Below are 248,937 nucleotides of genomic sequence, written 5' to 3' on the forward strand. Positions count from 1 at the left end.
TGCGTTTAGAGACACTGGTAAAAAGAGCATTGCAGTAATCCAGTCTAGATGAAATAAGTACGGATACCAAAGTTTTCCTGAGATCCAAAGGGATCGAGGGGAGTACTTTTCTCATCTACGTTTTCACTTATGATGGGACTGCTAGTTAAACTCTGGAAATCAACAGGAGCCACATAAGCCCACCTTACAGGGAGGCAGTGACTCTAGATACATCACTTTCAGTTCTCTGCCTGGGTGACCAGGGAATGGCTCAAGGCAGAATGGCAAGAGTGACATGTGGGGTTAAGCAAACCTGTCAAGGCTGTGTCACAGAGAAGACTAGAAAAAGAAAACTGCCATGGGTAGGAGGCAGGTAGGTAGGTAGGTAAACTGAGACAGGAAGTGATGGGCCAAAGAGTACTGGTGAATAGAGAGCATTAAATGGGTTTTCCCCTTGGGCGGGTGCTGTTCAAGTGTTCATAAGGAGCAATGCACATGATCTGGTGGGTAGGCTAGGACTATTCCAAAGTAAGGTGAATAGAGACGAGTGCAAAGACATGCACACGAGAAGGGGAGAGCAGGGGGATTCATGTGAAAACGGACTATGAACATTCACCAAAATATAGTGTATCAAAATATCAAACTTGCATACATTTCTTGCTACCAGAACTTCTATCTAACTATTTTCTAAATCCAGTCAAAATCACTTCCCTGTACTGCATATAAGTACTGGATAGCATACCCACAACTGCATCGCATGTCAAAAATGTCATATGTATGACATCAACCAAGTCACTACATCACAAAGGAAGTCTAGATAAGCAGATGTAGAGTAAGAAAAGCAATGATATGCTTATCTTAACAACGTAGCGGTAAGCAATGCAATGGACGCAATAGTAGGTTGGTGTTATCAATTTCAACATCTTGTCATATAGCCAAACTAGTTTAATTTAATATTTTAACCCTGGTTCAAACATTCATAGGGTAAGTATTTGATAGAAGGTGCAGGTTGACATTTTTGTCAAGACATATTTTAGGCCTCGATTTTTGCAGTTTATGTTTTGGAATGTTTTACCAAAAAATGTATTGCAGTCTACATGTTTGCACGCTAACCACTTGTGGACACCAAAATCCAGACCGGTGTAGGATGGGAGGTGAGCTATTAAAGTCAATATAAGAGGAAGGATGGCACCATACCGGAAAGTTTCACATTGGGTAAACAGAGGAAATGCCAGGGAGAGAGCCAGAGGAACGTCACTGGCAAGGACTTCTCTGAGGGAGTCAATCCTGTAGGCATGAACTGTGTTCAGTTCTCTCCCTGTAGGCCACTGGAAGAGAACTGGACCCAGTTCAGGTTACTCACCTCCGGTATTGTGTTCAGTGAAGGTCACATTTAGAGTTTAGTATCCAATTCTGGAAGGCATAGAAGGGAGTACTGCGTCCAGTTCGCCCCATCTGAAGTCTGGTTTAAAGAACTTTCAAATGGAATATTGTATCCTGTCCTGGAAGCCACATGGAGGCTTTTGACAAGTCCATGTGGAATATTGAGTTCAGTTTAGGAGGCTATATCTGGCATATTGTGACCAGGTCTGGATACCTCTCCTGGAGTATTATGCCTAGTTCTGGAGGCTTAGGACCATTGCTGCAGCCCCGAATTTGGAGTACTCTTTAGAAACTTTGAATCGGAAATATCCATATGGGCAACAAGATAAAACCTCTACTTTTAAGATTCTCCAATGTATTGGAGGAGACTATGTGGATGGGTGTTTCAGTGGGCTCTTAGAAGTTTTAAGGATCCCATACATCACCAGGCCCCTCCAAGCATTATAGAGGGCTTACTTGGCCATCCTTCAGTCAGTGGAAGGTAAAATATTTGGCCCTTTCACAGGATATAATCAGCCCTGCACACCCAGTGGCAAAGTGGGAGTTCATCAGGGTCAACCACTGGCCGCCTACCAAAAATGATAATCCCCTCCTTAGCCACTAGTTAATCACCTCTGGTGACTGGCCAGTCCCAAGCAGAGGGTTAACTGGCCCTTTCTCCATTAAGCCTTAAGTGTAGCTTGAATTGGCACTGGTGTTTGGCCACCACAAAGGGGCTTCCACAAGCTGGGGTCATCGCCCAGTACAGGGTTAATCAAATATGATTCCTGGCTGCCCGAAATTCTGCCTAAACCACATATGGTCGCTGGCCACCTGCAATGTAGGCTTCACAAGCCCCGGTCACTGATTTACGCTTCATCAGCCCTGGTCCATGGCAACTCCCATATGTCGGATTATTCAGCTCTCATCCCTATCCAACCTGAAGAGTAGGGTTTAATAGCCAGGCTTAGTGTTCATTCAACAAGCTGTGATCAATCCCTGGGGTTGGGTTAATCAACTCCTGTTAATAGCCATCCAAATCTAGCTTAAACCATCTGTAGGCTCCCACAATGTACACTTCAGTGTATTTATTTTAAGGTTTTTATATATTGCATGGTAAAAGTCAAGTGGCAGGAAGTAGAGTGCTCGAAGAGTGAATAGTCATTGTGATCAAAAATACAATACATGGAAAAGTGTATATTTAACATCAGTTTGAGTGTCCTGGCATAAAAAAATAAATAAAATAACAGTGCGTCTCGGCACAGGGAGCCCAAAAGAAAAAATGGGGGTACGTGGTTTACTAGTGAGCAGCGAGGCAATGCCCTGCAAGTAATGATTGGAATTCTGCTGATCAGGAAATAGAGTGGAATTAGAGAAGCCAGGATCGAGTGTGGAGGTTATCGAGGGCGTTTTATGATGCATTTGTGCTCAGGTATATTGCAAAAAGGCATTCTTTCAGTAAATGCTTGGGTTGCAGGGTAGGGTTAACAAGCCCGGGTCTCAAGCCACCCCTTGTGTATGGTAACCGGAGCAAATCCCTGGCCACATTCCTGGGTAGGTTTCACCAGCCCGGACACCTAGCACCGCCCAGTATTGGTTTAACAAGCTCTGGTCTATGGCCTCACTCCAGTGTAGGGTTAATCAGCGCTGGTCCCTGGTCACCCTTCCTGGAATCTCTTAATCCCATTTGCGGATGAAACTTCAGATATAAAGGTTTCTTTGTGTCGCGCTATGGCATGAATATTGCCTTTGTCTGGGACTCAGTATCAAATAGGATTAAGGGAATGGTGATCCACGGAGACCCTTGACCTGGAAGCTCCCTGTGCAAAGGGATTCATCACCTTGGGGAGACACGATACAGGAACTACAAATCAAAATTACTTCAAACAAAATTACTGGGGTGCTGCCAGTCGCAATTGTTTTCAGCCCTCCTCAATTTTTTAAGGTTTTTCATGTTTGGTGCCCACAAGAGAGCCAAAAGGTACACTTATGAAGTCTTTCCCCATCTAAACAGGTATTTCCGCTGGGGTTTGCAGCAGAAAGTCTAATGGGACAGTTCATATTACACCACATATCGAGGAATTTACCTGGATGGCCACTGGAATGGGTCTAAAGAGGTGGATGTCGGGTCTTACCTATCATGTTTTTTGCTCTAGTGCTCGCAGTAGAGCATAATTGGACATTTCTGAAGTCTGACCCTTGTATTAAGGTATTTAATCTTGCTGTCCATAACAGACAGCACATACGGACTTTCCAGTCTTGCCCAATCTCTTGAGCTATTTACTCCTGGGGCCCAGGGTCTAACTGAGTTTATCTCATCTACAGAGGTACTTACCCAATTGTGCAGCAGCAGAGTCTAATGGGACAACTGTCCAGCTGTACCCCATATTTTGAGATATTTATCCTGGCGTTGACATCAGGGAGCCCAAATGGGCAGTTCTCCAGCATGACCCATCTACAAAATAATTACTCCTGTATCAAAGGGCAGTTCTCTAGTCTCACCACTCTGAGTGGACAATTGCAATTCTCATCCCATATCACGGAATACAGTCCGCGTAACATAAGGCAGAGCTGGGATGACTGTTGTTCAGTATTACCCTATTTCTCTGAATATTCCAGTCACACAGAAGGTCTTGAGGCGATATGTATGAGTCTCATTCTATCCCTCTAATTATGACACTGCTGGTATGGGGCTAATGGTCAGTTCTGCAGTCTAACACCATCTTTGTTGTTTTACCAATGGTAAATTTCCAATGGGAGTCAGGGAGACAAACGCATAGTTCATTCTTCCCACATCCCACTGAATATTACTTACAGTAGTCTTACTAATTTCTCTGGGCACTTACTCGCTGGTACTAAAAGAGAGAGTGGGCGGTTCTTTGGTTAATCCTTTATGTATTCAGTATCGCGTCACATCTTCCATAGAGGTGGACAAAATTGGGCAGTTCCTCTTTCTCAGCATCTGTGGATGTGCACTGGCAGTCCCCGGAAAGCTGTGCATGCCTCCACCTCATGCAGAACATTAAGTTGAGGGTGGAGCTTGGCCCAAGACAAGACATTTCTCCCAATATCCTCAGTGGTGAGAAAATTCCGGAAGGCGGCAGGATCAGGGATGCGACTTGAAGGGGGGGGGGGGGGGGGGGGGAGTTGGGACAGAACAAAAGCTGGTCTCATTCACTCCCCCACCCGGAACTTTGATACTCCTGAGAAGTGGCTATTCCCAAAGAAAAGTCAAGGTTTCCAGGACAACCAGTAGACTGCAGTTGAACACAATGGTGTATGTGTGTGTGCGCAAGACTGGGAGGGGTCATGTCCATCTGAAACTGCGCACCTGCACCTGACGGATGGAAGGGATAGGCTAAGATCAAAGCCACCCGTCGCTTTGGTATCAGAGCCAGGGCGGGGTTCAAGTGGGACGAAGCATCCTGTCTAGTTGACTATCAGATCAAAGTCTCACATTGGGTTTTCATGGGCATCAACCCCTCCGACCCGATATCCACACAAAAAAAGTCCAATGAGACCTCCTTGTGAAAGAATGCTTTGATTGAAGCAGGTATAATGTAGTCAGTCTTATTCCCCTCTTTATCTAAATATATAAAAATGAAGGAAAAGTTACTGATTTGCAACACTAATGCCCTTTCATGGGAATTATGTAATATAAGCACTTTTACATGAGAGAACCTGTTCAACATTTTCTTAATGTGTCCATCTGCAAGCCACCATGGCAGATTTAATGCATCTTTCGTGTAAAAGGAAGCGACAGAAAATCATAAATGGCCCTAATGAAACAGAGGTCTCAAATCACGTTTCGTGAAGCCTTTTTAAAGGGTGGAGGGAAGGAAGCAGAGGCAAAAGCTTCACGAAGCTACAAATATACAATGCACCTTTAAGGTAGCCACTATCTCCACGGTCTCAAAAAATCCCATATTTGCAGTTAACTCATATCATTTGGATAGACTTGAAGGATCTTGATCTAACATATATTACTATCCTGCAAAAATATAAAGGCAAGAATGAACATTTGGCGCCCCCAGAAGCAGCAAAACGTATAGTTTGTTACCTGTCGGTGTAGTTTTGCAGCTGAAAGACTTTCGGGATTCACTATGCTGTGCATTATTCCGCCATCTAGTGGTTGGGTCCGGAATTGTAGTCTTTTTTTCCCGTGGCTCAGGTGGGTGTCGATATACCACCATTTGGTGTCCTTCATGACGTCGACGTTTGGTCGTCATCTTCGGATTCTTTTTTCTTGTCTTGTGTTATTCTTGTTTTTCCTCTTATCTATTAAAGTCTTGTTCATCTTTAAATCCTTTCCTCCGGTCTCATCTTTCTGGCGGAGGAGGGTGGGTTCGCTAGTGAATCCAGAAAGTCTTCAAGCTGCAAAACTACACCGACAGGTAAGAAACGATACGTTTTGCAGCGTGAATCTTTCCGGATTCACTATGCTTTGCATAGACTTTGTAGCGGTTTGTCCTTATTGTGGTGGCGGGGTGGAAGATGAGCACTGGTTACTGAATATGTGTTGTAAGACCTTTTGTCCCACTTGGGCTTCTTTGTTCATTTGGATATCTACACAGTACTGCTTAGTGAACGTGTCCACTGAAGACCATATTGCAGCTTGGTAAATGTCTTGAATTGGTGTGTTGGCTAGCAACGTAATTGTAGCTCCTTTCTTCCTCGTTGAGTGAGCATGAGCTGCTCCTTGTAACTGTTGCCCAGCAGGTTTGTGGCATAGTTGAATGGTTTATGCAATCCATCGTGCAATTGTATTTTTGGTAACTGGTCGTCCCAAAAAACTGCCTGTGAAGGAAACAAAGAGTTGCTTGGTCTTTCTGGTCTTTCTGCACTCCTTTGTACTTTCTATATAGTGCATCACCGCCCTCCTGGCGTCCAGTGTGTGCAGCATCCTCTCTGTGCTTGTAGTTGGTTTTTGGAAAAAAATAGATATTTGGATTGTTCGGTTGATGTGGAACTGAGACACCACCTTTGGCATGAAGTGGGGTTCTATTCTCATTACAATCCTATCACTGTGTAACTGCAGGTAGGGCTCTTGAAGTGTTAGCGCCTGCAGCTCACTTACTCTTCATAGTGATGTGATAGCTCAAATGGTGCTTTTATCAATTGGGTCAGCACTACATTGAGGTTCATGCTAGTGCTGGCATTCAGTTTGGAGGTGCAATCCTCTTTGCTCCTTCTATAAATCTTTTTACTACTTGGGAGGTGAAGACACTTTTCCCCGTTTCTCCTCCTGAGTAAGCCACAATTGCCGCTAAGTGTACTCTTAGGGATGTGTAGCTCAGTTTACTTTGCAGTAGATGCGTTAAGTATTTTAGCACTGTTGACTCCTTTGTGGTTTTCTTTGCAACTTTTCCCTAATGCACCATTCTGAGAACCTTCTCCACTTTGCAACGTAGCATTTCCTTGTGGTAGGTCTTCTTGCCTCTCTGAGCACTGCCATTGTGCTCTCCGGTAGTTTGAGGTGTGCAAACTCTAGGTATTTAGGAGCCATGCCGCCAGGCTGAGGCTGTCCGGCTCTGGGTGTAGCACCCTTCCGTTCTGCATTGTTAACAGGTCCCTTCGTTTTGGGAATCTGTGTGCTGGTGCCTGCGCCATCTCCACTATTTGCGAGAACCATGACTGTCTGGCCCATTGAGGTTCTATTAGTATCAGTGACATGTTGTTGATCCTGCATTTGCTGAGTACCCTGTGTATCAGTGGGATCGGGGGAAAAGCGTATGCAAATGTCTTTGACCAACTTATCCATAGCGCATTCCCTTGTGACCAATTGTCTGGTTGTCTGGATGCGAAGTGTTGGCATTTTGCATTTTGGTGTGTTGCAAATAGGTCTATTTGCAGTGTACCCCACTTCCGGAACACTTTCTGTAATTCCTGTTGGTTGATCTCCCATTCGTGGGATGCTAACGACTGCCTGCTGAGTCGGTCTGCCTCCACGTTGTCCTCCCCTGGGAGATGTATTGCTAGTAGGTCTAGCCTTAGTGGGATGGCCCATGTCCATATCTCCTGTGCTAGCTTCAATAGCGCTACGGACTGTGTGCCTCCCTGCTTGTTGATGTAGAACATGGTTGTGGTGTTGTCAGTTTGGATCAACACCCTGTACAGTTCCTTCTGAAATGCTTTCAGGGCTAGGAACACTGTTTTTAGTTCCAGGTAATTGATGTGCTTGACCGCATCCTGTTGTGACTATAGCCCTCTCACCTTGAGCTTGTGCATATGCGTGCCCCACCCCAGCTGGGAGGCGTCCGTCGTGATGGTCACTGTTGGAGTTGGTTGTGTGAATGCTTTCCCCGGTGATATGTTTTGTTTGTTCCACCACTCTATTTCCTGATGCACTGCGTGTGTGACAACCACTAGATCTTCCCAACTCCCAGTTGCCTGTGACCATTGCTGCTGTATCCATCCCTGTAATGGCCTCATGCGTAGTCTAATATTTGGGACTAGGTGAATGCATGACACCATCATTCCCATTCGCATGCTCACCGTCCTCACTGTCAGAACTTGCCCCTTGAGGTAATGACGTGTTTCCTTCAGTATCGCCAATGTTCTCTTCCTGATGGGGAACACTTTGGCCTGTATGGTGTCGATCTCTGCCCCATAGAATATCTTATCTTGATTTGCTCTGGCTCTGTGGACTATTTCTCCCAATGAATTTAGAAGCCCAGTACCGTCAGTTAGTATGACCTGCTGGATGTGCAGTTTGCATGTAGTATACATGTATTCCCTGCCTTCGTAGGTGTGCTGCGACAGCTGCTAGGCACTTTGTAAACACCCTTGGTGCGGATTTTAGGCCGAATGCCAGTACTGTAAACTGGTAGTGGCTTTGGTTGATCACAAACCTTAGCAGGCACTTGTGTTTGTGATTGATGGGGATGTGCAAGTATGCGTCCTTTGAATCAGTGGTGGCCATGAAGTCCCCTTTTTGAATTAGTGGTATTACCTCTTGTAGGGAGGTCATCTTGAATCTGAGTCCTTATGAATTTGTTCAGGAACCATAGATCTAGGATAGGTCTTAGCGTTTCGTCCACCTTTGTCACCAGGAAGTAAGTTGAGTAAACCCCCTTGTTCCTTTGATTTTGCAGTACCACCTCTATTGCCTTGGATTTTTGTTTGGAGGTTGTCTTCCTAATCCTATACAGTATCCATATTGTGTGAGGTTTAGTATCCATGTGTCCGATGTGACCTTCCTCCATTCCTGGATGAAGTCTCTTATTCTTCCCCCTACTGGTGTTGAGTGTTCGAGGTACTGTTTGTCGAACTTTCGCCTGCATTTTTTCATCTTGCCTTTTCGCCCATCCTGAGGTGTTGCTAGGGTGGGGGCCAGTTGCATTTTGGAGGCACTTGGTTGTGGGCTGTTGTCCTTCCCTCCGTGTCTGTCCTCGTCTGTTTCCGTGCCCATGAAAGGACTGTCCCCGGGGTTGGTACTGCCAGTTTTGCTGCCGCTGTCCTTGCTGCTGCTGGCCTTGGTTGTTCCCTTGGTAGCCTTGCTGGAACGTTTGGTGCGATGTGGTCGGCACGTTGCCTCCACTTCTACCACCTGGCCTCCTCGTGGGTGTGCCTCTTCTCATTCTCCTGAACTGCAACGCTCCCATGGACCTTGCTGTTTCGTTGTCCTTCTTGAGCTACGTCAACTTTTCGTCAACCGGCGTGCTGAACAGTTGCTCTCCATTAAAAGATGTATTTAAGATGTTGCTTTACACCTCTTGCATGAATCCCGAAATTCTGAGCCATGCTGGTCTTCTCTCGGTCACTCCGATAATCATCAGCCTACTCAATGTTTCTCCCACATCGAATGCCGATTTTAGGCATGTGTTTGCCATGCTCTTTCCTTCTTCTACCAGGTGAGCTGCCCTTTGTTGGTACTGATCTGGTAGATGCTTCAGGAGCTGCCCCACTTCAACACAGTGTTGGTATGCGTGTCTGTTGATGAGGGCATTGGAATTTGCGATGCGTCAATGTATTGCCGCATTTCTCTCCACCTTTCTCCCTGTGAGATCCATCCTCCTACTCTCCTTGTCTGGAGGTGTCCGGCATTTGTGGGAACATTAGCCCTCTTCTGAGCCGTTGCTGCAATTATGGAGTCGGCTGGCACTGACCCTTGGATGTATGCAGGGTTCTTTGAAGAATGTTTGTACTTCTTCTCCGTTCAAGGTGTCACAGCTTTGCATACTGCTGGCTCCTTAACACCTTCAATGCTAAGGCAAATCCCCCCCAGTGCTGATGTCTCCTGGATCCCATTGTTCATGACAAGGTCAGCTCGTCATAAGCACATGACCAGTGTACTGCATGACGAGCTGAGCTCGTCATGAGCATGGAAGGGGTTAAAGGCCGCTCTTCCCTGGTCCAGCCCACTAGGGAGCATGGGCAGGAATAGTCTCCTAGTCTGTTGAGTCAGTAGAGTTTCCAGGAAGAAACATGCCGTGGGCTTCTCCTCCTCCATTTTCACTCCATAAGTCTGTGCAGCCTTCTGTACGACCATGTTGTAGATCCCTATGTCGTCCGGTGGCGATGACCTCGAAGGGTAGGTATCTACACCTTCTTCCGGCGATTCAGCGCCGAGATCTTGCCATTCCACGTCTTGTCCCTCCGAGGATGTCGAGTCCCAGTAGGATTGCAGATCTTCGTTGCCTTCTCCCTCGAAATAGTAGTCTTCTTCTCCCAGAACCTCGACTGGTTTGGGCGTTTTCTGCAGTTCCACGTCGACCCTTTCGACCTCGACCGCGGGATGGTGTATTGGCTCATCTTCTCGAAGACCTTTTTCCGCTGTAGGATCTTCACCATTTCGGCCTCGAGCCTCCTCTTCTTCCTCTCCATCTCGGTGGCATGTCGGCCCTTCTTTCCTCGGCGCTGAGGTGTCTTTTCGGGGGCAACCTTTGACGTTTTTACGAGGGTTTTCGCCAATTGGGAGTCCACTCGGCTGACTGTCCCTGGTAGCTGTTGCTTTCGTTGAGTGTTTCGGCGGCTGAGCTCCCTTCAAGGACTTTGCTTCACTTCTACGAGTGTTGCTCGGGGCTTTAGCTTCACTCTTTCGAGTGTCGCCTGGGTGTTTAGGGGTCAACGACTCCCTTACCTCCTTCGACGTTTTCTTATGGACCTCGGTGACCGTGTAGTACTTCGGCGATATTGTCCTCTTCTCCACTGCAGAGGCCCAAGTCTAGTAATGATGGATGTGGCCCCTGCTTGTTGTGGTTCGCCCTTCTCTGCCTCTCCCTTACTTTGAGGGTCTTGAGTGTAAACGCTGAGCAGGCATTGCAGTCTTCGCTTCTGTGGTCGAGCGACAGGCAGACGTTGCAGACTGGATGTTGATCCTTCTGGGCGTACTTGTGGTGGCAATTTGTGCAAAACTTGAACAGTGTTTTGTCCATCTCCGCACTCAGGGAGCCCCCTGCGAGCGCATTCTCCGTCGAGGTTTTGTTAGTAAAACTTCTCCCTCATCGCTCCAGTTACCTGACCTGCAGTCCGGTGTAGCTGAAACTTGATTTTTTTTTTTGTCGAATATCTTCGATTTACCTTGATTCCTCTTCCAAAACTTCTGGAACTCGTCGACAACGATCCAGACCCAACGGCGGAAAAAAGAATCTGAAGATGGCGACCAAAGGTGGGAGCTTCCGGAGGAAGGACATCACGAAGGACACCAAATGGTGGTATGTCAACACCCACCTGGGCCACGAAAGAGAGAAAAAAAAGACAATTCCGGACCCAACCACTAGATGGCGGAATAATGCACAGCATAGTGAATCCAGACAGATTCACGCTGCGAAAGGAAAATACTACTCACCAGTATGCATCTGTTCTTGGCATGTAGAGCTGCAAAGTTGCACACTGTGCATAGATCACCACCTAGTGTTGGGCCCGGATGTTTGCAGTTTGTTGTTGTCCTGAAAAGTTCTTTGGAAGTCACAAGATAAGTGACTCCTCCTTTGGACCACATTGCGCATGGGCATCGGCTCCATCCCCAGATTGTTTTTCGCCGTTTGCAAGAAAAGGAAGGTTGCCCATATAGTTTGTATCTAATTAAGATAATACTGGAACAGACAAGGGTAGCCGGGTGGGCATGTGCAGCTCTACATGCCAAGAACAGATGCATACTGGTAAATAGAATTTTCCGTTGAGGCATATGAGCTGCAGATTGCACACCGTGCATAGATTGTATAGCAGTACACACTCTTAGCGGCGACCACCCTCATCTGTTGCAGTAGTTTGGAATAATGTTTTGAGAACAGCCTGGCCCACATTAGCTTGTTGTTTGGTTTGCACATCTACACAATAGTGTTTTGTGAATGTGTGCGGTGTAGACCATGTAGCTGATTTGCAGATGTCATCTAGGGGAATGTCCCCTAAAAATGCCACTGAAGCCCCTATCTTTCTTGTAGAGTGGGCTTTAGGAGGTACAGATAACGTACGTTTAGCTGTGTGGTAACAAATCTGTATGCATTTGACAATCCATCTAGCTATCCCAGATTTTGAAATGGGATTACCTTTGTGTGGTGGTGAGAAAGACTCAACCCTTTTGTAAAACAAAACAAGGTTTTGTGTCCTCTCTATGTAGTATAGCAATGCTCTTTTGACATCTAGGGTATGAAGGGCTCTTTCTGCTACTGTCTGTGGCTGCGAGAAGAAAATGGGCAGTTCCACAGATTGATCGAGATGGCAGGGAGAAATTACTTTGGGCAAGAATTGTGGATTAGTACGCACAACTACCTTATTGTGATGCATTTGCAAGAAGGGTTCTTGAATGGTTAGTGCTTGTAATTCACTAACTCTCCACAGAGAAGTAATAGCTACTAGGAACGCAACCTTCCACGTTAAAAATTGTAGTTCACATTTGTGTAAGGGTTCGAAGGGAGGTCCCATTAACCGTGTGAGAACAACATTTAAATTCCACACAGGTGAAGGTGGTACCCTGGGGGGAATTATTCTTTTAAGGCCTTCCATAAAGGCTTTAATGGCAGGCACTCTGAATAGAGATAGATGTCTGTTTTGTAGATATGCTGCCATTGCAGCGAGATGTAGTCTAATAGAGGTATATGCTAAGTTACATTTTTGGAGATGCAGGAAGTATCCTATGATGTGTTGTATAGGCACATCTAGAGGATTAATATTGTTGTTGTGACAATATATTAGAAATCGTTTCCACTTGGCTGCATAACATGCCCTAGTGGTTGGACGTCCAGCTTCTTTAATGACATTCATGCAGTCTGGAGGAAGGTTCAGATATCCAAATTCTAGGATTTCAGGAGCCAGATCGCAAGGTTGAGCTGAGCTGGGTCCGGGTGTCTGATCTCTCCACGGTTCTGTGTTAAGAGGTGTGGAGACAGGTGCAATTTTTGGTGTGGTACTACCGATAGTTGTAGCAGTGTGGCGTACCACGGCTGTCTGGCCCACGTTGGAGCAACTAGGATGAGGGTGAGAGAATGCTGCTGTAGTTTGCGTACTACTAGTGGCATGAGTGGTAGAGGTGGAAAAGCGTACGCAAATCTGTTTGACCAGTTCGTCCATATCGCATTGCCTTTGGACAGTTGGTGTGGATATCTGGCGGCAAAGCTTGGGCATTTGGCGTTTGAGGGTGGCAAATAGGTCTATGTGAGGTTGTCCCCACATCTGAAAGAGTGGCTGAAGAACTTTTATATGAAGTTCCCACTCGTGGGTCTGTTGTGTTTGACGACTTAACAGATCCGCTATGGTATTCTGTACTCCTGGAACATGCTGGGCTAGAAGGAATATGTTTTGAGGAATAGCTCACCGCCATATGTCTTGTGCTAGTTGAGAGAGCTGCAGGGAGTGTGTGCTTCCCTGTTTCTGTATGTAATACATGGCTGTCATGTTGTCTGTGCGGACTAACACAGCCTTGTTCGATACTTGCTTTTGGAAAGCTTTTAGTGCTAGGAATATTGCTAGTAACTCCAGGTGATTGATGTGGAGTAACTTTTGTTGAGGTGTTCACCTGCCTTGCATGGTGTGTTGCAGGAGGTGGGCTCCCCAGCCGGAGAGCGATGCATCCGCAGTCAAGATTATCTGAGGAACTGGCTCTTGGAACGGTCGTCCCTTGGAAAGATTTTTGGTGTTCCACCACTGCAGAGAGCGATGAGTCCGACCGTCTACCAACACTAGGTCTGATAATTGACCTGGAGCCTGATTCCATTGACGTGATAAGCATTCTTGTAGCGGACGCATTTGAAGTCTTGCAAGGGGCACTATGAAAATGCAAGAGGCCATCATCCCTATGAGTTGCATGAACACTCGTGCTGGAAGGGAGTGTTGTAGCTGAAACTTTGTTAGAAGAGTTTGCATGCTGGCTATCCTTGCTGGAGTGGGATAAGCTAGAGCTGCTGAGGTGTTTATTGTGGCATCGAGGTACTGTTGTACCTTGGATTGTTGTAGATGGGATTTGGCGTGGTTTATTGTGAACCTCAATTTGTGGAGCAGCTGTATTGTGGCATGAGTGTGTTCCACGCATAGGTTGTATGAGCTTGCTTTTATGAGCCAGTCGTCAAGGTACAGGAAGACATGGATGTGTTGTCTTCGTAAATGCGCTGCCACTACTGCTAAGCACTTGGTGAATACTCTTGGTGCTGTTGTGACTCTAAAGGGGAGTACTTTGAATTGATAAGTGTTGCCCGTCTATCACAAATCTGAGATACTTCTCGTGAGCTTTATGAATGAGAATGTGGAAGAACGCGTCCTTGAGATCTAGAGTAGCAAGGAAGTTGTTTTGTGACAAGAGCGGAAGGACTTGTTGGAGTGTGACCATGTGAAAATGGTCTGACTGTATGTATATGTTTAGCGGTCTGAGGTCTAGAATAGGCCTTAGTGAGCCGTCCTTTTTTGAGATTAGAAAATATAGAGAGTAAACCCCCTTGTTTTGTTGGTGCAGAGGAACTGGTTCTATTGCACTTTTTTGTAGCAGAGATACTACTTCTTGCTTTAACAGTGATAGATGTTCTTGTGACATTGGACGCTGTTTGGGAGGTATATTGGGGGGGTAGATGTTAGTTCTAGACAGTAGCCTGACAGAATAATTTGTCGCACCCACCTGTCTGATGTGATGTTGATCCAGGCAAGAAGGAATTGTTGCAGTCTTCCCCCCACAGGAGTGGAATGTTGGGGGGGAAGGGGAGGAAAGTCATTGGGTAGGGGCAGAGGCAGAGCGGGAGTTGTTGGCTTTGCCTCTGCCTTTGTTGTTGTTACCCCTGTAACCCCCTCTCTGGTAGCCCTTAGTGAATGAGGATTGGCTAGGGGTCTTGTAAGAAGTGGAGAGTCTTTCCGAGGAGTAGCCTCTAGTGTTGCCTCTGTATGATGAGCAATGAAAAGAACGTCTGGGAGCTTGCTTCTGCAAGGCTCCAATAGATTTTGCGGTGTCAGTGTCTTTTTCATCTTTTCTAAAGACACGTCGACATTTGGGCCAAATAAATGTGTCTCATCAAATGGCTGGTTAAGGATGGAGTTTTGTACTTCAGATTTAAAACCTGAAATACGTAGCCAAGCGTGTCTACGTAGTAGGGTGATGGTATTGATTGCCCCTGAGGCGGTATCTGCAGCATCTAGGGCACAAAGAATGGAAGTATTAGTAATATTTTTAGCTTCCTGTATATGTTCTTTGGCCCTATCTTTGTATTTGTCTGGTAGGTGTTGCATTATGGACTCTAGTTCATCATAATGTGCTCTGTCATATCTGGCCAGCAATGCTTGGGTATTGGCAATGCACCAGATATTAGCTGCTTGTGACGCAGTTCTTTTGCCGGAGGCGTCAAGTAGCTTAGATTCTTTGTCTGGTGGTGAGGCCTCACCTGATGTCTGAGAATTAGCAGGTTTACGTGCATTAGACACTACTAAAGAGTCTAATGGTGCTTTAATATAGACTGGATCTATGGGGGCCGCTTTATATTTTTTCTCAATGCGAGGATTAAGGACCCTTGCCCTGATCCTTAAAAACTTCTGTTGCGTGCTTGATGACACCCTTAAGCATTGGCAAAATGGCAGTAGATCTTTGTGTGTTATCAAAAGTGTCTAGTAGGAAATCTTCCTCCACCGCGTCAGTGTGTAAGTCCACCCCATGAAATTGGGCAGCTCTTTGGACTAGTAGGTTAAAACCTATAGTGTCCTTTGGTGGGGAAGGTATAGAAGGGTATATATCATCTTGTGGGACATAAGGCACATCAGGGGTGTTGTAATCATCCCATGGATTAGGTGACTGGGGGGACTATTGGTCCCTGCTGGTTCGTGTGCACCCCCACCTGTGTCATCAGAGTCTATGTTTGCATCATCGTCTGGGTTAGGGGATGGTGTAGGGGAATGGTGAGGTGGAGGAGATGTAGGAGGAGGAACTATATGGGGAAGTGGTGGAGAAAGGACCCTTAATGGAAAGGTTGCAACGTCTTTCTTCTTTGGAGGAGGAGGAGGAGGAGGAGGAGGAGGAGGAGGTGCTGGCGCCTCAAGTGGTCTCTTCTTGGAACTGAGAGTCAAGTGACCAGTCTTAGGATCCTTTACAAGAGTTTTTTGGTTAGGGTCAGGTGTAAAAAGTTCCTCTGAATAGGGCAAATCCTTCAGCGTCGAGGATTTTAGCTCCGTAGGTTTTTTCGGCACCGAGTCGGTAGCTGGTTTTGGATCTTTTGGTTTAGAACTGTGCCATTTTTAAATGTCCTTTACCGGAACCTGTTTCTTCGGTTCCGGGTGTTTTTTCGGTTCCGAAACGTGTTCTTGAGCTTTAGGCGTTTGTTTTTTTATCGGCTCCGAGTGCGGTTTCGGCATCGATGAGCCGCTGCCAGTCTTCGGCGCCGTGTGCTTAGGTGTCGGAGCAGAGGTCGGCGTGGTTGCGGAAGATGGCTTTTTCTTCAGTGTCAGAATAGGATCGGCACCGGGAATAGGCTGGCTGGAGCCCGAGCTGCCTGAAGGCTTAGTAGGCCTCCTTAGCCTGACCAGAAGGCGGGGCGCGGGAAGCAGTCTCTCTGTGTGCACCGGGGCCCGAAGGTGAGGGTATGCCCAAAGCCTTTTTGGAGGGTGTCGAGGAAGGGTTGGGGTCGACGATCTTACTTACGACCCGTTGAGCTGGAGTGACTTCCTCGACGTTGGAGTCTTCGGCGTCCGAGGAGCTAGTACTCTCTTTGGCGTGCTGGTGTTCTGGCACGTCGACGCCCTCTTCGAAGATGTCGTCGGACATGGAAGCGGTGAGCGGGCCATAGTTCTTAGAGCTCGTCGGTCCCGGATCATCTTCTTGGAGCGGAAAGAGGCACAGGCGGAACAGTCTTTGGCTTCGTGCTCCGGTGAGAGGCAAAGATTACAAACTTCATGTAGGTCGGTGTGGGGAAACTTCGACACACATTGAGGACACTTTTTGAATGGCGTCCTTTCCATGAGCCAGGAAGTAAGGCCTAGGTAGGCCCGAAGGCCTTTGTCGACGACAAGAATCGAAGACTTCGAAGTGGTGAAGAGTCGTGTCGATGTGGAGCGCGATCAAAACAATACGGGTGAGGATTGTGCGCCGAAGGAAATTCGGTTCCAAACCGGAGCGGGGGAAACACATCCGAGCACGATGGCGGAAAAAAACAATCTGGGGATGGAGCTGATGCCCATGCGCAATGTGGTGCAAAGGAGGTGTCACCTATCTCGTGATTTCCAAATAACTTTTCAGGACAACAACAAACTGCAAACATCCGGGCCCAAGACTAGGTGGCGATCTATGCGCAGTGTGCAATCTGCAGCTCATATGCCTCGAACATATGTTTTCTACATATATGCGAGGACGACCCACCGCCAAGCTATTACAAGTTGTGGCTTTAGCTGGGTCTTGAGGTCGGCAAAAAAATCTATTTATCTGGGATGGTGTTGTCAACCTAAATGGGAGCGGATCTGGGCCGGATGGCGCTCCCACAGAGGCCTGAACACCCACCCCGGCTTGGACCATGATGATCATGATAAGGGCTCCCCTTAACAGTGGGAGCATTTATAGAGGGTGTGAGCTCCACTCAATTTCTTTCTGCTATAATACTGTACATATCTCACATGTAGAGGTTTTCTCCCCAGAGTTGGCACACATAAATGTCACAATGTACTGCTGCTCAATTTGCGGTTTGAAAACGCAATTAAAAAAAAATTTTTTTTTTAAAGAACAAACATTAATTTTGGTTAAAATTTCTTGGATGCCACCCAAGTCTCTTCCGCAATGTGGCCCATTTGCCAACACTAAATTTTTTTATTTCTCATAGAATTATTGTAAGGAAAAAGGTAACCCAGAACATTGCCTTTGGACCTTTTTTAAAATGTTCCTATACCCACGATTTCATATGAAATGGTTGGCTTGCTTATTTTGTTTTACGCAAAATATATTTAAAATAAAAATAACTACTGCATACGCAATACAAAATTACTTTCATTAGGCATGGAGTTTGAACGCCCATCTTAAATAATTAATGCCTGTAAAAAGTTGTCAATGAACTGGTTCATATTCATTTGTTCAGCTGCTAAATGTAGTTACAGATCCAAAACCTCAAGCCTGCATGTACTAGAAGGGTACAGAGAGCTCAACATTTCTGTGTAACAACCATCAGATACAAATAATATAGCGAGGACAACAGGATTCCACAGAACACCACTCTAGACATATTTTACAGCTCGTAGACTTCTGAATCAGTAGAGTAGAGAATAGTATTTCCCAAAATAAATTTTAATCATGAAAAATCTGTGTTAAATCTGTACATGAAGGGGCATGGGGCATCATCGGAACAGCAGACAAGTGTCTCAAGATGAGTAGGTATGATAAAGACATCAGTCAGTGAACAATGGTAAGTTTTCTGGGGGCGAGGAAAAGCAACAATTTTAGGGCAAACGGATGCTGGGTTGAGACAGGCTTCTGAAGGTGAGATGATGCTCTGAGGAAGATAGACGCATGGTGGAGTAAGACTTCAGAAGGAAAGGACACGACTTGAAGAAAATGGCCACATATTGGGAAAAGGACACGACTTGAGGAAAATGGCCGCCGGCTGCAGTAAAACTTCTGAATATAAGAGAAGCAGCAGAGCAGAAGATGACTTCTGAAAGTAAGGAAAGAGGGGTTGCCTTAAGCGATTAGGGCTTCAGTCTGTGATGATGAGCTCGTCCACACCCCAGTCCTCGTAGCTCCCATCAGGCAGGTACCGTCGGATGATAATTGGGATCTTCCGGGCTCTGAGGGGGAGAAAGTAAAGACTAGAAGTCAGACTCACATACAGTGTTCATCAGGCACACCTTCGATAATGGCTTAAAACACACCCAAGTGCAGCACTGCACAAAGCATCAGGCAACTCGCGCACTCTTTAACTGACACAGACACTGGCTACGGAGAAACAAGAAGGAATCCAGTCCATGAATATCACAGAGGTAAAAAAAATGTAGGAGCATATTAGAATAAAACGTGATAAGAAAGCTTACATTTTTATGCAGGCAAGTTGACAGGCCCATGGAATTGAGAAACATAGAAAACCTGAATAGAATGAAGTTTTAAATACCATTAAACAGGTGAGGGATCTAGGGGTTACATTGAATGCAATGCACCCTCTCTCTATAGGCTGAAACTCCATATAACTGTTGATTCTACAATGAGACAAGACCTGCCTCTCCTTTTTGATTCAGCAACCAGGTTCCGATTAGATCTGTTCCCTTCACAAAGCCACCAATCAACACTTTAGGCATGATTAAACTATAAAGGTTTAGTAGTGAGACAACTGTAGAGCTTCAGTTCTTGGACATTTTCTTCAAACTGCCCCAAGAAAATAGTTTAACCTCCACAGACATACACCAGCCTCACTACACAGAACCAAGCAGGTAGTCTTCTCAGCCACACAGAGCATAAATAAAATCTTCCCACAAATCTCTGCAGATCCACTCATTAAGCACCATTCAGCTATATTCTAGCATCCGACCTCACTCCGTTCAAATCTGCCTAGCAAAACATGATCACTGTTCACAGGCCAACCTGTGCCTCTAAAGTTTCAGTCCTTCAAAATCCTTGGACCTTGCATCCCTTGCGTACACTGTACTCTGAAGCCTCGTCTACTAAGCCTTGAAAACACAGCCAGGTGACTCTCCCAGAGTTTCCTCCTCAACACTCCATGGAAACCCATATCACTCAAACTCACCTAAGGCCCGCTTCTGCAAATAAATGTATTGTGCAAACATGTTCCAAATGCATATTTGCCCTGCCTAAAATTCACTGTTAACGATGCTGTGCTGTGACCTCTCTTTCATGTTACTACCCTTTCTAGACTTTTTCTTATGTACAGCTTTAACTCTCCCTTATGCACATCTTTTAAAAAGGGTTCCTAGTTATAATAAATGCACAATTTTGGCATCTAAAAGTTAGATCGAGCAGCTAGACAGAGCAAATGCAGTGGTAGGGTGCAAAGGAAATTAAAACAGGGTGCAACCTTACACAAAGGCTAGCTTGAAATCAAAATCTTCTTAAAGCACGGGTGTCACAAACAAAAAGTGAAGACCATGGGCACAACTTCGTAGTACAAATACACACTAACGAGGAGGGAGCAGGGTGAATATCGTCCAGGAAGTGACATCACATTCTGTTTGTGTCTGGTGGTACTATAGAAGAAAACATTGCCAGAAGAAGAGGGGTAACAGGGAGTCAATCAAGAACTGAACTAGGCTGGCTAGGGGTAATGTGGGATATAACCTTGCGTAGGCCATTCCAATTATGAAAACCATTTCATTTGATGGTAAAAAGGATGTTATGAACCTAAAGGAAAGTTCAGAGAAACCATAACAATTACTACAGCTAGAAAAACAGTTGGAAATCCCAGCTAGGAGAAGAGACAGGCATGGGCACAGGAAGTGCAATGGCCGCCTTATTACCTCATATTTTAGTGTGTATCGTGAAGCTCCCAGTACTCACAGAATTCATGTGTTTCAGTAATCCAGTACCCATAGGTATTCGGGCTGCAGAGCAATCTTTGAACAAAGGAGTTTGTAGACCTCTCAGGGATAGAAAGGAAAACAGAGGTGGTGTAAGCATGAAAAGAAACTGATCCTTCTTGGGAATAGGACACTTTCCAAAAGGCACTGAAACAGGATGCTGCACTTCAAGCCTGCTATATCAGCAAGCCAGTGGGTTCTCCCTGACGAACAGTCACACTAATTCCCCCATGAACTGTGATCCCGTTTCAGCCAACCTTCGCCCGCAAGATCTTCAAAGGAGGGCCAGGTATAGTCTACCATGATCCCTGGCTGCAAAGGGTCGAGCAATAGCATCAGACGGATGGACTTCCCAAGAGCAGCCAACAAAAGGTGAGCCAACGGTGTCCCCGCTCTTGGAGTGTTTGGACTGGGACTCCATAAGTGCCAATGTGAAAGTCAGGCTGGGTACTGGTAAGAGATACAAACACTACCCTGTTGCCATATCAGTGCTTTATACTGGTTCTCATATGGTGTGTGGCCACCCATAAGTGTTCACTCAACTATCACAAAGCGGTTGATGCAATGTCTACTCTTTAAGGGAGCACTTACTTTTTAGGTTTTGTCTGACCACAGCTACCAGTTCCTCAGGGCACCTTTGACAAACTTGAGCCTGCTGGTAAAGTAGTGCCAGCTTCCACTCACTCACCAACGAATGGGTGCACAGAGGAGTCTGCTGCTCATCAATATGTAAAAGATGGGCAGAGGGTGTTGTTCCTTCAAGCTCAGATTCAGCTGATACGCAAAATGGCTTCTGGATTTAAAATCTGGGGCTGATGGCAATTGGAGCAGTCAACGTGGTGAATACACAACCCCCACCACCCCATCTTAAGGTGTACGGTGCTTCAAGCGGTGGAAATGCACTTTGTTGAGGAGAGCCAGAAACAGCACGAATCAAACAGGACGCAGCATGACTAACTCGTAGGTACTACTGAGTGAGGAAGGAACAGAGACATTCTAGTTACCGCTAGAGTAGTTGATGGAGATGAACCTATAGAGTAGGAATTACAGCAATTTTTTTCTTTGTGCAAGGGGGAGAGGGAGCTAAAGAGTGATTTAATATTAAAAAAAAGAGTCCAAACATTACACCAGACCATTATTATTTCCTATGTTAATAATAGCAGCCAGGGAGCCGTTCAACCAGTCACTAACAGCCTGTCTGTTATTTTGCCTGCCTCAGCTTTGCTAAACACAATGTCAATTAACTGCTCTCATCCCTTATAACCTGCTCCATTCTACTCCAATGGCAGTGTCAAGTTTGAAACCCAGAACAGGCACCTTCCAAGTAGCCCCAGAGCAAGTGCCCTTTTTAGAGACAATTCTCAACTATTGAGCCAATCTCCTCAAACACCCAGTGAGAACAGGGTATGAGACAGACACCGTCTCAGAGTGGACAGCCAATCAGAGGAGATCCATCTACATGAACCTGGAAGAGAGTCATAAGGCAAAGTGAAGGAAGGTGCCCCTTTTTGATATGGTCGACCCCACTTTTGGCCTAGTATTTAATGTGATTTCGACTGGAAGTGCTCTAGGTTCCTGCTAACCAGGTCCCCAATGCCAGATTTCTTTCCCAGAACGGTACAATTGTCTCCCTCAATTGGCAAAACCATTAGAACTCTCTGTAAGTTCCTAGTAAATGGTACCCTTGGTACCTAGGGCCTGAGTTACTAAAGAGGGTTTCTAAGGGTTGAAGCACAAATTGTACCAACCTAAGGGACAGACTGCCATTGCAGGCTGCGTGTTTTGGTGCAGACAAAAGTGAAAACACAAAATGACATCCCTGTGAGCAATGCTCCCTAACTCTGCATGCAACATTTGTAAGTCACCCCTACAGCAGGCCTGACTGCCCTAAGGCACGGTGCTTAATATTACATGTGCTAGCCAGTTCCATTACTATCAGTGCAAGTGACCAGGGAAGCCATTTTATGACATGTGCTGGACACTGGTAAAAAGAAATTAACTAGCGACATAACATTACTGAAAACAGGGATGTTTGGTATCAAACATCTCATATTAATAAAACCACACTGACTCCTGTGATGGATGTATTAATACATGCACCCAGAGGGCAACTTAGACGTGCTCCCTGAAAACCTACCAGCCTCTGGTGTGTTGGCAGCCTGGTTTCTGGCAGTCTCCCTCCAGAGACAAGTGTCTTACTTCCAAGGGTGAGAGCCTTCACTCACAGGTGGTCAGAAAAAAGCCATAGGATGACCTGCTGATTAGCCTTCCTTGGCAGGAAAGCTCCTAAAGATGCTGCCTTTGAAATGCGAATCTGGCTCCCCTCACAGGAAAGGAAGTCGACCCCCTTCGAACAGAACCCTTTGGCACCTGGTCAGGTGGGAAATTAGTTAGTATGTAGGCCTGCCCACCCCCAGGCTAGTACCACCCTTAAGGTGGCCTAACATGATGTGGGTACGAATTTTCAGAAGTGTCCATCTTGGTGACGGCAAACTTAGGAACTCTGGGACAGGGTTAAGCCCACTTCCTACAGGAAGTCGTCATATAAGGGGCACAGCAACCCAGAGGAGTCTGTAGGCCATTGGCTACTAACCTACTTTTCCCTAATGCCCAGTGGCAGCTGGTGACATTTTAAAGTTGTAGGTGTACAATTTGCAGTGGCGGGGGTTCTCCCCCGCAATTTGTTTTCCAATGATAATAAAAAGATTTAAACCTAAAAAAAAGAGTGGGCAAATGGTGCGTTTCAAGCATATTTGAGAAAGCAGGAAGGTTAATAAAGCAATTGTGGCAGTGCAGGCATTACATTAATAAGCTAGGCCACCGCATTGACACCAGCAAGAACATCCAACCTCTAAGGCACCTTCATGGTTTCTTTCTCTGCCAGCCTGAGAGCGCTCACTATCATTCTCTTTCAGTGACACACCGGGCTCTACGTGGGATGAAAAAACATGGGCGGGGGGGGGGGCTCTCTCTCATAGGGGCGTGGCCGCTGTAATTAAGGGTGGGGCTTAAAACACTCAAGTTAAAAATTTGTGCTTAGCACTGTGTGTGCCCCACTGGTATTTTGCTGCTTCTCATTCATCCAGATATCTAACACAAGTAACATTACACGTACAGAAAGCCACGACTATTGATTGGGTTTGTCAATGGTTGTAAATGGCATAAGATAAATAAGCAACAACTATGACTTTGTAGTATATATAATATTGAAAATGCTTCAGTTCTTGTCGGTGAGGCTATGGCCCAAAGCTAGAGCTGCCTACTTTCAAGCTGAGAAAGCAGGTTCGAGCCTCATGTGGGCTCAACGTCCTGTGATTCAAAACATGAATATGTCCAAAAGCTTAACTCTGCAATAGTACAACCAGTCACTGCCTTTGATGTAACTTCAAAAGAGACTTGTTTTTCAGTTTTACATAGCGCAAACTTGGAGCGCTTTACATTAGCACCAGTTAGCAGGACATATTATATGTCCTAGTAACCGGTGTTCATGTAAAGCGCTATATAAAACTGAAAAACAAGTCTCTTGAAGTTACATCAAAGGCAGTGAGGGGTTTTAAAGCGCTCAAAGTTTACGCTATATAAAACTGAAAAACGAGTCTCTCTACTTACTAGTTGTCAGTCTCAGTTGTCTGTCTGAATCCTGTTGAGGTTTCGCATCGGCTCAGGGAAGGGGCCTCCACGATGGTGAGGTCAGGCCGGGAGCTCTCCTCTCGAGTCTATCTCTCCACGCTCCCGGTTGTGTAATGGCATATACCAACGCACAAAGAGGGGAGGGGGAGACAGTGAGAGAGGCTGAGAGCTAGGGCAGATTGACCAATCACTGCATGCATTCACAATACGCAGTGCAGTGATTGAAGAATATGCTCTCTGGACATGCTAAGTCACAGGTTCTGCGTTCTCTGCCTAGAGACGCAAAAGCAGCCAATCCAGGCTAAACAGCGCTTGGATTGGCCAGGTCAGGACAACTCGCCGCGCATCAGGAGACCGGGGGACTGCGGCTTAGACTCCCCCTAGCTTCTTCATTCTAGAGGTAAGAGTGCTGAAAACTGTGCATGTCTGGCAGGCCAGGGAAAGGCACTGACCAACAGGAGCGGCCGGTCCATTGGGGCGGAGGGGCCACACCTCTCCACCTTTCGCCCCTCATGAACAGTGTCTGTCAGGCTGCAGAAAGGTCAGCATGGCAGAAACTGTTCACTTTCATTTCAAGCAGCCAGGAGACAAACATGCATATTTAGCTCCGGCTCCTTGCTGCCTGAGCTGAACTTTGCTGGGCTGAGGAAGTCACAGCTCCTGTGGGCCCAACGTACTCAGCTTAGCAAAGTCCATGAGGCACTCCCCTCAGTGATGAGGGATAGCGTCACTGATTACCTCACACCTGGGCGCTTCAGTTTTAAGCCCTGAAGCGCCCAGGATCGAATGTCAATCAGTGACACTGCATCACAGAGTAGGGTGGGGTCAGCAGTCTCACTGACCCCATCCTACTCTGTGATGACGTTGAGACTGCTGCCTTCCCTCATTGTCTGTCCTTAGGACAGCCAATGAGGGAAGGCAGCAGTCCCAAGCCTCCTGAAACCTCAGAGGAAGAGCTGGTTGCAGGTAAGTGTTTGTTTTTCTTTTAAACTGTTTGGTGCGTGAATGTATGCATATATGTATGTATGTTTGGTGAAGAGTGCTGTGAATGGATGTTTGTGTGCGTGTGTGTGTGTGTGTATGAATGAATGTTTGGTGAAGAGCATTGTGAATAGGTGCGTTTGTGTGCGTGTGTGTGAATATATTGCTTTACGTGTTATGTGTAACTGTGCGTGAGAGTGTCTCGTCGGCCCCACCCTCCCTCCAAAACTTACCGGCTGGCACTGCCGACCAACCCGACATGCGCAGTTGTTGACTGCACTCACTGATTGCTCCTAACCCTACCCCACTAAGCCCAGGCAGAGTAATTGTGTGTGTAATCACACACACACACACGTGATGTGATGATTGACGGAAAGAAACCGTCCCATGGCTGAGACTGCTGAAAGTTGTGGGCGGGCTGAGTGAAGTGTAAGTAAACACTACACTTATCAAAGTTATTAACTATATATATATATATATATATATATATATATATATATATATATATATATATATATATATATATATATATATATATATATATATATATATATATATATATATATATATATATATATATATATATATATATATATATATAGCTGTAGAGGGCAGGCAATTTTTTTTTGTTGAAGCACACAACTTCTGCCCAATCAACACTTGTACTCCTGGCTATTGACATATGGGTGGAGGGAAGGGCACTTTCTAGTGATGATCACATAATTAACTTTTGACAGCTGCGCTGTCATCCCAGACCATAACAAGCATTTGCAATGCAATAGGTCTCGCATTTGCGAGAGTTTGAGCTATTGGCATTGTAAATGACAATGTCTTTTATTCATGTATATTTAAAATCTGCAAGTGTGTGTAAATACGCAGTTGGTATTTATAGTCCTTGCTTACTAGAAGCAAGGCTGGCAGTAAAAGAGGCGCAGTTACTGCCAGCTTTGCTTTTTGTAAGCAACAACTATACTACAAAGTGCGTGTTTACGCACCGAGTGCAGGTTTTCAAAACACATAGATAAAAGGCATTGTCATTTACAATGCCAGTAGCTCAAACGCTCGCAAATGCGAGACCTATTGCATTGCAATGCTTGTGGAGCTCTGAGATGGAGGCGGCAGCAGCAATAGGAAGGCAGGGACCATGATGCCAGGTCGTGCGTTTCAAAAGCAGGAGGTAGGAGGAGGTAGCTCCAGTCAAAACAGACCTCGGTCTTTGAATGCACAGAAAATGTGACAAGATAAGAGCAAGATTTATAGCCCTTTTTACAAAAGAGCTCTGAAAATCACAAGCATTGTTCTCAACTGCTCCAGCTTAAAGAAAGAAATGATGCTCACAAGCTCTGAGCAACAACACATGTAACAGGGGTAGTACTTGAAAATGGGTCGAGCTTTTAAAGGTCATATCCTGAATACGGCATGTCTCGCAGACAACGCAAGCACTGCCTAGGCGAGACCTATAAAATAATCTACTCCCCCTGCACATTAAGCAAAGAAATACTCACCCTACATCGGCCTGCCCACCTTGCTGTTTTAACACTGGGATTAGGCATGAATTGTTATCACGAAAAAGTTAGATAATTATACACTTTATAGTATAGTAGAGGAAGGAAACAAGGGGGAATGGCACTTATAAAGTGCAGTGCACACCAAACAGCATCTTGGCACCTTCAGGTATAGGTACAGGGGTTATGAAATATGACCATGTGCACATAGTTTTATTGCCATCTTGACACACAAAGCAATGTTGCACCCATCTCTCAGCATCACTGTCCATATTCGGCCACCAATACTCAGACCCTAATCTTTTTGTTTGTTCCTGTGAATTCCAGATAACCCTCGTGGGCCAATCTGAGAGGTTTGTCTTTGACATTTGATGAAGGTACCAGTCTATCATTTCTCATAATGATGGTTCATACAAGTGTTAATTCATCATAAACGTTCCAATATGGTCTAATTTCTCAAAAACTGTACTTTTCAAAACTGAAGAACCACTGATATTTCCCACTTATACGTTAGTGAACTAACTATAAAACTTGTGACCCCATAATGCACTGCTTATTACTGCCCCTAACTGTAATGCAATTACCATAACCTTTGTTTTAGACCGCTCATTGGCTAAAGCTGTGTGTAAGCCAGATCTAAAAAACAACAAAAAACAGATGCTCTTATTTACTGCACAGGGGGAACCCAGGCCCCAGAGACCTCACCTGTTAATGGTGCCGCAATAACAGCAATAGGAGAAAGGTCACAGTATCAGATTAACAATCTGAAAGCCCTTAGGACTGGAAACAGAACTGGAACCACAGAGAAGGGGATACAAAGTGAGTGCTGGGAGGAAAGCATGGCCCCCCCTCAGGCCCCGGCACGGTGGTGAGGCTCGTGTCAGTCTTCATGCGGGCAGGTAACAGCCAGAGGTGATAAGAGGGAGGGCTGGGGTGTGACTGTCTCACCTGTGCCAGGGGTGCCCAGGTGTCGGCGGTGCCCAGCGGCCCCCGCACAGGTCACACTTATAATGGCAAGAGTTATCAGTGTCAGGAGTGTTGTGTTAATGCAGGCCCCATCAGGACAGGCAGGGCTCTGTGGCCCGGGAGGGGGGTAGTTCTGCGCGGTGGCAATGTGAGAGACATGATGGGGTACGGGATTTCCCTCTAGAGAGGAAGGAGGTCCAGGGGAGACCTTAAAAAGAGACCGCCAGGAGCAAAGGTAGAGAAACCGGGGGGACACAGAGAGAACAGAGGAGAGGAAGGCGGGGAGGGGGAAGAGCGGTGAGAGGAGGTGAGAGCGGATAACTGGGGAGAAAGAGGATAGGACAGAGGTAAGGGACAGAGAGAAGAAGAGAACGGAAAACAGAGAAAATAGATAAAGGGGAGAAAGAAAACAGTGAGAGGGAAAGTACAGTGAAAAGAGTGAGGCAGGGTAAAGGAGGAGAAATGGGGAAATCGAGAGAGAAGAGATGCCGAGGCAGAGGGAAGGGGGAAAAAGATGTGAAACAGGGGGAGAGGGAGAGACAAATGGAAGAGAGTCTGCAACAGAAAAGACAGGGAAAAAAGAGAAAGGTGGAGCTATGGAGGCGTGGCACACCAGGAGGGATATAAGTTTATGTATTCAATAAAAAGCGAGTGAGGGAAGGGGCGAGTGAAACAAGGAAGAGAAGAACGTGAGAGGTGGGGGACAAAGGGACAGTGGAAAAAAAAGGCAGAGGAAACAGGAATAGGATAGCCCAAATGCATGCAAGTCGCTTTTGGAACTCTTAGAAGCTCCCTAATTGCGAATACTTCCACGTAAATATACTGAATACACACTGGAGGTTGGTGTAGATCAGAAACTTCACTTCGACAGAGGGCGTGGAGGTTTGCAACGTCAGGTGTAAGAAGCTACAAGTTAGTAAGGAAGTATTTAAAAATCTATCTAAGACATTTAAAAAGTGCCCTTAAACACCCAGAAAGAATTAGTACCGAAGTAGGCGCCCAAGGCTAACTCCTGCATCGGTCGGTATATCTAACATAACATGTGTTTGTCGTTCCTCCCGCATCCCTCCAACTGTTAGCTTCCCTAGCAGCTTTGGACAACAAGCCACCTAGTCAAAGCTAGAGGTGACGAAATGCTGTTTAGTGTAAATGAATCCCAGCTTCCAAGCTTGCCCGATTACTGTGATTCTGAGCAAATATTTGTGTCTCTCTGCGCCACCTGTCCCTCAACCGCCAAAATCCATGAGAGCTAGCCGCTAGAGGTGGCTCAATTCACAGTGGGCACTACTAAGTATTGATTAGAAACTCCGCGCACTTTGTGCTCCTGAGTGTCGTGCTACGCTCCATAAAGCGATTCAAGGGGTAGTAGGCACTATATAAATGAATTTACAAAAAAACACTTTCAGTCGCGGTGTGACCAGCGCGTATTGTGGACTGTTTCAGTCCTCTCAGCTCACTGAAAAAGGCAGAGGTAACAGGATAACCAGAAAGCAAGGCTGGATATTTAGGGAAGACGGAAGGAGAGCGATTGGAGGGACAGTAGTCTCAGAGGGTAGAGAGATACAACAAAGAAAAAGTGAAAGTGCCCCATGCGCGCGTTACTGCTGATGCCGTGCAGGGTCCATGGGAGCTTCCGATATGATCTGGAGCAGACGGGGGGAGGGAGGCAAAGTGAAAGCGCGCCATGCACGTGCTGTGTTGAAATGCCAGCCTTACGCGGGGACCGCAGATGTACATGCGTACGGAGTGCACATCTCCTGTCCGTACCCGTGCACATCTCCAATCTCCCTTCCGCCCAAAAAGCAACGACAATAGATCTAACCAAGGCGAGCCGCGCATGCGCTGCGTCGCTAGGCGAGACCTAAATAGGCAACAAACTACTTAGTAGACAGCATTAATAATTAGGATACAACTAGAGGTCAGGCAGAAAGGGCTACCTTCAAAGCTGAACATCCTAGGCATAGGTGTCCTATTAAGGAAAAAGCCCTTGACTCAACTAACACCTTTTTTTTTTAACGAGCAGAGGAAGTTCCCTTCTGATCTACTTTAGGTACAGTGCGTTTTCACAGGTTGATATCTCCTTCCCACACTTACTTCAGCTCCTTCATGGCGATGAGCAGTGGGTCCGTCTCTCCTTCCAATTCCACCATCACAGGAGCGCACATCCTATGGCAAAATGGACAGAGATAATAATTAAAGGAAAACGTTTAAGCAATATGTATACCTTTAGGCGCATACTCAAAGCCGCATTGTGCCTCCAAGACCAGATCAAGGAGGAATTCATGTTTTATCATACTATCCGCAGTCAATTTCCATAACACTAGGATAATTTCAGGAGCCCAGATTACGACAAGAAAATAAGACATATGAAATGTGTTTGATATGAATGGACAGTTGGAGATAATTAACTAACTATATTTTGTTTAGCCTAAATTTCCTAAAAAATAAAAGGCAAAAAACCTGGCATGATCTTGCCCTGGCTTAATTACTGCAATGATGTCTTCCCATCTTTGACACTGAAGCTGCAGAACATGGTGGTTCATCTTCCAAACGCCCTACACAAGTACAATCTTCAATGGCTGCCACTATAGCAGCTTCATGCTGCAGGAAAGTGCAGATCTGTCCCATCTTCCATTGCTGGTAACATAAAACACATGTGTTCCCCAGAGATCGATCTCCCTCGCTTCAAGGAGCACTCTGTTGAGATAGAGTTTACAGGGTCTATGACACCAAAATTTGCAATGCCCTGCAGCTTCAACTTTGTCGAATCGCTCATTACTTACTCTTCTGCAGAGCTCTGAAAAAAATATATTTTGCTAGCGGCATATTTGTTGCCAGTTTCATTTTGCATTCACATTTTCCTGTTTTTCATGCCATTTCAGTGAGTTGTGATCAGTAAGCACATAAATAAAGAGGAGCAGAGGTCCCTTCATGTAGCATGGATAGTATAGTTAGGCATAGATCTCAGACCATTAAGCGTACAAGGGCTGAGAGGACTTTTTTTTTTACTACAATACAAGTGTCGCTCAGACATATAACAGGTACAGCATTAGCAGTCACAATGCACAAGAAAACATACAACACATGCAGTGCATCTGCTTACACACAAACACACATACAGACTGAAAATCGCACAAAAGCAGCACATGATTTATCAGGAAGGAATAGGAGAACTCAATCCTGCAGCACAGCAAAGGAGAAAATAGTGTTGTGGGCAACAGTAGTCGCAAGGCTGAACTATGACCTGAACTGGGCACATTGCAGATTATGTGCCACAAAACAAATAAAGTTTTTTTACTTCCATCCTCTCCCTTCCGTATGCTGAACAGTTCCATAACCAGCAAAACCACCCAGCCAAAGTATGAACGTCACACAGAGTAAATAAAGCCCCTCTCAAGAGCCCTATAGTTGCATCCACTATAGGTTCGGGACACCTAACCAATCGAAAGCCAATATCTCAAATTATAGAAGCACTTCTGCTAATGGAAACATGTGGCGTTACTTTGCATTTAACAGGATCAGATCCCATGGCTTGCCCCACTATGCTCTGTGGCATTATACATTTGTAAACAGCAATAAAAGCACTCATTGCAAAAAGCCAAATTATGTGAATCTTTGTTTAACTCCATCTCTGGATGTTCAACCACTAGTTTGCCCCCAAACCCAACAGAAGGCGGGTGCGAGTGGAATAAACAGACAACAAGACTTTTCCTGAATACCCAGAGCAGGTGTATATCTGTTTCAGTGCAGATATACTACCTTCACTGAACAACCTGCAAAGCACAAGTACTCATGACGTAAATACATTCAATATGGGCAGCAAGAAGCAAAAAACTTAAGCAAACTGTAGGAGACCCGTGTCCAGCAAAAATGCTTACGCGATCTGAAGGGCGCGTGTTCCCAGAACCCGGGCACGCTCGTACTTGGTCATGTAGTTGGTGGTGATTCGCTTTTGGTTGGCTTGCTGCCCTTCTCCGGAGGGTAAGATTTCCACTCGCTCATGGTCTTCCTGGGTACAGGAAAGAAGGAAGATATTGGCATTTTGAGCCACATGGAAAGACTACCCACATGTCATGGACATCTTTTATTTCTTCACACAGTGGAAGCAGAAGCTGCTGAGGGGAGACAGACATAACGAAGAGTAAAGCATGGTGTATAGACAAGTGAGTAGGGCAGCAGCGGAGAGGAGCGGCTCCAGAAATGGGAAAACAAGAGAGCACAAGACCTGCAGAGCAGACCAACACACAAAAGGCGGACTCAAAATTACAAAGGAGAGATGGGCATGAAGGAGGTGGGGTAACATCGGACAAAGGTCAACCGCATGGAGAAAAGGGGAGGGGGTGTCAAGAAGAGCCAGGGAGAGTTTGAGGGAGGAGGTGGGGTTAAGACACAGTGAGAGAGTTCAGAAGCTTCACAGAGTGAAGCAGTGGGCAGGGAAAAGAAACTGCAGAATAGGACAAGGGCAGAAAACTGAACAAGAAGACAGAAAAATACTGTTAAGGGGAGACGGCTGAACACAGAGGGGAAAGAAGGAAGGCCAGGAAATGCTGTAACATGGATTTACCGATTAACAAGCGAGTGAAAAAGTCCACTACTAGGCCGAGCAAGGTTAAGGAGGGGAAAGCAAAACAGTAGAGAAGTAGAAGACTAGACAGCAATGAGAGGACAAGCGTGTGGTGCAGAAGCATCGCAGGAAAAAATGACAACAGCAAATAGGTTAGGAGGCAGAAGGGGGACTGTAAAACAAGCAGAAACTAGAGAAGCAATTTTAGCAATACATTAAACCACTGAAGCAAACATTCTACTGAATCTAACGAAAGGCAGTTTAAGTTATCTGCATACATTTTCACCACAAAGAATGTTTGTTTCAAAGCTATTTGCAGCATTAATATCACATTTTCCAAACAGTGACTGGCTTATTTGGAAGTTCTAGTGGCTAAAAGAGAAATGAAAACTTGAACGAAACGGTATTATGTTGAGTGCTTCTGACCTGTTGCCCATTTTCTATCCATGTGTGATCTATAGTGCAAGTATAATGATTTCAGTGTGTTCCAAAGTCTGATACATCCAACAACATACCTCCTCTGCATTGTCCAAGTCATCGAGCCCTTCATCCTCCTCAACATCATCAAAATCATCTCCATCGAAGCTGCAAGAGAAGGAAAATCATTTGACCATACGAGTCAGGGCGGAATTTAATGAGGAACCAAGAATGACAAAATGCCTAGCCCTCGAAGGTACCCCTCCCTCCATCCTATGATCCTGCCCATTATTGCATCTTCTCTCTATACTTTGCCGTTATTCCTCATCCCCCATATTGGTACCTTAATCCTTATTTATGCCTTCATACCGGCCCCCTCTCACAGAAGCAATAACTTTCCAGCAATATACTTGCCACTTCCATTCTCCACAGTAACAGAACACACACACATACCGGTCCTCTTCATTTATAGCGTGTCAAAGTGTTGAGCTCTGGCATAAAAACAAGTCCATCAAGGACTGGCAAAGTTAATAGGTCTGGCATGGGCTGCTGACCCTTTGAGTTGCCAATGCTTAGTTTGTGCATGGCTTTTGTATAAAGGCAAGCGATATATGAAAGCAAGCAGTGTCAAAAAGGCAAAATATACACATATTTTGATATAAAAGCACTTTTTGCACCATATAAAAAAAGAAACAGTCTGGTTATCATTACATTAGTACATGATTTGCACGTGGCTTCACTGCAATGTCATGAAGTACACCAGCACCACGCGTATAAAGTTTAGCAAACCTAAACGCTGAAGCATACTGTAGCAAGTCCCCAAGCATGCTTCCAGAAGGCCTTTATATCGGGTACTGAAAACCCTCGCTAATCACTCCGGTCTTCCAAAGGAACAGGGCCCTACTAAGGGCAGTCTGATGTTTGCCAAGGCATCAAGAGAGCCCAGAACTGCCTACTGTGCATCTTCAACTGCCGAGAGGAGGTTGGCAGCAAGAAGAACTGCCACTCCATGGCCATGAGTGCTGGGATATAGCGTTCTGTCAAGTAGATGCACCCCAAAAAAAACCAAAAACATATGAATATATATATATATATATATATATATATATATATATATATATATATATATATATATATATATATATATATATATATATATATATATATATATATATATATATATATATATATATATATATATATATATATAAATTGTAAAAAAAATAAACAAACAAAAAATTGCACACGTGTAAACCACTAGGGTATTTTGCACGGCACGGTCTACAACGAATCACAGACACGGTTACGATGGGAAAGCAGCTCCTCCAGGAGTGGAGAAGGAATGTTACATAACAATGTCTAGTAAGGATGCTAAAGAATGTTACATACAATTTCCACCCCTCTTTCTGCAAAACGCGTGCCATACGCCACTGGCCATGAAGCAGTCAAAATTCCTGTTGGAAGTTTGCAACACCGCAAACCTAATGACTCCAGTACCAGCTTCACAGACGTGCAAACTGATTAATGCACCAGGGCCTACATTTTACAATTGATGTATCGGAAAGGCATCCAACTATAAGACATCAGCACGTAGGACACTATATCCTTGAATAATATTCTCATTAAATCTTCAGAAGCCATTTAAACATAAGCAAAGAACTAAAAAAACAAAGCACAACTTTCAATTAACAAGACACAACCCGTCTCTGGCTAACGAAGGAGATACCATTTTCACCGGATAACATAGGATAATTTATTCTCTTCACGTGTGCATGCTGGACCCCAGTGTCAACCCAAACCTATTAAGTATATATTAAAGACTAAAAAGAAGAATGAAAAAAGTTCAAGACATGCGAGCGTTGCAACAGACAACAGTATCTTTTTCAGCTTGGTGCTAATAAACAAAAACTGACACTCGACCCTGACATGTTCGATTGCCTTATTAAGTGGTGAAGAATGCATTTTTGTGCTTTGCCTGGCATGAACTTTTCATGAGACTATAAAAACGGGTCGTAAATGGAGGTTCCAGTAGAGAAAGAGTAATTGGTATGACTGCCAAGCCATAGTACTCCTTGCAGCACCCCTTCACTGCCCCACAATCCTTCACTTGAGTACTGTCATAAGTGGTATGCAAGGATGATCCTTGTGCACTGCAAATATATCTTTCCTACAATCTGGTACTTAAATGTGTTCACCACAAGAGCCAGAATATCGCACTTTGATTTGCTTTTTCTCGAAGCCACTGCCCAATTTGGCAGTACTTTAAACCCAGAGGGTCAGAGCATTGCTTGTAAACATCACATAACGTTAAACCATGGTTGGGTGTAGCAAATTATGCACAAAAACTGAATTAAGATGGCAAGAGAGACACAACATGTACCATGCTGCGGACTAGCTGCAATAGATTGTCTCTGGGGAAAAGGCCTTGGAAAGTACCACAATGCTTTGAGAAAGACTGAAAACACACAGCATGAAATTCATGGTCCGCCCCAAGAAAGTGGGAGAGTACAGATCTATGTGAAGCTAAGAGAATCTTGAAAAAGATCCCTACTTTAGATAACGGGTAGGTACAATTAAATACGTTATACAGTTAAACAGTACAAGGAAAAAAATAAATCATTGTTAAGTCAAATTAAAGATTTTTTTAAGGAATGGATAATGGAAAATATTACAAACCTTATACCCACACAAGTAGGACACCATTTAGTTTTAAGAATGTTACGCAGGAAAAAGACACAGTACATGATAGACAAACAGACACCAGTAAAGAAGGTAGGTCCAATTCAAACGCAGGGGAAACTGGGAAGATGTGGGGGCTGGAGACCAGTCCAGCTTGGACTATCCCCTCTGTATCCTCTCTGTACATGCACACTTACACCAACAGAATAACGCTGTTAGCTCCAAATTGCGAGTATTACATTTTTTGATCCTCATCTGCCTTTGTTTGGCAGGAATCTGATGTTGCTGAGCTTCCAAAACAAAAAATCATTCCTGTGCTTAAGTTAGCAGCTCGAATTTAAGTTTTCACCATAATAAATACATTCTTGCAGAATCCTCTCTACACAAGTATCTTCTTCTAACGGGTTTGCCTGTAACCTTAAGTTGCCCATTCCAACTAAAGTAGAGAATGGGAGGGCAAGTACTTAAAGTCAGCATTAAAGACTAATACAGAAAATATAAAACGAATGCTAATCTCAATACAAATTCTAAGTCAATGAGGAAGAGAGTACTCGTCTCAAGAATGGCGATACCCCCCTCCCCGGCCCCATACATTTGAACACACCACCACAGGTAGGGTGGATCCTTAGCAGCACATGAGCTGCAGTTCAATCAATCAATCAACAACATTTATATAGCGCACTACTCACCCGGAGGGTCTCAAGGCGCTTGGGGGAGGGGAGGTCTGCTACTGCTCGAACAGCCAGGTCTTGAGCTGCTTCCTGAAGGCGAGGTGGTCTTGGGTCAGGCGGAGGTGAGTCGGGAGGGAGTTCCAGGTCTTGGCGGCCAGGAAGGAGAAGGATCTTCCTCCTGTGGTGGCTCTTCGGATGCGGGGGACGGCGGCGAGGGCGAGGCTGGTCGATCGAAGCTGGCGAGTGGGAGTGTAGAAGTTGAGGCGGCTGTTGAGGTATCTTGGGCCTTGGTTGAGCAGGGCTTTGTGTGCGTGGGCGAGGAGACGGAAGGTGATTCTCTTGTTGACCGGGAGCCAGTACAGGTCTCTCAGGTGTCCGGAGATGTGGCTGTGTTGGGGGATGTCGAGGATGAGTCTTGCTGAGGCGTTCTGGATCCGTTGGAGTCTCTTCTGGAGCTTGGCGGTGGTTCCGGCGTAGAGGGCGTTGCCGTAGTCCAGTCGGCTGGTGACGAGGGCTTGGGTGACCGTCTTCCTGGTCTCGGTGGGGATCCACCGGAAGATCTTACGTAGCATGCGTAGGATGTTGAAGCAAGACGAGGAGACGGAGTTGACTTGTCTGGTCATGGAGAGGGAGGAGTCCAGGATGAATCCCAGGTTGCGTGCGTGGTCTGTTGGTTTGGGCGCGCAGCCCAGGGCGGGGGGCCACCAGGAGTCGTCCCAGGCGGAGGGCGAGGAGCCCAGGATGAGAACTTCCGTCTTGTCTGAGTTCAGTTTCAGGCGGCTGTTCATCATCCACTCGGCTACGTCTTTCATCCCTTCGTGTAGGTTGGTTCTGGCGGTGGCGGGGTCGGTGGTGAGGGAGAGGATCAGCTGGGTGTCGTCGGCGTAGGAGATGATGTTGAGGTTGTGTTGTCGTGCGATGGCCGCCAGGGGGCTCATGTAGACATTGAAGAGGGTGGGGCTGAGCGATGAGCCTTGAGGAACGCCGCAGATGATTTCGGTGGCTTCTGATCTGAACGGGGGTAGGCGGACTCTCTGTGTCCTTCCGGCGAGGAAGGAGATGATCCATTCTAGTGCCTTCTCCTGGATTCCGATGTTGCTGAGGCGCTGCACTAGGGTGCGGTGGCAGACGGTGTCGAATGCCGCGGAGAGGTCCAGGAGGATGAGGGCCGGTGTTTCCCCGTTGTCCAGTAGGGCTCGGATGTCGTCCGTGGCTGCGATGAGGGCGGTCTCGGTGCTGTGGTTGGCCCGGAAGCCAGACTGCGAGAGGTCGAGGGATCCGTTCGTCTCGAGAAAGGCGGCCAGCTGCTTGTTGACGGTCTTCTCGATTACTTTGGCCGGAAACGGGAGGAGCGAGATGGGGCGGTAGTTTTTGAGTTCGGTGGGGTCCGCTGATGGTTTCTTCAGTAGAGCGCTGAGTTCAGCGTGCTTCCAGCTCTCTGGGGAGGTGGCGGTGTCAAAGAGGTGTTGATGATGTCCCGTAGATGGGGTGTGATGACAGAGTCAGCTTTGTTGAAGACGTGGTGAGGGCAGGGGTCGGTTGGAGATCCGGAGTGGATGGAGTTCATCATGCGGATGGTGTCTGCGGTGCTGATCGGGGTCCAGGCGCAGACGGTGGTGGTGGGGGGTGTTGGTGCGGTCGTGGGGAGCGTCGGTTGAGTGCTGAAGCGGTTGTGTATGTCTGCGATCTTGTTGTGGAAGTAGGAGGCGAGGGAGTTGCAGAGGTCTTGAGATGGGGTGATGTCGTTGTTTCCGGCGTTGGGGTTGGAGAGCTCTTTGACGATGTTGAAGAGTTCCTTGCTGTTGTGTGCGTTGTTGTCCAGTCGTGCCTTGAATGCAGTTTTCTTGGTGGCGTGGATCAGATGGTGGTGTTTTCGGGTGGCGAGCTTGAGGGTGGTCATGTTGTCTGGTGTCGGGTCTTTGCGCCATGCTCTCGAGGGCACGGCAGTTCTTCTTGGAGCTCTTTAGTTCGTCGGTGAACCAGGATGCTTTTTTGCTGCCGGGTCTGCTGGGAGGGGTCCTCAGTGGGGCGAGGTCGTCTGCGCAGTTGCTGATCCACTTCGTGAGGTTGTTGGCGGCCTGGCTGGGGTTCGCTGAGCTGGTGGGTGGGTGCTGGCTCAGGGATACGGTGAGCTGGTCGGCTGTGATCTTGTTCCAGCTTCTGCGTGCAACCTGTTGCTGGTGGTGGTGGATCGTGGTTCTTCTGAAGCTGAAGCGGACGCAACTGTGGTCCGTCCAGTGGAGTCCGGTGGCGTGGCTGAAGACGATGTCCTTGCTGGATGAGAAGACGGCGTCAAGTGTGTGTCCGGCGTGGTGGGTGGGGGTTGTCACCAGCTGCTTGAGCCCGAGGTTGGCGAGGTTGTCCAGCAGGGTGGCGGTGTTGCGGTCGTTGTTGTTCTCCAAGTGGAAGTTGAGGTCCCCGAGGAGGATGTAGTCAGCAGAGGGGAGGGCGTGCGGGCTGATGAAGTCGGCGATGTCTTCGCTGAATTGTGTTCGAGGTCCCGGGGGTCTGTAGATGAGGGTGCCTCTGAGGGTGGTCTTGGGGTCGTTGTGGATCTGAAGTGCAGGTGGTCGGCGGGTGTGAGGGTGTCGTCGCTGTTGGTCGTGATGCGGATGGTGTTCTTGTGGATGATGGCGATGCCTCCTCCCGTCTGGTTGGCGCGGTCCCTCCGGGTGATCTTGTATCCGTCCGGGATGGCGATGGCGATGTCGGGTGCTGAGGAGGCGTTCATCCAGGTTTCCGTGAGGAAGGCAACGTCTGGAGATGTAGTGTCGAGGAGGTTCCAGAGTTCGATGGTGTGTCTGTGGACGGAGCGGGTGTTGAGCAGGATGCACTTCAGGTGGTTGCTGCTGGTGTTCGGCTTGTTGGGTGGTGGTGTGGTGCAGGTCCAGTTGCAGGTAAACTTGCACGAGTGGCAGCTGAAGGGTCCGTGGGTGCGTCTTGGGGTGGCTCGGTAGCATCCCGGGGATCGGCCGGTGTTGAGTGCGTTGAGTTCGGTGGCGTCGTAGGTCCGGCGGGTGGGCTGGTGTCTGCGGGGGCCAGGGGTCCTGGCACTGGGCGCGGTCCAGGCGCGGACGGGCGCAGACGGGCTTACCTTTGGCGCACCTTCGGCGCTCATTCGGCGCTCCTGCTGCGCGCGTCCGCTGCGCGGTCGCTCAGGGGGCGTCATAAGTAAGGAACCGGGAGGGCGGGTCAGCTGGGTGGCGGGAGCAGGGCGGCCAATGGGCAGGAGGGGGGCGGAGTCGCCGGGGGCTGTGGCGGGAAGGAGGTCCGCGGGCGGCTCAGCGGCGGCTGCGTCGTCCGGCTGAGGAGAACAGCACACAGGTAGGGGGAGGGCAGCAGAAGGGGGAAAGGAAAGCACAGAGGGAAAAAAACGAGGCAGCAGTTGGGGGAAAGGGATACACAGAGGGAAAAAAACGAAGGCAGCAGATGGGGGGAAAGGAATACGCAGAAGGAAAAAAAAACGAAGGCAGCAGATGGGGAAAGGGATACACAGAAGAAAAAAAACGAAGGCAGCAGATGGGGAGAGGGATACACAGAGGGAAAAAACGAAGGCAGCAGATGGGGGAGGAGGGATTAGCACAGGGGCACAGGAGGCAAAACGAAGGCAGCAGAGCAGAGCACCGGCAGTCAGCGGGCAGGAGCAGCGGTGTGTGGGGGGCGACCTCGCCTGAAGCAGGCTCAGCGGTCGCTCCCTATCCCTACACGCGGTCCCCTTAAGTAAGGAACCGGGAGGGCGGGTCAGCTGGGTGGCGGGAGCGGGGCGGCCAATGGGCAGGAGGGGGGCGGAGTCGCCGGGGTCTGTGGCGGGAAGGAGGTCCGCGGGCGGCTCAGCGGCGGCTAGGTCGTCCGGCTGAGGAGAACAGCACACAGGTAGGGGGAGGGCAGCAGAAGGGGGAAAGGAAAGCACAGAGGGAAAAACGAGGCAGCAGTTGGGGGAAAGGGATACACAGAGGGAAAAAAACGAAGGCAGCAGATGGGGGGAAAGGAATACCCAGAAGGAGAAAAAAACGAAGGCAGCAGATGGGGAAAGGGATACACAGAGGGAAAAAACGAAGGCAGCAGATGGGGGAGGAGGGATTAGCACAGGGGCACAGGAGGCAAAACGAAGGCAGCAGAGCAGAGCACCGGCAGTCAGCGGGCAGGAGCAGCGGTGTGTGGGGGCGACCTCGCCTGAAGCAGGTTCAGTTGATTGGTGAAACAGGCAGGCAAGCCCCTAGTCCAGGTAGAACAACCACAATCCAAATAATCCTCAATACATCGTATAGACGGTACACAAAGCTGAGACAAGACACATGGGGCAAATTTATGCAACAGTATAAGGCCACTTGTAATTTTAAGGTTGAGCCTGGGCAGCACATGCGTTGCTCTGCAAGGCATGATGTAATAGAGTATGGCCTTGAAGCCCCGCTGAGTATCCGCCATGTGTCATTGGCCTGTGTCATTGTCCTTCGTAAATGCTGGCTTCCGATTTATCAATAGGCTTGTTAGTCCCTCCTTAGTACCGCCTTGTCTTCATTTGTAACTTCCCATGAGGACTGGCCCTTTTACTTCTGTTGTTACACTGTATGTCTGTGAACACTACTTTCTTTAATGAGTTTCATCTACTGCAGGCACGACATGCTTTCCTGAAACATTCAGCGCGCCATGTACACTTTCACTTCCAAGCAGCCCGGGACAATGGCGGCCGCTTCTTTGAAATGAAATAGGTCTTGCATTTACAAGAGTTTGTGCTATTGGCATTGTAAATGGCAATGCTTTTTAGGTCTCGACTGAGCCAATGTGCTTGCGCATTGCTCCGGCTAGATTATAGTAAGCGAAAAAGAAAAGTCTACCAAAACGGCTGCGGATCGCATACAGTTCATGTGATCTATGCGCGTGCACAGAGCCAGCCACATAACACACCACCATTTGTTTGTGTCTCAGCATCAGACTTCAAAGGCTGCCGCTCCCCCGTGTGCACATCGCGCACCACCATTTGTCTGTGCCTCGGCATCACACTTCAAAGGCTGCCGCTCTTTCTCGCGCTCGCACCCACGCTCTTTCGGTTACTCCTTGCTCTCTTTATCTCCATTCCTCCCCTGTAGTTCTCTCTCATTCTCGGCCTCATCCACTCTCCCCGTAACATCCCTCTCGCTAACCTACTTTCCCTTTCAATGCTGAATATTGACGCCTTCCCTTGAAACCGATCTTTCATGTTTTGTATGATGTTGAAAACGCTCTGCACATCTACCATTCGGCGCTTCCTGGCAATGGGTCAATGTGCAACTTATACAGTACTTGTGTGTTCGTTCAGTCATTTAAAACCAACTATCGTAGTAATATTGTACTACGCTTGAAACGCACAACAGTGTCGCTTCCAGACACAATAAGTCTAGGAACAAATTGTGCCCCAATAACAGGGCTGGGGCTCAATTGCGCACTAGGCTAACAAGGGAAACAAAATAAGCTAAGGAATACAGGGGTATTTTTTCTTTACTTGAAACAGGATTTAAAGTATATTTTGAACAATATCCAGGCTTTCACGTCAGGATTAACTCCAAATAATGTTTCCCATATCAACGGAGGAAACAGGCAAAAAGCCATCAGATATTATTAGGACTCCCAGAAATACAAGCCTTTGTTGATCACAACCAGTAAATATCTTGGCTCAACACTTCTAACTCGGCAGGCACCAGATGCAGCTCATGTCTGCAAAATGTTTCTGAGCAAACGGACGGAGGGGGTCATAAAACACCCACCCCCACTCCAGTTCAAAAGCAAACCCAAGGAATTCTTCTGGTTTTATTTTTCGTTTTCCCATTCAACTAGGATCCAAAAATAGAAAAAAAGGCACTTGTGTAATTTTTTAGGTGCATGTTTTTTGGGTGTGCGCACCTTCAAAATGACATGCAGGTCGCGCAAGTTTTTTTTTTTTAAATTTTTTTTTAAAGCCATGCTGCACAGTATTGGTGACTGCGCACTCACACATTGCTCACTCACAGTAATGTAGTCCACACACACTGCCCCCTCACACACACTGCCCCCTCACACACTGTGCACTCACACTACTTTTGGCCAGACACACTGCACCCTCACACACCTAGCACACTCATTACACTGTGCCCTCACACACTGCCCCCTCACACATTGCGCACTCACACTACTTTAGGCCATACACGTTGCTCCCTCACACACTGCCCCTCACACACTGCCCCCTCACACAGACCATTCACACACTGCACCCTCACAGTGACCCCTCACACTAATTTTGGCCACACACACTGCACCCTCACACACCTAGCACACTCATTACACTGTGCCCTCACACACTGCCCCCTCACACATTGCGCACACACTACTTTTGGCCACACACACTGCACCCTCACACACCTAGCACACTCATTACACTGTGCCCTCACACAATGCCCCCTCACACATTGCGCACACACACTACTTTAGGCCACACATACTGCACCCTCACACCCCGCACCCTCTCACACTCATTACACTGTGCCCTCACACACTGCCCCCCTCACTCACACACTGCCCCCTCACACACTGCCCCCTCACACACTGCCCCCTCACACAGTGACCCCTCACACTGCACCCTCACACCCCGCACCCTCGCACACCTTGCACCCTCACACACTCATTACACTGTGCCCTAACACACTGCCCCATCACACTACTTTAGGCCACACAGACTGCACCCTCACACCTCGCACACCTCACACCCTCATTACACTGTGCCCTTCCACACTGCCCCCTCACACATTGCGCACTCACACTACTTTAGGCCATACACGTTGCTCCCTCACACACTGCCCCTCACACACTGCCCCCTCACACAGACCATTCACACACTGCCCCCTCACAGTGACCCCTCACACTACTTTAGGGCACAAACACTGCACAATCACACCCGCACCCTCACACACACTGCCCCCTCACACATTAGCCCCCACACATTAGCCCCCACACATTAGCCCCCACACACTGCCTCCTCACCCAGATTGCGCACCCACAGACTGCGCACTCACACATTGCACACTCACACAACTTTAGGCCACACGCACTGCACCCTTAGACACCCTTACACACCCTGCACCCTCTCACACCCCACACCCCTGCACCCTCTCACACACTGCCCTCTCACACACTGCCCTCTCACACACTGCCCCCTCACACACTGCCCCCTCACACCCCGCAACCTTGCACACCTCACACCCTCACACACTCTCATTACACTGTGCCCTCACACACAGACCACTCACACACTGCCCCCTCACACATTGCCCCCTCACACATTGCGCACTCACACCCGGCACCCTCACACACCTTGCACCCTCACACACCTTGCACCCTCACAGACCATTCACACACTGCCCCCTCACACAGTGACCCCTCACACTACTTTAGGGCACACACACTGCACAATCACACCCGCACCCTCACCCTCACACACTGCCCCCTCTCACATTAGTCCCCTCACACATTATCCCCCTCACCCACTGCACACTCACAGACTGCGCACTCACACTACTTTAGGCCACACACACTGCACCCTTACACATCCCGCACCCTCTCACACCCCGCACCCTACACCCCTGCACCCTCTCACACTCTGCACCCTCTCACACACTGCCCCCTCACACATTGCTCACTCACACTAGTTTAGGCCACACACACTGCACCCTCACACCCCGCAACCTTGCACACCTCGCACCCTCACACACTCTCATTACACTGTGCCCTCACACACAGACCACTCACACACTGCACCCTCACACCCCGCAACCTTGCACACCTCACACACTCTCAATACACTGTGCCCTCACACACAGACCACTCACACACTGCCCCCTCACACATTCCCCCCTCACACATTGCGCACTCTCACCCGGCACCCACACACACCTTGCACCCTCACAGACCATTCACACACTGCCCCCTCACACAGTGACCCCTCACACAGTGGCCCCTAACACTACTTTAGGGCACACACACTGCACAATCACACCCGCACCCTCACACACTTCCCCCTCTCACATTAGCCCCCTAACACATTAGCCCCCTCAAACATTAGTCCCCTCACACATTAGTCCCCTCACACATTAGCCCCCTCACACATTAGCCCCCTCACCCACTGCACTCACAGACTGCGCACTCACACTACTTTAGGCCACACACACTGCACCCTTACACATCCCGCACCCTCTCACACCCCGCACCCTACACCCCTGCACCCTCTCACACATTGCTCACTCACACTACTTTAGGCCACACACACTGCACCCTCACACCCCGTACCCTCACACACCTCGCACCCTCACACACAGTGACCCCTCACACACTGCTCACTCACACATTACTCACTCACACATTACTCACTCACACATTACTCACTCACACATTACTCACTCACACATTACTCACTCACACATTACTCACTCACACTAGTTTAGGCCACACACACTGCACCCTCACACCCCGCAACATTGCATACCTCACACACTCATTACACTGTGCCCTCACACACTGCCCCCTCACACACTGCCCTCTCACACATTGCACACACACTACTTTAGGCTACACACACTGCACCCTCACACCCGCACCCTTACACATCTCGCACCCTCACACACTCATTACACTGCCCCTTCCCGCACACACTGCCCCTTCCCCCACACACACATCCCCCCACACACACACTGCCCCCCCCACACCCCCCTGCCACCCCCCCCACATACACACACAACCTCCACACACACACAACCCCCACACACAACCCCCACACACCCCCACACACAACCCCCCACACACACACACACACAACCCCCTCCACACACACAACCCCCTCCACACACACAACCCCCTCCACACACACAACCCCCTCCACACACACACACAACCCCCCACCACACACAACCCCCTCCACACACACACAACCCCCCCCACACACACACAACCCCCCCACACACACAACTCCCCCCCACACACCACACACACACAACCCCCCACCCCCCCCACACACACAACTCCCCCCCACACACCACACACACACAACCCCCCACCCCCCCCCCCACACACAACCCCCCCCACACACACACACAACCCCCCCCCACACACACACACACACACACAACCCCCCCCACACACACACACACTGCCCCCACACACACAACCCCCCCCACACACACACAACCCCCCCACACACAACCCCCCCACACACACACAACCCCCCACACACACAACCCCCCCACACACACAACCCCCCCACACACACAACCCCCCCACACACACAACCCCCCCACACACACACACAACTCCCCCACACACACAACTCCCCCACACACACAACTCCCCCACACACACAACTCCCCCACACACACAACTCCCCCACACACACTGCCCCCACACACACTGCCCCCACACACACTGCCCCACACACACTGCCCCCCACACAACCCCCCCCACACACACACAACCCCCCACACACACACAACCCCCCACACACACACAACCCCCCACACACACACAACCCCCCACACACACACACAACCCCCCCATACAACCCCCCCACACACACAACCCCCCCACACACACAACCCCCCCACACACACAACCCCCCCACCACACACAACCCCCCCACCACACACACAACCCCCCACCACACACACAACCCCCCACCACACACACAACCCCCCACCACACACACAAACCCCCCCACACACAAACCCCCCCACACACAACCCCCCCCACACACAACCCCCCCACACACACAACCCCCCCACACACACAACCCCCCCACACACACACAACCCCCCCCCACACACACAACCCCCCCCACCACACACAACCCCCCCACACACACAACCCCCCACACACACAACCCCCCACACACACACAACCCCCCCACACACACAACCCCCCCACACACACAACCCCCCCACACACACAACCCCCCCCACACACACAACCCCCCCACACACACAACCCCCCCACACACACAACCCCCCACACACACAACCCCCCACACACACACACAACCCCCCCCCACACACACAACCCCCCCCCCACACACACAACCCCCCCCACACACACAACCCCCCCCCACACACACAACCCCCCACACACACACAACCCCACACACACACACAACCCCACACACACACACACAACCCCCCACACACACACAACCCCCCCACACACACACAACCCCCCCCACACACACACAACCCCCCCCACACACACACAACCCCCCCCCACACACAACCCCCCCCCCACACACACAACCCCCCCACACACAACCCCCCCACACACACACAATCCCCCCCACACACACAACCCCAACACACACACAACCCCCAACACACACAACCCCCAACACACAACCCCCCACACACACACAACCACAAGCACACACACAACCACAAGCACACACACAACCCCAAAAACAATACACACACAACCCCAAACACAATACACACACAACTCCAACCACAATACACACACAACCCCAAACACAACACTACACACAACCACAACCCCAACCACAACCACACACACAACCACACACACAACCATCTATCGCACTCACTCTATCTACCTCTCTATCGCCCTCACTCTATCTATTGCCCTCAGTCTATCTATCGCCCTCCCTCTAACTATCTATCGCCCTCACTCTATCTATCTATTGCACTCACTCTATCTATTGCACTCACTCTATCGTATCACCACAGCATCACTCAGCACCACCACAGCATCACTCGGGGGCACCACAACATCACTATGCGCTACCACAGCATCACTGAAAACCACAACCTCATTCATCGCCACCACAACATCACTCAGCGCCACCACAGCATCAATCCGTGCAACCATTCAACAACTGGTTCAAATATGTTCTCTCAATGTTTCAAGCTTTATTACAAATGTCACAAAAAAAGGTTAATATTTCACTTCTGTTCTTGGATTTTCGTCTCAATAAAATACACTGAACATAATCTTCACAAAAGTTATTTAGAAAAGTTTAACTATTGCCATTATAAATTACAATAACTTTTATTTAAGTATTAATTATTAAATAAAAACAAAAGCCATTGTTATTTGTAATATCAATACATCTAAGTCACGTAAACCCAACACATATTGCATTACAAATGCTATAGGTGTCACATTTGCGAAAGTTATAACTACTGGCATTGTAAATGACAAAGCTATTAATTTCGCTATTTTCAAAACCAACACATAAATAAAAAAATTGTCATTTATGTTGGACCAGGCCTCGTGGCGTGGTCCTACCCCTCCCGCATGGCGGGCCCCGGACGACATCGGCCCTCCATCCAGCCCGGGTCGGCCTCGGGCACACCTCTGCACGCCCTCCAAACCACCAGATCCGCCAACTGGCGGCCCACAACCACTGACACGGCACCCTCGGGCCGCCCCAGCATTACCGGTACGGTGCCACCCCGGACCCTCATTCCAGGCCCGACGCCATCTTGGGCCCATCACGTCACAGACACGTGGTCCCGGACCAGCCGCGCCACGGCCCCAGCGAGCCCGCCATCGAGGCACCAAGAACCCTCCGGGTGGTAGAGTGGCCACTCCACCAGAGACAAGGAGAGGGGAGTTTCGATGGCTCTCCAACCATCCCCGGATGCCTGGTTTCGATCACCCTCCGGCCTCCCTGGGCTCCGGCTCCACCCCCCTGCTGGGTGTCTGGACACCATCATCCCGGCCCCTCTGACCCCCAGGCGAGAGGGTCCGGACATCAAAGGACTCCAGACCTATATCTGGGCCAGCCCCGGAGTAGGACGGCAGTTGTATCCCGGAGTCGAGAAGCCCTGCTGACGCTGTCGCGGCTGACCCTGAGACGAACTCACCTTGCTGTTCTAACTGGAGCCTGCTGGCGCTGCCGCGGTCCATCTTTGCTGTGACCACCTTGGAGCCTGCTGGCGCTGCCGCGGTCCATCTTTGCTGTGACCACCTTGGAGCCTGCTGGCGCTGCCGCGGTCCATCTTTGCTGTAACCATCTTGGAACCTGCTGGCGCTGCCGCGGTCCACACTCGCTGAACCATCTTGGAACCTGCTGGCGCTGTCGTGATCCACACTCGCTGAACCATCTTGGAGCCTGCTGGCGCTGCCGCGGTCCACACTCGCTGAACCATCTGGGAACCTGCTGGCGCTGCCGCGGTCCACACTCGCTGAACCATCTCGGAACCTGCTGGTGCTGCCGCGGTCCACACGCGCTGAACCATCTTGGAGCCTGCTGGCGCTGCCGCGGTCCACGCTCGCTGAACCATCCTGGAGCCTGCTGGCGCTGCCGCGGCCCAACCTTCCGGAACCCCCCCAGCTCGAGGATTGAGAGCTGTGCGTAGGGTCCCATTGCAACCGACCATCTATAAGACTGTCCCGCTACCTTGCCCCTTGCCACGAGACTTTCCAGATCTCTGGATCTGCTGTATATATTGAAACGATACTTATTGCCCGATAAAGATTGAAAACTATCTACGTGTGGTGTATATCTGTAGTGGTGGGGTTACTCTGCTGTACGATTCTAGGGGAGGGCCCTCCCGGCGGAGGCCTCTCGACATCGCTCGGTCCCTTCTCGGAAGGAGGGGTAGACCTAGGGGTGGTCAGTCAGACACCTTCTGCCTCCCCCGGGTTCGCCTTTCTAACATTGGTGGCAGCGGTGGGATCCGAGCCAAACCAAAATCGTACAGAGAGTGACCTACCCGCTACGACGGAAAAAAACACAGAGACCATGACGACCCAAGGAACCAACCTACCTGCCGAATTCCAGAAAGAGAAGATAGAAGAATACAGCCACAAAGAACTAAAACAATTCTGTAAAGACATGGGTATCGCTACCACTGGCCTGAGCACAAAAGAGGACTTCAAATCGGCCCTACAAGCCTGGGTGGAAACCCGAGACAGACCACCCCAAGAGGAGAATGGCCCGAACGGGCAACAGGAAACCAGTACACCCCCGACGGGGGAAAGAACCGCAACACTAAATGCGGACCTCATCTATGAAGACGCTCGAGAACGAGAGCGCAACCGGCTACACAAAGTGGAACTTGCACGACTCCGGCTAGACGGAGAACTCCAGCTAGCGGAGAAAAAGATAGCCCTCGAGCAACTACGGCTGGAGGGGGATCTAGAAGAGAAACGGAGACAACGTGACCTCGAAGAAAAACGACTAGCCTATGAACACGAACGAGGCCTGAGAGAACTAGAAATCAAGGCCAAGATCAACGAAGATAGCGCGGCCGGGGCCAAGACCGCGGCCCCTCCCGTGGACACCAAGGTTCACCTACCGAAAGATGTAGTCAAAGAATACTACAAGAATGATGATATCCAACAATGGTTCAAAGCCTACGAGGTGGCCATGACCGCCCATCGGGTGCCCCTGAAGGATTGGGGCGCCGGCCTGTGGGTGAAGTTCGTCAACGAAGGGAGGGACGCCCTGCTGGAACTCCCCGACACCGAAATGACCTCCTATGAACACATGAAAACGGCCCTACTCACGCGCTACGGACTCACCCCCGAAATGTACCGGCAGAGGTTCCGAGACTGTAAAAAAATCCCCGGTACCACTTGGGTGGAATATGTGAACTTTTTTAGCAGAGCCTTCGAGGGGTGGGTCAAAGGCAGTCAGGTCACTACCTACCAGCAGTTGGTCGACCTGATGTTATGGGAGCACCTTTCCAACAACTGCTTCATTGAACTACGACAGCACCTCCTCGACAGCAAGTTGACCGAGCCGCGGAAGCTAGCGGTCGAAGCAGATCGGTGGGCGAGCAACCGCGTCCACCGGAACACCACCGGAGAATACGGACGAGGGTCCCCGGGGAACCACCGGCCGCGAGGCGGCGGGTCTGGCATCAGCCGAGGTCGAGACCTTCCGCCGGGGTCTTCGCCCGCCTCCTCTACACCAGCCTCCAGCCCGAGGGGGGCCCATCCAGCCCGACCGGGGCCACGCCCCAACGTTACGTGCCACAGATGCCAACGGCTGGGTCACTATGCCAATGATCCTCTCTGCCCCATGAACCAGCGGCCCGGCACCACCGCCCCCCCCGGTCGACAAATCACTGCAGCTGCCCTGAGCGCAGAAAAGGATAAGGAAGAAGAGGTCCCTATGGAACCAGAAGAATGGGAGTCCGCGGCCATTTGCCTCGCCTCCCTGGGCAACAAAGACATGATCCCCCCGAGACCAGATTCCGGTCAACACCCAGAAGTACCGCCAGTGGGTCACCATCAACGGACGCCGGGCCGAGGCTCTCCGTGACACGGGGGCCAGCATAACCGCCGTCCGCTGCCATCTGGTGACCCCAGAACAAATCTTGCCCCACGTTCTGTGCCCTGTCCGGTCAGCGGACAATTCCGAGAGCCTGTGCCAGATGGCCTGCATCCCCTTCGTTTGGGGAGGAGTGTCCGCCCTGCTGAAAGTCACCGTCCGAGACGATGCCCCGGTGGACTGCCTCCTAGGGAACGACCTGGAAAGTTCCCCCTGGGCACAGATCGAGCGAAGAGAGCATCTGGGGATGCTAGGCCTTCCTCAATGGGTTTGCGTAACGACCCGATCCATGTCCACCCGGGACGCCGTCCCAACCGAAGACAATCTGCCCGAAGAACCTGAATGGCCGGCACCTCCGCCACCCGCCACTGCCACGGCCGAACCCGAACGGGGGCCGCAGGGCCCCAGCCATGAAGAACTTCCCGAGCTCGGGCCCCTTTCCGAACTAGCCCAGTGGCGCCAAGAAGGGGGCCCCACCCGCGAGCAGTTCCGTCGGGAACAAAAGACATGTCCTTCCCTTGAGGGACTCCGACAACAAGCCGCCACGCAAGCCACAGGAGACTCCTCGGGGTCCCACTGGATCTATTGGGACCAGGACCTCCTGTACAGTGAACAAAAGATCGCCGAGCGGGGGGCTGGCCGAGTGCTAGTCGTCCCCCTCCACTTCAGAGACTTTCTCTTAAACCTGGCACATGATGTGCCCCTCGCCGGACACCTGGGGCAGGACAAAACCTACAGCCGCCTGGTGACCCACTTTTATTGGCCGAAGATGCGCCGCGATGTGTACAACCACTGCCGAACCTTTTCGACCTGCCAAGCCAGCGGAAAGAGTGGGGGGAAAATCAAGGCCCCACTCCAACCGTTTCCCGTGGTGACCACTCCCTTCGAGCGAGTAGGGATCGACATCGTGGGGCCCCTGGATCCTCCAACCTCCCAGGGGCACCGCTTCATCCTCGTCCTGGTGGACCATGCCACCCGCTACCCAGAAGCTATCCCCCTCCGGACTATCACAGCCCCCGTAGTGGGTCGGGCGCTAATGGGGATCTTCTCCCGAGTCGGCTTCCCCCGAGAGGTCGTCAGTGATCGGGGCACAAACTTTATATCGAAATATATGCTGTCCCTGTGGCAACAGTGCGGGGTCGCGTATAAGTTAACCACCCCGTATCACCCTCAAGGGAATGGACTAGTGGAGCGATTTAATAGGACCCTGAAAGGAATGATCAAGGGCCTAGAAGAGCCCCTCCGGCGCAAATGGGACGTTCTGCTACCATGCCTCCTGTTCGCCTACCGGGAGGTACCCCAGAAGTCCCTGGGGTTCAGCCCCTTTGAACTATTATATGGACACCCGGTGCGAGGCCCCCTCAGCCTGGTCAAGGAAGGCTGGGAGCTGGCCGCCTCCGATACTCCGCCCGATGTTTTCCGATACCTCTTGACTCTCCGCAACCAGACTCGGAAGTTCCGGGAACTGGCCGAAACCAACCTGAAGGCCAGTCAAGAGGAGATGAAGCGCTGGTATAATGAAAATGCCTCGTCCATTGAATTTGAGCCGGGCCAGCAGATCTGGGTCATGTCCCCGGTCGACCCCGGCGCCCTCCAGGACAGATGGACGGGGCCCTTCAAAGTGGTGGAGCGCAAGAGCCCCATCACCTACCTAGTGGACATGGAGTCCCCCCGGAACCCCCTCCGGGTCCTACACGCCAACCGGCTCAAGCCCCACTTTGTCCGCACCGAACTGAGCCTGTTGTTGGCTACCGATGACGGAGCAGAGGACGATTCCGAGCCTCTACCAGACCTCCTGAGCACCTCCGAGAAAGATGGCTCCGTCGAGGGAGTCTCCCTCTCTCCCGCGCTGACACCCAAACAGTGCCAGGACTGCCAGGAACTGCTGGGTCAATTTGCAAACTTGTTTTCCCTCACCCCCGGAGTCACCCAGTGGTGTGTTCACGACGTCGACACCGGGGACAGTCCGCCCGTGCGGCACCGAGCCCCCGACCGAGTCCGGGCCTGCATCCAAGCCGAAGTTTCCAAGATGCTAGCCCTAGGGGTAGTCGAACCTTCATACAGTCCATGGGCCAGTCCCGTCGTCCTGGTCCTTAAGGCCGCCGCCACCGGGGTGCCCCCGGAGCTGCGGTTCTGTGTCGACTACCGGGGACTGAATGCCGTCACCAGGACTGACGCTCATCCCATTCCCCGAGCGGATGAACTGATCGATCGCCTGGGAGCCGCCAGGTACCTCAGCACCTTTGACCTCACGGCCGGATACTGGCAAATCGGCCTCACGCCAGGGGCACAAGAACGATCCGCTTTCTCGACCCCCGATGGCCACTTCCACTTCAACGTGATGCCCTTCGGCATGAAGAATGCTCCGGCCACCTTCCAGAGACTAGTGAATCGGGTGCTGGCAGGGCTGGAAGAGTTCAGTGCCGCCTATCTGGACGATATTGCAGTGTACAGCCTCTGTTGGGACGAGCACCTGACCCACCTCTGGAAGGTCCTGACGGCCCTCCAACGGGCCGGACTAACAATAAAAGCCAGCAAGTGCCAGATCGGTCAAGGGTCCGTGACCTATCTGGGACACCAAGTGGGGAGCGGCTAAGTGGCTCCCCTTCAACCCAAGATCGATGCCATCCAGGCCTGGGAGACCCCGTCACCCAGACCGCCGTCCGAGCCTTCCTGGGGCTCACTGGATACTATCGGCGGTTCATAAAGGACTATGGGAGCATTGTGGGGCCCCTCACAGAACTAACCTCCAAGAGACTACCCCCGAAGGTGCACTGGACCCCCGAGTGCCAAGTAGCCTTTGAGACACTAAAGACGGCCATGTGCACCGCCCCGGTGCTCCAGGCCCCCGACTACAGCCGAGAGTTCATCGTCCAAACTGACGCCTCGGAACACGGCATTGGGGCCGTACTGTCCCAAATGAACTCTGACGGAGTTGACCTTCCTGTGGCCTTCATCAGCCGACGCCTGCTGGCCCGAGAACAACGATGGAGCACCATCGGGAGGGAAGCATTCGCCGTCGTATGGGCCCTAAAGAAGCTCCGGCCCTACCTCTTCGGCACCCACTTCCGAGTACAGACCGACCACCGGCCCCTGCGGTGGTTGATGCAGATGCGGGGCGAGAACCCGAAGTTGCTACGTTGGTCCATCTCCCTCCAAGGGATGAACTTCACCGTGGAACATCGCCCTGGCAACGACCACACCAACGCTGACGGCCTCTCCAGATTCTTCCGCCTTGGCGAGGAGAATCCCCAAGAAGATGGGTGACTCTCCCCTGCCTTCAGCTGGGGGGGACACGTGTTGGACCCGGCCTCGTGGCGTGGTCCTACCCCTCCCGCATGGCGGGCACCAGACGACATCGGCCCTCCATCCAGCCCGGGTCGGCCTCGGGCACACCTCTGCACGCCCTCCAAACCACCAGATCCGCCAACCGGCGGCCCACAACCACTGACACGGCACCCTCGGGCCGCCCCAGCATTACCGGTACGGTGCCACCCCGGACCCTCATTCCAGGCCCGACGCCATCTTGGGCCCATCACGTCACAGACACGTGGTCCCGGACCAGCCGCGGCCACGGCCCTAGCGAGCCCGCCATCGAGGCACCAAGAACCCTCCGGGTGGTAGAGTGGCCACTCCACCAGAGACAAGGAGAGGGGAGTTTCGATGGCTCTCCAACCATCCCCGGATGCCGGGTTCCGATCACCCTCCGGCCTCCCTGGGCTCCGGCTCCACCCCCCTGCTGGGTGTCTGGACACCATCATCCCGGCCCCTCTGACCCCCAGGCGAGAGGGTCCGGACATCAAAGGACTCCAGACCTATATCTGGGCCAGCCCCGGAGTAGGACGGCAGTTGTATCCCGGACTCGAGAAGCCCTGATGACGCTGTCGCGGCTGACCCTGAGACGAACTCACCTTGCTGTTCTAACTGGAGCCTGCTGGCGCTGCCGCGGTCCATCTTTGCTGTGACCACCTTGGAGCCTGCTGGCGCTGGCGCTGCCGCGGTCCATCTTTGCTGTAACCATCTTGGAACCTGCTGGCGCTGCCGCGGTCCACACTCGCTGAACCATCTTGGAACCTGCTGGCGCTGCCGCGGTCCACACTCGCTGAACCATCTTGGAGCCTGCTGGCGCTGCCGCGGTCCACACTCGCTGAACCATCTGGGAACCTGCTGGCGCTGCCGCGGTCCACACTCGCTGAACCATCTCGGAACCTGCTGGCGCTGCCGCGGTCCACACGCGCTGAAGCATCTTGGAGCCTGCTGGCGCTGCCGCGGTCCACGCTCGCTGAACCATCCTGGAGCCTGCTGGCGCTGCCGCGGCCCAACCTTCCGGAACCCCCCAGCTCGAGGATTGAGAGCTGTGCGTAGGGTCCCATTGCAACCGACCATCTATAAGACTGTCCCGCTACCTTGCCCCTTGCCACGAGACTTTCCAGATCTCTGGATCTGCTGTATATATTGAAACGATACTTATTGCCCGATAAAGATTGAAAACTCCATCTACGTGTGGTGTATATCTGTAGTGGTGGGGTTACTCTGCTGTACGATTCTAGGGGAGGGCCCTCCCGGCGGAGGCCTCTCGACATCGCTCGGTCCCTTCTCGGAAGGAGGGGTAGCCCTAGGGGTGGTCAGTCAGACACCTTCTGCCTCCCCCGGGTTCGCCTTTCTAACAATTTACAATACCATTAGCTCAAACTATCCTAATGCGAGACCTATTGCATTGCAAATGCTTGTTATTTATGTGTTAATTATCAAAACAGATAAATAAAAATCATTGTCATATACAATGCAAATAGCTTAAACTCTCCCAAATGCGAGATCTACTGCATTGTAAATGCTTGTTCGATGAACATGCACGATTTCTTGGACACAATGATAAAAACAAAAATTCCAACATGCTTAGTGCTTTTGGCAGTAAGGCCAGGACTTACTGGAAGAACCTAGTCCATGTACTTCCATGAATACGCAGGTCACCTCCAGTACACTGTGAAGATGATGTGAACTAGCTTCAAGCCATGAGGATACATTTAAGCAGGCTTCCTTTTTTCTGTCAACAAAATTAATCATGCTGGGTTCTGTAGTTTCATGTTTTCAGTGAGTATACAAGGACCTTTAGACAATACCTATAACGGAAAACATTAAAATTCAATTTCCAGTATGCTTAATGCTCCTTACTGCATGAAACCAGTAGAAGTGTATGGGTTTCATGGAAAAGTCACCTTGAATTGATGTAATTTTCTGTGTGGTGCCTTAAGCTGTACTTTCATGTGCCTAGCCCTCATGACTACAGTGTTCCATGAAACTCCATGGGGAATACACCATCTCTTAGTTGCTCCTGGCAGCCAGAAGGAGCTGCAGTTTTCTACTAATAATGCATTTCTTCCACCCTACATTCCTCTGTCAGAAAGGCTAGAGGACAAGGTGCTAGTGAACATGGATTGAACTAATGTGTGAGAAGGCACAGTGTTTGGGAAAGATAACGCGGAAAACGAATGGTCTCAATTACACTCCATCCATGTTCACAGCCAGAAACCAAGCCTGACCTATGAAGTAGATAAGGTGGGCAGCTACTGGCGTGGGTGGGAAGCAGGGAACTTGAAAAAAGTTGGGTGTATGAGCTGCGGATGGCGGAACTCCTATCTAGTTCATTTATAACACTCAATCAATCAATCAATCATGGGCATTTGTATAGCACGCTACTCACCCGGGAGGGTCTCAAGGCGCTGGGGGGGAGGGGTTCGTTACTGCTCGAAGAGCCAAGTCTTGAGGAGCTTTCTGAAGGAGAGATGATCCTGGGTCAGCCGGAGGTGGAGCGGGAGGGAGTTCCATCTCTTGGCTGCCAGGTAGGAGAAGGATCTTCATCCGGCGGTGGCTTTGCGGATACAAGGTACGGCGGCGAGGCTGGATGATCGTAGCTGGCGGGTGGGCGCGGAGAAGGTCAGGCGGTTGTTGAGGTACTTGGGGCCCAGGTCGTGGAGGGCCTTGTGTGCGTGGGTGAGGAGTCTGAACGTGATCCTCTTGTTGACGGGGAGCCAGTGCAGGTCTCTCAGGTGGCCGGAGATGTGGCTATGTCGGGGGATGTCCAGGACGAGTCGTGCGGAGGCGTTTTGGATGCGCTGGAGTCTATTCTGAAGTTTGGCTGTGGTTCCGGCGTAGAGGGTGTTTCTGTAGTCCAGCCGGCTGGTGACGAGTGCCTGGGTGATAGTCTTCCTGGTTTCGGTGGGGATCCAATGGAAGATCTTGCGGAGCATGCGCAGGGTGTTGAAGCATGATGATGAGACGGCGTTGACTTGTCTGGTCATCGAGAGGGAGGAGTCCAGGATGAAGCCTAGGTTGCGTGCGTGGTCCGTTGGTTTGGGAGTGGTGCCCAGGGCAGGGGGCCACCAGGAGTCGTCCCAAGCGGAGGGCGATGATCCCAGGATGAGGATTTCCGTTTTGTCTGAGTTCAGTTTCAGGCGGCTGCTCTTCATCCATTCGGCGACGTCTTTCATCCCTTCGTGTAGGCTGGTTCTGGCGGTGTCGTTGGTGAGGGAGAGGATCAGCTGGGTGTCGTCGACGTAGGAGATGATGTTGAGGTTGTGTTTCCGTCCGATGGCTGCGAGAGGGCTCATGTAGACGTTGAAGAGGGTTTGGCTGAGTGATGATCCTTGTGGTACGCCGCAGATGACTTCGGTGGTCTCAGATCTGAAAGGGGGAGGCGGACTCTCTGGGTTCTTCCGGCGAGGAAAGAGATGATCCACTGCAGTGCCTTCTCTTGGATTCCGATATTGTTGAGGCGCTGTACTAGGGTGCGGTGGAAGACAGTGTCGAAAGCTGCAGAGAGGTCCAGGAGGATGAGGGCCGCTGTTTCCCCGTTGTCGAGCAGGGATCTGATGTCATCAGTGGCTGCGATGAGGGCGGTCTCGGTGCTGTGGTTGGCTCAGAAACCGGACTGCGAGGGTTCGAGGGATCCGTTCGTCTCGAGGAAGGCGGCAAGCTGTCTGTTGACGGTCTTCTCGATGACTTTGGCAGGAAAAGGGAGGAGCGAGATGGGGCGGTAGTTCTTGAGGTCGGTGGGGTCCGCTGTTGGTTTCTTCAGGAGGGCGCTGAGCTCGGCGTGCTTCCAGATCTCCGGGAAGGTGGCGGTGTTGAAGGAGGTGTTGATGATGTCCCGGAGTTGGGGTGCGATGATGGAGTTGGTCTTGCTGAAGACGTGGTGGGGGCAGGAGTCGGTTGGTGAACCGGAGTGGATGGTGTTCATCGTGCGGGTGGTGTCTTCGGTGCTGACCGGGGTCCAGGCGCAGATGGTGGTGGTGGGGGGCGTTGCTTCAGTGGTTGGGTGCGTGGTTGGTGCGCCGAAGCTGTTGTGTATATCGGCGATCTTGCGGTGGAAGAACGAGGCGAGTGAGTCGCAGAGGTCTTGCGAGCGAGTGATGTTGTTGTTTCCGGCGCTGGGGTTGGAGAACTCTTTGACGATGCTGAAGAGTTCCTTGCTGTTGTGGGCGTTGTTGTCCAGCCGTTCTTTGAATGCGGTCTTCTTGGTGGTGCGGATCAGCTGGTGGTGTTTGCGGGTGGCGTGCTTGAGGGCCGTCATGTTGTCTGTGGTCTGGTCGTGGCGCCAGGCTCTCTCGAGGGTGCGGCAGTTCTTCTTCGAGATCTTGAGTTCGTCGGTGAACCAGGGGGCTTTCTTGCTGCCGGGTCTGCTGGGAGGGTTCTTCAGTTTTGCGAGGTCATCTGCGCAGTTGGTGAGCCACTGTGTGAGGTTGTTGGCTGCTTTGTTGGGGTCCGTTGTGCTGGCGGGAGGGTTCTGGCGGAGGGAGGTGGCGAGCTGCTCGGCGGTGATCTTGCTCCAGCTCCTGCGAGGAATCTGTTGCGGGTGGTGGTGGGTCGTGGTTCTTCTGAAGCTGAAGTGGATGCAGCTGTGGTCAGTCCAATGGAGTCCGGTGGAGTGGCTGAAGGAGATGTGTTTGCTGGAGGAGAAGACTGGGTCAACACGGTTCTGTGCAGATATAAACAAATTCTTGGGGGAAAGGGGAATAAAAACGTTCCGCAAAAAAAAAAAAAAATAGAAAAAGTATTAATAATTTGACGCATGGGGACTCACCAAGGAGGCAGAACAGGACATGGAGGCGGATATTAGTGAAAAAAAGATAGGTTTGGGAATTAGATATCCAGACTGGGAAAGCACAGGGCCCGAATGGCCTGCCATCAAAACTGTATAGGAAATTTGTGAGTGAACTGACCGCGCACACGTTTCGGGAAGCGAGGCATCTGGATTGTTCTCCAGAGGGACCAGAGACTAGCCACTATCGTCATAATTTACAAAGAGGGGAAGCTGTATAGAGACTGTGCCTCCTACCGTCCAATATCGCTTATAAATTTAGAAGGGAAAGTCCTCGCCAGACTCCTGGCTACAGCATGAGGAGAACGACTAATACACCTTGACCAGTGGGGCTTTATGCTGCACAGAGGGACTAGGCTGAACCTCATACGACTACACTCGGGTATTGAGAACACTGAGTAAGGGTCAGAGCTGGCGGTAGCTCAATTAGACCAAGGCCTTCAATAAGAAGGGAGTAGGAATACCTGTGGGTTGTACTGGAGAGGGGATTTGGCCCAACTATATAGGGTGGGTACACATGCTTTAAAATAAACTGCTAGCTCAGATGAGAGTAAATAGGAATCGGTTCAATCCCTTTTCAGCCACATCGGGGAACTGGTAAAGATGCCCACTATCACAGATGCTCTTTGCCCTGGTGCTGGAGTGATCGGTGTTTTGGGCATGCTGATTCGCTGATTAGTGGTCTCGAGTGGGAAGCCAGAATTTCCCTCTGTGTGGGTGATATTTTGTTATTTGCATTAGAATCGGAGGTCTACATCCCTAGTAAAAATATGGTACCTACTCATGGTACACAAATAATTGGGGGTGGGGGTCCCTTCTCTATCCCATATGTGCACGGACGGTGCAGCAAAACCTCCCAATGGAAACAGAGGGCTTTAAATATATCAGGGCCTCTAAGTGACTAGACAACCTGAGCTTTACCACAAGATCAATCTTTACTCCCCAACATTGGAGTGTTCCTTTTGCTGCTCCTTGGCAGAGAGGCAATGTACAAAATTATTGTTTTACCAAAATTACTTTATGTGCTGCAGAACATGCCATATCGGGTACCACTCAAATTCTTCCGACAAGTAAATCAGGCAGTTAGACAGCTCTTGTAGGATGGGTGGGACCAGCCATGCTAGCAATGACCAAGCTTACGAGGAGTTGGTATGAGGGGGGGTTCTCCCTGACTAGGAAAAGAACTATTGGGCTTCACAACTGACACTGGTCATCAAGTGGGTTTTCGCGCCTCTAACAGAGCCCTCAATAAGCCCTCAATAAGTGTGGACCACAAGACCCTAGGACCCAGGGGCTTCCTGAGGACACTATACTCTAAGAGGGGTTGCATGTCTCCCACTTTACACAAGTGTTGCAGTTCGGTATGGTGGAGGTCAAATAGGTTTAGGGGATAGCTGGGTCGGTCCCTGGAGACGACTCTTCTTTGGGGTAGCAACATCCTAGCAGAGGTGGGGACACTTAAAGGATTTGTGGGATGGAACCTGATAGGTATCTCAAGGTTGGGAGATGTGTGGAAAGGAGAGGGTGGGACTGGGCTACCTGGGAACTGTTACAAACAGATTACGATATGGCACTAGAGAATTTTTTTTGGATACCATCAGCTGAGACACGCATTGTGGGCTCATATAGAGATGGGCCAAACGCTGGAGGAATCCTCGCCACTGGAAGACAGTCTGTTGACTGAACCGCTCCTCACAAAAGTGATCTCCCTTATTTATAGTTAAAATAATGCACCTAATCCCCCAATAAGGGTCAAAGAAGCCTGGGAGGCAGACATTGCGGAACCAGAAGTTTGAGGAATGGGAAAAGGCACTCCGAACACTCAGGAAGTGACAGTTAGAGCCAGATTCAGGACGATCTAAATCTGTATACTTCACAGGTACTACTACAAACAAATACCCCTATGTGGTCAGTGGGTATGGCAAAAAGTGGGTCCCTTGTTCTCTGTGACATAGGAGCCAATCTATACCTCACAAGTCTGAAACTGGCCTAGGGTTGCTTAAGTTCCCTGTAATATGGCAGCCACCATGGACTTAAGATTTAAGGTTTCATTTGCACAGATGATAACGCACTTTTTTTCAAATGCACCAATTAATTAAACATTATAAGTTCTCTTATAGGTTGTAAATGTGTTGTATTTTCAATTTTATTTATTTGCTACTGCTGTTCATGCATTCTCATACTACATGCACGGACTGTTGTGCCTTAAGAATTTTAATAGGCAATTCTAAATGACTATTTGTCCATTTCTCTGCTCTCGCAAATAATTTTTCTTGTTTGTGTTGAACCACTCCTCTTCAACATGGCCTCAACACTCTACATGTTATTCAGACACGTTCCCATTATGTTTTTTTGCATTGAGAGGGCTGCCAATCAACTGTATTATTAGAAGTGGGTTGACAAAGGTGCAAGTGTTATACTCAATTTAGTTGCCGAAAGGGACAGCATGCCTCTCAAACACACCTTTTTAAGCGTCCTTCCCAGCTGTTCCTGGCGTACGAGATTACGAACAGTTACCTGAGCTTAGCTGCTATGGTTTCTTTTCTGCATTCACTCCACTTTTGAAATCACTGAAAGGAGACTGTCACCCTTTTTGACTCTGTCGCATATGGCTCCTCCCACTCTTCTTTTACGAAATTCTTTTTTACCCCTCAGTATGTTATCTACAAATTAATGTAAAATACAAAACTGAAACCAATAAAGTACAAATACTGGTGAGTTGTGAGTACCTTTTTTTGGTTTTTGCCTTTCAATTACTTTCCAATGCAAAAAAAAACTGCATTCATAATCCATAAAAAATTGATAATTTTTGACTTATTCAGATGCCTTCTTGATCAACTTAATTGGGCACTTTTCATCTCCACATATGAAAACACACGAATCGCTCTTGTAAGCATGACAACGCCTTATTATTTTCTCTTCTTAATGTGTAACGATTGATAATGTTTTGCTCATTTAGACGCCGGCTCAATCAACTTTATTAGCCAGTCTTCATCTCCGTATGAGAATTAATTAATTTTTTTACCTCGACAAATTTCTTATTCGTGTGTACACTGCACCATCTTTTTGCCCTATACATACCTGCTATTCACATTTACAGTGTGGATTCATTCTATATGCAATAGTAGCCTATAAATGATAGGTGTACATGTAATTGCTCTCTTTATTTAGAAAGCATAGAGTCAGCAGTATTTACCCTATGCATTCCGACAGGAAGATAGTCTCAATAATTAACCCAGAGACCGAAGCTGATTGGGACAATCATTTGAGTAATCTATATGATAGCAAGAGATTGGATGAGAATCTGGAAAAAACGATTAAGACCGGAGAAGAACTAGAGCTGTATTTCTCTTCCCAAAAAATAAAGGAAATCATCCAAACCCTAGATTAAGTAAAGCAGCAGGGCCAGATAGTTTACAAGCAATCATACTAAAAAATAATGTGGATTGGTGGGAAAGTGTTTTAAAGGTCATCTTTCTAAATGTCTTAACCTCCGGAATTTTCACGGAAAGTTGGAAAGGGGCAATAGTTATATATATCACACAGCCCCAGAACTATTGTCTTATCAGCTTGCTGGATGTGGGGGATAAAGTATTCTCTAAGATATTGCTAGGCGTAATGAAGGCCTGGGTAGAGCAGAATAACTTAATCCTGATACAGCAAGGTGGTTTTAAAGAGAGTCACTCAACAATAGATCACTTTCTTAGCTTATGGGCAATGGTAAAAAAGAGAATGGCTGAACATCACAATGTGGATGTGTCTCCCTGGGCACTATCTGTGTCCTCTGGCCCAAGGTTTCGATTTTGTCGACCACATTTTGAAAATAAAGTTTTTGAAAATAAAGTTCATTGACGTGTGTCTTGCTTTTTTGCAAAAGTTTTATTCACATTTCCATGGATATTCATTGCTTTAAATAGCACTGTTGTCTCATTTTTTCATTCCAATGCATTTCGGGTTATAAACCCTTCAACAGGGAAAATCTGAAATAGCAATAATACTGTGAGGGGACAAATTACACTAGTCTTGTGGGTTAATGCATCCCCGATGAAGGGTTTATAACCCAAAATGCATTTAGGCGATAAATTGGATTGGAATTTGGAAGAGGGTAAATGTGTGAAGCAGCTCCTCACTCTTCCGGCTTCAACTATGATCCAGGCTGTCAGAGTAGAATGTCAACTTACAGCCTGGAATAATCAGGGATTGCAAGCGACAGTCAATTTCTGGCAGAGACTGAGAAAAGAAGGGACCCCCAAAATATCACACCTTTGTAAATGAGAAATAGAGGAAAGTAAACTGAATTGGGCATCGCAAGTTAGACATACGCTAGGTAAGATTGGTGCTAAACTATCACTAGAACCAGATCAATGGAAACTAGGGCAGCAGATCCCCAAACAGGAGCTACTGGCCATCATAGCCAAAAAAACTCAAACAGAAGACCTATTTTATCTGGAGAGCAATTCATCCACCCAGTTCCTGGTAGAAGAATGGAGCAATGATCATATGTTCCCCTACATTGATGCCTTGCCAAGTCCTAAGCTTAGAAATGCGATAATGAAATTTAGAGTTGGCTTGAACCCATGTAATGTAGATAGGAAATAAAAACTGCGATGAGAAATGAAAAGGGTTTGTGTACATGTGGGCTAAGTGTAAAATGCGTTGGCCCACACATCTGGACTGTGTGTTTCCTAGAAGAATGGAAGAAGTTTTTAAAACCCCTTTTTATTATGTATAAATGTATTAATACGGCTCAAGCTGTTAATTTGTTGATAATTATGCGATTTTTTAAATATTGTATGTGGAATAGAAAGATTTTTAATGCAATACAGGAGTCTATGAAAGAATTGTAAATATGATTTACAATGGGCGAGGGGGTAGGAAAGAGATTCTCCGTAGTCGTCGAGGACGCTCCGGAGTTCAAGTATGTACTAGATATGCGATTATTCTCTTAATTGGTTATGAATTTAAAGCTGTTGTTAAAGAGTGGCACTACTTCGATTGTAAGCTTCATTAGGCTTTTTATCATGTCTGTATAGTTTTATAGTCGCACTTTTTGCATTATTTGTATTTATAATTGCATGTTTTTATTGTGGTACCTTTTATGGCAATATTTGCAGAATAAAGTAATACAGAAGAATAGAGAGAAAAAAAACACAGACCGAAAAATAGATGTGTGTTCCAATTCTTGTCGTTCAGCAAGCAAGCCTTCAATCATCCAGGCAAGATGGCCGCCAGTAGGGGAAAGTCGCGCTTTCTCCTCTCTCCCAGATGGTGATGGTCCCTCGACCCTGACCCTGATGTAATTGAAGGTTTAAAAAAGAATCGAGGAGAACCAACGAGTGAAAAAAATTATAACGTAATGTTCGGATTGTTGGGAGTGTTGGCTATATGGACGGATTCGACTCAGCGCTCACTGCATTCTATTGAATTGAGGCAGACCGATAAGAAAAACTTGACTCGGAAAACCAATCTGCTGCTTTTAGGTACTGCAAGGTATTGCCGATCCGGCTGGAGTAAGCTGGTGCAAGCTATGGCCCCGAAACTGCAGAAATCACCGAGGCAACATAGACAGCATCGAGAAGATCGTGATAAGCGAGGTGAGGACGAGGATTTCACCTCTAGTGATCCTGGAGCACCGGCGAATAATCTTAGGACAAAGATGAGATCGAAAGCGCAGAGAGGCAGCGAAGTTACTAAAAGCACAAAAAATAAAAGAAAAAGAAATGGATCTGGAACAAAGAAAGGCACCTGCTATGAAAAAAAATAACAAGGAGCAATCAGCCTGCGGATCCAGCGGTGAGAGAGTCAGCCCTTCGTCAGCCCACTATAATGGAGTCCTTTTCCCATCTCCCAGCTCTCCCAGCTTCAGCTCTGATTTAGACTCCAGCCGTGACTGGAATGCGTGCCGAGAAAACGCTGGAGCAAACCTACCTGCACCCGATGCAAGCAGTCACTGAAGTTACAGAAGCAGCGGATACTAGAGCCTTTACGAGTGAGCCGCGCTGTGAGGGCGGGACTGCGAGCAACGTGCAGCCGTCCGTAACGCAGCCTGAGATGTCGGCTTCTGAGAGGGAGATGTTGAGAACGGAAGCAGGCATGAAACCGGCTAACATGGATGAAATGGTGGATGTGGCTGGTACTGCACTGACCGATACCGCCATAGTAAGGAGGACATCAAAGGTATGTGATGATGATATGGTGCAGCCCTCGACCGGTAGTGGGGTCTTAGGGCCTAATGAACAGTTTTGGGAAGCAAATAATTATATTGAGAGATGACCTCTGTGGCGATGGGGTTGGTATAAATAATGAAATGGCGATTACAGCAAACAATTAAAATGCAGTACAGCCTATCGAAAAGATCCTTCGAGCTGGGGGAGAGGCTACATCAACAAGAGTGGAGGTGGATGTATCAGCCCTTGCAGGGTTGACGGCACAAGCAAATGTAGAAATGCTGGACATTAATATAAGTACTATAGACAATGCGCAACTACAAACCGAGAACGCTCCCGCGAACTCGATGAGTAATCTACAAGAAGGGAATATTCCTACACAAGTTATGGCCTCACCTAACGACGAATGTTTTTATACTGGTAATGATGAAGATGATGAGGAAGAAGAGGGGGAGGAGGGCTCAGATACAGACTCGAAAACCAGTGAAGGTTCTGAAACGGATCCAGATATCATTTCACCCTCTCCTGAGAGTCATAATGAGGATTCGGCTCAAGAAGTTTCTGAAACAGACCAAGAGACTGTACGCATAGGACGTGCAAGGAGGACAGATAAGAACAAAAATAAGACTAGATTACGCAGCAGCGCTAAAAATCCCCGAAGCTCTCCTCGACTATTAGTTGCTAAGAAACTTGATTGGGACTACTCGGCCACCTCACAGCTATATCAAGATGGAGCTACTGGTCAACAGCATTCTAACTCGGAGGCAGGGGGGAGAGGTGGTAATTTTAATTTTGACCTACTATTCTCAACCCTAAAACAAATTCAGGGTGAAGCTAGGGCTGAAAGCCGAAGAGCAAAACATGCTAACAAAAACAAACACAGGGTACATTACAAAAGATGAATAAATTGTATCCAGAGGTGGTTAATAAAGTTTCAGAAATGGAGGAAAGGACAGGGAAGCTCGAAGATGACGTGGTGAAGCTTCAGGAAACTAAACAGGAACAAGACAAGACCTCATCAGACGTGCTCTGGAAATTAGAAGATTTTGAAAACAGACAGAGACGTAATAATATAAGACTTCTCGGGGTGGAGGAAGGGAAGGAGGGGGAAGATGTGCGGGCATTTGTGGTTGAATTACTGAGAGGGGCATTTCCGGAAATGGACCGATGGAACTGGGAAAGTGAGATACAGCGAGCCCATAGGTTCCCAATGACACAGAGAAGGGGTAACATTTCTACTAAATCACGTGCAATTTTGGTATATGTAGGTAATTTCTTGCTAAGGGAGGAAATAATGAGCAAGGGGAAACCACAATCTAAGCGTACATACAAGGACATATCTTTGTTTGCCCGCCCTGACTTCTGCCACGCCACGGTTGAGAGGAGATGGCGTATGAGGCAGTTGATAACTCCTTTTCAGAATGCAGGCTGTGAGGTTTACTTAATGTTTCCAGCGCGCCTTAAAGTAGCTTTCAACGGGCATGTCAGAGTTTTCTACTCCGAAATTATGGCTCAAGAATACCTCACTTCTCTTAGAGAGAATAGGGAGCAGAATAAGCAGGTGCTTGCGGTGAGGGAGGGACCTCGGAAGAAGTAGTAAGGCTCAACATTAACATTACGTACTGAAAATACACAGAGTACTGGATGCAAGATATGCAAAACATGTAGAGTGCATTAGAGTATATTATTTTTATTCTTATCACGTTTTACACTAAGCTTGGGGGGTCAGGGATAAAAAAAAAAGAGATGAGATATGATACAAGATGGGAGAGGGGAGAGACGAGACAACCCAGGGGGTCTCGGCTGTCAGACATAGGTCCGTCTGACCTATTTGCCAGTATGGGGGGTGGGTATACAGGGGTGGGGTGTCTGGGGAGGGGAGGGGAGGTGTACAGGGCACAGTATAATGCAAGAACAAAATGGACATATAGGAGATTGTGGTAAACAAATAAATCTGGAGAATTCAGAACCAAAATGGTTTATAAGCTTTTTTATGGATGTATCAGCAAGGAAAAACAGTAAAAAAATGTATGGGTACTAGATTTGTAACCTGGAATGTCTGTGGGTTAAATGATTATCAGAAGAGACAAAGGGTCTCAATTGCATTAAGACAAATGAATGTAGATTTTATATTCTTACAAGAAACCCATATCATGTCCTCACAAGTGCACCTGCTGGAGCAGATGGGCTTTCATATATTAGTATACTCTAGGCAAGGTACCAAAACTAGAGGAGTAGCAATAATGTCAAAGAATAAGAATGTCGTAGTCAGAAAGAAATTGGAAGATCAGTGGGGGAGGTGGGCAATGGTTGAATGTTTGATTGAGGGGGAGTGGACAACCCTGGGGGCTGTATATGGATCAACAGAGGACGATCCAGAGATCTTAGAATTCCTGGATACGGAACTTGCTGTATGGGCCCCTCGTATCATTATGGCTGGAGATTTCAATATTAATGGGGCGGATGGGCTAGGGGTAGGCTCCTTTGGTAGATATCAAGGTAGAAAAAAAGAGTACATCAAGCACTATCTAATTTACTAATGAATAATACCTTGTCAGATGTGTGGGGGAAAATCAGATCAGATAAAAAAGGATATACTTATTACTCGGCTCCACACCAAATTTGTGTACGGTTAGACTATTTTTTTGTACCAAATCCAATGCTTTCTAGTTTAAAGATAGATAGACTTCCTCGAATTCTCAGCATTCACAATCCCCTCATCTTACCATTAAAAACGATAGCAGGAATTAGAACTGAGAGGGTTTGGACATTTGAAAGAGGGCTCCTACAGGATGACAAGTATATACACCATATGTTAAAGTGGATGAAAGATTTCTTTGAGAGTAATAGAGGAAGTGCGGCTGTCGGGATGGTATGGGATGCCTTCAAGGCAGGTGCCCGCGGAGAGACCCTCAGCTTTAGCGCATTTAAGCGTAAACAGGAGCAGCTCAGGAATAATGAATTAGTCAAGGCAGCCGTAGACGCTGAGGAGGAGTTACATCAATGTGTATTAACAGGGATATTAGTGGATCAAGCGTTTATCAAGGTAATGAAAGCAAAAAGTGAGGCAGAAGAAGACATCGCTAATAAGGAAGCCAATAATAGAGGAGATTAAAACAGCTATAGCAAATCTCCCTTCAGGGAAAGCTGCTGGCCCTGACCAGCTCCCTATTGAATTCTATAAAAACGTTTTGGGAAATACTTGGAAATGATCTAGTTACGACAATACAGACAGCCCAAACAGGGGAATCTATTCCAGGTTCATGGGGGGGTGCGGATATTGTGTTAATTTTAAAAAAGGGGAAACCTGCCACCGAGCCGGGGTCTTATAGACCAATTACGTTAATGAATACTGACACTAAAATTTACTCTAAGGCACTGGCAACGAGATTCGCTACAACAATAGGAAACCTTGTAAGTAATAACCAACACGGGTTTATTCCTGGAGGGGGCACCACACACCATACGCGCAAGGTTATCACCTTATTTGATGCCGCGGAGGTCACAGGAGACCCGATGGCGGTTATGTTATTGGATGCCGAAAAGGCTTTTGATCGGGTCTCCTGGGACTATCTGTGGCATGTTTTAATAAGGGCAGGGGTTAAAAAGGGATATATTAGAGCACTACAGACATTATACACTGATCCAGTAGCTTCTATAAGAGTAAATGCAGGCTCTACTCGACAATTCAGGATTAAGCGGGGCACGAGGCAGGGATGTCCGTGCTCTCCGCTTTTATTTGCAATGTATATGGACCCATTAATCCGTAGGATAGAGATGTGTGAGAGAATTACTCCCTTGCCCACACATCTGGGACAATGCAAGATCCTGGCATATGCCGATGATGTGGCAGTGATCACACCAAATCCCACGGAGGCTATTGGGCAGCTAGAAATTGAGGCACGGAGGTTTGGCCGTATTTCGGGATACGCTTTAAACACATCTAAGACACAGATAATTAAAAATTCTTATGCACAATGTAATGACATTCGTGTGGTTCAAACAGGGGTGTATCTTGGAGTAAATATTACGGCTGAGCTCGATATCTTAGTGGAAAAAAATATAGTCCCAATAATTGCTAAAGTAGGGAAGGAATTAGATAGACTTGATAACTTACACCTCTCAATTGTTGGGCGAACAAATATTGTAAAAATGATGGTTCTGCCAAAATTTCTATACATATTCAGAGCGATCCCATTATTTTTCGAGAACAAGTGATTTAAGACCTGTGAACATATGATCAATCGGTTCATTTGGGCAAAGGGGAAAACAAGGAGAGCGCTCAGATTTATGGCACTTACACGTAAAAGGGGAGGATGGGCGCTACCAGATATAAAGTTATATTATTGGGCAGCAGCATTACAATATATGGTGGGTCTATTGGGAGGAGCAGAGGTAGAAGCGCAGGACGAATTTAGTATACTAGCTATTTACGGATTAGTTATGGGAGCGGAGGCAGAAAATTTACTCTTGAAATTTACAGATGCAAGTTACTACAAAAGGACAAGATTTAAGACTATTCTAGCAGCATATAAAATATGGAAGTCATTTGCTAAGAGGTTTGGTATTGGGAAGTATAATGCTTATACAAGATTAGAAGGTAACTCCAATCTCCCTAGTGAGGTTTTTTCTGGTACAGTCTTTAATGAGTGGGGGAGGCAAGGAATTCGGAAGATTGGTGATATTCTAGGTCCACAAGGCATGATGCAATTCTCAGAGCTTCAGACACGCTATGGCTTAGATACGAGACAATTCTTTAAATATCTCCAAATAAGAAGCTTTGTTAATAAAAAAAGGGGGGTCCCGCGGGCTTTGTAAATAATACAATATTGGAGGTTATACAAACAGGTATAGACTGTACGATTAAGAGGTTCTATTTAGAATGATTGTTAGAAAGGCGACCCTGGGGGAGGCAGAAGATGTCTGACTGACCACCCCTAGGTCCACCTCTCCATCAAGAAGTAGCCGAGCGTTACTGAGAGGCCTCCTGGGTGAGGGCCCTCTCCTAGGATCGCACAGCAGAGTAACCACACACCACAAATGGACACCACACCAGAGGTCGAGTTCGTAAGCTTTATCAGGAAGTAAAGGCTGCTGGTTCCCAGCGATATGTACAAGTAGACCGAGGGGTCTGTAAAGTCTCGAAAAAGGGGGGTCAGGGAAGCGGGACAGTCTCGGTTGGGGTGTATGAATGAATACCCTGCGCACAGCTCTCAATCCTCGAGCCGGGGGTTCCGAGAGGTTGAGCCGCTGCAGCGCCAGCAGGCTCTCAAGATGGTTCGGCAAAGGTGGGCCGCGGCAGCGCCAGCAGGCTCCCAAGATGGTTCGGCAAAAGGTGGGCCGCGGTAGCGCCAGCAGGCTCTCAAGATGGTTCGGCAAAGGTGGGCCGCGGCAGCGCCAGCAGGCTCTCAAGATGGTTCGGCAAAGGTGGGCCGCGGCAGCGCCAGCAGGCTCTCAAGATGGTTCGGCAAAGGTGGGCCGCGGCAGCGCCAGCAGGCTCTCAAGATGGTTCGGCAAAGGTGGGCCGCGGCAGCGCCAGCAGGCTCTCAAGCTCTCGTAAGGTTCCAGGAAAATGAGTTCCTCTGGGGTCGGCCGTGACAGCGTCAGCAGGGCTTTCCAGTCCAGGATACAACTGACGTCCTAATCCAGGGCTGGCCCAGATATAGGACTGGAGTTCTTTGATGCCCGGACCCTCGCGCCTGGGGGTCAGAGGGGCCGGGATGATGGTGTCCAGACACCCAGCAGGGGGGTGGAGCCAGCGCCCAGGGAGGCCGGAGGGCGATCGAAACCAGGCGTCCGGGGACGGCTGGAGGGCCATCGAAACACCCTTTTCTCCGGGATCTGTCGAGTGGCCACTCGACCACCTGGGTGGATCTTGGTGCCTCGATGTCAGGGCTGTGCTGAGGCCTGGGCCGGGGCCGAGGCCACGTGGTTGTGACGTGGTGGGCCCAAGATGGAGTCGGGCGCAGCCTCGTGCTTAGGTCGTGAGGGGCCCACGCGGGAGCCAGGTCGGTAGTGGGGGTCCGGGATGGTGGCCGGACCAGCAATGTTGGGGCGTGCAGTGTCAGGCAAAAGGGCTGCCCGATGCTGGGTGGAGGGCCGATGTCGTCCTGGGCCCGCCATGCGGGAGGGGTATGACCACGCCATGAGGCCGGGTCCAACACGCGTCCCCCCCAGCTGAAGGCAGGGGAGAGTCACCCATCTTCTTGGGGATTCTCCTCGCCGAGGCGGAAGAATCTGGAGAGGCCGTCAGCATTGGCGAGGCCGTTGCCGGGGCGATGCTCCACAGTGAAGTCCATCCCTTGCAGGGAGATGGACTATCGCAACAGTTTCGGGTTCTCGCCCCGCATCTGCATCAACCACCGCAGGGGCCGGTGGTCGGTCTGGACCCGGAAGTGGGTGCCGAAGAGGTAGGGCCGGAGCTTCTTTAAGGCCCATACGACGGCGAAGGCTTCCCTCTCGATGGTGCTCCAGCGCTGTTCTCTGGCCAGCAGCCGCCGGCTGATGAAGGCAACGGGGAGGTCGATTCCCTCAGAGTTCACTTGGGAGAGGACCGCCCCAATGCCGTGCTCCGAGGCATCGGTTTGGACCACAAACTCTCGGCTGTAGTCGGGGGCCTGGAGCACAGGGGCGGTGCACATGGCAGTCTTTAGAGTCTCGAAGGCTGCTTGGCACTCTGGGGTCCAGCACACCTTCTGGGGTAGCTTCTTGGAGGTCAGTTCTGTGAGGGGCCCCACAATGCTTCCATAGCCTTTGAGGAAGCGCCGATAGTATCCTGTGAGCCCCAGGAAGGCTCGGACGGCTGTTTGGGTGATTGGGGCTCCCAGGCCCGGATGGCGTCAATCTTGGGCTGGAGGGGAGCCACCCGGCCGCTTCCCACCTGGTGTCCCAGATACGTCACGGACCCTTGGCCGATCTGGCACTTGCTGGCCTTTATTGTTAGTCCGGCCCGTCGGAGGGCCGACAGGACCTCCCGGAGGTGGGTCAGGTGTGTATCCCAGCGGAGGCTGTACACTGCAATGTCGTCTAGGTAGGCGGCGCTGAACTCTTCTAGCCCGGCCAGCACTCTATTCACGAGTCTCTGGAAGGTGGCCGGGGCGTTTTTCATGCCGAAGGGCATCACCTTGAAATGGTAGTGGCCATCAGGGGTCGAGAAGGCTGATCGCTCTTGCGCTCCAGGGGTGAGGCCGATCTGCCAATATCCGGCCGTGAGATTGAAGGTGCTGAGATACTTCGCAGCCCCCAGGCGATCGATCAGTTCATCCGCCCGGGGGATGGGCGTCGGTCCTGGTGACGGCATTCAGCCCCCGGTAGTCAACACAGAACCGGAGCTCCGGGGGCGTGCCAGGGGCGGCGGCTTTAGGGACCAGGACAACTGGGCTGGCCCACGGACTGTCGGAGGGTTCGACTACCCCCAGCGCTAGCATCTTGGCCACCTCGGACTGGATGCAGGCCCGAACTCGATCGGGCACTCGGAAAGCTTGGTGTCTTACAGGCGGGCTGTCTCCGGTGTCCACATCGTGGACACACCACCGGGTGACTCCCGGGGTGAGGGAAAACAGATCTGCAAACTGCCCCAGCAGCTGCCGGCAGTCATGGTGCTGCTCCGGGGTCAGGGTGGAGGAGAGCATGACCCCTTCGATGGAGCCGTCCTTCTCAGTGGTGCTCATGACATCTGGCAGCGGTTCGGAGTCGTCTTCAGCTCCTTCATCGGTCGCTAACAGCAGGCTTAGTTCAGTGCGGGCAAAGTGCGGCTTGAGCCGGTTAGCGTGTAGAACCCGGAGGGGGTTCCTGGGGGACTCCATGTCCACCAGATAGGTGACGGGGCTCTTGCGCTCCGCCACTCTGAAGGGCCCCGTCCACTTGTCTTGGAGGGCACAAGGTTCAACCGGGGACATGACCCAGACCTGCTGGCCCGGTTCGAATTCGATGGACGAGGCGTTCTGGTCATACCAGCGTTTCATCTCCTCCTGACTGGCTTCAAGGTTGGCTTCGGCAAGTTCCCAGAACTTCCGAGTCTGGTTGCGGAGGGTCAGGAGGTACTGGTAGACATCTGGTGGAGCACCTCGGGCAGGCGTCTCCCAGCCTTCTTTGACCAGGCTAAGGGGGCCCCGGACCGGGTGCCCATACAATAGTTCGAAGGGGCTGAACCCCAGGGACTTCTGGGGTACTTCGCGGTACGCAAACAGGAGGCAGGGCAGCAGAACATCCCATTTGCGTCGTAGTGGCTCCTCGAGGCCCTTGATCATTCCCTTCAGTGTTCGGTTAAACCGCTCCACAAGTCCATTTCCTTGGGGGTGATACGGGGTGGTGAACTTATATGTGACCCCGCACTGTTGCCACAGGGATCGCATATACTTGGAAATAAAGTTTGTGCCCCGATCACTCACGACTTCTCGGGGGAAGCCGACTCTGGAGAAGATCCCCATTAGGGCTCGGCCTACTACTGGGGCCGTGATGGTTCGGAGGGGGATGGCTTCCGGATATCGGGTGGCATGGTCCACCAGCACGAGGATGAAGCGGTGCCCTTGAGGGGTGCGGGGGAACAGGGGCCCCACGATGTCTATCCCCACTCGCTCGAAGGGGGTGGTGACCACGGGAAACGGCTGGAGCGGGGCTTTGACTTTCCCCCATGCTCTTCCCGCTGGCTTGACAGGTCGGGCAGGATCTGCAGTGATTGTGCACATCGTTGCGCATTTTCGGCCAGTAGAAATGAGTCACCAGGCGGCTGTAAGTTTTGTCCTGCCCCAGGTGCCCGGCGAGGGGCACATCATGTGCTAAGTTCAAGAGGAAGTCTCGAAATCGGAGGGGAACGACCAGCACCCGGCTGGCCCCTAGTTCGGCAATCTTCTGTTCACTATAGAGAAGGTCGTTGTCCCAATAGACCCAGTGGGACCCCGCAGGGTCTCCAGCGGCTTGAGTGGCGGCTTGTCGTCGAATTCCCTCGAGGGAGGGACAGGTGCTCTGTTCTTGTCGGAATTGTTCGCGGGTGGGGCCACCTTCTTGGGGCCACTGAGCTAGTTCCGGCAGGTGGCCGAGCTCGGTGATTTCCTCATGGCTGGGCCCCGGGGGGCCGGGTTCAGGGTCGGTATCCTCAGGGACGGCGGGCGGTGGAGGTGCGGGCCACTCCGGCTCCTCGATCGGGGCTTCCTCCGTGGGGGGGGGGGGGGAGGCCCGGGCGGACATGGAGCGGGTGGTCGCACAAACCCACTCGGGAAGGCCTAGCATCCCCAGATGCTCTCTCCGCTCTACGCCGGCCCAGAGGGAACTTTCCAGGTCGTTCCCGAGGAGGCAGTCCACGGGGGCATCGTCTCGGACAGTCACTTTCAGCATGCCCGACACCCCTCCCCACTCGAAGGGGATGCGGGCCATCTGGCACAAACTTTCAGAGTTGTCAGCCGACCGCACTGGGCACAAGACGTTGGGGAGAATTTGTTCTGGGGTCACCAAGTGGCAGCGGACCGCCGTCACGCTGGCTCCAGTATCCCGGAGGGCTTCGGCCCGGCGTCCATTGATGGTGACCCATTGGCGGTATTTCTGAGTGTTACCTGGGATCGGGTCTCGGGGGATCATGTCTCGATCACCCAGGCATGCTAAGATCATGGCTGCGGGCTCCCACTCGGCCTGCTCGGTGTCGTCGCCCTCTTCTTCGCCTCCCTCTGCACTCAGGGCGGCAGCCGCGATCTGGCGGCTCGGGGGACCGGTGGTGCCGGGTCGCTGGTTCATCGGGCAGAGAGGGTCGTTCGCATAATGGCCCTGTCGCTGGCATCTGTGGCACGTAACATTCGGGCGGGGCCCGGGCCTGGCTGGGGGGCCTCCCCTCCAACCCAGGGATGGCGACGGGGAGGTAGGGGATGACCCCGCGGGGGTGTCTCGGCCCCTGCTCTGGCCTCCTCCGCCGCCTCGGGGTCGGTGGTTCCCCGGGGATACCCGGCCGTAGTCTCCCATCGGACTCCGGGGAACTCGGTTGCTCACCCATCTATCCGCCTCGACAGCGAGTTTTCGTGGCTCTGTCAATTTGCTGTCGAGGAGGTGCTGCCGGAGTTCGACGAAGCAATTATTGGAAAGATGCTCCCATAGGATGAGGTCGACCAACTGCTGGTAGGTGGTGACCTGGCAGCCTCTGATCCACCCTTCGAAGGCTCTGCTGTAAAAGTTCACGTACTCCACCCAAGTGGTACCGGGGATTTTTTTACAGTCTCGAAATCGCTTCCGGTACATTTCGGGGGTGAGTCCGTAGCGAGTGAGGAGGGCGGTCTTCATGTGTTCGTACGAGGTCATCTCGGCGTCGGGGAGCTCTAGCAGGGCGTCTCTCCCCTCGTTGATGAACTTCCCCCATAAGCCGGCGCCCCAGTCTTTGAGGGGTACTCGATGGGCGGTCATGGCGACCTCGTAGGCCTTGAACCACTGTTGGATGTCGTCGTTCTTATAGTATTCTTTGACGACCTCCTCGGGTATGTGCACCTTCGTGTCCCCCGGCGGGGGTGAGGCCTTACCCCCGGCGGTGCCGGTTTCTGTTGTCTTGGCCTTGATATCCAGTTCTTTGAGGCCGCGCTCATGCTCGAGCACGAGTTTCTTTTCTTCGAGGTCTCGTTGTCTTCTCCTTTCCTCTAGGTCTCCTTCCAGCCGTAGTTGCTCGAGGGCTAATTTCCTTTCTGCCAGCTGTATCTCTCCTTCTTGTCGGAGTCGGGCGAGCTCCAACTCGTGGAGCCGGTTCCTCTCTCGTTCTCGGGCGTCTCCGTGGGAGAGGCCCGTGTCTAGGTCTGCGGTTCTTTCCCCCGCTGGGTTCGTGTCGGTCTCCGGGCGTCCATTCGGGCCCGGGTTATCTTCATTCTGGGGCGGCGCGTTATCGGCGTCCGCCCAGGCTTGCAGGGCTGATTTAAAATCCTCTTTGGTGTTGAGGCCCGTGGTAGCGATGCCTAGGTCCTTGCAAAATTGTTTTAATTCCTTGTGGCTGTAATCTTCCATATTTTCTTTCTGGAATTCCGCTGTCGGTCTGGTTTCCTGAGTAGTCATGGTCGCGGTGTGTTTTTCTCGGTAGTGAGCGAATTACTCTCTTGTACGATCTGCGTCGGCTCGGATCCCGTCGCCTGCCACCAATGTTAGAAAGGCGACCCTGGGGGAGGCAGAAGATGTCTGACTGACCACCCCTAGGTCCACCTCTCCATCAAGAAGTAGCCGAGCGTTACTGAGAGGCCTCCTGGGTGAGGGCCCTCTCCTAGGATCGCACAGCAGAGTAACCACACACCACAAATGGACACCACACCAGAGGTCGAGTTCGTAAGCTTTATCAGGAAGTAAAGGCTGCTGGTTCCCAGCGATATGTACAAGTAGACCGAGGGGTCTGTAAAGTCTCGAAAAAGGGGGGTCAGGGAAGCGGGACAGTCTCGGTTGGGGTGTATGAAGGGATACCCTGCGCACAGCTCTCAATCCTCGAGCCGGGGGTTCCGAGAGGTTGAGCCGCGGCAGCGCCAGCAGGCTCTCAAGATGGTTCAGCAAAGGTGGGCCGCGGCAGCGCCAGCAGGCTCCCAAGATGGTTCGGCAAAAGGTGGGCCGCGGCAGCGCCAGCAGGCTCTCAAGATGGTTCGGCAAAGGTGGGCCGCGGCAGCGCCAGCAGGCTCTCAAGATGGTTCGGCAAAGGTGGGCCGCGGCAGCGCCAGCAGGCTCTCAAGATGGTTTGGCAAAGGTGGGCCGCGGCAGCGCCAGCAGGCTCTCAAGATGGTTCGGCAAAGGTGGGCCGCGGCAGCAGGCTCTCAAGATGGTTCGGCAAAGGTGGGCCGCGGCAGCGCCAGCAGGCTCTCAAGATGGTTCGGCAAAGGTGGGCCGCGGCAGCGCCAGCAGGCTCTCAAGCTCTCGTAAGGTTCCAGGAAAATGAGTTCTTCTGGGGTCGGCCGTGACAGCGTCAGCAGGGCTTTCCAGTCCAGGATACAACTGACGTCCTAATCCAGGGCTGGCCCAGATAAAGGACTGGAGTCCTTTGATGTCCGGACCCTCGCGCCTGCGGGTCAGAGGGGCCGGGATGATGGTGTCCAGACACCCAGCAGGGGGGTGGAGCCAGCGCCCAGGGAGGCGGGAGGGCGATCGAAACCAGGCGTCCGGGGACGGCTGGAGGGCCATCGAAACACCCTTTTCTCCGGGATCTGTCGAGTGGCCACTCGACCACCTGGGTGGATCTTGGTGCCTCGATGTCTGGGCTGTGCTGAGGCCTGGGCCGGGGCCGAGGCCACGTGGTCGTGACGTGGTGGGCCCAAGATGGAGTCGGGCGCAGCCTCGTGCTTAGGTCGTGAGGGGCCCACGCGGGAGCCAGGTCGGTAGTGGGGGTCCGGGATGGTGGCCGGACCAGCAATGTTGGGGCGTGCAGTGTCGGGCAAAAGGGCTGCCCGATGCTGGGTGTCGTCCTGGGCCCGCCATGCGGGAGGGGTAGGACCACGCCATGAGGCCGGGTCCAACAATGATCAAACTCGAAGAAAGATGACTTGGAAAAGTGGGCGGATAAATGGGCAACTGGTTTAGATATAGACCGAGGCCAGTTTTCCCTATCATTAGATATGGGACAGAAATTGCTGTGCTCAGCCTCATTACAATCCCAGCACTACAAAGTCTTGTATCACCTGTACTATACACCAGCGAAAATTGCCCAATGGGGAGCTGTGTCAGGTATTAGATGCTTTAGATGTGGCAGCTTAGAGGCTGATTTAGTACACATTTTTGCATCATGCCCTCATCTGGAAACAACCAAGAAGGATATAGAGAACTTCCTAAACAATGCATTAGGAATTGAGATTGTATTAACTCCATCAATAATATTACAAGGAGTTGAGGCGGAGGGGCAGATACGGAGCGGAAGCTTTATTTTCTTAGCAATGGCAGTTTTGAGATTATGTACAGCCACGGCATGGCTTGATCCCCTCCCTCCAACGTACCATCAATGGTTAGCCAAACTACTTTCAATTTATAAGTTAGAATCTGCTATATATGCTAGGAAGGGGAAAAAGGGAAGGAAACTGGGTATACAAATTTGGGAACCGATTATTCGTTGGAAAGAAGGAAATATTAGTTGATAGACATTATGTTCAGCTGTTTTTAGGTTGAGCGACCTATCTCAATGCGCATGCGCATTGAGCGGGAGCGAGATATAAAGGGGCTTAAACAGAGGTTTAACTAGCTGGCGATTTGGTGCTGTGCCCGTGCGCTTTTAGGTCAATGCGCAAGCGCATTGACCTAAAATGCGCGTGCACATCATCAAATCGCCATCTGTTCCCTCAGCCGCACTCCTCCCACACCTTTGAAGTGAAGCTTAGCTTCACTTCAAAGGCCCCTGCTGCTTCACACCCTCATGCCGCTCTCCCCGCTATGCCCCCTCCCGCTGTGTCGCATTTCTCCTCCCCCCAGCAATGCCCTCCGCCGTTCTTTCACTTTGACGGCCGTAGGCCGTCTCTCGCGTTTCTCCTTGTTTTATTTACTGACCCCCTCCAACCCCATATCCCATGTTTGCTATTCTTTTTCTCCTCTGTTTCTCTTTTTCACCTTTCCCTCTCATTTTCCACATTTCCCCCTTCATCTCAATCAGTCCTCACTGTTCAATCACCTCTCCTTCTTATTTACTCTTATTACTATTTTCCAGTGTTCTTCACTTTTTCTTTATTGTTCAAACTCTCCGAGCTATGTGTTCTGATTTCTCTTCTGACTTCTGTCACCTTCTCTTTCCATCACGTTCTCTTTCCCATGTTTTCTTTTTTGTCTCTCACATACGATCTCCTTATTTCCTTCTTTCCTTTTTCTTCTGCCAGTCCCTTTTTAATGCCCGCATTTTTGTCGCTCTCTCTCCCGTGCTCTGTCCCCTTTGTTGCACTGTCACTCTCTTTATCTGACGTCCTTTATCTGTTGTCCTCTCTAACTCCATCTCTCTCTGACTTCGGATCTCTTGCTGCCTCTGTATTCTTTTTCTCACTCTCGCTTTTTTCAATTTGTATAGCCTCTTCCTTCTTTCTCCTTCCCGATTTCTCTCGTCTTCTCGCCTCAGCATTTCCTTTCCTGTCGTTCTCCTTTATTTGCCATCTCCACCCATCCCTCATATTCCTCTTCTCTCTCTTTCACGTCTCTCCTCTTACATGCCTGCTCTTTATTTTATATGTCAGAAATAATCTCTTCTCTTAATTTTTTTCTTTGTGTACCTCACTCCGTCCATTTGCAGTCCCTCACCTTGCATGTCTTCCCATACTCCAGTATTACGTAAACAATACTTGACATTCCTTCTCCCGCTTTCTCCCTGGTGTTCTTTTTCTGCGTCCCCATTCCTGCCTTACCCAGTTCCCATCTCATTGCCTCCTCTACTACCTGTTCATATGCCCCTCGTTTCCTGAAACATTTACTCCCTCCTCCCCCTTCCCGCCATCTCTCGCTCTTGCATATGCAGATTTGTCACCGTCAGCTGTGATGAATACCATTATTTCCCCCTGTCTGTGTACAGTTGGCGCGCACACAAGTCCCTTCATGCCTTTGCCTCCCAGGGGGAACGCTGGAGCCAGCCTGGGAATGGCATCTTTAATAATGACAGGAGATATATAAAATCACTCTTCATAGCATTGGCATGTGGTCCGCTGACAGATTCTAAATTATCTGCTATGTGTGTCCATACTGTGCTCAGGTTGGGTAGACCTACAGGCCTCCTCCTAAAACGGCATCATTTATGCCATATCCATAATGGAGACTGGCTCACAGACCTACATTTAACACTGCCCTGTTTGTATTATGTTCTCTGCTCATGCAGACACACAGACAGGCTGTAGGCTGCAAGCAGTAGACTATTAGATCATGCACTTTTCATATCGAAGCAGCACCTGCCACAGCCACTGGGCTGAGGCGGTAGCAATAGAAACAGAACAAGCATTGGCATAGCCAATAGGTCTTGCCTTTGGGACCTTATAAGTATTTAATTCTGCAGAACAATATCCTTGGTGCAGCAACAACTGTTGCATGGCTAAACACATATAATGTCCCACAAGCGAGACCTATTGGCTATGCCAATGCTTGTTGTTTCTACTGTCTTTTTCTTCTGTTTCCGAGTACTATATTGAAGTTAGATGATTATGTTCTCCAGTAAGTAGGTCTTGATTTAAGAATGCAACATCATGTAGATTATTGCATGTATGTAATGATTGATTTTATATATGTATTTTATATAATTGTACTTGTTTTTTCTTGAATGTGCCCTGTACATGCTATAAAAAGGGGAAAAACTCAATAAAAATATTTAAAAAAAAAAAAAAAAAAAAAGGAAACAAGGGCAGCAGATCCCCAAACAGGAGCTACGGGCCATCATTGCCAAAAAGGCTCAAACAGAAGACCTATTTTATCTGGAGAGCAATTCATCCACCCAGTTCCTAGTAAAAGAATGGAGCAATGATCATATGTTCCCCTACATTGATGCCTTGCCAAGTCCTAAGCTTAGAAATGCGATAATGAAATTTAGAGTTGGCTTGAACCCATGTAATGTAGATAGGAAATAAAAACTGCGACGAGAAATGAAAAGGGTTTGTGTACATGTGGGCTAAGTGTAAAATGCGGTGGCCCACACATCTGGACTGTGTGTTTCCTAGAAGAATGGAAGAAGTTTTTAAAACCCCTTTTTATTATGTATAAATGTTTTAATAGGGCTCAAGCTTTTAATTTGTTGATAATTATGCGATTTTTTAAACATTGTATGTGGAATAGAAAGATTTTTAATGCAATACAGGAGTCTATGAAAGAATTGTTAATATGATGTACAATGGGCGAGGGGGTAGGAACGAGATTCTCCGTAGTCGTCGAGGACGCTCTGGAGTTCAAGTATGTATTAGATATGCGATTATTCTCTTAATTGGTTATGAATTTAAAGCTGTTGTTAAAGAGTGGCACTACTTCGATTGTAAGTTTCATTAGGCTTTTTATCATGTCTGTATAGTTTTATAGTCGCACTTTTTGCATTATTCGTATTTATAATTGCATGTTTTTATTGTGGTACCTTTTATGGCAATATTTGCAGAATAAAGTAATACAGAAGAATAGAGAGAAAAAAACACAGACTGAAAAATAGATGTGTGTTCCAATTCTTGTCGTTCAGCAAGCAAGCCTTCAATCATCTACAACTACGTAAGATAACGAATGGATGACTGATACAATAAACTTTTCTTGCAAGAGGGAGTCAGCACATACTGGTCTTATTCCAATAGACATTCTAAAACTTTTTTCCCACACGACATAGAAGTGATATATGCTAAAAATAGTATGCCTCTACTCTGAAAAAACAATTTGTTATAAAATAATGTGTTGTATATAGATCGCTTTAAGTGTTTGATTTAATTGTTCTATATATGTATCTCTGCTTTTGGATAATTTGTTGATGATGCATTCTTCGATTCATTTGGTTGTGTAATTGACACCATTCATGTGTCTATTGTAAGTATAAGTAATTTTAAAGTACGCCCCACATCAAATCTCATCCCCATACCCCAAACCACGCTATGGTCGGTACCGGGCGACAAACCATTCCATACAGCCTCCACTTCTATACACACTACCCCACCAATGTTAATGGAAAGAACTGTGATGCGTATTACTTACCTTGCTATGTATCATCATTGCACTGTATTGTCCCTATATTACTATGCAACTTAAGTGTGGTATTTCCTTGTGTTCACTACGTGATTATGCACTGACCATCAAAACCGAAAACTTAGTAAAATATATTCAAACAAACAAAATAAGTAATTTTAAAGTTTTGGTTGAATGCTACCCTTGGCTAAATTTTACTTTTCTTTATATGAATCCATAGCAGAACTTTATTATAGCTCGAGATCACACAATTATTCACAATCCCACAAAAATTACTAGACATTTGGACTGGGAGCAATCCTTTTTTTAAGCCATGCCTGATTGCATCTCAATGTGTCCTGTCCCAATCTGGGACAATGAGGAGCAAAATACTTTATTGTATAGTTAATTAAAACCCACACAATACTCCAATACATAAGATAGATTGTAACTACATGATATGCTTGTAAATAACTCCGTTTCATATAAACAAAATGTAAAAAGTTAGTATAAACAACTAAAACACCACCGTTTTTGTTCAATACATTAAAATCTAATTCATTATTGCTATTTACAATTTTATGACTGTTAAAAGACAAGGAAGTTCACTAAACAACGTTATGTCCAGTATCACGGTCATTCATTTCTTGTAACAGATTAAGAATTTAATCAATCCGAGTCCAGACTTTTTAATATGGCGGATCTGCAGGTGCGGAGGACTCTTTCATTAACCCCTTGCCTGCTTATGACTGAACCACACAGTCATGAGTCACGGGCGGCATGTGCTCATGATGGCGTGGTTCCGTCATGCGGCTGCGGCTGCCGCTCCGCCCACGCGGCATAAATTCCCCCCCTGTGCGGGCGAACTAATGCGCGGGCGTGGCCGTGATGGAACCACGCCGTCATGAGCACACGCCGCCTGTGACTCATGACGGCCTGGTTCCGTCACGAGCACCGCAGCGCCGTGCTCACCCCCTAGCCCCCTCGCGCCGCAGCGAAATTCGCGCCACGGCAAAGGAGTTAAATTGTTTCCTCAACAGATGACAGCAGTAGAAACCTAAGGCTGGGCAAATAAATATTAGATGTGTAAAGTCCTGTATTGGTGACCCACATAGACTGCATGCTTTTGAGCCCTGGAACTTCCAGCTAGGAAGGTGCGATGAAGGGAAACTTCCCCATACGCAGTTCTAGGAACTTGATTTTTAGATGAGGGGAAAAGGCAAGGCCCAAGTAGGCTGCTGGCTCTGGTTTAGTGTAAGAATGTTATACCATCCATGCGTGAGCCCGTCGGGTTAGCATTGCTTTGTCATCTTGTAGCCAGGACGTTTTTGCTGCCTTTTTCATAATTAGCTGGAATGATGCCAAGGGTAATTATAAATGCCAGAGGTCAGCCATCCTGGTTATTTGTAGTGAAGCGTCTAAATACTTTGCGTAGTGAGACTTAGGGTCATTTTGCAGGTCGTCCCAGAGCGCTTCATTAATTTCAAGCCCATGATTCAGACAAATTGTATACCAGGTTTTGATTGCCTCGTACCTTCTGTACAGTTGCTGTAAGCCAAACTCTAAACGTACCTGGGCTGAGGAGGCATCGCATGGCAGACAAAATACTCTTTTATACACTTGTGTTTGGATGTTATCCAGAATTACTGCGTTGTTTCCGTGGTGGACAACACTTCCATATGCGATAGTTGGAAGCAATTTTGCTTTGATGACTGCCATTAGTGGGGTAAACAGTGGGCCGTTTAAAGTTTTTGATAAATTGCAAAATGCAAAACTAGAGCATTAGCCTTATTTTTGTATGGCCTCATACTGCATTGAAATGGAGAACCTTTGATCCAGATATATCCCGAGATATTTGTAGCTGTTAACCACTTCTAACCTTGCGTTGTTAATTGTGAAAGTCATTTGTTTGCATAATCTGAGAGTTATGATCATGACCTTTGTTTTTGTTGTATTTATTTCCATCAGATATGTTTTAGCGAAGTCAGCTAACTCATGGATAGATCTTTGCAAGCCAATTCTCGTGTGGCTTAAGAGGACAACATCGTCCGCGTAGGACTAGTGTGTTGGGGGCGCTAGGTGGTGCACGACCAAGATGGCCGCAACCCTGTGAGGCTCTGGCAGCTCTGCAAGAAAAAATGTCTGCTGTCTACTGCTCACTATATCCTGCAACGCTGTTGCGATTTTCCTGGCTCCCCGACACTGCTGAAGGGTTCCAGATCGGCCTCTGTGTCGAGGGGAGAGCGTGCTGCAGCTCCAGGAACCCGGCGCAGCCGCCGCTGCTACGTGAGGCCCGGGGATCCCACGTGGCGACGGGCCTCCTTTGCCAGCGGCGACCGCTGATGCCATAAGCCTGCCGACAGGCCGCTCGCCTGAATGCCCTGCTGCGCTGCCGTGTGGAGGGTGTGAGGCGGAGATCCATCGGAGCCGCCAGAGACACACGGCGAGGTGCCTGCTGCCCTGCACTAATCCCAGAGCTCCAGATTGTGCACCGCGGCCCGCTCCGCATCTAGACTTCCTGCCGGCCACGCTCCAACACTCCCTGGGAGCCTCATTAGCACTCCGGCGCATACTATCTACATGTGGCTGGACTAGAATTTATGGAGCCTAATTTGTTATTACCCACAGCAGGCGACGTTAAATGCTAGCTGTGACGGCTGAATTCCTTATCGTATGCTAGTGACTTTCTCCGCCACTAAGCTGCTGCCATTGCCGATTCTGCCTACGCTGGTCTCCTGCGGCGCTCCAAGATGATCCCTGCTATTTTCCAGTTCTGCTGCGGTCGCCCATGGTCTCCTGGCCACTGCACTATTCTGTCTGCTGTCCCCATGTGGTAATGATCAGTGTGCCGTATGGACGCGCCTCTGATGGCTCTATCCCCACAACTACTTTGGACAATATTGCAAGAATACGCCCTTGACCCATATCGGCCGCACTTATTAGCGGGGAGCCGCTGGTGGATGTTGGAAGGCTTTGGGGACCTTCGCCTTGCCCTGGAGTGTCTATTGTGCCCGCAAGATGTCCATAGCGGCCAGATCCTACATTGGCTGCGCCGCCTGAATCAAGCGCTGTATATTCTCCATCATCTGGCACTCGCGCTTCAGGGCGCATTCCTACCCCGGTAGCCAACGCTACTACCCGACTGCTGCCCACCGGTGGGATCCCTATTCTGGCCGCTTGTTGAGCATGTCGCCACATCCTGCATTACACCCCTGCAACTTGTTGCCCCCTTGCAGTCACAGGGTAGAACTCATCTCCGGTCACATTGAAGGCTATTGCTGCGGTCTTCCCTAAATCCTCACTGAGACTGCGCCTTCTGCTGAGATTTTGTCCACCTTGCCCGCGGAGCTTCTCAGCCCATACACAGTCCCCTGCTGAGGATCCTAGGGCGCACCAAACACCATCTAATCCTCCTACATTACCGCCACATTACTTCTGTCAGCCCCCTGGCCCAAACAATGGGGAAGCCTGATGGCCGCCAGCCCAAACTGGTCTTTGACTCCCAAAAAAAGGTGGCTACACGGTCTAATGCAGACAATAGTCAACCAGGCTCTGAACAATTGAAGGAGACGCCGACAGCCCCAGAGGATGAGGTCAAAATGCTACTATTAGCTATGCAGCATAGCCTCACTGACCTATCCGGCAAGATGGACACCATGAATAGCCGCCTTGACTTTCTCGTGCAGAAAGTGGACAAACACGATGAGCAGCTCAAAATTGTGTAACAGTGTATTCCCGACATGGAAGATGCAAGCTCCCAGATGCAGCGTCAAATTACGCAAATGGATAAACTCCTGAAGTTTATCGCTGCAAAAAAATGAAGATCTCAAAGCTAGCAGCCACCGCAATAATATCCGAATGGTGGGCATACCTGAAAGCATGAACACAGGCTGTATGGAAGTATTTATTGAGCGCCTCTTGCTAAAGGCCTTCGGATCGGAGTCCTTCTCGGCACAACTCATTGTGGAACATACACATCGATTCCTGGGGCCCCGCAGCCCGCCACGCCCCATCGTGGCAAGACTCCTTAATTACTGGGACAGGGATACCGCGTTAAAAATGGCTCAAGAAAAACAAAAATAATCAAATAAAAAAATAAATCGCTGAACTTTGAGGGTAATGAATTCACCATATACCCACATTTCACTGTCCCGGTTCAGGAGGTGCACCGGAAATTTCGGCAAGTTAAGCAAAAACTTTGCAAAGCTCAAATGGACTCTGCCCTCATGTACCCGGCACAGCTGTGGATCCCCCATCAGGGAAAAACCATCATTAGCACAAATTAAGCGTAGATCACTGCGCCAGGATTCCACCAACCAGGATTCTGGTTGGTGGAATCAGCTGCAGCAATCAATGCAATCAATGCTGCAATCAATGCCTGCACACGATGTGGAAACAATGAATGTGGTCAGATGTATTTATTTTTTATATTGCTCTCCTGGGGGTAGTCCTGGGCAGAAACAAATCTCCTGTAACTCATAAGCACTATGGTACCCATGAGCAGGTGTCATTGTTTCCTTTTGGTAGGTTTGTTCTGGACCTTGCTAAGCACCTTCCCCCCGGAGGTCTCCCTTCCTCTATCGCTATAAATCTGGGACATTGCTTGCAGTTTTGGTCGGGAGACGGGAGGGTATTGTGTTCCACAAGCTCCCCCCCCAACCCCCACCCCCACCCCCACCCCCGGGGTGTTCCCCCACACTTCGTACTTTTTGTTTGACTGTATTAGTTATTTAGTTTAAAACTGTAAAATCAGAAGGAATTTGGGGTGGGGTGGGCAATCATTCACGATTGGGGTGCTGCTGTGGGTGGGGGTGGGTTTTGTCTTTGCTATCCCACTACGTTGTCGGCACGGACGTAGTGCCATCATGAGTGAGGAATTGTCTGGGACTGTTGTATTTTTTTGTTGTATTTTCATCAGCAGGTAGACATGTTTGCACACAATATACGACCTGTAAGCTTACCACACAATATGACATCACTTCTATGGCATGGCAAGATTTGGAATGGCTCCACACTCTGATCAATTGCATTTAAAATTACTTGCATGGAACGTAAGAGGCCTCTGGGACCAACGTAAACCTAGGCAAATTCTTGCATACCTTGTTAGGTATCACATACAAGTTGCATTACTTGAAGAAACACACACTGACCCCAGTCGTCCCCAGTGCTTCGGAAGCAGGGGGGGCCTCTGACCGGGTGTTCTCCTCATACTCCACATATTCACGGGGCATGTTGATTTTAATAAAAAAAAAAAAAACACCCCCTTCATTCTTGGAGGCAGATACAGGGATCCCTCGAGGAGGAGCTGCTTGCTCTGGGGCATACAGTCTTTTTACAGTCAGATTTTTTTACTACCCTATGGGGGCAAATTCTCAAGGTGGGATCCACACACATCTTATGGGGGTGGGGTGATTTCAACACTACCTTATGTCCCTCAGCTGATAGGTCTAATCCCCTCCGGCATCACTACACCAAAACCCAAGACATGTTATCCCGGCTGATCCTAGATCACTGCCTCATTGATACTTGCCGTCATGTCCACCCACATGGGAGGGAAGGTACTTACTACACCACTGCACACTCATCATGGTAGCGCCTCAATTACTGGGTATGTACCCGGGGGTGGGCCCTTGGATTCTTCCGTCCGAGCATGTGGCTCGGACCTTCTCCAACCATGCACCTGTCTGTGTCACAATTGCACCTCCCAATCTTCTTGCGACCCCACGCTGCTGGAGCCAAATTCCTGAGGCATTGTTGGATACTGTTTTTTAGACAGAGCTTGGGGAGGAGATTTCAGATTTATTTCAGCGCAACAAGGGCACTGTCACCCATGTAGGCACTGAACTGGGAGGCCTTCAAAGTTAGGATGCATGGCACCTGTATGTCAAAAAGTTTCAGAGTACTTCGTGATATCTGTTGAAATTTGCGACGTTTAGAGGATAAAATGAAACAACTTGAGGATGGTCTTTGGAATGAGACATAGGATGCTCAACGAGCATTACTCCGGAAGAAGCTGACGGATTACACCACCACAGCTGACCGTGAAGCCAAGTTCCAGGGCAAATACTTCGTAGCACGACGATATGGAGAAGGGTCCAGACCCGGTAGGGCTTTGGCGACTGAGATTCGCCTTCCCCGGTTCTCTAATTATAGAACAGCAATTGTAGATGAAGCTGGTGCGCGTCACCGCAACTCACTGGAGATCTTTCGCACGTTCACTGAGTTTTATACCGATCTTTACAGTTCCCATAGAACTGTGTCCCCCAGATCTTTCTCATTACCTTAGAGATATCGCTCTGGGCTGGTTGGGGGGATAATCAGAGGGAGTTTTTAGCAGCTTCGTTTGAGGACGATGAGCTTCGCGGCTATTATGCAAATGCAATCGGGAAAGGCTCCAGGATCCAATGGGCTACCTGCAGATTTTTACAAAACATCTCGATCAATTACTTCCCATGTTAAAGCGGGTATAGCTTGAAGCGCAAGAGACTCAAATCTTACCAGCAACAATGAGAGAAGCACTAATTACCTCGCTTTTGAAACCTGGCAAACCAGCTGACCAGTGCAACTCTGACCGCCCCCTCTCCCTTATCAACATTAATGCAAAAATACTTGCCAAACTGCTGGCTAATCGCCTCAGTCTCCTGATGGAGAAACTGGTTCTGCCGGACCAAGCTGGGTTTATACCTGGGAAAGCGACTTCTCACAACCTTCAGACGCTCTTCTCTATTCTTCAAACTGTCGACCCCCAGTTAGCACTGGTCGCAGTCTTCCAAGATGCCACCAAGCCATTTAATTCTGTTGAGTTGGATTACTTTTTTACCATTCTTCAGTGCATGGGGTTACCTAACGTATTTTTAGCGTACATTCGCCTCCTTTAAACTTCCCCGACTGCGAAAGTTTTAATTAATCAACATGCTTCACCCTCTCGTTTTTTTTTGCGTGGCACTCAGCAGGGACGCCGCTGGTCTCTCCTCCTGTTTGCCCTTGCCATAGAACCCCTAGCTGCCAGGATTCAGCAGCACAATAAGGAGAAGGGCCTTCGTGGTTTCCTTCGCCCGATTCTTATATCCTTATGCTCAGGTGATGTGAAAAATCCCCAGCAGCACCTCATACCGCTACTGCTGGAATTTGTCAAGTTTGTTGGGCCCTCCGGTATTCATATAAACTGGACTAAATCTCAGATTTTCCCGTTAACTGCATCAGCAACACCATTTGCTACTGACTACCCCATAGAATGGTGTTCCAATGAGGTTAAATATCTAGGTATACATGGTACTGGGGATCGCGAGGAATTGATGCGGCTTAAATACGGGCGCACACTTCATCAAGTAGAGGGTAAAATTACTAGGTGGAACTCACTCCCACTTAATATGACAGGCCACACCTCACTTATTAAAATGGTGATCCTTCCGAAATGTGTATACTTGTTTTTAAACATTCCGTACAACCCAGGTAGACACTTTCTCAATGCTCCGGACTGAATTGCTTTGACTCGTCTGAGGGAGGGGGTGAGGAGGGTGGGGAAGAGAGGCAACCCCGTATTCGATGGGACACGTTGGCGAAACCGTACTCCCAAGGCGGCTTTGACGTCCCCAATTTCTAACTGTATTACTTATGTGCCCAGGCTCACTACGCCCACTACTGGTTCCATCCTCCAATATATACGTCACATGTAGCAACCGAACATTGGCTCGCTAATCCAATCCCGCTGGACGGGGTAATACTGTCCACAGTGGCACCCCAGACCCCCTGCCCGACTTCCGTTGAATGCACAATTAAAGCATGGTCCCGCATTGCTCATCATCTCCTCATCATCTCCACATTCCCATGCTATACTCCCCGTTGCTCCCACTCACTTATCTGAAACTGTCCTTATTACAGGAAGGTGCGTTTAAAAAAGTTCAACTTCATCAACATATACAATGCTGGGGTGATCTTTATCTGAACGGCACATTTCGTATGCTCAGACCCCCACCCACTGCCATGGAAACCTTTCTATATGTTAGTTTACGCTAAAGGCTTAAAGACTGCACTCCTTCATACCATCATGAACCTCCAACGGTTCCCCCTTTGCATCTCATATTGCGCTCAGGTACCGCCTCTCACTTAGTTTCCACACACTACCAGAATCTTTAAAACAATGTTGAGACTCATGCGCTGCTCGGGTTAAATGGTCTGCTGAGCTTGGGACAGACATTACAGATCAACAGTGGGAGGACTGTTGCACACAGACGGAGCGGGCTTCCTTTAGTAGTCGGCTCCACCTCATACATTATAAATTCCTGCAACGCTCCTAATATACCCTAGTTACATTACATACATTTGGGCTAAGAGACAATAACAGATGTGACAGATGCCGGGCAGAAGGGGCTGACTTTCTACACTTGGCCTGGGAGTGTTGCTCAGTTAATACCTATTGGCAGCAGGTCTTTATTGCACTAGAACTGATGACTTCCACGTCAATACAAGCCTCTCCTTTACTGGCGTTACTTGGGTATACTGAACAACTGCCAGTAGCCTACCCTAAATTCGCATCATTCACCCTATTACTGGCTCGTCGGCGGGTGGCCTGCAGGTGTGGTCGTGGTAGGGCACCTAAATTCAAGATTGAAAATCTGATATTCTGGCAAGAACAAACACACACATATGCCGAACTGCTACCAACTTCCTCGCGGCCCCGAGATATTTCGGGTTCACTAGAATCATATCTTCTGGAACACTCTGTTGAGAACTGACGGGGTGCCTGATCTTACCCCAAAGCCCTTTGGGAGGGAAATGTGATTTGTCTGGTGCCCAGTCCTGTACAATGACATGTGTGAAATGGTCCCGCCGATCCTTCATGATTATTATCAATTCAAGTTTCTTATCTCGTAATGCGGTCATATGTCATGTATCACTGATGTGGACTGCTGTTTATTGCCTATTTTTGCAGGGATAATTCATTGCCATTATACAATTTATTTGTTAGAGCTGTGCTGCATTTAACTTTACTTGAATCATCAATGTAATGTGGATAGTCTTTCCTAACTGATGTGACTTATTTTGTGCAAAAAAAAAATCAATAAACAAAGTTAAAAAAAATAGGATAAGTATGTCAATGGCAATGTGCTCAGACGTGGTTGGTGTGAGTTGACCCCATCTAGCCTTTGTGTTAAGTCGACCATGAATAGTTTGAACAGATGTGGGGTCAAGACACATCATTGCTTTAATCCCTCGTTGGTGTAGATCTTCCTGGTGAGCCTTTGGCCATCAACGCTAATCCCCGTGTGGCAGTAAGGAGCAGGGAGGAGCGTCGTCGCAGTGCGTACGGCGGCGGGAGTTTGGACGAGGGGGACACCTCCGCATTTGGGTACTGGACCTGTGCGGGCTGCGACTTGCTGTGCGGGCATCTGCTGCGGGGCTGCCGCTGCTGGGTAGCGGTAACGAGGGACAGCTACGGAGGCGCCCTTTGCATCAGCTGCCATTCCCTGCTGCGGTGGGGGTTCGGCCGCCCCCCCCCCCCTCTCCCCGTCAACGAGCACAGTGCGGCCAGAGTCGCAGGTGATGAGGAAGACACCCGCTGTGAGGTACGGCGACGCAGGGGGAGCCAGTGCACCCTGGGGGCTCCATAGGCGGAGGCAAAACGCACTGAAATGACAGAGCTGCCATTTTGCCTGCAGTAAAGAGGGACAGGAATAACAACCAGCCAGAGTTCCCTGATTGGCCTGCACTGCATAGACATTCACTGTGCTGGGCAAAGGCTGAGGAGTGAGGTAGGGGTGCAGCACCTGCGTGCAGGAACTCAGAGGCTCCTAGTTGCTGGCAGCATCTGCTTACATCGCAGAACAGAGCATAGAGGATGTGCTGGGTCGCCAGGTTCCAGCGGCTAGACGGAGGTAGTGACCGGGACACAGAAAGATTCCGCACGCAGTGTCCTCCGGTGGGGACTGCAGACTAATTGGGGCTTGCGCACTACTCTATCCTAGGCACCGCGGAAGGTGCGGAACTCACACCCTGCGGAGGGACACGCTGACCAGTTTTGGTGTCTGGTGAGGGGTGGCTCTGGTCCCGGCCGGACATAAGTAAGGATATACGCCCCAGCAGCGCGATTCCTCGGGGGAGCGAGCTGATGGACTGTGCTGAGCAGTACAGAGGTGGGTGCCACAAAAGGGACGCAAGGAGGGAGAAGGACTTCCTACCTCTAAAGAGACGAGCCCGGATGCAGGACTCTGTAGGCCTTGGACCCCAGCTGAGAGGTGTGGGAAGGGCACTGCGCGGCAGACCATCCTGGGCCCATCAACCACACGATCGCAGGTGGAGCGGCACAGTCAGGGAACCCCTATGAGGGAGGCAGTGCGAAGTCTAGTGGAATGTTAAGCAGTACTAGACGACGCTCACAGCGGCAGGTACGCATCGTAGCGCTGTGATCCACAACGCGCAGCTTTTGAGTGCAGGGAGGTTCCACGGCCCGCAGCCCAAGTGGGAGCTCCCGGTCCCCCTTTCACCACCGGATTGCTGAAGAAGTTTACTGCGCCGCCTTGCATATAGCCCCACTCCATCAGTAAGTGCGATTGGCAAGCCGGACAGAACTCAGTCCAAGCTGACCTTTGACCAGAAGAGCTCTAAATCCCACCCCAGCCTTGGGGAAGAAGACAAGGCCTACTCCCCCGACAGAAGACGAGCAGGATATCCGCAGTCTATTGCTGTCAAAGAAGAAAGGACTGCAGAGTGGCATCTCTTCCTTGGGCACGAAGATTGACGCCCTCTCATATCGGATGGACAGGATGGGGGAGCGGCTGGACAAGCATGCCGAGAGGCTAGACATGTCCGAACGACAACTCGCGGAAGAAACACAAACTACGCTGGACACGGACTATAAAAAGCTCGGCAGGATCATCCAGGTGCTGCAGGACAAAACAGAGGACCCCGAGGCCCGTTCGAGAAGCTGTAACTTACGAATCACGGGCCTGCCGGAGACGACCCAAACTGGGAACATGGAGCATGGAGCATTTTGTGGAGAAGCGATTGGTGGATCTATTGGGCAGGGAAGTGTTCTCGAACATGTTCGTGGTGGAAAGAGCGCACCGCTCCTTGGGACCTCGACCTCAGCCAGGCGCCCCGCCGCATCGAATTATTGCCAAACTGTTGAACTATCGAGACAGGGATGCGGCTCTACGTGCGGCAAGAGACAAACAAATGCTGCCATACGAAGGGTCCAACATCTCCCTATATCCGTACTTCACCGCCCGAGTGCAGGAGGCACGCAGGCAATTTGTCCCCATGAAGAAGCAGTTGCGGGAGCTAGGTCTGGACTATGCAATGTTATACCCGGCCAAGCTACGTGTAAACAGGAAGGGAAGATCACATATCTTCATTGACCCGAAGGCCCTGTAGAAGGAGCTTAAAGACTGGAACAAGGAGCAGAGGCAGAATCCAGAGCAACAGCTTCTGGGAGAGGCGGCTGGGGGAAATCGCTGCAGGAACAGGACTGAGTATGGTCGGATGGCACACACTCGTAAAGTATTCTGCGACCGGGAGGGTTGTGGGGGGCGGGGGAAGGCTGGTTGGTATTGTATATTATGTAGTATCGAAACTGTCAATTATTGGTTCTTCACTGTGAATTCCTCCTGATAGTCTGACTACTGTTATTTGGTTTCAGTGTGATGGGCAGTGAATATGTGTCCCTTTAGTTGTTTACAAGGGGGTCACAGGGAGCAGCCATTTGCGAGCGAGTTGTCAAAAGGTACATGACATTAAGCTGGGGTCACACATTGACATTTGTCTCCTTGTCTTGTGGATTTGCGGTGGAGGCAACTAAAGGGTACTGCGCTCGGAGGTCGAGACAGGGAACAAATTGGCATCTAACTAAGGGTTAAGCAAGAGCGACCTCGTGCTGCAAGCGTTGTGGTATGGCTGATGCCGACTTTATACATTTAGCCTGCGAGTGCTCCAAAGTGGCTGATTTTCTGGGATGGAGTGGTCACTACGTTAACTGCAATGGTGGGAGTGACGCTTGAAAGAGATGTGAAAATGTGTCTATTGGGCAATGTCTCTAAGCTGCCAGCAGGGGTCCGCAAATTGGTGGTGTTGACTTTGCAATTAGCTAAGCGGAGAGTGGCAATAACTTGGGATGGTAAGCCTGCCCCTCGGTTGAAACATTGGTTGCATGACATTGCTTATTGCCGTGATCAACTCCTGTGTTACGCAGAAGAGCTGCCGAGTTCATCGAGGCCTCGGGACGTGTGGGGGCCATACACCGCCTATATGCTGGCATGCTCTACGGAGGACAGAACATTGTGCTGGAAACTTGCTGCTAGTACTGCGTAGTTTGCACTTCCTGACTCCTTTTTCCCTTCTTGTCGGTATTTTATTTGGTTTCCTTATGCACTACTCCCTGTATGTATTTTCCTTTGGAGCCTACGGGCACGAATGAGATAACTATTGCATGTCTATTGATCAGATGCACTGTTTATTTTATAGTTTGAAAATCATAAAAAAAAATTTAAATGAAAAAAATCAAGAGCGACCTTCGCCCGCGAGTGCAAACCACCACTTTTGTTAATTTGGTTGAAGGTGGGAGGGGGGTGGTGTGGGAAGTCCCTATACGAGTTGGGGGTGGCCTGCCGCGGGAGGGTGGGGGGTGGGGAAGGGTTGGGTCACGTTTTTTTGATCGGAGGTTAGCTAGGTCAGACACATTGCTAAACAACACACAGTACATGTACCAATTGTGAGACTCTGGACGGGATTTGACGCAATACAGTCAGGATGGTGACGACTAAAGAGGGCAATTCCCAGTAGCCAGTAGATTTCCTTAGGGCATTGACGTGGAATGTAAAGGGTCTTAATGATTACCGCAAGCTACGTAAAGTACTAAACTACCTCACTAGACACACCATTGATATAGCCTTCCTGCAGGAGACGCATCTCCCCCTCAAGAGCCCAAAGATGCGTTTCAGGGGACTGACGGGAACTGTTAATGCTGCAGGTTTCACGACTCACGCACGGGAAGTGATGATATGGGTTAACCCCAGGTCCGACTATAAGTTGCAATTGTTAATGGCCGACACGGGCGGTAGGTATGTGATATCAAGATGTCAGGGTAGGGGACTAGACCTGCTATTGGTTAATGTATACGGACCCAACTATGACTGCCCGGAGTTCTTCACAACACTAGCCAACATAGTGGGAAGAAGTGGGACAACTCAAATGATGGGGTGGGGACGTCAATTTGGTTAGAAATCCAAGCCTAGACAGATCAGGCGGGCCGTCCAGGAGGCCGGTGACGGCAGTTAGAGCTATAGACAGTGCAATAATCAGCATGGCATTAAGGGATGTTTGGAGAGAACTTCAACCAGGGAGGGTGGTTTTACACACTACTCAGCTTACTAGAATCGACACATACGGATAGACTATTGGCTTATGTCATCGTCCCTTATGTCCCAGATCTGTACGTGTCAGGTTCTGTCGCGTACGCTGTCTGATCACTCACCCATCCTGCTGGTCCTGTCCACTCCTAAGAAAACTTTTCCTCCATTCACATGGCGTTTCCCCCCTTACTCGCTGTTGGACCCCCCCCTTTTAAAGAGGCGATCGCAGAAGCAATAGAGACATCTTTTCCCACTAATATAGGGTCTGTAGACAGTTTCCAAATGGTTTGGGAAGCATTTAAGGTGTATATTAGAGGGGAGGCCATGGCCAAACACTCTGTGGTGCTTCCGGACATTCGACAGACTGTCGACTTTGGAGCGTAAACTAGGGAACTTGGAGGCCAGACAACAGTCGGGATGGATGAGGAGACCACTGAGGTAATGAAGACACTACTTGAGGAATATCACGAGGCTGCAGACAGTAAAGTGCAGCATCTGGGGAAATATGCCACAGCTTGTGCGTACGGAGAGGGTGATAGGCCTGGCTCAGTGCTGGCTAAAATCCTGAAAGAGAGAAGAAGAAAGACTTCCATCGCTATGATCCGTTCGGAGAGGGGTGAATTACTTACTGAGGAGGCAGACATTGCTCACAGCTTTAAACAGTATTACACAAACCTGTATGCGTCACACCAATCTGACATGGATGGGGAAATATTAAACTATCTGGAACATATTAAATTACCTTTCCTAACCAATACATTTAGGGAATTCCAGTCTCTCCCCATAGAAAGAGACAAAATACTGGAAGCACTAGTTGGAATGAAGGCAAACAGTGCCCCTGGATCTGATGGCCTTACATTGAATTTTCACAAGACCTTTATAGATATCTTGCTCCCGCATATTACGGAGCTCTTTGATGATATGTACGTCACGGGGCAAATGCCACAATCAATGAGAGAAGCCATCTTGGTGGCTATTCCCAAGCCAGGTAAACCCCCGGAGGAATGTGGATCTTATCGCCCGCTGTCCTTGTTGAATGTCTCCAGAAAAGACTCCAGCGCATACAGAACGCTTCGGCACGACTCATCCTGGACATCCCCCGTCACAGCCACATCTCTGCCCAGCTGAAAGAACTGCACTGGCTCCCCGTCAGCAAGAGGATAAAGTTCAGACTCCTCACCCACGCACACAAGGCTCTCCACGACATGGGCCCCAAATACCTCAACAGCCGCCTCACGTTCTACACACCCACCCGCCAGCTCCGATCCGCCAGCCTCGCCCTCGCCACCGTCCCACAAATTCGCAAACAAAACCACCACCGGAAGATACTTCTCCTACCTGGCGGCCAAGACATGGAACTCCCTCCCCACCCACCTAATGCTGACCCAGGACCATCTCTCTTTCAGGAAGCAACTCAAGACCTGGCTGTTCGAGCAGTAACGCCCCCCCCCCCCTCCTCCCAGCACCTTGAGACCCTAGCGGGTGAGTAGCACGCTTTACAAATTTGTCTGATTGATTGATTGATTGATACTAAATTGTTTGCGAAGATCTTAGCTACTCGCCTGGCCCTTTTGACCCCGGAATTAGTAGCCCCGGAACAGGTGGGGTTTGTGCCCGACAGAAACCTTACTTATAATTTGCGTACGGTCTTTGGCACAATGCAGCATGTCCAACCGGACACTAGTGCTATCGCCGTATTCCTGGACATGGAGAAGGCATATGACTCGGTGGAGTGGCCATTTATGCGCCATGTATTGTCTAGAATGTGACTTGGCCCCGTCTTTCTGCAAATGATTGGGGTGCTGTATAACGCGCCCTCTGCGCTTATCCGGCTGGGGGACTTAGTTACAGACACTATACCCATCTCCAAGGGGACCCGCCAGGGCTGCCCCTTGTCGCCGACACTGTACGCATTGGTCGCTGAGCCAATAGCGTGTGCGCTCAGGGAATACCACAGTCACTGGGGGGTAAGTTTTCAGGCCTATCAGATAGTGGTCTCCACGTATGCGGACGGCACACTGCTCTACATTCGAGACCCGGAAACCAACCTGTCCCCGGTCCTGAGAGGTGGTGCACTTCGGGGCGCTTTCGGGATTAAAGGTTAATTGGTCTAAGTCTATTGCCTTTCCCCTCACCCCATCTACCTCGCCATTTGAGATGGAGTACCCGCTGCAGTGGCCGGATGATTCTGTCAGATACCTCGGCATTAGGTTACATTTGGACTGGAGAAAATTAAGACACAGCTGTTGACAAACTAGAAGACGAAAACATGGATTAGGCTCCCCCTATCGCTGATCGGTAGGGTTTCTATTATGAAGATGGTGGTGCTACCTAGATTTTAATTCTTGTTTACTAACGTACCGATAGTCTTGTCACGCTCCTTTTTCAACAGGCTCAATAAATCCATGGTGCGTCTGGATTGGGCAGGCAAACAAGCTCGGGTCCAATGGCGGGTCATTACTTTGCCATACCATCTGGGTGGGTTGGGTGCACCGGACCTGGAGCTGTACTATAAAGTGGCGCAGGGGGCGCAGGCACATAGCTGGGTACACGGTGCAGCTGACATACCATACCTCAAGCTTAAGAGACTGTTCGCTGACCCTCTCCCCCTCCCGGCTGTTAATTTCGAGCCAGTAGAACGCAGGACTGGGATACTGGACTCCTTAAAATTAGACCCTGCAGGCCTGGAGCTTTATACTACAGCAAAAGGTGGGGGCACTGCTATACTCTCCGGAGATGCCTATGGAGTGGGCGTTCTGGCTGACCCCCTGTAGAGATAAGGGAGTAGAGCGAGCCCTCAGTAAGCTGGGCATACATACAGATGGGGACTTGTTCTCTGATGGGGTTGCCAAAACATGGGATGCAGTTACGACTGCTGAAGAGACATCCACCATGCTGCAGCGGTTTCAGTTTCATAGGGTGAGTGGAGCACTGCGGCAGCACCTTGGGGAGGACATGGATGAGCCCCCTGAGGTCCTGGAGCTCTTGTACCTCATTAAAACTAAATCCCCCCCGGAAATTGGTCTCTAATTTATATAAGATAGCGATGTCCCAGAGAGCCAACCTGTACACCAAAGCCAGACTTACCTGACAGCGTGATTTGGACATCACAATTTATGATGACGTCGTCATATTGCTGCACCAACACGAAGCAAATATCTCTGCATGGCAAACAGATTGATACACTTTAAATACCTCAATAGAGTATACTATACGCAAGAGAGATAGCATAGGTATGGCCTACGAGAAGACGCAGCTTGTGAAAGATGTCACTCCCCGACGGCAGACTTTCTTCACTTAGCATGGGGCTGCCCTGGTATCCTTAAGTTTGGGACAATATATTCCGCGAGGTTAGCATAGTGGCCGAGCTAGAGATCCCCCCGGACACAGCTGTAGCGCTGCTGGGGTATTCTAAAAAATTGCCGAAGGCAGCACGTAGACTGGTTGACCTAGGATTACTGATGCAAAGCGCAGGGTGGCAATGTGCTGGTTAAGAGAACCTTTGCCCACGGTGTCCCAGTGGTCACGAGACGTTCTCTATTGCTGCACGCAATCTGAAAACTTCAGCGAACTCCTCCGACCGAGGAGCAGACCCAAGAACTTCTGGGGCTTATACACTGCATATTTAAGAGACGACAGGGGGGACATGGCCACAGAGACAAGGACGAGTGCTGAGTGCTGAGGCGGGCACTAGTACACCGGCGCCTGGAGGTGCTCGGGGAACTTTAAGGGGCAGGATGGGTTCCGAAGATAGAGGGGCCAGCTTCGAGTGAGTGGCCGGGGGGCTAGAAAGGAAAATTGACCTTGATTGAGTGTCAGATGAGGACGGGGGGGTATGGAACAGATTGCCAATTGAACTTGAGCCACTATATTGTGTACATTTTGCACGACCAGAGTCCGGCGGGCAAATGACTGACCTGATACCTCAATGTTTGTTTGGGGAGAGGGGTTTCTTTTTTTTTATCCTTCTTTCTCTTTAATTGGAAAACGTTGTGGTCCTTTGAGAAGCAGATATTAGCACCGGCATGCAGCGAGAGAACTTGGTCCCCTTCCCAGCATGGTGAAAAGGAATTCTATTTGTAAATGGCGCTAACCCGCCTCCAGGATGTGGGAGGCGCTGTATTGAGATGTGCCCACTATAGGAGAGCAGCCGGCCTCCGGGTTGTAGGCATTTTGCTGTGTATGTCAAGGTGATCTCTCATTCATAATAAAGAAATTTAAAAAAAATAAAAAATGCCACCTTAAAGTCCACGAAGCATAGATTAAGTTCTTGTCACTGTTGTAGGCTTTTATCAGTGATAAGCTCTATTGCTAGTGCGTTTGTGATTGTGCCTGTGCCACGTCGAAAGCCCGACTGATTGAGGGGAATTTTTTTGTTCGCTTCGGACCAATTTATCAGGTCTGCTAAGATCAAGGATGCATAGTATTTGGCCTCAGCAGCTAATAACGCAATCGGGCGGTTATTAGCGGGGTCTGTGCGCTCTCCTCCTTTGTATATTGGATTGATTATTGCACCTCTCCGGGATGCGACTGGATGCACCTATCAGCTGCAATAGGCAGTACATCTTGCTTGCCCAAAAATTGGGATCTTGTTTGTAAATTGCTTGTGGTACACCGTTGGGGCCCGGTGCCCCATCAAGCCGACTTTTTGTTATAACTTGTAAAATTTAGACTTCAGAGTAAGGAGTGTATGGCTGTGGTATGGCCTTATTCTGCTGAATGCCATTTCCTGTTGTTTTGGTAATTGTTTGGAACTTGTCCTTCCTAGTGGTGTGATTATTTGAGGATGCTAAAGCTTTTTGCTCTCCCTTTATAGTAATTACTGTGGCATTTTGCCCACCTGCGTTTGTTACTGAAAATGTGGCTAGTAGGTGTTGTACCCAAGCAGGCTCCATGACATAGGTCACGTTTATGACTTTTGAGGTTCTGTTCAAGGAAGTCTCTTGGTCCGAGCAGAAAGCTCTAGCATCTGATTTCTTTAGTTGTATAGTAACTTTATCCAAAAGTTATTATGTGGAGTGTTTTTGTCAATCCAGGTTTGTTTTTTGTATTTTTTCTTTAACTGACATACTTGCTCCCATGTTGTAGAGGATGGCCTTTGATGATGTGCGATCCTAAGAGCCTTCCTCAGTTGTTTCCTTATGGTGCGTGCGGTTTGACTAAGATGACTATTGTGATTTGTCTGCTTTTTATTTGACAGTTTAGTGGATGCCCCCGTTAGTGGTAGACTTGCCAGGAAAGTGGTCATGTTTCAATTGTCAAGTTTTTTTTGTGACTCGAGGGTCAGCATTAGGTCTTTTGCCTGTGAAGCTATGTGCAGAAGTGTATCGTTTGTCCATTGCAAGAGTTTCAGATTTATTGTCGATGTTGACCCCTCCGCTACTGATGTCGCAGGGTTTCCGTTCTCTTACAGAACTGTGCATAGAGATTTGGAACCTCGGTGAATTAGGGTGACCCAAAACTCACCTCAGTACCCAAAACCCCTTACCAGGCTAGCTACAGTGTCTCATTGGTCATAACAAACTCCCAATGTTTAGACAAACCAGAACATGAACTTATAATACCTCAGGTCACGTGGAACACATGAGCACTCTTTCATTATACAATCATTTCAAACCAGAACGTGGAGTAAATGAGGACACGTGCACATTTGAAATATTTATTTACTAATGCCGTTTTCTCAAACGCAGTATCTTAGATAATACAAGGAAAAATATTATCAGAAGCAAAGTTATCAGCATAGTTACTAGTCCATAGAAAGCAAAAGGTGACAGCATGCTAACATGCTGTAAAGAATAAGCGTTTAACCACACCTAATTCTCACCCTCCCTAACTAGCATATTATATTAATATCTAAGAAGGTCTCTTTGGGTTTTAGCAGGGCGGGCCCATACCTCAAGATCCTAGTATGAAGAGATCACATCTGCTTCCACCAGCTCTCTCTGCATGCGAACCGCATCAAGTGTGTGTCTGTGTTCTAAGCAAAGCAATATAAAACCCGCCTAAAGCCTAAATTTGGCAGAAGCTGCACTTATGTTATGTCTATGAAGGTGCGGAGATCAGACCTCATAACAATTCTGTATCGTGTTATCCTTGACGCTTCAGCACTCTCTGTACAGACATAGTTTATTAAGCAAAGCTGATATCAGAGCAGTAACATATTATTCTCATGTAAATTAGAACGGACTTCTAGGTTGAAAGTTAAATCAACAATTAAGTGTTGTGTGCAGAAGCAGCAAAAGGAAAAATGGCGTTTAAACATTTAATAAGCCTATGCTAACTTAACACATTATAAAGATAAACAGTAGCTATATGACACTGGGGCTTCTATGTGTCTTTGAAATTTCATTTTAAGTTTGATGCGCTGGGCCGAGTGATCACGGTCGGTGGAGCATTTGATCTGAAATCTTTCTATTTGCCCTAAGAGCGGGAGAGTTACTATTGTATAATCCAGAACTGAGATAGAGCGAGGGCCATTATACATGCATGCAGCAGGTCTATCATGCTTTATTCTCCCATTTAATGTACGCATGCCTAGATGTTCGAGATCCATTACGAGTTGCCACCCTACATTGTCCATACGTTTTGGATTGGGATACGATTTCGTTTGTGCTGCCCAAATTGCGTTTGCTGCAGTGATAATGTCTTCTACTTCTTCTTCTGATGATCAGAGAGGAAGCATGCACTGCTACCTTTTTGGAGAGAAATTGAGAGAATTCTTTGTCTTGGTTCTAAGAGCACAACAGAGGCATAACTGTGGTATTCATTTTATCGGTATGGAACTTGTGGATACAGGGTCGGAGCAGGCTATATTTAGATAGGGGCCATATCCTTTGAAAACTCTAGTGGCGGACCACAAAGTTTGTTTCTTTAAAACGACTTGCAAAACGGTTAAGTTTGATTTATCATAATAAGTGCTGTGAGGGGGAAAAAAAGACTTTAAATTTCAGGACAATACAGAAGAGAACAGAAATCTATTACTTTAACAGGGACCAGTGGTGTGCTTGAGTAACAAGATCTAGGTAAAACACACAGAGAGAAGTGGGAGAACAAGTACAATAGACAATATGGGGTTTCAGGTCTTATTCTAATCAGAATAGTCTTTTACACACAGCAAAAGGCATAAGATGTGTACCCACACATGCAGAAAGAACATGGTTGGAGGCTACTGGGAGAGAACGTAGGATACAAAAGAGGTTAAGTTAGTGCACAAGACACCAGTTGCTTTAGAAGAGACATCCACTATGACAAACAAAATGATCAAATATCCATTAACTGTGTTAATGATCTTTTTGTTGGCACTATCATCAGATCTTGCATACCACTAAGCAGCACAGTAAGAAATGCACTACAGCTGATTTCCACCTGATGGAATAGCTGACAAAGTCTCCAATGAACAATGTATTTTTCTCTTTTCATTCCCCTTGCTCCTGAGTGAACAAGGTGTGTCCCTTTCCATTCCACCTTGCCCACAGTTCCTTTCTTTGCAGTCCTATCTTCTTGTTAGGCCTCGCACAGCTAGGCACCGAGGGGAGAGGCTACACCAACAGCATGATTAAAACACTGCTGCAATGGAATACCACCTACAGTCCTAATCCACTGCATGCTCTATCATACAGATTGGTGACATGGGATGGTTTAATGGTTTATGGGAGCACTTGTGTGAAGGAATTGCCAACATAACACATCTAAGAGGACTCAATAGAAGTAGCAATTCTTAAGTGGCTTTCCTGCGCTCTTCACCTCCATGCCATCCGGTTCCACTTCCATCCCTCCTCCCTCTCACGGAGAACCATCTCCCCCACCCTCTCCCAGAGAACTAACCCATGCGCTCACACCTCCTGGATCACTATACCCCCATTATCCTTTGCACTGTCACTACCCCCAGCCCCCACCAGATGCCTGACTGCCTCTGTTCCGTTACCAGAATTACTTCACCCCTCTCCTTGGCAAACCTCCACAACCCAGCTCGAGCTATCCATCGCACCTGCATCCTCTCAGTCCATTAACCTCAGCAGGCTGGGTTCGGCTGTAGCCTCCACCCCAAACTCTCAGTCCATCCGCCTCAGCAGGGTGGATTCTACCTTAGCCTCGACCCCAGGCTCCAGTGAGCTCCAGCATACTACCCTCCCCACCACAGACCCACCTGTCTCCCAACTGATCCCTATAATAGCTTGGCTAGTACACAAAATAAACACTATTCTGGAAAATATGTAGTGACTATGTAGGGGCGCAAATGAGTAGCCACATACTGCCCCAACCCAATGCAGCTATGCTGAACACTGTTCCTGTCACACACCCTTTGATCCCCCATTACCAACCCCCAGTCAAATCGCCTCCCACATTCATCACCACTTCAAACCCAGATGCACCTCGCTTGGAATATCTAAGCCGGAAGCTAGAACGCCGAGGAACACCTATGACAAAGCCTCCACCCAACACTACCACTGCAAGATTCCATTCATCCGTGGCACAAATAGGACCCGGAACACTACGCACCCTCCCAGGCCACCCATCCAATTAACTACCATCCAACCCAGTCAGCCTGATACGAGATCTTTACCTGTACTTTACTGCATGCTTCTAAACAGTCAGTCAGCAGTCTAGTATGCCACTGACGTAGCTGAAAATATCTTACGATACAATATTGACATTTACTTTCTAACTGAAACCTGGTTAAATGACCAGTCATCCCCCTATATCGACCTCCTCACCCCACTGAGCTTCTCAATCATTCACTGCAAATACAAGGCTAGCAGGGCGGTGGAGAAGCCATCATACACCAAAAATGATCTTTGCCTAACTCCGTTGCGCACTACCAAATACCTCATCTTTGAATATTTAGGAGTTCAGCTCTCCCCTAAAGGCCCCAACCCCATCAAACTTCATGTCATCTACTTCCCTCCATGCAACAACCTTCAATTCTGCGACGACTTAACAGATATAATATAGCAAAACTCACTAAAAGGAAGCACATACATTATACTGGGAGACCTAGAGCACCACCTGAATAATACTGAATATCCGCCTTCTGGGAAATGAGCGATCTTACCCAACACTGCTATAAACAACTCACAATATGGGTTTGACCCTTGACGCAATCATCTCTAAACATAACACCATATACCTCCACCGACTGGACTGATCATCATCCAATCCTTTTAAAGATCAATACCGCCTGACCTAAGGGCCCCCCAATCTAGTCATCCCAAACACTGCATGAGGAACATACATCGTAGAGCTAGAAGCACTAGTCAGTTCTCAAATTCTATCCCCACCCGAACCCTCCTACGCTGATGACCTAACCAACCACTAATACACAAAAATAATAGAACTAGTTAAATCAGTCGCCCATCTGAAACTCAAGAAGCATGCCTTCCAGATCCTGGTTCAATAAAGACGTAAACAACGAGAGGCGTCAATTCCATCAAGCCAAAAGAAAGTGGAGGCAGCGGCCCTCGTTAACCAATCTCTCGATCCTCTGGCTGAAGGACTGAAATACAAAAAAACACATCTTCAGAGAAAAAGGCTCCGTTTTCCAAGACCAACTTGACCAGTTCAGGAACAGACCCAATGACCTCTTCAACATCAAACAGCCAACCTACTTCTTCCCCCAACATTCAATTAATGACTCTACTAAGTGTTGTGAAGAAGTTGCAACAACAAACTCTCTCTCAAACTACTAGCCCCATGGCCCAACATGGCTCCCCTGGCGCAAAGTATGACTGTCTCCCCCTCTCAGCAACATAGGTCACTAACCCAAAACCCTTGCAACCTTGACTGAATTAGACCAAATCCCTCAAGAAGAAGTCTGCATGTTACTCACTAGCATGAAGACGACATTGCACATCTCTGACCCCTCCCTGCAGCGCTTGTTAAAAATCTCAGTCACATCATCACTCCTTTATGGACAAAAATTATTTACTGCTTCCTATGGAGCAGCTCTATGCCGGCTCCCCTTAAACTTTGTCAAGTCACCCCCCCCGCCCCCAACAAAACAAGCATTTGCAATGCAATAGGTCTCACATTTACGAGAGTTTGAGCTATTGGCATTGTAAATGATAATGCCAGTTATTTATATGTTGGTTTTCAAAAAGATTAAAAAGGCATGGTCATTAACAACGCCAATAGCTTAAACTTTCGCAAATGCGAGACCTATTCCATTGCAAATGCTTGTTTCTAGTTCTGTCCTATTAGCTGGTTAGTTCGTTTTGCCTTTTCCAAACACCACAATACTTTAGCTTTCGCTGTAAAACACGGCCTCGAGACTTCAGGCGATTGACAGGTCGAACACAGACATCTCCAGTCAGTAAAATAGTAATTCTGTTGACTATTGCTATTTTTGTGAGTCACAAATACATCACATAATTAGCACAATGTGGAACCTCTCTTTTCATTACAGTCCCGGCTTATTTTTTGACTTCCTGATACTATTATATTAACAAAACGACCGACCAATCAGTGTTATGTGGTGATCAGTACAGTGGTTACAACCATATCTCTGACGTGTACTTCAAAACAACTACTTAACTTCTGCTTTAGTCAGAATAAGGTTTGTTTTTTCGATATTTTCCACAAGGCGTTTGTTTACAAAGGCACATTAGACCTAACTCTGATCACAATATTCATGCGTTTAATAATGGTACTTTTTGATTTCGTAATCATTTCTAGTCTTCTGGTACAGGCACACAATCAAGTAATTTTTTCTGACTTCGGAATAGGAAATTGTTAAAGTTCCATGTGAAACTTACATCCACCTTTACCGACACTCTCTAATTAAGTTTCTTTTAGGGGCAATACTTTATACTTGCAGGAATGTCTTTCTTTTTTTTTTTTTTGCTACCGTCTCCAGGGTACTTGTGGATTACTTTGTCTTTTCAATAATACTCCCATTTATGCAGGCCCCTTTTTCAAAACGGTTTCTGGGGCAAACACTGGGTATAAATTCACATCAGTTTTCTGTCATCACTCTGCTACTTAGTGTATGGCCAATAAGATACTGCACTTTGTAGGAACACAATTTATTGATGAATTATGTGGCGCAATCATATTTTTTTTCTTTGTTTGGAGTGGCATATTAATGTTCATTTCCACTTTGGACATATACTAAACCACAAACACCAACAATATGCATCTTGGGATAAACAGTTGTATAAGTATTCTTCCGAACACCGATTCGTCTGAACACTCCAGCCTTAAAAAAGTCGTAAAAAGACGAGCACGCTAGTCAGCTGCCACAACAACATAAGAATTGTGCTTCTAACAAGGTTTGAGGGACTGTTAATAACGCAACCCATTAACTGTCAACCAAAGAGGGCCGGTGTCTCTGGGTAGGGAGAGGCTGGGGTGGGAAGCAGTGACGGGGGAGGCTGGGCGAGGTTGTGGGACGGGATGGGCCAGGGGAGGGCTGCTGTCCATGGGGAGGTAGAGGCTGCAGGAGAAGGGAGTGGGAGGGAGTGACAGAGGAGGCTGGCTAAGGATGTGGGAGGAGAGCGCATTCCTCGCCTGGACTGGGGAACAGCCGGGGCCTGCCGAGGCCCAAAGACACACAACGCACACACCATAACTTTTGCGTCCAACGCATGCAAACGAAAGGAGAAATCGGCAGCAAAAAGTGGATAGATTCAAGTGGCGATCAATATACGTAATACTGTTGAAATTCAGAGTCACGCCGTTCTTCAATGAATGGACTACTTCCAAAAGCCTGCCAATGAGAAGAGCCCATTATGCTTTCCAAATAAAGATGAGCAGTCCGTAGGATACCCCTTTCATTCGCGTCCCAAAAATGTGCAAATAAGAGGGGGGTTATTCACCACTGGGACCCTGGAGAGTCCCGCGGGGGCATAGGCAGGAGTCAAAGAAAGGCTGCTCGGACTGCCAGCTAAGGCACTGTTGTGTGATCTCATGTGCCGCCCTAGGGGCTTTAAGCTTGAAACAGCCGGAAGCCCCCCCCCAAGCATAGAGTGACCCAGGATAACCCATGCGGTCCGAGATGCCAGGACAAGCCAAGAATTTGTGCAGCGGCTGCAGGGACGCGCGTAGACTCCAAAAGAGATACTGCTTTACGTTACGCACAGCGAACAGGCACAGCACCCGCCCCCCCCCCCCCCTCACCCCCCTCACCCCCCCATTGACTCGACACGAAACCTAAACTCCGGTTGCACCTCCCACGCGGCGGAACAGTACACAAGTACCTGGCAGCATCGAAGAGGCCCTGCACCCTCCCGGTTCCACCAAGCGAAGGATAAACAAGTGCTGAGGGGAACAAAGAGTGCCTACAGATTGAATTTCTGAAAATTGTGACTTGAAGAAAGGGTTCACAACCTCTCTTTCCTTCTTTCAATTAGTTGCTTCCCTGCAAAATGGATCCAAAAAAAAAAAAAAAAAAAAAAAAACGAACAAGCCCGCGAGTGGTGTGCGCCACAGCGAGACATCTGGTTTCAATTATCGCGCCAGTGTAGGGGCATGATAATTGAAACCACATGGCGGCCGTGCGGGTAACCGACACCAATAGGCCATGGGCGGGGCAATGCGCCTGCCTTTGGCCAATTGCGTGCTGTGTTTGTTAAAAAGATGCACGCAAAAGGCCAATAACCTGGGGCAAAAGTAAAAACACACACACAGCGTGTGCGAGCATCTGAAGCGATTTTTGAAAGCTCCAACATGAAGTCTCGCTGCGCACTGCAACGCTAGGCGCGAGACCTAAAAACGGACACGGACCTGAACATCCTCAACAACTACAAACCTATAACTTATCTCCCCCTCCTTGCAAAACCCATAGAAAAATGCATGCTTGCACAACTCAACAGCCACATCGAAAAATACAACTTGCATGACACTTTCCAATCTGGGTTCAGGTTCAGAAAAAATGCATCACAGAGACTGAAATTCTGATCATCATAGACGGAGTTACACAGATCCTGGGATAATGACCAGGCCTGCCTCCTACTCCGCCTGGACCACTCGGCTGCCTTTGATACTGTCAACCATGACCTTCTCTTAAACATCATCTTGCATCATACAGGCATCAATGGAATTGTCCGTAAGTGGTTTCGTCTTCCCTGAACCAAAGCTCTCAGCTAATCAAATTAAACAACTCGACCTCAAAAGCAATGCTTGTCTCGCAAGAATTCACACAAGAATGTATTTAATCTCCCACCCTATTCAACCTCTACACAGAACCCCTAGCAATGAACCTGAAACAAGCCAAAATTGCCTATCATCTCTACGCAGATGGCACTCAACTCTATTTGAAAATATTGTCAAAGACATTCAGAGCCTAAATAGCACTCTTTCCACGGTTCAATCCAGGCTGTCCAGTAACCATCTCAAGCTCAACCTCAACAAAACCAAACTCATTTTCATCCTACCCAAAGAAAAAACATTTCCCATAGATATCTAGCTTGAAAATCCAACTGCATTAAACTGCCAACTATCCATATCCAACTCTGTTAAATCCCTGGGGATTACACTTGACAGACACCCGAGTATGAAAGAGCATATTAATGCCACTGCAAAAAGTGCCTTCTACACTTTGAAACACCTTAAAAAGTCAAGCCTTTCATCCATTTCGAAGACCTAAATACTGTGGTTCGATCCTTAGTCTTCCCCAAGCTGGACTACGTGAACACAACAATAATGGGTGCCCCAAAAACACACACAGCCCCATTGAAGGTCAATTCCATCCAGTGGCTAGACTACCGCCAGATGAGAACCCCTTCGACCACATCATTCCTACTCTCAAGAAACTCAACCGACCACCTATCAATGCAAGAGCTATACTTAAAACTGCTTTCATAACCCACACAGCTCTCTACACGAAAAAAAACAGCCTACCTTGCAAATACATTTTCAAAAGTCAGTCAAAACAGACCACTTCGAGAATCTGACAGTCTACTCTGGATTCCAGCAACATTTAAGAAAGAAAAATCTCGCACCCGTTCCTTCGCCAGGAACGCTCCTAGAATCTGGAACTCGTTGCCTCAGGATTTGTGGGACAGTCATTTCCTCACTTCAAGAAGAATCTGAAACTCTTTCTCTTCAATAAATATCTAAACCCTCAGCCTTAATCAATACAACTGGTCTGTTAGCTCCCACCCCACCCCACATCTTCTAAACACATTTTAGCATCACTACCTCGAGGAAACTATGCATCCACTCTCCCCACCTTCACAACACTCTACCTTAGCTACCGCAACATGGATATCATCCATTTATTCTATTGTCCATCTAAAACGTCTCCTTTATATATTATTAGATATTTTATTCATGTTACATGTAATTTGTGTACTTGCTGCTGTGCTAATGCAATATATATATATATATATATATATATATATCCGCTTCACGGTCCCTCCCCACAATCTTGGGAATTAGGTAGCAGCACTCCGGGGTACAGTTTCAGGTTTTATTGATCAAAACGCGCTTTCGGCACTCGGCCTTCGTCAGTGTTCAGAGTGACAGTGCCGCGCAAGGTTTACAAGTACTTAGCATGCAACACGTGATGTTAACCTAGACACAGAGATAGGACCAAAGTAATCCTCATGGTCGCCATCTTTGAATGGGTAAAGTAAAAGCAATGTAGATTACCGCTCTATATTACCAGCAGTACACAGCTACATATGTGTGAATAAATTAAATTAAAGCATATAAAGAGTCAGAAAATTCATCCCTCATTATCTGCTTATAACATAATGCCCACAGATGGGCTTGCATATGTACAATGTTCACAACTTCCCCATTCTCATTCGATGGAATTACGCCCTGAATGGGCTATACGAAGTTCTAAATGTAGATACAGTAACGTGTTGATAAGTACATCTCCAAGGCAATGCATTATTAACATATATAAACATATATGAGCAGATTAGAGCAATTTCAGGGCAACCAAACAATATTTACAACTATACAGATCAGTCCACTTCCTACTTATTTCAGATCAAATGGACTCCCAAGTCTTCATGTATATTCAAACCTGTTGGTATCTTGCTTTGTAGATCGATAATGTAGCGCGACTCTAGTCGTCTTAGTTTGCGTAACCTATCACCTCCTCTTATATGGGCAGGGACGGAATCCAGACAAAAATACTTCAACAGATCCCTGTTGCGTTTATGCTCTTGATCGAAATGTCTGGCCACGGGGTAGTTCACATCTGCATTTTGTATGGCCCTTTGATGCTCAAGTATCCTCAATTTGACAGGATTCGTTGTACTGCCAACATACCTTCTGCCACAAGGACATGTTAGACAGTACACGACATAGGGCGTTGTGCAGGTGAGGAATTTACCTATTTTTTTGGGTTGTTTAACCCCGGGTACAGAGTACTGTGTCACGCGTCTACTTCCTTTACAGGCCTTACATTTCCCGCATGGGAAAAACCCTTTTAAAGGTTCTGACTTGGGTTTGGATGCTGTGCCTTCATGATGACTATGCACCAGATAGTCCTTAAGTGCTCGTGCCTTTCTAAAAGTTACTAGAGGGTAACATGGTAGGTCTTGCTTGATTGTGTTGTCAGTGAGCAAGATACTCCAATGCCTCCGCATGATGCGTTTTAATTCAGAGGCATTGCGTGAAAAGGTGGTAATCATTCTAAACGTACCCCCACCCGTCTTTGTACTCTCTATGTTCTCAGGTTTTTCTTTTTTTAAAAGATCACCACGATCCAGTTCACATACTTTTCTCATAGCCTGTGTGAGAACGCCCTCTTTGTAACCTCTAGTCCTAAATCTCTGGATGCTGCTCTTGGCTGCACTGTTGAAATCCTGTTCCTTAGTGTTGTTCCTCCGTATCCTTAATAGTTCCCCATAGGGTATACTATTCACTAAGCTTTTCGGGTGACTGCTGGTCGCGTATAGAGTCGAATTCCCAGCAGTCTCCTTACGGTAAAGCCTTGTGTGTAGTCTGCCTTCCTCTACAAAAACTGTTAGGTCCAAATAATTGACCTCAGTTTGGCTGCAGGTACCGGAAAACTTCAAGTTGTTACTGTTGGTATTAAGCACCGCAATATACTCTTCCGCTACCTCAACCGACCCCCCTATAATGATAAAGAGGTCGTCAATGTAGCGGTGCCAACACTTGACAAGTTCATTCCACTTCTTATTGGCTGGAGACCAGGCCACCTGCTCCTCCCACCACCCCACAAATAAATTTGCGAAGCTGGGGGCGGAGCAGGTACCCATCGCCACGCCAGTAAGCTGTTTGTACAATTCCTGGCCGAAGAGAAAAATGTTATTGTTAAGGCAGAAACCTAGGAAATCAAGTAACATTTTGTTATGTTCCATGAATTTAACCGGTCGTGTTTCAAGGAACCAGGCAATAGCCAGCAGCCCCTCCTCATGACCTATGCACGTATATAGACTGGTGATATCTATCACCATCATAGTGTCTCCATCATTCCAGCATACATCCTCAATTAAGTTCAAAAAGTGCTTGGTGTCCTTTAGGTACGATTTTAACCTCATAACATGGGGTGAAAGGAAAGAGTCAACATAAATAGATAAGTGTTCTGTCAGGCTGCCCTGGGAGGCCACAATTGGTCTGCCAGGGGGATTCAATAGGTCCTTGTGAATCTTGGGTAAATAATAAAATGACGGGGTAACAGGATTAGGGCATCTCAAGAATAGATTCTCATCACTATTTAGCATGTTCTTATTGTACCACCTTAGGATCATATCGTGGTAATCCGAAATGCTGGTGTTGTATACCGACATACTTACTTTCATATAAGTACTCTGATCGTTTAGTTGGCGTAAAGCCTCCTGTTCATATTGCGCTTTGGTAAGTAAAACAATATTCCCCCCCTTGTCCGAGGGCTTACACACCAAAGACGAGTCCTCACACAACTTCTTGAGTGCCAAATGTTGTGTATTCGTAAAGTTTTGTTGATCCTGCTTAAATTTAGTATTGCCTCTTAACTTCCGTAGGTCCTGCAGTACAGCCTCCGAGAAGGTATCTATGGCATCTGTCCCCATCACAGGCATGAAGGTTGAGGTTGGTTTGAAATCAGTCGCGCCTCCCTTTTGTTGTACTCCCATGTCCGTGATTAACTGAGTATTACTCAGAATAGTGGTCCCATCATTATCAAATTGTTCCATCCGTAATTCTTCCAAGGTCCTGATACCTGCCAGATCTCTACAGGAGAGTACACTCCCTTCCGTTTCGTCAGATGCAGCTGACTTCATTCGTTGCGGTTTGTTTTTGAAATACTTGTGAAGCTTTAGTTTGCGGATAAACTTAAATAAGTCTATCCGTGTTTGGGTAAATTCAAGATCTTTTTGTGGGCAAAATGTAAGTCCCAATTTCAAAATGTTTTCTTCTTCATTCGTTAGTATTTTAGGTGTCAAATTCACAATCGTTAGATTGTCTCCATCCTCTTGTTCTATTTTTTGTAAAAATTCTTCCTGCTCCTTGTTAGAGGGGGCGAGCCCACGATGTTTGCGGCTCCAGCCCCCCCTCCTCGTTTTCCTCTTGAACCTCTTTTTGTCTCCGGGGGTTTGCCCCTTACCCCTTGAAGTTGTTGCTTTCTCATCACATGATATTCTTTGTGAAAACCAGAGGGCTCAGGAGCATTGGATTGACCAGCCTGGCCATCTTCGCTTGATGTCTCGTCCCCTGTTACTGACGATTCGGAGGTCTCTGGTATATTTTCACTTACTGTTGGTTGTGTCTTTTTTAGATCTTTCCTCAATTTGTCGTATTTTTTGGAAAAGGTCAGCACTCTTCCGCTGTTATAATCCTTTTCATCCCTTTCAAATTTCTCTTCCTTTCGCTGTTTTATTTTGCCTTCATATTTTATCAATCGTTTTTTCATTGCTGCCCGTTTTTCCTCCAATCTCTCTTGATCTTCCTCTTTTGCTAGATCTTGCTCAATGTCTTTAATCTGGTTTAGGGCTTTGTCCCTATCGCTCCATGCGAAGCGCACCAATATTATGAGGCTACCTTTGCACGATTGGGCAGTGTGTTCAGCCCATGCATCAAGTAACAAAGGATCCGGATTCTCGTATGCTGGGATCGTGTAGATTCTAAGACCCCTAGGCACACGGTCAACGTCTATGTAGTTTTGAAGGGAAGTAGCTTCCCACCACTTTCTACATTCTCTTTCATAGAGACGTTCCAAAAGTGTCAGTTTTGCATTTAAATCCGTAGTGCTTTTGTTTTCTGGTGCCTCAGCCTGTTTAGAACCAGCATTTTTGTTTCTGTTTTTAAACATCCCTTGTTCAGCCTTGCGTCGCTCCGTTTCACTGAACATTTTTCTCCTTCTTCTGGTCACAGCCGTGACCATCAATTGCAACCTGTGTCCCCCTTATGCCAGCAATAATTCGACTCGATATTAGGTTAAAGGAAGTCGTCTCCTTACCCGGTCTTGCTCAGACGCGCTCCAGTGAAACCAGTCTTGCTGTGAGCGCCGGCGCCTTTGGAGACTTCGTTTCTTAAATCCACGCTTGTAGTCGAAATCGCGGTGCGTCTGGAATTAAATATCACAGCTACACTTGCACCTGCCAGACGCACTCCCAGGCTGGTGCCTGCTCGTCGGGGGTGCACCCGACCATAATATCCGCTTCACGGTCCCTCCCCACAATCTTGGGAATTAGGTAGCAGCACTCCGGGGTACAGTTTCAGGTTTTATTGATCAAAACGCGCTTTCGGCACTCGGCCTTCGTCAGTGTTCAGAGTGACAGTGCCGCGCAAGGAATTCGACTCTATACGCGACCAGCAGTCACCCGAAAAGCTTAGTGAATAGTATACCCTATGGGGAACTATTAAGGATACGGAGGAACAACACTAAGGAACAGGATTTCAACAGTGCAGCCAAGAGCAGCATCCAGAGATTTAGGACTAGAGGTTACAAAGAGGGCGTTCTCACACAGGCTATGAGAAAAGTATGTGAACTGGATCGTGGTGATCTTTTAAAAAAAGAAAAACCTGAGAACATAGAGAGTACAAAGACGGGTGGGGGTACGTTTAGAATGATTACCACCTTTTCACGCAATGCCTCTGAATTAAAACGCATCATGCGGAGGCATTGGAGTATCTTGCTCACTGACAACACAATCAAGCAAGACCTACCATGTTACCCTCTAGTAACTTTTAGAAAGGCACGAGCACTTAAGGACTATCTGGTGCATAGTCATCATGAAGGCACAGCATCCAAACCCAAGTCAGAACCTTTAAAAGGGTTTTTCCCATGCGGGAAATGTAAGGCCTGTAAAGGAAGTAGACGCGTGACACAGTACTCTGTACCCGGGGTTAAACAACCCAAAAAAATAGGTAAATTCCTCACCTGCACAACGCCCTATGTCGTGTACTGTCTAACATGTCCTTGTGGCAGAAGGTATGTTGGCAGTACAACGAATCCTGTCAAATTGAGGATACTTGAGCATCAAAGGGCCATACAAAATGCAGATGTGAACTACCCCGTGGCCAGACATTTCGATCAAGAGCATAAACGCAACAGGGATCTGTTGAAGTATTTTTGTCTGGATTCCGTCCCTGCCCATATAAGAGGAGGTGATAGGTTACGCAAACTAAGACGACTAGAGTCGTGCTACATTATCGATCTACAAAGCAAGATACCAACAGGTTTGAATATACATGAAGACTTGGGAGTCCATTTGATCTGAAATAAGTAGGAAGTGGACTGATCTGTATAGTTGTAAATATTGTTTGGTTGCCCTGAAATTGCTCTAATCTGCTCATATATGTTTATATATGTTAATAATGCATTGCCTTGGAGATGTACTTATCAACACGTTACTGTATCTACATTTAGAACTTCGTATAGCCCATTCAGGGCGTAATTCCATCGAATGAGAATGGGGAAGTTGTGAACATTGTACATATGCAAGCCCATCTGTGGGCATTATGTTATAAGCAGATAATGAGGGATGAATTTTCTGACTCTTTATATGCTTTAATTTAATTTATTCACACATATGTAGCTGTGTACTGCTGGTAATATAGAGCGGTAATCTACATTGCTTTTACTTTACCCATTCAAAGATGGCGACCATGAGGATTACTTTGGTCCTATCTCTGTGTCTAGGTTAACATCACGTGTTGCATGCTAAGTACTTGTAAACCTTGCGCGGCACTGTCACTCTGAACACTGACGAAGGCCGAGTGCCGAAAGCGCGTTTTGATCAATAAAACCTGAAACTGTACCCCGGAGTGCTGCTACCTAATTCCCAAGATTGTGGGGAGGGACCGTGAAGCGGATATTATGGTCGGGTGCACCCCCGACGAGCAGGCACCAGCCTGGGAGTGCGTCTGGCAGGTGCAAGTGTAGCGGTGATATATATATATATATATATATATATATATATATATATATATATATATATATATATATATATATATATATTGCATTCACTCCATTCGACACTGCTGGATCTCAGTCGCACTGTTAGGACTGTTGAAACGAATAAGCCAGACCCAATTCTGGTGCAAAATCAGTGATTTATTCCGTGAAGCAGAATAGCACCCAGAAAGCCCGCATGACGCGTTTCGCCTCTAGCCAGAGGCTTGATCACATGATACATTGCTTGAAAGTGATGAGGGTACTTATTGAGCTCATGTAAGAGGGGTGGCGCTAGTTGTACATAGCCTACCCTTGTTAACCCTGTGGTGATCAGTAAGCATACCGATCTCTCTTTGTATTAAATAGATGGCGCAGTGCCATGCTTTCCAAATTTGGACAAGTTGATTTGTGCAATACATATGCAGTGCAAAAGACGCAAAAATAATTTTACATATTGCATAATTTCTTACAATCTCAAAATTCACAATCAGGAGAGAAATATATATAAAAAGGTTTGTAAACAGTTGCATTATTTACAATAAAAGACAAAATGTCCATTTTTAAAACAAACCCTCCGATTGTACACATTTTTGTATTGTCCAGTCCAACCGCAATTAATGTGTGCAAAATTCATAATGTATATACAGTTCTATAAAAGCCTTAATAAATATCATCATTGAAACCATCTTTTTGTAAACATCAGGGTCCGGTTGGAAAACATCAATATCATAACAGGGTATATGTCGGTTGTTAACCAAATCATTTCAATGTAGTATAACCTCAAGTTGTAAAAGTAAAAGTCCTCATTGTTAATCCCACCAATAAAGTGCTAAATAGTGCACATTTGTGCGATATAAGTCATAAAAGAAATTTATAAAACCTAGGAAGGATATGAAGGGAGGTTATTGGTCCTTTATAATAATTTATACACCTATTCGATTGTAGGACATTGCTATACCCCTTATGTGTGACTTTGTTCAATTCATTATATGTTCATTTTGTACTTTGATTGCAGAAAGAAATTGGGTATAAAACTTAAAAGAGAATTGTGACAGTGCTGTTAGAAGTCCTTCGGTATGTTATTACTACAGACACGTGTACAAATCCTCACTCGCGTTCAAGCCCCGCGGGGTCTTACTGTCCAATTCTATAATATACCTAGTTTCCAATAAACAGAGCTTAGCATCTCTGTCACCCCCTCTCTTGAGTAGCATGACACAATCAATAGCATAGTATTGTAAAACTGATGGGTCACTATTGAGTAGATTTTCAAAGTGACGGGCCACCGGGTATGTTTGATCTCTTCCCACGACGGCCCTTATGTGCTGCAATATCCGCTTGTGAACAGGCAGGCGGGTACTACCCACATACCGAAGTTCACAGGGGCACTGCAGCACATGGACTACAAATTCAGTCCTACATGTCATGCGTTTTTTAATTTGTACAGGATTGCTTTTAAAAGGCACTGTGTATTGGGTTTTGCTACACCCATATCTACATGCGTTGCAAACGGAGCACTTCTTAAACCCTCCACTGAGGGCCCCCCATGTAGCGGAAATCGGCTTCTCAAGTAAGTTACTTACTAGTTTATCTGACATAGATATGGATTTTCTAAACGTTATACTGGGTTTGTTTGTAATATATTTCCCAATAACAGGGTCCTCAGTTATTAAATTCCAATTTTTGTAGAAAATCTGCCTAATTTCCTTATGTTGTTTACTGTATGTAGTGATAACTCTGGGCCTAATTGTCGTTTCTTCCGTTAATGAAACCTTGGACTTGTCCTTAATGGCCAATGCTTCTTCCCTTGTTACAGATAATGATCGGTTGATTGCCCGCTGGATAGTTTTGACAGAATAACCCCGGGACAAAAAACGCGCCTTGCTTTCCTCCTGAGCTTTTTTGGCAGTCTATATCCGTACTGCTAATCCGCCTAATCCGCAGCATCTCCCCATAGGGGATACTGCTGATCAGGTGGTGAGGGTGCTGGCTGGAAGCATGTAATACCGTGTTTCCCACCGTGGGCTTTCTATGTAACCTGGTGGCTAGGCCTGTTTCTGTGACATATACCTCAGTATCCAAGAAAAACACGGATCTGGCGTCTATATGTGAGGTAAATCTTATATATATATATATATATATATATATATATATATTCGCAGAAAATACCACAGGTTACAGGAAGGTTATAGTTAGGCTGACATTTCACTCGTACAAAACTAGAGAAATTCAGCAGTTATAGTTAGCTGAGCGAACTATAACTTGCGCCCCAGCAATGTGCTGCTAATGATGTTGCATATTACATCACTCATGACATGGTCAGTGACATCTCAAATGACATATATACACACAAACATATATATACATACATTGCATCTACCTCAAATGCCGTCCTATATATTGACCGTACCCACCTAAAATATCATCCATCAATACTGTCTGTCATATATTATTCCTTATAAATCGTAATGTATTTTTATTTACTTCACATGTAACTCATGCACTTGCTGCTGTAAAGTGATATATGCATTTATACTGTATCCTCTTTAAAATTGTTTCACCAACTTATCCGGTTATCTTCTGTATAACTTGTTTGCATTTTGTCACCATGTATTTATATTTACCCTGTGTGTAACTCATGTAATTGCGAATACGTAAACGGTGTGGAGCGCTCTGATACCTTTGGGTCAAGTTCTCTCTGTACAAAACTCAATAAATAAGTAAACGTATAAGAAATTTGATGAGTGGGTGTAGCTCCGTAGCGACCACCAACTTCCACTATTTAGATTGAAGACAGCACTTAATAGACACAGTCTGTGCAGTCCACAGTGCAACTTTATTGGAAAAAAAACAGAAGTATACACAAAATAACATACTTCACAGTTAAGACGAAGGGGCTTATTTACAAGGCCCTTGTGCCTCTGTTGCATCATTTTTTGTGATGCACCAGCGGCCCAACCTGGTGCCCCACATTTACAACGACACCTAAAGGCACTCTGCATGGCTATTTGTGTCCTTTAAAATATGGCCCCTTAAAACGCAACACTTGGCATGGAAGGGGCGTGCCATGGGCGTTGCCGTGGGTGTTCCCACGCAACACCCATTGCTTAAGCTGGATTTCCAGATTTACGAGAATTTGTAAACTTGGAGATGCTGCAGATTATTATGCCTCCCCAGGGGAGGAATAGGGAGACGCAACAAGGGAAAGGTTTTCATTTCTCCTCATTTTTTCCTTCTTTCGATGTGTGCTGCATTCTACAGCATGCATAGGAAGGGAAAAACAATCATCCCTGTGACACAGGCACCCTGACACCATGGTGCAAGGGTGCGCGTGTCGGCGCATGGCAGCTTATTGTACGCCAGCGGAGGGGAGAGCAAAGTGATCAGTCATATCATTGTAGATATGACACATTCCTTTGTTTCGGAAATAACGCGGCGCACCCAAATGGCGTTCGGCACCGCGCGTAATTCCTTGTATATAAGGCCCAAAGCGTAGAAGAAAATTAACTGATCGGCATGTGCCTGACAACACATGCATCACCCGGTTTTGCACAGGACAAGTTGTATGATTTGTGAGACATTACAAGTTCATTCTATCATTCTTCAAAGACGTTGCTATACTCTCAGTCTCAATTTTCCTACAGTCACCAGGGCTGCCACATATCTCCCAGAAGGAGAGCAGGTAAATGCTTTATAATAAATCGGATGGCACTGATTTCAGACCAAGCAGAAAAGAAACACTTTGAGGACTATATTTAGAACACCAGTTCAGAGGTATTCAAGTTACATAAAAAGGGGTGAACAAGAGAGGCGTTGGATGAAGCAATACAAAGGCAAGAACAACACTGTGAAATAAAAATCACCTTTGTTATGGTCAGGCACAAATTGTTTATGGTCCCTGAGGAAAAGCAATAATATTGATGAGTTTGAAACTCTTTTGAAGGAACGTGCAAGCTATAACTGTGAGTCAATGACTAATGAACTAGTCAGTGGTCTAATAAAAGTGAAATGCTGCTATAAACCGATAGAACTGCATGTAAGGCTTAGAAGCAACACTACTCTACAGTGTGCAATTTACAACTGTCAGAATGCAAACGAAGTCAATGCTACAAATAAAACACTTAGATACCAAAGAAGAAAATGTCAAACTCAAGGTTACTATAAAATAGGTTCCAAAGTTAATATAGATAGTACAAGTGAGAGAGGAGAAAGCATGTCAAGAGTTAGGAAAGAAGAAGAAATAACATGTTGTGAGGACCAACAACAGTACTACGGATGTGGAAGCACAAATCATCCATCACACAGCAGTCTGTTTACGGAATTCGACAAAAGGTAACAAATGTGACCGGAAAGGACATTTTACACAGGTCTGCAGGACAAGAAGCGGAGAACTCAATGCTGTGGCAGACAAGATACGCTGATTCACAATTAGAAGAGAAAAGGAGTATAACCGAATTGGTGAAACTTCAGGTTTGTTAATAACTGGCTAAACTATGTCTCACCTTGCGAAAAAGTGCTGGGGTTAAATCAGCCTTAAAAGCTCTTCACAAATTCATGATACTCCGCACCACTTACAAGGCTTGCTGGAAGAATGGACACGCTTATCTCCAAAATCGGACCATCCCCCTATATCCTTGACAGGAACCTACCATCACCCAGCATACAAGCTGTTCAACCATACTCACACCTTTCAACGACAAACTCAGCAGCAGTTCACTGGAGACCAAGACCTATAACTCAAGAATACTTTAAATCCTACCCAGAGAGCAGAACTCAATTAGCTCTGATTCCCAAAATGTTTGACAACTATGTCTTAAGGATAGTATTGGACTGCTGACATGGCTTTGTTAGTGCCGTGTTTGATTCCACCTTGTACACTTGGGGAAGATAGTGTGTAAAGTCGCACAAGAGCAATGTTCCACTTGGAGTTGAACTTATGCTTCTCCAAAAATGTATCTTGCATTTTAATGATACAGTGCTACGAAGGAGACGTAAGACAACATTTGATGTGATCTAACATGACAAAAAATATATACCATAATTCCAAGACATGCTTGAGAAGAACACTGGAAAGATACTGTTTTAAACAGAGTAGTTTACGTTTTGAAAGATACAGTAAGGTGTCAGTTGACAAAGGTATTCAGGAAAGAAACATGGATTTCAAAGGCAAAAGTTGTAGGATCGGATAAATGAAACAGATAAAAACCTGTGACCACCAGGGGATGGTACCACCATGTTTAACTTTCAATAACCAGGAGGTCAGTATTGAACGATTAAATGATGCTGGCGCATGAAGAAACAGGAAACATTTTGGCGAAAAAACAACGATATTCTCAGACAAGATTGGAGTTCAAGTATAAGAACACAGAATGTGTTGAAGAGGAAGCAATGCTAGATAATGTGACATCATTTAAGGAAAGTACCATTACTGGCGAGCGGTGAAGTCAGAAAAATGCTTGCAGGAAGTGATGAGCCAGGGATAACGGAACAGGTAGATTACAGGTTGGTTGTCCCAGTGGAGATTTTCTAAGAAGCATGAAAATGAGTACAGATTCTATATTGATTTACACAGTGTAAATAATGTATTTGACAGGGCAGATAACTACTGTCCATATTTAACCAAATACAGTTGATTGTGACGGATGCCAAATGAAAAACTGGATATCAAAGCAACCTATTGCTTGGGTAAGCTGTACCCCAAATCAGAGGTCTTTACTGTGCGCATCATAAAGAAAGGAAACGATCTTCCAATCTACTAGGCGTGTATTTCTGTAGTCATAGCAGCTTCTGCCTTTCTAGAGGTAGTGGGTAATATGATTAAAGGCCAGGACAACATCCTGGTCTTTTAAGATGGCATCTTAGTATAAGGGGAGTCCAAAAAGCTGAAAAATAAAGAACTGTAAATTGTCTGAGACGCAGTGGCTAAACCAGGTCTAATATTGCCCCGGTTACTTACCGGTAATCTTCATTACTCCGAGTCCATGTCTTCCTCGCCACAGTCATCACATATGAGCCTCCGGCTCCACACAGAACTCCAAGTAAAATAAAAGAGCAGCGCTCTAGTCTCCCCTCCCTCCTCCAATATGGCCCCAGAGGCTTCATCCAATCCTATAAAAGGATACATATCAACCAGCCCAGCCTGAAAAACCAAGCCGCAGACATGAAGCCACCACCAGGGCCGGGAGGGAAGGGGAACTATACTGTGGCGAGGAAGACATGGACTCGGAGTAATGAAGATTACCGGTAAGTAACCGGGGCATTACCTCCTCGTCCTGTCTTCCTCGCCACAGTCATCACATATGAGCCGATACCAAAGCAATCAGCTTGATGTAAGGAAAACAGACCACACCAATAGTGCAGTGAAAACATATTTTAATAAACAGAGGCACAACAACCCAAAAAAAAAAAAAGGACAACCTCTCAAGGTACCCCAGCCGATAAAACAGAAGAGGCAAATGAAACAGAACCCCCACCCCCAAGTTGGAGGCGGTAATGGGACATGAAGGTATGTGGAGAAGACCACGTAGCAGCCCTGCAAACATCCTCCATAGATACCCCTTTGAAAGAAGCCCAGGATACAGCAACAGATCTGGTGGAACGACCCTGAACAGGAAGCGTCGGAACCACAGAGACCGAAGCATAAGCCAACAGAATGGCCTCCTTAATCCACCGACTGATCGTGGAGAGGGAGGGTTTTAAACCCTGACGTGACAACCCAAAATTCACAAACAAGTTGTCAACTTTACAAAAGGAAGATGTGCGAGATAAATAAATCAGCAAGGCACGCCGAACATCCAAGAGGTGCAAAAGGGACTCCTCAGCCGAGGAAGGATCAGGACAAAGAACAGGAAGAACCACCTCAGCAGACCGGTGAAAATAAGAAGCCACCTTAGGAACAAAAGGTAGGATGAGGGCGCAAGACCACCCGGTCCGCCAAAACCAACAAAAATGGGGCAGAACGAAGGAAAGCACCCAACTCACCCACAGGGCTCGAAAAATCCCAAAAATTTTACTAGTCCTGCAGGACTACTGCCGAAAAAAATTTCCTCAACCTAACTGCAACCTACTTGACCTCCGTCTCTGAAAGCGGAGCAAATGTGACAAGATAACAAGATTTAAAGGCATCTTTTATAGCTCATTAACTTTGTGAACAATAAAAATGCCTTTAAATCTTGTTATCCTGTCACATTTGTTCTGTTTTCACAGACAGAGGACAAAAGTTGGTTTGTTTTCCTACTCGCCAGAAAGGGCGAGTAGGTCCTAAAAACAGCTAGACCTTGTTAAATTTAGCTCGACTATGCGAGCGAAATTTTCAAGCCCTGACCCATACGTCTGGCAGAGGCAATCGCCACAAGAAACACCACCTTGAGAGTCAAAAACTTCAAGTCCACAGACTCTAAAGGTTCGAAAGGAGCCAACTGCAAGGAACGCAAAACCAAAGGAAGGTCCCAAGGAGGAGGACACATGATAGGACGGGGGCGCTGGAAAGAAAGAGACTTAAAAAGTCGAGCAACCAACGGAGAAATGGAAACCAAAGGCAGGACATGAAATGCCCTAATGGCGGCCCATTGAGCTCGAAGGGTCGAAATGGCCAAACCCAACACAAACCCATCGTTCAGAAAGTCCAGAATGCGGGCCGGATCCAAAGAACCCAGCGACAGCCCACGACCAACACACCAAGAAGCAAAATGATCCCAATGCTTGGCGTAAGAATTAAGCGTAGAAGGCCTCCGGGACTGCTGAATGACCCCAGCCACAGGCACCGAACAACCCTCACGCATCAGGGACTCCCTCTCAAGAGCCAGGCCCGCAGACCCAGGGAACGGAACACAGGCAGAGGAAGAAGAGGACCCATCAGAGGATACGGCACGAACAGCAAGGCCCACCCCGGAGACACAGCCAATTCCACCAGAAGGGGAAACCAAGGGCGACGCTTCCAACAAGGAGCAACCAGAAGCACCAATGACCCCTCCCTCTTGATCTTCTGTAACACAGCAGGAAGCAGGGGAACAGGGGGAAATGCATACAGCAGACCCTTCGGCCAAAGGAACGAAAGAGCATCCACCCTCCAGGCATCCCGGCAAGGCATAATCGTGCAAAAACAACGGATCTGGGCATTGTCCTGGGAGGCAAACAGGTCCACAATCGGACATCCAAACATCACCTGCAACCTCCTGAACATCCACCTCGTGAGAGACAAGGATCCCATGGAAGGAAACACCCGGCTCAAACAATCCGCCACAGTGTTCTCCGCACCAGGCAGGTAGACGGCAGACAGGGACTCCAGATGCACCTCCGCCCAAGAACCAATCCGACGAGCCAGGCAACTGAGGGAGCGAACCCTGCACCCCCCTTGATGGTTCACATAAGACATCACAACCTGATTGTCCGTCCGGATCTGCACGTGGTGACCCTGAACAAGATCCGAGAAGTCCAACAGACCCAGAAGGACGGCCTTCAACTCCTTGTAGTTGGAGGAACATGACAATACAGACTGAGGCCAAACCCCCTGAGTCGTCGAATCCCCCAGAGTAGCACCCCACCCCAGCAGGCTGGCATCGGTAGTGACCACGCGGGTGGGAACAATCAGAAAAGGGCGACCCTTGGACAGATGACCCTCGTTCAACCACCAACTCAGGACCACCCGAACATCCTCCGACATAGGAACCAGAACACCCATATCGAGGGAACAGGGGTCCCAATGCGACAAAATGTGGGACACCACCGGGTACAAGTGGAGGCGAGCCCACGGCACCGTCAACAAGGAAGCCGACATCAGACCCTGAACCCTTAACCACAGGCTCACAGGATGAGAATGCCCCATCAACAGGGCACGGACTGCAGACATCAGGGACAGAATGCGGGGAGGGGGCAGGAACACCATCCCCAACCGAGTCTTGAACAGAGCCCCAATGAAAGTCAATTCTTGAGCAGGAACCAGGGAGGACTTCGGCACATTCACGAGGAACCCATGATGCGCCAGGACATGGCACACTTTCTGGACGTGTAACTCCGCCTTAGGAAGAGAAGAAGCAGAAATCAAAATGTCGTCCAGATAAGGAAAAACACTAATGCCCTCCCCATGCAAATGTCCAATAAGAGGAGCCAGAATCTTAGTAAAGATCCGGGGAGCAGAGCAGAGCCCAAAAGGTAATACCTGGAATTGGTAATGACGGCCCTGTACACAAAACCGGAAAAACTTCTGAAAGTCCGGATGAAGAGGAACATGCAGGTAAGCATCCTTCAGGTCTATCGATGCAAGGAAATCCCCCTGAGATATCAGAGGAAGGATCAAAGGAAGGGAAACCATCTTGAACCGTTGGTGAGGGATGAAAGTATTCACCCACTTCAGGTCCATTACAGGCCGAAGATCCCCGGTGCTCTGGGGGTGCCCGGGCAAATCCAATGCGCAAACCCTCCGAGAGCACCTGAAGCACCCATTGGTCCGACACAGTCACCCGCCAAGAGTCCAGGAAGCAAGCGAGTCGACCCCCAACCGGACCAACACCAGGAGCGACCCAGTCATGACTTGGAAGCAGGAGCGGAGGAGGCAGAAGCGCCGGAGAACCGGGATTTATCAAAGGAGGGAGCACCCCGGCCACGCCCCCGACCACGAAAGGGCTGACCAGCCTGACCCCTCTTCGAGGCACCAAAAGACCGCTGAGAACCAAAGGCACGGAACCTGCCAGGACGGTCAGGAGCAAGCAGTTTACGGTCCTCCGCCATCTTCTTCACCATGTCGTCAAGAGACGAACCAAAAAGTTTAACCCCAGAAAAAGGGATTTTCATAAGCAAGTTTTTCTGTGCAGCATCAGCCTTCCAGGAACGGAGCCACAATTGACGCCTCGCAGCCACAGAGGAACCGGCCGCAGAAGCAGCAGCCCCCAGTGAATCAAAGGAGACATCCGACAGCAGACGAACCTGCTGCTCCATCATCGCCAGGGTAGAAGAAACATCCTCCCCCTGGTCCAACAACTCCGACAGAGACTGAAAATCCTTGAGCAATGACTGGATAGTGTAAGATGAATAGGCCGCAGCCCTGATAGAAAAATTTGCAGCCGCAAAAGTGCGCTTCACAGCACCATCTACCTTGCGATCAACCGGGTCAGCAGGAGAAGAGTCCTCCGAGACAACGGACCCATGCGAAGACATGCTTGCCAACAAAGAGTCAACCTTCACGGAGGCAGGGTATTTCACCGCAAAATCCTGAAGAGGGTACCTCTTACTCAAGAAACGAGGAAAGGAACCTTTGTCCACATCCTTCCATTCATTCTCCAGGACCTTCAAGACAGAGGAAAGGAGAGGCAAAGAATCAGGCTCAGGACGACGATATTGCGAAAACAGATCGTCCTCCAGAGGCACCACAGAAGCAGGGAACACCAAGTTTTCGCGAATGTGACCCAGCACCTCCTTCAGGTCGGCACCTTGCACAAAGCGACCCCTGACATCAACCTCCTCCTCATTCTCAGAATCAGCATCAGCGCCATCAACCCTCGCCTTTTTAGGAGGAGGGACAGGAACATGACCCTGCAAAGCAGCAGAAACAGCAGTATTTATCATCTGCTGCAAAATTTCCATAGAGGGAACATGCACCCCCGAACCGGAAGCCACGTCCAAAGGATCAGGATCACCCAGACTAGATGAAAGATCCATGACAGCCAGCCACGTGAAAGAAAAACAAACACAGGCAAAAACGAAGAACAGCCCGGTAAAGTAGGACCCCAGGTTGCTAAGCAACCCAACAAACTCCACCCGGAATGAAGCCGAAGGTCACAAAAACAGCCGGAAGAGCCGCACGCCGCAGTAGAAATGAGGCACAGACTGCAGCACTCAGAGTCCATACAACACCCGAACGCGTCTCCCGCTCTGCAGAAAACACGAAGAGGCACGAAATCACGCCGGTGCGGAGACCGGCAGACGGTAAGGAAAAACACAACGGAAGCCCCCGGCTCCCAGAGAACACGCACCCGGCCGTGCAACGTCCGCTCAGCAGGACGCACGGCCGGGAATGAAAAACGGCATACAGGACACAAGGCGTCCCGCCCAAAACATAGCCAACACCAGCCGTAGACAGAAAAGCCACGCAAGTCCGCTGAAGCAGGACACGAGGCAGTCAGGCAGAAGAAGGGGGAAACAAGAAAAAATACAAAACGAAGCATAATGAATGACCAAAAAAAAATAAAATACAAGTCAGCCAAATCACAAACAAACTTCCCCCAACCAGATACCACAGGACAAAGGGAACTGCTAAAGCAGGAACCCAGCCCCACTCACCTGACCAGCAGGGAAAACACAGCACTCGGAGAAGTGCAGAAAAAAAGAACAGGCTGGGCTGGTTGATATGTATCCTTTTATAGGATTGGATGAAGCCTCTGGGGCCATATTGGAGGAGGGAGGGGAGACTAGAGCGCTGCTCTTTTATTTTACTTGAAGTTCTGTGTGGAGCCGGAGGCTCATATGTGATGACTGTGGCGAGGAAGACAGGACGAGGAGGTAATGCAAAAAGGAAAATATCAATTCATGAAGAAAAATATCTAGGTCACAAAATGTTTCGCAAGAGAGTGAGTTCTAAGTATGGTTTATTAATTGCTATAAACGATACGTCTGCACCCATAAAGGCTAAAATTGCTCATGCATGGGTCTCTTTCAGTGCTTACTCAAGGCATATTTCAGTACGTTGACAGAGCCAATAAGAGCTCTGCCAATATTTTTTAACCAGTCTGTTTGTGGTAGAACAGCGAGGATTGGCGTTTTATTTAGTTAACGATTGTTTTAATAAACAGTAAACGTATGCCTTTCTAAATAAACATTAGCCCACCCAGGAGAACAGCTCTAGGATTACCAAGTGCTTTGCTGACAGCCCAGCTTGGGCAGTCACTGAGCATAATAAGAAAAAGAAGAACCCAGACAATAAACTAACTCTTATGATTAATGTTACAGACAAGGTCGAAAAGCGGGCTTTGAGCCGTGTTTGACTCCCCATCATATAGATATACTCTTCAACAGCCATACATCTCAATTCACCCCCATTTGCCGGGAGTCACTTTCGCACTTAAAACAAGTAAAACGCCAATTATAAACTTCAAAGGCATCACCCGTCTATGAAAACCAACAACATATCGGAGCTCGATTGCTTTAAAATGAATCACCTTCTAAAACCACTCGATCCCCTCGAATACTCTAATAGTGGGAGGTAAAAGCAGGTCTTGTCATTATCCCTCTTTCAAGATCTGACCTTCAATCAATAACCTATCTATACTCGTGTCCACTGCATAAACCCAGGAATTTCCTCCGCCCACAAAAGATTTCCATAGCCCCTTTATGGGTTGATACTCACTTATCTTCGTTATCAGACATCTCTCCGTTTCTCTGCTCCCTGACGCACGCCGAACGGTGTCTGTATCACACTTCGGCGCGTACGAATGACGTCAGGCTGCGTACATCAGCATTCGGAAGTTGGACTCCCATTCAAACATGGCCGCTACAACTCTGTCAATGGCCTGGCTACAGGTAGGTTTTGTACGCCAGACGCCGTCCCGGACGGAATGACGTCGCCAGGACCATGAGAAGTTTATTGTTGCCATGGTGATGTGTAGAGGGTAAATGCGGGGAACCGTTCTTTGCAAATACAGAATAACTAGAACAGTTCACGCGGTAAGAACGTTTTTTTAGAGAGTTTGTCTAGACATCTCTGCTCTCTCTTTCCGGGTTGTTATTATAATAATTATATTTTTGTGTGTGTTTTGTTCGTCCGTATTTTGCTTAAATATGCCATGTAAATAACTTAGTGTTATCCATTTAAATCGTATATACCACTTCGGAAGGATGACATTCTTAACTGATGCTGCACGGCATAGCAGAGGCCACAAGGGCGTGTATAGCTCACTGGGTACCAATTTTTCGTTCTAAGGCCCTGTTAATTTCTCTTATTCGAAAGTAACTCTTCAAGATTCAATTTTCTCGTCCCATACTCCATATCAGGGGTGTCCAATGTAGGGCATGGAAGGCTGGGATCATAACGCATATTTAACAGTTGTATATGACGAGAGGAGGCAGACAAATACGAGGTTTGTCCTCAGACAGTACAGATAACTGTGACACAAACCCCATCATCAGAACACTTTCGAACTGATGAAAATAAATGAAGAAAACCACGTTATGCAAAAGAAGGTCAGTGTAATGTAAGATAAGGTTTAATATTTCCCTGATTGTATTACATAATTTGAAAATAGCTCTCTGTAAACAATTCCGCTATAAAAAAAGAGAAGAGTCTAAAGCCAAACGCACGTAGTCCAGGGGACACGTGGTTAGATAAACACGTTTCAGTAGTAATATCTGCAGCTGGGTACATGTTTTTAGGTCGAGGTAATATCCGGTCTGCCGAAGGCAGAACCGGAAGTACCGAGACTTAATGTTTCTTAGTGTGGACTATTTGTCCCGCCTCTGTTTTTGCCTCTCTCCCATTGGCTGGCTTCCTAAACGGAGGCCAGCCATTGGAGGAGAGCGCTGTCCCTCCGAATAGGCTCCGTCTTTTTCGGATTTGGGGGCGTACATTTTGCTGTTCTTTCACCAGTGACGTCACCCGTCACTCCGAATAACAAAACACACGCCCCCGAATGCGAAAATTACCATGCTTTCTCCGAGGCATTTCTGCTTTGCCTCGGAGAAAGACGGTGGTGGTTTCCAGAGCTGCTCAGCTCGGCCCCCCTCCCTCCGCCCGCAGCTCTCCTCCGTCCCGCTCCCCCCCTCCCTCCGCCCGCAGCTCTCCTCCGTCCCGCTCCCCCCTCCCTCCGCCCGGAGCTCTCCTCTGTCCTGCTCCCCCCTCCCTCCGCCCGCAGCTCTCCTCTGTCCCGCTCCCCCCTCCCTCCGCCCGCAGCTCTCCTCTGTCCTGCTTCCCCCGTACTTCTGTTCACCTCCTCCATCACCCACGCATCCCACCCCTCACCTGTAAGCACTTTCCATTTTGCGCTGTCAGTGTTTGGACAGCAGCGCAGCGCTTGCGGCGCACTCACTGCAGACACTCTACTACGACTGGTCAACAATACTAACCGAGCAAGAATCCTTTTGTGTTGCGTCGAAAAATACAGATACATTTGGAAACCGCAATAAGTAATTGCTGAGAAATTGCTCAACCCGCTCCCCCCCTCCCTCCGCCCGCAGCTCTCCTCCGTCCCTCTCCCCCCCTCCCTCCGCCCGCAGCTCTCCTCTGTCCCGCTCCCCCCGTACTTCCGTTCACCTCCTCCATCACCCACGCATTCCACCCCTCACCTGTAAGCACTTTTCATTTTGCGCTGTCAGTGTTTGGACCGCAGCGCTTGCCGCGCACTCACTGCAGACACGCTACTACGACTGGTCAACAATACTAACCGAGCAAGAATCCTTTTGTGTTGCGTCGAAAAATACAGATACTTTTGGAAACCGCAATAAGTAATTGCTGAGAAATTGCTCAATGCTTTTGCCTGTAAATCTGCTAAGGATATGAACATAGGGGCCAGTTTTAAAGTATGTTTACAGTTATTGTCGGTTGATTGTTATCAGGTGTTTTGGCCAATTAAAATGTACCAATATGCACGGATATGTAAAAGTTAAGTCCAGGAATGGAAACATGGTGCCTGGTAACATAGAGCTATCTGGTCTTCCTAAACACGGGGATCCTGAGAGCCAGATTTAGAGGGAACCCACATGCAGTCCTTGTTAATGTGGATCAGCTATCCCAGACCTGGACTTCAAAGGTACAACATTGTTTTAAAAACGTGACTCGGTGCACCACAAACCTTTAATAACACAGACTGTACGATCTGCAAGTACCGATGAACAATAACGGATGCTCCATGGCCTCTGAACAGTGTTAACACCTTTACTCAATCCTGTTATTTTAGCAAACAGCACTTTACATGATTTTTTTTGTTTTACCCCAGAAGCAGATGACTAGAGTCGCTGCCTGTGTCAAACATGCCATGTGCCCATTCGTTTTTGAAGCCCCTCCCATGTGCCCGTGTATGTGATCTCCGGCGTCTTAAGGTTTATTCCTAAAACGCGCCAGCTGGAGGGGAAATTTATCGGTTTCCTCGACGCCTTCTGCTAGGCCGCGACCTCTCCCTCGCTGCTTGGGCTGTGTTGCGAACAGACAGCATCTTGTAGCCAGCGCGGTTGCCATGGTGACTGCTTCTGCTGCCGAAAAAGAGGAATGTTCTTGTGATTGGGATCCGAGCGCTGTAAGGAGGGAACTCGGTATAACTGCGGCCTGATGAGGCCTGTCACCAGCCTACACCTCTCCAAACTTCCTTTCATAACCCCGTCACTTACCCCCAAAGGTATGAAAAAGCGCCAGTCAAAAATGTTTTGTCATACACCATTAAAGTGCCCGTTGCAAATTGCAAGGACGTGAGAGCCTGCTATTGCTAAACTTTAGTTTGTGCTCTCGGCTAAAAATCACAACATTGACATTGTGAACCAAAAGACACATTTGACAATAGAAGTTCAATGGTTGGTCTATATTTACCGAACAAAATGTAAACGTTCACGTGGAGATTTAAGTCTTGCCTTTAACTCCCACTTCCCACCGTTTGCTTGGAATTCACTAGTCCTCACATATGGTAGGGAAATCTGCAGTAGTAAATCCATTTACAGCTGCCAGGAATCCTTTTGTGAATTCCGGGCAGGCCAAAATGAAAGTCTTTTCAGCCTTAAAGGTGAAATATCTTTGTGAGTGTGATCCTTTGCTTTTGGGTTTCCTTTTTTCGCAAACTTTTCCACTTTGCTCAGCTGGAGTTTGGCCAGGAAGAATAAACAAGCATTTACAATGCAATGGTCTCTGCATTATTAAAGGTAGAGCTATTGGCATTGCTCATGACATTTTTTTTCATTTCTTTTTTTTTTAAACATAAATAAATGGTATTGTCATTTACTATGGCAATAGGTGAGCATTAGACAGTAGTAGAGAGTATTCCCGGACACAGAGCCACACACACACACACACACACACACACACACAGAGACAGAGCCACGCACACACACACAGACGGCTCTGTCTGTCTGTGTGTGTGTGTGTGTGTTTGGGTCTCTCTGTGTGTGGCTCTGTGTCCGCGAATACTCTCTACTACTCTCAAATGCTCACCTATTGCCATAGTAAATGACAATACCATTTATTTATGTTTTAAAAAAAAGAAAATGAAAAAAAATGTCATGAGCAATGCCAATAGCTCTACCTTTAATAATGCCGAGACCATTGCATTGTAAATGCTTGTTATTGAAAGCGATGGCTCAGTGAGTGAATGCTTCCTCTGAAATCACTTGCAAGTAGCAGGTTACAGGTTCCAATCCCGGCATAGCCAACTCAGCCTTTCCTCCTTCTCGGGTCAGTAAATTACGCGCTTTTAAAAATCAGACAATTGCTATTTATATCACTTAGAAACAGCAGATGTGTGTTGCAACATTTATTTATTTTCATTGGTTACCTAGAGGAATATGGTGATACTTGACGATTTGAGTAGATTAGGAGTTTGTTTATTTATCATTCATGACTAATTAAAACCGTTGTATGTAATGAAAATGCAGGCGGACATGCAGTGCTTTAAATGGGAAAAAATAAGTGCAGGTACGCATTAAAATGAGCTAGAGTTGTAGTGAGTGGGCGGGGCTAGGGGCGGGACTATAGGCAAGCCATAATGATACTTAATAACTTCCATAATAGTTGCAGCACACACTAAAACACATGATAAATGGGTTTATATAAACAAAGCAGGTTAACTCATTACACAAAATGAAAGAGAAATGTGATAATATGGTAACTTCACATTTGTTTGCAATAGTTGCACCGTCTTAATGTCATACTGTTAATTGATGTTGTTTAGCCCAATGCTATATATTTTTGAGCACGTGAGTAGGAAGAAACTGAAAATACCCCCACATCAAACCAAAGCTCCTATGGCAACAAGCAAATGAAGCAAATCATCATGACCCTCCCCAAAAGATATCTCTTGTCTCTTCCATCGATCTATCCATTCATCCTTTCATCCTACCATTTACCTGCCGATGTCCACCATTTACCCTTTACATTCTGTCGTCTATTCAGTTTTTCATCCATCATTCAGTTTTTCACCATTCTGTCTGTCCACCCTTCATATCCAAACCTATCCATCCATCTTTAAACCTATCCATTCATCCTTTCACTCATCCATCTCTTTATCCACCTTTTCACTCATCCATCAATCCTTTCGCTCATCTATCTATCAACCATTTCACTCCTTTATACCATCCACTCTTTCATTCCATCCCTCCTTTCACTCAATCCCTCCTTTCACTCATCCATCATCCACCCTTTCATCCATCCTCCCTCCCTTTCATTCATCCATCCATCCATCCATCCAATCTTTCACTTATACACCCATCATCCGCCCTTTTATCCAATCATCCACCCTCTTTACCCATACATCCATTCACTCATTCATCCATTCACTCAGCCATCCATCCATCCACCCTTGCTCACTCATCCATCCACTCACCCACCAACCCTCCCTACTAGGTTATTGATGAACCTTTGTCGCCGCAGACATGTACACACAAAGTGCCACCCATTTTCTTTAAAATACCTCCTGAGGGTGTCTTGAGTCTCTCTCTCTCTCGCGCGTTTTTAGGACAAAAAACAGTCATACAAATTCAGGCAAACACACAAACCTAAGCAGACACACAAAAGACTCCGGTATGTTAAAAGCCATATTATACTCTTCACATGGCTTTTTTAATTGCCACTGCCAGGGGACAGCCATGATTCCTGTGTTTGCACAAATGCAGAGGATAGTGTGAATGTGGTTGACAGCACGGGCCTGAATGGACCCCAGAGCAGCCAAGGTTTCAGATTGCTTATGTGTGACATTTTCATATTTTCATTGTAATTATGAGTGACATTTAAACGAGTATGAGTGACATTTTCCCGCGAGCAAAATTAAGATATGAAGACGAGGGAATCATATAAATATCAGAAATGACACTCATTTGAGTTTAGCTGCTAATGTTTCAGATAGCTTATGTGTGACATTTTCAAAGATTCAGTGGATTTACTAGAGTCCGGCAACAACTAGATGTGTAACACTTATTTTTATTTATTTATTTATAAAGTTTTATATAGCGCGAACTTGATCCCGAAGGATATCAGAGCGCTTTACAATTTGAGGCAAAGGCAACAAATCAGAACATTAAGTCTAACATGGGGGATCTAATGGGCATTGAATCAACTAGTACAAACATAACTGCTCAATATAACCTGAGTGCAACAGTAGGAATGGGATGGAGCATAGAGAGATAAGGGGAGTACATACAATAATCATATACAGGAACAATAACCAGTACCCAAAACAATAATCAAAAAAGAGCCAAATGGGGTGTCTAAAAGGTATTGAATCAAATGTTGACATTTAACAGATCATCTATACACCCGGGTGACCGAAGAATGTGCTAGACGATGGAGCATAATGACTTAAGGGGAGCAAAATTCAATAATCATGTACAGGAATAATAACCAAACCAAAAACAATGATCATATACAAGAATAATAACCGATACTATAGTATGTCCGATGTGCTTAGAACTAAATTCTGGACACTCAAAATTCATGCCCTTTATCTCTCAGCACTCATTACTTATGTTTTGTTTCCTTCTATCTTTTCTTTATATGTGTAGCTTTCGGGCTTGTCTATATTTGGGTTTCTTGCCTTCTCTTTTATACCCTTTCTAGTTTGATTGTCCGATGTTGCTTCCGTTAATTTGTTCTTCTTGTTCCCAAACTATGCCACAAGATTCTATTCACATTAACTATCAAAGTTCAAGACATAAAAAGCACAACACGCTCCTTTCTGCATGCCCAAAACCCCAGACCTCTATCTTGCGACCAAAATCATGGAATGAAGTCAATGGAAATAGACAAATATCAGAAATCACACTCATTTGAGCAACAAGAAAGTCAAATTCTGCAGCAGGTGCTTTTGCAGCTATTATTTAATTTCTATAAAAAAAAAATATCAGCACCCTCCACCCCAACCTCAGCTGCGGCCACACCATTTTCAGCACAGACCACTCTAGATTGCCCATTTGCAAGGCCCTTTGCCATGCTGGAGCCCCCTAATAATTTCTGTAACAAACATTTTAAATGTTAGCAGCAGGAGATGATTAAATTAACATCTGACTTAGCTGAATCTCTTTACAGCTGTCAGAACGATCCACCCAGAGGAGCTGCTGGCCTGGCACCTCAGGGATTGCTAGCCTGTCTCTTCTTCAGAGTCAGACAGTGGCCCTGCTGCGGTGTCTCATCAGAGAAAGCCTTCTATGTACAGACCGGGTAATTGAGGCATTTTTTTTAGGAAGGTAGATGCCTCAGTGCAGAAAGCTGTTAGATTAGCGCCCAAGGAGCCTCTTCCATCGCATTGTCTGGGCATTAACCCTCCGATCTAGAGAAAGTACGGGAAGTGTGAGAATCCGCTGCCCCTGCTAAAATGTATATGTTTAAAGTATTACCCTGCACTGACTTTTCACTACCTGAGGTGCTGCGCTTTGAAAATCACACACGCATACAAGCAGGTAAAAAGAATCTCCACCCTGCTTTGTCAACACAGCATGACGTTGAGCACCTCACATTATTCAAAGGAGCCCTGTCGATTAGCTCAGCAGGGGCTCAGATGGGGGCTACAGAAGTGGCGCCTTGCCTGACAGACACGTTCCCTTCCTACTCATTCGCACTCTCAGCCAGTGAGCCTCCCTTTTCATGAATACTGGTACTCTCCTCGGCAGAAGAGAAGTGCCAGTACTCAGAGTGACAAATCTAAGAAGTGCCGGTACTCCGTACCGGTGAGTACCGGCCCATTTAAAGCACTGCGGACAGGAATACAAAGTTGGACGAATTCGGTTAATATCAATTCATCGGTTAAAAACTGCTGCTACTGATCTAAAAGCATATGTAAAAACTTTATGAGCATACAAACCAGCGCAAATATGTGTAAAAGAGAACTCTTAGCGAGATAAATCGAAGCATAGTTACATTGCCCTGTGTCGCTACTATAGAACTAAAAAAGAAATTTGAAAAGTGCCATACGCATAAACAACACTGTGAACACTTATGAGAGGAAATCCTGGCGAAATTAGTCAAAAGATGGTTGGACAGTCCTAAATCCCAACAGTTTTATGCCGAACATTGAAAGCATCAGCTTCTCCTCAAACTCACAGACAGACAGACGGACAGGATAAGTAATTGCCAAATGTAATGTAAAAACACTATTGTTTTGTCAACAAAAACAATAACAACCATACAGACGTGCAATAACATACATTAGTAATAAGACGATTGCCCTATCAAGGAAACAGAGTTCGCTATACCTTTAAAAAGCACTACTGGTGTATGTTTTCGGGTGCAATGATTACATCATTACAATGCTTAGCCTCCATTCCACTGATACTCAGATAGGATACAACGACAGCTTTGTGACATATGACACATTTAGACCTCTCAATAATAAAGTGTAAGGTGCTATCAGGAAACCTATCAAAAATCTTAATTGATTTTCCGTCTTAGAAGTACTAATGAAAAGGTGTCATCAAAGTGAGTTAATAAAATACAGGGTGTTGCTAAAAGCCTTAAGTAAAGTATTAAAGTATGAATCAACAATTATGCCCTTTTAAAAACCATTTCCTATTTCAGTAAGGTTATTTGAAACCTAATATTTTGCTGAACTAAAGATGGCTTTCTGTTAGCCATAAGCCTTAAGTTAGATGGGATAGCAGTGATGCTATGCTGTCTATTCACATCACTGCTAGCAGCTGCACCAGTGCTTACTTATTGCAGTGATTTGTTCCTAAATGATTACTCGATTAGTTATACTCTCTGTGACCAAACAGCCCTACCAATCAGACCAGGCTAAAAGTTGTCCACTTCTGCTCAGTGTGCAAGACAACATTATGTAACTGCAGATGCAACCATTTACAGTTTACTTTTCCCTATCAGCTCTGGTGCCATTAATCAGTCCCATATAAGTGAAGCAATGAGTTATCAGCTTTTCGACTTTCTTTTGTCTGCACGTGCCATTGGTTTGTGGGCCAAGTAGGGGCCTGACTTAATCCCCAAATTTTCCAGATCTCCACAGGACCGTTGGAGCAGAATGCGTAGAGCAGAGAATGGATACTCCCTGACACGTACCCCTTGTGCCAGAAAAATCGGCTTCAACAGTAGCCTGCTAGATGGTTCTGATTTGGGACAGCAGCACAGTAGGTACAACAATGATTCATCTCTGTAGCTACAGAGCCTACATTCCCCAGACCCTCCTTGTCCATGTCCAGCCTAGGCAGGGTTAACGTCTCTCACTGGTAATCCTAAAAGCCGCATGTGCCGGATCTTCCTACCATCCGGGCTGTTTACAGCTTGTAGAAGGAATGGTTGCAACTTCTCTACCAGATAAGAGCTGTTCAAGAGATATATGTATGCAGAGTTACTTAATAGCCTCAAATCCTGGTCCCCTGAGATTTCCCTCAGTTGTCTATATTACTTTTTTCCAGGTTGTGTAGGAAGCGTCCACGTTCTTTAAAGCTGTGTCCTCTATTTGGAGAGACACAATGTTGCCCTACAGATAATGATGCCTTGCATTATCCGGGGTCTCGAAGATATATTTCAAGTATGCCTTTAGTGAATTAGCTGGGGCAATCATGATCCTGATATAAACTTTTAGTAAGGTGATTTTGCAGGCTAGGGACTGATTAACCAGGCCAAATTACAATCTTAATCATGATCGTCGAATATAACGTGGCAGCTGGAATATTTTCCTATAGGCAGTACAATGAATGTGCTCCAAAACAGATGCAAGGGCTCCTGGATAGGCCTGGTGCCCTTACTGCAGGGCTGGGAGAAGTGTTGCATTTATGACCCTGGGTATGGGGGCAGCTGAAGGACTACTGGGTATCGAGTTCAGTTGGATGATATCATAGGCTATTGCTGCTCCTTTCTTTTTCAAAGTTTTCACATGTGTGGTAGATATAGTATTTACTGCAAACCAAACTCCCAGATAGTTATATTTCCTGGTAGTATTAATAGTCATATCACCTAAATGCCAGTTAACATCATTATTTCGCTATCATCCGAAAATTAGGACTATATTGGCACATGTGTCACGGTAGGATTTTGCGAGTCCTTAATTGCTATAATTAAGGAATCGCAATTAAGGACTCGCAAAAGCCGATGCATGTAGGAATCGCTGTAAAAGTAGCGATTCCTACACATTCCTTATTTGCGAGTCACAAATAAGGACTGGCTTCCCATTCATTCCTATAGGCCTATAGGCCCATAGGAATGAATGGGAAATTGCATGCGCAATTTTCGAGTGCCAATGGGTACTCGCAAATTGCGCATGGAATTTCAGGGTGCAAGGGTGTCAAAAGGACACCCTTTTGCACCCCTGAAATTCATCTGTGCACATATGTTTCTCAAACACATGCCCTAAGGGCATGTGTGTACGCAACATGACACTTTGAAAAATACACAAAAGTGCATTTTCAACGTTTTAGCAAATTACCATGAAGTTCAACTTCATGGCAATTTGGGCCCCCTATTAGTGAAATCACTTTTTTTTTTTAACTTTAATGCATGGCATTTAAGGAATCTCAATTTGCGATTCCTTAAATGCAATCGCAACTTAAGTAATCGCAATTTAGAGATTACTTAAATTGCGATTTTTTTATTTGGGATGTTGTATCCCAAATGCAAAAATACCGGTCACAAAGGGACAGATTCTGAGAATCTGCCCGTTTGCGACCGGTTTCTAGTTTGATGCATGGGGCCCTTTGTTTTGTCTTTGTTAACCGTAAGGTAATTTTTCTCATGGTAGGTGTTTAGGGCATTCAGCACTCATTGGAGTCCTGCCTTGGTGTAGTCCATTATCACAATGCCATCCACACATTGGATGATGTTGAGTTGAGTAGACCCAAGTTTTGGGGGCACTAGGCCACAGGCTTCTATAGACTTCCCCAAATCAGCAGTATATAGATTGAAAAGGAGAGGTGCGAGAACGCACCCCTGCTTTAAGTTGCAGGAGGTATTTATTTTGGGTGTAACAGTTTTGACTCCCGTTTTCACTCGGACCCATGTCCTCATATCCAATGACATTAACCCTGTTGAATGCTGCACTTTAATGAATAAAGCAGCAAAATAGTGGTAGGTGATTTCTTTGTGCTGCTCGATGTCTCAGAAAGGATAGTGCCATAATGTTACCCACTGTAGATGCAGGCCTTCCAGAAACTTGACTCAAAAAAGCAGGATTTCATGCTCTATAACCCATGCCTCCAGTTGTTTAAGTAGAGCATGTGCATAGGCTTTAGTCCCCTGATCCCTATGTTATGTTATTTTAAAATCATTTGTAGAGCGCACGTACTGATTGTTTTTTTGGCGCTGAAGCGCTATTAGATGATAGTTTGAAGCTTTAGTCTGGTCCCGTTTCTGCTATATGGGTCACAAGATAGACCCCCTCCATGCATCCAATACCACTGCTATTAAAAAGGCATGATTGAAGAGAGGGGTTAACATCCTGGAAAAAGCTTCCTGAATGCATTTAGGTATACTGTTGCGGAAGAGAAGCAGAGCCGATCGGACGCGACTCCCATTGGCTACTCTCCAGGCCCTGCATTAACTGCGCAATATATGGCACCATTGGTTCCCAAAACCGCCTCACCTGAATTTTGAGGGAGACTGGCGGCAAGGGTGGTCACCGGAGGTGACCGGCAACCTCTGGGGGTCAAGATCTGCAAGGGGAGCATCCTAAAATGGTGGCTCACACTAACTCGGCTTCCCGCTCCGAGTGCGGTGGCCCCGAGTGACAAGGGGAGCCCCGCGACAACCACCAAGGCAGCGGATGCCGAGGCACTGCATTGTGACACCCCCCCCCCCCACCAGCGCCCTTGCAGCTCCGTTGCTGGAGCAGGGACCCCCACCAGCTGGAGAGGACCTTCAGGGGCATGACAGCCCCCAGCACCTGGCGGTGAGTGGCGCTCCGGTTGCGAAAAGGGGCGGGGGGCTCCCCAAGCTTGCCACGGTTCTTGGAAGCACCCATTAGCAGACTGATGCCTGACCTTAAGATGGCAGCGGTCCGGCGGTATCTCACAGCCATATAGAGGAGCCTCTGCCCGTGGTCCCGTTTTCGGCAAGCTGCCTCTGCTTCTGCCATGGCGCCCTCTCAACATGATTAGGGAAGTCGTGAGCCCACCAGAGGTTAGCCTGTGGGGCAAATTCATGTTTTAATTGAATCATAGGAGTTACTGGACTCAAGACTTTCGGTCACCCAATGTGGGGGTGAGCCTCTTCAGGAGCCCACCTGGTGCAGGGTTTCGCCCTTTTACGCACTGGTCCTTTAGACTGACAAAGTAGAGATTGGCACGGAAGCTGTAATATAAAGAAAGTATTTTATTAGGACTCATGAGTGGAACTACATCGATACAGAACCCTCAGGCAATGTATGAGGTAGCACATGGAGTACAGAAACCATGGGCTTTATATACTGTAGTAAGTGCAGTGAAAGCATGAAGGCTCAAAAAGAGGCAGTACAAGTGCACACACAAATAGATTTTCACATACAAAGATACATGAAAATCGCTTAGTCAACAAAACGGGAGGAGCTATAATACTGCTGACATCACTTAAAATAGCCTGACAGTTAAATACATGACAGGTGCATCCTAACAGCTAAGGCCTCTCTGAGCATGCGCAGTACTCAGGTTCAGTGCTGCAGGAGCTAACTATAGATGATGACTCAGGCAAAATAGAGAAGCAGGCAAAAGCGAAGAAGGGGAAGCACATGGCAAACACATGGCTTAACTAAAATGGATGCCAAAAACAAAATGCCTTCAGCTCATGCTAACAGTAATCTCTGCCAAGTTTCGACACCAAGACCATCACCCTTGTGTGCAACACCACCTGAACACCTGGCTGAACAATGGCAAGAATTTCCTGCTCTGTAAATATGAAATTGTTAGAATTGGGGGTCTCTGGTTGGCACAGGTAAGTACTTGTAACAAGCAGGGACCCTCTCCTCTACTCAGGATAAGGGGATTACCCTCTAAAATAACCCCTGCTCCCCCTTTAGGTAGTGTGGCGCGAGCAGACAAGACTTATCTCAGAGCTCTATAGGTTAAGCATTTGTGAACACATACAGTTACTCAGTAACAACACCACACATGGACACCACACCAGGGTTTGTATAAAAATAAGTATCTTTTATATGAAGGCTTAGCACAAGATCCAATAACGGCAATAAAATGGCCACAGTACTATTTAGGAATCGAGAGTTCTTTAAAAATGCGTACTTTCTTGTTCTGTGCGCTTCCGCACTCTCCAAGTCTCGCACAGCGTTGGGAAAAGTGTCTGATGGGACAAAACAGCACTGTGGACACTCCGGTCCGAGGCGTACACTGCTGGGGTGAGAGTCGTTTTACAGTACCTTAGGTTCGAGGAGTCCGGCTCGGACAATGCGGGAAAAATGGAAGGCGGACCAGGAGCGTTGTCGGCCCCTCTGCGAGGCGAGCCCCGGCTCGTTACAGGCGTCTTCTGCGTGGCGTAGAGTGGGGGCCACGGCGAGCGAGGCGGACGGTTCTGGTCGGGATGCGTTCACGTTTACGTTGCAAGGTGCGAGCCGCGCCTTCAAGAGCAGGGGTGCCTGATAATCCGGGACAGTGCGGTGCGGGGCGGACTGTACGCTGGAAGCGTGCGAGCCGTACTCCGCCCTGCGGTGCGCTTCGTATCTCAAATGCCAGCAGCTGCGACACGGCGAGTGGTGCGGCTCGAAGGGGGGATGGTGAAGCGGTGTGCGGTGCGACCCGGTTGTCTTACTGTGCGAGCTACGGCTCGTAGAGGGAGCGGAGTCACACGGTTCGGGGCGTCAACTGGCACGGGCTTCCCAGCGGACAGGTCTTCGAGGAGCCCTTAGATCGCGGCTCCAGCGGCACGGGGAATTTGACGATTTCCAGCAGCTCTTGTGAAGGCGTTGGGAGTCCAATAGTCCTGGGACTCCGTTCAGGGGGTAAGCTCACCCACAAGCCCTTGGAGATCTTTTCACAGCACAAGTTGATCAAAAGTCTTTTCCAGTTTTTTTCCTCTCCTCTCGCAGCAAGGCAACCACTGCAGGCCAATCCCCCAGGTCAGGGACAGTACTCCTACTTGCAGCTTTCCCAGTTCCTTCTCGTCAGGCAGAGGTTCTTCTTGTTTCAGCAGGATCTAAATTCTTGGGAGCAGGGCCCCAATATTTATACCACATTTCTTTTGTTCTTTGAGTCCAGGGGGCGTTTGCCTAGTTCAGTCCAGTTCTTGAGCACTTTGTTGATATGACTCTGGCTTGTCTTTTCAGTGTGCAGGGCAGAGACATCAGACGCTCCACAGGAGGTGGAGCCAGCATTGTGGTGGCAGAGAACAGCCCTATTCAGAGTCCAGGTGCACTCCTCCCACCCATCTGGATGTAATCTTCCTATTCACCACCTGGCTGCCCCAGCCTGTCTCCTGGAATTCCCCAGCCCTGTCACTCACAGAAACCAGAGAGCAGATACACATCCTAGCAGAGGCGGGATGAAAAGGTTAGGCAAGCAAATACCAACTTTCTAAAACTGGTATTTGCAAACACAGTACATTAAAATAACCTTTACTAAAATATGTATTTTATTATTCTGAGTTCAGGCAAACTAAACTTGAATTTCTACCATGTTCCCTGAGTCTGCTGGGATCATAGAATGTAACAATACTAACAGCCCATTCTGGCCTATGAGAACAGGTAGCCTTGCAATAGTGAAAAACGAAAATGGCTGTAATTCACTATTAGGACATGCCACACACATCAGGGCTTGTCCTACTTATACTTACAATGCACCCTGCCCTTGGGCCTACCACATGGGTGACTAGTATGAAGTTATGGGAAGGTTTAGGGACTGGCAAGTAGGTGCACCTGCCCAGTCAGCATGTCAGTACCAGACTGCATGCAGGTTCTGCAATGGCAGACCTTAGACATGTTTTACAAGGCCGTTCTGTGGGTGGCACAACCAGTGCTGCAGGCCCACTAGCAGCATTTGGATTTACAAGCCCTGGTCACTCCTGGTGCACTTTACAGGGGTCTGATAGTAATCCAAATAAGCCAATCAGGGAATCCAATCAATGTATACATTTCATACAGGGAGCACTTGCACCGTGGCACTGATTGGCAGTGGCACAGTGTTCTGAGCAGCTAACACCAGCAAAACACATGAGGCAACAAAATGGAAGGGAGACCCACGCCAATGGTGCCAGGTCTAACAGAAATTTATAATTGTCCATGCCTAATCACTGTTAAAATGTAATCCTGAGTAAAGTTGCAATTTGTATGTATATTTATCTCTAACCACTAGTATATGTAGTGGACCTTTGTACTTACTACCATTCCTACATGATTTTAGAGTTTATCTGTTTGTAGCTCTTCCTTGAGTGACTTTACAACTTCTACATTTGCAATTTTTCCCTCCTTTCACTCAACCTGCATTTATAACTCCAACCACTAGTATATGTAGGAGACCTTTGTACTTACTACCATTCCTATGTGATTTTAGAGTTTATCTATTTGTATCTCTCCCTTGAGTGACTTTACAACTTCTACATTTGCAATTTTCCCCTCCTTTCGCTCTACTTGTACATTTGCAATTTTTTTTTCCTGTTTATACCTCTTACGTAACTTATGTAATCCAAAGTCCTTATGTAACACAACTGGTTCTTCTGTAAAGCGCTCTGACACCTTCTGGTAATGTTCACGCTATATAAAATCGCAATAAATAAAATAAAATACTGTCTGGAAGGCTATTTGGGCCAGGTGCTCCTTTTTTTCATGAGCCTTAAAATCTTCATCAACATGTCAGCTGTTGTAACGTGCGTTGAAACTTGATTTGGATTTGCTGCTCCTGACAGTAAAGTATGGTGGGGTTCAAAGGATTGGTCTCTGTATATAATTCCTTCATATGCCTTACCCAGGCCCACTTTGAGACTCCATCTTCTCTTGCAATTTTACTGTTTTTTAGATTGTTGATATGTTCCAAAAAGTGGTTCTGATTTTTTTTCCTTAAGCTCTAGGAAGATGTCATACCATTCCGTTTGATCCATGGCGTTCATTTGCTCCCATATTGTTTTTTTGTGCAGCATTCATATATGCTTAACCGCCGTGGTGGACCTTGCAGTGGGAATTTGTTTATGTGCTTTCTGAACCTTATGTAAAGCTATACTGGTGGAAACAATGGTTTTGGTATGGTGTATTTATGGCCACCCTTAGTCTGCCTTTCCTTGAATAAACAGGTGTTGTGGCCTAGCAAGTAGGCTCTTAGATCGTCTATAAGTCTTAACCCATGCCTGATGCACTGACTGTGGGTGCTTATAAATGTCCTCAACTTCCTGCTTTTCTAGTCATGTGGTGACAATTAAGTTGTATTCACTTTATCCTCCTCACAAGGTTCACTTATTCCGCCCCTGTCGAAGAACTCACATTATTACTTCTTTCTGGATGATGTTAACTCCAAATTAGACCTCAGTGGGTTATGGTCACTTTCTGATCTGATGTCTATCTTGAGATTTACAAGCTGCCCCCCCCCCCCCTAAAAGCTCTGACATAAAGACTTAGTCAATTGTCGAGTTTCTTTTGTAGGTAGTGGGAATCAACTGATAAAATACCTTGTGCCTCAAGTTGTTGTTGCGCCAAAATCACTTTGTAAGTGGTCAGGAAATCTTGCATCTTTTCCCCATCTTTGGACTGGGTGGAGGATTTACTTGTGTTTCCCAGACCACGAACATTAAAGTCACCCAAAAGATATTTGTGCTAGCACCCCCACTCACTGCACCCACCAGATATTTTATCACAGTGCACCTTCCTCTGGTTTTGTGAGCATGATATTATTAAGGGGGTTGCTTTCTTGTCTACTACTTAAGCCAAACTGTGACTGGCCCCAGTCGTGCCCTTGAGTATGCTTGTTGCTGTTTGGTTTGGGACCTGTGGTAGAAAAACATATGGGAATTTCAATGGTTGGGCCTTTAAGAGTTCAATCTGCAAATTATCTTTTTTCTGCCAGGACCGCATCTCTATGACCCACCTTCCTCCAGACTATTATGGTGGCTTCTGTGCTTGAGGTCATGGAATTGAACCTCACCCTCGCTATGTCTTCTGAGTTGAGATGCTTCAGTGAAGGAATATGTCTAAATAACTGTAGGCGATTTCCTCTGTTAAGTGTGTCATGAGGGCCCTTAGGACAATAATGGGGTATATAAGCCAAGTCTGAGCCTTCGAAACATGCCTTCTTATTGGCTATGCCGAATATGCGATGTTACATTGCATGCGGTACAACGCATGCGATTACAACGTGGTTGTTACAATGACCGCATTGTTAGAACACAAACCATTACATCGCAAGTCGTTTCTACGACTTGCTATAGGGGGCGTGCTGGACTTAGGAATAGTATAATTTACTATTCTAACTCCAGCGTACGCAACAGCAGGGAAGGTGTTGGAATAGTAAATTATACTATTCCTTAGTTTAGAACGCCCCCTACGGCAAGTCGTAGAAACAACTTGCCTTGTAATGGTTAGCGTTGTAACAACGTGGTCGTTGTAATGACCGCATTGTAATTGCATGCATTGTACCGCATGCGATGTAAACTCTGCCTGATGAGGTTGTTACAGACGCCGGCTCAAATAAGTTGTAGAGCACTGAGGACCTTTGGAGGACTAACGCATGCCCACTGCAGTTAGATGGATAGGCGGCAGTGACAAAATTCAGTAGCGGCCCCCTATTTTCTTGTGTATTTTGGTGCTGATTTGCTGGGTCGGCAATGTACAAATTAGTGCTGTGTCAACAGCACATCTCACAGAGACTAATAGAGGCACTAGGCTGTCCGCTGAAGCTCCTATAGTGGCTGGATTCAATAGCAACCCCCTTATGTCTTCCCCATTTTGTTTCCAGTTTATTGGCACTGGATCTGATGTCCTCTATATGTCCAACTGCATGCCCATTCTTGTGGTACGTTTCTCTGTAGAACTGGTAAGTAGAGCCATTTGGCGCGTTCCTTCGATTTGGGCAGTTTCCAATGTAGCCTTATTATTTGACTTTGGATGTGGAGCAAATATGTGAAAGAAATTTGCTGTGCTTGATCCCATGTAAGCCATTGATGTATTGGATGTCACTAAAATCAGAAAACTTCTTTTTGATATATGTTGTTTCTTTGTCTGCTTCTTCAGTCTCTTTTTTGCTCTTCTTGATAGAATGGAGACTTTCGGAGGGGCAGGGGGGCGACTTGGTAGGAACATCATGTGATTTAACATTTCCATATTGATCGAGGTTGGCCAAACTCAGGATAGGCTCTTTCTCAACAAGATGATCAGAGGTTGACAGAGAATTATTATTCGCACCACCAGAACTGGTGGTTCAGCTATGCCTGTTGGACATTTAAGAGGGGTAAGTGACCCTTAAATATTGGAGTTAGCTTCCGGTTGCATGATTCATCCTTTGGTGCCCTGATATATGCATTTTCCACTAAGGTACTTACCATCTCTGGCAGGGTGCTTAATTTATCAATATGGGGGACCAAGGGCATGGTTTTCCTTTCTCATTGCCCCAAATTTCCCCTCCAAGTTGCTTAGTTTGATCCCCAGGTCAGCTAAATGAGTTGCCAGTGATTGTATTAGGTCAATCTGGAGCCCCATCTTATTCAATTGCCAGAGCAACACCTTGGTGATCGTATCCTGCAAGGCGCTGATGAAGGCCAGTGAAGGGCTAGGGGCAAAAGGTAGAGTATTCTAGATTCCGATGGCTCGGTTCATTTGTCTCCTTGCCAATATAGTAGTTTGAGTGAGTGTTGCATCTATTTGAGCCTCAATTGTGGAAAGGAAACTGGACCGTTACACTTTCCCTCCTGGTGGGTGTTGGCATTATCGTTGTGGGGGACAGTATATCTCCACTCTCCTGTGTCTGTGGCCATCTCAGGTTTGAATGAACTTGGCCTACTATCATCAGCATGTTTTCCGGAGAAGCTGCTGCAGGCACACTACTAAAAGCCAAAGTGGTGGCTGGTGTGGCGCGCTGAGTGATGGCCCATAGTTGCTTCTCTTTTACAATTTCCCTCTTGTGAGTACCATCTATTTTTAAGTGTAAGTGTGGTTGGGACAATGTTCCGATTGTAGAGTGCTCTAGGATCAGCCTCAAGCATGATTGTGACCTACAAGCACTTGGTCCAATAGTTGGCAAGGCCACTTGGTTAGTGGTATGAGGGCTGGTAGGAGGTGCTTCCAGTGTAGCAGAGTCTGTGATATTGCAAAATAATTGCCTTATTGAATTGTTTGAGGCAGATGATTTCGCCCCTGGGTTCTGCTTAAGCACCTTCTTTTCACTACCAATCCATTAGTCTCTGATGTTGGGGATTTCAGAGAAGACAGTGCGTCCGATAAGTCTTTTTACGAGATGGCTGCTAGCTCCCGTGCATTCTAACCAACTTCCTACTGGTTTAGGTAAAGCGCCCTTATAGAGGAGACTCTCCGGCACCAGGACCGAGCACCAGATGTGTCACTTGTGACACTTCTCATTAACACCACTCACCAACACAGCCAAATGGCTGCAGAGACAGTGCAAGACCTACATCCCCTCCTCCCCTCAGTTTAGCAGGTCCTCTAATGTGGTCCGATGGAGGCAGGGGGTTGGTGTAGCGTAGTTGAAGGTACTCCTGGCAAGGGGAATGGAGACCAGGTGCAAACAGGTCCAAAAACCAGTGGGCAATAAAAAGTAGAACAGCAAGGAAGGTGAAGTTGAGCCGGAACTCACCGGGAAGCACCGCAAGCCTCACCCAGACCTGCAGCGACCCGGGCTCACACTTACGGTGGCTGAGTACAGCCACCAGGCTTATCCCCTCCCTCACGCTGTGTCCCTGAACACTCCTGGGCTTCAACCCCTGCTTACTCCTCAGCTCTGTGCACCTTGTAAATTTTTGGGAGCAGATGCGTATGCGAGCGCTGAATAAATAAAAAAAATAAAAAAAATTTTTAAATTCAAATTGTCCAGCCATGAAGAGTCCCTGCCAAGTAGTATTTTGCTCCCGTAGTTGATTTTTCGAAACAGTTTAGCTCTAATGAAGCACAGAATCCAGCCTGGGGCCACAACAACTTTGAGGTCTTAAGGAAAGCTGAACGCAGATTGATGGCTTTCACCTTTATTGACTCCTTTTGTAGGTTAGAAGTGCCTCAAGTGCATTCGGACACCCATATTTTTATAGTCCTGTTCCTTGGTTATAGTTTCACCACCTATATGCCATGATCTAGGCGTACTGACTTTCATGACTAATATTACTATTTTAGACGTACTTAGATTGATATCTATATTGTTTTGCATGGTATAGTCATGTAATTTATTAATTAGTCTTTTGCTGAAAAGCACTAGGTCATCAGTGTAGAGTAAGTTCAATATTAAGAATGCCCCTAACTTTTGGAAGATGTGTATTGATAGTCTAGCTCTTGCAACAGGTCAGTAACATACAGGTTAAATAAAGTAGGTGCTTGCACGCCCTCCTGCTTCATTCCAGTGGGAGTGATGATCTTTCTGGAGGGATGTATCTCATCACTGAGCCAGATTTTTTTTATATAATAACCGATCTCCCTCAAGAGTTTAAGTGGGAGACCCCAGAGTTTCAGCTTAATCTAGAGATTTGTCCTGAGGACCCGATCAAAGGCAGCCTTGAAATCAACAAAGTAGGTTCTTCTTTGTTTAAAAGTTTTTTTCAATAATCTCACTTCTTTGGGAGCCCTCCTTGAGTTATGACAGTCAATAGAGTTGGTTTAAAAAGCAGATTTACCTAGATATCGCTTTAGTACTGCTTCCACAAAGTTTTCCCAGGTTATGTTACTGATTTATAAAATGCCCAGCTACCCAACAGAGTCTAATGTCGCTGGACAAGGCGGCTGGCAGAGACACAAGACTGATAGACACCAGCCTCACGATAGAGAATCAGGCTTGGCAACTAAAAAGGAAAGTCTTATAGTTCTTACGGAAGGTGAGCAAAGAGGGACAGTTCCTGAGCTCAGCTGGAAGAGAGTTCCAGAGTTTGGGGCCCAGGAAGCAAAATGAATGGCTTCTCATGCAAGCAAGGCGGAACCTGGGCATTGTGAGCAGTGAGAGGCTGGATGATCTCAACTGTTGGGAGGGCACATAGGGTTTCACCAGAATATGGATTTAAGAAGGAGCCCGGACATATAGCATAAAGCCTTGAATTCGATGTGCCTGTTCACCCTGAGCCAGTGAAGTTTATGAAGCAGCGGCAAAACTGAGGTGTATCTAGGCAGTTGAAAAAGAAGGCGCGCGGCCGCATTCTGGATGATCTGCAGGCAGTGGATTGAGGATTTGTTTGCGCCCAAGTATAAAACATTGCCATACCCCAGGCTGAATGTCACGAAAGCCTGCACCACCGTTCTCTGGCCGTCCAGGGAAATTAGCCAAAGGATCTTTTTAAGCCATTTTAGAATGGAGAAGCAGATGGCTGTGACCCTGGACACATGAGGTGTGAGGGAGAGGTTGTTGTCAATAATAAAACCAAGATTTCTAACCTTAGGGACCGAAACAGGTAATGGTCCCAGAGCAGCTGGCCAGTGGTTAACACCCCAGAGGTTGGGGTTATTTCCCAGAACCTGGACCTCAGTTTTGTTGCCATTCAGCTTTAGATCATTTCTAGTCATCCACAGGGAGACATTTCTCAGGCCAAGCTGGAGCAGGGAGGGATCTTGATGCTGAGCGGCTGATAATGAGAAGATAATCTGGGTATTATCTGCATATGAAAAGATGGTAAGTCCAGACTTCTCAGCAATGTCCGCCAGAGGGCGAACGTAGATATTGAAGAGCAATGGGCTCAAAATCGATCCCTGAGGGACTCCAAATGTTAATTCTAAGGTCTTTGATCTTGAATTTGGCGGAATGGCTGCATTATAGGTACTGGGGCGAGGTGCAGAACAACCACTGTGGGTCTGACACTAGCCTTACTTTAAACAACCTTCCATAGCGCACATTAGGCATTTACAGGCTTGAATGACTACTATTCTTGGCTTCATTTTAAATATTGTAAATACTGTTGCTGTTTTAAGACAAAGAACTGCTTTTTAAATTTCACTCACCTACCTCTGTGGGCGCCATTTTTCTCCCAGATCCACCACAGCTTGTGCTGATTGAGTGGAGGGAGGCTCTAAACGCGACCTGCTCACAAGTAACCCTCACTTCCGGTTGCACACTAGGAGAGGCCATCTTGGACACGGAGACGGTCTAGTCTCCTGACAGGCTTGCTAACACTCCACTATTTAGCAGGGGATGGCGCCAACGCACAGCAGACGCGGGCAGCGGGCGCGCCGCTGGCGCACGAAAGCAAGCCCGTCTGCACCCTTCCACGCCTGAACCGGGCCTAGGGCCAGAAACGCTGTCTCTCCACCACCAAATTTGCCTCTTACTAGGGAATATATATTATCCCTAAAAAATGAGTCACCGACCAGTTAACAGTATTTAGATGCTGCTAAATGGGAGGTACGTATTAGCTGCAAGAATTGCAAAAAAACCTTTAATCTTACACAAACACCTGCAGTTAAAGGGGAGGCCAGAAATAGTGACCTACGCGGTGGCCTTATAAATGCAAGGTCAATGTGCAAACACGCCCTGCATATCTATGATTTAATAATCAATGGTAATCTGGATTGCCTTTTTGTGACCGAAACTTGGCTAAAGGCTTGGTCTAAACCGGACATTGCAAACGCCCTCCCCCCCGGATATCTCATTCAGAGGGTAGATAGAGCGTTACAATGAGGGGGTGGCCTCTGGATTATCTACCGTGATACTCTCAGGTGCACCATAGACCAACTACATGACCTGAAAGTCTCTGTATTCAGTTACATGACTCCTTCTCCTTTGCAGGAGCACTATTTTATTGCCCCTCGGGTCCGCGTAAAGAATTCCTAGAGAATATTGGAGTGTTGATTAGCACGCTAGCTCTCAGGTTCTCCATTTTACGTTACTAGGCGATGTTAACTTACACATCGACTCTCACAATGACCCAGGAGATATTTTGTTTCAAGGATGTAAATGGACGTACTTGGCTTAGAACAGCGTTCCATATCTCCAACTCACAGGGCTGACCATACGTTGGACTGTATATGTTCAAACTTGGAAAACCTTGAAGTCAAGCCTCCTGTTTATCAAACATGGACAGACCTTAAAGTAATTCCCTTTGATATCCTGACTAAGAATAGGCCTCTTAGTAGGGATTATAACAAGGCCTCACAACAGGACAAGGCTAGATGGAAGGAATTAGTAGGATATCCAGATCTCCTTCCCAAAGCCCTCGTGGACAGACCCAACTTGCTAGGATACCCCACAGCAGATAGCAAGCTTTTTGGGCAGTGGATGCATGCCTTGAAAGAGCAGCTGATACCCCCGGTCTCATGTCATAATTCTTCAAAAAAGAAACCATTGGCCCCATGGTACTCACAATCCCTAAAAGAACTACATGGACACGTTAGATCGTTAGAACGCATGTGGCGGCAAAACTACAATGAAAATGAGCTTAAAAATTTAAAAACAGCCCTCAGAAGATATCACACCCTGATCAAAACCTCCAAAAAAGCATATTATACAGAGGCTATTAAAACTACCAATAACAATCAAAAAGAGATTTTTAAAATAGTCAATCTATTCACAAATCCTAAAAGTCTACAAAAAGAAATTCCCCCCTCTCAGAGTCACTGCAAGAAGATAGCTGATTTCTTTGAAGAGAAGGTTCAGAAACTACTTAAAGACTTCCCCTCTCCCACTCTCACCTCCAGGTACAAGGATATTCTCGAAGAGACAGGCAGAGCAAGTATGCTGACCTTTAAGCCTATTACAATGGAAGAATCGCGTTTGGCGATCATGTCCATTAGATCTGGATCTCCCTCCCTTGCCCCCCTACTCTAATACACGCTCTCATAGATATTGTGAATTACAACATAAATAACATAATCAACTCTTTCCTTTCCACAGCAAAGATCCCAGTAGAGTGGAAACTGGCTGCAGTCAAACAACTCCAAAAGAAACAACTGGCAGATCGGACTATTCTCTCAAACCTACGCCCATCTCGCTCCTCCCTAGTCTGTGTAAGCTGACTGGAAAATGTGTAAATAGGCAACTTACAACATTCCTGGAGAAAACCAATGCACTGCACACTAATCAATCAGGTTTCAGAGCACAACACTCCACCGAATCCGCACTACTGTATACGACTGAAACCCTGCGAGTAGCCCTGGACCAGGGAAAGAAAGCAGTCTTATTGTTATTAGACCTGTCGGCTGCTTTTGACACGGTCTCACATGGCATCTTTTAGACCGTCTCGTTTCATATGGCATATTTGGCACTGTACTAGACTGGATTAAGAACTTCCTGCAAGATCGCCGTCAAGTGATCACATTAGGTCAATTTAAATCTGAGGAGAAGGCAATCTGTCAGGGGTCCCTCAGAGCTCGAGTCTTAGCCCGACCCACTTTAGTGCCTATATGTTTCCGCTAATTAAATTAATATCGTCCTGCAATATAATATCTCATATGCGGATGATATGCAGCTAATCCTGGTCTTAGATAACGATACTACCCAGACGGAGGAAAACCTCTGCAACTGTCTCACAGCAACTTTCAGTTGGATGAACCATAACCACTTGAGGTGTGACTCGGAAAAAACTGAAATATTACCATTAGGTCAACAAAATATTTTTTCACCCAAACTCTGGTGGCCGGAAAATACTGCTCCTCCTCCAAATACAGTAAACGTGGTTAGAAATCTTGGAATAAAATGTGACACTACCCCATTGTTTAAACAGCAATCCCTGACAGTTGCCGGGACCTGTTTTCACATCATAAAAAACCTCAAGAAATTCTTTGATCTAATTCCCATCTCAGCAAGGCAAATGGTCGCCGTTGCCCTTATCACCTCCAGGCTAGATTACTGCAATAGTCTAAATGCAGGAACTAATAGAGCAGTACTGCATACGCTCCAGGTGGTCCATCATGCAGCTGCACGGCTGGTACTGAAATGGCCCAGGTGATCGTCCGCAACAGTGGCACTAGATATCCTACACTGGTTACCATTTCACTAACGCATTCTGTTTAAAGTCCTTATTATCACTTTCAGGGCATTCCATTCTCGGGGCCCCCAATACCTCCAAACTGGTTCCCTCCCAAAGCCTGAGATCAGCAAATGCCAATCTGCTGAAAATACCTGCCTTCAGATTGGTGTCAAAGGGAGGAAAATCGCTCACGGTCTTAGGCTCAAAGGCCTGGAACAAACTCCCCCCAAAACTCTGCCAAATTACATCAGAGTCCCTGTTTAGAAAGGCACTAAAAACCTGGATCTTCAGTGGTCCGGACACTCTATGCAAAATGTTGATCTGATCTCCCTTCCTTACCGTCTTGCAGTAAACCACCTCCTCTTTCCATCGGGGTTTCCGTTTCTCAGCGCCAAAATGCTCCTCGGAGTGATAGCTGCGCTATATAAATATACCATTACATTACATTACATTTGTCAAGAAGACCAGAAAGGTGCGATCTTTTAAAAAAGAGATCAGCCACCTCAAGACCAGACCCTCAGTAACCGAGGCCTCAAGTTGGCCTATCAAGATGGAATCTGACACTGTATCGAAGGCCGCACTTTAGTCAAGGAGGATGAGGGCAGTAGTTCCACCAGAGTCAAGCAGTTGCCTGAGACATTCCGTGACCCCAAGTAGGGCAGATTCGGTGCTATGGTCAGATCTAAAGCCAGACTGTGATGGGTGAACAAATTGCGGGTCGTAACGAAAGAGGAGAGTTGGACATTTGACGCCCCTTTCCAAAATTTTAGAAGACAGAAAGAAGAGTGATCGGTTGAAAATTTGACCAACAGGGAGGATCCAGGTTGCCCTTTTTTAGCAAAGGAAGGACAAGAGTGTGTTTCCAACTCTGAGGTACATGTTCTGTCCCTAAAGAAGTGTTGAGAATGTTGAGAATCACAGTAAGGACAGCCTCATACAAGAGTCTGAGTTTAGAGGGAGGAAGGGGGTCAAGCGGGGAACCGGACTTGATGGATCCCCGTTGTGATTTCAGTGTAGCCAGGTCCAAAGGGGACCATATCCTAATTTGGAGAGGTTCCTCACACTAAATAGCCTGGGGGGATGTGTCACAATGTCTATTTATTGAGTTGCGGGAGCGTAAAGTTCCTTTGTTGGGAGGCATCCATGACAAGTAGACAGTGGATGGACTCGACTTTAATTTAAAAAAAAGTCGCTAACTCATTACACTGATATTGAGATAGAGATGGGGGTGGCAGAAACGTGCTAGCTACCGAAAGCTCCTTCACGACTTTAAACAGAGTTTTTTGGCAGTGTTGGGAGTTAGTGATCTTCTCAGTGAAGTAGGTCGCAGGAGCGGATATACAAAGGGCATGATATTTCTTTAGTGCAGCCAAGTATTCAGACTTAGCCTTAGGCGCGTAGTGTTTCCTCCACTGTCTTTCTAAGGTTCTGCAATGTTTTTTATCCTGTCTGAGGGAGTCAGTAAACCAGGGTGTGGGAGGATGCATTCTATGTTGCGATATAGATGAGAGTGGCGATAGCCTCCGTGAACCAATGTTGCACCGAGATTTGATCTGGATCAGGTTGGGATGTAAGGGTAGGGTTTTCTTTAAGAAGCAGCTTATTAAGCACTGACAGCTCAAGTTTAGACCAATTCCTGGTTTTAGGCAGCTAGGCAGGCCAGGGTCAGGAAGTGGAGAGGAGCTTAATGGTACTGCAGATTTGAATGGGTGGTGCGACGGATAAGGTTGAGAGATTAGAAAAAATGGGGTCCAAAAGGTGCCCCGCAATGTGAGTAGGTGAGGAGTTGAGAAGCGGGAGATTAAGCGTGCTCATGTCCTCTATAAGTGCAGATGTTGGCTTATTGATGGAGTCCTTGAGATGAAGGTTGATGTCACCAAGCACAGAGAAATTGGCTACCCATAGAACACGGTGGGGCCAGAGAGTCAGAGAGAGCTGAACACCAGTTGTAAAAAGGCCCTGGGGGTGGTAAATAAGTGCACTTGAGAAGCTACATGTAGGAGAAAGAGGGATAGAAACGAGCAAGGCTTCACAGCTAGGGATCTGAAGCTCCTCAATTTTACATTTATAAATCTTTTTAAAAATAATTTTGATACCTCAACCTATTTTGTGGGGTCTGTATATAGCTAGCACAGCAACATTGTCAGGAAGTGCTAAGATAACATCCGGTAAGGACCCATCATGAAGCCAGGTTTTAGTTAAAAAAACACATCTGGGTCAGCATCCACGATAAAATTAAATAAATGTAGCTGATGTTTAGGTAAAGAGCAGCAATTTAAACTAAAACAACGAAATAACAACGAAATTCATTGGGAAAGAGTGAGTCAGCCAGAGTGTTGGAAGGTGGCCGCGGAGCATCCACCCTAACCTGAAGGGCTTACGCAGTCTCACGCTCGGAGTTAGGAGTGCATTTGAACCCGCAGCAGGAGCAATAAGGAGGAAGGGTGACTGGATTGAAGATCTGGCTTTCCGCCTTATGTGTGGGCCTTAGCTTGTGCAGGGCCAGGGAAGTATAAGATCTGGGGGATGGTTGAAAAGGAGGGTTCTTGACCCCGGCCGGACGCGAACAGGTGCAGACGAGCTTGCCTTAGGCGTGCCCGCTGCGCGCCCGCATTGGCTTCAGTTTAAGTAGGTGGTTGCAGTAAAAAGACTAGACCTCACACCACTCGAAAATGCAGCCACACGCCGGTAGTGACCGAAAATGGGTTGTGGGTCACCAGTAACCTCCGCACAAACGGCGCACAGCCACGATGGAACAGGGTGGGAACCGCGTCAACAAGAGGAGCCGTTCAAAATGACCAAAATGATGCTGGCAGTGTGCAAAAAAGCTGGTAAGTGTTGCGAGAGAAGCAACATTTAAAAAGTTAAAGAGGTCTCAATATTACAACCTTTACTCCCCAATTTTAGGTTTAAAAGAGAGACGCCTTTTCAAAGTACTTCATTAATGGTTGTGTCACTCCATTTGAACATTTTTATGTTATCGTAGAGGGGTCCCGCCCGTACGATATTAGCTGGTTCATGACTGGGGACATTGTCAGCCATCTTGATCACTTCGGAACAGTGATTTCTCTCCGAGCGGGGCTCTATTTTGTAGAGTGATATATATTTAAACAGTTTCACGCTGCCCAAGGTGTAGTCTAAATAAGAGGTGATCTTGTCCACAGTTTTGTTTCCGGCCCGTTCCCAAGCATTGCGCCATTGTTTATTTATTCAGCCTGCCTTGCGCCATTGTTTATTTATTCAGCCTGCCGCGTGTCTGTTGCTGATTTTTCCGGTCAAATGGCAACAGACATCAAGTAACTACCCTCACGGCTGCTCCTTCTGTCGCGCTAGTAATCGCGCGCTTTTATCCCCACATAAATTGCCTCGCGCCTATCATCTGCGCAACCCGGCTGCCCGTAACGGCGTGCTCCTGTTAAACCCCCGCACCCGGTACCCGCGAATTACCGCCCACGTCGCCCGTGAAGGAGCCTGTACCCCCAAATGGCAGTTCCTCGCCTATCTGTTTTAGGTGGTGGGCGTGCTCCGGGACATTGTATCTACACGCATGTATTGTATTTAATTTTCATCTGTTTTAGACGGAGTAACCGACATTGCAGCTACACGCAATTATTGGATTTATCTGTTTGGGGACCGGCTATGTCCCCCCCCCTGTTTATACCATGCCGGCCCCAGGTGGGGGGGGGGGGGTCTCTGTTGATAACCAATTTGTGTACCTGCTCCTTATTCGGCTATTGTTCAATTTATAACCCTGCACTGAGCAGTTTATTATTATTTGTGCTGGGTTGCCAGCCCGGTTTGTTCTGTGGCCGTGATTTCAGCCATATTCCATACACAGTACTATGCCACAATTACGATGCGCAACAATTACTGGGCTCCCAGGCCGAGCGGTACTCACGCATCCATTTGCCTTTCGTGCCCGAAGTATTCTGCGAAATCCAATCCGCAAACCCAAGGTAATGGTGATTACAACAGCCTGCCAACAGTTTTCTGCAGAGTGCATGAGAGGAACTTTAAAGGGCAACACGTTCGTTAAGATCAAAGTATGCATGCAGAGAGGGTATTATGCAGTTAATGTCCACGCTCACGCCCTGAGGAGCGCAGGTGGTAATCAGTGTTCCTTATTACAGGCAGGGTGGAACTAGCGACCAGCGGGACCACGGGAGCAAAGGGTAACTCGCGCAGCGAAGTGGTAAGTGTGAGAGGAATACGCCGAGGCGCTTTGATGCCCCAATATAGGGCGATGCGTTAGACAGTTTAACACCCGGGGGGGGGGTCGGCATACAATGTCAGTTCCCCCCCCGCCAACACCAACTGCTCTAGGGCAGGGAAGAGCGAATGTTTATTTATGCCTTTTATCACAGTAGAGCCAGAGTGAAGGACGTCAAGCTGAAATAGCGTTCGCTAAATAGCAAAGGAAAGGACGGTGCGACGACAAGTGGGGCAATATTCCGACGCTCAGGAGCAAGAAGTAAGTTGATCTCTGGCAATGGAACGGGCACTGAAAAGAGGGGTAGTCAAACGGCCACAGGAAAGGGGGGTAGTCACCCATCACTTCGCGACCCCCCTCCGTTTATGGCGTAAGGATAGTCAATGTACATTTATCTTGCAGATAGAGGCGGAACGGAGTCACGATGTCCGAGCAGAGATCCCCATCGCTCTTCTCTACGTACCAAGACGAGGGAACAGATTCGGGACCATCCTCAGAGGCACAGGCAGCAACCTTTCTTCAGCTCGTGAAGACCAATGGCATGGCATGGGCAACAGAGCTGCTCAATGCCAGCAACACTGACTCGGGGTGTCACAGTGACATTATAGCTATAGAGGAGGATGATACAGAAGGGTCAGGACACCCCAGGGCGTCCAAGAGGGTTAAAATTGCCACGAACAAGGAATTCCCCCCACCGGCGAAAAGCAAAGGCGGGGCCAAGACGACGGTCGCACAGATACACGACGCGCCCGGAACGTCAGGCAATCGTAAAGCTTCACAACCCGCTGCGGATTACGCCACTAAAAGCGATCTAGGTAAGATCATGTTCACATTGCAAACTTTTATGACTGAAATGAAGGAGAGCGTATCGAACTTGGGAAGGAGGGGCGATGGGCCGGCCAAGGTATGGGGGTCGGGGGGGTCTGCCCCTAGATTACCGGCATCGACCTCCCCGGCCACAGTACCCCTGTCATCACAGGTCCCGCTGGCGCCTGCGGTGCCGTTTACAGATAACAATTCCACACCTGATGTAACAGGGCCGGCACCCCCGCTGGCTCCATTGGTACCCGTTTCTCCGGATACGCCATCACCTATACCAATCCCGCAAAGTACTATCCCCCTCCCTTCCTCAACCCCTCTAATCCCCCTCCCGACAGCCACTCCACCGATACCTGTGCCGGCACCGACAACGCCAACTAGCGAGGAGGAGGAAGTGGTGTTAGATGCACCCTTGCTGTCGGGGCGCTCATCCTTGTCCTGGGAAGTCCCACTGGCAGCAAAAGAACTGATCTGGAAGAGAGAATTCATCAATATTTTCTCCCTGCTCATGCTGGGCCAACAGGGCACAGATCTGCGCGGGGCAGGGCTAAAAGAAGACGAGAAAAAGGTGAAGTTTCAACATTTGCCTGAGAAAACAATTGACACATGGTTAGAGGCCTTTGCGATCTTATCGTCTGTAATAATGGAACAATTTTCAGATCAGGACCCTGCTCTGGTGCAATATGGCAGACTAATTCACAACGAGTCAAAAAAGTGGGGTGGCTAAACTATGACAGAGAGTTCAGGAAGAAGATGTCCAAATCCCGCCAACAAGCGCGCCCGGAAGGGCTCGTGCTACGGCCCTGGAAAACGGGCCGGGGTAGCAAAAGGAAGCAAAGCATGCCCATGCCCCTCAGGGCTCCGACCCGCACAAACCCGCCCGAGACCGCACGGGGCTCGTGCTACGGCTTGGGAACGGGCAGGTAGGGCAAACGAAGCGCCCGCCGTGAAGCGGACGACACAAGCCTGGGGGGGGTGAGGGGGGGGGGGCTGGGCACGCCACGCGACCGGAAAATTGCTTTTTATGTGCACTTCCGCCGCTCACGAACCGGTAAAGCTGGACGGACGCTTGTTAAAAGTCCGTAAACAGAAACCGATAGCAGCAGCCTATCTGACTGCCTTCCGCCAAGTTGCCTGTAGGGCTCTCTTACCCCCACCTCCTAAGGTACCGGCCCTGCCTCCTACCGCCGGCCCACACACATGAGCCAAACGAGGGGGGGGGGGGGGAGATAGGGACCTGGCCCAGCCTGCCCAGTCCCCCTGCAAGCGCGACCGAGGAAGGTCGGCTGTAAGGGGTCCCCCCTCCCCCCAAACACCGACGTTTACCCCCACCTCCTCAGCGGCCCGTCGGTAAGCGGGCCGCCTAGCCCTGCTCAACCTCCAAGAAGAGGGAGTAGGCGGAGGTGGGGTACCAGCCCGTTTACCCCCACCTCCTCAGTGGCCCGTCGGTAAGCGGGTCGCCTAGCCCTGCTCAACCTCCAAGAAGAGGGAGTAGGCGGAGGGGGGGGTGCCAAGCCCGTAGCGCTACACTCACCGCCAGTCAGTGATCCGCCAGAACCAGAGTCATCACGCGGCGTCCAGAATCGATGTAAGGGAGGGGGATCCTAGACCTGGTGGGAGAAGGAGGGGGGAAGGCTACCTATGGGCCTAGACAATGGAGGCCTGGAGGCAACCTGCCTTTCGTGACCTGCCTGGCGGGGGGAGCAGCGGCAAAGAGGACGCGGGTGAGGAGGGGGAGCCCTTTGTACCTGGAGCCACGCCCATTCACCTGCGGCCTGCCCGCGCCGCGCCGCCCCCAGGGTCCTGCTGCCCGGCTCCCTCAAATGTACTACGAGGGGCTGCCCTCCTACGGGTCCCCTGCAGGGACCATGGGCATCCTGCATTGTCAGCCATCTTGATCACTTCGGAACAGTGATTGCTCTCCAAGCGGGGCTCTATTTTGTAGAGTGATATATATTTAAACAGTTTCACGCTGCCCAAGGTGTAGTCTAAATAAGAGGTGATCTTGTCCACAATTCGGATCCATGAAGCTGAATTGACATCTGGAAATTGACAGTTTAGTACTTTCAATCCAATGGCTTTACATTGGGCTACCAGGATTTTGTTTAACTTAACCTGCCTCATGGCTGTGGGCGTGGTTTGTTCTGGTAGCATAGAGTGTGTGAATTCTTATGTTTAAATGGGCACTGATGTTAACAGATAGCTCCCCCTTGGAGTGACCCATACACCCTTCTTTTATTGTAGGTTTAAGGCACTTTATGCACCCTATAAGGGGGATTGATGTTAACACCAAATCTCCTGTAAGGGAATTATTTCAAACTGCTGCCGGTATGAAGTGATCTCACAGTCACATATCCTATGACACAGACCCCAATGTTCCAAGTGCAAATTTTCAGCTTGTACAGGTTGGATATAATTGGTGAAGAGGCAAGTCAAATTCAGTCCTGCGGAATATATGCAAATGTCACTGGCATGACGATTTGAGTAGCAGGAAGTGGACTAACTACTACAACTAACGATTACCATTTCTTCCTATGTGACATAGTTACAGTTATGAAACAGCTCGCGTCCTAATATAGATACAGGTTTATCTGAAGAGAGGACTTACATCAAGGTTGGTTTAGAGACCAGACTGCCTGGATGAATAACATTAGTTTTGATATCTCTTAAACTTGCACAAAGATGAAGTGGATGTAAGTTAAATTGGATGGTGGGGGTTGGTTGCGCTCGGGGGTGGGGTGGGGGGGGGGGAATTGACCAAGGAGTATGAAGGATTTACAAGTGATCAACCAGAAAGAACTTTGTTAAAACAGTTAATATTTTTGTTAATGGGTGAAATTAGCCAGAAGAAACAAAACCATCAAATCAATATATATTAAGTCTTGGGTGGGTGTGCACCACCTAACTTAATACACCTTGGTTACCTGGACCAAGGAGTATGAAGGATTTACAAGTGATCAACCAGAAAGTACTTTGTTAAAACAGTTCATATTTTTGTTAATGGGGAAAATTAGCCAGAAGAAACAAAACCATCAAATCAATATATATTAAGTCTTGGGTGGGTGTGCACCACCTAACTTAATACACCTTGCTCACCTGGATGAGCTCGACCTGCTATGTGTGTCCCGCTAGCACAAAAGCACACCTCTTACCAAGGCGCAGGGGTCTGTGCTTCCTTAAGTGAAGTAAGACAAAAGCCTTATAGAACGACATAATGGCAGCGCCAAACTACTTTAAAACATCCCACAATTGCCTTTAAGGGTATGATTAGCACTCTTATCTGCACAATTTTGTTACACGTGGAATGCTAAAATTCCTTGGCTATTCCTACTGGGTGCATCACACCTGCCTGGGATCACTCAGTCTGCCTACATGATTACAGCCATTGTGTGTGCTGTCTGGGTGCATTTCACCTTTACTTGTCTCAACCTGCTTCTTTCTCCCCAGGGACACAGTGGATTGCTGAGACATTTCAGGCAAAAGTTTAATCAGACTTGCAACCTCCAATATGGACAAGAAAGGGGGTGTGCCTGTGGGAAGTGGATTCTGGAAGGGGCCCAACCCTGCCCAGTTTAGCAAAGAGACACAAGAACTGCTGAAAGGTGAGTCTGAGAGGGCCAGAGGTCTCTTCCTTACAAAGACACCTTCAAAGTTTTCTCATTACAAAGTGAGGACAAATATGTTTTCTTCAAAGAGGAATCTTGAGTCTCACCCAACCATATTTGTTTTGATCAGTCATATTTTCCTTTGTGATTCAGCTAACCAACTGAAGTGTTTCTCAAGGAACTAAATGTCACATTCCCATACTAAGATTCACCTCCACTGCCTCACTTCATAAATCAGTCTGTTATATTCTCCTATTGTCTGCTCAACATCTCTGTTCTTAGTGCTTCTCTTTCCTCTCTCTCCCATATTCTCCTGTTCTACTCTAGCATTTATTTTATTCTTATAACACTGGGGGTCTCAAGATTCTAGCTGTTCCTGCTGGTGGCCCCCACTCATTCTCACCTCATTGTTCTAAGCCCTCCTATTTCTGTGCCATTTACTTCTCCAAGTTTATCCTTATTAGGGTACCATGTCCAATGTAAGAGAGATCGATCTCAGCTCTTTTGTTAGCTGTAAAGCAGGTTGCCACCACTTTGTTTATGCTGTGCTATAAAAAGATTAAAATAATATAAATATGGCTAAAACTTGCATCATTTGTGAATTAAACAATGGCACATTTTTGGATTGATCAGTAAAGGTTCCTTTGCGGAATTGTACAGTAGCATCTGCCTCCTTTTATCGATTAGTAATGTCTCCCCTTTCTTTGTGTTGTTCAGTCGTTTCCCTCTTTTCTTAGTATTGGTGCACCATGTACACATTTTCTGTTGATCAGTAATGTCTTCTTCTTCTCTGTGTTATTATTGTTTCCCCTTTTTCTCTGTACTGATCTGTCAGGCTTCTCCTGTTTTTGTACTGGTCAGTCACATCCTCTTTTCTTTTTTTTCTTTTTCATTCCCTTACCACCGACCAGTCAGATCTCCTTCTTCTCTCTGTATTGATCATTAACATCTCCCTCTTCTCACTATGAGTTGCTCAGTTGTCTATCCATCTTCATCACTGTGTATCAATCAGCATGGTCTCTCTTCTCGCCTGTATTCATTTGCTGCCATTTCCTTTTCTCAGCTGATCACCCATGTTTTCCTCTCTTTGCCTCAATCAGTAACATCTTCTTGTTTTTGCATTGATCAGCATCGGTTTACTCTTTTCTCCATATTAATCTATTCTGTCACTTTCTTCTTTTGAATTGATCATTCACAGCTCCATTGAGTCTCTGCTTTGAATTAATTCTTGCCCCTCTTCTCTCTGGTATTGATTACTTATGCCTCCCCTTCGTTTTTTCTTTAATCTACTCTGCATCCCTGTCATGTCTTTCTACTCGTTAGGACCAGCAACTTCATCTCTACACCCCGCTCTGTATTTATCATCCATATATCCCCACGTATCAGTAACGTATCCCTCATTTTGGGTTAATTACCTTCACATGTACGTTTTAAGAACATCTTTGTAAGATACAGACATAAGTAGAAAGATGATTGCAGTTGTCTCTAGCTCATGTAAAGGAGTCCTGCCTTGCAACCAGTCCCCCTAAATCAAGCTTATCCAGTGCTTAATTTTTGTAATCATTATTCACCAGGGCTCTTCTCTGGAGGCCACTGCAGCCTGCACTGACTAATGCTCCCGCCAGCGCTGCCAATGACAGTACCACCATGACTACTAAACATCGCACTCCTACCAATGTGACAATTCAGACTATTCAGACCACTCAAAGCTATATTGATGGTGTGAACTACCGATATTATTTATTTTGAATGTTTACTGATGTATTACACATTGTTATTATGCTCATTTCAAAATTAAATAGACAACGCCATCATGTGGTAGAGTGTCATTAGAGCAGGTGCTGATGCCGAGCACCCGAAACTACCGGCTCAAATTAAGCACTAAATATTTTAACTTTGTCTGCTATCAATTCCTAATGCACATTATGAATGAGGTCTTGTTAATTATACTATAAACTTCTTATTGTGTGCTGCATTGGGACAGTGGGCCCACAACCTTTGAATCGATATTACAAATAGTAAACAACACCACAAACTTGTCCTGCTTTGGCTATATCATTACGTCTCTCTTTTCTTTCCTTGTTTAAATAATTTTTATATCCATTTTTCTCTCCTTTTATATATCATTCACATCTCCCTCATTGATCCACCAGTGTCTCTTTTCATATTTAGCATTGATGCCTCACTCAAAATCTTTGTAGAACAGTCAGTTCTCACTTGTCTTTTTGTCTCTCAGTGTTACCTCCCTCCACTCTCTCCTTGTGCATATCATCCACTCAACCCTCCTCTTTAATGGTTGCTCAGATGTGCGCCCCTCCTCTCTGTTTGCTTCGGTAATGCATTTTCTGGCTTGGTGTGGAGAGCACTGTACTAATCCAGTGCTGAAAAACTTTGACCAAATACAGGCAATTAAGTGGGCAGTAAAAACAAAATTGCTGCCACTGATGGATTGATGCGATTTGCTTAGAGTACTCTTAAAATGGGAGTCTCCCAGAACTCCTGTTGGATTCTTCTGGTTTGCATATTTTGAACAATGCCATCATAAGTTTATGTGCAGTATGACTCCTCTATGTATGTACTGCTCAGTCACGTGTCCCTCGTCTCTGGATTAATCTGTAATGTCTCCTTCTTCTCCTTGTATTGATCGGCAATGTCTCCCTCCTACCTCTGTTTTGATTAATGACGTTTATCTTTATAGTGATGATTTTGAGGAGTTGTCTTTCACTTCCCTCCGCAATGATCAATGAGTATCAGTTCCATATCCCCTTTCCCTCTGAACTTCCCAGAAATGTTTCTCTCTGTTGATAGGTTGTCCCCCACTTCTCTTTGAATTGATCAGTATGATCTTCCTCCTCCATCTAGATTGATGAGAAATGTCTCATTTGTCTCTTTCCCCCTCAGTGATGATGCAGGAATCCAAATTGACAAACTTCCAGCAGCGTCATCTCCGCACCCACCTCCAACGTAAGTCTCCCGATAATTGATCACTGTCTGGAGCCCTGTACAGCCTTGCAAAGTGAGAATGAACCCAGATCTCCTTTTATTTTGAATTTTGTTCCTAGGAGGGGATGCTTTGCCAACCAGTTGCCACCCAACCTCCAGCCCAGCCCCTCGACACCCCTCACCTCCACCTGAGGAGAACCACCATCTTGTTCTCCCTTCTCGGCCCTGCTTGAGGCCAGCTGAGAGCTGTCGGGCTGGGGGTGCATACAACCGGGACCAGTACAGGCCACAGGCAACCAGTAAGTATGGGGTGGGACATGCCAGGAAACATGCCTCCTCATTCTGAAGAGGTCAGTGGTTGACAGGTAGAATAATAAGACTCAAATGACTCCAAGGCTGGAGGAGGAAAGGGCAAGTAGATTGATTCCACAGATAGGGTGCCAAAATTGAAATGGGGTGTTCTATTAACCCGTTGAGTGGCAACCTGAGTCTGGAAACTTGAATCTGAAGGAGGATGAGGGAAGGTTGATTTTAGATGCGGGTTGCAAAGACACTGCAGCGAACCTACAGCATATACTCAACAAAGGTCCAAATAAGGATGAAAATGCGTTCACAGTGGAGGAGGTTGCCAAGCTAAATACAGAGGCTGGTTAGCACAAAGTTGCAGATTCTGCACTGTAAACTTTGCACGTGATCACTTAAACATCAAAACATGTTAACACTGAATGATAGAAGGTAGAATAGCAAATTCTAGAGATACTGCACCTTAAGCTGCAGGGTCTACACAGTGAACCTCAGCGATTGACACCTAAGGACCAAAACATGTCACTAATAGATAGGAGAAGGGGAAACAAACTGAATCCAGAGTCAGTGCACAAAGAATTAACATCTTATGAGAGGAAACTTAAGGATCGAAACATGTTGCCACTGGATAAGAGAAGGCAGACTGAGCACATTTCAGAAGTAGTGCACCTTGAGGATGCAAGGCCTACACCATAAACTCTCCAAGTGAACCAAGAACTTGTTAATGCTGGTGGAGAGAAGGTGAAACAGACTAAAACCAGAGCCAGTCCACTCAGAGGATGCAGGGTTTACCCTGTTAACTTTTATCAGTAGAGCAATAAGGATCTAAAAATGTCAAGGCTGGTGGAGAGGATTAAGGCATATGAGTGAAGCACACTAATGCCTCTATAAAATGAATATTTTAATGGGTAAATGGTGGCAAACAGGGACCAGAAAATATGCTGATTGTTGTAATGTATCAGGAATTTTCTGGTTACAGAAAGGCTAGTGGATATAGGTAATGGCCCCAGTAGTAAGGGAAGAAATTAAGATCTCTTTTTACATAGAACAAAATGATGCAAGCATAGCACATGCCTTCTAACCTGGCATTAGAACACCATCGCTTGAGTTGTAGCTATTTATGAGTATATTTTGTTGATTTTAGGAGACCTCGAGAAGGAGAAACGGAGACTCCAGAATATCCTGGCAACTGGAAAGGATGTTCCGGAGGTGAGGCGGGACCGCCGGCCAGCGCCTCGAGAGAAGGAGGTGGTGGAGATTGAGCTCGACCGGTTTGATGAATGTATGTATATGTGTGGGATTGCTTTCTGCACCAGGGAGAGTCCTTGTCCGGCTCCCATTGCCCCTGGAATGTAATTTGGCATATACCTGTGCAGGAAGACATTGTTATTTATGTGTAGGCCTGACTCTGCATTATATGTGTTGTTATTTTATGTGTATTTCTAAAGCTCACTATCAGCTGCAAGAGTATCCTGGCGCTGAGCAGATGTGTGTGCCTAGCCCTGCCTAACGTAGGTTGGGTAACTGAAAATTCAGGTCTTTAGCTTCTTGCAAGATTAAAGAAGAGAGTAAGAGGCTCCGATGTGGAGTGGGAGGTGTGCCACGCTGTGGGAGTGATATAAGAGAGAGTCTGTCCTCCTGATCTGGTTCTGTGTAAGTGGGGGATATGTGTGAGTAGGGGTCCTTGTGAGCTAAGGTTTCTGGGTGGTTGGTGGAAGGAGATCCAACTGCTCAGGAAGGTAATTCCTTGCATGTATGTGTGAGGAGTCTGAAATGAGCGCGTTTGTATATCAGGAGCCAGTGGAACTCTCTAAGGTGTGATGTGGTGTGAGTTCTGTTCAGGATGAGTCTGGCTGCTAAGTTCTGGATGGTTGTAGTCTTCTGGTGAGTTGCTTGGTAATACCGGCATAGAGGGTGATCCTGTAGTCCAACATGCTGATGACTAGTGTGTTAGTGACAGTTTTTCTGGTCTTGCTTGGGAGCTATTTGAAGATCTTCCTCAGCATCTTCAAGGTGTGGAAGCAGGATGCAAGGATGGCGCTGACTTGTCCAGTTTGCTGTTGATGATTCTGAGGTTTCTGGCATGAGTGTTGGGTGTGGATGTGGGTCAGAGTTCAGCTGGCCACCAGTTGGAGTCGCATGATGTTGGTGTTTTTTTCCGTAAATCACTACTTATGTGTGGTCGTGTTGAGCTTGAGACAGTTGACTTTCATCCATTTAGCAACTTTAGTCATGCAGGGAGTGAACTTGTTTCTTATGAGTTTCTTGTCGTCAGCTTAGAAGAGGATGTTGATGTCATGTGCACAGATGGATCATGTATGCATTGAAGAGGGTGGGGCTGAGTGATGAACTTTGAGGCAAACCACAGATGAGTTTATGGACTTCCGAGGAGTATTTGCCAGGCTGACAGCTTGTGCTCTATCCATTAAGAAGGAGCAGATACAGCGAAGAGCGAATCCTTGGATGCCAATCTCGTACAGGCACCTCATGAGGATGGGGTGTGAGACCAGATCATATGCTGCAGAGAGATCATAGGGATCTTTATTCATGTTGTAAATGTTCGAATAATTTAAACACTTAATCCACATACTTATACAAAAAGGTGAAGAATTCAGCAAATCTATTGTCCTAGTGCACCCTTCAAAGCCTACATTATTTCCTAACATTTTAACTAATGGATAATAACCCTTACTCATAACTGCATTGTAGCATCTTTAGTTTTATACACTGCTGCCTAAATCAGTCTACATTAATGGTGATTATAAGAGTTAAAAAGCACCCAGTGCCCTTATGAGGTCCAAAAGCATCCAAACCCATGATGCCTTGTACTGACACTTGACGAGCAAAGCCAGTTATTTTTAACATAATTACAGTGTTTTACAGAAGCTACACCTCTTGGCTTTATCACACATGGTTGAGAAATAGTGAGAGAGGCACACGGGTCCTTTATGACTTTAAGGAATATCATTATAATGCAGAGCAGGATTACTAGTGGGTAATAATGTCTTCTGAAATGTAGGATCTTCACAAATGTTCATGAATGCTAGACTAGAGTAATAAGCAAATTCTCATACACTGTGACTCTGTGGATGGGAGCGGGGACAGCAAGCTTTAGAGGGGTTTATGCTGCTCTTTATAGAGCACCATTAGAAGAGGTTCTTAAGTGTGGCTTGACCTATGCTAGAGTCAGCTACTGTGTAAGAATCTAGATAATAGTGTCTAGTAAGTGTGTGAACAGATTTCCTACTGGCTACCCTACAATAGTCAGCTAATTGACTATGCTTTGACAAGTATGTAGTAGCCACTTTTCCTCTGGTAGAATGGCTCCTGGGCAGTAACGGTAACGGTTTATTTTCCCATTGATAACAGACAACAGTAAAACATGCAATACACAATCTAGTGAGAAATTCATTGTTTTGAGGTAACTAATTCTATATGTAGTGGACAAAAGGTACACTTTTTAATTATCCCTGATAAAAAGTGCCTGTATTTTCACTTTTTCATGGATAAATTGGCTTATCCCTGATTTACATATTTAACTTACCTACAGGTCCCTAGTATATGGTGTAGAAAATGCACCCACGGCCTGGACGTTGAATACCACATGTGGACTGCATCACATATTACACCATCTACAGAGTGGGCCTGTAAAGCATGGCTTCCGGCCTACCATGTGTTGCCTGACTGCAGCAGCCTGCTGTCAAACTGTTTAAATAACATTTTTTGCAGGGGTTTAAATATGAATTTGTCACCACTAAGTTCTCCATGCTGCCCACAAGGTAAGGTGCCTGATTTATAAAAGTGAAACGTGTGAAATTAAAATTGGCATGTTCCTCCAGTGACTAGCACCCAAAAGCAATTTTCACTGGCAAGGCTGTAGCTGAATAGATGATATATTATAGAATCTGTAACGTTTGAGAGGAAACGGCTACAAAAGTCATTTAATGACTACTTTAATACTTAGTAAAAAAGTTATTTAATGGTAAAGTTGGATTTATATTTTGCAAAAAAAATATTTAAGAAAAATACTCTTTAAAATGTTACCTTTAACCTGCCTGAACCTTCAATTGACTAGTTAGCATTAGCATCCTGAAAGCTGGTCTCCCAGTGCTTGACCATAATGAGGTGTGAAAACTGCTCAGAGAGCAGAAAAATGGCTCAGGTGTGGGGAAGTGTTTTTCTTCCCCTTGCAGGAAGACCAGTTAGGGTGGACCCAGGAGCTTCATTAACTTGTAATTGGCCTAAACTTTCATAAATAAATATAAGGTGAGACCTGGGGAAGTCAAACCTTTGTTCTCACATCCAGGCTGTTTCGAACCCTAATGGAAAGGAAGCTACCCCAGAACCAGTTTGAGTGACCACAAAGAAGGAGGGCTACTTATTTACCAGGGTACACAGGGTCTCCTCAAGGGAGAAATGTTTTTCCCATCTTTGACATTAGCAGTACGGGCACGGTGACATTGTTTGCATTAATGTTACAGCAAACAAATGATGGACGGAATGATGACAATGCGAACATTCTCCCCCAGTCAAAAGATCTGGGTTAAATCCATCATTCTTTTGCCCACTACGCCAACCCAGTTTGGTCCCAGCCATATGCAAATCAGTCTTGACCCTGTGCCCCAAGGGAACAGTCCAGACCGAACTGCCAGGCCAGGTCCTCCCTGGACCGGGAACAAGCATCCTGGGACGGGTTTCAGGGTATGTCACCATTCTTCAGCCAGGCTAGCTTGTATCCAGTGGCAGAGTGAGCAAGGGACCCACGTCTGGGCATAGCCATCCTACTTAGGATGAAAAGTGTGACAGCAAACAAATGATGGACGGAATGCTGACAATGCAAACATTCTCCCCCAGTCAAATGATCTGGGTTAAATACATGGTTCTTTTGCCCACTACGCCACCAGTTTGGCCCTAGCCATATGCAAATCAGTCTTGACCCTGTGCCCAATAGGAACAGTCCAGACCGAACTGCCAGGCCAGGTACTCCCTGGACCGGATACAAGCATCCTGGGACCGGTTTCAGGGTATGTCACCCTTCTTCAGCCAGGCTAGCTTGAATCCAGTGACAGAGTGAGCAAGGGACCCATGTCTGGGCATACCCATCCCACTTAGGGCAAAAAGTGTTACAGCAAACAAATGATGGACGGAATGCTGACAATGCAAACATTCTCCCCCAGTCAAAAGATCTGGGTTAAATCTATTGTTCTTTTGCCCACTAGGCCACCCCAGTTTGGCCCCAGCCATATGCAAATCCGTTCTGATAGATACATCTGCCAGAGGATTCCTCACCTTGTGAATATCCCCTTGCGTCAGCAACATTCGGAAATTCTTTTCGTAGCTTCGCGCCGACGTGGACGACGTCACAGAGGCACAGCATCGCACGCGACTCCGATGACGTCACTGACACTATAATAGGCCCACGCCGGCGTGATGATGTCAGTTCCCTTTTTTCCGCGTCATCAACGCTAACAGTTTCGGGGAATCTCTGTAGCTGTTGGTAACTTTGTTACTGTTTTCTCTGTTTTCTTGCTTCTTTGTCTCACTGAAGATGTCGACTAAGACCGGATTCAAGCCATGTAGAGAGTGCGGCAAAATGATGTCGCTCACGGACCCGCACCAGCACTGTATCTGGTGCCTGAGTTCGGACCATGATGTCGATAGCTGTTCTTCGTGTAAGAAGATGAATCCGAAGGCGCTTCGAGAGAGGGAGACTAAGCTTTTAATGGCGAAGTTAAGAGGAAGTAAAGATAAGAAGTCTTCGAGATCCCGTTCAAGAAGGACGAGGTCGAAGTCAAGGTCGAGGTCAAGATCACGATCGGCGTCGCTTTCGAAGTCGTCATCCGGTCATGCTTCGAAGTCGAAAAAGAAGCATAAGAAGCGAAGGCATGAATCTCGGCATCACTCCGGTAAGGATTCGGACTCGAGACCGAAGTCGCCAAAGAGGAAGCATGGGAAGGATGTAGTGTCTCCATCACCAGAGGTCTTGGATCCAGAAGGTGAGGCTTCGCCTTCGGAGTCGCAGGTTCAATCGCCGACTTTGGTTCTGAATCCGTCTCAGGCGCCGTCTCTGGCTCGAGAGGATGAAGAAGTCCCTTTGGATGAGGGTTTGATGGCACGACCACCTGTGAAAGAGGAGGCGAATCCGGAACCTCTGAAGAGTCAGTCTGTGGGTTCTTACCCACCTTTCCCAGCTCCAGGTCAAGACCCTACTGCGTTTTTAAACGCTATGTATGGTGTCTATTCCAGAGCATGGTACCCCTCTGGTGCATCTATGGGTTCTCTGGCGTATAATTTAGGAGTTCCCCACTCCTATGCTCCAGCTCCCTTTATGCCATTTATGCCGGCTCGGACGCCGCCTTGGCATTACTCGGCGCCGCCGAGGTCATCGGCGCCGATACCGACGTCGCCGGCTCCGAGTCGACCTCGAGAACAGCGCCCTGGGCCTACGGATTCGATATCGACGTCAATACTGGCTCCGTCGGAGTCGTTCACGGATCCAACGGCGCGGCTGTTGAAAGAGAGATCCAGAAGGGATGCTCAGCGCCTCATAGCGGAGCAAAGATATAGAGAAGCTGAGGCTGAGATGGAAGAAGGTGAGCTTCAGGAGGACTGTTTTGAAGATCTAGGAGAAGCTAGTGGTTTGGAACTTTCTCCTGAATGGGAGCTGCCATCTGTGTCTGATGCCCCTTCAAAGGATGTTAGGCCATACCACATGGTCATGAGGAAGGCTGCAGAACTTTTAAATTTAACCTTGCCTACAGTGGAATATAAATCCAATCTCTTGACTGATGTTCTCCATTCCCCAAGTTCTGTTATTGAACTGTTGCTTCCCTTTAACGAAGCATTAACTGAACCTATTTTGGAGGTTTGGAGCAAGCCTCTTACTGCTCCTGCAGTGGCTAAAAGTGTTGCAAGGAGGTATAGAGTTGCACCTGGGGATCCTGAGTTTTTATCCTCGCATCCTTTGCCTGAAAGTCTGGTTATTCAGGCAGCCTGTTCAAAAAAGACTGGGTGCTTTCCCTCAAGTGCCTGGGGATAAGGAATCCAAGAAACAAGATCAGACTGCGAAGAAGTCTTTCTCTTTAGCAAGTATGGCTTTAAAATCGACTAATGCCACTTGCCTTATGGGTAGATACATACATGCCCTGATGGATTCTTTGCGATTGTTGGCTCCTAAAATTCCTGATGACAACAGGAAGGATTTTGATGAGGTATTGGCTGATGTGCAGGTGGCTGCACGTCAAGTGATCCAGAGTGGACTTGACACCGCTGATTCTGTTGCTCGCATCATGGGAACTGCTGTTGCCTCTAGAAGGGCTGCCTGGCTGAAGTCATCAGACTTTTCAGCGGACGTTCAGGCTGCGTTATTGGATTTGCCTTTTGACGGTATTGGTCTTTTTGGTAAAAAAGCAGATGCATCCTTGGAAAGATTTAAGGACAGTAGGGCTACTGCCAAATCTTTGGGGCTGCAGACTAGAGGTTCATCTACCAAAAGGTTTAGGGGTTTTGGACGTTCTTCATTTCGTCCCTACCGTCAAGGGCAGCAGCAGCAACAGCAGAATCCACTGAATAAATCATACAGGGGTAGGCAAAGAGCTCGTCCACGAGGACGTCAAGCCTCCTCCTCCTCCACCTCTTCCAACACCCCAGCCACAGAAAAGCAGCCCTAGATCCGCCATTCCGGATCATGTGGGCCCAGTGGGGGGCCGGCTTACCCATTTTCTACGGGATTGGGAATCGGTTACAACAGATCTTTGGGTTCTCAATCTCGTAGAAAATGGGTATGCTCTTCCCTTTCGGGAATTCCCTCCGAATTACCCTCCTTGCCAAGGTTCCTGCACGGAGGAACACCTGTTACTCCTGCAGGAGGAAGTCCAGACATTGTTAGGAAAGGGTGCGATAGAGATGGTTCCAGAGCAGGAAAGGGGTCAGGGGTGCTACTCCCGGTGTTCCTGATACCCAAGAAGGATGGCAGACTTCGTCCAATCCTGGATCTCAGGATCTTGAACCTTTACCTAAAACAGGAGAAGTTCAAGATGCTCACCCTTGCACAGGTTCTTCAGGCGCTGATGGAAGAAGACTGGATGGTGTCAATAGACTTGCAGGATGCATATTTTCACATCCCTATCCTGCAGTCACACAGGAAGTATCTCCGTTTAGGGTGGGATCGCAACATTACCAGTTTGTGGTTCTACCATTTGGTCTTACTACTGCGCCTCGAGTCTTCACCAAGGTGATGGCTGTGGTGGCGGCACATCTCAGAAGATCGGGGATACCAGTATTCCTGTATCTGGACGATTGGCTGGTCAAAGCAGAATCTCCAGAGAAGGTGCTCCATCATCTGCATATGACAACTCAGTTGTTGTACAGGTTGGGTTTTTCGATAAATGTGCCCAAATCTCAGCTTGTGCCCTCCCAGCGCAACCTGTTCATAGGTGCGGTACTGGATACAACTGTGTGTTGTGCATTCCCTCCTCCACAAAGGATTCGCGACATACAGGAGTTGATTCCTTTATTTCACAATGGAGCGGTCGTTCCAGTCCTGAAGTTCCTTCGCCTGCTCGGTCTGATGGCTTCCTGTATTCTCTTGATCAACAATGCACGCTGGCACATGAGGGCACTCCAGTGGTGCCTCCGCAGGCAGTGGTATCAACACAACGAAGATCTCAGGGAGTCTGTGAGGATCTCCAGAGAAACAGCAGCGGATCTGTCTTGGTGGGGAGTGGAAGGCAACCTGCCTCAAGGGAAGCCTTTTCAACTGCCTCTAGCTGTGGCCACAGTGATAACGGATGCATCCACTCTAGGGTGGGGTGCTCATCTGGGGGATCTGGAGGTCAAGGGTCTTTGGTCTCCAGAGGAAAGGTTGCTTCACATCAACCTTCTGGAATTGCGGGCTATACGTCTGGCGCTCATGGCCTTCCTCCCTTACCTTCGCGGTCGGTCGGTTCAGGTCCTGACGGACAACACCACCGCGATGTGGTATGTCAACAAGCAGGGAGGAGTAGGGTTGCAGTGTCTCTGCAGAGAGGCTCTGCGTCTCTGGTCCTGGGTTCAGGGTCATCAGATTTGTCTGATGGCAAATCATCTGGCCGGAGTTCTGAACGTGCGTGCAGACAGTCTCAGTCGGCAGTTCTCAGCCGACCACGAGTGGAGGCTTCATCCAGAGGTGGTTCGACACGTCTTTCGGACGGGGGGAACTCCTCAGGTGGACCTGTTCGCCACTCGCAAGAATGCTCACTGCCCGTCATTCTGCAGCCTCCAGTATCCGATGCATCGAGCCTTGGGGGACGCGTTTCAGTTGAGTTGGGACTCGCAACTCCTTTACGCGTTTCTTCCCATACCCTTGATTCCTCAGGTTCTGAGGAAGATTCGCCAAGACCGGGCCCAAGTTATATTGGTCTCCCCAGATTGGCCAATAAGGGTGTGGTACACAGATCTTCTCAACCTCTCCTTGTGCCCGCCGCTCCGTCTCCCTTTCAGGGCAGATCTCCTCTCTCAGATGGAGGGGCAGGTTCTACACCCCCACCTCCAGACATAACACCTTCATGCCTGGAGATTGAACGGGGCAAGCTGAATTCCTTTTCTCTCCCACATGATGTGGTGGATGTCATTCTTTCGGCCAGGCGTGACTCCACCAAATCAATCTATTCATACAGATGTCTAAATGTGTCACGTGGTGTGGAGCGAAATCCGTTGACCCTTTGAAGGCTCGCTTGTCTGATATTCTGCAGTTTGCTCTTTCTTTGGCGCAGCAAGGGTTTGCTGTTGCCACAGTTAAGGATTATCTTTCGGCTTTGTCGGCATTGCTCTGTTTGCCGGATCAGCCGTCATTGTTCAAATCTCCTGTGGTTTTAAGATTTTTGAAGGGCCTTACAAATACATTTCCTCCTACTCCCTTTATTGTGCCTCAATGGGACTTAAATCTGGTGCTTACTTTCCTGATGGGTTCTCCTTTCGACCTTTGCACAAGTGTTCCATGAGACTTTTGTCTTTTAAGACGGTCTTCCTTGTTGCAATTACCTCGGCAAGGAGGGTAAGTGAGCTTCAAGCTCTTAGTTCAAAGCCCCCATTCTTGACCATTTATGCTGAACAAATGGTTCTTAGGACCAGGGCTGCTTTTCTGCCTAAGGTGGTAACTCCCTACCATCTAGGACAGTCTATTACCCTTCCTACCTTCTATCCTCCCCGTCCCCCTTCCAAGGAGGAGGAGAGACTTCACCGCTTGGACCCGAAGAGGGCGGTGAGCTTCTACCTGGACAGGACAAGAGAGTTCAGGGTGGATGCCCAGCTGTTTGTTGGATTTGCTGGTTGCAAGAAAGGAAAAGCTGTGCACAAGCGCACACTTTCAAGATGGACCATACTATGCATCAAGATCTGCTATTCCCTTGCGGGTAAGGAACCTCCAGAGGGTATTAGGGCTCATTCTACTAGAGCAAAGTCTTCAACATCTGCTTTGTCTAGGGGTGTGCTTGTTGAGGACATGCTGCAACTTGAGCCTCCCTCCACACTTTTGCGAAGCATTACTGCTTGGATACCGAGGTGAGGAGGGACGGCCACTTTGCGCGTTCTGTCCTCCAGGATTTTCTGGTATAGGAGAGTGGACACCCTCCTCCGGGAGTGGAGACTGCTGTGGGACTCTATTCACAAGGTGAGGAATCCACTGGCAGATGTATCTATCAGAAGAACAAGTTACTTACATTTGGTAAAGCTTTTTCTGGTAGATACAGTATCTGCCTGTGGATTCCTCACATGCCCACCCGCCTCCCCATTGTCCACTCTTCTATACCTTAGATAATGGCAATGTTTTAATGTATATATCTTATTCTCTCAAAAGTAGTGTTTTATTCTACTTGAATTACTACATTGTCTTTACACTGTGTGTTATCTTGATTATTGTATACTGTGTATATATCTACTGTTTTCGGTCCGTCCGTGTGCCTCGAAGGCACGGAAAAAAGGGCGGAACTGACGTCATCACGCCGGCGTGGGCCTATTATGGTGTAGGTGACGTCATCGGAGTCGCGTGCGATGCCGTGCCTTTGTGATGTCGTCCACGTCGGCGCGAAGCTACGAAAAGAATTTCCGAATGTTGCTGACGCAAGGGGATATTCACAAAGTGAGGAATCCACAGGCAGATACTGTATCTACCAGAAAAAGCATTACCGAAGGTAAGTAACTTGTTCTATTGACCCTGTTCCCCATGGGAACATTAGAGTAAACAGAAGCTGCTGATCAAGTGGGTAGGGTTACCCCAGAGAACTTTTAGCCCCTTGGGTAGGGAGGAGTCAGAAGTCACCTTCATTGACTAGCTAGGGCGAACAATAAATTGAGCACCCCAGTGCACCCTCCTCAGAACACTTCTGGACCTGGGTAAGATCAGGAAAGGACTGAACTCTGCGTGCTGTAACCTGAGAGGAGCTCTGAAGGACTGGGCCTGCTCCCTTCTGTACCCAGGACAAAGAAGTAGACTTCATGGGTCATTGGGCTGACTTCCTTTGTGACTAAAGGGGCACAACAACCTGAAGAAACACAGTTTGCTGGATGACCAGTTGGCAGTGACAACTGGATCTGAACTGGACCCTGCACAAAGCCTTGGCTGAACCAAGCCTTGAAGTCCTAGGATCTCCCCGAAGCCTGGAAGCCTTAGGTGAAGGGCTAAAGGAAAAGGGGCTTACCACTGCAGTTTTGGGACTTGAAAAAATTCAGACTTGCAGCTGCTGGATGACCAGGACCACCCCTCAAAGCTGATCTGGTGGAGAAGCAACACCAGCAGGTGGATGAAATAGGTTGATCCCACTTCGAGCTTCTCCTCAGCGGCAAAACCGTTTCATCTAGCCCTCGGAAAGAAGCTATCCAACCCCATGGAGCACTCTTCAGATAAAGCATGCTGCCTTCTCCTGCTGGAGAAATAAGAGCTCAATTTCAGGGACCAAGTTCCACAGCAGAAAGCTTGACCTGGCGAAGGTACCAAATGTATCCAATCGACATGACGGTCCTGGGTGCAAAATGTAACGATTCCCACTTTGAGCTTTTCCTGCCAAAATCAATAGCTTCATTCGTGACCTCGCTCAGCGCCTATGTGACCGGTAAGATCTTTCCGGATTCAGCCTGCTGCCTTGTCCGGCTGAAAGATTCTGATTTCCATTTTGCAGACTAAGTACAATGTTAAAATACTTGACGAGTCCGTTTAGTGTATCTGACGTCAGGATCCATCGTAGTCAGCTTCAAAGTACGTCTAGATCCCAGTTTACCGCAACCATAAACTATCATGAGCGCTTATTGCTTTTTGGCGGTATTTTCACTTAAAACTTTTAAAACTCATATTTCAGGTTCCCGTTAATGGATTTGTACCATTTTGGTGGCATTTATGTTATTAAAATCTACATTCTTGTTCTAATTTGGTTTGGGATTCCTATTGTTTGGTGTTTTGACTTTATTACTGTTTTGGGGCTGCATAAATACTTTTCACATTGCCCTAAGTTAAGTCTGTCTGCTGTGTGTTAGAGCTACCAGGGGATTGAGGTCAGCTATCCCTGATGGGATTGCATTAATATTCCTTGAGGTGGGTGTCCGCCCACTATGAATTATAATCCACCTTCTTACACAGACCTTTCTGCGCAACCTCATAAAAATTCAGCTTTGAATCCTTGGGAAGCTCACCTACAAACCTCTGCACTGAATTGCAATGGGATTGATCAAATTGTCCCAAAAACCCTGTAACACTTGCAGTTTTGAGAGCTGTAGGAGGCAACCTACATATTGTTTTTCCTGCAGTGTCAATGTTTTTGCTTTCCCTCCAAAATCTCTGATGCTGACGCATGCCTCTTCTGAACGGTGAAAACTGTACTAGATTCCGGTTTCAGTTCCAGACTCAAGAAAGCTGTGTCCCTTTCAGGAGATCTCTAATTATTTAGTAGCCATGACATAGTTACTTTCATCATGGCAGGACTGGGGAACTTTTCTTCTGCTTTTTCCAAGTCCTGGCATTAGTTGAAGTAGAGATCTAGGAGTTGCTGTGACCTACGAGTCCCACGATGATGGCTACTAGCACATGGGGTGCTTCAAAATGGATGTTGAGTTTGGATGTCCCTCGTGCCAAAACCTCTTGAAAGTGATGTCAGCCACCAGTAAAATTCCTGATGCTGATTGATGTGGGAGTGTAGAAAGAGCTACTGTCCCAACAATCCAAAGAGCTGGCAGTAAATGGAGATGGTCTTCTCGTGCAACTTTGTTTCCATGGTGGATGATCTTAATCTAAATCTTGTGGCAGGTGCTAAAAAGGGCAAGGTGCCTCTCCTGGCCTAGAACGTTTTAAGAAGCAGACATTGCTTTAGTGTTGGAAGATTGAGAGGTCTCAGTGGAGCCTGAATAGGATCATCTGCATGTTTTGTAAAAGACATGGGGCCTGATTTAGATGTTGGCATTTCCTCACCGCCAACATACTGGTCCGCCCACCCGATTTAAAGGCGGACGGACCATAGGTTTGGCTATGTCATAACTACTTCCATCACCTCCTTAGCCAAACTTCTTATATGACCCATTGGAGTAAGAGCCATGGGGGAATTGGCTATATGTCCATCCACCCAATTAGGATGGGCAACATTTAGCAGTTTATTTACTGCCGGTCACTGCCAGGCAAAGCCTGGCAAAAAGGGACCGTAAGAAACACAAAAGGCCTCCCTCATCATAGAAGATGACTCCTATGATGAGGGGTGCTTCGGCAAAACATGAAGGATGGAATGCTGAATGAATCAAGCATTCACCCCCAGTCAAGAGATCTGGGTTAAATCCATTATTCTTTTGCTCACTATGCCACCCCAGCTTGGATCCAGCCATATGCAAATCAGTCTTAACCCTGTTCCTCATGGGGGCAGTCCTGCTCGAACTGCCAAGCCGGGTCATCCCTGGACAGCATCCTGGGACCGGTTTTGGGGTAACACCCCTCATCAGCCAGGCTAGCTTGAATCCAGTGCCACAGAGAGCAAGGGACCTACGTCTGAGCATACCCATGCCACTTAGGGCAAAACGTGCTGCAGCAACAAATGATGGACGGAATACTGACAAATCAAGCATTCACCCCCAGTCAAGAGATCTGGGTTAAATCCATCGTTCTTTTGCTCACTACACCACCCAGATTAAACCCAGATCTCTTGACTGGGGGTGAGTGGTTGAAAAGTTTCAGCACTACGACGGGGGTGAGTGACTGAAAAGTTTCAGCACTCCATCCATCATCATGTTGTATTTCCTATGGTGAGAGGTCATTATCTTTTATATTTTCAAAAACAAAATCCTACTTTGGGATTTTACTTTTGAAAATAAAAAATAAAACAGCTTGTTGCAAGGCTCTGTCTTGGTGATGGAACCCTGCATCAAACTACAAAAAGCAATGACAGGAACCGCCGTGGTGGTCATTTCTAAATTCAGTGGGAGGCACCTCCGTCAGGGCGCCGGAGCAATTTACTCCATCGCCCTGTTGTGGGAATGGGCCACACGCCAATATATAAATCGGGCCCATAGGCTCTAATGGTGCTGCCATGCTTATTGGGGTAGATGAAAAGCACAACCTTGCTGCACCAAATTCCTTATGCACAGTCAATACTAGGCAGTTTTCTCCAATAAATACGGTCAGTTTTGACCTGCTGATATTCAGCACTAGACTCATAATCAGCGGCGTCTCTTCCGCTAAGGTAGAGAAGCATCGTCCTACTGCTCTCTGAGCACTGCAAAAGGAAAAATAAAATGATACTAACACAATGTTATTATCATTTTATGTTAAGTACGGAGCCAGGTTATGGTAGGGCGAGGCTGGGCTGTCAGAGGGAGAAGGAGTGGTTGGTGCACCATAAGGGTGCGTGGCGGTTGGGGCCGTCTTGGGCCGGAAAAACCATCATGCACACATAGCATTTCTCTACCTGGCTGTGTTGCACAGCCTGGTGGAGAACTGTCCCAGGTTCCCAGGTACTGCCTGAGCAGCCAAACGGGCCACTCAGACCTATCACGATGCTGATGTCATGCTGGTGACGAGTGTTACAGCAAACTGGAATGGCATGGTGAGCACAAAAACAATGAATTTAGGCCCATATTGCTGTACTGGGGTGAATGTATGACATTGTTCTGCATTCTGTCCATCAATTGTTGTTTTTGCATTTGTCACCCCGAGTGGAACAGGTATGCCCAGACGTGGGTCCCGTGCTCTCCATGCCACTGGAGTCAAGCTATCCTGGCTGATGAGGGCTGAAAGCCGGAAACCTGTCCTAGGATGCTTGTTTCCAGTCCAGGGAGGACCTGACCTGGCAGTTCGGGCTGGACTGTTCCCATTGGGCGCAGGGGCAAGACTGATTTGCATATGGCTGGGTCCAAACTGGAATGGCTTGGTGAGCAAAAAAACGATGGATTAGGCCCAGATCTCTGTAATGGGGTGAATGTGTGACATTGTTCTCCATTCTGTCCATCAATTGTTCTTTTTGCATTTGTCATGCTGGTGACAGCAGCATTGTGATTGGCTTAGGGGAGGCTGGGAGCCTTAGGAGAGGCTACAGTCAGCGACCGGCAGGTAAGTCATCTTTTTTTCTTTCTTTTTTTGTAACCCCCCTGCCTCCACCCCCGCCACCGTTTCATAGCAGCCGCCACTGCTCATAATTGCGATATGTGCAGTGAAAGTAGGTCCTGCACATGCCTTAATTAGCCAGGCTGGTCATAATGAGGGCCTCAGCCTAGTTTCCTATCTGTCTATGAAAGTCCTCTTAGACATTTTGGAGCAAAACTCTCATTCCTTGATTGAAGGAGAGGTTAGGAGGTATACCACACAGACGCGGTGAGGGTCAGTTGGAGCTATTTTTCTTCCCCATGAAGGATATTTGACAAAGAGAGAAGGCACTTAGGCGGCAAAAAATAGCTTAGAAAGCTAGAAAAGCCTTAGATTGCTTTGTAACAATCACAAAAGTTGAATGAAATTGTTCCTTGAAAACATTCCGACGGACAAAACTACAAAAAGTATTACAAGGAGCAACTTGCACTGGATCCTCCCCTGCCTTCCGCGGGAGCTCTAATCTAAGCCCTGATGTTTTTAAAGCCTTTGTGTGTTTAATTTTGTGTCCTACCATTTTAATTACAAACTTACCTACCCTCGCAGGGACCTTTCCTTGCCTCGTTTTCCCCCGCGCAGCCGAGGTAGACGCTGCAGCGGGGTCAGCCTCTCTCGCTCGCCGTCATCAGCGAGCCGCTCCCCGAGCCACGCCCACTCTCATCTGGCCACGCCCTGAACAGCCCTATATATCATGTGCTTCCTCCGTACGCGCAGCGGACGGGCGCAGCGGGCGCGCCTAAGGCAAGCCCGTCTGCGCCCGTCCGCGGCCTGACGGGCCCAGGGCCCAGAGATGCCGCCCCTTCCATCACTTACTCCCCTGCTTCGCTTAGAAGCCTCCAGTGTCCCTCTTGTGCCCTTCCATCCACAACTTGGGATCGTCTGGTGTCTCTTGGCATCTCGGCCGACCTGCCTTCTCCCAGACTCATCCGGGCATCCGTGTCTGTCCCTACCCCGCCCGAGACCTGCATTCGTATATTTTATCTTAATACACGGTCTCTTCCTCAACATCATGCCGATATCTTTCTTTTGTTGACGGCTGAGAATCCTGATATCCTGCTGCTCACTGAGACCTGGCTGTCTGATCTTTCCCTCCCTGACATCCTGGCTGCTCTACCCCCTAACTACTACATGCTGAACGCCAATCGGCCTAATGGCCGTCGTGGCGGTGGGGTGGCGGCAGTCATACGCAAAGATTTGCCTTTCATCACGTCCTCCTCACTATGTCTCCCTGATGCCGAGAATCTCGTCATCAGCCTGGCAACTGAAGCTGGTGCCCTGACCCTTATTGTCCTATACCGCCCCCCTACCCCTATGCCCCTGCGAGCAGCTTTCTGCCTTGATGACTTCCTCAGCCCGCATTGTTATGTTCGGAGATTTTAACTATTGGTTCAATCACGCTGACGCTGGCCCCCACGCCATCGAACTGTTTGAGGCGCTCCTTAGCCTTAATCTGACTCAGCACGTCACCTCCCCTACTCATATCGGGGGTCATATTCTAGACCACATCTGGACACAAGGGGTGTCGCTCTCTTGTCCGATTATCTCCCCTTGTGTCTGGTCCGATCATTCATTGATCGAGTCTTCCATCCTTGTAAAGGGTCTGGTTAGGCCTCCTTCCTTGGAGGGAGGGACTGCTCGGAAATGGAAGACCCTTGATTCATCTGCCTTCCTTTCCTCCCTTGCTGAGACCCAGCCTCCAACTATTGACATCCCAGATGTTAACATCATGGACGCTAACATCTCCCATTGGCTCACGACGGCTAGCGACCTATTTGCACCCTTGTCCTGCTTCCCTCGAACACGCCCCAATAACTCTCATAAATGGTACAACTCTGCCCTGAAACAACAACATCTTGAGCTGCGCCAACTGGAGCGTAGATGGAGGCGTAACTATCTTGGCTCCGACAGGGAGGCGTACGTGTCCGCACGGAAAGCCTATAAAAAAGCCATTATCACAACCAAGTCTGCTTTCATCTCTGAGAGAATTTTAACAGCCCCCAACAAATCCAAAGAGATTTTCAAGGTCCTTGGCGAATTAACATCGGACGCCAGGACACTCCCGAATGTGCCTCCCTCTGCAGAGTCTTGCAATGCTTTAAATTCTTTTTTTATCGATAAGATCACCACAATTAAAAATTCTATTCCCCATTCCATCCCCCTAGCCACAGCAGTATCCCCCCTCGTCAATTCCGCTACCCTGTCCCGGTTTCCTACACTCGACCCGGAGTCCCTTGCCAAGCTGTCCACCCGTGTGAAATCTGGCTCCCCCAAGGACTGCTGTCCCCCCTCTGTGCTCCGTGATATCTGTCACACCCTTCCACAATGCATCCTTCCCTTACTTAATTCTTCCCTCAACTCTGGCATAGTCCCCAGGTCATTTAAGGAGGCCGTACTGGTGCCCCTGTTAAAGAAACCCGGCGCGGACCCAGCGGTCCTCGCTAACTATCGGCCCATCTCCCTTTTGCCTTTCCTGTCTAAAATCTTGGAGGCACATGTCACTACTTGCCTCTCGCAATTCATCGAGGAGTCCAACTTCCTGGCAAATAACCAGGCCGGTTTCAGACCAGCCCATTCTACAGAGGCTGTGATTCTTGCCGTGTTGGACAACCTCAGAAGCAATGCCGACAGAGGACTACCCCAGGCATTAGTCCTACTTGACTTATCGGGGGCATTCGACACGGTGGACCATAACATCTTACTCCACCGTGTCGAGTCTGCCGGAGTCTGTGGGCCTGCTTTGTCCTGGGTTAAATCTTTTCTAGAGGGGAGATCCCAGGCAGTCAGTTTGGGTCCTTTCAGCGCCACCAGCGTCTCGTCATCTTGCGGGGTCCCTCAGGGATCTTCCTTGTCTCCCCTTCTTTTTAATTTGTATCTTCAACCCCTCCTTCACTCTTTAGGCAGGTGGGACGTCACCGTGTTTAATTACGCGGATGATTTGCAAATTATTTTCCCCCTCACCTCCCCTGACGCTGTTACCAACTTTCAGACGGCCATGACACACATCCAGCACTGGATGAACCAAAATCAATTAAAGCTCAATCCGGGCAAGACTGAGCTTCTCCTTCCTGGGATAAGTGCCCCTTATTGGGGCCCCCAGTACTGGGCCATTGAGCTTGGCACACCTCCCTCTCCTGCTGGCTGTGTAAAGAGCCTCGGGGTCATTATTGACTCTGGGCTCACTCTCAAGGCCCAGGTGAGTGCAGTAACATCCTCCTGTATGTTCCAGCTATACAGGATACGGAAAGTTGCCCACCTCCTGACTCCCGAAGCCTTGTTACAAGTCTTAATAGCCTTGGTGATGTCCCGTCTGGACCTCTCTAATTCGATATACCATGGCCTTCCCAAATCCCAGCTGTCCAGGCTACAGATTGTTCAGAACCAGGCTGCTAGACTTGCATTCAAAATCCCCAGATGGCAGTCGGCCCAACCTTTATTATATCAACTTCACTGGCTACCAGTCAGTGAAAGAATAGCTTTTAAGGTCCACTGCCTGGTCTTCAAGGCTCTCACCGGTCCCTCCCCTGCTTTCCTGAAGTCCCTGATCACTCCTTACTGCCCCTCTCGCACTCTGAGGTCCACCCACCTCCAGCTCCTAGTTGTTCCCCGTGTCAAACTTACCAGATCTGGTGGTCGCAGTTTCTCTCATCTGGCCCCTAAGCTGTGGAACTCTCTTCCACTTTCACTTAAGACTTCTTGTTCCCTCCTCTCTTTTAGGAAATCCTTAAAAACATTGCTCTTCTCCCATTGCCACTAAATTCCTTCTGTCCAATCTCAGGATCCTATCAGCGCCAGGAAACTTATGGTGACAGCGCGCTTAATAAATGTCTCTTAACATTAACATTAATATTAACTTTCACGATCCGGAAAAAAGAACTGACTCTGAGAGGCAAATGCCAGTGCAAGGCATCATGGGACCAGATCCTGCTAGACATCTTAAAGACACAGGGCACCTTGTAACTCTTCAAATTCAAGCCTGCTTATTCCACCATAATATTTAGATTTAGGCTGTAGTTTAGAAGTGCTGCGCTTTTATTTTGGAATAGTTATAATTTCAGGGAAAAATGTGGCCTACAAAAAGCTTTGGAGAGTGCTATACAGCACTGGGTATGCTAGATTCTGCACTTTGTTATGTAAATAGGCACATGGATTAAGGGCCAGATGTATCAAGCTTTTTACAGTTCACAAACGGGCCAATTCGCAGAACGGTATAAAGCCTCTTTAAACGCCTTTTGGGATGTATCATCCCGAAAGGCATTTGCAAAATAGCGAATCACAATTTTTGCAATTACTTATTTTTTAATGCATTTAGGGATTCCTTTAATGCAATGCAAGAAAGAATTGCAACTTGGCTTTAAGGGATCGCAAATTACCACCAACTTCAAGTTGGTGGTAATTTGCAAATTCCTAGAAAAATGCAAATTTTTGCATTTTTCTAAGTGCCATGTAGCGCACACACATGCCCTTAGGGCATGTATGTGCGCCACATGTGCATACATACCTTTTTTGGGGGTGCATCAGGGTGGCCTTTTGGCCCCCTTGCACCCCTGAAATTGCATGTGCAATTTGCGAGTACCTGTTTGGTACTTGCAAATTGCGAATATAATCCTATTCATTCATAGGAAGGAATAGGAAGGCATTCTTTAATAGCGAATCGCAATTTACGATTCGCTATAAAGGAATATGTAGGAATCGCAATTTGTTTTGCAAATTCTACGTACATTGCAGTTTGTGATTCTTAAATAGCGAATCAGTAAAATTTGCTATTAAAATATCGCAAAAGCAATTCTTGATACATCTGGCCCTAAATGTTTTAGGGTCCCGGCATGCAGAAGGAAATTATTCTATCATTATGACTATCTGTAATCCTATTATGAGGCAGAAGAGTGTGGTGACAGCATGCCTAAGGAGAGGGGTGTAAGAGAACCTAGGAATAGCAAAGCATACCCCAGGGGAGCTTTCCCAGTCCACAAGGCAAGGATCCTAGCATTTAAGAGTGTTGACGCATTGTATGCACTGGATATACTGTATATCATTCTATGTGGTGTCATTGCACTGACACCTGGCTTGTGCCAGTGCATGTACCAAAGTATGGGTGTACTATGTAGCAGAATATGAGTACAGGAGCTCTTTAAGATTTAACTGCTCATGCAACATTTTTCTTTTTTCTGCAAAACACAAACTTCCCTTGACAAAGGTAATTTGTTATTGTTGAATAGAAATCATGATTTAGAAATGAGGAAATGGCATTGAGAGGTTCTTGTTTTAAATATAGTGCATTTCGAAGACTAACCAATCTTTTGTTTATTTCAGTGGCCACAATGGCATATTCTTTCTCCCTACAGATGTTGCATACTTTAATCGTCATGTGGTCAGTCGGTCACTGTGCTTACCACACCACTTACCTGGCCCTTTTCTGTTGCTTCTTACCTTGCAGCTTACCCCATGAGCTTTCTCCCCAGCTGATGTAATCTTTGGATGTTTTTTTCCCATACTAATCCTTCCCTTCTCCCTCTTAACCGCACAGGAAATAAGGTTAAAAGGTGGAGAGTTAAGGCCGTGTTCTGTGTTGTCTTATTTGTATGGGACTGGAAGGGCTTAAGGTCAGAACTACTGCCATATTTACCATGCATCTTAGTCTTTCCATTAAACATTCCCCTTCTTCTCCATCGCTGGTTCTGATAAACAAATGCATTTTGATAGAGTACTGCAGTTTCCTTAGTTTACACCATCACACACACAAGAATACTCCTCTTGCATCTCTCATGGCAGGGTCCTGCTCTTCCCCACATACGCGACAGTTGGATATACACAACCAGCATGTATCTACACAATAACACTTTCTACAAGACTCAAGATGGTGGCGTCCTCCTCCTTCATCGGCGCCAATCCTCCCACTGAATCACAGATATCACCCCACACCTCTGGAGAGGGAGGGTTTGCTGATCCATTATTGATTCAGATCACCTTTCAGCCTGAGGCCCCTAATTGACATGGATTGTTTTGTTTTGAATCACTCATTGACACCGTCTCATGTTGACCCCTATGTGGTATCTGTTTATTCTATGCTGAGCTCCCCTGTCACTCCTGGGAAATCTCAGCCTATATAGTACTGCAGGATGTATAATGCCATTCCTAGGGATTTCTGCCTGCCACTGCAGGGATGTGGGGTGTTTGGCAAGGTGCTGTAGCTTATGTTGTGTTATAAAATTTCTAGAGCGTGTAGCTGCCCCAGCAACGGGGATTCCCAACACTGGTCCAAAAAAACTAAAAAAAAACTGCAGAGAACTGATGAAGGCCATATTAAAAGGAAAACAGACTCTAAGTAGAGAAGAACCAGTATAAAGCATGGTTCATAGTATAATGTCCATTTTAAGTTGCTCCCTGCCACCCTTGTTGAGTTGTGAGGGATACCTCTGAGCCCAGGTCATATAGCATGGCTGGTTGGATAATGCTTATTCCCATGGGTTTCTCCTCTGCCATTTCTGGATGGACTTTTCAGACTATTTAGTAGGGCTGTCTGCATAATGCCCACTCCTGTGGGTTGCATCTGTGTCTCGTCTTGGAGAGCAAGACTCCTCACATCATACAGTGTTGGCGGACTATAAAATGCCCATTCCTTGGAGTTGCTAATCTGCGGCTTTTTGGGGGTGTCCTCAGACAACCCACCAAGGCTTATTTTATAATACCCATCATTATGAGTATCTCTGCTGCTGCTCCAGGACCGACCTCACTGATCGTATAGCAAGGCTGGTTAGAGTGACCAGTCCCAAGTACTGCTCCCTCGCTATTCCTGGGTAGACTCATCAGATCAGATATAACTGGTTGTATGATGCCCGTTCATATTGCCCCTCTCCGAGTCTTCTGTGTACTGCAAAATATATAGTTGATGCAAGATTGCGCCTTCCGTGAGTAGCATTGTTTCAGTCTGGGCAATTCTTATGCCCACTCAATGTGGTTTAAACTGTGTCATACAAACCAGTCTAAAATAGGTAGGTATCTGCATGCATGCATGACCACTTTTTCACACTTTTCCCTAACTCCCAAGTGTAGGCACTGCGACACGTCTGAGCAGTGTCTGCCATTTATGCATGCCACCAAAACCCTTCCCTATAGAACACAATACACTCACACACTTTCCGTCCATGTATGCACTAACATGTAATCCCTAAGAGTCCTACATGTTACCGCATAGATGAACAGAAAGAAGGGTCCTAATTCTTGCTATATATTGCTTCAAAACAGACAAAAGTGCAGGAACAAAACATAACAATGCGGCTCAGGTCTTCATACATGACATCCAAAACCTTCCCAACTAGGTGAAACAACGGACATGCACTTTTATCCATAGCACTCAGCTTCATGCTATTCATCCACAAATGCACATATTACAATAAACAGATCTCCGAGTCTGATTTCTCCTTTCACTTCAGATTTTGTTACTTTTCTGCTCCAAGCATGTTTGTCCCATTCACTTATGGTTGCGCTGTACCCCTCTAAGCCTGGGCCTTCTCTTTCCGCCTGGTTCCTCTCTTTCTTCAAGGTATGGTTCCTCCTTTCCCTGCAGGCACGATTTCTCTTTTCTTCTTTGCTGGTCCTCTTTTTTTATTTTGGAATTTTTTTCACCTGTCATTATTCTTCTCTTCCCTCCTGGTTACTCCTTCCCTTTCAGGTCTAGTTCCTTTCTTCACCTTTAGGTAGTGTGCGTTTTCCTCTCTCCTGGCTCCTCCGTCGATTCCAGGTCTGGCTACCCATAATACCCTGTCAAGGTTCCCTCAAGGATGGTATTCTCTTCCCACCTTCCTTCTCTCTTCCTTCCAGGCCTAGTTTTTCCTTCCCTTTTAGTCCAGTCCAAATTCCCTGTAGGTCTGGTTCTTTTGTTCTCCTATGGGTCTTCCTTTTCTCTCTAGGCCTCATTCTTTTTTCTACTGATGTCTCTTTTCCCTCTTGAAGTGGCTTCTTGCTTTCTGTATGCCGGATTCCTCTCTTGTAGCTTACAAGTCTTTTGCTTCCTTCCCTCCAGTCCTGCTTTTGAGCCTGCCTCCAGACCTGGCTCGAAGCATGCATCCGAACTTAGTTCTAAACCTGTCTCCAGACTTGGTTGAGATCCTACTTTAGGGCCTGGTCCCAGGCTTGCCATGCTCTGTCAGGGTTACATGTGCATGACAATAATGCCCTAGTTTCTGATGCTAACATGGTTTGTACTCTTTTGTTCCAGTGGTGAATGAGATCCAGGAAAGGCGGCAGTTCCTGGATGAGATGGAAGCCTTGGGTCAGGGCAAGAAATTCCGCACCATTGTGGAGACCGAGATCTCACAGGTAATTCACAGTTTCATAGTAGAGAATAGGATGCCTGGGGGCAGAGAGCATGGGGTAGGGGAGCTGGCAGTCAGGAGCCCTTTGCAGAGAGAGACATAGAGTATTAAGACAGAGAGAGGCTAGAGGCATCGGGATCGCCTATGACAAAGAGAACAAGGGATCAGGGGGAAGATTTTGGGTGACCTATAGAGGAGAGAGATAGGGGGCATGAGATGGAGGAGATAAACAAGGACAGGGCACTGGGGTTTAGTGCGGGGCCAAAGAGAGAAAATGAGGCAGAGGGACAAACAGGCTGCTCAGGCCAATCACGATGCTGCTCATGCAGTGTTGTGATTAGCTGGGAGAGGCTGAGAGCCTGGGTACTTCCGGCGCTACAAAGTGAGGATGGAGAAGAGGGTCGGCGACTGTGAAGAAGGTAAGATTTAAAAGCATTTTTTATCCAATCCCCCTCTGCCCTGTATGGAAGAAGCCACCAGTGAACTTAACGGTACCTGAGGTGTTGTCATTCGGTCCTTGGTACTGTTGTCATACTTCTCAATGGCGAGCAAGTCTGTGCCGACGCCTGCTTCAACATCGAACGGTGTTCTCAAGGGTGGTGAGAAGGTCTAGAGTGATCACGAAGATGTTTTTTATGTTTCCTCTCCCTAGATCTTTTCTATGGGAGTCTTTAGTGCGATAAGTTCTGGATTCAGGAGAAGGAGTCCCTTCACAGTCCTTTTTTCTCTTTCTTTTCCTCTTGACGTATGTTCTCCAGTTTTCTTCTCAAGTGAATGGCCTCATAGTCTTGACTATTTTAGGGTTCTCTTGGACATTTTCTGACAAAATTCACTTTTTAAAAAAAAACGTTATTTTCAGTTTTACACATACATGGCAATACTTAATGTTCACAGCGATGCATAGCGAGAGAGTCTGCATATCCCAATGGAGCACGATATTTGATACATGTTATATCCAGGACAACAATAAGCAATATATTACGAATGCGAGACAAGTACCATTAACCCCCATGCCCGCAGGCCCCCGTAAGCTTCTATCACAGTCCAGCCAGCCCAAACCTAACCCCACCCCACTTCCTAGCTGCAGTAACACAAAGAGCATAGGAACTATCATAGCGTATAAGGATCCTTTGGTACCCTCAGTCCTAGCCTACCCCTTCGGGGACAATGCCATTCGTGACTTGTGTGCCTGTAACTCCCCTTTGCTTAGCAATGTATGCTCTGTACGGGACCCATATATCCACCGGGCGCGAGGAACTTGGCACTAACGTAGCATATTCCTCGCTGTCCACATTACAAAACGCCAAGCTGTGAAGCCAAGCCTTAAGCGTAGGGACCCTTTTACTGCCCCATAGTAACGCCACCTCACGTTTAGCCAACAGAAACCCCAGGGCTGCTAACCTCCTGACCTTTTTAGGGAAATTAACCATGTATCCTTACAGTGCAATCTCCGGCATAGGGATCAATGTCATGGAAAGTATGTCACCTAAAGTAGCGTGTATCAGTACCCACTATTGTTGCAACTTTGGACAGGTCCATGAGAGATGGGCAAAGTCGGCTTGTGGAGCCGAACATTTCTGGCATTGGTGAGGCCTAGTGGGATCGATCTTATGGGACCATGCCGGAGTGTGGTACATCCTGCGAAGAAATGTAAAATGTAGCAGTTTATGTCTACTGTTTAGGGACACCACCCTCGTAACCCTGCAGCAGTAATCCCATTGGTCATGAATTATAGGCCGACCCAAGTCTTGCTCCCATGCAGTGCGGATTTTGACGTCGGAGAAGGGGAGCCCCATCACACATTGTCTATACAATTTGGAGATCAAATGTGCCCCAGTTTGACTTTCAATAACTAACGTCAGAGGAGCAGCCGGCTCAGGAGCTATCGGAAAGGAAGCGAAGGTAGCTCGTAACATGGAAACCATGTGGCGCAGCACAAAGCCATCCATAAAGGAGCAATCTTTGAATCGCGCCTCCTCCGCGACAGAGAAAATATGGTTGTCAGGGAAAAGGTCACCCATCGTGTGGATTTGAAATTCAGCCAGTGTGCGCTGTGCTAAAACCTCACCAGTTATGGGGAACCACGTGGAGTTCGGAAGTGGCAACGCCGGGGAATACAACAGGTCTAAACTTAACAATCTACGTAACTTCTTCCATGCCCAGCACGTGGTGTATACAGTCTGAATATCATGCGGATCCCTTGGGATTCCTTTAGGCAAAACTGAGGACAGATTCTGCGGAAGCACCAGATTCTTCTCCAGCTTCAAATAGGGGACACGTGCGTCTGGATGATACCAGGCATAGGAATAGCAGCACTGCGCCATCAAATAGTAAAGATACATGTCAGGAACCCCAAACCCGCCTCGTTCATACGGTAGTGTCAAAGTCTGCCAGCTCACCCATGGTCTGTTGTCATCCCATACAAGCCGCAATAGCAGTTGCCACAGCTGCAAAAAGAAGGGCTGAGTGAGAGGGATGGGAATGTTGTTAAAAAAAATATAAAAATCTCGGGAGTACCACCATTTTAATAATGGCCACTCTACCCGCTATTGACAAAGGTAGCCGTAACCACCTCTCGACATGCGATTCAAGCGAGCTGATTGCGCGTCCATAGTTCAATCTGATGATAGTGGCTGCATCTAAGTGTATGTACACCCCGAAATACTTAACTGCATCGCTGCACCACTCCAAGGGAAACTCACAGTCCCATGCAGCTGTGCTGGTTATCAACGGGAAAATTACGGACTTGTGCCAATTAACACTCATGCCTGAAAACCTACCAAATCGGATAATTTCCCTAATGAGGAGTTCCAAGTTAATATGGGGTTGCCGTACGTACAGAACAGTATCATCCGCATACAGAGATACCAAAAGGGGGCCAGTATGAAACTGCAGACCTCGATGTAAGTGTTTCTCTTGAAAGTGTCGAACCAATGGGTCCATCGCTAATATAAAAAGCAATGGGGACAGGGGACAACCCTGACGGGTGCCACGGGACAGACGAAATGGCGGGGAAATAGTACAGCCGCAGTCTAGCTATGGGTTCCGTATAGAGCAGGGCCGCTGTAGAGACAAAACATTCAGGCATTCCCATGCGGCGCATCACAGAAAGAAACAAGCATTTACAATGCAATGGTTTTGCCTTTGTTAAAGTTAGAGCTATTGGCATTGCTCTTGACACTCTGAAGCTCCACTCTGAAGCTCCACTCTGAAGCTCCACTCTGCACTCTGAAGCTCCACTCTGCACTCTGAAGCTCCACTCTGCACTCTGAAGCTCCACTCTGCACTCTGAAGCTCCACTCTGCACTCTGAAGCTGCACTCTGAAGCTCCACTCTGCACTCTGAAGCTGCACTCTGAAGCTCCACTCTGCACTCTGAAGCTGCACTCTGAAGCTCCACTCTGAAGCTGCACTCTGAAGCTGCACTCTGAAGCTGCACTCTGAAGCTGCACTCTGAAGCTGCACTCTGAAGCTCCACTCTGAAGCTCCACTCTGAAGCTCCACTCTGAAGCTCCACTCTGAAGCTCCACTCTGAAGCTCCACTCTGAAGCTCCACTCTGAAGCTCCACTCTGCACTCTGAAGCTCCACTCTGAAGCTCCACTCTGCACTCTGAAGCTCCACTCTGAAGCTCCACTCTGCACTCTGAAGCTCCACTCTGCACTCTGAAGCTCCACTCTGCACTCTGAAGCTCCACTCTGCACTCTGAAGCTCCACTCTGAATCTGCACTCTGAAGCTCCACTCTGCACTCTGAAGCTCCACTCTGAATCTGCACTCTGAAGCTCCACTCTGCACTCTGAAGCTCCACTCTGCACTCTGAAGCTCCACTCTGCACTCTGAAGCTCCACTCTGAAGCTCCACTCTGAAGCTCCACTCTGAAGCTCCACTCTGATGCTCCACTCTGATGCTCCACTCTGATGCTCCACTCTGATGCTCCACTCTGAAGCTCCACTCTGAAGCTCCACTCTGAAGCTCCACTCTGAAGCTCCACTCTGATGCTCCACTCTGATGCTCCACTCTGATGCTCCACTCTGATGCTCCACTCTGATGCTCCACTCTGATGCTCCACTCTGATGCTCCACTCTGATGCTCCACTCTGATGCTCCACTCTGAAGCTCCACTCTGAAGCTCCACTCTGAAGCTCCACTCTGAAGCTCCACTCTGAAGCTCCACTCTGAAGCTCCACTCTGCACTCTGAAGCTCCACTCTGAAGCTCCACTCTGCACTCTGAAGCTCCACTCTGCACTCTGAAGCTCCACTCTGAAGCTCCACTCTGCACTCTGAAGCTCCACTCTGAATCTGCACTCTGAAGCTCCACTCTGCACTCTGAAGCTCCACTCTGAATCTGCACTCTGAAGCTCCACTCTGCACTCTGAAGCTCCACTCTGAATCTGCACTCTGAAGCTCCACTCTGCACTCTGAAGCTCCACTCTGAATCTGCACTCTGAAGCTCCACTCTGCACTCTGAAGCTCCACTCTGAATCTGCACTCTGATGCTCCACTCTGAATCTGCACTCTGAAGCTCCACTCTGCACTCTGAATCTGCACTCTGCAGCTCCACTCTGAATCTGCAGCTCCACTCTGCACTCTGAAGCTCCACTCTGAATCTCCACTCTGAATCTGCACTCTGAATCTCCACTCTGAATCTGCACTCTGAATCTGCACTCTGAATCTGCACTCTGAATCTGCACTCTGAAGCTCCACTCTGAATCTGCACTCTGAAGCTCCACTCTGAATCTGCACTCTGAAGCTCCACTCTGAATCTGCACTCTGAAGCTCCACTCTGCACTCTGAATCTGCACTCTGAATCTGCACTCTGAAGCTCCACTCTGCACTCTGAATCTGCACTCTGAAGCTCCACTCTGCACTCTGAATCTGCACTCTGCAGCTCCACTCTGAATCTGCAGCTCCACTCTGCACTCTGAAGCTCCACTCTGAATCTCCACTCTGAAGCTCCACTCTGAATCTCCACTCTGAATCTCCACTCTGAATCTGCACTCTGAAGCTCCACTCTGAAGCTCCACTCTGAAGCTGCACTCTGAAGCTCCACTCTGAATCTGCACTCTGAAGCTCCACTCTGAATCTGCACTCTGAAGCTCCACTCTGAATCTGCACTCTGAAGCTCCACTCTGAATCTGCACTCTGAAGCTCCACTCTGAATCTGCACTCTGAAGCTCCACTCTGAATCTCCACTCTGAATCTCCACTCTGAAGCTCCACTCTGAAGCTCCACTCTGAAGCTCCACTCTGAAGCTCCACTCTGAAGCTCCACTCTGAAGCTCCACTCTGAAGCTCCACTCTGAAGCTCCACTCTGAAGCTCCACTCTGCACTCTGAAGCTCCACTCTGCACTCTGAAGCTGCACTCTGAAGCTCCACTCTGCACTCTGAAGCTGCACTCTGAAGCTCCACTCTGAAGCTGCACTCTGAAGCTCCACTCTGAAGCTCCACTCTGAAGCTCCACTCTGAAGCTCCACTCTGAAGCTCCACTCTGAAGCTCCACTCTGAAGCTCCACTCTGCACTCTGAATCTGCACTCTGAAGCTCCACTCTGCACTCTGAAGCTCCACTCTGCACTCTGAAGCTCCACTCTGAATCTGCACTCTGAAGCTCCACTCTGCACTCTGAAGCTCCACTCTGCACTCTGAAGCTCCACTCTGAAGCTCCACTCTGAAGCTCCACTCTGAAGCTCCACTCTGAAGCTCCACTCTGAAGCTCCACTCTGCACTCTGAAGCTCCACTCTGAAGCTCCACTCTGAAGCTCCACTCTGAAGCTCCACTCTGAAGCTCCACTCTGAAGCTCCACTCTGAAGCTCCACTCTGAAGCTCCACTCTGCACTCTGAAGCTCCACTCTGCACTCTGAAGCTCCACTCTGCACTCTGAAGCTCCACTCTGAAGCTCCACTCTGCACTCTGAAGCTCCACTCTGCACTCTGAAGCTCCACTCTGAAGCTCCACTCTGCACTCTGAAGCTCCACTCTGAAGCTCCACTCTGAAGCTCCACTCTGAAGCTCCACTCTGAAGCTCCACTCTGAAGCTCCACTCTGAAGCTCCACTCTGATGCTCCACTCTGATGCTCCACTCTGATGCTCCACTCTGAAGCTCCACTCTGAAGCTCCACTCTGAAGCTCCACTCTGAAGCTCCACTCTGAAGCTCCACTCTGAAGCTCCACTCTGGAGCTCCACTCTGCACTCTGAAGCTCCACTCTGAAGCTCCACTCTGCACTCCGAAGCTCCACTCTGCACTCTGAAGCTCCACTCTGAATCTGCACTCTGAAGCTCCACTCTGCACTCTGAAGCTCCACTCTGCACTCTGAATCTGCACTCTGAAGCTCCACTCTGCACTCTGAAGCTCCACTCTGAATCTGCACTCTGAAGCTCCACTCTGAATCTGCACTCTGAAGCTCCACTCTGAAGCTCCACTCTGAAGCTCCACTCTGAAGCTCCACTCTGAAGCTCCACTCTGAAGCTCCACTCTGAAGCTCCACTCTGAAGCTCCACTCTGCACTCTGAAGCTCCACTCTGAAGCTCCACTCTGAAGCTCCACTCTGAAGCTCCACTCTGAAGCTCCACTCTGAAGCTCCACTCTGAAGCTCCACTCTGCACTCTGAATCTGCACTCTGAAGCTCCACTCTGCACTCTGAATCTGCACTCTGAAGCTCCACTCTGCACTCTGAAGCTCCACTCTGCACTCTGAAGCTCCACTCTGCACTCTGAAGCTCCACTCTGCACTCTGAAGCTCCACTCTGCACTCTGAAGCTCCACTCTGAAGCTCCACTCTGAAGCTCCACTCTGAAGCTCCACTCTGAAGCTCCACTCTGAAGCTCCACTCTGAAGCTCCACTCTGAAGCTCCACTCTGATGCTCCACTCTGATGCTCCACTCTGAAGCTCCACTCTGAAGCTCCACTCTGAAGCTCCACTCTGAAGCTCCACTCTGTACTCTGAAGCTCCACTCTGAATCTGCACTCTGAAGCTCCACTCTGCACTCTGAAGCTCCACTCTGAATCTGCACTTCCACTCTGAATCTGCACTCTGAAGCTCCACTCTGCACTCTGAATCTGCACTCTGAAGCTCCACTCTGAAGCTCCACTCTGAAGCTCCACTCTGAAGCTCCACTCTGAAGCTCCACTCTGAAGCTCCACTCTGAAGCTCCACTCTAAAGCTCCACTCTGAAGCTCCACTCTGAAGCTCCACTCTGAAGCTCCACTCTGATGCTCCACTCTGATGCTCCACTCTGAAGCTCCACTCTGAAGCTCCACTCTGAAGCTCCACTCTGATGCTCCACTCTGATGCTCCACTCTGATGCTCCACTCTGATGCTCCACTCTGAAGCTCCACTCTGAAGCTCCACTCTGAAGCTCCACTCTGAATCTCCACTCTGAATCTCCACTCTGAAGCTCCACTCTGAATCTCCACTCTGAATCTCCACTCTGAATCTGCACTCTGAAGCTCCACTCTGAAGCTCCACTCTGAAGCTCCACTCTGAAGCTCCACTCTGAAGCTCCACTCTGAAGCTCCACTCTGAACTCTGAAGCTCCACTCTGCACTCTGAAGCTCCACTCTGCACTCTGAAGCTCCACTCTGAAGCTCCACTCTGAAGCTCCACTCTGAAGCTCCACTCTGAAGCTCCACTCTGAAGCTCCACTCTGCACTCTGAATCTGCACTCTGAAGCTCCACTCTGCACTCTGAAGCTCCACTCTGCACTCTGAAGCTCCACTCTGAATTTGCACTCTGAAGCTCCACTCTGAAGCTCCACTCTGAAGCTCCACTCTGAAGCTCCACTCTGAAGCTCCACTCTGAAGCTCCACTCTGAAGCTCCACTCTGAAGCTCCACTCTGCACTCTGAAGCTCCACTCTGAAGCTCCACTCTGCACTCTGAAGCTCCACTCTGAAGCTCCACTCTGAAGCTCCACTCTGAAGCTCCACTCTGCACTCTGAAGCTCCACTCTGAAGCTCCACTCTGAAGCTCCACTCTGAAGCTCCACTCTGCACTCTGAAGCTCCACTCTGAAGCTCCACTCTGAAGCTCCACTCTGAAGCTCCACTCTGCACTCTGAAGCTCCACTCTGAAGCTCCACTCTGCACTCTGAAGCTCCACTCTGCACTCTGAAGCTCCACTCTGAAGCTCCACTCTGCACTCTGAAGCTCCACTCTGAATCTGCACTCTGAAGCTCCACTCTGCACTCTGAAGCTCCACTCTGAATCTGCACTCTGAAGCTCCACTCTGCACTCTGAAGCTCCACTCTGAATCTGCACTCTGAAGCTCCACTCTGCACTCTGAAGCTCCACTCTGAATCTGCACTCTGATGCTCCACTCTGAATCTGCACTCTGAAGCTCCACTCTGCACTCTGAATCTGCACTCTGCAGCTCCACTCTGAATCTGCACTCTGAAGCTCCACTCTGAAGCTCCACTCTGAAGCTCCACTCTGAAGCTCCACTCTGAAGCTCCACTCTGAAGCTCCACTCTGAAGCTCCACTCTGCACTCTGAATCTGCACTCTGAAGCTCCACTCTGCACTCTGAAGCTCCACTCTGCACTCTGAAGCTCCACTCTGAATCTGCACTCTGAAGCTCCACTCTGCACTCTGAAGCTCCACTCTGCACTCTGAAGCTCCACTCTGAATCTGCACTCTGAAGCTCCACTCTGCACTCTGAAGCTCCACTCTGAATCTGCACTCTGAAGCTCCACTCTGCACTCTGAAGCTCCACTCTGCACTCTGAAGCTCCACTCTGAATCTGCACTCTGAAGCTCCACTCTGCACTCTGAAGCTCCACTCTGCACTCTGAAGCTCCACTCTGAAGCTCCACTCTGATGCTCCACTCTGATGCTCCACTCTGAAGCTCCACTCTGAAGCTCCACTCTGAAGCTCCACTCTGAAGCTCCACTCTGAAGCTCCACTCTGAAGCTCCACTCTGATGCTCCACTCTGATGCTCCACTCTGAAGCTCCACTCTGAAGCTCCACTCTGAAGCTCCACTCTGAAGCTCCACTCTGCACTCTGAAGCTCCACTCTGAAGCTCCACTCTGCACTCTGAAGCTCCACTCTGCACTCTGAATCTCCACTCTGCACTCTGAATCTCCACTCTGCACTCTGAAGCTCCACTCTGAATCTGCACTCTGAAGCTCCACTCTGCACTCTGAAGCTCCACTCTGAATCTGCACTCTGAAGCTCCACTCTGCACTCTGAAGCTCCACTCTGCACTCTGAAGCTCCACTCCGAAGCTCCACTCCGAAGCTCCACTCTGAATCTGCACTCTGAATCTGCACTCTGAAGCTCCACTCTGAAGCTCCACTCTGAAGCTCCACTCTGAAGCTCCACTCTGAAGCTCCACTCTGAAGCTCCACTCTGAAGCTCCACTCTGAATCTGCACTCTGAAGCTCCACTCTGCACTCTGAAGCTCCACTCTGCACTCTGAAGCTCCACTCTGAATCTGCACTCTGAAGCTCCACTCTGAATCTGCACTCTGAAGCTCCACTCTGCACTCTGAAGCTCCACTCTCCACTCTGAAGCTCCACTCTCCACTCTGAAGCTCCACTCTGAATCTCCACTCTGAAGCTCCACTCTGAAGCTCCACTCTGAAGCTCCACTCTGCACTCTGAAGCTCCACTCTGAAGCTCCACTCTGAAGCTCCACTCTGAAGCTCCACTCTGAAGCTCCACTCTGAAGCTCCACTCTGAAGCTCCACTCTGCACTCTGAAGCTCCACTGAAGCTACACACCGCGCAGGGCAGCTCTGGATGCTGATGCGAGAGGCCAGCTGGGAGGCGCGCTGCTCGTCTTCCTGCTCGTGCTGACTCGGAGAGAAAACTTGTTTTCATTGGGAGAGCGGCCTTCAAAGACCCGGTCACTGCGCCTCTCCGAGTGTTTAGCTTGGGATAAAATGGGCGCAGTGTTGTGGTGATGACAGTAGAGCAAGGGAGGTGCCGGCAATGCCGGAACAGAATCGGGGGCGTTCCCGGCGTCGCGTGACGTCGGCAAAAGCCAAAGAATGTCGGGAACGCCCCCGTGTCTGGTCCGGCATTGACGGACAGGCCCCTCGTCCAATGGCAAGGCTCCATTTACGGAGCCAGCCAATGAATGAGGAGGGCCGACCCAAAGCACACTACAATTCTCATCAGGTTTTCGCCTGCGCGAAAAAGATGCGCAGAGCGCATCTTTTTGGCGAGGCAAAACCTAAAAAGGGCCACTCAAGGGAATCAAATGCCTTCTAAGCATCAAGAAGTACAGCAGCGGCGGGAGTATTGGGGTCAATCCTATGTAATACTGTAAATAAGGTTCTCAAATTGAGAGAGGTGGACCTATGAGGGACGAAGCCAGACTGTGCCGGTGAAATGATAAATTCCATCAATAAGGACAACCGGATGGCGATTACTTTGGCTAAAATGTTGTAATCGAGATTAAGCAGGGACAATGGATGATAGGAACCGCAGAGAGTAAGGTCTTTACCAGGCTTAGGGAGAAGTATAATTACAGCTTTTCTAAATGTGGGAGGGAGGATACCAATCTCAAGAGCCTCAGCATAAACCTCTATCAACCGTGGAAACAGTATATCCTTATAAGCCTTATAAAAATCTGTGGAAAACCCGTCAAGGCCGGGCGCTGAGGAACCTTTAAGTGCATCAATCGCCTCCAATACGCTATCCGAAGAAATGGGAAGAGCATGGAATTCTTGCATATGCTTTGCAAGAGAAACCAAAGCAATTTCTGCTAGGTACTCTCCTTGCTCCCAGAGGTCCCCAGTGAGCTTAAAGGTGTATAGAGTTTTAAAATGCGAAAGGAAGGTGTCGCAGATATCTGGAGTGGAATGGAACACGCGGTCATTTGGGCCTTTAATTTCAGTGATATAGGCTTTATCGTGTGTAGGGTGGAGCGTGTGCACTAAAATCTTACCGGGCCGTTCACCCTCCCCATATCTTCTGGCCATGTGTTGCTTACCAAGGAACAGTAGTTCTCGCTCAGCAGCGTCTCGAAATTCCAACATCAAGGCCTATCATCGGGCCTTGCCAGTCTCCGACCCCTCCTCTAGTAGTTCCAAATCAAGGGCAGCAATTTCTTGCTCGATACATCTTAAAGTGGATCGCAAAGCTCTCAAGACACCCAAATTCTTAGCTATGCATACCACCCTGATGTAGGCTTTAAAACCCTCCCAAAGCACCACCCAGGTATCCACCGAACCCGTATTTATTTCAAAATATACCTCGATGGCCTCCCTAACTTCCTCCGAGAACACCTGATCCTGGAGTGCCCTCCCAGGGAAGCGCCATTGCCTCTCATAGCCCCCGGGTCTCGGGATGTTGAGTCGAAGCAGGACTGGAAAGTGATCCGAAAACGTTCTTGGTAGTGTCACCAACCCTCCTAGCCAACCAGCCACCCCAGGAGAGACTAACCAGTATTCTATTCTGGTCCAGGTATTGTGGAACCCGGAATAATGTGTATATGCTGCGAAGTGTGGGTGATGTGTACGTTCAACGTCTACCAGCGAAAAGTGTCTACAGATGTCCTGCAATGCCATACGTGAACGGTGTTTAGAGTCAGGTGCGGAGGAGGTGCTGTCTTTGGCGGGTTCTAACAACAAATTAAAATCACCACCCATTATCAATGAACAAGGATCCAAAGCCAAAAGGCGTACCTGCAGCGCGTGGAAGAATTCCAGCGAGTCCACATTCGGACCATATATGCCCACTAGAGCCACATTCTGTCCCCTCAAGGAGCCCACTACTATCAACAAGCGGCCATTGCCATCAGCAACCACCTTGTGCAGCGCGAAAGGAACTCTCTTGTGGATAAATATGGCAACCCCTCTTGCGTAACTACTGTAATTAGAGAAATATCTGTGGGTTCCCCAGCTTGCCGCCATGGATGTAGCATCGAGCCCGGAAGGACCGGGCTGCCAGCCTATCTGCGCCATTTAGACAATATTACTGCAATCAGGAAATTAGCAAAATCAACCCAATGCCATGCATCATTGACCTGTGTATGAAGTTCTGAAAACCTGTGAAAAAACCGCAAGTGACCCCCCCACTCCCACCACCCAGCCTCATTTCGTCCCTGGCGAGGCAGATCCCATCCCTGCAAACCAAATGACGGTGCAAGTCAAACAAGCTTCGTAATACAGTTATCGCATATACACACCGTAAACTTGGCATTTCGAACAAACAAACCTTGGTGTTCACCATGAGGCGCAGCAACGCCATGCCAGCCGGGCAAAAATGAACACAAAAATGGCGAATGGAAGATGTCTCAACTATGGTAATAACCTAACAGAGCCTTCACATACAAAAAATTAATCAACCAGTTCCAGGATTGGAGAAGAGTTCCATACTGGCCTCAGAACCGCTATGTGTTGGGGATGTCGAACGTGTGGCTGCTGCCACTCCATTGTTGCTCCTCTTGTACCCTTGGCAAAACTCCTGTGCCTCTGTCAGAGTTTCGAAGATGCGGGATCTGCCATCCACATCTACCTTCAGCCTAGCCGGATAGAGCATCCCATACCTCAGGCCCAAGTTCTTTAAAGTGGCCTTCACTCCATTAAATTAGCGCCGAGCCTCTTGAACCATTACAGTGAAGTCTGGGAAAATGGATAATTTATTTCCCTGCCATTGGACCTCCCCCCGATCACGGGCCAAACGGAGCGTTGTGTCCCTGTCCCTAAAGTACATAAGTCTGGCGATGATTGGCCTCGGAGGCTGCCCGGGCCTGGGGCGAGGCCCCAACGATCTGTGTGCACGTTCCACCACAAACCCCTGAGTGAAAGCCTCTCTGCCAAAGAGATCCGATATTAGTTGTTCCACGAATGTGTCCATGCGACCTGAGGTGGCAGTTTCTGGCACACCATGAATGCGCACGTTGTTCCGTTGGCTACGGTATTCTAAATCTTCGTTCTTTATCGCAACTTCTTTCAGGATTCTTTCCACACTTTCTAGGTGCTTCTGAGATTGCGACGCTCCTTCTTCTATATCCGAGACCCTCGCTTCCAAGACATTGAGCCGACGGTCATGGGCTTGGACCTTCGTACCCATATCAGCCAGCTTTGTATCCAATGCATCAAATCTGCTGTCTAGGGCCCTGAAGCCAGCCCGCATCTCCTTAAGCATCGCCGCAGTTAGTGAGGTGGAGTCTTCAGCTTCATCCTCACCCTGCGCTCCATCCGCCGAGTCTACTTGGTCACTAGAGGTAGCGTCAGGGACTTTGTCGAACTGCAGCGTCCGCTGTTTAGGGTCCTTCCGTCCCATGGCTGCACGCGGCTGGCTGCATCCGCCAACACAGGCGGAGCAATGAAAGTCGCGCTGCAGATAGTAAGCGTGTAAGAAGAACCACCAAATGGCCGATACCTGCGCCTCAACAACCAGCAGGGGCCACCCCAGCAATGCAGCCCAGAGCACAAAGGGGATTTATTCTGCGACAGACAATAGCTCTGAGTTGCCAGTAATGGAGGAGACAGCCAAACAGACGAGGTCCCAGGATAGCCCTGCGTCGATTTACCGCCACAGAAGATGACAGTCGGTAGGAGACAGCTGTTTAGTACAAAAGCGAAGCGGGCACCATGGAGGAGACGTGTGGTGTGACCCCAATCCAACGCACAAGCACCAGTGCAGGAGCTCAGGGTATCAACAAAGCAATGCAGCCAGACTCCGCAGATAACAAACTGACCGGCAACAAGAGTACTGTGCATTATAGCACCACAGCAGGAACTCAGGAGCAAAGAGTGTCACTACTCCAATCATGCAGGAAGCCCTGGACTGTGGCCAGAGTCCGTAGGCCTCAGCGCGGGTGCAATCCATAGTGAGGCATCATGTTATCAGCTACCCCCATTGCAGGCCGGTGCCCCGTGTCATCTCCATACATGGATAAATGAGGGAGCCAGCACACCCAATCCTGCCCAGTACCACGCTACCCCCAAAGCGGCAACAGGCGGGTTCCACTCTCTAACCCGCCACACCCCCAGCTGCCAAACAGCGCCCATGGCCCAGCGCAACCGCAAGGCCGAGAAAGCCCTGCAGCCGCCGCGTCAGCAAAGGCGCCGCCGCACCGCTACAGCAGGAGGGGCGGGGGGAGGGTCACCACCTGCAGCAGGGGTGGGTCGCCTCCGGCACCGGACAACGAACCAGGGCCTCCGGTCACCTACGTGGACGGACGTAGTGCTCCACGCCACAGCGCCGCCAGGCCTCCAGTCCCTAGCCCAGATCACAACAACGCTGGGACCCGAAATGAGCCGCTCCACTTCTTGGATCTACCCGATACCGGCACCGATCTTCTAAGCATCTCCCTCTGGGCATGTAGGGAAGGCATCCGCTGTGTTTCAGGCCGTCTACATCGATGAAAACAGGTTAGTGCAGTGCCTGGCCGGCGGAGCTTCAGACGGCCATCTTAGTCGCCTGCATGGCCACGCCCCCCCAAAATTCACACTCTTTAAGTGTTGAGGCCGGAAGACAGACAACACACACAGAATGTGGGCCTGATTAAGCCTTTTGTTCACCCACATGAAGGGCATTTCACAAAAAGTTAAGGCATTTTGAGAAAATAATCACCGCTTTTTGATGGAAATTTTGTGGAAAATGTAGAATAGCCTCAAAGATTTCCAATAAAGCACACAAAAAAACGACCTTTTTTTGTTCAGGGATTCTGAGACTGTGAGGCAAACTGCCAGTACAGTGCATGAAGGGAAGGGATGCTCCTGGCTCCTTAAAGTAAAAGTATATTTTCCTTACACTCTTGACCTGACAGACTCCTTTATTACTTAACTTTTTTTCTCTGTATGTGCTCAATATGTGTTTTTAGAATTGAACTTAAGATTGCCTCTTGTCAGATTCTACAATTTGGTCACATTATATTGATTAGATGCCTTTTATGGTCCAGAAAATGTCAGTAAAAAGCAGGACTATCATGTTTTTTAATGTAGGTAATTCAAATTATATGGATATTGAGGTGGTTACCCCAGCTAATAATGACTTTCAATACTTGAAATAAAAGTGTTATGTGATCCCCACAAATGCATAGGAATATTACAAGTGTATGACTATCAGTGAGGATCCTACAATGCAGAACCCTACTACGTATAGCCTTTGTCCTGTACTGAAATCTCAGCTGAAAGCAGAACCCCTATTACAAACAGTTTTTGCCATGTGCAGAACCGCTCCACGGAATGCCTACTCCCTCTACACACCCAAGGCCCCTTAAGTGACGAAGGCCCTACTATGGACCTGTACCAATCACTTTGCAGATAGTCGACCTCTTGTGGGTAATCAAGCACACATTGGTGGGCTACTACCTGTTGCCTACAATCTTCACTCCTATGCACAACTTTTCTTGCAGAGCCTACACTCCCTCCATACACTAAAGGCCCCTTAGGAGAGTAAACACCTATTACGTACAACCTTTGCCCTGTAGCAAAGCTTTTAAGGTTGCCAACCTATTGTGAGCAATCAAAGAGACAAGATTTGGTAAGTCGGCATGTGATCAGTGATGTCAACAATGATTTCATTCAACATGTTATGAGTGATGTGTTTATTTTTTACATAATTTTATTGCCAAGCTAAACAGTAATTTAAACAAAATACAATACAATAATTAATCCATTAACCCCCTCCCCCCAAATGTCCAGTCTCCATTACATCATCTACCACTACATTTCCATCACTTCTATTTCCGAAGTTATTTATACTGTTTCTACACACTTTCTTCCCTGGATTCATCCACCATAATCTGGATTGTTTAGGTGATCCCATGCTTGTACCCTGTCAATTGATCCTCTTCTTTCCCATACTTCACCATACAACACTGCACTCTCATAGCAAGCCCCCTGAATCAGCAGTGTTTTGTGAGGATACAAGCTGGGCATGGCGGGGGGAGCAAGTTCTAGTTAGCTCAGTAAACTATACCTGGTGAGTTTAAGTGTTTTTTTTGCGTTAAAAACATGACAACATGGGGGGCGTGGCTTGCCGGGCGATGATGGCGGTCGCAGCCTTGTAGAGCTCCCGCCGGCCCGACCTTAATTTGTTCACTTATCCTGGTCCCCGAGCCCGATACTGCTTCCCGGCGACTGGCGCGAAGCTGGTGGAGTCCCTTGCCTGCTCCGGAGTCCCGATCCTGCACTCTTCTCTCTCCTGTGCCCGTTGGGAGGCGACGGCGCCCTGCGGCCTGGTGACCGGCTGGAGACCGGGGTCCTCGAGTTTCGGGACGCCCGGCGGTGGTCGCGGGCTCGCGGGTGGTGGCGGCTTCAGTTGCGCCGCTACTGGCTCCGTCCTACTGCTGCAGCTGCCCGCGGACCGCGGTGGCACCCCTCATCCTTGTGCCTTGGGTGGACGCCTCTCTCCCCTGAAATCCCGGAGAGGCAACGACGGAGTGAGGCCTGGTGACCGGCTGGAGACCGGGGTCCTCGAGTTTCGGGACGCCCGGTGGAGGTCGCGGGCTCGCGGGTGGTGACGGCTTCAGCTGCACGGCTCCTAGCTCCATCCAATTGCTGCGGCTGCCCGTGGACCGCGGCGGCGCCCCTCATCCTTGTGCCTTGGGCGGACACCTCTCTCCCCTGCAGTCCGGGGGAGGCACCAGCGAGGAGCGGCCTGGTGACCGGCTGGAGACCGGGGCTCCCGAGTTAAGTGACGCCCGGCGGCGGCTGTGGGCCCGCGGGTGGCGGTGGGGTCCGCTGCACCGCTCCTGACTCAGTACCCCTACTGCTACGATTGCCCTCTGACCACGGCAGCGCCTCCCCGTTCCTGCACCTTGGGCAGACATTTGTGGGGATAAACGCCGGGACGGCCCGTCCCGCCTGGGTGAGACCGGTCCTCGGATTTCGTGGCCTCGGGCCTGGGCTGGCCTCTTGGGGCTCTCCCACTGCAGTTCTCTTCAGGGGCCTGGGGCCTCCAACGCTAGGGGCAGTACCTGGGGGGTCCTGAGCCTTGTTGGAAGGGGTGCCGGCCTTGCCCGGCGAGCGGTCCCGGCGAGCCCGTGTTGGGCCATGACCAGAACCGGAGGTGGCGGCCCGCCTAAGCATGGCCCTATCGATAAATTCACGGGGCCTAGTGGTGGCTCCGGGGCGGCCGGTGGCAGCGGTGGCCCTGGACCGGACAATGCGGCGATCCTGGCGGCCATCACCCAATCCCGGGATGCGCTTGATGCCAAAATCGGAGCGGTGGGAGAAGATGTCGCGCTGCTGCGCCAGGACCTCCGGAATGCGGTGGGTCGGATCACCGAGGCCGAGTCCCGGATAACGGTGACCGAAACGGACATCGGCGCCCTGAAGAAGCGGTTGGCGGAAGTGGAGGGAGTCCAGAAGACGTTGGCGGCCCGCGTGGAGGATGCCGAGGGGCGCGCACGGAGGAACAACCTCCGCTTTATTGGCTTTCCGGAGAGGTGCGAGAAAGACGACATGGAGGGGTTCCTGACCCGGTGGCTGGAGAGTTGGCTCCCCGAAGGGGTGCTGTCCACGTGCTTCGTTATCGAGAGGGCGCATAGGGCCCTAACCCAGCGGCCACCGGAGGGTGAGCGTCCCAGGTCAGTCATAGCCCGGCTGTTGAATTATCACGACCGTGATGTCATCCTGAGGGAGGCAAGGACCAAAGGCTCGCTTACCTTTGAAAATCGTACCATCATGATTTTTCCCGACTACACGAGGTTGGTGCAGAAGCAGAGACAATCCTTTGTGGCCGCCAAGGCCAAGTTGAGGGGCTTGAAGCTCCAATACTCTCTCCTATACCCGGCCCGTCTGCGAGTGGTGCATCAGTCCAGGACGCATTTCTTTGATTCACCTGAGGAGGTTTTCCGTTGGACCGATGAGACGGTGCAGCTCCGGCCGCATCCCCAGCCGGGTCTGAATCCGGGCGGGTCCCAGAGGTCATCGCCGGAGCGGACGAACCACCAGAACCGGAGGGGTCGACACCGGAGGTCCCGGTCTCGGAGGCGGGCGGCCTCTGCTAGCGCATCGCAGACGAGTGGTGCGAGGGACTCGGAACACTCTGATGCCGGCAGTTGAACACTGGTGGGACTGGGCCTTGTTGCTGAGTCCTGAGTTGCCCTTCATAGGCTGGTGAGACTGTTCTCTTTTGACTTTCCTATGACCAGTCTGTTCCCGGTTACTGACTCCTATTGCTTTTAGCGGGAGCACGGTAGGGCTCGGGAGGCACCTTTTGTGGGCCTCTGACCCTCACGGTTGTGAGTGTAGTGGGGGGGGTGGTGTGTGTGTGTTGATTGGGGTGTTGGGATCCATTGGTATGGCGGGCCCTGGGTTCTCTGTTCTGGACCCGGGTCTTTCCATGCCGCGACAGATGCTTCAATGTTCTCTGAGGTATTGGGGTGGGGGGAGTGGGGCGTGGGGGGATGTTCTTTGGTTGCTGATGGTTGGGGGGGCTTGGGTCTGGGGGGGTTGCTGAGTATTGGGATGGGTAGGGGGGGACCACACGTGCCTATGATCGTTGATTTTGTTGTTTTGTGGGGTGCGCCGGGGTGGTGTGGAGGGCCGGGTGCTGGTTCCTGTATTGACTATGGCTGATGCCGTGACTATGTCTTCTCCTAAGGCCCTGCGTGTTGTGACATGGAATGTGAGGGGAATTTTGGATAAAATCAAGCGTGGGGCTGTGCTACGATGGGGGAAGAGGGAGATGGTAGATGTGCTGCTGCTTCAGGAGACCCACATGCTGGGTTCCAAGGCCCTTAGCCTCCAGAGGTATGGATTTCAACAAGTGTACCATGCCGGGTTTGCAAGGGGCTCGCGGGGGGTGGCTATCCTGGTGCACCGCAGGGTGGCTTATGTGCATGAGAGGCAATGGATAGACCCTCAGGGCCGCTTTGTTTTCATCAAGGGCCAGCTGGGTACTGAACAGGTGGTGTTTGGTAGCGTGTACGCCCCCCCCCCTCTCCAATGGGCCCTGTCTGAGCGGCTGTTCGCGCTGTGGGATGAGATTCCGGAGGTGCTGACCATGGTGGGAGGTGACTGGAATGAGGTTATGGATGTGGGCCTGGACCGTCGGAGGCGGGCGCCGGCTGTGGTGGATCCCCCCCCCGCTGCTGCTCCCACCAGATTGAGCGCGACTGCAAGTGGCCTGGGATGGGTTGATGTGTGGCGCCACTTTCATCCTGCTGCGCGTGAATTCACATTTGTGTCGGCGGTGCATGGGTCCTTTTCAAGGCTGGACTATCTGTTTGTGCCGGGTGCCTGTCTGAGTCGTGTCAGGGATGCGGTGATACTCCCCAGGGGCCTGTCTGATCACTCCCCGGTCCTGGCAACTATGACCCTCCCTTCCCAACGACAGCCGTTTAGAAGGCGGATGTCGCCCTGGCAGCTGCAACGGCCCGAGTATGTGCATCACCTGCGCGTGGCGATTGATCATTATTGGCGTGAGAATCTTGTGGGTGATGTGGATGCAATGGTGGTGTGGGAGGCGCTGAAACCCACGTTACGGGGTATTGATATTGCATGGTGTGTGGCTGCTAGGCGGAAGCATCAGGAAGCCATTGTGACCGCTGCCGCCCGTGTAGAGGAGTTGGAACGGCGGGGTAGTCTTGGGAGCGACGAAGACATGGTGCGGCGGCTCCTACAGGCCCAACAATCGTACGCCTCCGTCTTACACGATGAAGCCCGGCAGGCGTGGCTCGCCACGCGTAGCAGGGTATACCAGTGGGGCGACAAATCCTGCACTATGCTACACAGGTTGTGTCAGGCGACTTTCCAGCCTCTTGTGTTGCCGGGTCTTACGGCTGAGGACGGCTCAGTTATGACTGACCCGGCCCTATTGGCGGCCAGCTTTGCCCGCTATTACGAGACGCAGTACGCCCCTTGTGACCAATTGGAGGAGGGTGGGATCTCCGCTTATCTTGACGACCTGCTACCGCGGGCCGTTCCTGATGAGACCAGGACCGCCCTGGACGCCCCGCTCACGGCTGAGGAACTCGGGGAGGCCCTTGGTCAACTGAATGCCGGGAAGGCGCCCGGCCCGAGTGGCTACCCGTGTGAATTCTATAAAAAGTTTCACGTCCAGCTGGGGCCCCACTATCGGCGTGCCCTGGAGGCGGCGCGGGTTCAGGGGGAGATGCCGCCGGACTGGCGCCATGCCGAGATCGTGGTCTTCTTAAAACCGGGTAGGGAGCCGGACAGATACGACTCTTACCGGCCTATTTCCTTGTTAAACATCGAGGCTAAGATCCTGGCTAAGGCCTTAGCGAACCGCCTGCTACCCCACATCACTGACCTGGTCCACCCAGACCAGGCTGGATTCATGCCAGGGAGGGCCACCCGACACAACATCCGACGGGCGCAAGCGGCAGTGGATGCTATGGGAGCTAGCGATGGGCGGGCGGCACTCTTCTTGGCTGATATGGACAGGGCCTTTGATTCTGTGAGTTGGGTTTATCTGTTTGCCCTCCTGGCCCGCCTCAACCTGGGGCCGGTTTTCCTGTCGTATGTCCGTCTCCTCTACACTAACGTGACGGCCTCGGTCCGTGTGGCCGGAGCTACCTCTGGGCGTTTCCATATAAGACGTGGCACTCGGCAGGGCTGCCCCCTGTCCCCGTATCTATTTGCCCTTGCCATGGAGCCCCTGGCGTCGCGGGTACGAGTGGATGCCCGATTGTGTGGCTTTGTCTGGAATGGGGACCTGGCGGACAGAATTGCGCTGTATGCGGATGACGTCCTCTTCTTTCTCACCGACCTGCAACGCTCGGGCCCCCGGGTCCTGGAGATTATGCGGGCGTTCGGCGAGGCATCGGGCCTCCGTCTCAACCTTAACAAATCGACCCTGTGGGTGCTGGGCGGCGGAGTGGTCGCCGACCCCTGGGCTGCGGAGTTGCGAGTGGCGACGGGAGGCCTAAAGTACTTGGGCGTTTTTCTATCGGAGTCGCGGGTTGTGGCCTGGGCGCGTGGAGTCCTGCCGGTGTGGGAACGGGTACAGGCTGATGTCAAAACTTGGTCCAGGATGCCGCTCACTATCTTTGGTAGATCGGCCATCTTCAAGATGGTGGCGCTTCCGCGTCTACTGTACCAGCTCCAGAACTTCCCCTACCCCATCGGCCTGGAGTGGTTCCGTCAGGTTAACTCGGTTTTGGGTCGTTTCCTGTGGGATGGGGGTGCGGCCAGAGTAGCACTGAAGACGTGTTTTCTGTCCACATACTGTGGCGGTCTGGCCACCTCGGACCTCCTCTCCTACTACCAGGCTTCCCAGTTACTTGTTCTTAATGAGTGGTGGTATGGCGATAGGAGCGATCCGGCCTACGCCCTGGAACGGTCACTCATGGGTGACCATACGCTCCACACCATCCTGTATTCGGCTCGCCTGCGTCGTGGGTTACCCTCGGTCACGAGGGTGGTCTTTGCCGTGTGGCGACAATCCTTGCGCCGCATGGGATGGTGGGGCAAGTTGACGGCTGAGACGCCGCTTTGGCATAATGGTCTGCTCCCAGAGCTAGCGGCTCTGGCCGGCTTTGAGGGTTGGGAGGCAACAGGGGTTACACAACTGGGCCAGGTCGTGTCTGGCACCACTCTCAAATCCTTCGAGGAGCTCCGCACGGAATTCCAGATGCCTCAGTCCCAATTCTTCCGATACCTTCAGCTGCGCCATGCCCTCGCCCCGAGCATCGCCGGTCTCGACTCCTTGCCAGAGTTTAGCCCGATCGAGGCCAAGGTGTTTATGGGAGACTTGGGAGACAGAAAGGTCTCCAAGATATACCAGACACTTGTTGTCCACTGCTCCTCCACCCTGCACTCCCTTCGTGAGGCGTGGGAGGTGGACGTGGGTCCCCTCGATGAAGACGATTGGAGGGAGGCGCTGGAGTGCCCACGTGGAACTGCCATTGCCATCCGGCTCCGGCTCATTCAGTTCAAGTACCTGCATCGGGCATACTATACACGTGAACGATTGTGGAAAGCTGGTTTGATTGCATCCCCGGAATGCTTGCGCTGTGGGTCGGTGCCTGGGTCCTTACTGCATACTGTGTGGACGTGTGGCCGGCTGACTGGGTTCTGGAGGGGTGTGTGGAGTTGCCTGGCTGAGGTGCTGGGCTGGGACCTTCCTCGTACCCACCGGTTGGGCCTCCTGCACATCATGGAGGGGATTGGGGGTAACATGTATAAGCGCCATTTGCTGCTCTTGGGGCTGGTTGGGGCCAAGCGAGACCTGGCCCGGGCATGGAAAGCGGTGAGGGCCCCCCCCCTTTCTGCTTGGAAGGCGGGGCTGGATTACTTCATGGGTCTGGAGAGGCCGGTCTTTGAAGCACGGGGCTGTCCTCACAAGCACTTCAAAATTTGGAAGCGGTGGGCTGACTATCGTGGTCTACTTCTGGACCCCCCAGCGGAGCGTGAGGAGGACATTTGATCATAGTGACACTGTTGGCCCGAAGTAACATTGCCCTGGTGGCGCTGCACCTACTTACTTTTCTTTATTGCTTTCTATGCACGTGTGGTGGGGGGGGTTGGGGGGTGTCCGGGGCTGGGGGGGTGGAGTTGTGGGTTAGGGTGGGTCACTGGGGTGTTTCTATACTGAGCATATTTTATGAGTCTACTCTTGCATTTGCTGCCTATGTAATTGCTGTTTTGATACTGTCGTGGTGTTCTTCGGTTGTGGAGATGCCACATTCTCAATGCTCATTTGCTCAATAAAATTGGTTGGGAAAAAAAAAAAACATGACAACATGACTCACAGTTTCACCTAAGTATAATGTCACTTTAACCATTTATATATTCACTGAAAAAACCAAAGGTTATAGGGAAGTTATAGTTATGCTAACATTTCATTCGTAACAAACCAGAGAAATTCAGTTGTTATAGTTAGTGAGGGAACTATAACTCCCTCCCCCACACTGCAGTGCTTATGACCTCACGTATTACATCACTCATGACATGGTCAGTGACATCACTCATGACATCACTCATGACATCTCAAATGACATCACTGATAAAATCATCCACAGAACCTTTGGCGCACCCACTTACACCCCCATATAACCTTTAATACACCCACTCCAACTTCCACACTACCATTCCCAAACCCATTCACACACCCATACCAGTACTTACACAACTACTTGCTAATTCATGGATCAACCAGGCTGCGGGGGAGGCCATACTGTGGCAATTCTCTCTCAGCGCTTAGAGACCCGCCGGTACTAAGCGCTCTACAAATCGCCATTAACATTAATATAAGGGCCTCCCCCTCATCAGTTTACTTGATTGCCCCGGGAAGGTGGCGCTCCCCGGGGCGCTGGAGTGTCGCATGGGCACCTCCCCACATTATTATTAAACATGCCCCCGTGATTTGGATAACCCTGGGACTTAATGAAAAAGACAGGTGGGAGCCAACTGTCTTTTTAATTTTTTTAGTTTTGCCGCTGAATCGCACATCTGTGGCAACATTTTTTTTAACTGCTTAAAAACTCCAGCGGGGTCTCCGTGGGACCACCCCACCATATCTGGAGGTCAGTGTATTCCTACCCTGTCCCCTTTTACTATTTTTACTATTTTTTTGGGACTCCGCTTTAAGCCAAGTCCCAAGATGTCTGCCAGCACTTCCTGCTGGGCTCCCAGATATCTATGTTTTTCAAACTTTAATATTTCTGAAAATATTGAACAGATTTACACCAAATCACAAAAAGCACACTTGCTGGACCAATATCTAACTTTCTGCTAAGTTTGGTGTAATTACGTTGCGCAGTTCGGGCTGTTGTTGTGTGCAAAAAATGAAAAATCCCCATAGACATAGCATGGGGAAAACACGTTTTGGGGCTACCCTTTTTTCTCGGCCTCCGCTTGACAGATCACCACAAAACTTTCAACAACTGAACCAAAAAGGAGACTTTTTTGAAAATGTTGTGAAGATTCGTCAAGCGGTACCAAAGTTAATGGCAAAACAAACAAGCATTGGCATAGCCAGTAGTTCTCTTCCAGGGGATCCTCATCAATAGTCATAAGCACGGAATATTCCCGCCCATGTGCGGGACCCCGGAAACAATATAAAAATATATATGTAAAAAACACATATATCTCGCTCCACATATATGTATGTACATATATTATTTTTCTCACACCAATGCAGCTCCATAACTGAGGCTAAAACAATGTAAACACATATACATGCACTGCAATTAGTAAGGAAGCAAAAGAAAAAACACATTAGATCAAATAACCTTTGAACTTTGTGTTTTAATGAGTAGAACACTCATAAATCCTGAAAATTGCTTGCAAATAGACATTGTTAGCCCTCAGGCTGCATTGCAAAACAATAGCATAGAAAATGAAACCATTTTCAACAAAAACTGGCACCGTGCCTTTAAGGCAGCCATGACCCCAGGCTTCCCATCATGCCTCAGGGGTGACAGTTAGGTCAGTTGTTCTTTCTGGCTCCTTCAGTCAGGACCCTGGTGAAACAGCTCCCTTTCCTTTTGACTTTTTGTCAAAAAATATTCTTGTTATCTACAATTTTTTGCTTTCACTCGACGTCTTTTTGACTTAGGGTGTTACTTCTACCTTTTTTTGGCTTAAAAAAGGTAATTTTTCTGTCAGAGATGCCTTCACTCTTTGACAAGTGCCCTTCATGTGGAAGGAAGATGGCCAAGACTGACACTCATTCAGTGTGTATCCTGTGCCTACCAGAATCTCACTCATCGAAAACCTGTAAACACTGCCAGGTTTTATCATCCAGAACTCTGAAAGAACGTGAGAGAATTCGTGTTTATGGGCTTTCTGAGAGAGGAAGATCTCCCAAGAAGCAGAAAAGTCGGAATACGCGGTCGACGTCGAAAGAAGCCCCGACTGGTTCACATTCGGCGTCGAGATCGGCGTTGGAGAAGCAGTCGACGGCGACGAAGAAGATGTCTTCAGCGTCAACATCGAAGGTACCTCCGCTACAGACAGCGTCGAGGGATAGGTCACCGTCGAAGCAGAAGAGTTCGACGGCGAGCCACCTGACGTCGAAGCAGCATCGTCATGCTATGACGTCGAGGCATTCTCCGTCGACGCCTGGCCACCGGCGTTCGGCGTCGAGCCATCCTCCGTCGACGACTAGTCATGGTCGTTCGGCGTCGAGGGAGCCTCTATCGACACATAGTCGATCGACGTCGAAGCAGTCCACGTCGACGCCCTATCAATGGCGTTCGACGTCGAGGCAGCCTCCGTCGCATTCGGGTAAGCGGCATTCGGCCTCAAGGCACACCCCGTCGCCGACAGAGCACCGGCGATCGGCATCGAAGCAGCCTCAGTCGTCGTCGAGTAGACAACCTTCGACAACGAGGGGATCTATGCCGAAGGACACTCATCGTCACCCGAGGTCGGCATCGAGGAAGCCACGGTCGACGTCGAGGGAGCTTCTACCTGCTCGGCGCTCGGCGTCGATACAGCCACCGTCGATGGATCAGCGGAGATCCAGAGAACGGAGTGTTTCGCAGCTCCTGATAATCTCTCCTGCAAGATCACAGGAGAGGTCGCCTTTGCAGCAGGTGCTGCAGGAAAAGGAGGGTGAACCATTGGACCAGTCTCAAGTATTAAGGTCTCAGTTAGGTTCTCCAGGATCTCCATCAGCTGCGGAGGTGGGATAATCTCCACTACAGGAGCCTCCTGCCAAGAGAAGGAGAGTCACAGAAGAGAGATCTCGTTCCAGGTCTTCCTCTAGATCTATAGTGAGCCTATCCTCATCCTCCTCAGCATCTCGCAGTGGCGGATCTTCGGATGGACGAAACAGTGTTTCGGATAGGGAGAGATCCAAGTCCCCTGCAAGATCGCAACAGGACCAAGCGGATCAACCTCCACGATCACGTTCTCCAGTGAAGGATTCCGCACACAAATCTCCTCCTGTTCGTCTTTCCTCACGGTGGTATAGACCTCTTCACCACTGGGCCAAGGACAAGGAGACAGCTGATCGGCTGAAAGCATATCGAGACCAGGCTCATCGCCGTAAGGAACGGTCACGTTCTAGGCACTCAAGTAAGAGTGGATCTCGTCGCAGAGACCGATCGCACTCTAGAACGCGCTCAAGTAGAAGATCTAGGTCCAGGAGGACTCGTAGTTCTTCAAGTTCTTCGAGGACCCGCTCTCACAGGGATTACTCTCTGACCTTGACAAACAGTCCACGCTCAAGGATATCTCCAACTGAGGATATTTTTTCATTCCAGGATATCTTGGGCAGGGGAGCCCTGAAGCTAGGAGTGCCTATGACTGCTCCACAGATCAAGACGACAGTCATATTTGAAACCCTACAGCACAGAACGGCACCCAAACCTTTGTTGCCGATGGTCCCGGGTATAATGGACCCAGTAAATGAAGTCTTCCTGACGCCGGCAACGGTGAAGTCCGTCCCAGCGAGGATTCTCAAGAAGTATCGTCCTCCTGATGAGGATCCTCTGTTCCTCAAATCTGATCCCCCGCCTGATTCAGTAATCATTGCGGCGGCTAGAAAATCCAATGCGGTAGCTTCCTCATCCACGGTGCCTCCGGATAAGGACAGCAAGGTGCAAGATTCCTGGGGGAGAAGAGTTTGTAACACCTCAGCTTCTTTCCTCAAAGTCTCCAATGCGAAAGCGCTGCTCGGCAGATATGATAGATCTCTGTGGGACTCACTTCAGAGATTTTCTGAAAAACTTCCTCAGGAGGATAGAAAGGACTTTGAGGAGGTTCTGATGGAGGGCAGTCAAGTCTCCAATCAGATTATAGGAGCGGCGGCAGATGGGGCAACGCTGGCTGCGCATGGTTATGCGCATGGAATCACAGCGAGGAGATCCTCATGGTTGCGCCTTACGGCATTAAAACCCGAGGCTCAAGCCAGGATTCTAAATCTTCCTTTTTCGGGCAAGTCTCTCTTTGGTGCGAGTGCTGATGAGGAGATGCAGCGTATGAAGACTGAGTTGGACACCCTCAAAGCCGTGGGGCTCGAAAAGAAAAAGGAATTTAGGAAGAAGTTCCGTTCGGACAACAAGGGAACTTCGAAGCAGAGGGTTCAAACCCCTCAATGGCAGAAGGGCCAGAACCAACAAGGCCAACAGAAATCACAATACAAAGGCAAGCGCAATTCCAAAGGAAATGGGAATCAGCGCCAAGGCAACAACTTCAATAAGTCTCAAGTCGCAATGAGTCTTCACTTCCCCCAGCGCCGTTGCCCACTCCAGTGGGGGGAAGCATTGCACATCACAGAACAGAGTGGCAGGCCATTACAAAAGATCAATGGGTGTTGTCTACGCTGCAGAATGGGTACTGTCTTCGTTTCCATTGTCTACCTCCGCCAGTTCCTCCGATGTCAATGTCAAGCCACCAGCTACAAATGTTAAAGAAAGAAGTAGCGACACTCCTCGAGAAATCAGCCATCGAGAGGGTTCCGGTGGCTCAAAGGGGGAAAGGAGTATACTCGAAGTATTTTCTGGTCAGAAAAAAGGGCCAGAAGGCAGAATACAGACCTATTCTGGACTTGAGAACACTCAATCTACATGTACGAAAAGAAAAATTCCGCATGTTGGCGCTCCATCAAATATATCCACACCTCAGGAAGGGGGATTGGATGTGTTCGGTGGACCTTCAAGACGCATATTTTCATGTCCCGATACGACCAGATCACAGAAGATTCCTTCGGTTCCGGGTGGGGACCTCTCACTACCAGTTCAAAGTCCTTCCTTTTGGGTTGAAGTCGGCCCCCAGAGTGTTCACAAAGTGTGTCGCAGTGGTGGCGGCAGCTCTGCGCCGCAGGGGAGTCTTCGTATACCCATACTTAGACGATTGGCTGTTGAAAGGTCCAACTCCAGACAATGTACGGAATCAATTCCAGACATGCATAGAACTTTGTCAACGTCTAGGCCTGCATGTCAACTTCACGAAGTCGGTCTCCCATCCCACTCAGAAGATTCACTTCCTAGGAGCTCTGCTAGACTCCGAGGTAGGAAAAGTGTTTCCTTCGGAGGAGAGACAGTTTTCAATAGCGCTCAAGTGCCAGCAAGTTCTTCGCAACAGGACTCAGAAAGTGCGAAGATAGCCTCCCTCTTGGGGTCGATGGCTTCCTGCATATTTTTGGTACCGAACGCCAGACTTCGGATGCGTCCTCTTCAGCAGGATCTGGAGGACAAATGGGACCAGCAATCAGATCGATGGGACGATCAGATCACTTTGTCGGAGGTAGCACGAGCTTCCATTCCGTGGTGGACGAAGAAGGAAAACATGCAAGTGGGAGTTCTCTTCCATCAATCTCCTCCTACGCAAACGATCATCACAGACGCATCATTGCAAGGCTGGGGGGCGCACATGGGCCCTCTTCAGGTGCAAGGTCTGTGGTCGTCAAAAGAAAGCACCTACCACATCAACTTGCTGGAGTTGAGAGCAGTCCACCTGGCTCTCAAAGCTTTCCTTCCCTCGATTCAGACAGAGGTGGTGCTAGTACAAACGGACAACACCACCACTATGTACTATTTAAACAAGCAGGGAGGAACCCGCTCAAGGACTCTGTCACTAGAAGCTCAGGGCATCTGGCATTGGCTTCTGGCTCGCAAGTTGTCTGTTCAAGCAGTCCACCTCCCAGGAGAGCAAAACGTGAGGGCGGACGCACTAAGTCGACACTTCGAGGACAGAGAGGACTGGGTTCTCAACGACGAAGTACTAGACGACGTTTTCCAGGCTTGGGGTCGTCCTTCCATAGATCTCTTCGCGGACGACGTAAACAGCAAATGCCCAAGCTTCGCCTCGAGGTTCTATCGACCAGGAACGAGGGGGAATGCTCTTTTGATCGATTGGTCAGGGGAATTTGTGTACGCCTTTTCACCCCTTCCTCTGATCCCGAAGGTGGTGAGCAAGCTGAATCACTCGTGCACAACAATGATCCTGATTGCCCCCGACTGGCCGAGGCAATGGTGGTACACGGACCTCCTTCACCTGTCAGTGTCTCCTCACAAGAGGCTTCCATGCAGGCCGGACCTGTTATCGAAGATGAACGGGAGGATTCACCATCCCAACCTTCCGTCACTGAACTTGGCAGCATGGCTCCTGAGGTCATTCAGTACGGCCATCTAGGACTGCCACAAGACTGCATGTCCATTCTGAGAGAAGCACGACGTCCTTCCACGAGACATTCTTATGCATGCAAGTGGAAGAGGTTCTATATGTGGTGCGTGCAGAATGGTCATAATCCGGTGAAGAGTCAGGAAGAGGCAGTTCTTCCATACTTATTGTATCTTGCTAAAGCAGGTTTTAAGTTTAACTCCATTAAGGTGCATTTAGCCGCTATAACTGCTTATAGGCGATCACCTTCACAAACCTCTTTTTTTCAGTTGCCAGCAGTAAAAGATTTCCTGCAAGGTCTGAAAAAGGTATACCCTCCTGTACGGCCTCCTTCTCCTCCCTGGGAGCTGAACCTAGTCCTATCAAAGTTGATGGGCCCACCTTTTGAGCCCATTCATAAAGCTACTTTACAGCATATTTCCTGGAAAGCGGCTTTTTTGGTAGCGATTACGTCAGCCCGTAGGGTGAGCGAAATTCAGGCCCTGTGTACTAAAGAACCGTATACAGTTTTTTATTTGAACAGAGTGGTGCTCAGAACGCACCCTTCTTTCCTGCCGAAAGTGGTGTCAGATTTTCATGTCAATCAGTCTATCTCTTTTCCCACTTTCTTTCCTAATCCCTCTACTCCAGCTGAGAGGGCGTTACACTCTTTGGATCTGAAGAGGGTTTTAAAGTTCTATCTAGACAGGTCCAAGTCTATTCGACATTCTGATCAATTGTTTATTAACTATGGATCGATCAGAACTGACCATGCATCATCGAAACGTTCCATTTCCAGGTGGATCGTTTCGTGTATCAAACTTGCTTACCAATTGGCGCAAAAACGTTTGGGGTTTACTCCTAAGGCGCATTCCACTAGAGGTAGAGCGGCCACTACGGCTTACCTACATGATGTGCCCATGTCTGAGATCTGTAAAGCGGCGACCTGGAGGTCTGTCCATACATTTACCAGACATTACTGTCTTGATTCTGACACTAGAGCAGATACCCAGGTGGGCCAGGCCTCACTGAGGAATCTGTTTAACAGCTGAATTATTTGGCTGTTATGACTTGGTTGGGTCATATACTTCTCATTTACCTGCAGGTGGTTGTTGGGCTTGCTATTCTATTCAGTGCTTATGACTATTGATGAGGATCCCCTGGAAGAGAAGGATAAGTTACTTACCTGTAATCCTAGTTCTCTTCCAGGGGTATCCTCATCAAAGTCATAAGCAACCCACCCGCCTCCCCAGGTAAATGAGATTTTGTACTATTTCAATCTTGTGGTTGAGCCCTGTCTTCAGGGTTATGCAAAGAACAACTGACCTAACTGTCACCCCTGAGGCATGATGGGAAGCCTGGGGTCATGGCTGCCTTAAAGGCACGGTGCCAGTTTTTGTTGAAAATGGTTTCATTTTCTATGCTATTGTTTTGCAATGCAGCCTGAGGGCTAACAATGTCTATTTGCAAGCAATTTTCAGGATTTATGAGTGTTCTACTCATTAAAACACAAAGTTCAAAGGTTATTTGATCTAATGTGTTTTTTCTTTTGCTTCCTTACTAATTGCAGTGCATGTATATGTGTTTACATTGTTTTAGCCTCAGTTATGGAGCTGCATTGGTGTGAGAAAAATAATATATGTACATACATATATGTGGAGCGAGATATATGTGTTTTTTACATATATATTTTTATATTGTTTCCGGGGTCCCGCACATGGGCGGGAATATTCAGTGCTTATGACTTTGATGAGGATACCCCTGGAAGAGAACTAGGATTACAGGTAAGTAACTTATCCGTCTCGCCTTTGGGACCTTATAAGCATATGAAGAAAAAAAAAATTAAAACAACACTCCATTGAAATTGAAATGCACGCTCCCAGGATCGTTCTATTAGGATCGGGTTACAAGGAGACAATGGGCATCCGGCAGTCTGCTCTTTGGGACCACCTGACATGGCAGCTAGCTGCAGACGCATAGGTGGTAATTATTAAGAGGTATGCGTACTAGCGCTGGACAATGCAAATGTCATGAGAACCCACTGCCTAAGCAGATCTAATATTTACCGAGAGAGAACGTTTACCGGCCCCGTGGAGGCCTCTTTCATCTCCCGGTTTGTTGTGTACGTGGTGAGCTTCACTCCCAGGCACGCAACCCCCAGGAAGAGGCCTCCATTGCCTGCACCTCCTCTGGATGAGGCCACTTTTCACCACAAGGGAGGGGTATGCAGAGGCCAGGGGGAGGGGGCGAAGAGTACTAGGAATGGTACCTTGGGAGGGGAGGAGAGCTGAAGGGACAATTAAGGTCCTATTGTGTGTCCGTCAAGCCACCCACAACGGCCTGAAACACCCCGCAGCGCCCGCCAGCCCCGGGTGGAGCATGGTGCAGATAAAATGCTGGGTTTCGCGAGTTAGGCAATGCTTACACAGACAGACCTGCTCTTCACCATAGGACAAAGGGGACCGCAGGCTCCAGGCAGCGCTAGTCAAGGGGTGAGTTGGGCATTGATGTGGGGGCACATCTTGAGGAGGCCAGGGGGCACACACACACACACATCTCGACCTCCCCTTTCTAGAGCGAGAAGGGTAATAGATGCGCAGTGAGGAGCTATGCGCATTACAAACCCAGCTTCCTAATACTCCCACTCTGCCGGTTTGGAGTATTAAGGCGCATTTTGTTTTAGGTATGTTTAGGAACACAGCTAGGATATTTTGACAGAAAGAAAAAAGAAAATTATCAGTCATGCGACTATAAGAGTAGTGGCATAAGTAAAGGAAACTTATAGTTACAAGTTACAGAAAATTAGAAGACACATTGATCAAAGATTACAGCGGGCGCTCTTCAACTGCGTGAAACGTCCCTTTCATCATGTAGATGGCGAGCGAAAGTTTGATTTGCAGAAGATCACATGATGCTTCAGTGGAAATGCTGATCTCGTCAGGCGCACCCTTTGAAGCAAGGCTTCGTATTTTAACTTCTTAGATACTACATTACTATCTGCAGCACATTTGGCGGTGGGTGAGCACCAAAGAACCGCAACTGCCGCGGGGCATCTTCGCGGCTGGGCCAGCTACGTGGACGAACGTAGTGCTCCACGCCACAGCGCCGCCAGGCCTCCAGTCCCTAGCCCAGATCACAACAACGCTGGGACCCGAAATGAGCCGCTCCGCTTCTTGGATCTACCCGATACCGGCATCGATCTTCTAAGCATCTCCCCCTGGGCATGTAGGGAAGGCATCAGCTGTGTTTCAGGCCGTCTACATCGATGAAAACAGGTTAGTGCAGTGCCTGGCCGGCGGAGCTTCAGGCGGCCATCTTAGTCGCCTGAATGGCCACACCCCCCCAAAATTCACACTCTTTAAGTGTTGAGGCCGGAAGACAGACAACACACACAGAATGTGGGCCTGATTAAGCCTTTTGTTCACCCACATTAAGGGCATTTCACAAAAAGTTAAGGCATTTTGAGAAAATAATCACCGCTTTTTGATGGAAATTTTGTGGAAAATGTAGAATAGCCTCAAAGATTTCAAATAAAGCACACAAAAAAACTACCTTTTTTTGTTCAGGGATTCTGAGACTGTGAGGCAAACTGCCAGTACAGTGCATGCAGGGAAGGGATGCTCCTGGCTCCTTAAAGTAAAAGTATATTTTCCTTACACTCTTGACCTGACAGACTCCTTTATTACTTAACTTTTTTTCTCTGTATGTGCTCAATATGTGTTTTTAGAATTGAACTTAAGATTGCCTCTTGTCAGATTCTACAATTTGGTCACATTATATTGATTAGATGCCTTTTATGGTCCAGAAAATGTCAGTAAAAAGCAGAACTATCATGTTTTTTAATGTAGGTAATTCAAATTATATGGATATTGAGGTGGTTACCCCAGCTAATAATGACTTTCAATACTTGAAATAAAAGTGTTATGTGATCCCCACAAATGCATAGGAATATTACAAGTGTATCACTATCAGTGAGGATCCTACAATGCAGAACCCTACTACGTATAGCCTTTGTCCTGTACTGAAATCTCAGCTGAAAGCAGAACCCCTATTACAAACAGTTTTTGCCATGTGCAGAACCGCTCCACGGAATGCCTACTCCCTCTACACACCCAAGGCCCCTTAAGTGACGAAGGCCCTACTATGGACCTGTACCGATCACTTTGCAGATAGTCGACCTCTTGTGGGTAATCAAGCACACATTGGTGGGCTACTACCTGTTGCCTACAATCTTCACTCCTATGCACAACTTTTCTTGCAGAGCCTACACTCCCTCCATACACTAAAGGCCCCTTAGGAGAGTAAACACCTATTACGTACAACCTTTGCCCTGTAGCAAAGCTTTTAAGGTTGCCAACCTATTGTGAGCAATCAAAGAGACAAGATTTGGTAAGTCGGCATGTGATCAGTGATGTCAACAATGATTTCATTCAACATGTTATGAGTGATGTGTTTATTTTTTACATAATTTTATTGCCATTTATAATAAGCTAAACAGTAATTTAAACAAAATACAATACAATAATTAATCCATTAACCCCCTCCCCCCAAATGTCCAGTCTCCATTACATCATCTACCACTACATTTCCATCACTTCTATTTCCGAAGTTATTTATACTGTTTCTACACACTTTCTTCCCTGGATTCATCCACCATAATCTGGATTGTTTAGGTGATCCCATGCTTGTACCCTGTCAATTGATCCTCTTCTTTCCCATACTTCACCATACAACACTGCACTCTCATAGCACGCCCACTAAATCAGCAGTGTTTTGTGAGGATACAAGCTGGGCATGGCGGGGGGAGCAATTTCTAGTTAGCTCAGTAAACTATACCTGGTGAGTTTAAGTGGTTTTTTTGCGTTAAAAACATGACAACATGACTCACAGTTTCACCTAAGTATAATGTCACTTTAACCATTTATATATTCACTGAAAAAACCAAAGGTTATAGGGAAGTTATAGTTATGCTGACATTTCATTCGTAAAAAAACAGAGAAATTCAGTTGTTATAGTTAGTGAGGGAACTATAACTCCCTCCCCCACACTGCAGTGCTTATGACCTCACGTATTACATCACTCATGACATGGTCAGTGACATCGCCAGCCGCTTTAAATCCCGAGAGCTGTAGGCCGTGGGAGGAAACATTTACTGGGAAAGGTGGGACATGCACCGGCCTTTGGCCATTTGCGAGCTTTCATTTTTGAAAGCCACATGCAATGGCCAATACCAAGAGGTCATGCGTGCTGCGCTAGGCTCGACCTAAAGATGCTTTTCCTACGGAAACTTTGGTCCTTACTATAACTACCTACTGAACAAGGAGCTACATGCTCCAAAATGCGTTGAGTTTGTGATCAGCTGCTAATAAATCACGCTTGCTGAAGCAGAGCCACAGAGTGTTTACCTCTATTCAAATCGACATATCGGAGATGTATAATTGTATTTTTTATCCAAGTAATTTTTTTTTTTAAAACCTACGTTTAGGTGCCCCAACCATAACTTCACTTTAATCTTGTTTATTTCCGGACTATCAATCTATCTATCTATCCATCTGGTTAAGAACATAAAGCTACATTGTTGTGTTAGCAGATTTATAGAGCAATTATACACCAGCGCTTTCTTGTATTGAATATCAATAAAGATAACTAGGCCAAAGTGATGTAGACTAAAATGTGTGGGGAAAATAGTCTTGTTTTGAAAGAGCCTCCAAATTTACTGAGCCAAGGGTACAAATGAAGATTATCAGGAAGACCTTTTCAGAGTTTCTCAGCGCAGAACAAGAAGCTACAACGACCTAGTCTACGTTAGGTAAATTGAGCACTAACTAAGAGGTTAGCTGAAAAGGATAGTAGTATACATGACAGCTTGTATCTCTTTATCCACTTACTGATAAACCAAGGTGCATATTCCTACAGAGCCCTGGTGACCATGCAGAGAACCTGGAATTCATCCTGTTCTCTAATAGTAAGACTGGCAGGTTTCTTAAGAAGAGAGTGGGCATTACAGAACCTAGGACAGAAAGTACCAGTCTGGCAGCAGCATTTTGGCGGACTTGAATTCTTTGGAGTAGCTAGTACGGAAGACCTTCATATGTAGAACTGGCATTAAGCATTGGAGTAGTAAAGTCTAGATCCAATAATTGACGAAATGAACCCTCTTTCACTACTTTTGTTGAGGTACTGAGTGAATTCCCTCAGCACTTTGAGTTGCCATGAGCAGGCAGATTTCAATAAAGATAACTGAAATGCAAGTGAGTTAATCACCATGATTAATTCCTCCGCGTTATTTGGCTGTTATGCTGCCGGAGGCAACTTAGCTCATAAGGTTAGTAAGATTCATGCCGCAAGGTTAGCCCATCCATTGACGACCACCAACCTCAATTTTGCTGCATTAAGTTTAAGATAATTACTGCCCAAATGCATTCTATGCATTGTTTGAAGTGAAGGTAAGATAACCGATCACCATCAAGTGGAACAGAAAGTCGCATGCCATCTGTGCAAATGTTCAGACTGACGTTTTTGGAATGGAGTAATCCATATTTTAGATGAGAGTCAGGAGCTTTGAACTTTGTAAGCTCAAAGCCTGTGTGTGCACAGGTTTTTGGAAAGATGTGAGCCATCCTAAAGCAGTATTTATTATTCCTGCCACATGGAGGCAGCTGATGATACCATGGTTTATAGTGTTAAACACCGTAGACACAAATCTAATAGTAACAGTGGGTTTATATTACCGATGTCCTTCTTTAGTATGAGATCATCATCTATGGCCAGAAGGGCATATTCTGTACTATTTGTAGGACAAAAACCTGCTTGAGGGTGCCCTAAAAAGTTTATAGATGACATGCATACTTAATAGCTTAGCCATATGATTTTCTAGTATTTCAGCACATGTAGCACAATGCATATGGGGAGGAAATTTTTATTTGTATTTGAATTCCCACATGTTAGGCATTAAGGACTACTTCCAGGGGTTGTAGAATCATGATTTAGAGCTGTTTTAAGAAAGTGTACTGGGCAAGGACAAGAAGGAGCCACTGATTATACTTTAGTTAATGCCTTTCAGAGCTCCTCTGAGCTTAATAGACTGAAAGGTGAGAGAAGGGTAGAAACTGAGCAGGTTTCCAAAGTCCAAGGGGAAGTGAGGACTATTCTTTCGGGTCCAATGTTAAGCCGAGACTGATATCAAGGATCCACAGGTAAGTGAAGATCCCTCCAAGGGGCCAGGGGTAATTAAAGACGGGTTTCAAGATCCAGAAGAAATTGAGGGCTGGCCCTAAGGCTTCGGATGTATGCGGGGCTGGTCCAAAGAGTCCAAGGATATGTAAGGGCTGATCTAAAGGGTCCAGGGATAGGTACATGCTAATCTTTGGAGTAACAGTCAGATGAATTTTGATCGTTGGGGTGTTAGTGCAGAGCAAGAGATACTGGGGTGTTTGGAATGGGCGGGAACATATCTGGGTTGGACAGCGCAAACCAGGTGACCATGTCTCTTCTCTGCCCTCTGCAGAAACTGCGGGAGATGGAAATAATTGATCAGCAGAGGAGCCGGGACCTGAAGGACAAGCTGAAACCATCAAGGCAGCAGAACACTGAGCCTCAGTAGTAGAGCCCCTGAACCAGGTGTGGCTTTAGACTTTGGACCACAGCGCCTGGATCAAGGAGCTCAGGACAGATCATGTCATACTAAGATGCTGGTCCATAAGAGACCCTAAGACAGAACACATCAGGCCACAGAGGAGGGCCTTCAGGGGCCTTGTGAAAGAGAACATCAGGTGATGGACCCAAAGCCATACCATGGAGTAAAGGTAGACATTGGATACCCCAACATTTCTTGGGAGCCGGGGGGCATCATTGACCTGTAAACGCTAGACATTGATGAGCCACATGCGAGGACACTCATGACCATGGAGAAACGGGTATCAGGGTCTTGTGATGGGACACATCAGGCTACAAGCTAGACACATCAGACACAATGGGATACAGCATTTCGTACCATAGACAAGAGCTTCTGTTATGGAATCCTGACCAGCCATGTTGAGCAATGGCCAAAGAGTAGGCATATGGAATCCGGTGACATAGCATATCTTAAGACAAAGCTATGGTAGAGATGGCTGGGCTGATGACAGAAAACGTTTTGTCACACATACCTGATGGATAGTGGTGGCTCTGTGACGCCAGATATCAGATTCCACTGGAGAAAATGTGACCAAGACGCCTGGAGGTACTACACTACCTAGGCCCAAGATGAGCACTTGTGTCCCAGAAGTGTTCCATGGTATTAAGCATGTAACAGGTTATGGGTGTCTTTATGGTAGTCTAGGGTAATTCGCAGCAGAAAGAAATATTGCTCCTACATGAACATCTTCATGGATATTTGGACTTTGGGGCAGCGGTTCACTAAAACCTGAAAATAAAAAAAAGTGTTTCAAATACAAAACTGTGCTTTATTTAAATAATATACACAATAAGATATGGTTTATAGCTAAAACATATTTACTACTTTTGAACTTAAATGTCTTATTCATTAGTTCTCAGTTTCCACTGCTTCCTGGATGATTCTTGAGGATCTGGATTGTATTACAGAATATGCTGTCTTGAGATCCAGGGCCCATGTTATGTCATTTGCAATGTTCCCTTCACAATACACCACCCCATGTGTCCTTTGTTTTGCAGACTTTGTTAATCGACTTTCAGTGTCAATACTGAAATAAGGGACTTGTTGAGATGCCAGATGCTAGTGCAATAATAAGGTGTTCCCAGGTCAGGACATTAAGGGATCAGTAATGGATTTAGCCAGCATCTCTTTCTGCCTGATTGCACAGAAAACCTTACCAGAGCACTTTGTGCTCCTCTGCACTACAGAAAGTTATCAGGTGGGCCTTGTATTAGGTCTGATTCGCTATACTTAGCCCTTGTGATCAGGCTGCAGTGGCCAACTTACTAGAATGTCTCTTTAGTTTCCCTTGTACTATTATGTAGGATTGGTGGCCCTGGTAACAGAGATACTTCTGACCTTTTAGGTATTATGAGGTCAATGTAATTCAGTCAGTTTATACGTGGCCCTTTGCATTTTCACAGACAAACTGTAGACCTGGCCTTTGCCAATGGGGACATCAGCTAGATATATTATGTCGTACTCTGCCTGTGCTATCAAAAAACACATTATTTCCACCAGGAATATTTTTAGGTATGTGTGTACATAATTTACCACCACATTTCCTTTTTTTTCCTTATTAATCTCAGAGAGGTGTTACACAAATAATTACACTGAATGATATATACTATACAAAGGCAATTGTTATCCCATTCACATCATAATTCATTTCCTAAAAAAAAGTCAAGAAAATCAAGTAATCGCAGTATTTACATTGATACAAAATTAATTGTGGAACGATTCCTAGTACTTTCAATGTACCCTAAGCAGCCAATTTGATATTGGGAGCCAATGTTTCTGCCCCCATTTATTAGCCCGATAGCCCTTGCATTCATAGAGTGCTTGTTCCAGTTTATAAATTGCAACCAGGCGGACCAGCGACTCTTGGAACCGAGGGGGCTCCGAGTCTTTCCATCTAGTTTTGATTATTAATCTAACAACCGTAACTAAAATAAATATGATACTATCTGTCCTTGGCCCAGCCCAATACTATTGTCGTGGCCCACCATCATAAGTGAGGGGGTTAGCTCAACACTTCTTCCTAGTATCTTCTACCGAACTGTTTCCATTTCCCTTTTTAACAGATCTAATTTGGAGCAGCCGTAAAACATATGTATCGCCTCTGCTGGCCCAATCCCACACCTGGGGCAAGTATCATCCTCCTTTTTTCCCTAGGTAAACAATTTGGCAGGGGTATAATATAAATAAAAAAAATCGTTTTGAAGTGTTGGGCCTTTAAATTAGCTGATAAAAGCGTTCTTTTGGCCAGCACGAGTGACATATCTATATCTATATCTTCGTTTTCTAATCTACTGGCCCGTTTCCTCTCTGTTCTCGCCAAATAATCGGGGGCTTCATCCATCATGCCATATAGATGTTTTATTCTACAAACAGATCCCTCTAGGGTCTCAAATAATGGGATCTTTACCATTGAGTTTGCCTGTCTCCGTTTACCAAAGAATCCTTAATTTGGAGATATTTGAAATAATGCCTATCAGGGATTCCATATTCTGTCTGCAAATCAGGAAAAAGCTGTAATTGATCACTTGCCTGGATATCTCCCACTATCCTCAAGCCTAGCTGTTCCCATTGTTTCCAAATTGTATCGTAGAAAGCCAAGGGAAAGAAGGACGATCGCCAAATAGGTGTATACCATGTACATTTTTCAATACTCAAGTATCTTTTCATTTTTCACCAAGTTTTCCAGGCATTCCTAATCATTTTGAATTGTACCTTCTTAAAATATTTAGTTTCAAGCTGGTGGAGTAGCAGCGCTGTAGCCCCTTCCCCAAGTGCCAACTCATAGATTGTGGGAAGCTCCTCGGCTCCCACGGTTCTCTCTCTACCATCTTTTTAAAAGAGAAGTATATTCATAAATTGCAGTAGCGTTGCCCAGTGGTAAAAGGTGAGGTTGGTAGGAGCCCACCCACCCCGTGTTTGTGGCAAAGTAAGAAGTCTCAGGGATCTCCTAATCTTACCAAATTGCCAAATAAAATTGCTAAATATAGCATCTAGGGCCAGATGTAGGTGGCCATTTACCGACCGGTAAATGGGTTTTCGGTATGTAGGGGGACAATTTTACCGAATCGGTATCCGAACCGAATCGGTAAAATACAGAATCGGTATTTTTACCGATTCGGTAACTTTCAGATGTAGGTGGGACTCTTCTGAGTCTCAAAGGCCTTACAGAATCGGTATTTTACCACCCAATCCAATTGGGTGGTAAAATACCGAATGCAGGTGTGCATGCACATGTGTGCATGCACACCTATGCCATGTGACAGACAGACATGCCCTTAGGGCATGTCTGTGTGCCACATGGCACACATGCCTGTATTTGGGGTGCTAGAGGGTGTCAAAGGGACACCCCCTGCACCCTTGCTGGAATTGGTATTTACCGAATCGGTAAATACCGATTCGGTAATGCCCATTGATTCCTATGGGCTTCAATGCCCACAGGAATCAATGGGCATTACTGAATCGGTATTTACCGATTCGCTAAATACCGATTTTTACAGATTCGGTAATTCAATTACCGAATTTACCTACATCTCACACCTTCATATTTACCGATTCATAAATACCGAATCGGTAAAATTCGGTATTTATGAATCGGTAAATACGAATTACCTACATCTGGCCCCTAGTGTTTTAATTAATGACCCTTCTATTTCCACTGGAAGTGCACTAAATAAATATAATATCTTGGGAAGCACTACCATCTTAAGTACGTTGATCCTCCCCATGATGGTCAGATGTAATGAATTCATCCGTCTGAGATCCGCTGATATTTTATTAATCATTGGGTCAAAATTAATTTGTGTGATCCGATCTACATCCGGAGTAATCTCGACCCCAAGGTATATGGCCGTGGGTACTTGTCTATTATCCTGAAAGATAATATCAGCTATCAGTCAAATGTCTATTGGCGCTGCTGTGATTATTTTTGCTAGGCCTTTATCTCTAGAATCATGGGATTATGGTCCGACATTAATTTCGGCAATATTTCTATCCCTGCCCCATTCAAAATCTGATTTGTAACAAAAAAACATCCAACCGGACATATTTCTTATGTGGACATTAGAAATAAGTGTACCCGGGAGCCGTAGACTGTACCTAACGTTATTCCCAGCTCCAATTCTACCAGGGCCCACCTTTCTCCGGTATCAACCAATCTCCGTTTAGCTGATACTATTTTATTCTTGGCTTAGATGGCCACCCCTCTATTGTTAGAACTTTGAGATGAGCATGCCAGTAGAGAGTACCCCTTTGCCGTGATTAGTCCCCATTTGTCCCATTATATGTGCATCTCTTGGAGACAGACAATGTCAGTGGCAATAGATTTTATCATCTCCATGACCCTAGATCTCTTGTTCCTATCCACTAAGCAACCTATGTTAATAGAGCAAATCGTAATCTTACCCATTTGGTCTTGATGAGTAACCCTTCTTGATTTTCGCTCCAAGCCTCTTCACCCAGCCATAGTGATGGCAGTTTATTTCATTTGCTGTCATTATCCTAATTCATTTATAGCCCTGCATTGCTACCTTCTTAGCTTCCTCTCTGAGATTTTTACCCCATTTTTCCCCACCCCGTGCCCCTTCCCACAAGAAGCCCTCATGCTCCCGCCCCCTAATCACCACATTTCCATAGTTCTCAAGAAAGATTAAAAAGATTTGGATTTGGGCGACAATATGTCAATTTATTCTGAAAATAAATCATCCAATGTAAAATTATAATGAATTTCTACCATCAGATTTTCCATGTGCATAACATCAAAAAAACACTATTAATTACCATCAATTGTTTTCCTTTTTTTTAAAATGTTTGTGTGTAAAACACTGTCAGGGATGCAAAAGCATGCTATATGTAAAAAATACTAAGCATGCTTTTGTATACATACACTATTTGGTTAAATGATTTATCCACATAAAGTAGTCCCCAACTAAATCGGTGCCCCCTTGCAATCTAATAAACTACCAACAATAAGTTTAGATTTCTCCTAGGACATAACCAGTGCGTACATGTTTCATTATGCATTGCTTAATTTTCAAATTGCAATTTGAGTTGCAGGCTTACCTCTTCTATCATTCTTTGGCTCCTGCACAGAGGTGCCCATCCATTACTGACCAATTGAGGGAAATAATGGTACTCCCTCAAGATGATGGTGCCTTAGGACATTTAATCTGTACGAGTAGAATTCAATAGGAAGCTATTACTATTCAAACGATCAACGCTGGTTAGAATCACAGTTGTTGAAAGGGAAAACTTCTGCATGTGCCAACAGGTGACTAAATAGATGGCATGTATAGTGAAATCGATATTTTGCCACTCAGAGTTTTATCTTGGTGAAGCATTGTACTGCCGCTTTATGATGGTGGATAGACTTCTGCCATCAACATGTTTCAGACTCAGCAGGAAAGCAGTGGCTTTTACTAGTTCTATGTGGATCAGGTTGATCACCTCCATGCTGCCATCAGCCAATAGATGAACCTATACCAGGACATGATTGGCGTGTGCCTCTTGTTGCGAAAGTGTTGGATCTGAGCTCTTTGAGATGACTTTACCACATGTGACTCTGATCTCTGCCACTTACTGAACCTTCAGTGATTAAGGTTCAGTTTTTGTGTGCACCCAGAAAAAGAAAGGGAGTCTCCATGTTGATGTCCTTGTCACCGGCAGCCCGATTTCCAAAGTACCATTGCTGAGTAAGATGTTGGGAGACGTGGCTGTTATCCTCAAGAGCAGACTTTTCTTTTTCGGATGTTGCACATGGTCTCCGTGATGGATGATCTGCTCATGGTCAGAAGCCATGTTCAACCTTTTTAGTGGAACCTGATGGGTAATCGTGGCGGTCCCTTTGACACAGTCCTGCAAGGCATAACAGGTGGCGATGGCATCTCATATATTGCCAGTTGGTCAAAGTGTCAGTAAGGAGCCTGTAATTACACCGCTTTTGTTTAACATGCATGGAAGGTTGTTAGGTGACTTCATCCAGAGAGATGGCCTGTAGAGTAATTCTTTTTTCAAACTTTCTTTATTGAAGTTTTACAGGGCAATTATTGCAGTGTGACAATGGTGTAATACTAAGGACCATCTATACAATCATGTTGCTGGTAGCAGGTGCAGATTCATAATGAGTAGGTCACAATATAGCGCAATACAAAAATCAATTGTATATCAAGAAAGAAGTAAAACACTGTCTTTCAAATAAGGTACAGCTCAACATTTCAAGCACATCTTAGTCTTTATCCTTTAAACATCCTAGAACAAACACAAACAAAAACTAAACAACATGCATGGGTGGAATATCTTCATCTCATTGTGCCAAGAGAATGTTCTGTTCCAGGCCGATGTGGGATAAAAATATATGTTGTATCTGAGAAAGTTGTGAGAGGTGTATGCAGTCTGGTGTTAAATTGGAAAGAGATGGAGTGCTGGAGAAGAGCAGAAGGCCCAAAGATAGCAAACGGACCATAGGCCCCAAATGAAGTCAACACTTTTCCTAGGACCTTTGAGAAAACCAGACATGCGCTCCATCGTGAGGGCTTTCCAGAGACGTGAATGTCATTGCGACAAAGATGGAGCATCAGGTTTCTTCCAAGCTGACAGTAGGGCCATTTTTGCTGCTCCCAAATAGAGCCATATGAAAGATCGATCCCATAGCATTTGATATTTAAGGGATTTATCTTGGATACCCAAGAGAACGAATTCTGGAGTATGTGGAATGGAGTAGTTCAAGATATATTTTATCTGGGCTAGAATCTCGGCCCACTAGGGTTGTGTCGTTGGACAGTCCTACCAGATGTGCCTAAAGTCGCCTAATAGCCCACATCATCTCCTTCAGCGATCAGATGTATTTGGAAATATTTTTTGAAGCTTTGCTGGGCATAGGTACTAATTGTAAATTTATTTGTAGTGAGCTTCCCTCAAGCCAATTGATCAATTAAATCTGGGGATATCCTTCCAGAGTGTGTCCAGTTGTTTTTCAGTGTTCATAGTCCCCAATGCTCGCTCCCAGAAAAAATGTTGGGCATGGAGTATATGTGTGAGTGTTGGAAGTTAGGAGGGAATACAGAAAGGAGATGCACCCCCGGGTTGTTCCAGGTCTCCTCACAAACCCTCAACTGGCGGCTAATAACATTGTTGGTTGCTGCACCCAATGTTTTAATTAGGTATAGTGGTATATCTCTGATGCAGGTAGGTGAAAGTTACAGCAGCTGTTCTCAAAGGTGAGGATGTCTCACCGGTGAAACAGATCTGAAATAGTGAGGTAACCCCCGTCCCACTGTGGTAAATAAATAAATAATACCTCTCTTTTTGCATGTATAAATGAATAACAGATAGCTCAATAAATAAGAGTCAAGATTCGAGGTAGTAGGAGTTTTGCAGGTTTAATACAGCATAAGGACAGGAACAGGACAACCTGCACAGGAATAGGATGGCAGGGCCCTGGCAGCGCTGCCAGGATCAGGATCGGGACAAGGGAACGGATAACTTTTAATAACAGTACATGAGCATATATACATAACGCAAACACATAGCATTACATTGCAATGGGCGTAGCAGTGGGTGGAGCAATAGGCGTGACGCGTAGCAGTCGCGAAAGATAAGGGTGAAAAGAGGTGTAACAGGGCGGATACACAGACATGTGATGCAAACGTAACAGAATATGTCATGAACGGGGCGGAAACCCATGGAGGGGGCTACCTAAGGAGCCGGGACCTCTAACCTGATGGTGCGCGCAAACTGGCAATGACGTATCACTAGGAGAAGCTGGGGGCTTCGAACTCTGTGCTAGGAGCAGAGACTGAAGTCTGGAGAGTCAGGGCGACATGTACCTAAACAGTATCTAGTATCTGATGTTTAGAGAACATGTTGATATAAACTAGAAGTCAGGAGGGGAAAGGCTAACAGACACTAAGACTGGACCATGCATTATTCTACATGTAGTGCGTGATGAAGAATATTAAATGACCATTAATACAGTATTTCTCTAACATGGGGCCGTAAAGGCTAGACAATGACGGAAACTATTGATGCAGTTCAGTAGCTTTAGGAATGCAGAGGAAGAGGACTGAACTGATAATCTGGAATCATAACATACTCTTGGCAGACTCAGAGGCAGGGCCAAGCTGAACCGGGCACTGCGAGGCAGGAAGTAAGTGAAGGGTCGAGGATACAGGTGGGGGCTGTATCGCTCCTCCGCGAGGCTTCAGGAGACAGGAGACAGGAGCTGAATCTGGTGTCCGGGCCCTTTTGAGGCCTAGAAACGGGGACTTTACAATGGAATAACGTGCACACTGAGAAACGTGGCAACGTAGCTTTACATAGGCCTGATATTCGTAGTATTCACGAGAACTGGAAACTGCCATACTAGAGGTGGACACAACTGTAATTGCGTCTTTAATCAAACATGGGGAATAACATATGCATATTAATCATGCACATATAACATATGATGGATGACATGTAGGGACACAGAACATGGCAAAATTTACTTTTCCACATTCCCTCCTTGTCACTACGTTTCATCAGGAAACATCAATATTCATGATACCATCTATCATTTCATACAGTATCATTTGTTCGTCTCGAATTGTCTTGGAACGGGATTTAGAACGGGGCTTGGGACTAGGAATACAAGAGGTAGCACAAATGCCGCAAATCTCAGGGCCACATTGTATACAGAGGCAGCAGCTGAATATGATCGCTACTGCAATACCTAGAAAGGACAAGACTTTCCATCCCCAGGCGGAAATTATATTCCAGAACCAACCGGACCATGTCCAGGTGCCTGGATCTTGGTGTAACAGATGGGCAATTTTATGGAGTCTGGTTATAGCTGAATAAACAGACGGCGCGTTATTTGGAATGAAAATGCAGCAACTAGATCCGATGACTCTACAGGCCCCGCCCCTATCGGCCAGTATGACGTCAAGGACGAGACGATTCTGTAAAACGACAAATCTCATAGCAGATTGCTCTTCGGTTAAGTTACCTAGAGCAGAGGCAGTCTCATTGATTACAGCTTCAAGGGTTCTGGTTAACCTACGGATTAGCTTACTATTCTGGATAGGTCCTATAACCCCTTCCACGCTCATGACGAGCTGGGCTCGTCATGGTGTAGCCTCCTCGCACGCTCATGACGAGCCCAGCTCGTCATGAATAATGGAAAATGGGCAATCCCAGCACCGGGGGGGAAAACGCATAGCAGCCAAGTGGTTAAAGAAAAAGAAACCTCTGTTGAAATCTGTATACTGTTCTAGGGCAGTTTCAGTATAATCGACAATGGGGGACTCCCTTCTATGTCTAACGTGTACTAGATGTGTGTTTCTATGATAATCAGATGGGGCTAGGAAAACTGGTGGCAGTAGGAAGGCAATGTAACAGGTTCCCTCCCAATCGAGGGGCAGACGAACATATGCGGTCTGACCACAAATAAAATAAGAATGACGTGAAGCTTTGAAAATAGATTTCCTACTGTCACTATACTTGACAATAGTAGTACAATCACTATGACCTACGTGTACGGAACCATTATTTCGGACACATAATTCGCCTTTGACTGGTAGTACTGAAATAGCAGGTAAGTCTGGAGTGGAATCAGACTGAACATTCAGGACCATGAAATTCGAAGAATAATTACCTAAATTGTACACTTCATTTTCTAGATCTAACCCGGTTCTGTGGGGGAGACCTTGCTTGTCTGGAAAACACGTACTGTTAAGAAAAGACATATCTGTTGAGGATAACGTTAACGTGGACCATGCTCCACACGAACCATTATGTGAAAAAGGATAAGGAAAAAGTGGCAGAACTCCCTTCGGTGTCTGGAAAGGGGGGAGTCGACCACACACCCAACAATTAGTGGCATTGCTGGTCTGGTGTGAATAATGTAACATGCGGATAAAAGAATTATTTCGCATAGCGAGGCGGTAAGAGAGTTCATGAGGAGGTAGATCACTAAACGTGTGCTCTACTGTAGCATTAGAAGACGTATTTACATGAGAAACTGGGAAACACAGGTAAAATGCATAACTGGTGCAGGAAATCATAATGCTGAGAAATAATATGAAACTTAGAAAAATGATACATCGGATTGAGTTTTGACTAACTCTCTCACTATGGGGGTCTATTTTATACATGTCAGAAACAGTCTAACCGTTTCACCTAGGGGAGGACTTAGACAATCAAACTGGCTGACTTATTTTACTAGACCGGAGTTTCAACTTATACTCCTGCTGCGGAGTTTTCTCTAACAGGGGAGAGTTTGTAGCAATGTCTTTTGCGGGACAGTCCTTGAGAACAATATTTTGGCAATCCTTCAAATCCTGGGAAATGTTCTTTGAGACGGGTTTCAGTCCATAAAACTTCTTTATATGTGAAAGGTGCACCCAGCCTTTGCGACCCTCCAACTTCACGGCTGTACGGGTGGCGAGGAGGACCTGTCGGGGCTCCTTCCAGCGTGGCTCCAGCGGACTTGAGCGGTCAAAATTCCGGACAAGGACCATGGATCCTGGAACGATTTCATGCGGTGCCACCTCGGTGTTGTCTGGAAATGCGGCGGCAACCTGTGAACGACAAGAGTTGAGGGCAGACATCAAGGAAGCTAGGTAATCTGTCAGCATATTACTTGACTGAAGTTTGTCGTGCACACCTCTTTTAGTTTCATATACTTCTTTTTGCCAATTATTCACTTAATGCGTGCGCCATGGAAAACGTGATCCATCCCATGTTCACGTTGGCGTTTACAACAGTTGATGGTGGAGTGGAACTCCACTCCACTCCAGGCGCACAGCGCCAGACACATATAGATGACATTTCACCTTATTCAATGATCGTGACTCTTACTCGCAAATTCTTCTTCATTAAATTTTATTTTTCCAAAGTTCTTTTCACACGTGTTATGCTCATATGTAAATAACTTCTCTCAACACGGATATGCTCCAGGCTTTTTTCCGTGTACGTTATACCAACATAAAACATCCTTAGTTGTAAGATTTTGCCCAATGCATTTCGAAGATTCAAATGTCCCTCGTACTTATTATACATCTTTAGTAAGATGTATAATAAGTACGAGGGACATTTGAATCTTTAGTCGAAGGGTATTCTGGGAAGCGTAGGCATGAGTGGTTACATATAGGGCGAGTGATAGTTTGGAAAAGGTTAAATTTTAGAGGCGGGGCAATTACGCAGGTGTTTTATTAGCAGCACTACGAGGCGCATTGCGAGAAGGATTTGTTAGCGGAAGCTATGAGGAGAGTCACACTTGACCAGGTACGATAGTATTTCGATGCAGTTTGGTTAATGATTGGGTAAACAGGTTGACACTCACTGTAACGGGTTTAACAACTGGGGCACTGCGTTTTATGTTTAGAGGGAAAGCGCTGTAAAGAAGTTCCATTTAAAACGATGCATGGATTAATTAAAATGCCAATTGTAACAGAGTTAATGTTAGAGACTTGAAATCAAATGTTAATAGCAATGTTTTGTATTTTGTAGCGGACCCCTGACGAAGGATTTTGAATAATCCGAAATGCATTGGGCAAAATCTTACAACTAAGGATGTTTTATGTTGGTATAACGTACACGGAAAAAAGCCTGGAGCATATCCGTGTTGAGAGAAGTTATTTACATATGAGCATAACACGTGTGAAAAGAACTTTGGAAAAATAAAATTTAATGAAGAAGAATTTGCGAGTAAGAGTCACGATCATTGAATAAGGTGAAATGTCATCTATATGTGTCTGGCGCTGTGCGCCTGGAGTGGAGTGGAGTTCCACTCCACCATCAACTGTTGTAAACGCCAACGTGAACATGGGATGGATCACGTTTTCCATGGCGCACGCATTAAGTGAATAATTGGCAAAAAGAAGTATATGAAACTAAAAGAGGTGTGCACGACAAACTTCAGTCTTTGATATTTGATACACACCTGTCCCACCTGTGCGTAGCACCCATTGAAAGGATTAAACGGATGATTCTGAATGATAGACATCAATACACACGTAAAGTGCACATCCAAGGATTAATGAAACTTTGTGAATGGACATTTGGTTTTAAACAACTCATGGATTTCCCCGAACTGTTTGGAACATTTTTGTGAAACGGCATATACGTTCATGTAATGGTTGAACTGAGATCTGGCATGATGAACTTCATTAACATTGCATAAGCGCATTAGTTAACTTCATCAGGGAGGGCGGGGCATAGAATTGCAAAACCTTAGGAATGTTATAAATGACACCGCAGCTTACTAAAGATGTATAATAAGTACGAGGGACATTTGAATCTTTAGTCGAAGGGTATTCTGGGAAGCGTAGGCATGAGTGGTTACATATAGGGCGAGTGATAGTTTGGAAAAGGTTAAATTTTAGAGGCGGGGCAATTACGCAGGTGTTTTATTAGCAGCACTACGAGGCGCATTGCGAGAAGGATTTGTTAGCGGAAGCTATGAGGAGAGTCACACTTGACCAGGTACGATAGTATTTCGATGCAGTTTGGTTAATGATTGGGTAAACAGGTTGACACTCACTGTAACGGGTTTAACAACTGGGGCACTGCGTTTTATGTTTAGAGGGAAAGCGCTGTAAAGAAGTTCCATTTAAAACGATGCATGGATTAATTAAAATGCCAATTGTAACAGAGTTAATGTTAGAGACTTGAAATCAAATGTTAATAGCAATGTTTTGTATTTTGTAGCGGACCCCTGACGAAGGATTTTGAATAATCCGAAATGCATTGGGCAAAATCTTACAACTAAGGATGTTTTATGTTGGTATAACGTACACGGAAAAAAGCCTGGAGCATATCCGTGTTGAGAGAAGTTATTTACATATGAGCATAACACGTGTGAAAAGAACTTTGGAAAAATAAAATTTAATGAAGAAGAATTTGCGAGTAAGAGTCACGATCATTGAATAAGGTGAAATGTCATCTATATGTGTCTGGCGCTGTGCGCCTGGAGTGGAGTGGAGTTCCACTCCACCATCAACTGTAGCATATTACTTGAAACATCGGTAATACTTCGGGGTCTAGGAGTACCCCACATGTTAGGGGGGCGGCCGAAAACGACCTCATACGGGGACAGACCTGATCTGGAATGTGAGACCATGCGCATATAGAAAAAGGCAACTGGCAGAGCTACTAGCCAGTCCACACCTTTCTCTCTACATACTTTGGCGATGTGAATTTTCAGGGTCTGGTTATGTCTCTCTACGAGACCTGCTGCTTCAGGATGGCGTACACAATGGAACTTCCACTGGTATCCTAACAAAAGGGAAACGTGCTTCATTAACTCAGATGAGAATGGCTGGCCGTTATCAGAATATACGACCCTAGGGAGTCCATAACGGGGGAAGAACTCACGAACTAACTGCTTGGCAGTGGTCGCGGCTGTGTAATCTGGGACTGGATATGCTTCTGTCCACCTGGACAAGGCGCATACAACTACAAGGACATACTTGAAACCTCGACATCGCTCCATCTGAATATAATCCATCTGGAGGACTTCAAAAGGGTGGTCAGGAGGCTGGAATCCCCCTTGTTCCACCGGGACACTTTTACCTGGATTAAACTGACAACATATCATACAGGTACGGACTTTCTGCTTGGCTGCAGCTCGTAAATGCTTGTTGAACCAAATGTTCTGGATACTGTCTAGCATAGCTTTTTCTCCTAAATGTGCTGGACTATGTGCGGTATTGATAATGACTTGAACCATAGAGTCGGGGAGAAACCATGTGGCTCTACCCTTCGTTAACCATCCTTGATCTGTCTGGACCCCTCCTTGTTCGGACCATTTCTTGATTTCTTCAGGAGTAGCATGTAACTGGATATCTATGACATCTTGTGTAGGGTCCTTAACTGTCATACATGTAGTCGGATCTGGAGTGTGTGTCTGTGTCGGATTAACTGGAATGTCTGGAGTCTGTGCTGTAAGCTTGGCTGTGCGATCTGCTAGATTGTTACCTTGAGAAATAGTGTCAGTAACTTTCGTATGTGCTTTGCACTTCATGATAGCAATGGATGTCGGTAAATGTATGGCATCTAACAGAGCTTGAATAAGGAGACCATGCTGAATCTTGGTTCCATGAGAAGTCATGAAACCTCTCTCCTGCCAGAGCACTCCAAAGTCGTGTACGACTCCAAATGCGTAGCGCGAATCTGTGTAAACATTAACTTTCAAGTTCTTGGCGTGTAGGCAGGCTTGTGTCAGAGCAACTAGCTCTGCTGCTTGAGCGGACAGGGTGTCAATACGGTGTGTTTCAATAACTTCGGTGTCGGTAGTCACTGCATACGCGGCGACTAGTTCTCCTGTACTTGTTCTCATACATGAACCATCCACATAAAGTGTCAGGTCGGGATCTGGTAACGGAATATCTGTCAGATCTTGTCTTGGCTTTGTCGTAATGTTAACTACTTCCACACAGTCATGTCTGGCAGAATTCGAAGTAACTGATGGTAACAATGTAGCAGGATTTAAAACGTTGCAGCGTCTGATTTCTATGTGTGGCTGGAACAGTGTCAATTCATAACCTGTTAAACGTGCAATTGTCAAATGCTGAGTCTGTGTTCGGTTTAAAAGAACTTCCACGGAGTGTGGAACTTGTACTGTCAGGGAGTGTCCTAAGACTATGGAATCACTTTGTCTGATAGCTAGTGCTGTGGCTGCAACTGACTTGAGGCACGCAGGCAGAGCCTGGGCTACAGGATCTAATGTGCTCCAAAAATAAGCACATGGCTTGTATTGTCCTGCTTGATCTTGTGTGAGAACAGATAATGCTGTACCTTCGCGTTCTGTGACGAAAAGTGTAAAAGGCTTACTGTAGTTTGGTGTAGCTAGAACTGGAGCTTGGCATAAAGCTTTCTTTAACTCATTGAAACTGAGTGTATGTTCAGATGTCCAAGGGAGGACAGTCGATACGGCTGCCTCCTGTGTCGTTAACTGTATCAGTGGCTTGGCTAGAAATGCATACTGAGGAATCCATTGTCGGCAATAAGAAGTGAGGCCGATAAAAGCACGTACCTCCTTCTGGGTCTTGGGCTGAGGAAGACTCGCTATTAACTGGATACGGTCTGGTGTCAACTGCCTACCCCTCTTGGACAGTAAGTGTCCTAAGTAGACCACTTGCTGGACACAGAATTGAAGCTTAGAAGGGGACACCTTGTGCCCCATCTCGGCTAGGAAATACAAGACTGTAAGGGATGCTCGCTCGCAAGCACGTTCAGAACGGGCTGTGATCAGTAGATCATCGACATACTGGAGCAGGGCAGTGTCAGTTGGCATGTGAATGTTGTCTAGTTGTCTCTTGAGTGCTTGACTGTAAATACTAGGACTTTCTGTGAAACCTTGAGGAGCTCGTGTGAACATATAGCTTCTTCCATTTAAACAGAATCCGAAAAGAAACTGGCTGTCTGGATGAATGGGAACACTGAAAAACGCGTTCTTGAGGTCTATGACAGTGAAAAATGTGGCTTCGGAATCAATGGCTGTCAATAGGGAAGAGATATCTGGGACAACTGGATACTGGGGAATAATACATTTATTAAGTTCTCGTAGGTCAATCACTAATCGATATACTGGGGGTGCATTTGGATCAGTACGTTTCATGACTGGAATGATCGGAGAATTGCATACATTGGAGTCAGTTTCTACAACTACTCCTTGAGCGATGAGCTCGTCAATAATTTTGGATAAGGCTGCTACAGCCTCAGGTGGCAATCTATACTGTCTGATTCGTGGTAACACTACACCTGGCTTGAGAGTCACACGATGGGGTGTGATTTGCATATAACCAACATCAGTTGGACCTTGCGCCCATAAATGCTGCGGAACATTAGACAATCTGGGATCAAAATCTCGTAATACATAGTGACCCTTAAAGTCACGTAGGAACAGACGTATTCCCTCTGGGGAACAGCATATAACTGCACCTAATTCTTTCAGTGTTTTAATGCCTAATAAATTTTCTGGACATGACTTAGTAAGTAACAGATCAGTAGTACGGGACAATGGACCTACTTCTAGAGTAACTGGCTTTGATATTTCATTTACAATAGGTTTTCCTGAAAATCCAAGGGAAACATTTCTTGAGCCTGAGAGCGGAGCCCCTGGAACTTCGGCATGGCTAATTGTGGTCCTACTTGCCCCTGTATCAATCAAAAACTTTCTATCTTTCCCTAGTACTTGACTGTGAACATAGGGACCTTCTTGATCTACAGGTATCTCGATGAGAGGCAAGCCTACCTCCCTCTCTAGGCTGTTTCATGAATACGGTTGATACTCTGGATACTCAGACTGTGCATACTGGTACATCTGCTGTGTAACATGCTGTGTTGCAGCGATGGGCTGCGGTGCTGTAACTGTCTGTGGTGCATTCTGTGGCTGAGGAATCTGTGAAACTTGTTCTTGTCTAGGCGGACGTGGTCTTTCTTTAGTCTTACCGGTAGCTATGTTATGTTTCAGAACTGCACACTCGTTTATAAAATGACCTGACTGTTTACAATAATTGCAGTTCCCTTTAACGGGAGCTGCAGGATGACTGGCTTGATTCGGACCCCTCTTCTGACTGTCTTGAGGAACAGATTGTGCAACTAGTACTTTCATTTTCGTGTCTTTCATACGCTTCCTTTCGTGTTCTTGCTCTTCCCTGATTCTATTCTGGTGGTATTGGAGCATCTGTAACATCTGGGACGGGGTATTAGCTTGCCAGGTACTTTCGACTTCCAAAACTCGATTTTTAATTGGTGGACTTGAATTCTCGACTAATTTAGTAACAAAAAGATGAGGGTATGACTCACTACTTGTCTTGAGACCACTGTTGATGCTAAAACATTTCTCAAATCTAGAATAAAAATCACTAATGTCTTCGTCTTGTTTCTGTTTACAGGCTGAGATTGCATCCCAGTCTTCTTTTCTAGTTGTCAATAACCTAGGCAAAACTTGTATTAATAATTCCGGTAATTCTTTACATTTCGCTCCAAGACCGGTACCTGGTACTCGTGCCTTATCTTCGGCTTCTAGAACTGCCCAATCGATCTTTTTCTCTCCCACCTCCCATTCTTTTTCCTTGAGCTTTTCATACACCCCTGCGGGCAGCAGAACCTTTAACATTTTAATTATATCTGGATAGGTGTATTCTCCCATACGGAGCATGTCTTTTAATTCTCGGTGGAACCCTGCTGGATCTTTATCATGACAGGGAATTAATTTCTTCATCTCTAGGAGTTCCATCTTTGTAATCGGAGTGTAAACAAACACTCGTTCTAGTTCGCCACCCGTTCCTCTAACTGGGTGGACTTCTCGTAACGGATTCTGTCTCTCCATGTAAAATGGTTTACTTTCTGGGGGTGAGACATGAACAAAATGCGGGTTCAAAAACGTTCTATATTTGTGACGCTGTTCTAGAACGACACTAATTAAATCGGTACCTAAACCTTTCCATCTATACTGGAGTAACTCGTTCAGGATATCATGTAACGGGCCTGGATCAGAGTGCTGACCCTCATACAATGTAATGAGGTGCTGAATCATATACATACCCGCCAGTCGTTGCTCGGCTGGGGGCATTTTCAGAAACATTTGTGCCACTATTTCGTCTGGAAAAGTGGTAGAATCAGTAATCCATCGGACTGCTGATCGGACTAGTTCTTGTTCATGCATGGTACTCAACTCACTGTAACCGATTCGTGATTTCAGAATGTGATCGGTAGCTTGGAATACTTGTTCTAGAGAACCTTGTTCTGGTGCTGGATGATGGAAAGTAGACTTGTGTTCTAGGCGTAAATGGCGATCTGGAAATCTAGATTTTCCTACATACGCTATTCTGTCAGGATTCTCGTCCTCTACCTCTTCAGTATCAGAGTTACTTTCTTTCTCGCTTACTTGTGCTGCTTTACGTTGATCGTGTAACCTTATTATTTCTTTACGAATTTTCTTGTACATACTTTCCATAGCACTGATGGTTCTGTGCTTACCCTCGGCTATATTATCACTCCACTTTGTCAGGGTTCTCATTTCGGCTTGATCTTTGGACGGGTAATCTTGTTCTCTTATTAGACAATTGATCAGAAACTTTAATATCATGAGCTGGGTCTCAGCTTTCCTTTGAGACATGGCCTCGCCAATGCTTTCTGGATCATCCCCTGTACGGATGAAACGATATATTCTGTCTAGGTCTTCTTTCATATTCGGTAGGGTGACTAGATACTCGGCCACCCTTCTTACACGTAATGAATATAAAACCATATTATCCTCTCCTGGGACTGGATCATAGCCGCATTCATTAAGGGCTTTTCTTATTTCTGCTACAGACTGATGTCTGGGCGTACGCTGTGACGCTTGCATATGTAATTCGGCTGTTGTTAAACGCTTATGTGGCGGCGGGGTCTGAGGAGGACCTCCCCCTGCGGCCCCTAAACTAGAGTCGTCTACTGATGCTCTTCGTCCTGGCAGAGTGGGAAATGGAAATGTAGGCTGAACTTGTATGGCGGGCTGGACCGGGGGTACCGTAACAGGTACTCCGGTGTCTGGAGGAGCGGGAAGTGCCTGATTTACAGGGACTGGCGGAGCGCGAACAGGATTTGCATATTCTGGGACTGTGTCGTCCAAATAGGACGAAATAAAAATATCAGCTGCGGTCGGTTTGTGACGTAGCTTGGTCGGAACTAATGGTGGCGGGAAATTACTGGATGCCTCCGGGGTCGCTTTTGGCAAGCCCTCGGCAAGGAGAGGATACATACCCTTAATAAGGGCATTCCTCTGTCTCTCTGATTGTTCAGTTTTGACTCGTTCACCAATCTCGATTAATTCCCTTTCTTGGGCTCGTTCCAAGGATTCTCTACTTAATTCTGACTTTCTGATTTCTTTTTCGGTTCTTTTATGAGATTCTTTGCGCCATAACTCGATGGCATCTTTCTGTGACTGTCTGGCTTTCTTTTTCCATAATGCCTCTTCTACTCTCATGATGCACTCGGCATCCCATGTGCCTGATACGGGCCATCTATACTTTTCTTCTAACTGTTTGGTATAATCTACCCATAAATCTAGATATAATATGGCACTTATGCCATGCTTCTGATACATAAAATGACCTGGACTGTCCCTAGGCGGAACTGGAACTGCTTCTTCTAACAAACCCTTTCTAGTTTTTAACTGACGTAATCTCGAAAAGAGAGACATTGTAAACTTGAATCGGAACACAATACAATAGACGAGGAACAATAACAGTTGGGAGAACAATTCAGGCATACCACGACATTGGAAATACATTGAACAACATCATAACATAACAGTTCGGACAGAATATTACCTGGAATACTGAGAACAGAAACACAAGAATTTCTCGAGAACGGAACAGACTAGAGTTACTGGATGCACTGCTGAAACAGTACGGAACATACCGGTCCCATAAAGGGACGCATCAAGACCCGTATCCACCTAGGTGAACACTTCGTTTGTGGGTCTGTGTACCACCAACCCACGGACCAGAGTCAATTTAGATTGACCCTGTCTAGATACTACCCCAGCGACGGTACTCACCGGGCAGCAAGAACGGAAGGCCTCGGATCGGACTGGACTGCTACGACGACGGACGACGAACTTCGGACTTCAGTTACGGGTGGACCTCCGGATACCTCGGACCTTGGACTCTCGGCTTGGGCTCTGGTCGGGACTCGCCGCGTTCCTCCACCGTCTCGTCTGGATGCTGGACCGCCTCCTCCGTCTCCTCCGTGGGCCTGAGGGATACTTGAAGCAGAAATATCTGCCGGTGCGCAGAAGAGTTCCGTCACGACTGCAGAGGGTCAGGGGGTCGGCGTGGCTTCACCGACGCGTGGGGAAAGGGCAAGTCCCTGTTCGGGCGCCATTATGTGGTAAATAAATAAATAATACCTCTCTTTTTGCATGTATAAATGAATAACAGATAGCTCAATAAATAAGAGTCAAGATTCGAGGTAGTAGGAGTTTTGCAGGTTTAATACAGCATAAGGACAGGAACAGGACAACCTGCACAGGAATAGGATGGCAGGGCCCTGGCAGCGCTGCCAGGATCAGGATCGGGACAAGGGAACGGATAACTTTTAATAACAGTACATGAGCATATATACATAACGCAAACACATAGCATTACATTGCAATGGGCGTAGCAGTGGGTGGAGCAATAGGCGTGACGCGTAGCAGTCGCGAAAGATAAGGGTGAAAAGAGGTGTAACAGGGCGTATACACAGACATGTGATGCAAACGTAACAGAATATGTCATGAACGGGGCGGAAACCCATGGAGGGGGCTACCTAAGGAGCCGGGACCTCTAACCTGATGGTGCGCGCAAACTGGCAATGACGTATCACTAGGAGAAGCTGGGGGCTTCGAACTCTGTGCTAGGAGCAGAGACTGAAGTCTGGAGAGTCAGGGCGACATGTACCTAAACAGTATCTAGTATCTGATGTTTAGAGAACATGTTGATATAAACTAGAAGTCAGGAGGGGAAAGGCTAACAGACACTAAGACTGGACCATGCATTATTCTACATGTAGTGCGTGATGAAGAATATTAAATGACCATTAATACAGTATTTCTCTAACATGGGGCCGTAAAGGCTAGACAATGACGGAAACTATTGATGCAGTTCAGTAGCTTTAGGAATGCAGAGGAAGAGGACTGAACTGATAATCTGGAATCATAACATACTCTTGGCAGACTCAGAGGCAGGGCCAAGCTGAACCGGGCACTGCGAGGCAGGAAGTAAGTGAAGGGTCGAGGATACAGGTGGGGGCTGTATCGCTCCTCCGCGAGGCTTCAGGAGACAGGAGACAGGAGCTGAATCTGGTGTCCGGGCCCTTTTGAGGCCTAGAAACGGGGACTTTACAATGGAATAACGTGCACACTGAGAAACGTGGCAACGTAGCTTTACATAGGCCTGATATTCGTAGTATTCACGAGAACTGGAAACTGCCATACTAGAGGTGGACACAACTGTAATTGCGTCTTTAATCAAACATGGGGAATAACATATGCATATTAATCATGCACATATAACATATGATGGATGACATGTAGGGACACAGAACATGGCAAAATTTACTTTTCCACATTCCCTCCTTGGGGGCTCGTCCGGTCAAAGGGACCCAGCAAAAAGGCTGGTTTAAAGGCCGCATTATAATGGATAGGGGTGTAGGGAGAGGGTTATGTTGTCAAGCCATCTGCACGAGTGACATTGTCCCAGAGTAGTACTATTCAGGGTACTCAAATGAGCGTTATGCGGCTGGTCAGGTTTGTGTTTCCACAGGGCTTCCCAAATTATTTGACCAACTACCACTCTATCCATGTGGAGCCAATGTTTGTTGGATTCCTTAAGTGACCATACAGAGATGACTCATAGTTGAGAGGCTTTGTAATAGAGGGTGGAGTCCAGCAGGGCGAGACCACCTGCATGCTTTTGGAGAGTCAGTAATTTATAGGACAAACGTGCTCTACAAGTTTGCCAATTTAAGTTTGGAATTGCCGAGCAAATGGAGGAGAAGTCTCTGTCAACATCAATGGGGAGCCCCTGAAAAAGATACAATATTCATGGATGTACCGTCAACTTCACAGCGTTGATGCTGCCAAGCCAGGAGAGATATATAGGGGCCGATCATTTCAGATTGTTTTTTTAGCTGCCGGAGTAAGGGAAGGTAGTTGGTTTTGTATAGGTCAGATACTTTCGGAGTAATTTTAATTCCCAAATAAGTCATTTCTTTTTTCACCCAACGGAAGGGGGGGGGGGGAGATTGCAGTCACCTACATTACTCCTGCCCGGACTGTCAAGTGAAGCAAAAATTATTTGTGAAGATTGACCCGGAATCCGGCAACTGCTCGAAATGCTGAAGTTTGGTTTGAGGGCTGAGAGGGACATCCGGGGGAGATGAGTGACAACAGTATATCATCGGCAAACATGGAGATTTTGTGATACACTGAGCTGAAAGATTGTCCCTGTATGGAGGATGTTGCTCGTATCTTAGTGACTAGGAGTTCAATACTAAGACCAAATAAGAATGGGGAGAGCAAGTACCCCGATCTTGTACCTCGAGCAAGATTGAAGTATGCAGAAGCCGTACCATTTACGACCATCCTAGAATGAGAGCAAGCATAATTTGTGCGGATCATAGAAATAAAGCAATCCCCTAATCCAAATCGACGAAGTGTATGGAAGAGGAAGGGCCAGTCCACCCAGTCAAATGCTTTCTCAGGTGGTTTAGTCGCTTTATAGACCAAGTGGATTACCCTGCTCAAGTTGTCATGCATCTGTCTCCTTTTAATAAAACCAGATTGGTCAGGATGAATCAATTCTGGCACGATGTCCTCCATTCTGTGAGCTAGTATTTTAGTATTTAATGTGGCATCTAGAGTAAGTAAAATTATTAATCGGTAGGACGGACAGAAGAGATGATCCTTCCTGGCTTGGGGATAACCGTAATCAAGGCCTCTCCCATGGAGGGAGTTACTGCTTGTGTATTTGCAACATAATTAAAGAGAGCCATCAGGTGTGCGGCTAGGTCAGAACTAAAAGTTTTATCGAATTGGGCCGTACATCCATCAGGGCCAGGCAATTTATGTAGTTTGAGGGAGTTGTTAGCAGTCTGAGCCTCTTTTTTCATAATGGGACAGTCTAGAAATTCATTGAGGGTTGTGGAGACTTTAGGCAGATCACTTACTCTAGATAAAGTATTTGTTCCTCAGTGTTAGTGGGGTTCGAAGTGTAAAGGTGAGTATAAAAGTATCAAAATGCCCTAGTCTTCTCTTCCTTTGTTCTCAGCACTTCCCCTGATTCTCCCTGCTCTGGAAGATATACTTCTCCTATTTGTCCGTAATTGCCTCACCAGCAGCGTGCCTACTTTATTGCCCTGATTGTATGTGGTTGTCTTAAGGCGGAGTAGGTTCAATTCTGCTCTATTAGCATAGATGGACCTAATTTTACCCTTTAGTGCCATAACTTTTCTCTGCAGAGCCAGAGTAGGTGCAGCCTTGCGGGCTTGTTCGGCTAAATGGAATTCATTTTCTATGGCTTGTTGCTCTCGAGACTTCTGTTGGAAAAGAGTAGTCATGAGAGAGACACATTTCCCCCCGACAGCCACCTTAAAGTCATCCCAAGTTGTTGGGGGTTAGTATCTTGAGGCTTATTCAACTGGTAGTTTTCTCTAATTGATTTACGTAGTTCATCTCGAAAGAGACAACAGCGTGTGAGGATGTTTGGAAAAAAAATCCATGAAATGTAGATTTTTGACTGCGCTGAGTCTAAAACTACTTCCACTGCGGCATGGTCCAAGAAAGTCATGGAGTTTATAGTAGCAGCCGCAATAGTATGTTGTAGGGGTTGGCTGACAAAGATATGATCTACTCTGGAATAGGTACAGTCGGAGTGTGAAAAAAGGTATATTCTCGGGTAGTGGGGGTACAGATTCCTCCATGCATCCAATAAGCCTAATTAGCTAAGTGTTAACTTTGTGCTTCTAGTAAAGATGCCTGTTACAGCAAACAAATGATGGACAGAATGTTGACAATGCGAATATTCTCCCCCAGTCAAAAGATCTATGTTATATCCATCGTTCTTTTGCCCACTGCGCCACCCCAGTTTGGACCTAGCCATATGCAAACCAGTTTTGACCCAGTGCCTCATGGGAACAGCCCAGACCGAACTGCCATGCCAGGTCCTCCCTGGACCGGAAACAAGCATCCTGGGGCCAGTTTCACAGTATGTCACCCTTCTTCAGCCAGGCTAGCTTGAATCCAGTGGCACAGTGAGCAAGGGACTCATGTCTGGGCATACCCATCCCACTTAGGGCTAAAAGTGTTACAGCAAACAAATGATGGATGGAATGCTGGCAATGCAAACATTCTCCCCCAGTCAAAAGATCTGGGTTAAATCCATCATTCTTTTGCCCACTGTGCCATCCCAGTTTGGACCCAGCCATATGCAAATCAGTCTTGACCCTGTGCCTCATGGGAACAGTCCAGACCGAACTGCCAGGCCAGGTACTCCCTGGGCCGGAAACAAGCATCCTGGGACCGGTTTCAGGGTATGTCACCCTTCTTCAGCCAGGCTAGCTTGAATCCATTAGCACAGTGAGCAAGGGACCCCGTCTGGGCATACCCATCCCACTTAGGGCAAAAAGTGTTACAGCAAACAAATGATGAACGAAATGCTGACAATGAAAACATTCTACCCCAGTCAAAAGATCTGGGTTAAACCCATCGTTCTTTTGCCCACTGCGCCACCCCAGTTTGGACCCAGCCATATGCAAATAAGTCTTGACCCTGTGCTTCATGGGAACAGTCCAGACCGAACTGCCAGGCGAGGTACTCCCTGGACCGGAAACAAGCATCCTGGACCCGGTTTCAGGTATGTCACCCTTCTTTAGCCAGGCTAGCTTGAATCCAGTGGCACAGTGAGCAAGGGACCCACGTCTGGGCATACCCATCCCACTTAGGGCTAATAGTGTTAGAGCAAACAAATGATGGACGGAATGCTGACAATGCAAACATTCTCCCCCAGTCAAAAGATCTGGGTAAATCCATCGTTCTTTTGCCCACTCTGCCACCCCAGTTTGGACCCAGCCATATGCAAATCAGTCTTGACCCTGTGACCCATGGGAACAGTCCAGACCGAACTGCCAGGCCTGGTCCTCCCTGGACCGGAAACAAGCATCCTGGGACCGGTTTCAGGGTATGTCACCCTTCTTCAGCCAGGCTAGCTTGAATTCAATGGCACAGTGAGCAAGGGGCCCACGTCTGGGCATACCCATCCCACTTAGGGCAAAAAGTGTTACTGCAAACAAATGATAGACGAAATGCTGACAATGCAAACATTCTCCCCCAGTCAAAAGATCTGGGTTAAATTCATCGTTCTTTTGCCCTCTGCGCCACCCCAGTTTGGACCCAGCCATATGCAAATCAGTCTTGACCCTGTGCCTCATGGGAACAGTCCAGACGGAACTGCCAGGCCAGGTCCTCCCTGGACCGGAAATAAGCATTCTGGGACCGGTTTAAGGGTATGTCACCCT

At 47.8% G+C, this 248,937-nt stretch overlaps 2 protein-coding genes across 3 annotated transcripts; one reads left to right on the forward strand and one right to left on the reverse strand.

The window, feature by feature from the left end:
* Positions 1–17,992: 17,992 nt before the first annotated feature.
* On the reverse strand, positions 17,993–126,901 carry POLR2F (RNA polymerase II, I and III subunit F). Its single transcript, XM_078683818.1, has 5 exons — positions 126,764–126,901; positions 32,412–32,481; positions 31,211–31,341; positions 29,427–29,498; positions 17,993–18,513 (listed from the first exon to the last, which is right to left on the reverse strand). Exons 1-5 carry the CDS (start codon positions 126,781–126,783, stop codon positions 18,423–18,425), a joined length of 384 nt encoding a protein of 127 aa, XP_078539944.1. The 5' UTR covers positions 126,784–126,901; the 3' UTR covers positions 17,993–18,422.
* An 83-nt stretch (positions 126,902–126,984) lies between these two features.
* On the forward strand, positions 126,985–224,666 carry C1_1H22orf23 (chromosome 1_1 C22orf23 homolog). 2 transcript variants are annotated; one of them, XM_078657741.1, is made up of 7 exons: positions 126,985–127,080; positions 160,023–160,177; positions 163,082–163,144; positions 163,243–163,422; positions 164,571–164,708; positions 187,228–187,328; positions 223,750–224,666. In XM_078657741.1, the coding sequence occupies exons 2-7, from the start codon at positions 160,084–160,086 to the stop codon at positions 223,843–223,845; spliced, it is 672 nt and encodes a 223-aa protein (XP_078513867.1). In that variant the 5' UTR covers positions 126,985–127,080; positions 160,023–160,083; the 3' UTR covers positions 223,846–224,666. The 2 variants fall into 2 exon arrangements, with proteins under 2 accessions (XP_078513867.1, XP_078513877.1); XM_078657751.1 differs by lacking the exon at positions 126,985–127,080 and adding an exon at positions 127,557–127,596.
* The last annotated feature ends 24,271 nt before the right edge of the window (positions 224,667–248,937 follow it).

This window comes from Lissotriton helveticus, chromosome 1_1 (assembly GCF_964261635.1).
Source record: "Lissotriton helveticus chromosome 1_1, aLisHel1.1, whole genome shotgun sequence".
Classification (NCBI taxonomy): Eukaryota; Metazoa; Chordata; class Amphibia; order Caudata; family Salamandridae; genus Lissotriton; species Lissotriton helveticus.

What these genes read in the sequence shown, in the direction of transcription:
- C1_1H22orf23 (XM_078657741.1), top strand. Translation starts at nt 160,084, where the DNA reads ATGGACAAGAAAGGGGGTGTGCCTGTGGGAAGTGGATTCTGGAAGGGG. An exon ending in TCTCCGCACCCACCTCCAAC is followed by an intron (nt 163,145 to 163,242) that starts GTAAGTCTCCCG and finishes TTTTGTTCCTAG; the next exon opens with GAGGGGATGCTTTGCCAACC. An exon ending in GCTCGACCGGTTTGATGAAT is followed by an intron (nt 164,709 to 187,227) that starts GTATGTATATGT and finishes CTTTTGTTCCAG; the next exon opens with TGGTGAATGAGATCCAGGAA.
- POLR2F (XM_078683818.1), bottom strand. Translation starts at nt 126,783, where the DNA reads ATGTCTGATAACGAAGATAA. An exon ending in ACTTGGACAATGCAGAGGAG is followed by an intron (nt 31,342 to 32,411) that starts GTATGTTGTTGG and finishes TCCTGTACCCAG; the next exon opens with GAAGACCATGAGCGAGTGGA. An exon ending in ACACGCGCCCTTCAGATCGC is followed by an intron (nt 29,499 to 31,210) that starts GTAAGCATTTTT and finishes ATTTTGCCATAG; the next exon opens with GATGTGCGCTCCTGTGATGG.